The sequence below is a fragment of the Callionymus lyra genome, chromosome 8 (genome assembly GCF_982586985.1).
Source record: "Callionymus lyra chromosome 8, fCalLyr1.hap1.1, whole genome shotgun sequence".
In the NCBI taxonomy this organism is placed as follows: domain Eukaryota; kingdom Metazoa; phylum Chordata; class Actinopteri; order Syngnathiformes; family Callionymidae; genus Callionymus; species Callionymus lyra.
This window is the reverse complement of record NC_141825.1, coordinates 13,664,738-13,953,095: the sequence shown is the minus strand read 5'-3', so window position 1 is coordinate 13,953,095 and position 288,358 is coordinate 13,664,738. Positions and strand designations below refer to the sequence as shown.

At 39.8% G+C, this 288,358-nt stretch overlaps 18 protein-coding genes across 27 annotated transcripts in view; 10 read left to right on the top strand and 8 right to left on the bottom strand.

Moving 5' to 3' along the window:
- Positions 1–55,095, bottom strand: part of wwox (WW domain containing oxidoreductase) — a 175,326-nt gene extending 120,231 nt beyond the window's left edge. Inside the window, exons 1-7 of the mRNA XM_087797110.1 lie at positions 54,892–55,095; positions 54,381–54,445; positions 53,031–53,088; positions 52,010–52,179; positions 39,887–39,993; positions 8,978–9,066; positions 2,139–2,324 (exon numbers count right to left, since the gene is read on the bottom strand). Of these exons, the coding sequence (XP_087653236.1) occupies positions 2,139–2,324; positions 8,978–9,066; positions 39,887–39,993; positions 52,010–52,179; positions 53,031–53,088; positions 54,381–54,445; positions 54,892–54,998 (782 nt within the window). The 5' untranslated portion in view covers positions 54,999–55,095. The remainder of the gene's footprint in view (positions 1–2,138; positions 2,325–8,977; positions 9,067–39,886; positions 39,994–52,009; positions 52,180–53,030; positions 53,089–54,380; positions 54,446–54,891) is intronic.
- A 1,797-nt stretch (positions 55,096–56,892) lies between these two features.
- On the top strand, positions 56,893–81,363 carry nfat5a (nuclear factor of activated T cells 5a). 2 transcript variants are annotated; one of them, XM_087798314.1, is made up of 12 exons: positions 56,893–57,149; positions 67,901–68,029; positions 70,062–70,644; positions 71,439–71,622; positions 71,768–71,958; positions 72,063–72,235; positions 72,352–72,486; positions 72,571–72,623; positions 72,694–72,826; positions 72,994–73,169; positions 73,245–75,561; positions 76,710–81,363. In XM_087798314.1, exons 1-12 carry the CDS (start codon positions 57,077–57,079, stop codon positions 77,078–77,080), a joined length of 4,518 nt encoding a protein of 1,505 aa, XP_087654440.1. In that variant the 5' UTR covers positions 56,893–57,076; the 3' UTR covers positions 77,081–81,363. The 2 variants fall into 2 exon arrangements, with proteins under 2 accessions (XP_087654440.1, XP_087654441.1); XM_087798315.1 differs by lacking the exons at positions 56,893–57,149; positions 67,901–68,029 and adding an exon at positions 68,083–69,496.
- Positions 81,364–82,564: 1,201 nt separating this feature from the next.
- Positions 82,565–83,453, bottom strand: nudt7 (nudix (nucleoside diphosphate linked moiety X)-type motif 7). Its single transcript, XM_087796617.1, has 3 exons — positions 83,294–83,453; positions 83,067–83,225; positions 82,565–83,004 (listed from the first exon to the last, which is right to left on the bottom strand). The coding sequence occupies exons 1-3, from the start codon at positions 83,447–83,449 to the stop codon at positions 82,678–82,680; spliced, it is 642 nt and encodes a 213-aa protein (XP_087652743.1). The 5' UTR covers positions 83,450–83,453; the 3' UTR covers positions 82,565–82,677.
- A 44-nt stretch (positions 83,454–83,497) lies between these two features.
- On the bottom strand, positions 83,498–90,304 carry hprt1l (hypoxanthine phosphoribosyltransferase 1, like). The gene is made up of 9 exons (XM_087796616.1): positions 90,189–90,304; positions 89,587–89,693; positions 88,204–88,387; positions 87,150–87,215; positions 87,072–87,089; positions 86,910–86,992; positions 85,640–85,686; positions 85,310–85,386; positions 83,498–84,404 (listed from the first exon to the last, which is right to left on the bottom strand). Exons 1-9 carry the CDS (start codon positions 90,261–90,263, stop codon positions 84,357–84,359), a joined length of 705 nt encoding a protein of 234 aa, XP_087652742.1. The 5' UTR covers positions 90,264–90,304; the 3' UTR covers positions 83,498–84,356.
- A 1,942-nt stretch (positions 90,305–92,246) lies between these two features.
- psmd7 (proteasome 26S subunit, non-ATPase 7) lies at positions 92,247–95,818 on the bottom strand. The gene is made up of 8 exons (XM_087796615.1): positions 95,679–95,818; positions 95,160–95,251; positions 94,884–94,976; positions 94,312–94,409; positions 94,141–94,221; positions 93,940–94,031; positions 93,652–93,850; positions 92,247–92,808 (listed from the first exon to the last, which is right to left on the bottom strand). The coding sequence occupies exons 1-8, from the start codon at positions 95,750–95,752 to the stop codon at positions 92,557–92,559; spliced, it is 981 nt and encodes a 326-aa protein (XP_087652741.1). The 5' UTR covers positions 95,753–95,818; the 3' UTR covers positions 92,247–92,556.
- Positions 95,797–97,143, top strand: dynlrb2 (dynein light chain roadblock-type 2). The gene is made up of 4 exons (XM_087796618.1): positions 95,797–95,887; positions 95,971–96,046; positions 96,119–96,286; positions 96,368–97,143. The coding sequence occupies exons 1-4, from the start codon at positions 95,885–95,887 to the stop codon at positions 96,409–96,411; spliced, it is 291 nt and encodes a 96-aa protein (XP_087652744.1). The 5' UTR covers positions 95,797–95,884; the 3' UTR covers positions 96,412–97,143.
- A 1,074-nt stretch (positions 97,144–98,217) lies between these two features.
- On the bottom strand, positions 98,218–144,293 carry LOC148073738 (genetic suppressor element 1-like). Of its 2 annotated transcripts, none has more exons than XM_087797107.1 (16): positions 144,039–144,293; positions 115,420–115,596; positions 111,572–111,771; positions 108,386–108,540; positions 108,117–108,320; positions 106,717–106,872; positions 105,841–106,094; positions 104,450–104,738; positions 103,879–104,390; positions 103,686–103,798; positions 103,346–103,616; positions 103,149–103,280; positions 101,602–101,919; positions 100,501–100,797; positions 99,402–99,505; positions 98,218–99,328 (listed from the first exon to the last, which is right to left on the bottom strand). In XM_087797107.1, the coding sequence occupies exons 1-16, from the start codon at positions 144,073–144,075 to the stop codon at positions 99,191–99,193; spliced, it is 3,357 nt and encodes a 1,118-aa protein (XP_087653233.1). In that variant the 5' UTR covers positions 144,076–144,293; the 3' UTR covers positions 98,218–99,190. The 2 variants fall into 2 exon arrangements, with proteins under 2 accessions (XP_087653233.1, XP_087653234.1); XM_087797108.1 differs by lacking the exon at positions 144,039–144,293 and adding an exon at positions 126,790–126,902.
- A 19,908-nt stretch (positions 144,294–164,201) lies between these two features.
- LOC148073737 (alcohol dehydrogenase 1-like) lies at positions 164,202–169,120 on the top strand. The gene is made up of 9 exons (XM_087796789.1): positions 164,202–164,235; positions 165,257–165,358; positions 165,557–165,698; positions 166,122–166,209; positions 166,275–166,485; positions 166,553–166,813; positions 168,031–168,163; positions 168,227–168,365; positions 168,449–169,120. The coding sequence occupies exons 1-9, from the start codon at positions 164,215–164,217 to the stop codon at positions 168,480–168,482; spliced, it is 1,131 nt and encodes a 376-aa protein (XP_087652915.1). The 5' UTR covers positions 164,202–164,214; the 3' UTR covers positions 168,483–169,120.
- A 2,240-nt stretch (positions 169,121–171,360) lies between these two features.
- On the top strand, positions 171,361–174,211 carry fbxl14a (F-box and leucine-rich repeat protein 14a). The gene is made up of 2 exons (XM_087797111.1): positions 171,361–171,583; positions 171,671–174,211. The coding sequence occupies exon 2, from the start codon at positions 171,882–171,884 to the stop codon at positions 173,091–173,093; it is 1,212 nt and encodes a 403-aa protein (XP_087653237.1). The 5' UTR covers positions 171,361–171,583; positions 171,671–171,881; the 3' UTR covers positions 173,094–174,211.
- Positions 174,212–174,899: 688 nt separating this feature from the next.
- Positions 174,900–193,980, bottom strand: erc1a (ELKS/RAB6-interacting/CAST family member 1a). Of its 3 annotated transcripts, XM_087796769.1 has the most exons (21): positions 193,802–193,980; positions 191,390–192,143; positions 191,133–191,321; positions 186,837–187,128; positions 185,634–185,761; positions 185,491–185,565; positions 185,265–185,420; positions 185,035–185,202; positions 184,690–184,857; positions 184,469–184,606; positions 184,250–184,390; positions 183,935–184,075; positions 183,640–183,833; positions 182,720–182,855; positions 181,900–182,031; positions 181,356–181,412; positions 180,147–180,307; positions 179,835–179,982; positions 178,709–178,804; positions 177,996–178,181; positions 174,900–176,718 (listed from the first exon to the last, which is right to left on the bottom strand). In XM_087796769.1, exons 2-21 carry the CDS (start codon positions 191,933–191,935, stop codon positions 176,581–176,583), a joined length of 3,390 nt encoding a protein of 1,129 aa, XP_087652895.1. In that variant the 5' UTR covers positions 191,936–192,143; positions 193,802–193,980; the 3' UTR covers positions 174,900–176,580. The 3 variants fall into 3 exon arrangements, with proteins under 3 accessions (XP_087652895.1, XP_087652896.1, XP_087652897.1); XM_087796770.1 differs by lacking the exon at positions 181,356–181,412 and having other exon boundaries at positions 193,802–193,978; XM_087796771.1 differs by lacking the exons at positions 174,900–176,718; positions 181,356–181,412 and adding an exon at positions 178,513–178,587 and having other exon boundaries at positions 178,039–178,181; positions 193,802–193,978.
- A 1,535-nt stretch (positions 193,981–195,515) lies between these two features.
- wnk1a (WNK lysine deficient protein kinase 1a) lies at positions 195,516–219,706 on the top strand. 6 transcript variants are annotated; one of them, XM_087798188.1, is made up of 28 exons: positions 195,516–195,714; positions 198,459–199,698; positions 206,345–206,517; positions 206,691–206,911; positions 208,466–208,623; positions 209,743–209,831; positions 209,935–210,154; positions 210,268–210,369; positions 210,459–210,828; positions 211,205–211,356; positions 211,490–211,558; positions 211,760–211,795; positions 212,098–212,223; positions 212,382–212,477; positions 212,641–212,732; positions 212,798–212,960; positions 213,044–213,160; positions 213,589–213,702; positions 213,783–213,831; positions 213,910–214,050; positions 214,141–215,048; positions 215,112–215,186; positions 215,256–215,366; positions 215,433–215,721; positions 215,875–216,022; positions 216,100–216,287; positions 216,358–216,743; positions 217,303–219,706. In XM_087798188.1, exons 2-28 carry the CDS (start codon positions 198,913–198,915, stop codon positions 217,681–217,683), a joined length of 5,760 nt encoding a protein of 1,919 aa, XP_087654314.1. In that variant the 5' UTR covers positions 195,516–195,714; positions 198,459–198,912; the 3' UTR covers positions 217,684–219,706. The 6 variants fall into 6 exon arrangements, with proteins under 6 accessions (XP_087654314.1, XP_087654313.1, XP_087654308.1 ...); XM_087798187.1 differs by lacking the exon at positions 212,382–212,477 and having other exon boundaries at positions 195,517–195,714; positions 216,358–216,477; positions 216,538–216,743; XM_087798182.1 differs by lacking the exon at positions 212,382–212,477 and having other exon boundaries at positions 195,517–195,714.
- Positions 219,707–220,218: 512 nt separating this feature from the next.
- rad52 (RAD52 homolog, DNA repair protein) lies at positions 220,219–224,302 on the bottom strand. Its single transcript, XM_087797418.1, has 11 exons — positions 224,112–224,302; positions 223,612–223,713; positions 223,442–223,535; positions 223,304–223,371; positions 223,110–223,228; positions 222,450–222,525; positions 222,146–222,366; positions 220,898–221,082; positions 220,783–220,839; positions 220,549–220,728; positions 220,219–220,489 (listed from the first exon to the last, which is right to left on the bottom strand). The coding sequence occupies exons 1-11, from the start codon at positions 224,163–224,165 to the stop codon at positions 220,428–220,430; spliced, it is 1,218 nt and encodes a 405-aa protein (XP_087653544.1). The 5' UTR covers positions 224,166–224,302; the 3' UTR covers positions 220,219–220,427.
- Positions 224,303–227,225: 2,923 nt separating this feature from the next.
- prr5a (proline rich 5a (renal)) lies at positions 227,226–237,174 on the top strand. Its single transcript, XM_087797492.1, has 11 exons — positions 227,226–227,362; positions 228,668–228,798; positions 230,838–230,963; positions 231,044–231,124; positions 232,177–232,225; positions 232,292–232,349; positions 232,897–232,988; positions 233,055–233,195; positions 234,991–235,126; positions 235,201–235,479; positions 235,542–237,174. Exons 1-11 carry the CDS (start codon positions 227,258–227,260, stop codon positions 235,823–235,825), a joined length of 1,482 nt encoding a protein of 493 aa, XP_087653618.1. The 5' UTR covers positions 227,226–227,257; the 3' UTR covers positions 235,826–237,174.
- A 755-nt stretch (positions 237,175–237,929) lies between these two features.
- tmem60 (transmembrane protein 60) lies at positions 237,930–240,048 on the top strand. The gene is made up of 2 exons (XM_087796816.1): positions 237,930–238,067; positions 238,543–240,048. Exon 2 carries the CDS (start codon positions 238,568–238,570, stop codon positions 238,970–238,972), a length of 405 nt encoding a protein of 134 aa, XP_087652942.1. The 5' UTR covers positions 237,930–238,067; positions 238,543–238,567; the 3' UTR covers positions 238,973–240,048.
- A 64-nt stretch (positions 240,049–240,112) lies between these two features.
- On the bottom strand, positions 240,113–251,456 carry LOC148073730 (lysine-specific demethylase RSBN1L-like). The gene is made up of 8 exons (XM_087796815.1): positions 250,898–251,456; positions 250,541–250,666; positions 249,424–250,103; positions 243,672–243,809; positions 243,016–243,158; positions 242,688–242,855; positions 242,421–242,532; positions 240,113–242,350 (listed from the first exon to the last, which is right to left on the bottom strand). Exons 1-8 carry the CDS (start codon positions 251,376–251,378, stop codon positions 240,836–240,838), a joined length of 3,363 nt encoding a protein of 1,120 aa, XP_087652941.1. The 5' UTR covers positions 251,379–251,456; the 3' UTR covers positions 240,113–240,835.
- A 7,517-nt stretch (positions 251,457–258,973) lies between these two features.
- Positions 258,974–264,630, top strand: LOC148073729 (uncharacterized). The gene is made up of 2 exons (XM_087797768.1): positions 258,974–262,344; positions 263,339–264,630. Exons 1-2 carry the CDS (start codon positions 258,993–258,995, stop codon positions 264,046–264,048), a joined length of 4,062 nt encoding a protein of 1,353 aa, XP_087653894.1. The 5' UTR covers positions 258,974–258,992; the 3' UTR covers positions 264,049–264,630.
- Positions 264,631–265,826: 1,196 nt separating this feature from the next.
- fam185a (family with sequence similarity 185 member A) lies at positions 265,827–269,384 on the top strand. The gene is made up of 8 exons (XM_087797433.1): positions 265,827–266,240; positions 266,315–266,424; positions 267,444–267,536; positions 267,689–267,827; positions 268,672–268,713; positions 268,803–268,898; positions 268,956–269,087; positions 269,150–269,384. The coding sequence occupies exons 1-8, from the start codon at positions 265,889–265,891 to the stop codon at positions 269,260–269,262; spliced, it is 1,077 nt and encodes a 358-aa protein (XP_087653559.1). The 5' UTR covers positions 265,827–265,888; the 3' UTR covers positions 269,263–269,384.
- Positions 269,385–276,032: 6,648 nt separating this feature from the next.
- LOC148073727 (leucine-rich repeat-containing protein 17-like) lies at positions 276,033–283,652 on the top strand. The gene is made up of 7 exons (XM_087797124.1): positions 276,033–276,178; positions 278,852–279,100; positions 279,166–279,630; positions 279,699–279,913; positions 280,700–280,855; positions 281,116–281,257; positions 283,289–283,652. Exons 1-7 carry the CDS (start codon positions 276,147–276,149, stop codon positions 283,569–283,571), a joined length of 1,542 nt encoding a protein of 513 aa, XP_087653250.1. The 5' UTR covers positions 276,033–276,146; the 3' UTR covers positions 283,572–283,652.
- Positions 283,653–288,358: the final 4,706 nt, after the last annotated feature.

The window sequence follows — 288,358 nt, the reverse complement described above, 5'->3', positions numbered from 1 at the left end:
GAAAGACATCAATAGGTTTAATATAGGTCTGAAATGAGGTGGAGAAAATAGAAGATGTAATATGAGATAGTGTACATTTCCGCTTTTTCTTTTCCCTGTCTTATGTGTCTCTGTGAAAATGACCCCCTGTGGAGCAGGGCCCAGATGAACTGGACATTTGAGGCAATAGTGCTGGTTATAAACGTGTTTATGTTTTTAAGATAATAATAGGGATGGGTAAAGATTCCGCTTCAGTTTTGATATTTAAAGTGATAGTTCACCCCAAATTAAAACTTCACTCATTTTCTACTCACCCTCATGTCGACTAAGGGTTGGGGTTATTTTCACATTAATCTGTACCTTTTAAGAGCTATAGACGAAAATGTAAATCCATTTTTTAATGTAGCGACTAGTGCCAAGGTGTCTTCATCCTCATCTTCATCCAAAATGACCCACTTAAAAACATCCAAATACCTCTGTGGTACTTACAGTACATACGTCTGTAATGTACACATGAACAAATCCATAATTAAATTTGTTTAAAGCAGAAGCTAAAAGGCTAACATGCAGAAAGGAAGTAGTCTGTGTTAACATCACAGGCGCTTCCTGTGTATATAATAGACCAAACTCCAAGTCATCATAAGAGTGAGTAGTAAATTAGTGATTTTTTTTATTTTGGTTAAACCTTAGCTTTAATGAGGATTTTCATCTAACGTTTGGGAAAATGAATTCATAAAGACATGGTCGACTCAATGGTCCTCATTATCTTTCTGCAACTATTGCAGAACATCTATGCAACAATTAAGCCACAAAAGAAAACTGACAGAACACAACAAAAATATTTTTTGTGTAAACAGTCTAATATGTAAACAATTTTATCAAAAAAAAAAAAAAGGTTACCTATTTACTCAAAACAAAAATTAATATTGAACACAGTCGTGTCTTTTATTTTGTAAACAGTCCCATTCATGCAACCTTTACATCAAGGAAGTCAAACTCAATAACGTAAGGGAGCAAAATCTTTTTAGTCGCGTGCCAAAAAAAGTGTATATTTTTTCTTCATCGTCGGGTTTAATCTTAATGGAAGTCTCTGTTTAATTGTTGACCTCGATGTTCCTTGTCTAATATCAAACACTGACATCTTTATAGGTCACTGTATCAACATAATGATTAATTTACTTTGATATTTTGATCTCCGCTGCAACTAGAATACAACAATTTAATTTGAAACTTGTTTTGAAGTTTGGAACATTAAATAAAAGAAATTGCCAAATCTGGAAGTGAATCTTCCCTTCTTATCTTGGAACATGAAGTTCTAAGTAGAACTTTTGTCGTCATGTTTTGTAGCATGTTTTATGTGCGACACCCCCCCGCCCCCCCAACCCTTTCACTTCAGAAAAAAGTGTCAAGGCGTCTGTGATCGTGTCAAACGTTCTATTTTCTTCGGTCGTCTCAAGCGTGGAAGTCCATACAGCATAACTGAAACAGTGACGCTGCCCGACCCGCTAGAATAACTCGTCTTCTTGACTGGGGTCTCTCTGCCGAGTTCAATCAATCTCTCGGCTCGACTGTCTCATTGGTCAAAGTCCGGATCAATGACACCCCATACCGACGGCGCGACACACAGCTTAGGACTTGAGCTTTCAAAGATCACCACAAGACATCAAGCCTGTCCAGTTTATGACAGGGAGAGAAATAAAAACGGAAGGCTACGGAGTGAACAAAGAATGACAGACTGAGGAACAGTAAATGTCAAAGTGAAGGGAAAGAATGGAAACAAGCTGAGTCAGGAGGTCAGATTGAAAGGAGCAGATACTTGATCGGAGTAAATTTTAGCTGATAAGTCCATCCATCACGTTGATGATATGTTTAATTTACAGTGACAGAATGTGGAGGGAAATGAATTTCCAGTGAGTGAGGCTGTCATGTTTGACAATACACATTAAGTCTGATATATCAGTCTGTGGTGAAAACTAGCCACTGTGGCGTGTACGACCTCGCCGCTGAACTGGACTGTTACGGCTTGAAACCCCGTCAGAAAGACTCGTCTGAGACAAGACAGAAGTGTAATTAAACATGTACTTTTTTATATATATCCTATAATAGCTCATATTCTGGTCCCACACATGTCTAGAGGACGAAAGAACGCTCGTCTTTACCTGTGAGATTCTGACGAGACGACGACGACACGAGCCGGGGCGGAGCGACGCAACACTTCCTGAAGACACTGGACCAGCAGGAAGTGACCCAGGTGACACACTTGGAAGGTGGACTCCAGCCCGTTCTCGGTCAAGCTCCAGGGCTGAGTGCACACTGCAGCGTTACACACCAGGATGTGCAGAGGCCTGGGGAGGGAAAAAAAATGCATTTTTCATCAATTATGTTTCTTATTTGAAAAAATTAAACAGAAGATGGGATAGAAAAACTAAAAAAAAGTACATTTGGTGTCAGAATGTTTTCCAGTCCAATATACAGTTCGCTATGGTTCTGATTACTTCATTCTTCCCATGTCACAATGTCACATGACAATGTCAATGTCACATGAGCTCTAGTAGAAGAACTCACATTTCTCTGGTCCTTAAAACTCTTCACTGGCTTCCAGTTTCTTTTAGGATCAACTTTAAAATTCTGGTTCTTACTTTCAGATCTATTCATGGTCAGACTCCTCCTTACATCACTGATCTGATCCAGCCTTACACCCCAGCCCGGGCTCTGAGGTCAGTGGATCAGAATCTACTGATGGTTCCATGCACACGGCTCAGGACCAGAGGAGAGAAATATTTTCAGGCTGTTGCTCCTAAGCTTTGGAACGATCTTCCTTTCTCTTTGCGCTTGATGGATCTACTGACTCCTTTAAGAAACATCTTAAGACGTTTCTATTTGTTCAGGCTTTTCCTTGAATTTCTTGAACTCCTGTGTTGTTCTCAGTATTATCTTGATCTTTAAAGTATGTACTTTTTTGAGTATTGTTTTGATTGTTTAAGCGCTTTGTGACCCTGTTCTCGAAAAGCGCTATATAAATAAATATTACTTACTTACTTACTTACAAGTGTCTTAACTCGAACAAATTACGTACTCGTTCCTTTTTGATCCGTTAATGTCAGCTCTTATTATCATTGTTCAACATTCAGCAGAATTCAACAAGCCTTAGATTGTTCACACACGAACAGGGAACGTGAGCATGGATTTGACCGTCGTGAGACAGGTTAGTTTTAACCTTCTGACGATGTGTTGTAGCAATAGCTGCACGACATCGCACCCGTTTTTAGCCAAAAACACAATAGCAGGAATGTCAGCGAAAGACTTCTAGAGCAGCTGCCGAATGAAAAGTTTGAGAAAGACATCAGTCTATATCTCTAGTTTTATGAACATTTGATACACAGTTAACAAAGTAGTAATAGTAATAATAATAATAGTGGTCATAGCAACATAAATGTTACCGTTTTTAATATTGATATTATTTTTGAAAAACCTAAGAAATGAAATAAAAAATAAAATGAATAATAATCACTTCTACCACTAATGATGATAATACCATTCATTAATCTACATTAAGATAGTAATAATACATAAGGATACATGTACAAAATAAAGCATCTACGAATCAGGGCCAGTGTTTGCTAGTCTGGCAAATGGAGACAAAAGCTGTTCCTCAGATTGCAAGTTCTACTCTGGATGCTCTTCAGCCTCTACCCAGAAGAAAGAGGTCAAAAAAGTGAATGTGCAGGATTGGTGCTCTCTGTACTAAGTGTAGTGAGTATACCCATTGAGTACTTCTTATAGATAGATAGAAAGTACTTAAATAATCCAAAGTACACATTGTTTCAGGCTCTCCCCTCCCCCACTGTTATTACAGTCTAATAAACAACAGTGAGTGGTGCATAAATAAATGCAAGTGCCATCTCCAACATACTGTCATGTAAAGCAGTATTGTGGTCACGTGGGGACCGGTCCAGTCTCTAGGACAAAATTGTGTGAAGAGCATCATATAAAAAATTGGTCCAACTATCAGTTTTATCTTGCCTTTTAAAATATATACTTTATTGAATATTGTTTTGATTGTTTAAGCGCTTTGTGACCCTGGTCTGGAAAAGCGCTATACAAATAAAAATGACTTACTTACTTACATGAGTGTTTATATTTGAAATCGCCAAAGAATTTATTTTTTTCCAAACAGTATTAAAATATTACCTAGTGCTGATTTAAAACTGGTTAAATCCGGCAAAATACAAAAGCCAACCAGCGGAATTTACAATTCAAATGCATTCGGATGGTTTCAGGCGTCGAGTCTCTGCTCCGGTTCTGGTGAAAAGGAGACCTGCTAGATCGGTCAGCGCCGTGAGAGATCCTTGTCGGTGACAGTGTCGCTCCACTAGGCTCGAAAAACCACAGTACCACCGCCGAACAACCCAAACACACCCCACCAATTTTTAATTTCTTCCATTAGAATTAATTATGAAGCCGAAGGCAATTTGTGTACCCTGTGTTTAAGACTGCCTACTGGATTAATTAAAAACTGGATGCTGGAAAATTAATGTGTGAATTGTTATGCCTCGCTATAATGAGCCATCCCATGCTATTACATGGGAGTGTACAGTACAATCACCTTCAGGCCTCCGAACACACAAGGTTCATTAAAGAGCACAAACCTAGTCACAAGTCAACTTAAAGAACGCCGACCTCAGCGTATTCGCCGCGCCAGCCGCTAATTCTTAAATCTGGAGCCAAATTTAATAAGGTGTGGAATCCAACTCGAGAGGCCTCGGAGGAAGAAGAAGAAAAAAAAAGCGATCAACACAGCGAGACAAAAGAGCGTCGGAGAACAACAAGCTCGGGAAAAAAACATCGTTTTTTATCTTTCTATCCGTGTTCCAGTTAAAGTTGATCACAATTTTGTGATGGGGAAACTCCAATAAACAACTTTACTCTGTCCAGCAAGCGATTTCCCCCCCGCACCACGGATGGGCCTCTTGCGAGTCTGCTTGTAATGTAAAAGGCCTGTTAATTCAACTGCCCACCAGTTAGTCCCTCTCTCATAAGTGCAAGTCTAATGAACGTCTTTAATAGGCCTATTGCATCGCGGCACAGTCCCTCCGTCCACATTAGCCGCTCCAACAACACACAGTGCGGCGTGCAATCTCAGCGCTGCTCAAACGAGGCTGCTAACTACCAAACGGGGAGACATCGGTTTATATATTTACTTTAAATAACCCCCTCGTGTCCGACCTCTGACCTCCATAATAACGCGGGCCAGCAGGAGGAGATTGGTTGTGTGAGCTGGGGCCCGAACTACTGGTCATTACCGCGGCACTTTATTGGCACCGGGAGCGACTGGCACCAATAACCCACATATTAGGACACGGACGGTCACACACACACACACACACAAACAAAAAATGGACAAAAGATTTTATGTCCAATAAGTAGAGGGGCGTAAATCATGACACATGAAAGACCAGAGCGTGAGCGCACATTGGCTGTAGTTTGTTGGTGCTGGGGTTTCCTCAGGGAACACCGGTTTCCTCCCACTTTGACCAAACATCCAGAGATGAATGGATTCATGATTTGATGCTGAAGTTATTGTCTATGCCAATGGTTCCCAAACCCTGGTCCAGGGATCAGTACTGGTCCTTGAGACATCTGTTACCGGACTGCACTGATAGAAAAATCGAATTTATTTAGTATAGTTTCTGTTAAATATTACGGTCTGAAAGGTTTTTTTGTTTTGAAAAAAAAAAGATTTTTATATTAGTCAGTGACATTTTAGTCAAGTTTTCTCCAAAAAAGAAACCTTTAAACTAGTGTAAATGAGTGAAACAAACTCCATATGATTTGTTTTTTACTATTTTTATCTGAACATCCGTCTGTGAACATAATGCAGTAAATAACATATATATATATATTTAGTTTATTTTACACACATTTTATAAAAGTATAAACCATTAAAGAACTATAGTCATACATAAAATCTGATTTGCAAAATATATAATAAATATTTTTTATTTAAAGGGAAGAAAAAAAATTATATATATATATATATATATATATATATATATATATACAGTGCTGCCGAATATCGATACAGTATTTTGCGAACAAATATCTCAATATATCACCAAAATGATATTTTATAACATCCCTAGTATAGTATATCCATCTAACAACCCAGGAGACCATATGAATCGTATTAAAATATGTGTGCGCTTGAATACTTGGAAGCTTGTGCAAGGGTTTGACTGATATCACCTGCTGTCTATGAAGCCACTGAAAGTAATAGTGTGTTTGTAAAAGCGAGACCATATCAGCTTTACTGGTTGGTATGTAAAGCTGAGGGACACAATTCTTTTTTATATGACATTATATGATTTATAATAAACATATAGTATAGGATAAAGAGCATCATTCTGATTATAATATGTATATACATTTGATGAAGATAAAACAAATTTTAAATAAACATTTTAGGTGCCAAAGCTAAATGCGTGTCTCTCCGGACAAGTAGAAATAAAGTGCATATGTCTGTAGTTCAAAGGTCACTCAATAACATGGTCACTTACAATATACAGATTACACGCTTTAAAATACATTCTAACATGTTTTTACTTTTTCAAAGGCTCATTCAAGGAGCCTGAACTTGATGTTGATCCAGGTTTATTATAAATATTATTAATAGCATTTGTGTTTTTATATCATTGGGGTTAAGTAGATCATTTTTAGTTTTTTGAACTCCAATGAAAATTTAACCAGGATGTCTGTGAATGTTCTCATTCATCCGGATCATTGTTATCCAAGAGGTTCAATGTGGAACTGAAGAAGCTTCTCAGATCAGGAGTAGAATGTCCTCCTAGAACTCTACACAGTCCAGTTGACTCACTTTTGAACCTTTTGACCAGGATTAAACAACTTGTTTGACTTTTAAAATAACTTCTACAAGCGTCCAAATCAAACAGAATAAAAAGAGTTCCTGGAATTGAGTGCAGAGGTTTGATTTTGGGACGTAGAGTTCATTTGTTTTTGCCACTTTGTCAGCGTCCTCCGACATCAATTACATTCAAATGAAATTGTGCAGCATTCAACAATATCAATATCCAGGTAATTTCATTTCAAATGACAGGCAATTAAAGCAGAATGGGGGTCAATGGAACACAAGAGTAGCGTGAAAGCCACTGACTAAAGCATTTAAACGCACAAGAGTGAGAAACGAGGGCAGAAAAAGGAAAAAAAAAAACGACTCTGATTACATTTCACCTGTCAATGACACGCTCCAGGAGCCGGAGTGCGTGACTGTTTCTGTTTGTCTTGTGTGTTTACGCATCTGCGCACAGTTCTGTCGGGAGTTATTCGGTGGAGTCTATGCACACGTGTGTGCGCGGCGGCGTGCGTTATGCCTGAAGACATACGTGGCGTAATAGAGTGGTGGTCGAGTCAGACAGCTGCCCAGTGCCATTCACAGCTCAGAGCTCCCAGTCTCGACTCTGCTCTGTTCGCCTTCTGATGAGAATTAATGTACTCTGACATCCCGTGGGACCCCCCCTCTTCCCCCCAACAGCACCGCTAATGAAGAAATACAACCTTGCCAGAATACTGAGGTGGAGAGGGAGCGACACAGAAGGGTGATGACAAGACAGAGATGGAGGGGAAATCGTGGAACTGAAATAAATGTAAAAATAGGTAAATAAGTTTATATTTTAGGGTCAAAAGAGAGGTCATATTGGATGTTGTGGGGGGGGGGGGCGGGTTGGCGTAGACCCAGGACACGTGCCTGGATGGCCATTCCCGGCCGCGGGGCAGCTGTGGGCGATGACTGCCCTGCCTCTCCCAGAGGGGTTCCCCAAAACAAACAGACAAACGACTCGCAAAAAAACAGGTTGTTTTCGCAGTATAGATGACAAAATACTTGACCCCGAAAATAGCAACGACGCCCAGAAGACACATGGCATAATAGCTGACCACCGTAAAAATCTGTATCACGATTCCGCCAATGTCAAACAAACCGGCCAAAATATCCTCTTATACTCCAGAGGCCTTCGTCCATATGGTTCATCGGTTTTGTCCTCTGTGTGCCGAGCATCGATACAATAAGCATGCTTTACAATACATTGTAGTGAGTTGGTCTCTCGTATTTATTAGATGTTAGCCCAGGAATACACCAAAAAACTAGGCAAACTTTATAGTGGAATAACATACATTTTTACGGAAAAATTATTACACATTTTGTAATTTATGGCTGAAAAAAGAAGAACAGTTGGGAGGAACCCTGATGATACAATAGAGGTTTTCAAGTAGTTCATGTTTGCTTTTCTTTTGACTTTAATAACATGAAGAATATCAGTGCCAATGAACAAATATTGAATTAACTGAATTTTATTATTTGAATTCTGAAAAGTTGTTCAGAAATGTGTATATTAAAAGGTTGTTTTTTGTACATAATATTTTCAATTTCTGTTTATTTTTTTCTTTCTATACAATTCCAATGATTCAAAATTAAATGTTCTTAGTTCAACAGTTTCGTTATGCTTTTCAATATAGAAATGTTGGGAATATTAGTGTAAAAGGCTACGAATTAAGAAACATTGAATTTTGAATTTTTTAAATTTTAAAACATTAGATTAACAAGAATAACAAACTATGTCTTAAAAATATCTATATTTTTTTTATGATTCAATGTTTTTATTCGATTTTCCTTTTTAAATAAAATCAAAATTCTTTCAATATTCTGATGGCACGGATATACTTCTATAGATTTGTCTTGACAGAATAAAACTAAATATTCTAAATCAACGGAGGCAATAGATGTCAAAACCCTAGAAAGTATTGCTTTTTCTGGACCATTAGAAGAACTATACTGATCATCTGCAAATCTTGACATAGGTTTGAATGTCAACATTTTTTATTAATTATATTCAAAAACATAGCAATTAAACATGTTTTTAAAGATTAAAGGTGAGTCCCGAACATCTATACATTATAGATCACATGTATCAGTGAGAATACTTGCATTTTCTTGGCTTTGAAGGACTCTGCAAATTCCCTGACACTGCGGAGAGAAGCCAGGTCGCACATCATGGCCTCCACTCTGGCTTTGTGCTGTGGAAAAAAAAGAAAAGAAAATCAGTAAGATCAGAACGGCTGCCAAAAATTAAAGAAAACAGTTAACTAAATGTACCCAACTCTACAAGCTGCTGTGTCAGTTCTCTTGTAGAATCAGATGTATAGAATATCTATGGTCAAACAGTACATTACACTTCATTACTGGAATGAAAGAAATGCAGTGGCTCAACATTTACAGTTTATTAAACGTCTTCTCTTGGAAAGTTCACAAAGAAAGTTGAGAAATGAACAGCAGATTTGGCAAAAAAAAACTACCTAAAAAAAAAGATTGAAACACCATATCTGCACTCTGAAACACTGATGTTTGCAGGATGTGTGTGTTCACCAGTGCGAGCTTATGTGCACGTGTGTGAACTCGTCTTACACCATATGTTGGACGACAGGGCGAAGATATGAAAGGAGCCGAAAAAGATAAATGACTTCAGAAGTGAATGCATTGCTGCGTTTACACACTTTGCAAGACAAGCTAAATATTCATCATCTTCTCCGTCTCACTGTAGTGCTGGTGAAGGAGGCCTCGGCATGAACATGCAGGTGGAGTTTGGTAGAAGCTGTGTGTCTTACAAGACATTACTTAGATTGGAAATATCAAAATGAAGGTTCAAGACTAATAAGAGGGATTCAATAAGGGAGCGTTCAACACCTCACCGACCTCGTCTGTGTTGTGGATATTTTTACAAAAACTACACAATATCTGTTGTCATTTAAAACAAAATACAGTGTTGTTCATTAAGCAGTAGTATTTACGCAATGACAGGTAAGCAAGCCTGGACTTTTCTTCGGCTACATCAGGCAGTGTAGGGACATGAAAGTGCCACAGAGACAGTGAGACCTAGTCGCCTATGAGAATTACTGGATTATTCCACTTACTAAAGAAGATTCCAAACCCTTTATTTTACTCAATGGAGATCTGGATCTAGATTTAAAACTTGAACGCCTTGGTTCATAAAGTGGTCACCGTGAAATGTCAAAAGATGCACAAAAAGTTTGGGAGGAAAAGAAAACAGGAATAGCAAAAACTAATAACAATTACAATTTATATTGCCCTTATATCTGACATGAAGATGAAACAGTTTCTCCATATTACACACAAATATTGTTACTTCAAAGTGAATTATTAACATTTGCTGAAAACGTTTTTTGTGCTCTTTATTATCTAAATAATTTTTGGCACAAATACATTTTTAACTGCCATTAAGGCGACAAGAAATATAGATTAAACACTCTAGAAGACAAGCGGACGCCAAAGTGGAAATTAAGTGATTTTTGTCACGATACTGCAACAACACTCAACGGAACTGGAAAACGCCGAAAATGTTTATTTTATGGTATGTATCGTGATGCGTATTATATCACCAGATTACCCCTTATTCCACAACTTTATCATGCCAAGAACCCCCAAACACAATGGACGGGATCTCTCTTTACAAACCACAGCAAATGCTTTAGGATATAAAAAGGAATTTAAAGTATATATTTTCTTATTTGGACTCACTTTTCATTAATACAATTGGTTAAACATTTTGGGCAATCGCAACCGTTTTTATGTTGGTCGTCAAGTCATACTTGTATGCATGTTGTCTCATATTTTTTCATTTTATATGGCACATGTTTAATTTTTCTATTGTATTTTCTATTATATCAAATTATTATTAAATTCCATCCCTCAATTCCTCCAATTTTCAAAGGGGCCACAACTTCAAAAACCATTGCGCTACAAGACACAAGTAAAGTATAAGAGATAGTTTGTTCGTACATCTAACCATGTAGACCTGGTTTAAGCGGTCAACAGTAGAATTAGTCGACACTTTCTTCAGGCTTAAAGACCAAACGAACCCACATCGGAAGCGTGTCCTCTCCCATCGTGGCCGTCCTGCTCCCTCAACTGATCCGATCGTCCTACAAACGTCCTCATCATGTCCGTCTTAGCTACGCAAACATGACACTCACGGCGAGGATGTAGCGCGATGCAGAAAGGAAGCGGTTCGGGGGTGCGATGGAAAGGTGATTCCACCAGGCATTTTACACCCACCTTAACTACCTCAGGGTATGTTTACTCATGCGGACACACACTCAGTGTTGTGACACAAGGGTAAGACTGTTGTATCAGGCCATTATCCACGCCTGGATTATTCTCTTGCTGCTACTCTCTACTATTATATGGATGCTATTACAAAACGTTAAAGGCCTGATTATGGCCATCATAGATAAGATTATGGGGTATCTGCTTATATGATCAGCACACAGCAGTAACCACAGGTGAGCGGAGACAAATGCTTTATTTAATGACGCTCATGTACCACTTATGAATCCACCTCCCGGGAGCACACATGTACACAAAACAGGTATAAAGGAGCATCACAACTAAGACGTAGAATAAATAAAAAAAGGGGGTTGAGTTCAGATGTTTCCGCTAAGAATGTGGGAAGTACCTCAAGATAGTAGCCTGGACGGACACTCGAGAGAAGGTGTCGGCTTGATACACACATATCTAGTTTTCAACAGAGCACGGGGGGGAAACGGAAGGAAAAAAAAAAGGAGTAACGGGAGACCGGAGAAGGATAGAGGGGAATGAAGGAGGGGTCACTGGAGCAAATCCAGCCGAGAGAAGGTGAGCAGGCTGGCGTCCCTCCCCCTGCAGATTGAAGTCTTGCGAAGAAAATAAAGTTTATTGCCTGGAAAGAGGGGGGAAAAGCATGTAAAAAGCATTAAAGCGATGGAGGTGAACAATTAGACAGATGGCCAGGTTTTGGAAGGAGAAAAAGAAAAAAAAAAGGTTGGAGGAAGAAAATGCACAGACGCAATCGTTCAGGATTTTTACGAGGACCCCTGACAACTTCTGGTCCCTTCAAGGGCGCAGGAAAAGTGAGAGGCAACGAAGCCTCTCTGGTTAACTGGAGTAATCGCTGAGTGTGCAACAGCAGAGCGCTCGGCTCGGGGTCACGGCGCTCGCTGCCCCCCCGAAGCTACGAACAAACCCACGGCCCCGTAGACATGCAAGAGGCTAATTGTGACTTGACTGGAGAGACGGTCGGAACAGTTAGAACTCGTTTGAGGCCAGCGCTGCTTACATGCTAACAAGTGGATGACAGGAGACAGCATTATACACGGAAGACACACACAAAAAAAGTTAGACATTTTTATATTTACAACTGTGATTTATGTCACATTGTCAACGTTTGACAGTTTTTAAAACTGCAAAAACTTTTTCATTAGGGAAAAAACACAAAAACTGTGACTACCTTTTTTTTCATCTTTAATACTTAACTCTGATAATAATAACTCTGATTATATTCATTTAATTTCTATTGATGCATATTTTTAAATAAATGAAATATTAAGTAATTTAGTAAAGGCTATTTGTAAAGGGCCTTTCCAGAACAGGGTTTTTAATAGTCTAAAAAGTTAGTGGAGAGTTTTCTCTAGCAGTGTTATTTGTTATAGATCAAATAAGTATATTTAAGCTACATAAAACAACAAGCTGGTGGGCAACAGGAGGCACTTCATGGGGCTCAGAAAACTGAAGGGAAAAGACGATATAAAATAAAACATTGTTTATACCATTTGCCCTTAAATTACAACACGAAAACTGACTGATCTTCGAATTCTTAAGTTTTTGATGCCTTACGTTTGACGATGTCACATTCTGTTTCAACCTGGTTGTTAGCGCCTGTTACAAAGTAGCTTGTAGCTAATAAGCACAAACTGATCAGGTTTACGACAGGAAGAAGACAAAAGGAGAAGATTAACAGTCCTGCCCTGAAAGATTCTGCTGTTAAAATAGCCAAGATGTCATTCCTTCATTATTTTCTACTGCTTTATCCCTTACCGGGGTCACGGGGAGACTCTAGCCTATCCCAGTATCATAGGGCGAGAGGCAGGGGACACCCTGGACAGGACGCCAGCACACACACTCTCATACCTATTGACAATTTCCCAAAGTTCTCAATCAACCTCTGTTTTTGGACTGTGGGAGGAAACCGGAGTGCTAGAGAGAACACAAACTCCACACAGAAAGGTCACAAGTGGAAGGGAACCAGCAACCTTCTTGCTGTGAGGTGACCGCGCTAACCCCTGCGCCACTGTGCGCCCCAAGATGTCATGGTCATCTATAATGGGGGGAAATATAAGGCAGCAATTCATCAAGTATAGCTTTACAGCCAAACACGAAAATGGCAACAATTATCCTAAAAAATAAACAAATAATAATTATTGAAGAGTTAATAAAAGAAAGGAAATACATAGTAAAATGTGATATTTCTTTATAAATATATTGGAGTATTTCTCAAAGGGGATCCCCGGCTAATGGTGCTTGGGGTTCCCCTGGTATAGCCCGCTCCATAAACTGGGATGACAGTTTAGCTATTGCTCTGTGTGTTTGACCTTGACCCCCCTGCCATACATCATTGAAACAAAGTTGCACTGATGAATAAGGAAGTGCTGAGGTCTACCATGATGACAGTTGTATGAGCGCACAGTTTCTGCTTTCAGATGATACTTGGAATTTCTAGAAAGAAAAACCTTTCTTGGCGTTACAGTACTTTGAAAGATGCATGTCACTCAAACCTTATGTTGGTACTGTCCACCAACACTCACCGGTCCCTGCCGATAAAGAGTAGAACTCATAAAACGAAGACTATTATGGTGCCATAATTTGACCTCAGTGAAGAAGTAGCGTACCATGATGCATCACACGTGTCGGGGTATGACGGTGCGGTGGGTGCGGTGCAGAAATATTGCGTAAGAGCAGGGGATGCGGCGGGTGAGTCCGCTAATACAATTATAACCGGAGCTTTCCAATCCAATAAGATAGAGAGGTAGTGGAGCAGGGGGTGCCCTCTTCTGTTCAATAAGACACTCTCTTGTCTCCTCACACACACACGCCAATCGCACACCTACACACAAACACTTAGCTGACCCCTTTAATAGCACAGTCGCCAACCCTAATGGAGGCAAGCAAGTGGAACCGCCAAATAATACACTGTCTTAATGCACTAGGCTCAATTTCACCCCCCCCCCCTCTCACACTTTAACCCCAGTTTCCATCTTGCGTCACCCGCTGCAGTTATGGATCACCAACGCAGGCACAACACTTAAGAAATCAAAGGACCCCCCATTTATACAAATCACTTAGCCCCAAAGAACCGGGTTCACACACCCGTACTCTTGAGTAGGCGAAGGGATTCATCTCTCGGGGGCGGGAGAAACGCGAGATACGCCGTATCGATATCAGTGGAGAAAATTAAACGGTCGTATTTTACCCAGCAGGTGTAGAGGTGCGATGTTGTAATGGCAGTGAAAGTGAATGAGCAGGGAAGACACCGTGTGAAAAGGGCACCTTATAAAAGCAATTAGAGAAACGACTTTGAGACCCTTCTTCTTGCTCCGTAGATTAGAACAGGCCTGGAAGGGAGGAACAGAGGAGCTTCCAATCTCGGTGACCTTGTCCACAACGCGCCACACTAAATTGGTCATCAACTTTTAAGACTGTATTTTATCGCGGAAATGTATTTTTAAGCATAGAAAGACAAAAAAAAAAGAAAAAGGCAGGAGGGTTGAGGGTGAAAACGCTGCAAGGTTTGCTGGTCATATTTCATCCTGTCATAATTATGACGTTTGTTCATAAATACCAAGCGATCTCTCCTCCACCTGGTGCAGTCACATGCGCTCGCGCTCGTGCACGGCCGGACACCAACAAAGCAATATGGATGCGCCACACGGAGCTAACGCGTCCTCGCTAATAAAGAAACGTTTGGCTGCGAGCCCTCGCACGGGTCCTAGGACTGACCTACACACACACACCCAAAACACACACACACACACACACACGTGGACGCAAACAAACACACATCCACACCGACGTGCACACACGCTGCAATTAATAGGGAGGCAGGTCTCTGGTGAGGAAGAGAAAGTGCTTGTTCAGCACATACAGGCAGAATATGCAATTTCCTCCAGTTAAGTCTGTATTAAATTGATTTCTTCTTTCTCTGACACGGACTGGGTTTTTTCCCCTCCTAATGAAAGCTGGATAATCTACAGGTTCTCCTTTTCCTGAAATCAAGTTACAAATCAAGCACTCGCAGGGGCAGATATGGGGAAAGGTGAAGGAAGGACGTGGGATGATTTTCCAGATGAGAAACGAGGAGAGCGAAGCGCCGACGAGCTGCAACGGTACATGAGGGGCAGGTCTCGCACGATATAGGGCGAAGCTCGCCTTCTGAACTTGCTGACTTTTTTATGTTCAGCGATGCAAGGAGGCTACTGCAGGGCCGTGTAAGTAAACACGGCAATAATTACTGTAATTAATAAACACTTTCATTTGGTTAATCAGTTCATCGCTCACTTACGGCCGACGAACAATTAATACATGAAAAGAGGGGATCATTACTGCCGTCCATCAACCAACTTACTGCTGGTATTGATGTACGTTTCATTTCGTCATACATTTCTTTATGGATTTCCTTTATTTCTAGTCACTCTAATCTTGTTTTATTTCATGTATGATTTCATATTTGAGACAATGAACTGCTGTTTAGAGCAACTTTTCTTTATCCACACAATGATGCACTTTATTAATTGAGAAATACAGACGATGCTGATTCATTAAGCTTCTAGTTTTTCCATTCTTAAAATTCTCCTTCGGTCTACAGAAAAATATAGAAATACATCATAAAACATTAATTATACAAGGCAAAGCAAACGTTTTAATGTTACTTTAAAATAATTCCGGAGGATAGTGTATAGTTATGGGTGTTTTGATAATTAAACAACATTTTAGAACTAAAAGAAACTGTATTAGTAAATATAATAAAGTATTTGGAATATCCACTCGTGTTAAACATAATCTTATGAATAAGTTGCACAAAAATAAATGTAATTATAATTCATTATTATTTGTTTGATACCAACTGTGTTGTTTTTCTGTCAATGTTGCTAATATTCATTCATTTTCTACATGATATTTTTCTCCTTAGAGTCTATCCCAGCTACCTAGGGCGAGAGGCGGGGGGGCACTCTGAACAGGTCTTGTCTGTTTAAGGTCATACAGAGACGAACCCGCGCCTCACATGCATTCATTTTACTGGAATTATTAATTAATTAAGTTTTAAGTCACAAAAGCGAAATGATGAAAGTTGATGAATATGTTGAGTAAAATAAATGTTTTAGCTCAAATAAGAGAGTGAGAAAGGTGGCTGTGCACAACAAAGGACTTTAAGGCAGCGTAAAGAGAGAGGGTGGGAGACTGAGATGGGAAATGAAAAGGACAGAGCGGTCATCATAATTGCAGAGTTTGCTTTTCGGATGCAGACAGACCAGGGCCGCGGGGCCTCGGGCGAAAGATCGGATTCCACCCGGACAAACTGACACACACACACAAACTTCTGTATCTTCAGAGAGGATTTCAATATGTACTTCATTTAAGATTTGAGTCACATGTCTGAAGTGTTGTTCATATTAGCATTAAATAGAGACAGATTTGAAGAATAAGTCCATGTTCACTCCTCTTCCTCACCATCTCTTCCTCTCCATTTACTCCCTCGCCCCCCACCCCGGCCCTCCCCACCCCACCAAACTCCATCTCTGCCAGTTTCGCCGACAGTGCACATTTTCCCGCATGTCTTTAGTGTAACCGAAATCCCTAACAACCGGGCTTTTAATGCAATCCATATTGCGCCCTAATATTTCAGATCTCGGAATAAGCAGTGGCAATTACATATTTACACCCAGCTTATTTTGCAATTCCGTGCAGCGGCTTCTGGAGTCCGGGGTGAACAGCAGATGTTGATTATGTCGTGGATAGAGAACAATAAAGTTGGGAGGAAAATCTCCGAGACCTTGCAAACTTCTTCAAGTGTGTGTGCGCAACTTTGTGTTCGGGAGTGTCAGCAGGAAAAGCTTTAACTCTCCACAAAATAATGTCTTCTTTTCAAGTGCAGCGGTAATGGGATTGCCTTATCTAAACCTGCTACTTTTACAATGTTTAATTTCTCCTGAAACACTGGTGGCTTGTATCGTCTTCGTATCTGGAGGGCTGCGAAAATTACAGAGCACACTCGCAGAAATGCATTTACATACGCATGTGTACACACTTGTATTGAACACACACGGATGATAATTCCTTTGATTTAAGTACCCGAGTCCCTTTTTGCATCAGCCTTATAAAAACATAAGCATAACATAATTGAATAAGAAAAGATTCTGGCAATTAAGAAACACGCCAGCCTTTGATGTGAGTAAGTGTATAATAGATGAGTTTCACGATCCGCGGGGGTCTTGTACTTTGATTAAAAGCTCTTTTGTTTGGAAATTTCATAAACTGCTTACTATTATATATTGTCACAATAGTTTAGAGATGTTACTTTTATCACTCGTGTTGGATTCTTGACGCAAAGTAGGGCCACGAAAGAACCCGACCCAGCGGTTCCCGATCTTAAGTTATGTCGCAACCGAATTGGTACTTAAAATGTCTTTGTCGTTCAAAAAATGTATATATATAGATAGATAGAACTTATGTAATTGTAAACATTGTGATGTAACAATATTTGTGTATACAACTTTAAAACAAATACCAGTTATGCGTTAAAACACTTCAAAAATAGGGAGCAAATAAGGTTATGATGCTTAATTTACATGTTAAATATAACACTATCGTATTTCAAAATATGAAGTTTAGCTGTTAATGCTAAATGTAGCATGTCATTGACCAGGAACACCTTACAAAACCCCTTACCTACCCCGAGGAACTACCAATAATGCTGAGATACAAGAAAATGTCTATCTATAAGAGATTAAGAAAATTGTATGTAAGTAATTAAAGTATTAAAGTATTTATAGAGCGCTTTTCTAGACTAGGGTCACAAAGCGCTTAAACAATCAAAACAATACTCAATAAAATAAAAACTTAAAAGGTCAAGACAACACCGAGACAAACACAGGAGTCTCAGAGAATCAAGGAAAAGCCTGCACGAATGAAAACGTCTTAAGATGTTTCTTGAAGGAGTCAGTAGATCATCAAACACAGAGGAAGAGGAAGATCGTTCCAAAGCTTAGGAGCAACAGCCTGGAAGGATTTCTCTCCTCTGGTCCTGAACCGTGTTCAGGAACCATCAGCAGATTCTACTGTATCCCATTTATTAGGAAAGTTTTGGTATAAGTATGGTACATAACATTAAAAGGTGGGTATGAGACCATTTTATGTGGCAAGTGCACAGGGGTGAAAAAAAAAAGTTCTGGAACTTCTGCTTTAGTGGAAACAAGTTAAAAGTTTACCCTGAAAAGGTCACACTGGTTCAGAGATTTCAATAATGTGATATTTTAGCCTTCTTGTCGACTGATAATAGTCTTCAAAACTGACGGGAGACAATGTAATAAACGCAGCAGGTGACTACAGAACAGGTCAGGGGTCAGGCAGACGTGGATCGTCGAAGGAGCGGCGGCCTGACAGCGAATAAATGATGTCTCGTAAACAAATCGAATCATTGCTTTAATTCATGCAGTCTGATTAAATTTCCAGAGCGGCGTCCTTCGCCAGGGGATCAGAGGATGGACTGGAAATCATGATGCTTGGATCTGAACACACACTTTGTGTATATATTGTGCTGTAGTTTGGCAACGGTTGTGAAGACAGTAAATGCAACACACGATTCAAAGCATAGCTACTAGTTTGAGGATGGAATTCTGTTGTTTCTGTACTTCTGTTAGGACCCTTTTAAAGTGATGTTATTCCTTTACATGCCTTCTACTCCCTGCTCATCATTTTTTAATGTGACTAAAGTGACGAATATTGTTGTCCGTCAGACACTGCTTTAAAGCACTATGTCATACAGGTGTCAGACTAGGGGGCAAATCTAGCCCACCAAGTCATTTTTAAGGCCCGTCAGATGGTTGTCTTAAAGTCAAAGTCAATTAATTTTGACTTCATATGGTAAGATAAGGGATCTAAGATAAGATAATGGACATCAACAAAATGCAACATTGATGTTGAAGTAAAGTAAGGAAGGAAGGAATTTTTGTGGTAAAAAGACACAGATAATTAAGATAATTTTGATCTCAAAGAATGAAAATGCAATTTAGAAAATAAAAGACTCCTTCTTCCTGAATCTCAATGATTTTGTTTGGTCCATGACTTGTAATGCTAAAAAGATCGTTGGTCCCTTGTGCGATTGAGTTTGCACTAGAAGTCATTTTAGAACTTCACAATATTAAACCAACATTCTGTAGGCAAGACCTTTAAAAGGTGAAAGTTAAAATGATCCCATGTAGGTATTTATAATTGCCAGTTGCAAATACAATTTGTAGTGATGGAATGTTGAAGCTTCATGATGCAATGTAATATTGTTTAGACGTCAGTAGGTGGCGCCACTAGTTTAAAAATGATGTGATGTTTCATCAGAACAGTTTTTCAAAACAATGTAAAATATTCCAGAGACCGCCATCTAGTGGACTCTGAAAATAACGACACTGCTTGATGAAGCTTCATCAGAGCATCACTAGCAATTTGTGAGTTTTGTAAAAGTCAACCATTGGTGTGTTGTCTCAGCTGCTTTTTTTACATTTTAATTAATCAAATATTTGTTTCATAATTTTCATAGTCATCACAATTTTCCAAAAGATAGTCCTCTTAAAAAAACATTTGGACGCTACTGCTACATTAAAATTTCATAAGATGGCGGTTTATATTCTGTAACAAAATTGATTATTCTACAAAAATGTAAGTAGTTAACTTGTTTATCGATGTTGTCTTGGCTGTCGGATAAGCGTGGTTTATCTACAACATTAACTCACAGATACAGATCAAGGGCGAAGACTCTGAAGCTGAGTTGGTAACTGAGACCATGTAGCTGTGAGGCCACATAGTAACCACTAGAATATGGTTCTGCCTCTTAGGCCTCCCTGGAAAAAAAAAAAAACTCAAAAGAAACATCAAGTTCGGACCATCACCCAAAGCTGTATTATGTCTCTCCGCGGTTTGCTTCTTAATTCCATTAGACGGCTCCGACATTATTGCCCTCCAACAGTACCCTAAACGGAGAATAAAAAGTTTGCTCTCCTCTTGCAGTGTATTACCAGGAAACAACAGGCCCTCTCCTCATTAAGTTATAGATATAAATGCTTCAAAGCATGAAATTACCCCCGAGCCTCCCTCTCCAAATAACCTGGTTTGCAAACAAATGATCCGAGCCCAAGCAGTAAAAAGCAGATTATTAAAATAATAGGAGGGATTTAAATTTGCATCCACAGAACAATTCAGCAAAGGACTTTGCAATTACTCCTCCCCCTCCTCTCCCAGGTTCCTCCCACCTTTAACAAGTCCAGCAGCTCACACTTGACAGTGTCCATCTGGGCCTCACTGGCTACAGTAGCACAAGTCTGCTTGTGGTTCCAGGCCAGAACCTTATAGAAAGATAAAGACAATGTTGTTGTATGTTGCGCTGCATCATTGTTGGATGATTTATAACTATGAAATGAGGTGAAATATCTGATGTTTAATGTATGTCATGAACCTGTGATGAACCTTTTATATCATTAAGAAAACAAAATACATGTTTTACTTTTTTTTAATTGCATTTTGGCGGAATTTTCGATAGCATGGCAATTGAAACAATTACAACGTCTTGAAAGCAAGTTTTGTTTTTAAATTAAACAACTGTCTCTTATTTGAATAGAAAATAAAATAAACTACTGTTTTAATATTATATTATTATTAATAGTGAACTTTGTTTGTACTTTTTTAATGTACTTGATGTTTTGTGCCGTGTTTATAAAATCAAGGTAGCATTTTATTTAAAATAATAATAATAAAGATGATTTTTTTTTTTTACATACCACACTTTATTATAAATATTTATGCAAATTGTGTCCTGTGGACCAACAATAAATAAATAAATTTGACCAAGCCTATGAGTCCCTAACTAGGTCAGAATAAAACTAAAAAACCGATGATTTTTTTTATTATTTAATGCTAAATATGGATTGTTAGTTCTTTAAAGACATTTTAAGACGTTCATAATTACATGTTTGGTTTACTGTTCTTTTATGATTTATATTCAAGTAAAGTAAAAATGTATATAGAACTTAAGTAGCAGAATTATTTTATTATTTTCAAAATTTGCCCTTTTTACCTCTATAAAAATATGTTTCTCTTTTATTTTTTCATCAAATTCAGGCTGGTTTCCTTCCTTAAGTCTTCGTGTTGGCTCGACAGCTCCTCGCCACAGTCACAAGTCCATCATTTTAATTTCCAACCCCCGATATAACCCATGGTTTTATTAAAACTGTCACCTCTGAATTATGAACTACAGCACTTTGATTGTCTCACTCAATGTTTACACAGTTGATTCCTTTTATTTACTCCCGCCCATAAAACAGTGCAGTCCTTCTTCCCATTATACAAATGATACATTTTTTACTTTACCCCGGGACAATAAATGTCTCTCCTCCAAAAGCTGCAGTAAATGGGAAGCCATGCGAGCGTGAGGTAAGCAGGACCGGACGAGACTAAGGGTGTTCAGGTTCGGCATTACCTCTGAGTTATGGCCTCCATTTGCATCTCAATCAGCCTCTTTGGAGAGCCAACCATCTTGGCATCACCCCCATCACATCGCAACACCCCCAGGTAATCAGGGAGATTTAGTGGGGACTGGCAGTCTACGGTGGGCACCCCCTGGCTGGGCCTCGCCACTCATTCTCAGACTTCCCCTCTCTCTAAGGGCCCTCAGGGCCACATCCAAATCCCGGAGAATGGCGGCACTTAACAAGAGCGAGGACAGCCAAAATAGACGGGGGGGGACTATAAAACAGAGGGGAAAACAAAGCGCCCGAGTGATTGGAATAGATGTTTCTGCATAAGACGTCTGCATAGACCGCTGCCTCATTAAAGCCCGAAAAAGAAAAAAACAGAATTGAACTTGTGACCCCAGGTGAGGACGTTTTATCTCCAAGTTGATGATGAGACGAGCGCTCTAATGCGACGGTAGAAGGTGCCGGTGAATGCTGCACTTGAGAGTTCAACTCTCTAGTTAGCGCTGCCTCGCGGCCGAGGCTTTTTTCTGAGGTATCGTCGCCGCCGCTCGGCCCCATTGATATCGCGGCTCCTGAATCTTGTTACCGCCTGGGCCACGGCGCTCCATCTGACTGTGTGAATAGTGTGTGTGTTTGTGGGTAGACCCCCGGCCCTCTGGGGCGGGCGAGCAAGAAGTCAGGAAGCTGCGCCGCCTAATAGAGAAGCACCAGGTTACACAAGAGGCCTAATCAAGTGTGAAAGACACATATACCCGAAGCTCCCTAACACCCCTTTCCAAACACAAACACACTCTCTAGCCTTTCCGTTCGGATGTTAATCCCACAGAAGGTCTGCACTTTGTAAGCGAAAACAACCACAACAGAGAGCCACAAACACAGATGGCCCAGGTGAGGAGAAGACTGCGGAAAGAAGGAGAAACAGAAGGGAGACGGGAAGACGGTGAAATTTATAAAAAACTCGCAACTCAAACTTTCAGTTATCAGAATCAAATATTCGGGGAGAAAAAAAAGTGAGGAGTGGGCAACATTAATCAAAGTGTTCACCTAGTGGGCAGCCATATGGCAGATCAGCACGCCAACGGTGCAAACTTGCTGATCTTCAGTAACGGGGTGCAATTAATTCCACTGGCTGCATTCATCTCTCGCTCACACACCCGGACGAGGAGAGGTAGAAGAGAACAGAGAAGGGTTTGTTATGACTTTTTTTAACACTTCTCCAACTCTTTCTCTCTCCCTTCGAATCAAACCCAGGTGATGAATGAGGTGGGCATGAGGGGCTCGGTTAGCTCCTGCAGTGAAGGGGACGGGGGGGTGAACTGGCTTTGACAAGAGAGATCGGAGGAATTAGGGAAGAAGAAGGAAGGGATGGAGGTGGTCAGGGAATTATCTGATGAAGTGGGTTTCACAAAATTAAATTCATTGGATAAAAATGCAGAAAGTTTAGTTTATGATAAGTAAATAAAACAAAAATAAACATAGAAGTGTAATATTCCAATTTTTAAGAATATGACGTGATTAAATCACATCTACATGTTATAGATAAAGACAAGAAAATCACTTCAGAAAAAAAAAAACTTGCTCATCATAAGGAAAGGTCACAAAATAAAGAAGGGAGTAAAAATAAGGGTGATCAATTCGAGAGTTAAAGATATCAAAATATTTCACATTTAAAAAAAAACAAATAAGTTTAAAAGAGTCAAAATACATGCATTTGTATTGAGTTAAGACAGTTTAAATATTTTAAGTGTAGAAAGATCATCTTCAATGACGAGACCATCAATACATAATATAATAGTAATAACATATGGTATAAAATCATATGAATTGGTATATAATAAGGTAAAATGATAAGAAAAATATGAAAATATCTACCTATAAGTTTTACATAAATTTAATTCAGGTCACCTACTATCCTATTAAGTTGATGATGCTTTAAAAAGACAATACACTCAATATATAGAACTCACAAAATCGTTTGAATTTTAATAAATCAATGGAAAAACAAAAAATTAATTAAAAAGACAGTCAAGTCTTTGAAAGAATACTATTAAAATGTGATATAATTGAACAAAGGCAGCTTCAGGAGAATTGTTTAACTGGTTATTTCAGTGGAAAAACTCTTTGGAAACGCATTAGCAGGAAAAGCAGGCCCAGATCGTCAGCACACAGTCGAGGCCTGGAGATCTTTTTATGTTAACCAACATTCTCCCCTGACTATTAACAAAAGCTCATCTCCATTAGCCCCGGTAAAACACTCAAATGAGTTGCCGATGTGTGCTTGCCCCCCCCTGCAGACCCACCACTCTCTTCCATACAAATAAAGCCTCCAAACTACAGTCCATTCCGGCTCAGGCCTGCTCCTCCCACAGGCCTAGTCACCAACAACTCACACCAATATCATAAATGACTGTTTGGAAAAACCTTCATTAGGGCAGCAATAGCCTTTAGCCCCTTAATCAGGGCATTTTCCTTCTGCGCGTAAGGGCGGCGCTTTATGGCCCAAATGGGGGTCCGTTAATGAGTAAGTGTACATGTCTCCATTTCCTGTCTCGCCAGGTCTGCAATTCCTGTATTTGGGAATCACAAGGCGTTCTTTTAATGAGCTGTATTCATCTTGGCCACCGAACAACACGCAGACATATAACAACAGAATATATTAGCAAAAAACTGAGCATTATTACCAGCTGAAAAATACCTAATGATTTAATAAAGTTGTTTTTACATGCAACATAATGTATTAAAAGAAGAAATGTATCCGTCTGATATGACCAAATATACTTTATTTACCCACTGAAGTGGCCAAACGTTTGATTTAAACTAAGTATGTATCACAAATTGTGTGGTCAATCTTTGCGGTGAGAAAACGCCAAATTCCACCTGATATTTGATCATTTAAAAGGCAACTTCATGAGCCAGTTAAAATAACCCTCTTAGCCAGGAATATCAGTCCTATAACCTTTCAAAATAAGGGTCCAACAAAGCAAGAAACTAAAAGACAAGAAGGCTTTTAAGAGGTTGGAAGTCTCTTTCAAGCAGGTCCAGCCTTATTAAGAAGGAAACAAAACTTTCTCTAACATTTATTTTACATTTCTTAACTTTAGTGTGCACTGGGCCCGAGCATACCTCCTGACACTCTCGCCACATTGATGCGTCTCTCCTCCAATTCATCATCTCCGCCGCCCTTGTTGACATTAACCTGGAGGACTCACATTTTCCCATGATTCTCCATGTTGCTCTCCACGTGTCAGAGCGGGGGGCTTTATGGCTCACATCCATCAGCGCCACACGCCGGGATTTATGGGAGTTGGAGTCCAGAGCTGATCACTCTGAATCCGTCATACTGAAGCCGAGCCCTGGGCTGCGGTGGGGTGTAATGGATGAACGTCCCGGGCCACAACTATTGGCACCCCGTTACCCTCTTCGCCGTTCTTCCAAATCTGCCGGTTTTTTTTTTTTTTTGCCACGAGTTCCTGCCCCTGGCCCTAATGTCTCAAATACAGCGCTATGGTTATTTCCTCCCCTCGACTCGTCTCCTCAGGCTCTCCTCGTTGGCCTGTCTCGAACATCCATCTGAGCCTAATGGAGAGTTGGTAACCAGAATTAATGAGGCAGAAGTATCACACTGCATAAGCACCCATATGAACTCTAACAGGCGGCGGCGAGAGAAATCTTCTTCGCCCTGATTCATGGCGGCAGAGGAGACCATTGACTCTTGCTTTGTGTCTAAAGGTCAGCTAGCTTGACCAGATATTTGCCAACTCACTGACCATAAACAATAAGTTAATTTATTGGGTATTTGAGGTGGTTTTATATTCCCTAGCTTACAGCGGTTACATGACATTTGTCTACTCAATCTGTAAAGCACTCGCTTTTTCCACAGGGAGTTGGTCAGAGGTGCAAATACTGGATAAAATAGTTACTCAAAAACACTGTATGACCCCAGGAAAATAAATGATAACGTGTCCAGGTTGCACTACAAGTGTTTGTTTTCCTGTATGGCATACAATCCTGATTAAAACATGTATAAACGTGTATCGTTTAGGTTTTGTCTTGTAAAAAATTACGTGGTAAAATACATTGAAATTAAATTTTCTCCAACACAAAAGGCTTTTGGTGCTTCATTAAAACAATATTTAAAACATGCGTGATAGGTATAGAATACTTTGTAATAATTGTAAATTAATGTATGTGTGAGATCAGGTGCATTTAAGAGATTTACAATGTCATTATGCTAAGAAGAACTGGTACCTATCCCTATTGACTTGCCCCCAGCACCACCACCACCAATTACCTGAAGACCTTAACAGCAACATTGATCCATTCTAACCAGAACTGGGTCACTCTCAGATTCTCACCTTCCCGGCCTAAAGATGATACATCATTGGCCTCAACCTCTGGTCCTCTGGACTATGAACACGGTTTAATCAATGCACTTTATCTGACAAACCTATATGCGAGTCCTTCCTTTTAAGTGTGTTAAGTATAGTGTTGTTTTTTCAACCTCCTGGACAACAATCGCTCAGGATTTTAAGCATAAAAAAAAAGTATCGAAAGTATAGTATTCACCGAATGTCAGAATATAAGCATCACTTTTCGGAGCTGATGTTTAGGCCTTGAGATAGCTCCCAGAAGTTATATTTCAGTATGTCCGGTTATATCGAGCTTCCCCCCTGACACGATAAGGTGTTTAAGTGCAGCATGTACTCCATTACAAATTAATTGTAAATAAATGTATGGAACATTTGTTCAGGAAGAGTTTATAGCTGTACTTTGCTGAATAAAACAAGATAGGCGGGTCAACCGTGGTTCCTTGGCTACACTTTGTGATGGTAATTTTGACAATGGACGCCACAGTTATATGATATTTTAACAACATTTCTGCCCATTTATATTTATTATTTTAACTGCCTTATATGAACTCACAACACTGCAGACGAGAAACTCTCAACAATAGCTGTAGATTTGGCGGCAAAAAGGTGGATCGACCCAACGTTCCCCAGGTGGTCATAACTTTATATGAACCATCTATAAAACCTAGAATAATTTCCGGAGCCTTTGGTGTTAACTGGTTGTTACTAAAGAGTGTTTACAACCAGTTTAACCCCCCTCTAGCCTGATCTTATTTCTCATCAGGACCACCGGCAGTATTATTGCCCTGAAGCCCCCACAGAGGCGTGCAGCCTAATAAAGAGCCATCTCTATGAAAATAAAAGAGTGAGGCAGCTCAGACACCTTAGCGACTCCCTAAACACACGCGTGTTCAAACACACGCAGGTTCTCAGCCTGGTCAGAGGTCAACAGAGCCTGTAGCTCTCTGTGGTCCAGTGGAGCAGCGCCGCTTGAACCTGTAATATGCTCCTCTCTCCCCTGGTGCCACTTGTGGTTTTAGTGTAGTGGAAATTACACCCGTTCTCCAGACTGAGGCCAAAATGTCAGCCAGGAACACCAAAAAAAACCTCCCGTACATATAACTCTATTAGGTTTGTGGTGCATTACATTCCGTTTTATCTTCTTGTTAAATAATGTAACTTAAATGTTGTTCTGTACTTTATTTGATGTTAATAGTGAAAAAAACGTAATGGATTTGTTCAGAGAAAAAAAAAAAAGACTACCAGCTTAAGTGCATTACCAAAATTAACTTAATATAAATCTTAATGCACGGTAATGGTCTTCCATGGAAGGAAATGTATTAGATAAAATTATGATACTGTATAACGGCCCTTGAGTTTCCTTTTAAGTGGATTTATTTTTCTGCTTTACTAATAGAATCTGTGCCCCCTGACACCAAACGATAAGTATTTTTAAAACCATCTTCCCTGGGAAGAGAAAACAATCCCTTAACTTCCTACCACTGCTGCCATTTCACAATCAAGTTTAAGAAAACATTTAATTTAAGAATGAAACCTATGACATTTGAGGTGATTCTGTATCATGGTTAAATGTGTCAAAAGATGTGTAGTGAAAGAAAAAGTGTCCACGAGGCAAACAATAAAATAAAAGAAGAAAGTTGTTTTTATCGTGGCTCTAAAACAACAAGCAGTTGTCTGTAGAAACTGGGTAATGTAAAGTTAAATGGTTAAGATAAAAGTTAGTTACACACAAACAATATCCCGAAGGAGACCTCCAGAGGGATCAATAAAGTTTTATCCATCGATCTATAGCTGTGGTACAAAATGCTTCAACTGTAATGATTACTGTCTCCACCAGGTGGGTAAGTTAAAGAACTAACATTTTGCTGGATGAATAAATAGATTTCAAGAAAATACTTTTGGGAACATGATGCAAATTGAGTCATTAAAATGGTAGGAAATTAAGATTTTTGACTGCCCGATTTCATGGCCAGTTTAAGGAGAATTATTTACTCTTAACAAACCATACTCATGTGTTTGCCATCGTTGATCAGGAAGATGAAAAATATGACAAATACATCCTGATCATCATCATGCACCCTAACTCTGAGGCTTGTTAATGGAGGTACAGATGTCCTCAAGTTGACAAATTGATAAAAAAGCACCTTGTTTTCACCTCCATTGTAGTTCATTCTTGTGTCCATGCTTTCAAAATGCCGCTCAAATCAGTAACAATCGATTATCGTCTCTCATGGCTGCACATGGGTCGGCTCAGTGGATGAAAAGACTAGAGAATATGACCTGGCACCTGTGAACACACTGCAACTGTGATTTATTCATATTACTGACACGGGATCAATCCCATGTAACGCAGCAGTATAAAATAAGAATACATTAGGCTGCTGCTACTTTTCCGGAGGAACAATTATTCGTTCATTTGTAGGCTGATCGTCCGGCGAGGCAGTTTGATCAACGGAATGTTTAACAATAACCTTCTCCGCTAGGAAAGTCAAGTGTGAGCTAAGAGATAATCATCGATAAGGGACAGGAGAGAATGAAACTAATAAAAAAGCAGTGTATCAAAGTGTTGCTGTTGAGCAATAGTCACATGAGGGCAACCCCACCACAAGCATGGTGTTCTCTAAATGAAACCCCCCCCCACCCCCTTGTCCTGTGCGTGATTTATGGACGCGTTAAAAAAAACACGTTGTTTTTAATCTGCCGTTGCCCGAATGTGCATCTCTAATGACTCGCAGGTTTGTGCGAGTGTGTGCGTTGATATTGATGTATGGGGTCAAGACGGATTCTTAAAGCATGATTTTCCTCAGCGGAAAAAAAAAATATGCATTTAGTTACATAAGTGATTAAGCTGAAAACTAGTGTTAACTGTGTCACACACACACACACACACTTTCCTAACACAGCGGGAAATAATGGCTGCTGTGCCCGGGGCAGCATTGTTGCAATGCCTGGAGCAGCTTACTGGTACGATTCCATGAGACCTGACTGCAGACAATGGCAAATTATTGATGGTTAATTTGCAGATTATCATGTTGTATATTTATGAATTGCTGTTGATGTTATTCACTGAAGTTATTTCATTATAACCCCTGAGGATTCTAGTTTGGATTCTTGGTATATTTTTGAAATTATGTACACAGGGTATTTGGGAACATGAATATATCTGAGACTAACCAGTTCCTTACAACATAATACTTTTTTTTTTTTTAAATCCAACAATCCATTCGCCCCCCTTTTCAAGGGTGATTTGGTGTGGAACTAAGGAAGCCCAGACATCCCCTCTCCCGAGAAACCTCCTCCAGCTTTTCTTGAGCGGATATTGAGGCTTTACAAAATCAACCGAGAGAGATAATCTCACCAGTGTGTCCCGGCTCTATCTGCAGGCTTCCGACCAGTTGGATATGCCCGTAACACCTCACTAGGAAGACGGTTCGGAAGGAATTCTGACGAGCTGCCCAAGACAACACAAATTAATTTAGGTTTTTGAGTCTCTCCCAGATGGAAGAGGGTCTGAGGGTCAAGGTTTGGTTGGGGTCATAGATCGACCAATAAAGTATTTTGGCTGAAACTCATACTGCTTCCTTCCACAGCCTTTTTCTCAGGCAGCAATTATACTAAACTAGAACAACCAACAGAGGTCCCAATAACATCATCCCACAGGCTGCAAATGATCCGCAAGCCACAAGTTTAAAACCCATAACCTACCCCTCGTTTCCACTGAAAATTAAAGTGTAGTAAGTGTTTCTAGAAGCAGTAGGTTTTTTGGTAAAATGTAAATCATTGCACAAACTGTTGTTTGGATTTAACTGAAAACAAACAATAGTGCTGTGTCTCAAATCGCACACTTACGTACTCAAAGTTAGTACTTTTAGTGCGTAAGTGCGTCCCAATTCTTAGTATGCAAAATTTACACACTAAATTGGCGTACTAAAACGCCCACAAAACTGAGTATGGTTCGATGGACACTATCTACCCTAAACGGCTGCCATCTTAGTGACGTTGTATCCGGAAGTTACGTCATATATAAATGCATATATACATATACTTACAGTTGTATTGTCAGCAGCAGTAGAAGGATGACACGTCTTCGGTGCCGATACCGGCGTAAATATCTCACGAATATTTCGATTCTCATATTTTTTCTTTATTTATTTTTCCAAACTTGAAAACGTGCTGCCAGCAGGTGTCGCTAGTGTTCCAACAGCTGGTTGCAACCATCATTAAATAGTAGTAGAAGAAGAAGCTGTCATGTGATTTCCGGTTAGTGCGTAGCGGCAGTGTTTGATTTGAGACATACTATCTGTGGAGAATTTGCGTACTAGTTAGTATGAACACTATCCTGATGCGTACTAACTTCTAGTATAATCCCAGAATCCCAGGATCCCTCCTGAGGGATCAATAAAGTTTTACCTTACCTTACCTTACCTTACCTTAGAAGTATGCGATTTGAGACACAGCATAGGTCATTTCCAGCAAAGAGACCTTAAGTGTGTCACAGTTCACTTCAGTTGACAAGTGACATCTCGGATAAGATAATTAATAACCGTGAAAAGTGAGCAAGACAAACATGGAAAATGTTGAAGAGACAATCAAATGTCCAGGTTTATTGACCATCTTTGACTGGATCGCGATGATGAACCTGGAACTTGAGAAACCATGTGGTGGCTCTTCCACTTGAGTGGGAACACGGGGTACGTTTCATGTGGAAACCCCCACATTTGGGGTTTGAAATAGCACTTTGGTTAGCAGTAAATCCACTTTAAACCTAAAAGTGATGATCACAAAACAACATTTGTCTGAAATCAATATTTAAATGCAATGGAGCCAATTGAGAAAAAAAGTAGAAAAAGTACAAGATAAAGAGCAAATTCAGCACTAACTCCATCAATCACAAGATCTCGGTGACTAGAGAAGCTCAGGCTAATGGACGTCAACGGTTACAGCGTCATGTGCCAGGTAGTTTCCGCAGCCTTTATTACGTTAACTTGTTTGCCAGCCGTCAACTGAGCCTGAGTCTATTTGACTGAAGCTTTTTAACCACTGGCACATCTCCGGAATTAAAACATTACCGCGTCCACCGGACGCTTCTGTCCGTGGTCAGCACTTCTGTGGCTTCAATAAAAAACATCCTTTTAGCTGGCACAGAGCAAAGGAGTGAAAGAGATCCAAGCCCACATCTCATCATAAGGAAGGCTTCCACACCCAGGGCTACCATCCCGTCTTCAGATGTGCGCATGAAAGAGTGAGGGATGAAATTCTGTCAAGTTCAAACAACAAAGAGGTGCCCGCCTTACACATCCTTCCTCAACCCGTCCCCTTCAGTGGCACCGACATCATTTAAATCATTTAATTCTCCCCAACGTGACCTATGGCGAGTGACCCATCACTCTCAACGCTCACACCTCCGTGAGAGACGGCGGCCCGAAAACGCTTATTGGGCAGAAAATAGCGCCCCGGCTAACAATGTGATTTATTTAAAATTATTCCTCAATAGTGCAGTTTCACACAGGAGGATTTGCCTATAGTTCAGCGTGGAACATTGCAATTAGGAGCCGGGGCCACACCTCTTCAGGAGACACCTGGCTGCAGACGTAAAGGAGGGGCCGAGCAGATCAGATCCTCAAGATGCGCCGGCATAACTAATCCGAGCAGTGAGGGAGTGAAGAACGCAAGCATCGGCACTTTAGGATTCATTTAGGTCCCTCTCTCCCCGGTCACTTTATTAGCAGTCTGGGAAGAAGGATGCCTGTCCCAGTCCCAGAGCTATGCAAAATGCATAATCAAGCATTTAAATATACTGCGTGTGAAGGGTGGGCAGCGGGAAACCGTGCGCGCACTTACTCGTGTAAACACGCCGCACTGGAGTGTTTTACATACATGCCCAATAAAACACAGGGACAAACTAAGAAAACGCTGAGCCGGTCAAAAACCCTCAAGGTACCCCTACTGCCCAGTATCAACTTAAACTGCAGATCTATGGAGATCTGTAAAAGCCAACTTTGTAATGCGAGATCCTCCGTGAAAGCATTTTTTAGAAATCCTTTTGTTTGCATGGTGGATGTAGAAAGTGAATATTTATTCCGGACTATAAAGGGGACATCAAATTTAAATCCGGAAATTCCGTCTCTACTCCATCCATCCTCTCCATTTTGGTTCAGCGGGATTCTCTTATTCCAATAATGCGGTCGCAAACTAATATGTAAACATGGATATAAGGAGCTCTTCCGGATAAAGCTGCGTACGATGGGAGTGTTCTCCACGGCATTAACTGATTCTACAGACGCATCTAGGATTGTGGGATCAGTTGCAGACGCACATCAGGTCAGACAAATATGCTTAAGTTAGACGTTCAACATCAGCAAGCACAATCTTTTGGGGGATTTATTTAAGCTTTGGGGAGATCAGGTGGGAAAAAAAACATACAACAGAAGTAGCTTAATGTAAATATTATAGAGCTATATTCATCTTTTCAGCTACTTTTTAATAGTGTCTTTTGTGATCCAAGAATGGGTGGGGGGGGGCAGTCTCAACATTGAACATAACAACATTCAAAGTTTAAATAAGACATAAAAGGTTGTTCTATGAAACTGGTGCCTTTTGTCCATGACTGATGCTCTTAAAAGTACATTAGAAAAAAGGTCAAAAATTCGTTGATAATGACCAAAACTGTCCTGTTTCGTGAACTACATTATGCAAGTTGTTGTAAATATAAATGTACAACTTTTAGCCATTTTTATCAAGAACTTGTGTAGTAGAAACAAGGTCAAGTTCTCAAGCTAATTTGGAAGCCTAACTGTATAACCCTGTGAAGTACAATAGATATAATTCTTAATTAAAGGCTTTTATAACCACCTTTAATGGAATACATTTGTTTTCTTACCAGTCTCACAACATGACCGACCTGTACAGAATCATGAGCTAAAAACTAAACTGTAAACCCCCTGCTACAATATTTTATGGGGTGAATAATCATCAAGAATTTTGTAAAATTTCGTAGGAATTTGTGAGTAAAAACTGTGTAATAATGTGGAAAATATTAATCAAGATTTGGGAAACTTTTCTAAAGAGTGCAAGGAGAGGATAATGAGGCCTCAACATGTATTTGAACAGTGAAAAATTAATCACTATTTCACTGATTTTGATTATTGCAGGAGGTTTTTCAGAACATAACCACAACTATAAATGAGGGATGACTGCAACTGCAAGATTAGCTTGTTTATAACAGCATTTTCAAGGTTAGGTTTTTGAACAGGGTCACAATATAATAATAATATCCATCAGGCCAGATGTGTGAAAAATAATTTTGCAGATCACAGGTGTCATAAATAAAGCGAACATCTTTTTTTAAAAAGTGTGTTGTGCGTCTGAACCCTTAAGAGACATAAAAGACTCTCCATTTCCTCACTAGCAGGTAACATGAAGTGATATAATGTTTCCGATGCTCACGCTGAGGAAAAAAAAAATCCTTCGCTGAAATGAAGAAGATGAGTTGAAGAAAGGGCAGATATATTTCTGCAGAAACACAAACAAAAGAGAAGACAGCGAAGGTAAACCAGAAGAGCAGCATCCTGAGGCCCCGCAAACCACAAACGCACAGGGTCAGCGTTTCATACGTGTCACTTCCTGTTGGCCTCAGCGGGACGTGGGCACAGGACTACAGCCGGTGGGGCAAAGAACCTGTCAGACTGACTCGAGGGGTTTGCGGACAAAACACACAAGTGATAAATAGCTTGCATAAAGGTTTCCTCGGTCATCCACGGAAATCTCCTGAACTCAAAATAACTTTTTTGTTTTTTGGAGACGGTAAGAAAGCACGTGAGGTAACCATCGTCACAGCCAACAACTGGTTTGTGTATCAGGGAAGGGTTAGTAGACTAATAAAGTGATGTAGTCTAAGTAAGTCGATTTGTCCAGAACAGGGACGGGTCAGTCCGTCCGTCTACCTCTGCAACAGTGTGTGAGTGACCGTTGCTCATGGGCACCCGGTGCATCGGCCTGTGTTAATGTTGCTGTTTGACATTGCAAGCAGCAGGCTTTTTTTTTTTTTTTACTTGCGGCAGCCTCGGCGGACACTGAGCTTTAGCCTAATTGGTTCCAGAGCAGACTCTGACAGAACTCTCCTCGGCGGCACAGGGCCACATTAATACCCCCCGCCACACACACTCGTGCACACACTCGTACACACACTCGTACACACACTCGTACACACACTCGTACACACACACGTGCACACAAACAAGCAGGGCAATCAGCGAGTCTCCGGCTAATTAACGCCCGTACAAAGAATCTCATTAGCATGAGTTGTAGAAAAGAGCAAAGGGGGAAATAAGTACTTTGGATATAAAAAGGAAAGAATTTACCAAATAAGACCAGAGTAAATGCTTGTGTGTCCGGGGTGTGTGTGTATCTGCGTCTTGTATTCAACTCAGGGGGCCAAGGGCCTTGGTTGCTCCACTGGGCGATGTTTTTTTTATATTTTTTTCATCATCTCAGGGGAGTCCATTACAGCTCGCTCTGGGAGACATTGGGAGTCAAAGATAAGCAGAATTTTAAAGGCGATCAGGAAACATAAATCTCGGGCACAGAGGAAACACTTTGGTTGTTAACCGCGGAACTTAACCCGTCCTTGCCACGGGAGGATTTAGATGGTGGGAAAGCGGCAGGTAAAGTGAGCGGGGCTGAAACTTAAATCTCATGATGGTACAAAGATGTAAGAAGACGAGGCCGAAAATGATCAATCTTTTGACGAAAAGATCAAATAATGAATTGATTCACCTCAAACAAAACGTTAGAATATATAGAAGATTTCTGCCAAACCATTTGAGTACTAGATAACTCCATGAATGTTAAAAAGGTTTTTCCTGCTCTCTACTTTCCCCTCCTCTCTAGCACCCGCTGCCGTCTAAATCCTCTTGTGTTTACAGTGCCCTCATCGCAGGCTGTAAAAACACTTCCCTTTGAACCCAATAAAGGCAAACCGGCATCAGGCTTATTGTAAAACACAATCATAAGTTAAATGTTTATCCCCTCCCCGCCGCTCTAAACCCTCCTAATGAGCCTGCTGGAGAGCTTTTCAACCCCGCAGCTCAAATACAGCCAGAGAAAACAACACATTTCGCTCCGATCCGTTTGGCATTGGAGACAGCGCCGCGGTCCCTGTGTGGAGATTGTGCATCGTTTAGGCACAGCGTGAAACTAATTTCATTATCAAAAAGTCAGCAAAATCCAAACAAGTCAAGCTTTTACTGCCAAGTACAAATCAAGCACTGGAATGCCTCATAAATGTGGGCAGTAAAAATGTAGTTTAGTGAGACAGGATCCAACGCGGCCGACAGCAGAAGTCCAGAAACACTGATTAAAATGGTCTGTTGTAACCAGGATGCTTGCTAGAGCCAGAGAAAAAAAAATGAAGCTTACATTGAGCTGCTTCTTCAGACGACCACTGAAAGAAGGACGGTTACTAGAAGTATTTTTAGAAGTCTTTCTTTAACTGTAATAATAACTAATGTTCAGATGTGCTTATTTTACAGTTTGTATTATAGCTTTTCACTTAAATAGACAGTTTTGGGTCCAGGATTTTACTAAAGTTTTAAATTCCTTGAATATTCTATAGTTTGTTAAGAATTATTTTAGCTTTTTTTCATTAGCGTTGAGTATTAAGCATCATATTTGACAACCAATCTGAATGTTCAACTGTCCCTTATCTTATCTTAAACACTGACATTTATAAGTCACCGTACCAACATAAATATTAATCTACCTTGATTTGATTTGATTTTTACAGATTTTTTAAATATCTGGTCATGAATTTGACGCTTGTGGTATAAAAAAAACTAGTATATAAGGGTCTAGGCAGGTTTCTTTACGTCTCCCTCCATTGTTGGAACAGTTATTCCAAGTAGCATCCACAGTAGGCGTGTACAGAAAGGTTCTTCGGGGCCGGTTTTCTTGACTTGGTAGCTTCTAAAACATACTCTCATTATTTCAGACAAATGAATGAAACCACCGTCTCTGTCTAAAAGGAAAAAGGTAAAAAAAAAAAAAACACAGGAAAATATTAATAAAATCATGTTAAATTGTTACATGGATGTAATGCAAACAACTCAAGATTCAAATAAAGTGACATTTAACTCATATTTTTCTCAATAACTTATTTTATTATTATTATATATTAAAATATTACCAGAGGGCCTACATACATAGCCAACCATTAGGTGTAGCCGTTTCTTGGTCAAGTAAGTATCATTAAGAGAAAGATGTGTTATTTATCATGTGTTATTTAAACATGCTTATTGAGGCGTCACTATATGAACATGTATTGGAAGGGATCTAGTACTTGTTAGACCAGTATTTGAGTCCGTTACATGCATTTTAACTTTTTGAAGATCACTCATCGGACGACACCTTGGCCAACAGGCCAAAGTTTTATAAATATTTAAACACTCCTAAAAGGGACCTACTTTGTATTAAACTTTAATTTTGTCCAATTGTTCAAAAGCTGGGTCCAGTTTGCTGCTTTAACCATGGTTTAGTGTTGCACCTTAGAGGCCCATAAATGTTCAAGTGAACCTTTTCAAGCGCCACAAATATAAATACTCCCTCTGTCTACTTCCAGAGACAGAGGTGTTAAAGTGCTACCCGGGAACAGTAATGTACGATATATATACTGGGAAGTACAAGCCCTCTCACCCCGTCTCCGAGCAGTCGGTCCATTATCCCGCCCTGACCCGCTAATATAGCCACTGTCAGTACACAATGCTGGGCTGAGTTACGCTGCGGTGCGGATGAGTAATCGTCACCACCTCTGAACGCTGACATTAGCCCACACACATCGAGAAGTTGAGTAAAATAAGCAGCTAGTTGGCGGTCAGAAGGTCCTGCGCGATCAGGACAGCAGTTCCATTCCTGGCAGCCGGAGCGGAAAGCTGAAAGGAAACCTGGAAGTGGATATGATGACCCTTTGAACAGAAGACCCCAAAATATAGCCTCTTATCAAAATGACCTTAACGTCAGAGCATGGGAAGTCGAGCAAAGTCCATCCATCATCTTAAAGATTAATCCTCCTCTCTATTCTTCTCCGGAATCTATTAATAATGTCGCCTGAGGGGAGAATTTAGTGCAAAGATTTATTCCGATATTGTGACTTTTATTCATTAGCCTATAACGGAGGGATTTCTTTAGCAGGAAAAATGGAGCCAGCCCAGGGAATTCTAATTCTTCAACCCTGGCTCTATCTTAATTCTATAGAATTAAATTAGCTCAATGGTTTCATTTGCTGACACAAATAAGGCAGATTAGTATTAACTCTGCAGAGGTCGCCCAGGATCGGATCCATCGAAGCAATTTCCGATAATCCAGGAACGTTGGACAGCAGCTGCTGTAATTCAATTGCAGGTGTCAGGCATAATAATCGATTCCGACTCGAGACTCTTGGATCAAAATGTTTCCTCGCTCGTTCAAACAAAAAGCTTTTCTTTTTTCTTTTTTTTTTCTCCATGGATGTGTACACTGAGCTGGCATCGACAGCCCCAGGGGTACACTTCAATTAGAGACTGGGGTGAGTTTAAACACTGCAAATCTACTCACTCAAAGCTTTCGCTCTCACTTTCTCTCCGTATCTGCAGCGAGCGCTCACTCCACTTCCTCAAGTCCTGCTCCCTGTAATCAACCCTGCGCTAATGGCTTATTCTTTCTGCTCCAGCGCACACATTTCACTTGTTTATTTTCCCACACTCGTAAATCTGGGGACGCGTCACTAGCGGCGATATTAGAGCAATAATCTCAGGTAATTATCAGATGCCCTCTTTCAGCACCCACCCCTCCTGTTAATGCTCGCTCAATCTCGTTTATCGTCAGGGCGCTCATACATAACTTTTTTTACAGTCCCGGTGAAGCCAGTAAAGCTAATGTGAGCGAAGGAGTACTTGATTCCTCATTTGGAATTCTTAAAATTGGGTCGGTAAGTGAACAAAATACTAGTTCACTAACAACAGATGTGAGGTAAAAAAAAACAAAACAATGCAGCTCACATATATGCTTAAAATAACTTAAGAGAAGAACTTAAGACATGAAAATAGTCATTGGAACTGCATCTCCCTATGTACCTTGTTTGAGTATACAAACTTTATTTGTTGGCCTAGCCACTCAAATTTAAACTCCTTTTTTCACCATTCATGACGATGACCCAATAAATCTAAGTTTATTCTTTGAATCCTGTTAACAACTTGAACCGTGTGAACCACACTTTATATTCTTATCTATAAACTTCATTATTTATTTATTTTTTATTCACTGATGGGAACCCTAATTCACCAAAGTCTTTCTCCTAAAGGACACTTTATCTTCCATGTATCCATCATAAAGGCTCCTCTACCTCTTTTTTTGTTGCCAGTTCAGTTGTCTTTGTTCCACCCTACCTGCATTCTCTTGTTCACCCTTCTTTATCTCTCCAACAGCATTGACATTATGAAGAGAAGTACAATTTGGCTATCTTAAAAAAAAGGTTAAAATTCCAAAAACATTACACAATTATACTTTTGCCTCTTTCTTGTATTTACTAACAGCTTTTACCATCAACATCAATAACTAGACACAAAAAATTATACTAGTATAAGATCACATGTATAACATGTAGAAAAACTGCAATAAAAAAAATAATGTAATTTAAATACTTTATTACATGCTAAATTATTTCTACCAAGTGAATCTTTTTTACCAATTGTAATCAATTAAATATATATAATTTAATAGATTCTTCTTCTCATAATGTTGAATTCAAATATATTTTAAAAAAAATAGTGCTACAAATAAAAGGATGTTCAATCAAACTGAATAAATAAATGGCATTTTTCTATAAAGAGTCTTTTCATGGTCAAGTGGGCCCGTCTGTCCAGATCAGGGGTCTCAAACTCATCTGGTCCAGGGGTCACCAGAGGTTAATTCTTGTCGAGACTGGGCCTGGAGGCTGGGGGTTCTTTCTGCTGTTTTTTGTCCACGTCTTCAATGCAAATTCAATTTATTTTCTTTTTTTAATGTTTTGTCCCTTTTTTGCATTGTTCTACTGTGTAATTGGGTCACTTTTGTTTAGATTGGTTGGTTCAGAAATCTGTATCTATATAAAGAAAATGATAATATTTATGTGATGATCAAGATTACTTTCACTTTACTCAAAAAACCACAAACTCGCCAAGATTTTTTTGTTCCCGTTTTTATCCGTAGGTCTGAATATAGGGATCTTAAACCACGAGTAAAAAGGTTGGGAAACTGGTCGAGCCTGTCCATGTTAATTTGAGGCGAGCAGCAGAGGACACTTGAAAAATATGGGCAAATATAACCATGAATACACAAATACACTTCCTCAAACAGACAATTTAGTGTCAGCAATTTACCCCCGTATGTTTCGGGGTATGTTTGAAACCCAAATTAAAGATTAGTGGAAGTCACAGACGCAGCCACATAACGCAGCAACTTAACAATGGTGGCAACAAAAAAAACATCAGCAAACAGAGAAATGAAAAAGTCTTTGTGATTCTTTCATCTTGTTATTTCCCATGACAACGTTATATTTGCTGAGACTGTGACTCTAAATATATAGGTCGCAAACATCAACTTTTATTTATTTAAAGTTTTATAAATAGACAGGAAGAGTAGTTTCAAAAACATTTTTTTACTGCTGATGAATTCATTTTTAATGAGTATTTATGTGGGATCAACCCGAAATAAACTATTGTGCCCAAAAAAGAATAATAGTTTTTTTTCTAGGAAGCGTTTGCTGCATCTTATCGCAAACAATGTTCCGATGTAGGATCCACACAGGTTTGGATGATTCTGTTTATTTAAACAGCTATTGCGACACACGTTTATGAACATAAATGAGACAATGTTGTGCACAGTCTACTCACCCACTCCTCCTTTAAGAGACTCACTGCCTTGTTGGCACGAGATAGATTTCGACAAGCCAGGATCACATAGGCGCCATGAAGAGCAAAAGATTTCGCCGTCTCAAAGCCTGAGAAACGATAGAAGGAGACAAAAAAAAAAGAGAATAAGATCAGGCAATGCTTCAAAGAAGAGTCGTTTCTGGACTTATCTTTGATTCTCAGGGGTCGGATCTAATGTGCTGCGGCTCTGGTCCGCCCTGTATGCACCAGTTAAACTCCCTATCAATTTTCCATATAATTTCTCTCATTGAGTAACCAGTGGTCTAGTGCGGAGAGTTAATCATTTCTCTCTGAAGTGATGAAACTGATTGAATTATTGTGGGGCCCAGACGTTCCCCCCTCTCTGCTCAGATATATTCGGATCTGACCATCGGCTCCACTCAAGGAACCAAAGGAACGTGAAAATCAAAAAAACAATGCTAATTTAATTATGAATATGCATTATTGGTATGCATTGTGAAAACAGGGGTATTAATACGAGTCAAATGGTGGACCCCGATGTGGCGTTCAAACTAAATGTTAGATGTCTCGAGCATCAAAGGGGTTCTGATAAGGACTCCCATGGAACGAGGTCCGGAGATAGGCGGAGAATTTATCAGCGCGAGACTACTTCATGGCTCCATCCAAATCATGTAGTCACGATAAAAGTGACAAAAGATAGAGGAAGAGAAGTTCATTTCTAAATTACAAGTCTAAATGGGTCATTTCATCCCGTCGGTTGAAATTATTTATGGGATCAACTTTTCCATTTCACTAGATTTTTTTTTTCACTTCCAGTGACATTTACTCCTTTTTTTTACATCATGAGTTAAAGTCCACTTTTCAGTCGGTTTCGATAACAAAAAATCTAAATACCGCGAGTGTCTCCCGATTGGCCGAACGACATCCACAATCACCGATCGTGGCAAAGCAGCTCAGAGCGGCGGAGCAGCAGGCGGAGAATATCAGAGGGTGGATTAATATGAACTGTAATTAGATTATACGTCTTAATCTGATTTTCATTAAGAGCAAAACTGGGAGGCCTAATTGTGAGGCGAGTGTTAAGGACCAATATCTATTAAAACTCAAAATTGGAGTCCGACTGGAAGCCCTTTCTGACAAGTGAAGCATGGAATTAAATTATATGACACCTTATTAGGTGTAATGGAGGGGACTGTGGATCTGAGCCGCGATCATTTTCGCTCTCAGGAAATGGAAATGAAAATAATAACAAGACGACAGAAAGTAAAACGGGCAGCCAGACTTCTGCAGGAAATACACATTCTATAGACGCGGGCTTGGAAGAAATGGATAAATAACAACTCATATTAAGGTGGCACAGTTACTTTCGAGAATAAAAATATATATATATATATATATAAATCTCTTAATTGTTTGTTCTTATTATAACATTGTTCGTCCAAAATTCACTTTAAAAGTTTTGTCAGATGAATGGGTGGTATACCTTCTGTATTTTTACACTAAAATACGTTGCCGAATTAAGATAAGAAAAGATAAGCCAAAATGAGAAAATATCACACAGCCACGCATAGAAAAACATTTTAGTATCAAATAGCTAAACGTACACATTAGCAATGGTGGATGGGGCAAGAGACAGTGTAGTGGATGACAAGTTCATCACCAGACAAACATGTAAGTAAGTAAGTAAGTAATATTTATTTATACAGCGCTTTTCGAGACCAGGGCAACAACATCCGTTTTTTTGACATTTGATGGAAACCAAAGTGCCAAGAGAATTTTTTTTTTTAAGTATGTGGGGTAAAAACAAGTCCTCTTAATAAAGTTTGCTTAAAAATACCCTAATATTTACATCTGAAGTCAATAATAACGTTACAAATTATTTTTTTAATTCACAGTAAAAGTCAAATATATAAACCCTCACAGCTGCAGGAATAGAAAGCCGTACAGCATCTCTTTCTCTCTCTACATAGTATATCATCTGTCCATTCAAAACCAATTAATAAAAATCCACTTAAAAGTCTAAACCAAAAAGTATTTTGTTGAAGTGCATACGCGCACGTTGGTATTCCATAAGCCTAAATGATACACACAAGAAAATAAAGACAGGAAAACACAATTAAAGCGTGTCATTGTACATTAAGACGTCCGGCTTTAATATATAAGACAAGAGCACAGGCTGCTGGTAAACAACAACTCACTTGTTGTGTGTACAAACCATGAAAGTGAAATTAATGGAGGCCTGTGTTTTCCATAATAGAGAACAAATTAGAATATGGCAGCAACAACAGCGGCATCAACCGAAGTCATGTACTTCCAATGACAAATAGCGAGGGCTTGACATTAATTGTGAAATAACGAGAGTGGCGTCGCCGTAACACCGACTTCCCGCCCTCTCAGCCGTGTTGCCTGCAGAGGAGGCCGCGGTGAAATTAGTTCCTGGTCAGGTGTACAAGCAAAGCAGCCTGTTTGGGCTTTGTAAAGCTGTTGCTGGAACATGACGAGAGGTCGCACAGAGGTTACTTCTGCTCGGGTGAATCGACTAACGCCACGAGCTGTTTTACAACACACCAGAGACTCCTCCGACGGAGGATATTAGGAGCTTATCATTGGCTGGAGTTCTTCCAAAATAGGAATCAGACGTCTCGTGAACACATTAAGATACATTTGAGAGCGCGCCACGAATGAAAGGCAATGATGTCAGGAACAACTTGCGTGGAAGAAACCGCTGGAACTAAACTAAAGCGGCGAGTTAATAATATCCAACAGAGTTTTAAAAAAGATGTATTTATACTTGTCAGAAAGCAGATCTTCTAGCCGAGGGGTGTCCAGACTTTTAACGAGGGAGAATTAGATCAAGTGAAAAATCTAATTAGATCAGGGTATTTAATATAGAAGTTCAAAATAAAATCTCCAATAGCTTCAAAGTTGAATATTTCTTCACGCAACTACAGGGAAAATGTGTTCATTATTAACTTACTTTGTCATAAAAAGCTATTGAAATATTTAAAGTCTTATTTTTTTTTAATTATTAGGGTTGTTTATTATTCATATATCCATATTATCCTCAATATTGATCTTAAAATAAATATTGACAAAACATGTTAATTATCTATAACGGTAGTTATTGTTTTTAAATATTTTTCAATGTACTAGATTATTGTTTTACATGCAGAAAAAATAACTAATGTGTTGATTTAGGCGTCTCTTGAATGAATCTTGGACTCTATTGTATCATCAGTAAGTGTCCGTTTGTACAAAACTCTCTTCACAAATATACATTTGAAAACCTGCTTAAGCCCCGCCCACTAAAAAAAACTTGTCTAGAGATGAAATCTCATTCACCACAACCACACTCTCCCTGCTTTGATTGTTCAAGCATCCAGGTTTGTCACCGCATGTCATCAATCCCAGATGTCTCCACCTCCAAGGGACTCATTGTATAAACAAAGCGGGCGTGATTACAGTTGGCTGGAGGAGGAGTGAAGACCATTATGACAACATAATGGGCTCCGCTCTCGTAACCTCTCATTCGCCGAGATTTAAGATGAGGGACTAATGTATCTTGGAGAGGAAGACTTCAACATTTGAAACATACAAGTAAGTCACATACTGGGTTTTTGCATTATTTGCCATTTAATAAATTAAAATTATAGATGAACTAGCTATGATTCACTAGCTATGATATACCAAATTAAATAGTTCAAGTGGTCAGGAATATTTATATTTCTACTAGATTTGTTTTACAATTTTACTCTTGCCACAAGAGTTCAAGTTCAAGTTCTTTTATTGTCAAATATACATGTATCAAGACATACAGCATAGATGAAATTTGGGTCCTCTACAATCAAATCCCACAAGAGGCCCCTAAACTGCACTTGTCTTATGTGTCTCAGCCTTTTAAAGTATATATTTTAACTGTGTATTGTTTTTGATTGTTCAAGCACTTTGTGACCCTAGTCTAAAAAGGCACTTTACAAATGACTATTACTTACTTACACTATGTACAGTACATTTCCAATGTAAGAAATCATATATCATCTGAATTAGAATGTCCACCTGTAAAGACCTGTATTTAATCATAGCAGTATGTCTGTGTATGTACCTCACTGTACACGTTTACACTCATATTTTGAGCATTTTTCTAAACGATCGTGCCCATAAAATCCCGTTTCTCCTGTATGTTCAGAAATGCATTAAAAAATAGTGTAAAATCTCCATTAAGCAGTGAATGCTCTTCATGGTACATTAGGATTGTGGCCCCTTTGATATCCCCCAATAATGAGCGTGATTTAGTGATTTCACGCTTTGTTTGTCCTCCCTGGCCCGCCGCCCCTCTCTGGATACCCCCCGTACACAGGTGTATTGGCTCGATGTAATGAGATCATTACCAGCCTCGTCAGTAAACGTGTTTATTTGGCGAGCGGCGCCCCCTTCCCTCACGCCGCCCCCCCGCCTTCCTTTTCCCTTGATCTGCATCCAAAGAGGCATTTAACTAAAATAAGCTCTGTTCTACAATTGGGTGAGCAGAAGTCAATTCTGATCGTTACAAGAACTGTGGGTAAACATGTCAATTTCCCACAATCCCCGGTCCCCACTGAACACCAGGTCTCCCCTCACTCTACATCACTCGTCTCTCTGCAGCTGAGGCAGGGTTCGGAACATGAATGATATGCCATTTTTAACTCCAAGTACCCCCTAAAAACTATGTTGTGTGCGATTCTTATTAAACAGTGAATAAACGTGATGGATATGTCACCATTTATTGCAAAGTTTAATTTTCTGGATCTAATTTTATTTTCCGCAGACAACTTGATGGAGGCATTAAAACCCTCTCTGCCGTTCAGTTAGCGCAGAGTTTAGACGTTTTTAGGTCTTCTTAGAAAAAAAAAGCTGATCAAGCAAATGCAGATCTTTATTTCACTCAATTCTGTCGGTAAACTTTTTCCTCAACACAAATTTTTACCAGACATAGTCCGATGGTGAAAGACAGTGTTGGATGACCTTTCAGACAAGTTACAATGTGTACCCTGATTGGGATTGACTGGACCTAAAAGATTTCAGGGACCCGATTAAAACTCGCCGTCTATATCAACAGTATAAAGAGCACTTGAGTTAGCTTGGTTACCCCCTCATGGGTGTTATAGGCGACCTACAGAGATCTTAAAATGACTAACATTAACTACTCTGTGTCTGGACAAAGCCTTATTTTTAAATCATCCGCAACGGTCATAAAGGTTGAAAACATCGTGCATTAACTACAACATTATTATTACACTACATTAGTATGAATCATTTTCTTTGTCTCATTCCAATAGAGGTTTCTGTAGCTCAAATATCAAAATATAAAAAGTTTTTCTTTCAACATTTTTGGCCATCTTTTAGCCCAGCTTCTGTTTTTAAATTGCATGTACAAGGGAACTTAGTTTTCTGGAATTAAGTGATTTCTTTTTTTGGGGTCACGGCGGGCTGTGGATTTTAAGGGGTTGCATAAAGAAAGAAAAAAAACATTATTTCTTTGCAATTTATCTCCGTTTGTTGTCCATTTCATTCTAAGCCTTGTACAAAGTTTTGTCACTCCAAGATGGACTCAAAGTAGTTTAAACTCTGCATTGATTATCCTTCAACTACAATATCAGCAACAATGTCAGAACCCAGAAATGAAAGATTGTACTTTAGTTTGGGCGATAAAATGCAACATTTGTTCGAGCACTATCCTCAATCACACCAGTGTCTTTAAAGGTAGCTTCAATGATGTCGCTAAATAGAGAGAAACGGCTAAAAAGCTAAATGAGTGTTCGTGGCGGCGCAGGCGTGTGCAGAACAGTAAAAAAAAAGGAAGTTGGTTCTGAACACGGCTGACCTGTCGCGCCCGCCTTTTTCATAAGACAAGCATTTTTCAGCTGCTGCTTTTTGAAGCGCGAGATAAAAGAACAGCACAACCTACTAAACACCTTTCCCGACTTTTTTAAGATCCTCTTTAATTCACCGCCATTAGTACAGGAGGACGGAGATGTCACCCCAAAAGTGGGATGTATGGTTAGTAATTACAGCCCAAGGTTGAGCTGTTCCGGGCCAGAGAACCAAAGTGGTTCTATTACCCCTCCCTGCCACCCCTCCTCCTCCGTCGCACCATCCAAGCACCCCCTTTTTTTTTCTTCCTTCCCTCCCTGACCCTCTGTGTCAACCTCCAAATCCCTACACAATCTCTCATGTCGGCTCCACACCTGACTTTTGCATGAAAACACACTCGTAGGTCAGTGAACTTGACAAACACCAGCATCAAATCACTCGCATGCAGTGGATAAAATAGTTCATGAACATTATATCTCCCGAGCGTTACCCTTTTTTTTTCATTACTGTCCGTTCATCAGCGGCACACAGTAAACTCAACCGGGTGTGTGAATCACCACACACACACACACAATAACCAACCAGCCTCCTGTTTTAATTTATGTGACCAGCAGCCTTTAAGCACATATATGCATTCCATCCTCTGGCTCTAATCACTTCACTTGTATTATATTAGAGCAGTAATCACTATTGACCCACTCTGGCCTCCAGCAGGGGTCTATATGCATGTTTGGGTCTCCGCGGCAAACGTCCAACCAAGGTTAATAAAGTTGAATAATTTGGCTAACCAACCATAAGTGGTTCTTATCATAGAGCCAATAAACACATTCATCAGACGGGACGTGCGGTTGAAAAAACACTGAAAGTCTTTTTTTTCCATTTGGCTCATTGGCTCACGAGTCACCATGAAGGATGAAGGCGGACTCTAGAGGTGTCGCAGCTATTAGAGAATTGTCCTGTGCGAGTTTCACGGTTATCAAAGATCTAAAGGGTTCACACCAGGGTGACACGTCTTGACCAACAAAGAAGTCCAACGTTCAACCCTTTGACTAGATTTACGTGGCCCTTAAGAGGTCAGTGTAGTCCAGAAAATACAGATTATTGATTAATTCAAATCATAACTTTCTAAAGTTCTTCGTTTTAGAGATTGTTTTTCTCCTTTCTTTTCCTTTTTCATAAATATCCTATGTCTCTTGAATAATTTAAGTGAACATTGAGATCGAATTCAGATGTTTTTTAGTAATTAAAGGTTTTATTTATGTGTTATTGGCAAATGTAGTTTTATTATCTGTTGATCTTTTTTCTACTTTCTTTTGATGTTTTTCCATCAATCCGATCTTCTTCAATCTTGAACATTGCGCTAGAATCCAAAAAAAGGATAGTTATGTGTTATGTATGTATGTGCAAGAGTTGGAGGAAGATGTGTCGTCTTTTTCCTTTTTTTGTGGCCGTTATTTTCTTTTTTTTGTTTAAAAAAATAGCAATTTTATCACATTTATTTGTTTAGTTTTTTGCAAATGATTTTAAAATATACTAAACTATACCATTGTATGTGTAGCATATATTCATTTTTACATTTTCTCATCATATTTTCATTCTCTCTTTTTTTTCTTTTGCTTGTATGTGGGCTCTTTGGATGTCCAACCGTAAATAATGTGCTGATAATGCTTTGTATTCTTTAACCAGACAAAGACAGGAAAAATGTAATAATGACACAATCGAATATATATTTACAGTTTGCTCGATAGATGGTGAAAAAAATGTATATATATAATCCTATATCATATAATAAATATAGAGTATTACTCCAAGTGCTCACTCTTACATAAAATATGTTTAAAGACAATTCATGCATTTTTAAAATACACTTTATTCTTTCAAAAAGCCAGATCTTGTGTTTTGCTGCCGAAAAGCCTGTGGTTGACGAAAGCTTAAGTTGCCATATTTTTTTATTTGATCACAAAATTGAGGCCAAAGCTATTTAGGCTTGGACCTGAACACATTTTTTTGATGTACTGTTCCACCCCTGGTGGACGGAGACACACACAGTGGACACAGCGAGACCAGGAAATGGCACCGACGCTGGATGTCATCTGAGCCACTCAGCGATGCTCAGCAAAACAAAGATTTAGACGCGACATGCCACCCTCACCCGCAACATCTTTTTATCCATCTAATTCCTTCCCCTATGAATTATGCATGTCCCTTCTTACCGAGACTCTGTTTTAACGCATGGCTGCGTGGGTCTTTAAGGGGGTCCTTATTCATAAACAGCAGTGCAGTAAATACCGGAGCTTTGCAGCCAATTTAATGGCAGTTATGCTTAACAAATCTGCTTCAATCTAATGATCAGCCACAAAGCTGGTCCGCCGCTGTAATCTGCGCTCGGCAACTTCGTGAATATGTTTTTAGGATCACTCCATCCAGAGAGAGGGGAGCACCCGCCTGACACGTAATCCCCAAAACACAACACCGGGATCAACACGAACGTAGAACAATGTTCCTCTTTCATGAATATCATTCCAAAATACTGGAGGTGCTCAAACTGTAACGCTGATCCTTTCTTAATCCCATTTATATTTCATTTCAAGCCATTTTGCTTTTTATTTCAGTGCTGACCCGGCACATGAACAACCATAACTTGTCTTTAGCGTCTTTTCACCGGAGCTACTTCCTCCTCCTTCCACTGGTCCCTTTGGCAAGATTTTACAGGGATTAATGTGACATTGACGGAGACAAAATCTCAATCTAGACCTACAGTAGGTTGGGCATTACCGTCCTCACGGTCTCTTTAAAAACAACTTTTAAAAAGTTTTAGTTAAGAGACGCTGCTCCGCTCCACCTCTCCGACAGACTGAGCTCAATCCTCCACATACAATAGGGAAGTCATTGGAGTCACACGTGATGTGATTGAGTTTAAAAACTCCAATCCAACAATCTCAGGCCACATTCTTCAACTAAACAACAGCGGAACTACCGTCACAGGTATTGTGAAACTGAACAGAGGAGACGTGGCTGTTTTACTGCTGTCAGTTAAATCATGTGACATAGATATTCTCCCTGAAATGTTTCTCCCTTTATTTGATTGTCGATGTATCTCTTAAATTCCATGTAGAGCTGCTTATTAGGTCATAATCTGAAGCCAGTCAGCCCTCAAGTCAAGGCATAAACTGGTATTTATGATTTTATAAGAGGATTTATATTAAAACACTAATGGCCAATTGAAATAAATTGTAAAAAATATATTTCTATACACTGGCCCTTCTTAAAAAAAATCAAAAGGGTTGAACAAAGCCAGTATAAATCTACAATTTTTTGCCATTTTAACAAGAATTTCTGAATGTCTGGAGAAAAACCCATAGAATCATCATCTTAGATATTCTTTAAAATAAACTGTCATTTAATGAATTCATAAAATTATAATTTTAGACATAAACATTATATTATTCCACAGTTTTCAATACACCTTGAACATGCTATTACAAAGACACTGTTTCTTTGAGCGATATCACAGACAGTATACGACTTAAACCTTTGCAGGAGCCCATCAAGCAAGCGATTCCCCACACACACAATTGTATATGATTTATTTTGTACTTTTTTTAGATCTCTTTTGTAACTTACCATCCTGTAATAGAAAAATAGGTTTTTTTAACTGTAATGTAAAGGAATTATGCATGTGAATAAAACAAAAAGAATGCTGTTAGTGATTTAATCCAGGAGGACCATACATTAAAATGAATAGAAAGCAAGAGAGTATTCTTTATCTTATCTGTTCATCTTTGATGTCAATTAAGAATGACTTTAAAAGTCAAAGGTAACCTATAACACAACAAAAAAATGTCATTGAAACGCAAACAATCCATTTTCTTTTTCTTTCATTTAAAGAATGGGCAAAAATAAAAAATCCTCTTCAATGTAAAAATCAAACCATAATAACAGTAGAGAAGTGACATTAATGTTCACAGTGTTCAGAAATGTGCATTCATGGGACTTCTTCATAGCCCTGGCTCAGTAAATAAGCAGACAGTTAGTTGATAAGGGGGGAATTATAGCCAGAGCAGGAGTTGGTAATGGGGATGGATAGGCAGCTCTGTCTTGGGTCAGAGCCACTTAGGAATCAATGCCGGGGTACAGGTGTACGACCACCAGTCTTTAGAACCACGAGGAAGTGCCAGAGAGTCGGGAGAAATTGCAAAGGAAACAAAGTGCGATAATTTATTTCCATTATCACAATTAAAAACAGCGCTAGGGTTTGCACTGGTTTTTAATTTAGAAAAAGGGAGCCGGGAGAGGAAGACTAATGTTGTGGATCGAGCGCAGTGATCGGCAGGAGAAACCACATTAATGTCGCTGCTCGCAGCACTATTGCGATGGAGCTCAGAGCCTGGTCACAAAATCACAGACAATGACATTTCATGCATAAATAAATTCCTATATGTGCTTTTCATGTGTGCACGCATTAAGAACTAAATTAAAGAGCTGGAATGTAAATGTGCTAATTAAATAATGGCCTACCATTACTAATACAAATGTCACATTTCCTGTGGCACAGAGGCAGCAGAAGGAAATGGAAATAGCCTTGACACTGGGATTAAAACACTATTGATGCCATTAGAATGCTAAGTGGGTCCGACCAATTGGCATAACCACATTTCACTGGAGGAATGTCACACAAGTTGGAACAATTACGAGAAGAATATAGTTAATTAAGAGGTGCTCCGTTGTCAATATGAGCAGGGATATAACAAAGGTTATGTTAATGTGGGGATAATAAGAGTTTACCAGCATTAAGAACGCTCCAACATTGTGTGATATACTCATTTTTAAACTCTTCTTTCTTTTCCAAACTCATTTGCTGAATACGTTACAGACAATGTTAAATGTGCATTTTTTAGTCCCATTATATTGTTTTTTTTAAGCTAAATTAGGACAATGTGAAACAATTAAAAGGGGTTTAGAACTTCAACATCGTCAACGTGGATCGTTTGTGCCCTCTAGCGTTGAAAGACTCACACTTCGCATTTGCTGTGATAACAGTGGGGCAGCAGTTAAAATATTAATATATGCCTTCGTATCGTCCGTTTTTTCATGGATTTGGCTGAATTTCTAACGGTTTTTCTTCTCTTTTTTTTTAATGAATATTTTCTGCACTTTCAGTTCAAATGACACCAATAAAGTTGACTTAGCGTAACCAAAAGTTGAAGTTAAAATGTTTAACCGTGTTTTTGCTCATTGCATGACCATCATGTGTAGCTTCAAACTACTTCAATTTAATGTAGAATATTGCAGAGGCAAATGTAACTCATCATCTTTAAGCCAAACTTTATATGGTGCTATATACGTTTTCTACAATTATTTGCAACAAACATTTCAACATTGTCATCGGCACAATAGATTTAAATATAATTGTTTAATGGTCATAAAGATCATAATGATTAAGAAAGGGCCCAATATTGCTTAGCAATTCATTTATTACATGCAAGTGGGTTTTCATGCTCAGAATAAGATTCAATAAATATAGAATAAATATATAAAAATTTTAACAACCCTAGTAGGAATCTTAACAGGAGCCTGTCATTTCTAAATACTTTTTATTTTGAGAACGATTCATGAAAATCTGATTACAATTTTAGTTCTCGGACAATTTAAACGACTAACAATTTTGAATGAACTTGGCGTCTAATGAGTGCACCTGAGGGCGGGGTCTAGATGGATGAGCAAACACGGAGGTCAGGATGGCAATTAAGTTCACAAGCTTCTTTGTCTGGTGACGGTCCCAGACGTGCCGTTAAAACCCTACAGTGCAGCACCTCATAATAAACACAGCAATTACACTGCAGTAAGTTTCCTGGCTGCAATGGATTTGAATATAAAGACAATTAAGGGGTTTATGTTGATTTGATTTCCCTCATGCTGTCCATTGTTATCAGTCATGGAAAGAAAAGAAGAAAGGCTGAACAAATGGTCAGCTCATGTGCACATCTGAATGAAGGAGAGGGGGATCCAGACCATAATATAGAGGCGTGAGATTGCTGGACGCTCGATTCGGCTTCGCTAATGAAGTTCAATACAATCATGTACAGTATTAAGGAGTGATTTGTTCGCTCCATGTGTAACATTTGGGAGCCTAATGTTGATAAATGCGCTTATTAGGCAAGCAACGTTTTTCACAGTGCAGTACAACACCGCCATCTAGTGTTGACATCACAGAATTACACGTCAATTGATGGATTTACTCGAGGAGGAAAAGGATTATTTTAAGGGTCTCACCGATGCCAGCGTTGGCTCCAGTGATGAGCACAACCTTGTCAGACAGGTCGCGACCTTGCAGGATCTCAAGCGCGGAAGTGTTTCCATCATAGCGTTTTGGCTTCAGGACCACGTCCTCCACTGTGAACGCTTGTCGAGGGTCAAAATACGTGGTTCGTTTATTGATGTGGCTGAAAATAGTAGACAAAAATGCATTATCACTTCATGAAATTACATAAATACATTCAAATCTTTGTGCATGTATTTAATACATTTTAAATGCTTGCAAAAGTTAGTGTTTAAGACTTTAATTTATTTTCCAAATTATTTTACACATTTAGGTACTTAAATAATGTATTTTTTTATAATAGGCATATAATGTTTGCATACACTCGAATCAATTACAATGAACTGAATCCAATAACATTTTTTTTATTAATTACAGGGTAAATTGTTTTCACAGTGGATAATGTACATTCACACTAATTTACAAGTTACTTTTTCTATTGTCTCTGGGTCAAGGTGAACGACCTCCCAGGCTTCCATTAATACATTTGCAGTGGTGGAGGTCGTTCACCTTGACGTGGAGACAACACAAAGGATACCTCAAACATTTTTTTGGGGGACACTGGGTCACCTTGGCCCTGAGATAACACAAGGGTTAAAAACCCAAAGATATGCAATAACATTGCCTCTCTAAATGAAATATATGTCTCTGTATATTGTTAAATTGCTTTAACATGTGTGTTTTATTTTTAAAACTATATTTATAAATTGATTCAAATATTAAAATGTTATTTAAAATACTAGTAACTTTTGTTTAAATTATATTTTTCACAACAGAGATTTAACTTAAAATTTAAATTATTTAAAAATAATTGACCATTTAAAGAATATAATTTTTTGGATCTGCAGTAATAAATAGAAATTATGTTCAAAGTCAAATATTAAAATAAACCAAGACACCATGTCTCTTTGTGAAAAATGAATAATCATAAAACAATGGAACAATTCAATGAATTTGGAAATATGTTCTACTTACTCCACATAAATTGGTAAACCTTTTTCATCAACTTCTTGTTCCCAGCCATATGGCAAATCTGAACGGATGAAAAAAAAAAGAAGAAAAAAAGAATAATGTTTAGACATAAATATACAGTTAAGTGTACACAATACCATAATCACTACAATCACACTGATAGGTCATCGGAAATTTTTCTTTTCTTTGAAGATTCAAAACAGATATAGTAGGGATGTGAACTGGCAGTTTATGATGAGACGATACGTATTACAATAAGATATATTGCGATACTGTAATAAGAACAAGGATATATTTGTAGTATTGTCCGAGCACTTAATTCTGGTGTTGCAAAAATTATAAATCACATAACTTTTGACGAAATCGTAAGCGTTTACATTTGTTCTGTATCCTCTCGTCCTCAGTCATCATCAGGATCTTACAGGATTTTATCGCCACTTGAGCTGAGGACAGCACAACTACTGCCATATAGCAGCCGGAAGTATAACCAGAAATATAAACCTTAATATAACTATGAGAAAAGCAAAATAATGTATATATATACAGTATATATATATATATATATACACACATATATATATAAATTACAATAAAGGTACAATATTAAATGTTTTTCTGTACCCATACAGTTTAGAACATATTATTGATTCCTTATTAAACACTGTTTGTTTTTTTTTACAATGTGGTTCATGTGTTAGTTATAACAAGGGCTCTAGTTGCCTAATGCAGTTGTGAAAGACATGTCTTTGAAACACTCGCCAGAGACACAAAACAACTAACCTCTGTATGTTTGTAAGTGACAAGGGTACAGTCAAACCCCAAAGTAAAGACTTTGTCAAGAGTCAGTCTGTCAATTATTTTTGTAAGTAACAAGATGGGCAGAAATATTTTTCCATAATCAATGAAGTCTTTTCCATCTAGTTTTATCTTTTTTATGGAGTATTTCAATTTACTTTTTAAATTCAATGTCTTATGTTTAAATCACCTTTCTGGTTAAATGAAAATATTACGAATCAATATTGTTACATATACATACATATATGTACAAAATAATGTTAATATACATGTATGTATATAAATTACAATAAAAGTCACACTGTGCTTTTGTCATTATTGAGTTGCTGGATCTGTTTTTCCTTTCTCCACTATAGTCTTACTTAAACTGTAAAGTGTCTTGAGATAACTTTGTTATGATAAGACACTTTAAATAAAAATTTAATTTAATTGTTTTAATGACCCAAATCTTACACAAATTCAACTAACCTGACTTCAGATTAAATTTATTTAAGAAACTGAAATCTAAAACAGAACACTTGGAAGTCACTATGTAAGGTTTAGGTTTAAATAACTCACCTCCAGCACAGCGCTTTTTCTTTCCAGTCTTGGGATGTTCCCACTGGGTTTTCATCTCATCGTGACTGTGGAAAGAAAAGAAGCAAACAACATTTAAAAATGAAATTAATGAATGAATTATCTTATACTTGTTATTATTTCTGGTCTAGTCAACATTCAGTGAAATAAAGCCAGGTCAAGAATTGCACTGGAAAGAATACAAAAATGTCTCATACACGTTTTTAAGAAACAATCCTCTTTGTGTTCCCCCACAATGCTGCTGCAGATATTTACTCTCCACTTCAAGAAGGGGGTCATACATGAGAAGAGCATATATTTAAACATTCTGGTCTCATAATAAACGTTTTATAATACAAATAAACAAAGTTTGTAGTTAATGAGACTTGGGAAAAACAACTCAAGTGCTGAACCATACAAGAAACCCAACATTTCCCAAAGCATTACTAGAATCTGTTTATCAACACATTTATCTGAAGCTCAAACACATAAACTCATGGTGTCAGTTACTGACTTTGCATAGTAAACCCATCCATCCTTGGTTGAACGCTCTTCCCAGCCAGGTGGAAGCTCGTCCTCGCTGTCAGTGTCGTCCATGCCCGCATATTTTAGAGCCGCCATGAGACTTGATATCCCGTTTTAAAATGCCAAAGTTTGTTTTAAATGCACAGAGAATTTCAATTGCTCCGGTGTGAACAGGTTTATCTGAGTAGCTACAGAGATTCGTAGCACTTCCGCAATAACATGATGACCACGGCCGAACTGCATTCTGGGGGATTGAGTCTAAACTGAGAGAACGCGCGTGTGGCTTTTTTAATAAATATTAGAACTTTAATATGATTTATTTTAATAAATTAACCGTATTTAATACAGTTTTAGAAAGAAAATGTAAATGATTAATGATGATGAACATTGCTTCAAGCCCAAAAACCATTTTAATAAAAATAATGTTTCTAAATTTTAATTTTCTAATAATATATTAGCATGATTGTCAAATTCCGATTTAGTTTAGTTTATTGTTTTACTATAGAGAATTTTCAAGCCATCATTCGTCTGTATATTTCCTCTGGTAGAGTTGCTTAAAGAGTATATGTAGCTTTAGCTGAAACCTTGGCAAGAAGTATGAATGTCCTTATTGTGTTCATTAAACACTTGAAACTCTATGTGGTCAACAACTAAAAGCGTATCTCACAATCCAAAGTAATCTTTTCATTAAGTTTATCTTGAGGAAATGGTCATATAGAAGCCAAACCACAAATATATCTTCTAGTTCCAGTAACTTTGTTTGCAATTTAATGCATATATAAGTATTAAGGTGTATTTTACACACCACAGCAGATCAGTTAAACTTGGGGGCATAGCTTTAATCATGACTTTTCTAAGAAATAACACATCACTAAAATAACAGAATAGTTGAGGACATTTGTCTTTTTTTATTCATACATATTATAATAAGACTTATAAACTAAAAAAAAACAACCAAATGTCTTTAATATACAGGGTGCAAGGCAAAAACATACAGTTGTTGGTAAAACAAAATAAATCATACATTTCAAAGTGTGTAATAATTGATTCTACAGGTGTTAAGTTTTTATAAGATTCAAGAGCAGCTTTATTCGCCAGTACATATTGGTATACATACATGGAGTTTGTGATGGTTGTGGACAACTCCGGAATTTGTATCAAAAATTGAAACAAAACAAAAATAAAACATAAATTTAAAAATAAACAAAAATAAGTCAACCCTGGTATAATGTAATCAGGAACCAGAAATAGGCTTTGAAAATGATTAATATTATAATTTCACGTGCTTTGGTGTCTTCTGCAAAAAAAAAAAAAAAAAAAAAAAAACAGTTAGAAACCTCACCCCTAGGCTTTGGTCTGATTGGAGCACAATTTTGAATTTATTTTAAAAACTATAGCAATCCACTCAAATATTCATATGTGAATATCTGAATGCAACATAAAAAAAGGGGTGAGGAAAAAATTAAAGTAAAGTACTTGCACACAATTTAAAATACTGGAGTAGTATTTATTGTTGTTTTGGTTGTTGTTGTTTTTTATTTTTTACTGTATGTTTTAACTAATGTATATGTATGTGTAATCTCTATTTGTGAAATGTCTGCTGTTACAACTCAAAACAACTATGAGAAGGATAATGGAATATATATATATATATATATTCATATATCTTAACTTCTATATATCTTAAAATGTTACTGTATTGCATTAGTCTAAGAACATTTCAAGTATCGAGTAGAAATAAGATCTGACCACTAAACCCCTCCTAATTACATTTGCTTCACTAAGACAGATGACGCCGGACGTCACCCTTAAATATTCGCATTAGGCAAATTCTAATTCTCAGAACGCCCTCTATTTTGGACACCTTCGCCATCCGCTCTGCGCATGCTCAACAGAAAGGGGCGGGGCCACAGGAGTGGGCAGAGCAGCCGTGATTGTGTGTGTGTGTGCGTGTGTGTGCGCGTCTCTCATCAGACACCAACGTGAGTGAGACGTGCTGGATATAACGGGATTTGTTTCTAGCCGTTAGAAAGTTGATTTTTATTCCACGGCCCGCGTGTCTTTTTTTCTTGACATTCCTCGGCCGCCACGCTCGTGCTCGCGCAGCCCTGGACTGACAGAATAGGTTTGTACCGGAGAGCGTCCTCGTCCCCTCCCCTCCATGAAGAGCTGCGATGCCCTCTGACTTCATATCCCTCCTCAGCTCCGACCTCGACCTCAATTCGCCCAAGTCTCTCTACTCTAAAGGTAAGGGACGCGCGTGGACATCACGACTGCGTGCGTGTGACGCGCTTCGACCGCGGGTTTTCCACGGATGCCCTGATGCCTCCTGTCAGGGCTGCTAGCATAGCTGCAGCTAACCAGTGCTAGCCTGTCTCCTAAGCTAGCACTAGTTAGCTACGACTGGCTTGTGCACTACCTGGTGGTGGGTTCGTGTCACATGTGCGCGCCTGCGTTGACTAGTTACGATGCTATTTGTTGTGTGTTGTTCCATGGACTGTGAGAAGGGGGTTGACATCGTTTATGGGATGTTTACTCATCATGTGGCTTCGTTTTCCAGCCATTGTTTAGTGGGTTAATCGTAAGTTAAGTCTGCTGGGGTGTGTGGCCGAAATGGGATGGACGTGTAAAGCTGCTGACACTGATGCTTATCTTACACCTTTCTGTGGGATACTGCTAATGGATACTATTTAATTAAACAACATACTTATATATATTTAACTAAGATATCACTGTGTTCACCTTAAACTGACTGAACATTAAGATTTTTATCCATCAACCCATATATATATATATATATATATATATATATAGCATGTAATGGCATTGGATGTTTACTATGCCATGATTGTTTTTGTACAATTAAATTTCTTACAAGAAACGAGATGTATATGTTCCCCCCTTGTAATAGTTTGTATAAAATACTGCTTATATCCTTCTAGTTGGTAGATATCACTGTGTTCATGTTAAACTGACTGAACATTAAGATTTTTTATCCATCAACCCATATATATATACAGTATGTGTGTGTATAATATATATATATATATATATATCCATGTAATGGCATTGAATGTTTACTATGCCATGATTGTTTTTGTTAAATTAAATATCTTACAAGAAACAAGATATATATGTTCCCCCGTTGTAATAGTTTGTATAAAATACTGCTTTTATCCTTCTAGTAGATGAGTTACAGGTATTGTCTCTGGAGGGTTTCCAGGCACGTTGAGCTAGAAGAGTCTATGAAGCAGATTCAATTCCAGGCGATGAGATAATATCGCATCTGGATAGATGACCGTGGTTAATTGAATGTCTGGCATTCTTTAATAAATAAAGGGTAAACAAAGATCAAACGAAACCGTTGTCAGCACCACAGTCTATATCAGGGGTTGGGTTTTTTTGGAACAGAAATATAACGGCAGAGAAATCAAAGATGCCATCATTTATATATTTCATATATTTTTTTATTTAGCTCGTAAGTCACTTGAAGGCTCTAGAAACGTTAGTTTAATGTGGATGCTACTTGAATCAGAATCAGATACTTTTATTGCCAGTGATGGAAATGCAACATAGGATTTTTTTTGTTGGCAATACCGAATAAAATAAGGTAGTAAGATAACACAAAATAAGCAAGAGAAAAACGGAACAAGGCACCATTGAGAACGTACCCCAATGTCAGCCTAGAATTGAAGTGTACTGGTATAACACGCTCAACGTTTCTTAAAAACTATATAAAAAAAATAATATTGAAACATTCATGTCTTATAAGAAAAATCGTGTAATCAAACAATGAAAACTAAATTTGATCCCCCAATTGTGATAATGATTATTTTTGGAACTCCTGTGGTGTTATCAGTTTTGTCTTGATCTTTAAAATAAATACTTTATTGAATTTTGTTTTGATTGTTTAAGCGCTTTGTGACCCTGGTCTGGAAAGCGCTATACAAATAAAAAATTACTTACATTATTAACGTTTATTATGCTGTTTTGATATTACTCTAAAAGAGCAGTATGGTAGTTTCTCCAGCCTTGTTCCTGCTTGGTCTAGTAGGATTTTAATCACTTTTTCCATATAATGTCATCTGTTCTACTTCATGTTGTGGAAAATGTAATTGTCATATTTTCTTGGCTAAAATGTGGTTCTTCAAGTGACCTTTTCAAATCACCTTTTACAAAGTAAACCAAGACGGTCCTCTATAGTGTTTTGAATGTCCTGTAAAGGTGACTGGCTTTATTGTATTTGGGTCATTGTAGATGTATCATCACTATGTTATGAGAATGAGTGTAACTTCCTCTGACAGGATAAGCGTCATGTGAGCCACAAATTACACACTACAAGCAGTATGATTAATAAAACTAGAAACTCTGTGTCCTATTATAAGACAATTAAGTAGACATTCAAATCAGTAAATGTTATCATTCAAAAACAATAAACAATATTATTTTACGACCTCTTTAACTCCAGCTTCCGTGATTAAACACAGGAGACTTGGCATTCTTGTTTGTGGACCCTTGGAACCAGATTAACCTTGAAACTATGGCGGATTTCTTTGAGCTCACTTTACTGCCTGAGTTAACAAACGGTGGAAAACTTTCCAAGGGTGGAACTTTTTTTTTTTTTTGTAAAATACAATGAGGATTACCATTAATAAGGTGATTTGACAAATGTATTTGAATCTGTTGTTCTTCCTCCACCTTAGTTAACAATGAGATTGTTCACACATTTTTGTAAATGTTCTGCATTAATCAACAAGGTTATATTAAATATATAACAACATTGTATATAAATGAAAACAAAAAAACACAATTAAAGTTGTACATTTAAATACTTAAAGAGTTTTTTTCCAATTACAACTTTGTGGTAAGCAAAGAGCCATTAGATATTTGCTTTAATTGTGTTTTTTCACATCCGTAAACTAACAAATTAAGACTCCAACGTACCATAAATCTTTCTTTAGGTTCTTGCTCCGTCTTTTCTCAATGACAATATTTGCTGACCCATATTTTTGGAGGTTTCTATGCAGAAAACCTCATGTGCTGACAAAGGAAATACAAGTAGACGTATTAATTCAAACTTACTGCTGACTGTTTTCTCTACTTTATCTTGTGCTTAATTGATATTTAAGCACGTGAAAGATGAGTAGATAATATAATTGGTGCAGTTGCCTCCAACTAACCACAAGAGAAAGGTTGTGTGTGATCTTGCTGGAGATAAAGGGCGTCTCTCTCGATGCCTGTTACACCCACCGCTTTGATTGAAGTCCGTAATGGTGTTATTACATGTCGCAAAAGAGAACGCCTTGCTCAACCTTCATTAAGGCTGTCTTGGAGCTGCCGGTTCCACATCTGTCGGGAGACTATGTTTAGCCAGTTATGATCCAGCATCAAACCTGTCTCCGTGACCCTGAATTGCTTCGTTGAGCCCGACACATAGTTTGGAGTGTATCACATGATGAAAGTGTATTTATAGCTCAGTAATTGGGTGTGTAGCACTTCCATTACTGTCAAGGTAGCGCTTGATGATGCAGATCTTTGTGCTGTGTGAGCTTAAGCTTTAGCAACGCAACACGACGAGCTTTATCTAAAAAAAATAAGAATGTGTTTCACATTTTGTGGTGCAAATTGGTAAAGAAATGAAAATGTTCAATTGTTAGTTCCATTGTGGTCAACAAATTAATGAATTATTTTTTGTTGTTTTATTTTATATTTCTTTTTATCCTCACCAAACCCTAGCCTGGATTTTTTTAATTAACTTTTAATGATTAACGCTTAAGCCGTTTAAATCAAACCCGTGGATTGAACTAACCTTCAGTGGTCATGTGTGCGTGCTCAAGTGTAAAATCCTTTTAAAGTTGCATGTTGACTGAAATCCTCTTGTCTTTTCTCGTCTCCTTCCTCACATGAAAACCTCTTCGTCTCCAGTCCCTCACTTCTCCAAGTGCACATTGTAGCACTATCTCCAACATTAGTGTGCGACCCACTGGCTGAGTAATCGAGGATGATCGATTTGTTTAGAGCATATATTGAACAGAATTTGTCCTTGGTAGTACACTCAGACACAAATTGAACCAGGAGATTTCAAGGGGATAAAGAATAACAATAAGTGTCCTTCAATACAAGCAGCAAGACCAGCTTTGTGGTAAGATTTGTTCGCAAAAGATAATGATCATCCTGTATTATTGTTCAAAAACGTCTGTGCTTTGTAACTTTATATAAAAATGTTATTTATAGGGGTCTAAGAAAAAGTACTGTATTGGTATGTTCTCTTTTTATTTAGTTATTTTATGTTTTATATTTCAATAGTGTGTGTTTAAAAGACAGTTGTTCGTTAACATTTTTACAATTAACACTTAAGTATTTACAACGTTTATATATTTGTGTGCTGCAGTAAAACCTCCGGCCACTAGTTAGCAACATTCGTCATTTCCTCCGTGCCAAAGGAACAACAAAAACAACGATATGGCAGCGATGACTGAAAATGAAAGGATACACCAGGCTTTTAAAGCCGATGTTTGGACTCATTTTGGCTTTAAAACGAAGCAAGACAGTCTATAAATCATATGCATCTACTATGGCTGATGTTAAGCATGTAATGGCATTGAATGTTTACGATGCCATGATCGTTTTTGTACAATTAAAATTCTTAAAAGAAACAAGATATAGATGTTCCTACAGTATCGCAATATATCGTTTCATCACACATGTATCGCGATGTGTATCGTAACGACAGATTCTTGCCAATACACACCCCCTAGTTATTTATGGTTGATTTGGCTGTTAAGACAAAACTAATTGAAAATGACATCGATAAATACCTTTCTTTAGATGCAACCTTTAACTGCATGTGCAGAAAGCTGCATCATAAAGTAGGACAGCAAAGAAGGTTATCTTACCTGGACATTAAATCCTGCATGTTGAGCAGCTTATTTAAAGTAAGTAAAGCGCCTCACAGGATTTTCTGTTAAAATTTTTTTTATCAGATTGTGGTCACTAATGTTTGCCTCGGTGCTTTTTTACTATCAGTATTGTATCGTGTTTTTGTCACCTGTTTTGTCTCATTAAGAAGGTTAAGATGGGTTCAGTGTAACAGAGGATTTGTCTAGAATAAATATCCAGCAATGTGCACGACTGATTAAATTCCCTAACAGAACACAGCGTTCTGGAGTTATGTTTCTGTAAGGGTTGATATCGTAGCTTCCACGAATTTAAAGGTAATCCGTTCGTCAGCATCTGAGGTTTGACCCAGTCATTTTTTGGCGGCCCGGACGGTGCCATCACACACACGCTTCTGAATTAACCGAATATGGAGATGCATGTATTCATTTGTTTAATTCTGATTTTACAAAATTATTCCTGGTTAGTAAATGTTCAACCAATTTCTGCTTTAAAAGTTAAGCTGATTATAAAGGCAGTTTTTGTTTCACCATGATCTACAGATAATCAAATAAAACACCTGTATTGTTGGATTGCAAAGTGCGTTACTTATGAACCTATTAGTTTTTATTAGATTGTGTCAGTATACTGATATATCAATACATTGCTTGAATCTCATAAATTCCCAATTTAATTCATGTGGTGATGATCATAAACGTATAGCTATGGAGATGCCAAACAGAGATGCGTTTACGGTTCACTGTTGAAGTCTTAAAAAAATCGACTGAAACAAGAACTAAATTTAACTTTGTCACCGATGACCAACAATGACAGAGCAGCAAGTTCACTTCCAGGTTGGCTCCAGTCAAACAATGCTTGTTTAAATGTCATCACTAAGAGGAATAGAATAGTGTTTTTTGTTGATTTGATGTTAGCTGGAAAAAACTGAGCTAAAACATTTGACAAAACTACAATTAAAAAAACTAACTATTATTGTTGGTCTTGAGCACAACATGGGGAATCTGTTCTGTCCCCAGTTTTGAAACTTCCGATGTTGCTACAAAACTAACCTCATAATTAAAAAGTAATGTTATATACATGATGTTTACTTCATTTCCTTTGAATTATATAACACTTTTGTATAATTGAACGTACCAAGCAACTCTGTGACTAAAAATAGTTTGCATCATTTAAAAAAAGATCTTTTCAAATATTGTTATAATTACTCTTAGTAAAAATTGTAATTTGGATGATTTATAGTCAGCCCTTGAGACTAACTGGGAAATGTCTGTTTTAATGTTGTAGTGGGAAATAAAATGAATAACTCTAGAATATAGACGAATGAACATGATCACATTTTATTAAAAGTCAACAATACATCATATTAAAAATATAGTTCTGTCTTTTTGTCCAGTATATTTCATATTTTACAGCATTTTTTTTCCTGATCCAGAAAGTTGCTGTCCTATAATAATAGGGGATTTTTTCTGTTGACTTGGGAAGAGAGACATACATTTATACTACACTGCCAACAGTATTTAACAGAAAATATTGTTAGTGATGCTAGTGAGACACCATGAAACAATAATGATGACAAGTATAAGCAGTGAATATCTAAAAATGGTGTGCTCTTGACCTCTAGTGCACCGAGAGACTCCTTTGTGTTTCTTGCAGCTCATGAATACTGAGATGTTTTCGCCATTGTAATTAAAGCAGCTATTGTTGATAAGTGAGCCAGATTGGCGGTCAGCGTTTTTCATTTATAGAAAAAATATTGTTGCCATGAATTGTCTATTCATCTCTCATCCCCCGGCTTAGTCCCGAGGAATCTGCAAAGAATTAAAATGAACTAGAGCTTTTCTGGCAACACTTTTTGGCCTGTTTTATGCGAGAGCTGCATAGCTATGTGGTGAAGTAATCAAATTGTTGAAAGTGTAGGCTGGACAACATGACAGAGCTTACTTTTTTTGGAAGTATGTTGTGTCCCAGATGTAAACTTGGGTCTTGGCTGTCGGAGGGTTGATTTTGGTGCACGTCAATCTCCTCGGTCCAAACCATGACTTTGGGTAAACCCAGAGTTTTTTCTGTCGTCGTGTCGGTTATTTAACTGCAAAATGTGATGGTAAATTGTTCAGATAATCCCAGAATTGACGGCAAACAAGATAAAAGATAAACAAGTTTTTTTGGTCGTTCGATTGAGCATAACAACATTGCAAGATGGTATTAAAGAAGAATGCTACGTTCTTTTGATTAGATCCAACCACCGGGAATTACCAGATTGTATCTCATTTCCCTGTGATAAACCATAACCAACACTCTATTTACTCAACTTTGCTTTTATTAAAGTCACAAGTTTCCCCTCGTGGCATGAGAATAAAATGCAGAAAACATTTCCCCAACTGCAGAGTTGCAGGTGATCAGTTCCGTTAAAAAAAGTCTTGTGACTTTTTGTGGAGACGCTTTGTCGTTCATCGCCGATGCCAGGCTTCGGTTGAGTGTGCCTTTCCAAACAGTTGGCGGCGTTTCTGCAAACATTGTTTTGCATACGATCACTCATGGGTGAAGTTGAGCTGGAACATAGAATTCACATTAGGCTTGTAGAGGCAATCATTCACAGTTGCAGAATGTTAATGTTAAATGGTATTTACTCACATTTATTGACTAGAAAAAACATTAACACAATTTAAAACAAGTATCCCTTGCGTTTTAAATAATTAGGAAAACAAGCCATTTAAAAAAAACCTTTTTTTCACAGTTTTATTTGTTTCAGTTGTACTAGTCTAAGTTCCATCTACTAAAGTGTTGCAGTGAAATGATATTCTTGTAGCTTTTGTATGTTAAAGATTGTATTTAAAGCTGATATTTGTGCCTGTGGTCAAAGAACTTTTGTATGACTGTCACTTTGTAATGAATATACTGAGAATATGCTCGAGGCAGGTTGTACATTCATTCACCAGGTCAACATTTGTGCACTCGTTTGTGGGATCAAGGTGGTAATCTTCATGGCCGAGGTCATGCTGGGATGCCAGTCAACAATAATACAGTTGTGTACAAAGACTTACTTGCTTAGACTTACAAAGACTTCTGTAAGCTGTGAACAATGCACAAATGACACGAATTCAAGTTCATTCCAAGGCCTGCGTACAAAGCTGTCATTATATGCAAACAGCTCCAGGACAGAATTGCTTACGAGTGTAGCACTTTGCTCGAAGACTATTCAAGTTATTATCAGACTTTCAACAACATAACTAACACTTTGATCAATCTATTGAAAAAATGATCTGTGGCAAATGTATCAGTTGCAAGATTGATAGCTTTATGCACGTCTTATATTGCTATTTCGTTGTTTATCTTGGGTGCAAACATGAATTAACTTTGTAGTCTGGTTTATTTCAATACCTCGTGTGAAAATTCCTGGTTGCTATGACAGTTGGTTTTGGCCACGAAGTACACTAAGAACCATATCTCTTTCATGTACAAGACAAGCCGTTAGGTAAAGGCTCAAAAACTTCCATTTACTCCTCAGTTGGCTTCATATATGGTTGTGCGTTTTTTAAATCAAAATATTCTGCACGGATTTTGATTTAAAACCAATGTTACTGGAATGGAAAGTCAATATTTTTAAGACCATAAAAGCTGAATAGTCGAGCGTTAACATGACCTGAGGGACGAAGCTGTTTACAAGTCTTTTCTTTGCTGAGGGAAAATTGTGACACGTTATTAGCGAAGTGAGAATCTGCAGCGATATTGCCCATCTGTTTCCGAATTCTCTTGATGTTTCAATTCTCAGCAGCGTATAATTTGTTTTTCACAATACACATGGTAGACAATTTCGATGTGCAGAGAGTAGACTGAAAGAAAACCACGTTGAACCAGACTTTCTTCGCGCATCATATTTGTGTGAATAACGAATAACAAAGTGCTAATGGCTACCCTTTGAACAGAGTATTATTTATCAACCCTAGTTATAAAAATGTAATCCATACTAGGCATCAGGTGACATCAGATAAGACACATTCATAGAAATACTGTGAGATAAGAAATCATTTTAACCAGAGTTGCATCATCTTAAGTCCACATTTCTGACGGTGTAATGAAATAAACCAGCCTTTGTCAGCCATTTAAAAGTCAACATTTCTAGGCTAAGGAGGTGAACTCACTGTTTACATAATCTTTTGTGGTAAACTTCCTCCTTTAAAACACTTTATTGGATATTTTTTCTTTTCAAGCCAGCCGCACAAGTGCTATAACCCCAGATTATATTTCACTATTGATTAACAAGCCTGATTATGTTTATAGTTAACAGTTGAATTGGTTCACTTTTTCTATGCTTTACTAACATTTCTAGGCAGAAAAAGGAGGCTTGGTGAACAAGAGATTGCTTGGAGAAAATATGCTACAGTTATACTTGCTTTAGACTGACATCAAAATCATTCATACAGTAGACCCTGTGTGCCATCATCCATTTATATTCTGGAGCATGCATAGTACCCAGGAGTACAAAAAAAACAAAAAACATTCCACGTCTTGCATTCCGTTCCACGTGTTACAAGAATGGATCGAGATTTAATTTATTTGTAAAATATTGATAAACCTCACACAGAAAGTCTCAAGAAAATAGTAACGATCTAATCAAAAATTGAAAATGTGTAAATGCTTTATGTGTAAAAAGGTGTCTTGTGTGTTTGAGTGAGAGTGCTTTGTGTTGACTGTGTATCGACAGCATTATCTACGTCACGGCGGTGGTGGATCATATGTCCTTCCAGGTTCAACACTCTGTTTCTGCGAAGTCTTAGCAGAGTATCGGATGTCCACTACTCATGCATAGATCTACCGACGAACAGCTGAAATATCCATGTCAGGGCCGTGATACCTCCATGTTTCTTAGCAACGAGACTTGATTCCAAATCATCTGCATATATCTGCCTACAAACTGATTTTATTCCAGCTCACTGCAACATGAGTCTTTGAATCAAAACGCTATCCAGTACCGTACAACATCAGCACTTCTAATTGCACAGATGCCCATGGGAGGCTATTTTCATCATTGAGTTCCCCTGGTAGATTTGACTGCAGATTTTTTTTGTGCAATAAAACCTATGCATTTCCTATATGACATCAGCCATCACGTTCTGACATATATAGTATGTACCATTCTTGCCTTTTCTTGAAACAAATGTAGATGTTTATATTCACCCAAGACAGTATTGAAGAACTTGTTTTCTTTACCATCCATAAATCTTTTTTTCTACTTGTCCAATAGTTTTAGTAAAGATTCCCAAATTTCCATGCACTTTTTACCTTATAGAAATAACAAGCCCATCATATATAACAGTTGGAAATTACAACACATCTAAATTCCAAAGCTCAACTAGATGACCAAGTCACCTAAAGTGGCTTATTTTAATGCAAAAGACTAACCGATCCAATCTTACTGTTTCCCAGTTGGGTTTCTCTTATTATGTCTAAGAAAGATTGATTGGCAACTTTTGGGAGAAAACTTTTTATTTTTTGCTGTTTTTATCACTGTTCTTCAGTCACCCCTCACATCTTTTGACTCTATTTACGGTAGAAGATTGAGAAGTCAATTAAAAGTTTACCTTTTTGGCTCACTCTGGTAAATCAATTTGGCATTGTCGAGACGGAATGTTGCACTGACCTCTTCACTGTGTTCTCTTATAAACAAATACTTTGATTTGACTTGGTCGGATGTCCACTTCTTTTTTTGTTAACACCTTGTTCACTAAAAACACTACCTGTACCAAAGAAAAAAAGTATTTGTAAATGAACACATTTTAACAAAACACCAAGAAACTTTCTCCATGAGAAGCAGTGATCCATTTCCAACCCAGTTACTCATTGTGGAGGTCAAACATTCTCCTTCAATACACAGGGTTTTCCCCCGAAAGGCTTTAGCTGAACATGGTTTGCCTCAACACTGACATAGTAGTGAATGTGTATCGAACTACGTTTGTTTTGCATGACCAGGATATTTCCCAGCTCTCGACTATTATCACATGGGACGGAATCCATCACCCTAGTACTCGTCCAGGAATGTGGTAGATCATGTCAAATGGAATCGTTCAATAATGTAAGAATTCTTTCTTAATGCTCCATGACAGAATCGGTATATGACCTCCTTCCCAAAGAGCTCCAGCTGCAGCCGTCGTCCACCCAGACAGAGCCAGCCACCATGAGTCAGAAGAGTGGGGGAGAAGCCGGCCCTCCTCCATCCGCGCCATTGGCTTCAGGTGAGATATCGCTTAACCAAAAACATGCTTTTCCCTTCGCTTAATTCAAAGCAAACAGATTTCCTCTGCTAGAATAATGGAACCGGTATTTAAGAGTAGTTAATAAATATTTCTGTAACGTGTATCTGGTTAAAGCAGTGACTAGGGCGGTGGGCATGTTTGGTTCTGGACTGTCTGAGGGTCCATCAGCTGGTCTACTTTGTCAGTGTTGGGTTACACTGCTGCTGACTTATTGTTGGTGACAGACAATCCTGCTGTAGAGCGGCATGGCTTTTGTAGTGTTTAATATTTACTCACAAGCAAGTTCTAAAATGTTTGCTGTTTTGAACCAACTTGTTACATATTTTCTTTAAAAAAAACATGTAGAAAGTACTTAAAGATTTTCATCAAAATGCTTTGGCTTCAAGAAGTGACGCTGATTTGTTGCTGCATGTTAATATAGAATATAATTTCACATGGATTCCTTCAGCAGAAGCGTTTTCTCTCATTTGCTTGGATTCTTGGTTTGTTGTGGTCTTTTTAGGTAAATATGTTAAATATCCTTAAAACCTAATGCGAGCAGGTTGTGCGTATAAACTGTACATTAGTATACACCCTGTTGTTCCGAGCTCTTGACTGATGTTTTTCACCATCAGGACCTTAGTGACCTGTGACCTCAAGTTGTGTTTATTGAAGGGTTGTTTAGTTATTCTTTGAGAGTCATTTGTCACATCACTGATTGTCTTTTTTTTCAACAGTGAACCAAAGAGATTGTTTTAATGTTACTTTGAGAAGTTACTATTCACCAATGTTACGGTTATACTGTAGAACTACTAAGATATTCATTAAGACAAAAATACATGACCTTTAGTTCAGAAAATAGTGCATAATGAATTAACACTCATGTGATGAAATAAACTGAGTGAAAATAATAGAAGAATTGAGGAGACATTCCGGATAGTTTTTCTAATTCATTCTCATTGTTTCCGTTTAAAATCAGTTTGAAAAGCCGCAAAAATGCCTGGAGCAGAAGATCTTGTTATTACAGCAGTTATAACACTGCAAACAATTATTCTTTCTGATTTTAAATCCATGTCTCTCAAATTTTGCCATTCAACGCAGCATGAAAAGTCATGGTTAAAATCTGAAAACATTATTATTGCAACAGTAATATATATCAAATCACAAATCACCTTTGATAATGAATCTCTCCCACCTTTTCTCACCATGCTTGTCAAGGCATGCCAGTAATTCCCCACTTCCAAACATGGAATCACATGTTCTTATCAACTGTCAATAAAACGATGGAGGTGAAAAAGAGAGAGTGCTCCCATTTTTGGCTGATCCAATTTATTGATTGACAGTGGTTGAGTCTTGAATGATTAGCTCTCTTGTTGCTCATCGGCTGTCTCGTTTTTATTGCAGGAAGTTCCCTCTGAGGCAGGGAGTGTCTGCATATAAAATGGTCTGCAGTTCACTGCTCCATAGGTCAGAGGCTTGTTTATTCTGTCTCCATGGCTACGCTCAGTCCCAACCAAATCTTCCAATTGGCATGCACAAACTACTTTTGACTACTGAATGCACATTGCACAAATGTACTTTAATCTTGGCAAATTTAATTTGGCCGCCACATGCCAGCTTGCAAATTTGGCTGTCCATTGAAGTTTCACACAATTTTTTTCTGTTTCTTTCTGGCAATGTGTATGTTACAATTTGTAGCTTGCTTTTGTTTTTGTAAACAAAGCATGCAAATTTTGTCACAATTTTTGATTTTAATTGAGAAAAAAAAAAGGTTTATGGAAATCTACAAAACAAATCTGGGACTTTGTTAAATAAATACCCTTCTCAACTTTAACTTCAGAGTGTTTGATCAATGCTTGAAGGCTCTCGCATGCTCAGTGAGGGCGTAGGACCCATTACAGACTTTTGAAATTAGAGTTGGGAAGAGGGGAAATCGATACAAATCATGCAGAAATTCAGCTGCTTGAATGGGACTGCTAGCCTGATCTTTGGTGAACATCCATGCTAATTGAGTTATGTGTATATACTACAGATGCCACCTCTTCCACCTCCAGCCCCTCTGCATCCTCATCCTTGGCCATGGGAGCACCATGCTCTGGTCCCTCTTCAGAACACCTCAAGCTTCCTCATCTACAACCTGCTGCCGGGGAGGGAGCTGGGAACTCGGACGGAGCCATGGCGGTCACCAACAGAAGCGGCGCCGGAGTAAACGCGGCAGCGGGAGAAGCGGCGGCAACGGGAATCCAACAGACTCAGAGCACCCCATCGAAACGAAGACCTGTACTGAGTATATCCCCGCCACCTGAAGACCTGTTCGATGACAGCCAGATGTCCTGCCAAGATGAGCCCTCTGCATCTGGACTGCCGGACTCGGAGCACAGCAGCAGCATGTGGGCCGACGAATCGCTGTCCAACTTCAGTTTGGTCAGCTCCATATCGTACAACGACAACACCGAGGTGCCACGCAAGTCCAGAAAACGCACTCCACGCCAGCGCCCTGGTCCGAAGCCGACTCCTCCTGAGGACAGCATGGATGTCTTTGATGCGGACAGCGCCAAGGCACCTCACTTTGTACTTTCTCAACTTGGATCTGACAAGTCCAGCACTATAGCCAGGTGAGCTTCATATTAAATGGTAAACATTTTCTTTCACTAGTAAAGCATTTGATGTTAAGCTGACTTCAGCTCAGACAGGTCTTCCTGAGAACCTTGAAATCTTGAAAAACTTCAAGTATTGAAAATGTGAAAACATGATAAGTTAGATCTTATGTTGACTTGCAATCTCAAAATGTCTGGTAACAGTTGTTTTTAATCATTTACAGATGTATACGTAATCAGAATAGCAAAACTAAAAAACACTGAATTCCAAATGGTATTCAATTTTAAATTCAATTTCCTTAAGCTTTAGGAACCCTAGGTGACGTCACTTTCACATGTTATGGCAGCAAGCCTAACTAGGTTCTTAGTTCTTAATTATTTAATTTAAAAAAATACAAATTTTAGGTACATCACGTAATTGAAATACAATCATTTATCATCATTTGCATGGGTGATTATACCCCAATTTGCCATGGATATTATTTTAAAACGTATTTGTTCTCGTACATTAAAAGGTAACTCAATAATATTGCTTCACACATCTCAAACATTAGGATTTAACAATGGAAAGCGTCACAAAGAGGAAGCTCGCTTTCAAAATCAAATACAAAATAAACATCCTTGAAACTCAGGAAAACGTTGTCTCATCACTTGTAACACAAGGTAACATTTATCAAGAGCACTATTGCCTTTAAAGGCCTATGAACAATCTGCCAGTTGAGAATCATAAAAGATGTGATAGATTTATAAAAAAGTTTTCCCAAGTCTTACTCAAGACAACATGATTAAACAATCAACCTGTCGCCCCGCAGCTCTCATGAACCAGGAAGTTTGGTGAAAGGAGGTCTGCTCACGGCTCAGTTCCCTCAAAGGAGTGATGGGAAGGAGTTAAAGATTATTGTTCAGCCGGAGACGCAACACAGAGCCCGCTATCTGACCGAGGGCAGCAGAGGTTCTGTCAAAGACCGTACACAGCAAGGATACCCAACCATCAAGGTAAAACCGAGTTAAGACCGTTCTCTCAAATTCCATCTGGGAAAAAATATCTAATTTTCCTACAATTTGTTAGGCAAAGCCTCCAATGTTTCCATTCCATTTATCTCCTTTTTTTCCATCAACAAATTCCCTTTTTCATCCACAGTTGGAAGGCGTGAGTGACCCAGTTGTGCTCCAAGTGTTTGTAGCCAACGATGCAGGCAGAGTTAAGCCTCATGGTTTCTATCAAGCATGCAGAGTCACGGGACGGAATACCACTGCCTGTAAAGAGGTGGACATCGAAGGCACCACCGTCATCGAGATCCCCCTCGAACCCACCACCGAAATGACACTTGCGTAAGAGTCATTCTTCTTAAGTTCATCACAATGTTATCGGCACATGGGTTTTTCCAATGAGCTTCAATTCAAATAGGTTTTTCTTATGCATGTTGTTTTCACAGTGTGGACTGTGTAGGGATTTTGAAGCTGCGTAACGCTGACGTGGAAGCTCGAATTGGTGTGGCAGGATCCAAGAAGAAAAGCACTCGTGCCAGACTGGCCTTCAGAGTCAACATCCCTCAACAGGACGGATCTGTTCTCACACTACAGGTCCCATCATCGCCTATACTCTGCAGTACGTTCCACACAATATTGAAACATATAAAGAAAAAGTTTAAATTATTATTGAGCTTCCTGTTTCATAGATTCAAGATGATGCAGGTTTTATCAATTTCACTGCTTTTTTTCTAGCCCAGCCAGCAGGGGTGCCAGAGATCCTGAAGAAAAGTCTCCACAGCGGCTCGGTAAGAGGAGGAGAAGAAGTGTTTATCATAGGAAAGAACTTCCTCAAAGGAACCAAAGTTGTTTTTCAGGAAAACATTGCAGGTGAGAGTGATGTCATATGCTGATGTTGGTTTTCATTCAAGGTGATGAAATTCATGTTTTTGGAAAAACAATTTGTGCTTGTAGATGACTCCTCCTGGCAAGCCGAGGCAACTATAGACATGGACCTTTTCCATCAGGTAACCGCCTACAGATGCAGGTCTTGTTCTGATAGTTTGAACCTTTTTAAATAATCCGTTTGCCTTCCAGAACCATTTAATAGTGACTGTCCCACCGTTCCACAACCAGTCGATATCATCTTCGGTTTCTGTGGGAATCTTTGTAATGACAAATGCTGGGAAATCCCACGAGGCGCAGCCGTTCACCTACACTCCGTACTCAGGTAGAACCCAAAATGAAGCTCTGGGACACATGAGTAGAAGTGCAGAAGATTGTCGGATTATTCTTCATTCACAAATAATTCACTTTCCAGCCATGTTTCTATGCAAATGATCTGGAAGATGTTATCACAGATACATTTTTAATCTACTGATTATGTTCTTCCCTTAGCCAATGATCCAAACACCATAGCGATAAAGACGGAGGACGCGTCACTTGTCAATACCTGCATATTCGACGTTCAAATCAAAACTGACATAAGCGAGAACCCTGTTCAGCCTTGCAAACGCCAAGACGACACCCCCATGGAAGTATCCAGTAACCCGCCCTCTTCAGATGTTTTTAAAGTAAGATTTTATACTTTCAAATGACCTAAACCTTAGAGATATGTTTTGATCTTGGAACTTTTTTTTTCCCCTCAGCCGTCCTCTGATGCGCTGGCCTCTGTTCAGCAGACGTTAGAGATGAGCTCGGGCCCGGCCGTTGATGGGTTTCAGAGTTCCATTCCCATTCTACAATCAGACGATGTGGAACTGCCACAGACTCAGCCAGTGTTCCCGAACCTTGAGCCCCTTGGCACCATCCAAAAACAAGACATCGTACCCACAGCAACCTTCCCCGTGTCAGGAGATCCGACAATTCCACCCGTCACCCCCGAGGTTCCGCAGCAGTTCCTGAGGGATCCACACGAGAGCCTGCCCGCCGAGGCTTCCAACAACAGTGGCACAGTCGTGGTTGTCACCTTGCCTCAATTATCTTCGCCCTCCCAGCAACAGCCACAGTCGTCTCCAGTTCCTTTATTCCCCCAGGAAGAAGTCGACCAGCTTGAAATGGCCGTCCGAGAGTTTCACCCCGGAAATAACGCTACACTCCAGCAAGTCTTGGAGGCGGCGCAGCAGCAGCTGAACTCTGTTTTGTACAGCCCCACCCCCTCAGCCGACTCGCTGCAGCAGCATGTGCAGGAGAACATGAACAGCCTACGACTGGGGAACACGGACAATCCACTCTCACCCCAGCAACAACTGCAGTTGCAGCATCAACAACAAATACAACAGCAGCAACAACAGCAGATACAGCAGCAGCAACAACTACAACAACAGATGCAGCAGCAACAATTACAACAGCAGCAACATTTACAACAACAGCAACAAATACAACAACAACAACAGATGCAACAACAATTGCATCAGCAGCAACATATACAACAACAACAAGTGCAGCAACAGCAAATGCAACAACAGCAGATGCAACAGCAACAAGTGCAACAACAGCAGATGCAACATCAACAAGTGCAACAACAGCAGATGCAACAGCAGCAACAAATACAACAACAACAACAAATGCAGTTTCAACAGCAACAGTTGCAGCAGCAACAGATTATTGACAGCCTTCAGCAGCAACATCAACAGCAGCAGCAGCAGCAGGTTATAGAATCTATTCAGATCCAACAACAACTTCTCCTGCAACCACAAGACCAACAGCAGCTGCAACAACAGCAACAAATCATGGAGAACATTCAACAGCAACAGTTGCAACAGAGTGCGCAACAAGTCCTGAACAACATCCAACTTCAGGATCAGACACTTAATTTACAGCAGCTTCAGCAACAGAACCAGAGTCTGAACAACCTTCAGGAGCAGCAGGTTCTTGAGAACCTTCAGCAGCACCTCCAGGCAGAGCTCCTGCAGCCTCAGATCCACCCAGCACCGCAAGTACAGCAACCGGTCTCTCTACTGCAACAAGCTGGCGAGCTGCTCACGATCCAGACCAGTTTCCCGACCCCTCCTCCATCTCATACCTCTCCCCCGCAGCAGCTTTTCCAGTCCCCGAGGCCTCTAGAAGAGACCCAGAGTGCCCAGCAGCAGGCCCAGGCTGCACTCATCCACAATACCATCTCCGTTCTGACCGGTGCCGGACTGAACTCGGACCAGCAGCCCGCTGGTTCAACACTGTACCTGACGACGCAAAGCCAACAGCAGCACCAACAGCCACAGCTGGCATTCATTTCCTCCATGGACACCTCCTCTAGTCAGACCCAGTCAGTGGCAGTGTTCCAGAACCAGTCACCAGCCCAGATAACCCAAATACAGCAGCAAAGCACTCCAATGGAGCAGCAGCAGTCTCCTCACCAGAACCAACAGCAGCCGCAGCAGATTCCAATCAGCCAACAAGGCTCTTTGTTCCAAAGTCTCCAAACCAACTCCCAGGGTAACCCAGTTCCTCAAGCCCAAACCACCGGCTTACTTCTGTGCACCACAGACTTGAACCCGCAGGCTATAGCTCCCACCATCCTCTTCAGCGCTCAGTCACAAGGCTCGTCTGCGATGGAAAGCATGAATGTTGGAATTCCCCAATCGGAGACGGCAGAGCCGATGTCGTTCCAGGACCAGAGTTCTTCTGCCAGCGGCTCCACTTCCACCCAGAACCAAGCACAGAACCTCTTCCAGGAACAGCAGCCAATGCAAGTTGGCTTGAGTGCAAACACCGTTCGCAACAGTCAACCCGTGGAGCTGTTCCTGCCTCAGTCGTCTCTGTCCAACATTCACAACTCCATCGGCTCCCAGGAACTGACCAACCAGGCCGCGGCCCCCAACACAACCATCTTTGTGGTGCAGGGAGGCGTCAGCGTGGTTGCCAGTCCTGGCCAGCAGCCACCGGAGCAGCTTTTCCAAACCACAGTGGGGGGGAACGTCGCTCAACAAGGACAGGCCAACCTGTTTGTGTTCGGCCTCCAGAACGGTGAGAGAGAAGCAGCCGGAATCCAATAAACACCGCAGGAATCATAAGAGGCTTTACAGTAAAGGCCGTTGTCGTGACAACACACATGCATGTGCAAAAGCACACACACAAATTGAATAAAACTTGACTGATAGTTATAGCTAGAAATATTCTTTAAAAATGTTTTTTTTCTTTAAACTACAGACATGTATAGATAAAGCTGGGAAATCTATTAACAAAATTACTCAATTTTAACCACAACAGGAAAAGAAAAGGCAAAGAATTGAGTCAATAAAACTAATTCAAGAATTACTTTTGTCTAGCAGTATAAATTGAATTCAGCACAACTCCACTGGCCTGTCGGAGCAACCACTGAGAAGAGGGCAAGAAAAAAGTCCAAGTCAGGGCATGAAACTGAGAAATGTTATTTAAAAAGCTATCTAGCAGAAAGGAACCAGATATAACTTTGTGTACAGAAACATGTCAAACGTATACATTTTAAAGAGAATATGGTAGTGGTGTGTAATGGCAATAATCTGCCAATACAATACAGGAGCAACGATACCATATATTGCAATACTGTAGAAACAAGGATATATTTGTAGTATTGCACTTGGTACTTGTACTTTGGTGTTGCAGAATTTACAGACCACATGACTTGACGAAGTCGTAATTGCTTTAATTAGCATTGAAACCAAAATATGTCCAAACATCAGCTTTAAAAGCTTCTGAAGTTGAGCATAGACTTCTCACTTATTTAGGGTGATTGAGAACTAAATTGTCTGCGGGTGTGAGTGTGACGATTAACGGTAGAATGTGTGTGGAGTCTACTGTATCCTCTCGTCCTCAGTCATTGCCTGGAATCTGGCAGGATTGCATTGGTCCTTTAACAAATGACGGAAGTTTAACTGTCACACAAAAATTAAGGGCATCAAAATTTGCATGTTCATTTTTACACACTTTTTATTGAAATATAAACCACAAAAGAACTATAAAATGTGTTTTCATAGCAAAAATAATTCCATAGCGAATCGAATGAATATTAATACATATATTTCTGTGTATTGATATTTTCTCCCAGTCTTAGTACAGTACATGGTAACAAATATTCATAAACTAACAGGTTCTTGGGTGTTTTCTAAACATCAACTTTCTTTTTTTAACTCCAGACACGCAGCAGCTACTCAACTCGTCTGGACCAACCCTACCGTCTCAGAATCAGACCCAGAACTCCGCTCACATGCAGCCTCTCTTGGACCAGCCCATATCTCAGGCTGCGACCCAAATCCCAGTGGCCATGCACAGCACCTTGCAGAACTCCCTTCAGGCACAACTACAGTCCAGCTTAGAGAACGTCATGCAGACGAACACGCAGGCAGCTCTGCAGTCCAGTTTACAGGCCACCATGGAGACCGGCCTGACGACCCCCATGCAGACCAACCTCCCCGCACAGATACAGAGCAGCTTACAGAACCCTCTATCGGCATCATCCAACATGGACAAGATCGAGGACATCCTGGAAAGCTTGCAGAAGCAGTGATTGTGAGTTTTCTAGCTGAGCAGCAAACATCTACGTGAAAACCTGACTCAGTGATGATATAAGAAATATTTAAGTCTTTCCTTTAACCTAGACCCCCAATTTTAGCCCATGTATGTCATTTTATATATATTTATCATAAGTTAATGTACTTCGTCGATGACTCCGCTTTAGTCAAGAGAGGCCGGGCGTAATGGCTTCACCCGTCAGTCTCCAAGATGCAGTGTTCCGGCCTGTAGTTGAGCAGCAGAGTCTATTTTGATCAGATGTGAACAGGATTTGAATGTTGGTGGAGGATCTAGTGGGTGTAGAGGGGCTGCCAGTCTAAGATTGAAAACTACAGTTTTTATTTCTGCCTCAGTCCTGATGAGAAACACTTTTGAGCACAAGTTTTATTTCAGACACGCTTTGAGGGTGTCTAATATTTGCACGAGTTTGAGGTTTAAGGGTTGATTGTGGGATTATCACATTTAAATGTAAATATGTTTCATATGAAAGTAAGCAACATAGACTCGCACAACAACAAAAAAAACGACCTTGATTAGTTAGTATATGAGGGTAACTGTTGGCCGTAACCCACACCAAATTATTTCCTTCTTCCCGTTAGCTACTAGACCAACAATTTAATCCATAAAGAGATGGACATCTGATAAAGCAACCCCTCAAAATAAATGTCTTCACACTATTACAGTGTCAGCTCTCAAATCCCCAATGCAGTTGTTTATCTTGGCATATTTATGGGCCACATTCAGGAGCATCATCTTTCTGGTTCTACAGCAATGTTGTAAATGAAAAGATGAGTCCCTAACTGGCTAATCAATACCAATATACCGGTACAAACGGATCCAGGTAAACTAGTTGGATCAAGCCGACAATCAAGAGTCTGGCAGTTTAAAGTAGGAATGTCATTTTTGCACTTTAGTCAAACACAAATGTGTTGAGCTCTTTCCAGCAGTAATTGCTGAGATTTGTCTAAATCATATTAGGAGTTATCTATCAATTATAGGAGTGTGAGAAATAATGAGCAAAAAATGTTCCACCCATTCTTTATGTTGCTTAAAGGTCGGGTCAGGAGTGAGGCAGAACTAAGGAAAAGCAGATTGTACATAATTAGAAGAATTTGAGACAATAAAATTGAAAACTATTTTCCAATGGAGAAGAAAGAATGAAATAAATCCAGACCTTAGATGTACTCTGAGAGTAAAGCTTTAAATTAAGTACATTTCTAGAATGTTACGTCCCCCCTAATCTGTCCCGACGTGGTTGGAACAACCACTGCACTTTGTTTGGAAGCTGAGCGGACATCCTGGATCAAAAGGAAAGAGGGAATATCGGGGTGATGGTGGTCGTCGTCTCTCTGGGGTGTTTTGTGTGTGTACCTATGAAGTTGTTTTTGTTGTTGTTTTTTGAAGATTTCAAGTGATATTCCCAGTTTGAAGCGTGGACAGAAGTGAACTTTCCACCAATGTCGTGTGGTTTTATAAACATTTTATCTGAAGCACTTTATAACCGCGTTTGTGTAACCAGCTAATCCTTATATCCGTCCACAACTCGTAAGAAAAAAAAAAAAAGCGTCTGTCTGGTTCCATGTTTGTGGGTTCAATCCCTCTTTGTATTCAGTCAGTGGTCCAGTGAGTCTGTCCTGAAGACCTTCCCCACAGAGGCGAAGCGGGTCAGTGGGGCTTTTGTGAGACAAAACACTTCAGATTACACTTCTCTGTGAATTCAAGTGAAGGATTTCATCGACTGGTTTGTTGTAGCTCTTAAGATTTCTACATCCCCCGTGTCGTGAAATCCAGCACCCCGTCTGGATGGTTGTGAAGCGACTGGAATCTGTTACGCTGCCATTTTAAATCTAAAGGTGCTATGAAGGCAGAAGTGACGGACACTTCTGTCGCGACAAAGACGGTTTTATTCTTGTATATCGATTAGCACTGGTGTTGATAGTTTCTGGCTGTTGTTGTGGGCTCAGTCTGGACGCTACCAGACGTACCAAAGCTCCCGTCATCATCGCTGCCATCTTGTCTCGTGATATGTTTACTTATTTGTACTAAATTTATGCAGCTCTTTCACTGACGGCAGGAGGTTGTTTAGAAGAGGGTACCTTGTCTCCTCCCGAGTGCAGATTTACATTTCCACCCGTTTGATACCATTCTGCTGTATTCTTCATATCTTATCGGCCAATTTGTCACCATCGACGGAAACATTTTTGGGCGGAGAGGCGCCGCTAACATACATTTGTTTACATTTTTCATAACCATTTTCTCGTCCTGCAGCTGTTAGTGATCCATTTTTAAAAGTAACTTATCTTTAATAGACTTTTGTATCCATGTATCGAAATGTAGAGTATTTTTGTAACGTTTGGTTTTACAGCTCATGGCAGAACAGAACAGAACATCGTTGTTTCCCTGAAGAAGAGAAGCAGATTTCCTTTCTCGATTTGAAGGCAGCACGCTTCCAGGAGGTTTTTCCTAAATAGCTGAATGCTTGTTTAAGCTTTTGCTTTTGTGCACTTTACAATTGACCTGTTGAGAGAATGAAGTTCTTCACTCTTGGTCCAAATAAGACTTTTTAAGTCTAGATGCAGCTCTCCGAGAAGATCAAAAGATTGCAAGACTGTTCTGATTCAAAAGTACTCCTGTTGGTCATTTCGGTGTACAACAGCTTTGTCACAGTATCTTTTAACAGGAAAACTAATCAGTACTTGTTAATTCACTGTATTCCTAGATGTATTTAAATATATATGTATATTGTTGTGCAAGTATTAAGCTAGCACCGTGAAGTCTGCTTACAACATCCCACTTATATGTATATATTTATCCTTTTTTCTGTGATTTTTAACTTGAAACTTTTGGTCGTAAACGTCTATAAAATGTCTGGTGACAGACAGACTACAGCTATGACTATTAAAATTTAATCCATTTGGCTTTTCTGACATTATTTTCACTGTGATGCAGTTTAAACAGACTTGGGTACTTTAGGAGTTAAGATCAGAGTTGATTTATGTTTAAATGAAAGGATACATTGAGGAAGGGTGTCCTTGGAAGCGTGCTGCCTTGACGAACGCGAAAGGACGAGACTACTTGTACTGCTCGAGCAATACAGTGAGCCGAAGAGGCGGAGGAGTGTTTCTATGCGTTTGTCACATATCTCAAATGGCACTTTTGACTCATCCATTAACTGTAGATCAGACGGTCGTGAGCATTCCATAACTCGAGGGTGAGGGAGGTGAAGAAAGCACATGATATGTGGGGGAAAGAGGAAGTGTGGATCTGTTTGCCTCCTAAAGCCATACCAACACAGCAAGTCATCCTGTGACTTCAGCTTTATGAATGTAATTCTTACCTCATGGTGTGGACCAATTAGATTCAAGAGAGCATCTATTCTGAGGCGGGGGGGGGGGGGTGGCTGGTGTCACCGTCAGATGTGGTCAGCGTTGTGTTGTGTGGAGTCGGTTTTTTTTGTTGTTGTTTTTTTTGCGTCCGTTTCGAGCCACCCGGGATGCTCCATAGAACTCTCCACCCGGCAGAGAAGATGGATGATAGCACAGACTTGTCCCTCAGTTGTGAGCGTGAATATGTATTTAAATGTGAAGTATACTGCAGGGGTATACATTTCAGTGGTGACGCTTTCTAAAGAACTCTGTGTGCCTTGATGACCGTTTTTTTCTTTTGCTTTACCGGTGTCCCAATGTGTCATTGCTTATTATTCGGCTCTTTTTCCATCAAATCAGCGCCCCGGCAACCCTTCCCCGCTCCTCGTCACCATCTTCCCGAAAAATATTTGTGAATCAGCAGGAAAAAAAACAAATATATTTTTTCATGCCTCATGAGATTTGTACACGTGAGGTCAAAGGGACGAAACCAACGGAGATTGTTTGAATGGAAAAAAAAAGAAGCTTTCTTTGTGTTGATGTGCTTGTCAACATTTACTAGTGTTGCTGTGAAGTGCGTGACTTAAAAACAGAACAACCGTGTTAAGGTGACTTAATTGCCAATAGTGTGAGCTGTATCCGTGTGTCATCAGTTTACTCACCCGTTCCCCGGTTTGTTTGGCCCTCGTCCTCCCACGGTTTAGGTCGAAGCTGTTCTGTGTCGCTTGAGCTCTAGTATCTAGCCTTACAACCCTGCAGTAGGGACGACCGTCGACCCCCCCATGACCCCACCCGGAGTGATTATCAAACATCTGAACTATTATTAACATGTACTTTGCCTTGGTCTGGACATTTGTATACTTTCAGTTTATATCTGTAATCCTGCTGCTACATTAAAATCAATTAATAAAAACCTGGTCTGTCTTTCATTGTGTCAACTGTTCAATAGAAACTTTTACAGAAACTATGTGTTGTGTAAAAAGATAAATAATTCATTCCTGAAGAGCTTTCGTAAATAAACGTCAAAATGATTAAAGTGTTATATAAACACGACTATATAACTCTGTCCTCGGGACAAACCGCCGAGCAGCTGTTGGTTAGTTTAGCTAATGATCTGCTTAACAAAAACTTTGATTAAAAGGCATATTCCGTATTATTAATGAAAATAAAAGCTATAATACTACATAAAAAAGTAATAAAAAAGCTCGTGCCCTGTTCATCTAAAGCGACGAAGTAGAAAAATCTTTTTAAGTCGAAGTTTATCGTACTTTAACGTTGTATATGTCACGTGGAACTGAACTACTTCCGGGATTTTACTTTTCAAAATAAGAGTCCGTCCGAAATACTATTTGGAACTTTCAACCTTATAATTTACTAAGGAATGAGCTCTTCTATTATGGTCTGGTATCACTGTCTACAATGATTAAACATCACAAATGAGAATATAAACTATAGTTAAAGTGGTAAATAAATTGGTTCGAGTTGAGCTCAAAAGGCCAAACACACGTTCTTTATTTATTTTGAGTAACTATGCATTTGTACATAAAGGTGAATTAATGAATAAGTTAAAAAATAAAACCTTATCAAATAAATATGTATTATGTAAATGTTTTACATTTTTTTGTTAACAATAAACAACCATAATAGACATTTTTAATTTACTAACATCTTATTATCAAGGAGCATTTGTTTTTGCAGATCTCCCATAAAACACTGGAAAATATGCTGCAGCTCTCTCCGCCAGACTGACAAATTCTTCAACAGATTTATGGATCCAGATGGTATTTCAGAACCAAAATGTAACCATCTTTCCCTTCCTAAATTTTCAACATTCCTATTTGGCTAGAAATAATGAAAGCAAAATAACAAAAAGGCTTCACTGAAATATGTAGGTACCATCTGGGTCCATGAATTTCCTGAAGAATGAATTACTCTCAATTGGGAGGGCTGTAGCAACAGGTCTTTTTTTTTGTACGTCCTTTTTGTTGAAAGAAAGTTCCCCGATCTCTACGGCCACGTTCTGTCCCATTGTGTGGATTGTCATCAGTGTTTCTAAGTTGCTGAAAGATGAAATTAGGTGAAATTATTTTAAGGAAAAATGCAGGGTGGCACTCTCTGAGTACTTTCCTTTTATAAATATGCTTAGTTCAGGTAAGTATTAAAATAGTGCTGACTCTACAAATGCATTCTAAAGTGTTAAGTTATTTTCTTATGGTCATCATAATAGTCACAGTTTGCTGATGGCCTTGACGAGATGCTTCTGAAGCATCATGTGTAAGTCCTTAGAGTCCATCACTTTGAACTCCGTTTTCTTCCCAAGCGTCAGGACGGCCACCATGACGGCAAACATGGCGGTCAGACCCCAGATGTGATACTCGTTTCCTGTCGCAGGGTCGACGTAATCGAAGGAGGAAGTTATCCCTTGTGGACCGTCGTCGTGCGAGGCGAAGAATTCCAGAGGGACCGTGAACACGTCGCTGACCTCATCTGGGTTTGGACACGGGGTGAAGGTCTCGGGGATGAAGCCCACCACCGGGGTCACCAGCAGACCAAACTGTGGAGTTCAAAAGGAGTTGATAAGAAAAGTTTTGGTGGATAAAAGGTTTATTGTCATACCTTGCTGGGGAAGGGCATCAGTCGACTGACCACCTGGACCAGGTCGGCTGGAAGTCCTATCTCCTCCTCGGCCTCCCTGAGGGCGGTGTGGACCTCATCCCGGTCCCCGGCCTCCACCTTCCCTCCAGGGAAACACACTTCACCTGCACTGGTTCTCATCTGGACTCACGTGAACGCACCATCAAAACCACAACATTGGTTCCGCTCCTGACTGTTCCAGTCCTCACCTGCATGGACCGGACCGTCATCAGGGCGTGAAGGTGTCCGTCCTTCACCAGCAGAGGGATCAGAACCGAAGCTTTTCTTATCGTAGGAACCGGATCGAGGTTCTGAACGAAGTCATGTTGCTTCAGAGCCTCCTCGGCTTCTTCCTTGACTCCCATCGCGCCGGAACTTTTTAACCGTTTAACAAGAAGAACCGAGTCAATGTATCATCTTTTCCCGTGTCATGAAAGCGAGAACATTTTATTAAACAAGTCCTCCAGGTTTGTTTATTCGACCCGGAAGCAGTACGACGTCACACGGACACGCAAACAAGCAGCCATCTAGTGGCCTCAAGGCGTACTGCAGCCACAAGCGTTTCAAGCTTTCATTAGTTCTAAAGCTTCTGCGAATCATTCAAGCACAAGTCATAGCCTACATTCAACTTATTCCGTGTTTTATGGTCTGACGTTCACTGCACAGAAGAGTACAGTGACGCCATAAATTCACTTCATCTTCCAGGGATTGTTTTTTTTAAAGGTGTAGCAAAGAATTTAAACACAAACATCCACCACGTCACAACTAAAACACAAATGCATCTTGAACTGATCAGTTATATTTTCTTTTATCAGTGGATCCTCTCTGTGTCGCACAGAGTAACAGGCAGGGGTGGTCGTAATGTTATGGCTTGACGTGCGTCTGAAACCTGAGTTGCCGATGTAAGACGACAGCGTTAAACAGCTGCGTCTGTCAAGAAGTCTGCCACAGCAGCCGAGGCACCGAGACGATCCGAGGATGAAACACAAGAGAAATGAAAAGGTGTGACCTGGATCCGTGTTGCTGACGCCAGCAAACTTTAAAACGTAAAGTGGACGCACAGAAGGCTTCGCTCACAGAGCCCTGAGACAGAGTGACTTAAATGATATAAAACATCTAGTAAAATCTTTTTCTTTTAAACACAAGTCGGTAAATAAAACAACTCCATCTTGTGGGCAAAATAAATACTCCTCCGACACAACTCGGGTATAAAAATAAACATTCAGAGAAGAGTGCGGCCGCGGAGGATCATCACAGTGTCGCCGTCACTCTTCAGATTCTGTACTTCTCCTTGGCTGCTTCATTCAGTTTGCAGATGTGCTGTTGGAGAGAACACACAGATATTAAGTATATTAGTGAATAAAAAATATATTATGATTTTTTGACTCATTCTCATCATGTTAAACGTCTTTATATCGTATTTATTGACACTGATTTCCATCAAAAGTCCAAACAGACATGTAAACCAAATGCAAAAATTGTCTTTGTGGTTCTAGTCCATTACAATAATGTTGCTTCCTCTTGTGACTCAGGGGTAAAACTTTTTTTTTTTAAAAAGTTACTTTCCTAGAGCCATGAAAATATACCTTTTTTTAATCATCTCATCATTAATAGCTTTCCAGTTCATTTTTAATATTATTTTTACACTGTTCGACAGCAATCTTTTCAAAACTATATAAGCAAATATTGGAGGTGATTTTTAATACACTTTAAATTAGAATCGAATCCCATTTTAAACCTCAGACTGCATACATTTTTAGACCATACCCCCCTCAACAAAAGTATATTACACAATAATAAACTTCCCCATATTGAGAGATAACTGAACTTAATTCTTGACTGTGTTCTGTAGGTCAACAATGCTGTACTGACATAGAAATATGTTTAAACTTAACTATCAAATTCAGAAAGTAAAACCTGTCTATATTTTACTTTAGCATTTTTTAGCATCCAAAATATTTATACAATTATTTATATAGCACTTCAGACTGACAGGAGTCAACGTTTCATAAAAGCAGAATTTAAAACAAACACTACATTAAAACGCATTCAGTTTATCTTATTTTTATTTTTAAATGTTGCAGTTATGCAGCACTATAGATGGTGGCAGTAAGGATCTGGAAATGGCTCAAAAAAAAAAAAAATAGGTACAAAGAGTTTTTTGAGTCGGTTCCTTCAAAATATTTGTGGATCCTGATGGTAATGTAATGAGCTGAAGAACTCACACTGAGGTCTCGGAAGTACTCGTTGTAGTCCAAAGCGTAGCCCACCAGAAAAGCATCCGGCACCTCGAAGCCGATGTCTGCGGTTGAAAATACAGTTTCACAGGAAGATCACTGACAGGAAGTGAAAGGTAGTAATTCAAGCGTGTACTAAGTTATTCAAGCGTGTACTAAGTTATTCAAGCGTGTACTGGTCCCAGTTGAGCTCACTGGGCAGTGGAGTCAAAGAGCTCCTGGAGAGATTATCAGTTACGTAACACTGAAGCACAAGTGAGAGGTCGACCAGGTTTCATCTCCATTAACTAATCCAGTGGCGTGATGATAGAAACTCACAGTCCGGTCTGTAGCCTGTGCTCCTCGGAGTCCTCTTCACCAGGAGGCTGCAACAGAGACATGTTGGAGGTGAGAAACTGTTGAGGGGAGTGCTGCCCCCTAGTGTCATGGCAGGATATCACAATTAAATAGAACCGAGATTAGTACAACTTCACATCGCTTAACACTAGTGATGTTTTGATGAGGCTTCATGAAACAGCTGATGGTGGTATCATGATACAGTGTCTTTATTTTGAAAGACCACTAGATGGCACTCTAAGTTTGAAAATGATGCCAGGTTTCTTTAAATTGGTAGATTAGAGAGAAATGTTTTAAGCGAAGCACCATCTAGTGGTCTTTCAAAAAAAGGACACAGTATCATGACACCTCATTATCTTTTTAATAAGGCCTGATAAACCCATTACTAGTCAACACGAGAAAGACAAGTATATAACAGCTTGTTAAAGTACTGCCCGGGGGCCAAATGTGGCCAATTCGCTGCGTACATTTGACCCGTGTGAATTATTTATCACGTCGGTTTTGCTTCAACTGTTTAAAAGTACTTCACCTGGTGAGTTCATATGAGTTTGTTGCAGTACATCACGGTAGATTTACTCAGGGGCCACATTTCACTATATAATGGGACTTTTGTGAGGAGCCATCAGGCCAAAAGAAAGAAAAAAAAGGTATAAAATAAGCTTAATAATACGATTGGAAAACTTGAAAAAAGTACATTATAAAGTAAGTAAGTATTAAGGTGTAATTTGATTGCATATATAATTTTAATTCATTTTTTACATTTAAACCATCAAAAATTAATTGCAAAACATTAGGGGCCTTATCAAATAAAGCTAGAGTGATCATTTTTAATTGTAATATTTTCTTCTAAATATATATTTATTTAATTTAGAAATATAAAAACACTTATATTCCCCCAAAAAAGGAGAAATAAAAGAGGGAAAAAGCCCTAAAACAAATAGCTTGACCGATAAAAATGAGTTCAATACTTGTTATGACTTTATTTTATAGTTTTACTGTGAAATCACGAGGCTCCGCCCACGTCTGATCTCTATTGTCCCACATGTTAAATAACCGTTTCCAAAAAGGGAACATGAATCCTACATCGAGAGAAACGACTCTCAACACGTCTGCGACGGAGAAGTGGCCTCTCGCCGCAAACATCAGACAAGATTAACTCATAAGCTTCTCGTCGCTAATGCAGCGCCGCGGCAACCGTTAGCTAAGAGCCGCCGCCGCTCACAGCTGTCCGTCACGCGGGATTAAGACCCACCTCACGACTTTGACCATCTTGGGATTACGTTCGTTCAGCATGGAGAGCAGCGCCTGCATGGTCCGGCCCGTCTCCACGATGTCCTGGTGAGGGACAGGGACGTTAGTGGAGATGATGATGATGATGATGACTATGATGATGATGATGGTGGTGACACCTCACCTCCACGATCAAAACGTTCTGTGGAAAGAGAAGCGACAGTAAGTTTCACGTCACCAGCGAGTGAATCATGAGACTGACCTTCCCTGCCAGGCTGGACAACTCATCTCCTCCGATGATCTGGACGTTCCCGGTTGATTTGTCATTCTGGAGGACAAGAGGACTTTTTATTGTGGCGGCAGTTTCCAGAGGCAGCTGTTTTCAGACTAGGAGAGGGCATACCTCTGCCAAGGAGCTCATGATTTTATAAGTACAGTAACAATCGGATCATGATTCCGGCTCACGGATAAAAGAAGAAATAAAAGTGTTCCTTTTCAACCCTTATTTTGAAAACAGAAAATAAAATCTCCTTTTTCCCACCATGTTTGATGTGGTTCCAGAAAACTAGTACAAGTTGCTTAAAAGTTTTCGCCATCATGGAAATCTGGTGCTGAACCAGAAGTTGAAGAATTCCAAAAAGCCTGCCCAAAGCGGCGAAAACATCAATACAAGACCTGCTTCAACTTATTTTCCATATGAGATTTTTGTAGGTTAAATAAATCACTGTTTTTTTAAGATGTTGTTCCGAACAAACTTCCTTTAATAGCTTTATCAGAATTTTAAATAAACACACAAGCTTTTTGATTTATCTTTTTAAATTGGGGTTCTTTTTGCTTATTATTAAGGAGGAACTGGTGGAGTTCTGTTCTCCAGTTTTCAAAATAAAAGCTCAAAAGCTGCAGCATACAACGAGCGACACACAAATTCTTAACCACTTGGCCATCAGTGACGTTACGACTGCTGTAATACATCTCGGATTTCTACTCCAAGTTTTACCCAACAACCCTAAAACAATGTGGATTGAACAACAACAACACAAAAGTGTAAATTTGATTCTATGTTGTGTTTTATATTTTTTGAATGAAGCTGGGATTGTGAGCTGCAGCAGTTAAAGGCCATACAGGTGAACCTTCCTAAACCTAGGTGGCACTACAGAGCCACACCAATATTTAATAATAGTCGACTTGTCCCGCTATCAACGCCTCCTGAGGATTTCAATTCATAATGTTTTGTCATTTTACTAACAAACACAAAACCTAACCTCCTTGGCAGAGGTATTTAAAGCCTGGTGATTTGACACTTCCTGTGGACTCACACTGTAGCTCTTCACTTTGATGAAGTCCACCGTCAGCGGCACCGACTGGTCATTGTTCTGGTTCAGGATCTTGATGTAGTCCAGGAGGTCGGCGAAGAACTTGTAGCCCCCCTTCAGCACACACAGAGCCACGATGTGGTGACCCCCCATGTCCTTGATGATGTCGCGGGCCAGTCGCTCTGTCCTGGGTCATAAGAGGAAACAACCAGGGTTGTGTTTTGGAAACAAGCTGACGATACAATACGTATCACGATACGATATATTGTGATACCTTAGTAACAATCACATTTTTTAACTAAAAATTGAGTTTATACTTTTCCTAATCCAATGTGAAAGTGTTTGTAGGAAAGTGCTTCTCAAAATGTAAACTTATATTAACAATGAAGTGCATTAACGGTTTTAAACAACCTGGAGCAATATCTAGTATCTGTCAGTGTTTTTAACTTTAAACTCTGTTTTAAAGCCAAAATGAGTCCAAACATCAGCTTTAAAAGCTGCTGTAAAACATATATTTAACCTTTAAAATAACATTTTACTTTATTTTAAGTTTTTTATTTATTATTTTTTGGTAAAGAAAATAAATAATAATAATAAGATCCAATTTGACACAATTTAAAAGTTAGTTAGTAAAGCATTTAACGGTGTTATGACTAAACCTAACTTATTAAATGTATTTCTGTGTCATCATTGATCGTCGTTTGTTGGAGTTTAAATTTAACGCTGACGTCACATACAAGAAACTTTCTATTCAACCAGTATTAAACACAAACTCTCCATTTGTTGGATCGAGGCGATAAGATGAAGTCGACATTAACAATTACAATAACGTTTGTTATTGTTGACTTTCATGCGTCGACTGAAAGTTTCTCTCGTCTCTACAGAAAAGCAAAGTTAACGACTTTGTTTCGTCTTTCTAGTTTCTTTGATCTGCTCGTATATATTTTTTGTGATACGTCTTTAGATGTTTAATAAAGTTTTTGCTGTTGAACCTTGTAGTGTGATTTCTCCTCCTCACCTCCACTCACATCTTCACTACAGCAGTTACGCTGCTGTGCCATCAGCGCAAATATTAAAAATATGTACATGTACACACACTTACATGTAAACACACACACATACAGTGCTATTGAATATCGATACGGTATCATGCATAAAAATATGGCGATATATCATTATTTCGATATTTTCTTACACCCTAGAAACAACCATTTGAGATCCTTGGTCTCAAACATGAAAGTTAAAGCTTCAAATGTGACTTTAACATCCTGGACGTCCCTTCAAACCCTCATTTAAAAGAGCACCCGAGGCTGATTTGACAAACAAATACAAGCAGCTCCACCACAAAAAAAACAAAACCATGAGACCAAAACCACCGCAGCTCACCTGTCCATGATGAGTCCGTGAGGGATGATGACTTTCTCCAGGTCGTCCTCATAATGCCGGGGAATGCAGAAGAGCTTCAGGTCGTGACCTTTCTCGTCGTCGTCGATCTACAGACGGAGCCGCAAAGATTCAGCTTCTCTTTATTTTTATTTTTAAAAACATCCATTTCTAACCGCTTTGATCTACAGTCTTGTTTACTATTGTTCCAGAATAATAATATTTAGCAAAAATCTGTTTTAAATAAAACATTTAAAACTCCGTCAGCACTTTTTTGCAATTATAATATTTGTATAATTATAACCATATATATATTATAAATATTATAAATATATTTAAAATGTGACATGGCGCACTTCTTCGTTAAACCGTGTTTCATCATCATTTCTAAAAGCCTGCCACCGCAGCTGACGTCATCAGAGGGAGACCCTGCCTCCCCATCCTCACCACCTGTTCACACGCTTGAGGGACTATCTGATGCGGCGGAGGAACAACGCCCTAGTGATGATGGACACCTGAGCGAGAGGCAGCGCCACACCCCAAAGTAAACAAGTCGACACAACAACAACAACAAACAGGTAAACACGTATGTTCGGCGTCTCTACCTGCAGGTAGGATGTCATGTTGTCGCTGGCCTGGTTCGTCTGGCTCCGTCTCTCGCACACGTCTGGCGGACTCATGCTGCGCCGCTGCTCTTCTTCTGTCCTCGCTGCAGCCTCGTCTTTATGACGAGCTTTAAACCCGTGACGTCACAATCCCGTTTACCTTCCACATAATCTGATTTGCCAGACATGACCTGGGATTAAAGTGCGCGCCTCAAATATATATATATATATATAAATATAAATATATATATAATGATTGTGATTGATTGAAAAATAATAGAATTATTAAAGAAAATATTCTGTTTAGTATTTAAAGAAAGTGTATTTATATTTTTATATTGACAACCTGGTGGGGGGAGATGCCCCCTGGTCCCGGTTCTATTTTAGGACACTTCGGTGAGTCATTATATATATATATATATATATATATATATATATGTATATATATATATATACATATACATGTAAATGTATAAATATGTATATATATATACAGTATATACAGTATATATATATTTATACATTTACATATATATAGATATATTTCCGAGTATATATTCGTATATATATATGTAGTGTAAATATATATACTCAGAAATGTGTTTGTTACTTTAAAATATCAATATTTTTTAACAAGAAAAGAATGTATACAACATCAGAATCAGAAAACCTTTATTAGTCCCGCGAGGGGAAATTCGGTTTAACAACAGCAAGAGAAATAAAAACACCCAGAAATAAAAACGAGAAAGAAAATCTAAATAGGATAAAAGATAAATCTGCGCTATATAATATATACACAATCATATTTACATAAATAACAAAGGTGCAGTTAAATAGTTATCTTGGTGTGTTCTTGTTGTGGAGTCTGATGGCAGCAGGGAGGAAAGACCTGCGGTACCTCTCCCTCACACACCTGGGATGGAGCATCCTATCACTGATGGAGCTCCTCAATGCCCTCAGTGTGTGCTGGAGAGGGTGAGACAAGTTCCTCCTCATGGAGCCCAGCTTGCTCCGTATCCTCCCTCCAGTCACTTCCTCCACAGGATCCAGGGGGCGCCCTAGGACGTAACCGGCCTTCTTAATAAGGCTGTCCAGTTTAGCCCAACATGTGACCCGTTTCGGATAAAAGGACAAATAAATTATCATAAATTATTTGACAGACCTTTTTGACACTGTATTAGGAGTAACTGTAACAGAAGTTAACAAGGGTCGGGGCCCTTTGACTGCACTATATTTATGCGGCCCTCGAAAAGGTCAGAGTAGAACATGTAGAAACAGCGAAGAATTGTATTGTATTGTATTGATTCTAAAAACAACTGTCAAAAGTTGTTTCTTTGGTACTTTTTCCCCATTTCTCTGTCCTTTTTGTTGCTTCTTGTTCTGTCGCTTTCTTGCTTTTCAAAATAGAGTAAACAATGACATATGTATAAAAATATATATTTTCCCCCCTTTTTTTTTTCTACAAAAGGTTTAGATATGTGTCACATTAACATAATTATTATACATTTGTTTTACGTTTATCTTTTCTATATGCTTCATGTTGTGTAGTGATTCCGTCATACTTTTGCTTCATAAATTTGGCCCCTTACAACCGTCAGTTTATAACTTGGCCCCTGAGGAAATGTTTTTTTTTTTCTTATATTATTTTGATTTATTTTTTATGAAAAATTGCTGTATTTTCTGTGGCTATTGGAAAAAATAATTTCCCGAAGGAGACCTCCTGAGGGATCAATAAAGTTTTACCTTACCTTATTGCCAACCCTTGATGTAGCTGCACATAGTTATCTATTTATAGATAGTTTATCTATCCATCTATAAATAGAGAACTATATACAGTATAATGAAGCACATTAACATGTACATACATTAGTCCAGTTTGTAGATTAAAGATCACTAGTTCAACCTGCAATTCTGCTCAGCAAAAAAGACAACCATATTAATATTTTCTTCTCTTCAACTACTGAAGGATGGATGCCTGGATGATCCAGAAGCGAATGACCTTGGTCTGTCCTCTCGTCTCCTTTGAGCTCAACATGAAAAGTGACACCGACGCTGTACTTTAAATGACCCCAATTTAATGAAAGACACGTGTTTATCTTACAAAAAAAAGCAAACATCAGGTGTATGTAACACAACACCAGCCGTGTGAGGACCATGACGGCAAAGATCAGGATCTCACACGAGAGCAAACATCATCTCTGTGGATAGTAAGAGTCTTTATGATGCCACTTGAGTGGACGAATCTCAGAAGACGCAGTCCTCATATAGACGGCTACTTTTAGCTCGAGACCCACATACTGAGCTCAGACTCAAAGTGGAGCAACATCCAGATGAAGGCTATGTGATGTGAGAACCATCCTTAAATAACTCATTTCTTCTTCTTTTCATCTTTCTTCCCTGCGTCTGCTTTGTCCTTCTCCTTCTCGTCTTTTTTCTCCTTGTCGTCTTTCTTCTCCTTCTTTCCCTCCTCCTTCTCCTGCCCCTCCTTCTTCTCCGCGTCCCGGTTGGAGATCTTGTTGTTTATCAAGTTGTGCAGGGCTACAACGGAGCGGATGAGGGAGGCCAGGTAGACCACGAGCATCTGGTCGTTGGTCTTCAGGTAGAAGGCTTTTGTGAACTCCTGCCGAGACATCAGTGAAGAACTTTACATTACTTTGTTAAATCAGTCTTTATAAACTCACCTATGAAAAGTTGCATTTTGTTTCATCGACTGGAAAAAGTGTGTTTTACGTTCATGTTGCACTAAACTAAAAAGAAGAAAGTAATTTGCAATGTGTTGTTTGGTTGAATGTTTAATTTTAACACTTGTCCAGCAAACCAAAGAACACGACTGACAGAATGAAATAAGATTTTCAGGACTGAAGTCTCAGTCATCATAGAAGCTAAATTGGTTTTAATTATTTCCCTTCAGTTGTGACTGTGAGAGGTGACACGTTTTATTGAATACCAACACTTTGTCAGTCAAACAAACAGTTAGTTTTCTCAGTTAAACATATTTGTTGTTTCAACAACTCAACTAATCTGCTTTTATACGACCTCTGGTGGTCCAACAAAGACTTTGCAATTTAAATGCAATACATTTTGGGTTCACTAGCTAGAAAAACTTTTCCTTTCATTTTGATTTAGATCGAAATATATATAATAATATTCAAAGGATCTCTTCAAAGAGTTTTAGTTCAACTAAACCTTGGTTAAAGAGTAGAAAAAACAAGCCCAACAAGCAGCAGGTTTACACTGTAAATCATGCGTCAAAGTTAATATGATTAATTCCCAGGTTTTTCTCCTTCTGGCCAACAGTCTGACTATGTAAGTAAGTAACTTCTAGAAGCAAAGGTTGTTTAACAAAGCTTACTTTGGAGCAAATAGCCCAAAACTGTGCATAAATCACCACTTTTAAATTCATAAACGGTTAACTAATTTTGCAATTGTATAGCTCCCAACTGGACAGGAAGCCAACACCCACCAGCAGGTTGACGTCTGGCAGCAGGTTGAAGACGTCCTGCAGCTGGTAGATGATCTGGTGGTTGATGGGAAGTTTCCCAGCGACGACTCTCTCCAGGTATGAGCGGATGTCCAGCAGCTTAGAGTTGAGTCCCTTCAATCCGTGCACCTGGTTGGTGATGCGTTGTGACAGCGTGCCCACGGTTGTGTCTTTGATATCTCTGCAGACATTGAAGAGTGCGGACATGAGCTCATTTACGCCTTCATGCGTTTGTTAGTCTTAAAGCACTGTGGACTTCAAGAGTATTACCTGAGCAGGTGTTCCACTCCAACCTCTTCTGCTTCCTCTGCACCAATTTCACTTGTGACATGTTCGAACGTCTTAGATGTGGGAGTACCATCCTATGAAAACAGACCACACGTCTTACTGAATGAATTACATTTTATTTTGTTTGAAGCGTGTAAATAACTGCATGCTACACAAAATATTGATCAACTGTTATCTACTCACATCATGAATTTCCTCAACAGAGATGTAGGCTTCTGTGGGCAGACCAAGATCTTTGGGCTTCACATCAATAATGACCAACACCTGGGAAAACAGACGCTTCAGGTTACAAAAGTGCAGAGATTGGAGTATGTTTTAAAACTTTTTTTATAAGAAAATGTACTTAATACACACCGAGTTTGTGCAGTACTGCTTGATGAGCTCATTGATGGCGATGTCATTTTTATGCAACTTGGGTCCAGTGTGGTACCATCCCACTATTCTTTCTCTGGCTAGAAAATAAGGAGCATCATTAATAAATAGACCAAACATACAGAATGTGCATAAGTTTAAAAAAGTAACCCAATGTTTTTGCTTTATACATTTGTTTTTAACAATAATTTAGTCCAACATGCTTGAGTACTTATTGATCGTCGAATAGCAGGTTTAATAACTACGAGTTGTCAACATAGTCTGGGCACAATTATTAGAAATGGAAGACTGAATACTAAAGATGGGTCAGAAAAAAGCTACTTCTACTGAAAAGGATAACATGGTGAAGCTTCTGGCTGTAGGATTGAGTACGACACAAATGACTAAAGATTTGAACAGAAAGTGAAGGTCAATGTTTTGTTAACAGTTCACAAGAGAGGCAGAAGAACAGAGTTTATCAAAACAACGTTAAAAGCAAAAACATGCGGTATGTAATAACTCTGCACAAACTATAATGGGGGAACAATTTATATTTAATTATTTTTACAACTTACCATTTACTTTCTTAAACATGCCGTACATGTTCTCCAAGTAGTCGTGATCCAGGAACCACACGGAATCATCCCTGTCGTCCTCATCGAATGGCACTGTGAAGAACAATCGCACATTAGTCATCAGGTTTATACATTTGTTAACTCTCAACAGTTTTGTTTCTCATGTTGTCCACTGGTGCGGTTAACAAATATGTATACGTTTGTCTGAAAATTACACCTATCCATCAGGTATGAGTATAATTCAAATCCCAATAACCAGGTTGATGTGAGACTCACCTGCGAAGCTGTTTGACACATCCAGGACTTTTTTGTGCCATGATCCCAGCAGGACTCCCACCACTCGTTTCTGATTGCCAACTTTACCTATTCTGTTAACATATAAATACGTCTTATTAACCACACTGTATAATGAATATATATATTGTACTAAAAATGATAATAAATAGATTAATTCCGAATAAAAAAACAGAATGAATCAGCTAGTTTCTACATGCTAAGCTAACACAATCATATCCGTGTTGACAATCGACAACATAGCAAGGAGTCCTTGTTCGGCGAATCTATATTCAAGCCACGATTTGCTATATTGCCATATTCACGGTGGGTACATTAAATAAAAATCGTGCGTCTTATAAAGATCAATAAAGTAAGCTAACTAGCATAGCCATGTCACAATTCATTTTCAACGGGACTCTGACTCAGCAGCGTTAGCTTAGCTTAGCAACAATCTTCCGCTCAGGGGGAAAGAAAAGCACCGTAAATTAGAAAAAAAACAAACAGAATAATGATACAGACCTGTTGAAATGATCCACTACGCTTAGCAATACCAGCGGATGGACAACCACATTTTCTACCGCTAAGTCCGGCATTTTGGTAGCGACAAAAGACACTGCTCGACCAACCTCTAAACAACGCTTGCTAGCTGCGTGACCCGGTACGTCCTGCGTCACTTCCGTTGCTGTGGGCAACTCTGGGACGCGAGAGGAGCGGAGGACGACACGATGGTGAGCGCTTTAAAATCTTTTTTTTTTTTTTTGGGAGAAATATTCAGAAGTCATTTATTGATTTACTTTCCAAAACTCTCAAGGCTGAAGTTGAAGAAACTTTAAAACGAATCGAAGCCCGCAAAGGTGTGGTCGGGACTTTAGTTGTCACTGCAGACGGTAAGAAAATAAATAAACACTTAATAAGACTTAAATGAATTTAAATATAAGGATACATATTCCTCCTCTCAGGTTTCCCCATTAGATCAACTTTAGACAACTCCATGACGGTCCAATATGCAGGACTTCTGCGTCAACTCACACAGTTGGCGAGGAGCACCGTCAGAGAGCTGGACCCTCAGAATGATCTCACTTTTCTGCGGATTCGCTCCAAGAAACACAAGATCTTGGTCGCACCAGGTAAGAAAAAACATCAATATAAAGAGTCAAATGATTTTTTTTTTTTAATCTCCCGATCTGATTTGTTCTTTGTATTTACAGAGAACGAATATCTTCTGATAGTCATCCAGAACCAATATGAATAGCTGTGGGCTGTATCACATGTTGTTGTGGCTGTTTTCTCAGGACTTTAAAAATAGAATTGCATGTTTCCCAGCAATATTATTATTAATCAATTACACAATTATATTGAAATGTTGTTCACAGGTGTTAACCAGAAGTTTCCTCAACTGGAAACCAATAAAGTACTGATTTAGCTGATCGTTTTCTTGAAACGATTAAGATCTAAACTAACCAGGACTTCTTTATTATCCTTATTTAGGGCTTCTTGTTGCAAGTGAACTGTTGTTGTTGGCGCCATGGTTACCAACCTAATCCCAACACCTTTAGTAATCCAGAGCAGCTCAGTTTCAAGACAATGAGCGATGGGAAATGTTCCTGTGACAGTGTGTCTGCTGACGCCTCATCTCTCTGGAGATGACTTGTTTCATTAAATATTTATCTATGCAGTTAAACATCAACATGACGCAACGACAAAGTCGAAACTCTTTCCCCCAATTTACAAGAATTAAAAATGAATCTTTATTTAATGGATTTGGAATAGTTAAACAAAAGTTTAAAACTTGAAATGATAGTTGTTGATGTTTGTAAACAGAAACATACATTATATGCTAGAATAAGCCATGATAGTGTGCCAAGTATTATATTTGTGTAATTGTTAATGTACACATTTTAGTAAACAGTTCAATAACCCTAATTGTGTATTTTTTAGACAGTAATTGTTACTAATCTATATAATTTTGTTAAATGTGTTTCAAATAAAGATTCTGTTGAAGATGCTAACTATCATATAGTTTGAGTTTTATTTTCTCCTGTTTGCATCATTTTCATTGAATACTCTCTGGGGTTTTTTTCTTTGACACCCTGTATTGGTTTTATTTTTGCTACACTGTTGTTTCTGTCAACAGATCACCATTAATAATAAAAATCACAATCATTTGAGTAAGTATTGAGAAATTAGGACTCATAATATTTAGGTCAAGCTATAGGGAGTTAGCTAAAGTAGCCTTGTAACCATTTTGTTTTGCCGGACTTAGCTTTAGCATTGATAGCCTTATTTACCAACATGGAAAAATACTTATTTTGCTTGACATAATTATTTTGTTCAATTTGCTTTACAGGACTGGGTCAAAGACAGTGTTTTCATATCAGAATCAGAAAACTTTTTTTTACCAGAAATGTCAGGATATTTATGTGTTGTTGTGTACACTATAAAATTAATTCAATTAAAAAACAATCAAATAAGTGAAACGTTACTTTGCTAATATGACAATGTTTTCCCTGAACACTAAACAAATAAAAAGTAAAGAGCAGCTAGCAATGCGTTTTTTAATTTTCAGGTGGGTCCATGCATTATTATGGAATGTTTATGACCTCAACAGCAGAGGGGTAAAACAAATATAAAGTACTTTTTTTAAGTTACCAGGATGATACAACGGTGAAAAAGAGAATTTATCATATTGCTGTGTAGACACCAGGGGGAGCCAGAAACACTATTTTAAATCTTACAGATTAGGCCTTTAAAATGATTTTCTTGCATTTGTAGTTTTTTAATCTTTTTCCATTTGCGTTATATTAGAAAACTAATTAGAAAGTGAGTCAAAATATGAAAAGATGTTTGGTTGACATTTTAATCTGTTAGACACAGAAAAATAAAAAAATGTATGAATCTATCGTCTGTGTTGCTGTTGCTGGAAAAAAAAAATCCCGAAAGAGATCTCCAGAGGGATCAATAAAGTTTATATAATCTAATCTCAAAGATGTATAAAATAATAAGTGCATTCAATAAAAACAATCTCTAAATTAAGACACAGAAAAAAGAGGAGTTTTCAACAAATAGTTTAATGTAAAATCCAACTGAATGTACAGTAATATATATCAATAAATAATCCATTGCAACCGCAATACATAACAAGTGAGTGAATCCAAACCGCAGGGTTCACAGCCATGTTTGTCGTGGACCCGACGCTGCAGGTGACGGACACGCTGCCATTAAAGCTTGTGCTTGTAGGAGGAGCTGTTTGGAGTTCAAGGTTCAAATAAGACAAGGCGGGAAGAGAAGACTGTCCAGTCCCTACGAAAACATTTTTATGACAAAGACAAACAGGCTAGTATTGTTTTTTTTTTCGTCTTCTTTTCAAGCCAACGAAGATGATTTTGTTATTTCTGCAAATATGCTAAATCTTAAGTTAAGTGAGAAACTGTATCCGTTTAAGAGGTCGACGTGTGCTTGACTGTAATGCTCAACAAAGTCAGACATTCACCATGTTGTCTTGAAAATAAACCTTTCGTCTTCACAAATACATGTTTGTTTTTTTTGTAATTCTTCCTCCTAACAGCTAATATTCTTCTGACCAGCAGTATTTCAAACAAAGCGTATGGCTTCCCGCAGTGGACAGTAAAAACCAGTAAAAACACCTCCGCTACCACGAATAATATCAGACTTCATCTCCCCCTGTACGGTATCTGAAAACACAAAGAGCCGGATTGTAGCCAACACTACAACACAAATACCACACAAGACTGTCAAGTATTTTTTCTCATGTTCTACTTCAAGTGCATCCTTTCAAGTTTAAGGCCTGAGGTGTGCTTTGATTTCTTGACCCTCTGAGCGGTTGGACCACGACCAATAATTTTAGCTGACAGTCCTGGTTACTGAGGAGAGTCTGGAACCAGCCAGGTCACACCCGTGATCCTGCACACACGGATCGGCTTCTTCAAGTGCTTTCAGTGCAGAGTTGGTGTCTCCGCAGTCGATGCTGCTCCTGATGCCCTCAGAGGTCCGGCGTCACGGTCCGGTCACGGTCACCTGGGAGTGTGCTGGTTCCCTTGCCCTCTGCCCCAGTGGACCGAGGGGAGTGTTAAACACCTCCTGAAGTGCTCCAGCTGGGCCTGCAGTCTCTCGCGCTCCTCCCTCATCTTCTGCCTCTGACTCACCAGATCCTGGCGGGGAAAAAAAAATCAGTCACTAAAACTGACCCGATTACGACGACAAGACAAACAGTAAAATACTTACGCCCATCGTGTGAGACAGCTGCTCAGCGGTTCTGGTCAGATTGAGGTTCTGTGATTCAAGTCTTTTACACTGGCTGTGGAGAACCTGCCTCTCTATACTCCACTCTGAGGATCACAAATATAAAGCATTTACTATCATCGACCGGCCTCTTTAAACTTTAAAATAGGGATGCACCCGATTTTCATCTGAAAAGTACATTATCGTAATGTCTTGATGATGAAAGACGCAGATATGGTTTTCACGTTCAAGAACACTAATGCAGAAGATAGAATCTGATTTGTTCCTCCTGTGGTCATCTTGCATTTACACACATTTATAAATCAACTGTGTACACTTGGTGGATGGAAAGACTTTGAGGAAACACGATGTCTGTTAACTTCTGCTTCACCCCGTGTCACACGCTCGTGATGCATTGGGATTGCTATGGTGCGTTCAAGAGCGTAGGATATATTGTAACAAAATACAAAACACACAGTTTTTTCACTTCTCTGAACAAATCTAACACATTTTAACACATAAGATTATATTTTTCTGCTAATATCATTATTTTAAATTATTTTAATCCGTAAATAAATTTTAATTATAATTTATTATTGTTTTATGTTCGACACAATGTTTATGCACCATCCCATTTAAAACAGCTTATCTTTCACTTGTTCTGAACGCACTTAAACAAGTAATCCTACACATGGAATTTTTAAAAATACACTTAACTTGACTTAACGGTTTTTATTAAGAGAAAATATTACAATTCACAATTTTGGCAAATGTTCCAGCAGAACAGTCCGTTATGGGCCTTAACATTAGTCAGAAATTGCTTTAGTTTGACAATAAAAAATATTTGGTTTAACCTTTTATTCTATTTTATAATGTGAATTGTTGAAATTAAACATTTTCAGAATTTTGTTATTGAATTATTCTTTGAAGAATTTAAAACAATTTCAATTCCTTCATAGCACTAATAATAAACATAATCAATTAATACATTATTTGTTTCCTGATTTTTAGTTTTCAGCAAATATTTTAATTCCGGTGCATCCCTACTTCAAAATTCAAAATTCAAATTAACTTTATTGACACACAGACAATGATTACGCACCATCCACATATTCCTGGTAGGCGTGAAAAATGGCTTCAATTCCCGACCACTTCCTCTGAGGCGCCTCCTCTTCCTCCTCCTCCTCCTCTTCCTCCTCCTCGCGTGCAGACCCTTCGTCTTCCTCATCCTCGGACTGATGCTCCTGAGGCGCCGCGGAGCTGCGGACGGTTCGGGGGGAATGTTGTCCGTTCAGATGAAGACCCTGAGGGACCCGGTGGTGATGTTTCGGTGGAGACGACGTCTGCGGTTGGAGGTCTTCAGTTTTCAAGACGATGTCAGGGGTACATTGTGAGACACCTGATAAGATAATGAAGAAATAAAAATTAATAAGAGAATATCAAGAAAACACATTTCATTATTTTTTATCTTTTTCCTACCAGATATGTCCAAACTTTTCTGATGGAGTGTGTTAATATTTATTTACTTATTTTATGTATGTATTTATCAGTGCATTCAGAATATTTATTAAGGATTGAAATTATATTTTTTAAATCATTAAATTTGATCATTTATATTCTGAAAAGATTATTTTTTAAATAAATACCCAAATGAAAAAAATTCCAAGAGAAAAAAAGATGTTTTTACACATAAAATATGTTTAACATTTAATTTAAATAATTGGACTTTAAATACCAAACTCTATGTGTAAAAATATAATTAACTTTTAAAGAAACTCATTCTTCAATTAAGTTAATAATATATATATATATTTCTTTATGAAAAACAAATTCAACCTTTCAATTTACAAAATATTGAATTCAATTATTTTACAAAAACAAAATCAACCTTTAAATATAGAAAATATTTAATTCAAAATATTCAATGAAAACAACTTCAACCTTTCACTATAGAGATGATTCAATTTATTTATTTAAAAATAATTCAATGTTCAGATTTAATTTAAAAAAAATGGACGTTTCAACATTTGAAATGTTAATAAAACCATTGATTATTTTTATGACACTGATATGATTTAATAAATGTCATGATTCTTATTATGAGTTTTTATCGAGACAAAATACGCGGCATAAAATTGATTTTGTACTGACGCCGTCACACCACTAGAGGGAGCCACAGACTCGTGAGCAGGAAAAGGCTCACCTTTGTGTTCGTGTGTGTTGTGAGTGGAGTGCAGCACCGCCTGGTGGAAGTGTTGAGCGAAGGCCTCGGGCGTGAACCTCTCCCAGGGACGGTTGCGACCGTTCTGCACCGAGCTTCTCTCCTCCTTCTTCTGCGCCGTCACACCGTTGTGCAGGACCTTCTTGCTCGCCTTCTCCGGGTGAGCAGCCAGCGGTGGAGGTCTGCAGCCGGACTGTTTGAAGGAGCCGTTGTGGTGCAGATGTTTGGGCTTGTGAGGAGGGGACGGGCTGTGTGAGGAGGAGGTCTGATGTTCCGTTGATGGAGGAGCAGAAGCGTCACCTGAAGGGAGAGATCGTAAGACTTCAGATGTTGGCAAAGCAGCAAATAATCATTTAATGCCAAGATAGCACATAATAAATGCCTTTAAGAACATTCATTACACACTTAAATTATTTTATTCAAAAATATTAACAGAAAATTGTAAAATATTCTCAATTAAGCTCCTCACATAACCTTGTCTAGTATTTTCAATATTTATTTATGAGTTTTTTTATTTAAACGTACTTAAGATGAGTTTAATTGTGTGAATAAACAATTGAGTGACAATATTAGTTTTAAATATAATTCATTCATGAATTAATTTCTACCCTTTTCGGGGTTGCAGAGGCAGGAAACTAGAATATGCAAACAAGGGAAACGAACCAGAAACCTTACTTAACACTGTTCTTTATTCTTCCTATCATATAATCCCTCTTTTCTTCCGTGTGTTTGGCTTCGTAGTGTCTTGTATCGGTGAAAACTATGCGTCCGATTGTGTTGAAAGTTTTCCAAAATAAACATTTTGTACGTTTTGTTTTTTTTCATCATCTTGGCTCAATTGAAATTAAAACTTATTTTTAATTATTTTTTCCACCTTTTATTTGTTATTTTAGTGAGTACTTTGTAGCCCCTCAAAATAATTAAAAATAAGATTTTTTATTTGTTTTTAAAATCAAATGTATATTACAGAGGTCAATGAAAACACTCTGACAACCCTGCAACTATGACAACAATATCATTGTTGAAATGAACAGCTTTTATTTAAACTTATAACAAAAGTGGCCATCTCATCAACGGTGACCTGAACTGCTCCCATCATGCTTTGCTGCCCAGCCGACCAATCACAACTGCTGATCACTTTTGAAATATTAACATAGACGTAGCATTGAAATATAATATTATAGCGACCAATCAAGCGCTTTGTGACCCTGGTCTGGAAAAGCACTATATAAATAAAAATGACTTACTTACTAATAACGGAGTGGTGTTTACAGAGGCATCATGGGAGTTCATTGTTTTGATGGCACCATGAGTAAAGTGAGTGTGTTCTATGGTTGCAGTTCAGATCAATCTTTTGAACAGTTTGGAGCTTTCTACAATATTTTCAAAAACGAAGCTCTTTCAATCTTTTTATCTTCTTTTCTTTTGGCTCTTTAGGACAGTGAAATCATACATGTAGATGCTAAGGAAGTGTAAATGTTTTCCTCTGTTCTACACGCTCTATATCGACCATCATGTTTCATTCTCACCGTTGGAAGCAGCAGCAGCAGCAGCAGCAGCAGGAGGTGTGCGACAGAGAGGAACAGGGTTGTATCTGAGAGTGTCCAGCGTCACTGTTTTCTTCTGGATGGCCTTCAGCAGCTCCTCTGTCCTCTCCTTTCCTGTAAGAAAGGAGAGCGTGAGTGAGTGACCGGGTCACGACACAGGTCTAGACGTGAGGATCTACCTCTTCTCTTCTGAGGGCTGACGTGCGAGAGGCTGAACATGTGGAGGAAATCCTTCTTGGCCTCCAGCTCGGGCGTGTTGTCCATCTCGTCGGCCGTGAACGTGGTGGTCAGGCGGGCGGCTGGAGGCGCTCGACGCCAGGCCTTCTTCTTCTCCCGAGGAGACGGACTCCTCTCTCGCATCATCCTCCTCCGTTTCCTCCTCTTCCTCTCCAGCAGGTCGTCGCGCTGGGCCAGCGTGCCGAGGCCGCAGAGACGGAGGAAGTCCATCTTCTAAAGCAAGATGAAGGGGACGAGTCAGTGAAAGAGGCGGGGAAAGTGTGACGAGGGGATGAGCTTCACCTCCGAGCTGGCGTCCAGCTTGAGCGCGGGCTGTTCGGTGACCCTCCTAAGGTGAGCCTTGACCTCCTCCTCGTCGCTCTCGTCGTACGAGTCGTTGAGGTCGTAGTAGTAACCTGAGGACGGACGAGAAGCTCAATATCCAAGAAACCTTTTCAGACTTTTATTCTGAGAGCAGGAAAAAATCTCTTCACACCTCCTTCTCTGGCCTCCTTCCTCCTCTTCTCCTCCAGGTCCAGCTTGCTGACCAGCCTGCGGTGCTGCTGGAGGGCGTCGTCGAAGACCAGCATGCTGTCTTTGGCGTCCCGCGCCGGAGACGACTTCCCCGGCGGGTTGTTGAAGAAGTGCTGCTGGTAGAGATTGGGAAAAGCTCTTCCCTGCTCCGCCTTGATCCGGACGCTCGCCTCCACCAGACTCCCCGAGATGAGCGGCGGACACTTCTCCTCCGGCCTCCTCCTGCCGCCCTCCTCCGTTTTCTCCCCCCAGCTCTGGTGGGTCCGGTCCGTCCGGGTCAAGCCCGGGGGAGGACGGATCGGGGGGGTCATTTTCCGACGGGATTCCGAGGGAGTGTCCAGAAGGGAGGCGGGGTTCCACAAGGTGGTCGTGGGAGGCGGTTGATGGGGAGTTTTCGGGGAGATGAGGGGAGGAGGAGCGCCGATGCGAGGAGCCGCGTCTTTACCTCCGGAGTTCTGATGCACTAGATTTGATCTGTTCCGAGAAAAATAACTTTAGATTTGAGCTTCAACTTCCATCTCTTGGTTCCTCACCTGTGGCTCTCCCTCCTGGACTCTCCCCCCGAGCTCTCCATCTCCTGACCTTGACCCCGCGGCGGCGCCAACCACTGCTCCTCGCCGGCCCGCTTCGTCATCATGGCCGCCGCCAGAGCTCCGTGGAAGCCGCCGCCGCCGCCGCCCACGGCGTGGTGCTTGCCCAGGTGAGAGGGCACCAGGCTCGGCATGGGAAGAGGGACGGAGCCTCTGGCCGTGTGCGCGCCGGGCTTGACCGCCTGGGTTTTATGTGGCTGGTATCCAGAGTGATCCGGGTCCTTGGCCTTGTCTGAAGAAGTCAAATAAATATAAAGTTGAGCTCATTACTTCAGTATTAAACATGTAAAGATCACGTTAACGTTACAATCCTTTTTATACACAAGGCGTTTATTTTACTGCTGTACATTTATTTTCTAACTTATAGTCTTGAAAGCTGTCAGATATTCTACTTTACTATATGGGTTTTTCATGTTGTAATAAAAGAGGGAAAATGTGAGTGGATTAGGAATTTTTATAGCGTCAGTGTTCCATGCGCCCCCTTGAGGAGCCGCGGGGCAATGACAAGCGGCACAGGCTGAAACTGTCCTCTATTTTTCTCTTGTTCAGTATATTCACCTTCATTTATTCTGTATTTGTTGAGTTGAGTACTTGAAGAATGCAGATTTCTTAGTTTGACACAGATCAAAAAAAACGAAATCTATTTTTTAGGAAAAGTACTTTTGCTGAGAACAAAATATGTGTTTTGACTAAGGCAGCATAACATTTAGGAACCACTGGTTTAATTGACCTTTTGTGGATTACATGTGTCAAACTCATGGCCCCGGATGGTTTTTCTTAAAATCAATGTGATAATTAAAGGATGTCATGACCTATAAAGATTATGCATTTAAAATCAAAAAATTAAAAACTGGAATCTGTTTGTTGAAAGAGAAAAAACATGAAGATAAAAATGATTAAAAAAAATAAAGAAAATGTCTTACGTTCTTTTACATACATTTATTTAAAAGCGTGACGTAAACTTCTTAATATTTTGACGCCTAATGTGATAGACTTTTGACTCCCCTGGTCTAGTACCTACACGGGTCTACACAGGTGAATCGGGTGTGCGTTTGGGGGCTCTTACTGCGGTAGTACTGGGGTTTACCTTGATTACAGTAACATCAATCTATTCTCAGCTTTCGGATGGTGTTGGAATTTTCTAAATCGGATAAACCCTTGAGGAGTTACGATCAGAAACGCCGGGGTCAAAAGGTCACACGGGCCCTACTGTGATGCTCCTTGTTTTGAAGCGAGGATCAGAGCTACATTAAATACGCAAGATCAGTGTCAGGTTGTTTTTTTTTTTTTTTTGTGGCGACTCAGCTCTGGTGTGTGTGAGTGTGTGTTTGTACCCGGTCTGTTGGGGGTCAGCCTCCCTCCCGGTCTGGGCCTGTCCTCCAGCGGTGCCCTCCTGGCCTGCAGTTCTGCCAGGTAGTGGCTTTCTGCCGCTCGCACCATCTGCTGCTGTCGCTCCCTCTGCCTCTCTTTCTGTCGGTCCAGCTCTCGCTCCCTCTCCTCCTCTCGCTCGCGCTCCAGCCCCGCCTCCCTCTCCTTCTCCCGTTCACGCTCCTGCTCGCGCTGGCGAAGCTCGTTCTCCATCTGTAGCCTGTGGGGAGCGAACACACACACCGACACACACCGAGGGAGAAGGTGAGAGATGCAACACTGGACGCGAGGCACATATTAACCACACACTGGCAACGACGACACAAACATTCAGGCGACGTAAGAGTGGCGTGAACGCCGCCCCCCCCCCCCCTCGCTCTCGTCTCTTAACCACGAGACGGTCCACGCTCAGCGTGACCGAGCGGCAGCAGATGAGCACTTAATAGGTATCCACGGGTAGCCGCGCACACACACTCGCACACACTCCGCGATCAATAGCACCAACAAAGAATAAATGAAGGGGGCGCTACACAGTCGGGCGATAAATATCATTTACTTCAAGCATTTCCCCCGTGCATTCAGCTGTGGAGAGAAACCAAAGCGTGCTGTGCGAGCGAGCTGGATGAGGAGACGCACTTCCTTTATCAATGTGTGTGAAAGGAGTCGTAGGCGAGTGTGTGTCGGGCGAGAGAGAGAGAGAGAGAGAGCGCTATAAATATATCCCACACTTCCCCGCAGAGCAAAGTGACTCAAGGAAAAGGACGGAGCGAGGAGGAGAGGAGGAGGGCGGTCACCCCGGCTACTGGCTCTGACATTTACTACTGACTCGGTGTGTGTGTCACCTTTCAGCCAGAGCCGTGTGGTTCAGTTCTCCAGGGTACCGGGAGCCGGGCAGGTGCAGGTGGAGGGCGGAGGGGTGGATGGGAGGGAAGCCGCCCCCTGCAGGCACCGAGTAGAACTGCGAGCGCAGCGCCGACAGACACAGAGATTCCTCCATCCTGGAAGAAAACAATATGAGATATTATATTTACTCGAGGGAAGAAAGGAAAATGGCCTATAAATAAACTTTAATAACATTGACAGAATCGAAACAACTTTATTGCCAGTGTTGTAAAAACAACAATGGATTATGTTGTGGTGTTGAGAGTACAGAATAGAATGAATGAAATAAACATAAATACATATATAAAATTAGATTGAAGGAATGAATTTAAATACAATACAATAAAATAAGTTACTAGCATATTAAAGCGAGCAGATGAAAATTAACAATTTAATACAATGAATTAGTAAATAAAATTAAATAAATTAAATCAAATATCTGGAGTGTTCAGGACAGTGGACAGATAGAACCAGTTCTTGATGTTCTCATCATGAATATGATGATATCTATGGTTATTATTTATTTGTCGTGCACCGTACATTTAATTTAAACATAAACAACAAAATACTAAGTACAAATAATATCAATATTATATAAAGTAAAAAAAAAAAAGTTTTTAAATTACTTATTGCAAAAGAAAATTATAAATTAAATTAAGAAAAAATGGTAAGTTTACTATTAGTTTACGATACCAACTTATATCTAGTTCATTTTTAAAATAGACACAGAATAAAATGGATAAATATTATATTACATATGCATGATTAATTTGTATTTATTTTTATGTATCATATTTGTGTTGTTATGTCTCTTGTTTGGTCTTATAAAGACTTATACATATTATGCACCAGGGAATATATTTTTTATTATATAAAACAATATACATAATAACTCATCATATATGAATAACTTCCTGGTCAGGTGTCTGTCGAGCATGATCGCTATAAAATATTTTAACTTTTTAACATAAAGCAAAGAGCGTAACTGCAGGGGGCGCTCCTCCTACACTGAAAGGCTGAAGTACGTAATTCATCTAAACCTACTAGGACAACAGCCTAGAGACCTTTCAGTTTTCACAATAGTTTGTAATTACACTTTCATAACAGCGGGGGAGCCAGATACAGTTTGTTGCTCCTTTAATTACATGCATTCTTGTATTGTGTGGACGAGTCATACGCAGTAATCTCATGTGATGCATCCACCGAAGCGAACACTTGAAGAGCAGCCAATTGGCACCGAGCGACGTGACAATGATCGCCATCATAAAAGGCTGTTTTTAACAAATGTATTTAAAATGTATGTCTATCAAGTAAACCACGTCCCCCTCTCATGAGCTCGAGCTGGATGTGACAGCAGTACCTGGGCAGAGACAGAGGGTGGTGCAGGTACGCCGGGTGGTAGTAAGCGGCGGCGGCGGCAGCGTGAGCGGCCACAGCAGGATCCAGGCCCAGCGGCACTGAGGTCAGTCTGAGGTCATCTGAGGTGGCGAACGGCCGGAGTGCTCGGAGGTACTCTTCAGGTATTCCTCCGGAGGGAACCACTGGGTGCATCTGCCCCGGTAAACTGCAAAAAAATATATATATTTATGAATTTATTTATTGAAATGAAGAAAACTCTAGTGTACTAACCTGAGGCTCTGTAATCTGGGGTCTTGCATGATGGAACTGGGCGACAAACCGAAGGTGTGTGCCAGAGTGTGAGGTGAGTGGATCGGGGGGGTCCTCTTGTCCTGATGCGAGTGAGAGTTATCCCGCTCACGACTGTGACCCCGATCAGCTTGACTCTGAAACACAGTGAGAGGGGAGATCAGAAATGAAGTTGAATGTAGCTGTATTTTGTATTTTATCAAGACAGTATTTTTGTAATTGATCCAGATTTAATTTTGTATTTTATACAGATTGTATTTTTATATTTTAGTCAAATTTGTATTTTATATTTTAGCTAGTTTGTATTTTTTCAAGATTGTATTTTATATTTTATGTAGATTGTATTTTATATTTTATCATGATCATATTTTTGTATTTCAATAATTAATAAAAATATCAAGATTTAATTTTTGTTTTGTACCTAGATTGTATTTTTTATTCTGTATTTTATCAAGAATGTATTTTATCCAGATTGTATTTTGTATTTGATATTACATTGATCGGACATTGATACGCGTATGTTTTCTTGCTATTCCTTGTAGAAAAGTGAATTTCTCTCTCTGAGATGAATAAAGTACTATAAATATCGAATAATTCCAAGATTAATAAAATGTTTTTCAGGAAACATTGATAACGGACTGTGATCGTATGATAAGATCTGGGGTGTTCTGGAGTTCCGTCTGGATTCAAAAAGGTTTTGAAGGATTCTTCATTTGTTTGTAAGTCATGTGCAGGTCACACAAACGAGTTTACACCTTAGACATAGATTACATCATAATTAATAAAACAAAAAGTTCCTTGTTACTAAATAAATAATACTTCCTTGTAACTTTCCCGAGGGAATGTATCACACCATTCCATTGTGATCTACAGTTTCCAACTGTGTGCTCTTTGGCAGAGGTATGCACCCTCTCTGTGCTCTTCTATCTTTGTTAATTGAATTAATTTATTGTGGTTTGTCGCGCTTAAACGGTTCACTTGAAGGACAATCGAAATGTTGTCAGGTTGTCATCATCACTACACCTTTGACACATTTGACAGCTCGATGAGAAACATGCAAACGACGAGGACAGAAACCTTTTATTAAAAGGGTGTGATTAGAACGTCTTCACTAAAGTGTCAAATGGTGTTGCCGCGGCAACAGTCAGATATGCAGGCCAAACCACAGAACCATAAACAAATCACCTCCTGCTGCCACACCTGAACAGCTAGCATGGTTAAACAACATTTGACTTCCGTGCTTTGAATATGAAAATCCAATTCAAACCCTCATTGTTCAGCCTCAGTTCGACAGTTTGGCTTGTGTGTGTGTAAAAAAAAAAAAAAGAAAGGCCACCGGAATGGACGGGTGCAGTGGTCCCGTGGCTTTGACCTCTGACCTCGCAGTAGCTGAGTCCGACTGTGTGTGTTCAGGACAAACAGTGGATTCAGATAAAAGTGGCCTGTCTTGCTCTTTCTTGCTCTCCCTCTCAAACTATCCTATTCTCTTTCTGGGTCTGAATGGGGGCCGCGGGCCCAAAGAGCCACAGAGTGTTCTTTGTGAAGGGGGAGAAAGGCAGCTCTGATCCAGGGGGAAGTGGCTGCTGTGGGGGCCAACCCCTGTATTGTGCAGGGGGGCCTGGTTCCTTCGCTCCAGTTTATATTCACAAGCAAACACTTGCACAGACACACACACACACACACTCCTCTTCATATCCACAGTCTTTTGTGCCGGAGGGTCAAACACACATATTTGCGTACACATACAGAGCACGAACTGCAGGAAGCGGATCACAAAAGGTGCAGATCTAGAGCCCCCAGAGTGTGTGACCGTGTCTTTATGTGCTCATGAAAAGCACGTTTGTGTTCGCGGGAGGACGAGAAAACATGAAATTGAGAGAAATAGCATCAAGTCGAAAGTATTATACACTTCAACAGAAGCTCTTTACTATGGTGTGTGTTGGCAAGAATCTGGCGATGTGTGTGAAGTATCAAAATATTGTTGTGGTATTGTCCAAATACTTGACTCTGGTGTTGCAAAATGTAACCAAAATAAGTCCAGACATCAGCTTTAGAAGCTGCTGGAGTCGAATGTATCCTCTCGACCTCAGTCATTGCCAGGATTACATTTTTTCCTTCAGCTGCGGACGACATAATAACAGCTGCCATTTAGCAATCTAAATCAATTATTTTATTTGTTTACTGTATCCTCCTGTCCTCAGTCATTGCCAGGATTTCATTTTTCCTTCAGCTGCGGACTACCTAATGACAGCTACCATCTAGCAATCTAAATCAATTATTTTATTTATTTACTGTATCCTCTCGTCCTCAGTCATTGCCAGGATTACATTTTTTCCTTCAGCTGCGGACGACATAATAACAGCTGCCATCTAGCAATCTAAATCAATTATTTTTATTTATTTACTGTATCCTCCCGTCCTCAGTCATTGCCTGGATTTCATTTTTCCTTCAGCTGCGGACGACTTAATAAAAGCTGCCATCCAGCAATCTAAATCAATTATTTTATTTATCAACTGTATCCTCTCGTCCTCAGTCTTCGCCAGGATTACATTTTTTCCTTCAGCTGCGGACGACATAATAACAGCTGCCATCTAGCAATCAAAATCAATTATTTTATTTTTTTACTGTATCCTCTCGTCCTAAGTCTTCGCCAGGATTTACATTTTTCCTTCAACTGCGGGGGATATAATAACAGCTGCCATCTAGCAATCGAAATGAAATATGGAATTATTTAACTCATTTACTGTATCCTCTCGTCCTCAGTCATTGTCAGCTACTCCCGTGAATTCATTGTCTCTTTAGCCTCCTTTTTAGAAAATATTTATATCTTTTTAAGATATATATCAATTCAGTGCAGTTAAATATCATAGTAAAAACAAATATTGTGGTTTTATATACATTTCCATGCAAAAAATGTTTTCTTATGTAGTAGAATTAGTAGCACAACACAAGCAACAGGAGTGAAGAAGAAATTGTTTGGTGATTGTGTTGTAATCACTCTCCGACAAAGAGATTGAGGAATCCTTCAAAAATAATTGTGGATCCAGATGGTCCTTCCGAACACTTACAAAATGTAATCATGTGATCTTATAAGTACTGTGTGATATATCGTTGAATAAACCCTTCTGTTTAATAAAAGCATTAATAGAAATGATAGAATAGTCTCACCTGTCGCCCGTCAGACCTCCACAGCCCGTTGCTGGTCTTGGTGGGAGCAATGGTGACCACGGGAGGGGTTCCAGGAACGCTGTGGCCCCGTGAGTGGGCCAGAATGGGCCCTAGGGAAACCCGCTTCGGGGTTGTGACCGGTGAACTGTGGCTGGTCGCCGGGGAAGACACCGGGGATGATTCACTGCTGACGGCAGAACCTGAGTAGAGTCAGGGGGGGAGGAGAGGGTGAGTGACAGTCGAGCAGGCAGTAATGAACTGAGGCAGCTAATCAGATTCATAACATCCAGAAGAAAGCGCTCAAAAAGAACCTAAAAAAAGAAGCATCTGCGCATATTTAACCCCAATCAAGTGAATTTTAATTGCGGGACAAAAGGGTTTTGATGAGAAAACAAACGTCAAGGCGAGTGACGAAGAATGAACTGCTGGCTACAAAAGCCGATTTAACGACAGAACAGTTTCTTTAGATCTTCCAGATCAGCCGGGACCAGGGACGGTGTCGCCCCGGAGTGCTGATCCAGCAGCATCAGGCGGTAATTGTGTCGTGCTTTTTCAGCATCTCTGCACACGTTTGAAGGTGGAAAACACAGGAAAACAACTACGACAGTAGCTGAATAAACAAGACACAGTGAGGGACTAAGGTGGACTATTTTCGCAGGTTTGATGTCGCGAGGAAGGTTGTCTGATCGGATTTATATTCAAGGCGTGAGCTCTACAGTTAAATCAAGGTTAAAATGATTACTTTAGTAATAACACGCCACTTTTAGAATCACATTAGAATAAGAAGTCTGTCAGCATAATAACTCTAACTCTAATAACTTCAACTAGAATAGGATTGTTGGACCAAAAATAGATGTCACAGTTTGGTGGTGTGTCCTGAAATGCCATCTGGATCCACAACTCTTTTGAAGGAGTTGTGAAAAAGGTTTATATGTCTTTAGATAAGTTGCATTAGTCACTTTCTGAGGTGAATTAAAAATTGTATCCGACCAAATCCAGAAACTTTAGGAAAGAGTAAAACTATTCTGGGACAATTTGAACAGCCAAAATAACTGGATTTAGGGTCAAAACCTGACTAATAAAAGGAAGTAGATATTATATATATAAACATGCTTTCAACTCTGACAATTTACAGTCACATTGGTTAACGCCGAGTGGATCATTTTTTTACGAGGCCACATAAGGACGTTGAACCATTTGGTTGATGTGCTACATTAATCCTGATAATACCAGAGTAATTATAGGTGTTAAGGGTTAACAATCTGAAACAATATTAGTACAAGTACATCAACAAAATACAAAGAGTTTCTCTCAAGCTACTTGTGTACTTAAAGAATTTGGGATTTTTGGGCAAACAGGATGAATAGAAATGGAAAAGAATAATCAGGGGAGATATTTTGTGAAGAATTGTTGTATCATGTATCATATTTAAGGATTTAATAGTTTCTTTTTTTTTACATTATAAGACACCGGATCGATTCTTGATCCCCTTCCTTCGCATATTTGACAAAGTATTCGTCACTATCTCTTGACACTGAGATCAAGTGTTAATGCAGTTCATTTAGCAGGTACAGTTCATTTACCTAAAAAGATGCGACAGCCACCGTCACCAGGACTCTTTTCAACCTTTCTTTTCTTTTCGCGGAGAACAGGCCAGGTCAGGACAGGTAATCTCTACTCTCCTTGACATTTGAGTTGACAAATATGGGCAAGGCTTCGATAAACAGTTTTCCCTCTTGTCCCGGCGACAGCATCTAATCTTCCCATTCGATTGAAGTATGTCTCAAATCACTTTTTCGACGTCATCTCAAGAGAGAAATAAGTCCAAAAACAGGAACTACAGAAGTGTAACTATATGGCTCAGGATAAGTCACTAAACACTAAACAATAAAGTGGTCTTCAAGGAAATGCTTCTTCCTAACAACTCCCACTTGTTAACCAAAGAAGGAAGCGTCATCCTCCCATCAATTCTAAAAAAAAACAGTGTCCAGCTTAAAGGCACAAACGCGCCGCTCCTCACACTCTAGTTGGCAATGTAAGAAAGCAGAAAATAATGAGTGAAGGTGGTAAGTGAAAGCCGACGTGTAGCCGCGATGAAGATAAAGAGCTGCAGGGTAATGGAGAGAGCAAACAAGATGGAGAGCCGGGCAGAAGAAGGGGAGGAGGAGGAGGAGGAGGAGGAGGAATCGGAGAGACAGAGCTTGTTATAATTGGCTGTAATTAGATTCTCATTATCAGGAGATGAATGGAAACGAAATAGGGAGGAGATGGAGAGGAAGAGGTCAGAGGAGGTCACCTCTTATCCCACACCTTCATTAGAACACCAATGAGCCGCTGGAACACACACGGAGTACACACGACGCGCTCACAGACCATCTGAGATTTATTTTTTAAAGGATGAAAACAAACTAAATCAGGCATATCTTTGACGCTAAATTGATTTTAACTCCAAAGTAAGGACAGAAGACATTCAGGCAAATTCAATTAAAAAATAGATTATTTAGCTTAATTTACATAACACATTGTTTTACTCAGGAAGGCCTTTGTGGCTTAAACTGTTGCAGTGCTTTATGGGTACAAGAATGTAAGTCATATGTACGTTACTAGCCTTATCTGGAAGTCAGTTTGACACGTAGGATACAAATCTTTCACTTGATATCTTTAAAGACCAGAAATGTCACTGATAACATTTTTCAAAACCGCAAAATACGCTTTAAAAAGTGCTGATTTTGCAATATTAGAAAAGCTCCTACAGTGGTAGTTACTAAGAGTTATTTAGAGGCAAAATAAAAAAAAAGCTTTTCAAAGAAACCGACGCACAAGCACTACTTCACACAAAGCTTGCTGTGTGATTTATTTCACTCCTCATACTCTTCAGGAACCAAGGTCTATCCCATATGTTGGTCATGTTAGCTTTGGAGGGAAGATACTTTTCAGATTTTCATGGAGTTAAAAAGAAGACAAGCTTGCTTTTTTGATGCAATCCAGCCTTAACCTCAAGTGTTTTTTACTTGAGTTTGAAACCACTGGTTAAGTTTCTTGCATTATATTTTGAAAATAATTTGGGTTTTTAGGTTTTGTGAGCCAGGCTGATGAAAAAATAGGATTTGTTAGATCAAGGTTTGGCTTTCATGGTTGAAAGTCCTAGTTGTTGTGTTTGAGTCCATGCATGCTAGCTCAGCTTCACTTCTGTGCTTAAGCTAGGCAAACACAAACGCTTTGAACAGTGTAAACATGACTCCTTTTTTTTTTTGATCTCCCTGGTCGAGGGTCTTGTCTTGGTCTCTGGTTCTCTTTATCTCGCCCAGTATTGGGCGGTAATACGTGGTCTCGAAGCATAATGCTTTTTCCTAACCCTCTTAAGGATATGCTGATATATATTGTACATATATTGTATATACTTTTTATTTATTTGTCTCAATCTCTGTCTGGTCTCATCTGGAAAAGTTTTGGTTGGGTATTTACACATTGTGGTCTTGGTCTAAGGCGGTCTTATCCACAAGTCTAGTATCTATCAAAACATAGTAGTACCCTGAAGGCATATTATCTTGTTTCCCTCCAAAATAAAAAGGAGTTTCAACGGAAAACTTAGGCAATGAAATCCAATATGTCACCTTTTATTAAGATTATTAATGACACATGTGCCCACATTATCATATTATTGGATTATTCCTGTGCGTCCAGGTAGCCGCCGTTGAAGCAGGTGTCTCTGAGGACCACCGCGAGACCTCAGGCCATCAAAGTGCAGGCGGCGCACTCGCAACCCCCTTTTTCTTCATCCAACACAAATATCAGCAGTTTTCAGGGGAGCTCATTATAGAAGAGCGGTTGCATCAGCTCCAACTCACCTCTCGGATCTTCTGCCTGTTTGGCCAGTTTACGGAGGGCAGCGGCGAAGCCAGAGTTTCCAGACTGAGCCGTGTTCCCATTGGTTAGTGGGCTGATGGGGGTAACGGTGGCGGTGGTGCGGGTTGCCGTGGAGATCATTCCTATTGATGATGATTTGTTGGACTCATGGTTCATACCTGAGGGGGAACAATGGGGTAGAAGAAGAAGAAAAAGCGGTCAGAATGACATGAATGAACATCCTCCTACACCAGCACTCGAGAGACACTTTTTATGCTTTTGTGTCTCGGGCGTCACGGCGAGCGTGTGCATGCGTAGGGTCAGCCACCGCCAGCGCGCAGAACAGAGCGAGAGGAGCTGTGTCAAACAGAGCAGTGACCCTAATAGCAAATCACGCACATGAGCGCACACATGTCCATTTCCTCAAGGGACCCCAGCCAGCACATCTTAAGACCCCGGGAGTGTCTGCACACGCACTGTGTTGCTGCGTTTTTTTTTTTTAAAGCACACACAAACACACACACAACACGGCGGCGGAGGTGTAAACGTGTCTATCAACCGGGGCGGGCGAGATATATATATGGTCGCCCTCTCCCCGACTCCTTTTACCCCCTCGTGACCTACTAATGTTAATTACCGCTGGAATTAGCCGGCAGACCCCCACCACCACACTTCACCGATGACCTCATTACTATGACAATACACACACTTGACCATTCACATGAAAAAAACGACTCTTTAAATCCAAACATAGTTTATCGTTCAGAACATTGAGAAATCAAATGTAGGATGATTTCATTGAATAGTTTTATTGAAGGAAAGTTTGTGAAGCTATAAAATGTTAATATAAACACTTAATGCTAATAACAGTAAAGTGTTCACCGCAGAGATCATTAATAAAAAGGTGATAAAAAAAACAAAAAATGTGTGTTTGTGTGTTTAGACGTGTGTGTGTGTGTGCTGAGCCCAGCAGTCAAGTGGAGATATGATAAGACACTTTCTATCGACTCCCTCTCTCTCTCCCTCTCTCTCTCCCTCTCTCTCTCTCTCTCTCCTCTACTCACTCACTTCTTTCTCGACTTCCTTCCTTCCCCTCCCTCACCCCCCGACTCTCTCCTTCATTTATCTCCGGCGTGCTGAAGCTTCACTTAACAAAGCCAACACATATCATCTCCCCTCTTCTTTTTTTCTTTCTTCCCTTTTTCGCAAAAACAATCGTCTGTTTCCCCCCCCAGACTCACAGGTACCGGATGTGTAACACACACACACACACACACAAACACACACACGAAGCATGTGTCCACAATTCAAACATGCAAACACTCACCCTCCTGCTCACTCTCCCTTCTTCTTCTCGTCGTCTTTCTGCTCCTCTGTGAGTCTCTCTCTTCCTCTCAGCCTTGCAGCTGCTATATGATCACGTGACCTCTTTTCTATCCCTTCACCTCCCCCCCCACACCCACCCACCCTCATCCACTGCCCCCCCTCCTCCTCCTCCTCCTCTCTCTCATCACACCCCTCCCATTCCTATCTTTCTATTACTCCCTCCATCCCACCTCCTCCCCTGCCACTCTTCATATCCTCCTCTCCTTCGCTGTCCCTTCTCTCCATCTCAAACTGTGCTCTCTGTCGTTTTCTTTTCGCTCTTCATTATTCATCTTTCCTCCTTTGGCTCGCACTCGCGAGAGGGTGGCGGCGGCGGCGTGATGGGGGGAGTGGGAGAGGGAGGGAGGGTGCTGACGGAGAGAGAGAGAGGGGGTGTGTGTGTGTGTGTTGGGAGGAGGGGGCGGGAGAGAGGGGTCGATGTGGGTAGCGCTTACCCTCCATCCATCACTCTATCTCTCCCCGCTAGTCCTTCCTGTCTGCTCGGCCACAGGGTGAGGCAGGGGGGTGGGGGGGGAGGTTTCTGACAGTGACCCTTCACCTCTCGCCTCTGACCCCCCCAACCGCCCCCGCCTCAGACAGCAGGAGGTTGGAGGAGGAAACATCAGAGCCGAAACACAAATAAAGACATTAACTCCCCACAGCGATGTTGCTTTTTAAAGGTGATGAGTGAGCAGTTCTGGAAGTGTTCGCATCCAAAGTGTTAAATATTAGTTAAGCCTAATCATTGCTTTTTTTTATTTTCTCTTTTTTTTTTTTAACTCTACGTAAACATAGTCATCAATATTGACACACCGAGCTTTAAAATACGCCTTCGCACATCACACGCTTCTCTAAAGCACGATCTTCCTCTCTCTTTGCGCTTGATGGATCTACTGACTCCTTTAAGAAACATCTTAAGACGTTTCTATTTGTTCAGGCTTTTCCTTGAATTTCTCGAACTCATGTGTTGTTCTCAGTATTATCTTGATCTTTAAAGTATGTTCTTTTTTGAGTATTGTTTTGATTGTTTAAGCGCTTTGTGACCCTGGTCTCGAAAAGCGCTATATAAATAAATATTACTTACTTACTTACTTACTTACTTCTTTGAGTCTGATCTGTATGTTGGCGCCGTTTTTTTTACCATTTGTGTTGTTTTGTTGTTTTTTTCCATCTCCAAAAATCAAAATATAGAAACTGGGTTTGAATACAGACTAAATGACGACTGGCTTCAAAAAAATACTCGCTTTCCAATGCTGAATCGCTGTAGAAAGTTCAGGTCAAACAGGTTTGTTATGAGGTTGTCTTGAGTTCCTCAAGAGCCCTCAGGGGCCACATTTTATACAGTGACTGTTGAGAGGGGCCACACAGCAAAAATAAAGGTGCAACAATAAATAACCAAAATAATAAAGCTACAAAAACAAATTGAATAAAATCAAGATAAATAGGGTACAAATGTTCTTTTATATATTCATTTTTTAATCAAGATTGTTAGAATATTCACTATGCTATTAACGAGCAATAAATACTCGTAAAAATTACAAAAAAGGCTCATATTTAGTATTTAATTTGTAAAAAATATAAGAAAACTACTAAATAAAATCATTAGTTTCTAGTAGATTATTAAACGTACGAGGGCCACATAAATGCAGTAACAGGACCGTATGAGCCACGCTACTACAGGTCAGCTCAACAGTGAGTTTAAGAGAATTATTTTTAGCTTCTGAGCCAAGTCCAAATGGAAAACCCAGGTTTTCTATCGGCAGAAGAGAGGGCAGGAACCAGAGTATTAGTTTATTATAATAAATCAAGCCAGGTCTAATGAGGGGGGACCGAGAGCAGTGAACAGTGTCGAGCTATGAACCTGGAAAAACCACAGGAGCTGGAAGTTTTCTTTCTACGAAGAATCAACTGATATTGTCGTGGAAATATTGACGGGAGGAAACAACCACATACGGATCGTAAAATAACATGAAAAAGTGAAAAAAATAGAATATCTGAACCCAAAACGGTTGTGAAAAACTCGTAAGGCTTACAAGCAACCCGTAAGGTGGGTGTTTTTTTTTCTATTTTGTGTTTGTGTATTTAATTAATTGCGAGTAATTCCTGTGTGTGAAGTGAAGTGAAGTGTCAATAGCCCTGTGAATAACTCGCCGTCAATCCGGCGTTGCTGTTCAGGATGCCATATTTGCTTCATTAGCCTGTGACCTTCAGCTGTTTTTGGTCCGCCTTTGCATCAACGTGTGAAGCAGCAGGGATCAACAAGCAAGACACGAGTCTCCGAGGGGGGTCTTTGGCTAAAACCTATGAGACGAGTCCAGCGTCACCTTCAGTGATCAAATCACTGCCACCAGGTTAAATGTGTTTCCTTTAGAAATTAGCACATTTGCACCATGAAGGTTAAACCTGTTGAGTCAGGGTTAGGACGGACTTAATATTCTTTATTTTAATAAAACATTTTACCATCATAACCATTAAGGTTTAGACAAAAAATAGATCAAATGATGTCGATTGTATTATTGCTGAAGGGAAATATATCCTCTTCCTTAATAATTCACTTTAAAAATGAATATATATATATATATTTAGTTTGAATTGACTATACATTATATATTACAATGTTATATTTGGTATCAATTGACAACTTTAACATATTTATTAATATAGAGGACACTTTAGTTCCATCTTTGGATTCAGTTATATATTGATCCTTTTACAAAAATCGTTTTTTTATCTTTTCTCCAGGGGGTTTTTACAAAAATATTAACATTTTCGATGAAAATAAATGAAGGTAAATGTTTTAACTGAAGGCCAGTCACCAAATTTCAAAGCTCTCTTCACATTGCTGTATGATGTGAAGACCGACACCCCGATAAACCGACAAACCAAATCTTAAAATAGAATTCAAGTCTAACCACACACACACAACAAGAGTGTACACACGGTTTGTAACCATAGTGGGGGGGTGTGTGTGTGGGGGGATTCTGCATCGTCAGCTCATTAAAACAGCCTTAGTGCGTGTGTGAACTCCTGCTTTTGTGTGTGTGAGTGCATGCAAGCATGCGTGTCTGTGTGTGTGTGTACATGCTCAGAAAAGGGTCATTAGGAAGTAACAAGAGGTTGGAACACACAACCTTCTCATTAACCCTCATCACATTGGCATGTCTGAGACAGTGTGTGTGTTAACACACTGACATGAAATTGACCGACCGTGTTTATGTTAATTAACAATTACCGACAAGTAACTAGTATTTACCAAAACTGTGTGTGATTTAAGGATTCAGGAGTTTCTACCGCAGCGGATTTAAGTGCGTTTTCTTTCAACTCAGGACGAGTGCACTGTTGTCTACTAGCTAAGCTAGCGAGTGTAGCTTATAGCTTGACATTTACTTTACATTAATAACTACATTAAACAACTACTATTAATAGCAAATAAATCACATTAAATCCAAGGTATTTATGTGACGTCGCTTAAAGAAACTGTGTCTTTGTAATGATCCATGTTAGTTTATCTGTTGTTTTGAAAACATATTTTTATTGATTTTAAAGCATAAGGACAAACATTAAAAAAAGTTAAAATACCAAGAAAGATCCCACCCTGCACCCGTGTAAGAAACTTTTCCCATAATAACCTCCCCACCCCCTCTTCACATTCATTGTTAAAAATTAAAAATAATACAAATAATAATACTGGTAAAACATTTGTATAAAAGAAATTGACAATGTTTTTGTTTTTTAAACTTCAAATTATATTTTTACTCTAAAAAGGACAATGTAAAGATTATAATTCTACTAATTTAATTATTTAACTATTTATTATGAATTATTTGGTTAAAAGAAAATGAGATTTCTTTTAATATTTCTTATAATAATAATCTACTTTCTTGACAAAAACCTCCAAGTTCTTGCTTATAAATTGACATTGAAACATGCATTTTGTTCTAAAAAAAAAACATTATTCAAGACACATTTTCAAGACACTGTGTAATATACTGTAAAAGAAAGAGACCAATTTGTAGTAATGAGCTGTAAAGCAAAGCATGTTTAACAAATCAACCCAGAGCTGAGATAAGCACAGGTTTGGGTGTCCTCACGGCCGCAGAAAAAGACAAAGAGGAAAAGTAGCCAAATGTTTTACAGCCTCTTAAACTTGTCTGTAATAGCAGTCAGAGCGGCGTCAACACAGCAGTCTCCGGGGTGACTCCCGGGGCTGATAAATGGCTTTACTAGCTCCACTCACTCCGCAGCTCGCACTGAAACACTTAACACTTCCTTACAAACCATAAACAGCACACATGCCCTCCTGCTCGGGAGTCGTACTCGCGCACCGACACGACGGTGTGACACGACGTCCACAACAACCCGACTCGTCTTGTGTGAGGCCATCGCGGATAAACACGCCGTCAGCTGACGGAGAAGGAGTTTTGTGTGCATGTGACCCCTCGGGACCCGCCAGCCAGAAAACATTTATGGTGCTGAGATAAATGGAGCAGAAAACCACACTCAGTAATAAGGAACACCTCCAGCAGCAAGAACGAGGGGAAGAGTCAGAAGAGAGGAATTTGTAGTTGAGACTATCTTTCTATTGTCACGTTTCTTTAACTCGTCAAATATTACAACCATTGTTGTGTTTTGAGTGGTGGTTGTGTGTGTGTGTGTGTGTCCTGTGATGGACCTCATGCTCGCTAGAACAGGATCCATCCGCCTGCAACACTATATGTGTGTCACACTCCAGGCCAGGGGCCCAAATCATTGGTTTGTGGCCCACCATCTAGTTGTGTTCACGTCAAATTGACGCTGAATATTGATGTCAACAATTATACAATCATGATTCCGATAACTGTTAAACTGATCGTGAAGGAGTGGAACTTTGACAGGAGTGCTTTGGTGAAAGGGGGACAAACGGAGGGTTAATTGAGAAACATTTTGATTCCAAGAAAAGATAATATCAAAGTCAGAATCATACTTCCTGTAAAAGACAGTTTGGTAATCATAGATTTAGTTTATCAGGCATATTTACTCATTACTTATTGACTTATTTACAATATACATTTGTTTGTCCAATTGCTTTCGTTGCTATTTACTGATGCATACTTCATTTCTGTAAAAAGAGAAATCACAGTAATAATTCTATTAAAGCGATTTTATGTGATTTGAAGTAGAGCGACGCCACTGGACTAAAGTGGTAGTGTTTAGCCCGACGGGAGACCACATTTCCCATGAGCACTCACTAAACGTCGCAAAAGTTGACATGTCCCGGTTTGCTACAGTTGGACGAATTTTCTGTTTTAGACTTCCATTGATAAATGAAGGATGAATATCGATCGTAATGAATCAGATTCTGGATAATTAAATATGCGTGATATCTAGCATGTTCACACCATCTCCAAGAACTTTTTCAGTGAAAATAAAAATCACACAAAACACCTCAAGTTACGGTAAATGAGTCATTCAACTAGTTTTAAAATTGATTTGTCATCACAAGTTATTTTAGTACAAAAATATTAAAGGTTCCCAAAACTACCTAGAGCTGCTTCAATCGGATTATCTTCAATTCCAAAATATGCTCCAAGTCATTTCAGTTTTATCGCCTCCATCAAGGAGGTGGTTGTGAAAATAATAACTATAAACAAACATTTCCAAGTGTTATGAAGGACCATCCGGATCCACCATTATTTGCGAAGGATTCATCAGTCTGTGTCGGAGCAAGTTTTGTGATGCTGCTAGGGCTCCCTTGAAAAAGAGGTTTTTAATCTCAATGGGACATTTCCTGGTTAAATAAAGATTTAATACAAATACAATTAAAAGGGGAGGCAAGAAAAAATGGATACACGGAAATATCAATATGTTATTTTTCACAATAGTGCATTCAGTACTATATCTATATTTACTATATATATATATATATATATATATAAATAAATAAAGGAGGCTAAAGTTAATTTCTTTATGTTAAGTACATTTCTGTATTAAACCGGCCATTAAATGGCAGCAGTTATTACGTCCTCCGCAGCTAAGGGAATTATTAATTCCTGGGAATGACTGAGGACGAGAGGATACAGTTAAAGATGATGTTTGGACATATTTTGGTTTCATTGCAAATAAAAGCAGTTATGACTTCTTCAAAAGTCATGTGGTCTGTAAATTCTTTAAAACTACAGTCAACTACTCGGAAAATACTACAAGTATGTCTTTGTTGCTGCAGTATTACAATATATTGTATTGTTGCCCCTGTATCTTGATATACATCATATTGCCAGGTTCTTGCTGGTACAGACCACTAAATGCTTCTGCCACCTGCTGTCCAATTAAGCTCATTTATATTAATTATATTTTAAATGTTATAAAAGGCATTGAACTGATAGTCTCGTGTCATTCTAATGTCAGAAATAATTAAGCTTATTAGTAAAAAATGTAACTTAATAATGACAGAACTTGTTCCTTGAGAGTACAATGAAAATGATCTACGGCATGACAAGGCAAAAAGAGTTGACGTCAGGTGTATGAAATATCTCCAGGAAGTTGAAAAGGCTGTTAGGAAAGACGATATCAGAAGAGGTATTTGAATAAACTCCCCCCTTTCCTTCTGCCACTCGCCTGCAGATATTCTCGCTGTGTGACCTCATCATGATCAATGCACTTGTCTACGAGCATTTTGTCACTATCAGTCAGATGCAGAGAGGAGATATAAATAGCTACTGTTTAGGGACCCTCACACTTTTGTTTATCCGCGCCCGCATTATCATTTCCTCGTGACAGTCTCCGGGCTCCTCGACTACATCTTTGTTTTCTCCCCATCGATCCCTTCCCGCGGCTCCGTCTCTCGCCGCTTTGATTCATCCACGACACCAAACCATAAAACACATCCACAGGATTCGGCGTAGTTTTGGACGCTTGTGACAGACTTGAGGGTCAAGTCGGGCAGACCGAGACTGTGACGGAACCGCGTGGCCCGGAGGCTGACTCGGCTCAGCAGGTGCCGCGGTGGCGAGTCCTGAACCATCTGAGCAAACACGAGGCAGGACAGCACACGCCGGCTGCACAAAGACAAGGATGCACGCAGGGGCAGGTGCTGGATCAAAACACCGTGCACCGGTGAAGACATCACAACTCACCGTAGCGTTAAAAAAAAAAAATGGATGCTTTATGGATTATTCCTGGTAAATGATGACCACACGGGAGGATGGAGGAGAGCAGGCCTCTGGCTTTGGCACTTTTATTGCCATCATCAGGTGGAGTGAGTCAGCTAGTGTACGCGCGGAGCAAAAATAATACACTTTGTGTCAGCGAATCATGCTCCTTCACTTTCGATCGGAGATGCAGATTTTTTGTTTGAGTAAACAAAAACATTATGACACAAACAAGCATTTTTACCCATGATGTGCTGCAACAGTTAAAGGTCACATTTGTAAAAACTATTCACTAGAATGTTTCAGAAAGGAAAAAAAACATATTCTGATTTTCTCAATAGATTAATAAGGTCATGCCAGAGATGAGATAACCCTTGTGTTATCTCAGGGTCAAGGTGACCCGAAGGCCAAGTCAAGGTGAACGACCTCCCTGGCTTCCAGAAATACACATGCAGTGGTGGAGGTTGTTCACCTTGATCCAGAGACACCACAAGGGATACCAGAAAAACATTTGCTTTCGGGGGCCTTTGGGTCACCTTGACCCAGATACAAAAAAAAAGTGTTAAAGCTTTGAGTCGATGGCTATTTCTCCACCACAAGTGTCCTCTGGGGTCACAAATGTACTTTAAATATGGTTCATAAACGAGTATAAACCATACGCATGAAGAGGATCTTCTACTGTATATATCTTAATTTTAGGTGTTTTTCTTGATGACCTAATGCCCATGTGACCTGTTCAAAAGGTAATCTGATTAAATATTGGTAATCTGATTTGATCGAATCTAGAAAATGGGTCGCTCAAATGGGAGAAAGGGATCCTAAATCGGATTGGATCATATAATCCGATTCTTGTTTTAATCAGCATCAAACCTTCAGTTTGTGAGGTTCGAAACTTGTCAGGATCTGGATAACTTTAACCCTCGTGTTATCTCTGGGGTCAAGGTGACCCGGTGGCCCGAAAACAAATGTGTTTGAGGTATCCCTTGTGTTGTTTCTGGGTGAAGGTGAACGACCTCCATCACTGAATATGTATTTAGAGAGCCAGAGAGGTCGTTCAGGTTTACACAAAGACAACACAAGGGTTAATTTAAAAAAAAAGAAGATCTTAACAGGGGGTAGGAATACAAGGTTGATTTAAGAATGGATATGTATGTTAATTTTTGAAATTGGTCAAATAAACAACCTGTATTATTTTTTTGTATATACTTTTGTTAAAATTTCGCATTTGAATTGTTTAACTGTTGCAGTGATAAAGTAGATAAAGTAGACAAAGTCTACCAATTAAACCTTTAAAATATAGTAAAAAGGATCTCAATTAATGAAATAATTAAAAAAAAGTCAGAGTTCAATAACAAGCAAACATGCTCAATTCAATACTTAAGTCATTCGTCACTGTATATTTATTTCTTGATTTGTCCTTCAAAACTGTGTATCTGCATCAGGGTGATCCAATACAACGCTGCTTTAAAAAAAAAAAAACTGGTATAAAAAGTAAGACGGATTTCTTAAAACAGGATTGCAAATTATGGCATTTCCAATATCTGGATCATTTTAATCCAGATTACATATTTTTAACAACGTAAAACACCAATTTGGATCACAGCACAATCCTCAAACAATATTCCAGTTGCCTTTACCTTTTTTCTTACTCCAATTTGTTAGTGTCTTCAACATATAAACAGTTTCTACGAAAGGTTTGTACGAAAGCTCGTGCCATTTCGAAACCTGAGCGGACCAGTGTTACGGGGTCCAATGTTAACCCCAGAATGACTGCAAGATACAGTTTAAGATGATCTCACTTTTACAGTACAATCCAAAAACCATGTGTTCTTATGTTATCTATACATATCTCTCTCTCTATGTAGGGGTGAATATAAGGTGCATGGAAGTGTGAGGAGCACAGATGAGATGATCTATATGCAGGTAATTAAAGAGATTGGAGGGTTTACTCAGCAACCCCTGCAGAGCAGCTGGTCCACGGCAGGTCAGCAGCAGCACATGGTGCACGGAGGTGTGTGTGTGTGTGTGTGCGCGCGTGCGCGTGCTGAACTCCACCTGCGGGTCTGTGTACACACACAAAGGAGAAGTGATCCGCTTGACTGCTGCTAATGCGCCCGGCGGCATCTATCTCAGCCAAACAATACACTCGCTGTTAAAGGTTCCGGATTAAAAAAAAAAAGAAGAGCGACTCCTTCAGCTCCCAAGGGTGCTGAGTGACAAGGACACCGGGTGACACACTCTTCCTGCCCGTTAAGTTTACCCGGAGCAAACAGCAGCGGGTGTTTGATCAGCGACAAGTTTGACAACATAAGATCCCCATTTACCTCGAGAAACATTTTCAGACGCCGCCGCACCTTGTGCAGGCAGATGCGTCATGTTCGCGGTAGACACCGGAAGTGGCAATTACCGCCGACAAAATAAAAGTATACAATCAGACGCCATATGTGGGGTTATTCCCAGGGAAACTGCGCGTTCATGTATGTTTGATGACGCAGCGGTAGCGATTTGATATCAACGAAGATGTTGCAATCATTTTATTTAATTTAAAATCCACGCGTTTTATTTGACAAGGTTCAACCGGAAGTGGCTTTGTAGTACTCCCCGTCAATCTGAACCAGTTTGATTACTTGCTAAATCAATCACACTATGCAATCTTGACGCTTTCAACGGTTAAAAACAACACAAGACGCCATCGGGGGAAGAAAAAACATGAGCGCAAACGAAAACTATCACAGCCGGGAATGTCGACAAGCGATGAAGTCCAACTGCGCCTCGTTGTCCCGAACACTAAAAGACTCGCATTCGGACTTGTTCGCGCATTCCTCGTTTCACTTCGGGTTCAAAAAAAAAATAAAGTGCACTTTCTTCCGAAAAACTTACCTCTGCGTGTGAGGAGCGAGCATGTCTGCGGGACTTACGTCAGAAGAAACAGTGTGATCGCCGGAAGACTGAAGCTGCGTGATGTTGGAGGAGAAGGACAACACTGTCCTCTGAGAGAGGGAGGTGAGAGAGAGAGAGAGAGAGAGAGAGAGAGAGAGAGAGAGAGAGGGAGGAGGAGGAGGAGATGAGTAGGGAGGGAGGGAGGGAGGGGAGCGAGCACCTGCTCCCTGGAGCTCCCAGGAGAGATGGAGGAGAGGGAAGAAGAAGATGTGGCCCCGGACTAGTGCTGATACCTCACAGCATGGACGCGTTTACTGTCCGCTGGAGACTGATCTGGTTCAAGTCAGCACAGGTTGATGTTCGCGAGATCATTTTATTTGTCTTGTTCTTTTGCCCTGTGGCTGCTGGATCAGGAAAACACTGCTGCTGCTGTCACTGGTACATGTAATAACCCCGGTCTGAATAAGACAATAGAGAATTTGTAAATAACTAAATACAAGTTGTTTTTTTTCAAGTCAGCTGGAACTGAAAAATATCTTGTGCTTTTTTTGTAAAGCTTCTTTGTGTTGACCGCTAAATAAATACAATGTTTATTATTTTTTACCATGATAGGGATCAGCAATAAAACAACTACCATGATTCAAGGTAGGGAATCAGCCCCAGGCTAAGCATCGTAAACAAAAAATGACCAGCAAAGCATTTTGGGGAGTTTTTAAGTGGTTTCCAGTGTTGTGTATCGACCCTTGAACGATGAGGAATTGAAAAAAAAACCATATTGTCGTCATAGTAGTTGGTCTTCATCGTATTCTGTTTTTTTTATAATGTATAATGTAATGTAAGAAATCCTTCAAAACTGTCCTGGATCCAGATGGAGTTACTGATCTCCACGTCTAACATTTAATCATCTGTTCCTTGTGAATTAAGTGATTAATGATACCAACAGATAACAGTGGACAAAGACATAATCTCGCTGGAGGAGATAAAAATGTAACGATCGATACAGGCTTGAATATTAAGAAGGAAAACACATTAACAACGACACTTTATTTACCCATCACATACTGTACGTTCAATGTCCCTCCAAAGTTCCTCGAAATAGGCAGATCTTACACTAAACTACTTATTTTTCCCTTCTTAGCACTGACCGGGTTATGGCTGAAATATGTTAAAATAAAAAGTAAAACTTTAATCTTTATTGCCCATTTTGCTGCTATCACGAGGATTCAACAGGAACTGGACAAGCCGGACGTGTTTGCTAAGATACCAAAAGAAAAGTAAAGACACTAAAGTCCTTGCTGGTGTCCGATCGACCTTCATATTTAATGACACAATGTTTGCAAAATGAATCAAGTACTACCAAACATAGGAACTGTGACAGGTAAGACCATATAAGGTTAACCTTTCACTCAAGGTAAGTGCAGTGAAAACACATGTTTGTGTTTACATCTACATGTTGTCTTTGACAGCAACAAGAAGGAGCTACTATGTTGACAAGCAGTGTTTGATTCAGTCGTTCACTGAACTTGTTAAAGTCTGATGAAGACGTTTTCCTGTTTTCCATTATGTTCTCACATCCAGATGATAAAACAGATGAAAGTGAACACAGGAGTCAAAATAAACTTCACACTCATCTCACACTGATAAATCATAATTTAAGATTTCCTTATTATAATCTATAATTAACTTTTAGTCTTTTATGAATGAAACTGATTTCTGCATTTGTCGCCCCCTATTGGTTGCTTATATAGACGCTTGTAAAATTAGTATAAATGAAAAGAAACGTGTATAATATATCGGTCTTGTTCAAATAGAAATTTCTATATTTGTAAAAATGAAAAACAACAATTAAAAAAATTGATTTGAAATGAAAGATTTTCCTGATTAAATGGGGGAAAAAAAAGGAAATGTATTTAATTTAATAAACAAGTGGACCAATCCTAATTCCAAGATATTCCCAGTCAGGTCTAAATTATTCCCAACATAAATATGTGGATGTAACATGAAAGAAAAATGTACACTTTCACACCTGATACATTTCTTTCCTAAGGTTGTTTTTCAGTTAACTATCACTTTAAAAACGAAAAAGAAAAACGTTGAATCTTCTTGACTCCAATTTTTATCTAAAGCGTTTCAATATCATCTACTGCGCCTTTAATTAGAATCACCTTCCCAGACCTGACTAGACGCTCAAATCCACCAAACATCATCCTGCACTTTAACAAACTGAGAATAAATCAAACTTTACTCTTGCGCTTCTGAAACTTGTGATTTATCACTGCAGCCAAAACACCTTGGCGATAAACATCATTGCTTCATTTTAATGAGCATTCATCTGTTGTCATCTGCTCCAGCGCGCTTAGCAACAGTAGCATTTGCTTCATTTAGTCAAATCTTTAAACGTCCCCCCCCCCCTCGGGCCCCTCTGTCTGTCTGTCAGTCTCCCTTCTTTTTTTTTATCTTCCATCTCTGCCTCCTCTCATCTCCTCAACAGCTGCTCCTTATTGCAGATATTAAACAGCTGCTTCACATCAATGTATGCGTCTCTACCTTGTCCGTTTCCCCTCGAAAAAATCCATCCCTCCTTATTTACCTTCTCAATCTTCCCCCTCTTGAAGTGTCCCCGAATTCACAGATTAGCGCCCCCTTGATTTCCCTCCGAGTATACGACGAGAATCACACGAAAGCAAGAGAAAGAGAGTGAGGCTCCTGTAATCCCTAAATCCCCGCGTGTTGTGTTCAAAACCTCCATTAGAGAGTCGACAACAATTGTGTGTGTGTGGATGGCTCGGTGTGTGTGTGTCTGCAGAGACACACGGCCCTACATGATTTATGGTTTTTGCCGTGCACAGGCGGACATGCAGTTTTCTCTGAGGTGGGTGTTTCACCTCCATCCTCTGTGACCTGCACAGGTTGTGTGTAGTGTTGTGCGTCAGTGATAAATGGTGAAATCCTCACATGTGCGGCTGCAGGTGCGGCGAGGATCCAAACCTCTGATCGAAACACATGCTGCTCTGTGTGGCTCCCAGGAGCTGTGTGTGTCTGCGTATGAGGTCAAGGCACACAGTGTGTTGTGTATTCCGCGTGTGCGACGCTGTCAAATCCCCCACTAGGCAGTGTGTAAAAGAGGCCAAGCGCACAGTCCATTATGAACTCTGGCTGTAATAGCTCTAGGAGTCTTCCTGCCTCTGGAGATCTGGTCATTAGCCTATTCCTCTCTGATAAATCACTCCATCCATCACACACACACACACACAGACGCTTGCGCATCACGGACACACACCTCTTCATCTTTGTCACCGGCTCATTTGTTTTTTTCTTTGCCGTAAAACGAAAAGAGTGTTTTGAAAGTCCACCGAATGCTGTGCAGATGTCTGTATTAATAGATGCGCCCGCTCGTATAAACACACACATGGTGTCCACACACATGGGCACACGCACACAGATGCTCATTGACGAAGGAAGCGCGGGTGTCGTATCAGCTATGAACGCCCGACTCTGATGAGGCTTCGTCTCCAGACCATAATGATGAGATTCTGCTGGAGAGGTACGACCGTCAGATGATGATGAACCACTGAGTGTTCGATTGACACGTTTCATGTATGTGGATGAGGTTTAATAAGACACAAGAGAGTACAACCCTCAAATATTATACTCGAGAAGAACTATTGTATCTCTGTTAAATCCTTTGTACACGTAATTTCACTCTGGTAAAATGTATTCAGCCTAACAGTACTCTTACTTAAGTAGATTTGTTTGCCTGAAAACCTACTCATGGAAAAGTACTATTGTTCTTATGAAGTATTACAGAAGCACAAGTTGTTTTTTTCCCACTTAAAAATATACTCATGTAAAGTACTCTTACACTACTAATATAGAGGTAAAAGTAAATTTGTTAGCTTAAAAATAAACTCATGTAAAATTACTAGTACTCTGCTACAATACTACAGGGCTAAACGTATATTTGTTAGCCTAAAAGAGTAATAGTACCCATGTAGGAGTATAATTACTCTGCGAAAATACTACAGGGCTAAACGTATATTTGTTAGCCTAAAAGACTAATAGTACTCATGAAAGAGTATTATTACTCTGCGAAAATACTACAGGGGTAAAAGTATATTTGTTAGTCTAAAAAACCAATAGTACCCATGTAAGAGTACTATCACTTTGCTACAATACTACAGGGCTAAACGTATATTTGTTAGCCTAAAAGAGTAATAGCACCCATGTAAGAGTATTATTACTCTGCAAAAATACTACAGGGGTGAAAGTAGATTTGTTAGCCTAAAAGGGTAATAGTACCCATGTAAGAGTACTCTTACTCTGCTAAAATACTACAGAAATAAAACTAGATTTGTTAGCCTATACAACTAATAGCACTCATGTAACAGTATTATTACTCTGCTAAATTTCTACAGGGGTAAAATTAGAAAAAGGTAAAGGTAAAGGTAGAAGAAAAAACTAGTACTCTGCTACAATACTACAGGGGTAAAAGTAGATTTGTTAGCCTAAACGATTAATAGTACCCATCTAAGAGTACTATTACTCTGCTAAAATACTACAGGGGTAAAGGTACATTTTCTAAGTACTTATGTAAGATTACTCTTACTCTGCTAAAACACTGCAGGGGAACACATGGATTAGTTAAGCCTAGAAATACATTCATGTAAAGTAATATTACTCTAAATAAATATTACAGAGGTACAAGAAGATTTTGCTTATTAAAATCTACGGATTTAAAAGTTATATTACTTTAATTAAATGTTACTTAGCCTAAGTAAATTGTTCTGAAAAATCTCATTATTCAAAAGTAGTATGTTTTATTTAAGTAATAAACATGAATTGACCTTAAAATCTACTCAAGTAAAATGAGTATTTCTATGTTGGGCTTTCACTTAACTTCAAGTAGGTTTATCATTCTGAGATGAAGATATACTGAATTCAAAGTATTATTGCTTCGATGGAATTAAAGTACAGTAAGTAAATAGTAAATAGACCTTCTCAAAATTGAACTAAAGTTAAAGTACTATTTCAATTAAAATTGCTATTACTCTGATGAAATTGTAGAAAAGATAAATGTAAAAGTAAGAGTATATTTACTGGTCTAAAATTCTACTCCAGTAAAAGAGCTATTTTTTTGAAGAATATTAAAAGGGTGAAGTTGATGTATTGCCATAAAAAGCTACAAAACAAAAGTATTCTTTCTTTTATCGAATTTAAATTTGTATTAATTTAAATTAAAAAGTTTGAATTAAAAAAACAAAAAAAAACAGGGTCGCTGAAAGTGCACTTCAAGGACAGAAGCAATGAGCACCAGTTGGCTCATGCACGCCCCCTTTGGTGTGGCAGAGTACTGCCTAACCCTGTGTATTTGTTTTTTTACTACAGTTGTGTCGCCAACAAAACTAAACATGTCCCTTACAAACATGAACCTCTAATGGTAACAGACACCAGCCACTTTATAAAGTAGTAATATTATATTGTCGACAGAGACACAGCAACAGGCTCACGCCGTGTATCGAACCAGTTTGTGATGTCTTCAGGTTTCACTTGTATTTCAACAGTAATTATGCAAGTTCAGTGTTTTTTAAATATATACATTTCATTCATTATTTGTACATTCATACATATGTATACATTTAAATGTATACATATTTACATACCTGGTCTAGAAAGGCGCTATATAAATAGAGATTATTATTATTATTATTATATCAAAATAGGATTATTTTCTAAAAACGACTCACGTAAAAGCTAAAAGGAGTTTGTGTTACTTGTGTTACATGTAATGTATTACTCCCCCCCCCCACCTCTGCCACACTTTTGTTGACATGCACACACACCTTCAAAGTGCACATAGGTCCAGAGTAACCGGTGTGTAAACGACTCTTTCAGCACAGTTAGACAAAAGTATGCGCACAAACACTGCACACAAAGCAGATGAATTCCTGCGAGAGGGGATACCGGGGGACCTGAGGATGAAGACACATGGCAGAAGTAATGCTGTGGAGTCAGCCACTCTGTCCTCGGGCAAAACATACAAACCCTTCCACACACACACACACACTGCAGACACACACACCATAAAGATAAGCACTAATCCTGTTTATTACCTTCTCCCTCTCTGCTTTCTCCTTTTCTGCATTTTATCTCTCTCTCTCTCTCTCTCTGTCTCTCTCTCAGCCTCACTCGCAGATTTATTCCTTTCTTTCTTTCTGTCACACACACACACACACACACACATGCCTGCACGCACCTCCACACACACCATGTCAGTTTACTCCTGTGATGTTTGTTGGCCCGCGGGCTGAGATGAGGAAGCAGGGAGGGGAGTGCTAATGTTCGCTGTTCTTTTCCAGCTCTTCTTTTCTTCACGTCCAGCAGTGAGCACTACCTTCTCTTTGTCTGCTGCTGTGGCCTCCTTCTGTGGGATCTGTTCCTCAAACTTTGGATTTGACGCTCTTTATACTCGCAATTTTGTGTTCACTCTTAGGTGCAAAAACTGCTGATTTTTATGCCTCTTTTTCAAGGGTGGGAATGAATTGAGTACGGCATTACAGGAGTGCCAAAATGATAAACAATAAATTAACAAATACATCATAAATATTACTTGAATCATCATCTTTAAGCATAAACACAGAGAGAAATACATGCTTAAATGAAAAAGATCCTGTCGTTTGTTTGGCCACACATTTAAAACATTTTACTTTGTATTTATTTTTCATTATTCTTGAATGGTTTTATTTTTAATATAGCTTGTCAATGTTATTATTTTTTCCTTCTTTTCATCCATAATTTGTTTCATCCATTACATATTTTTTATGATGATTTATATGTACTGTATATAAAATGTAGAGAATGAATCAATTGAGAGAATTGTATTTGTAAAGTGCCTCTCACAGACCACAGAACAACAAAACAACACACGTGTAAAAAATACAATTTAAAAACGTTAACAGTTGATATTAACCAGTAACTCAAAAGGGGGCCTGTTGTCAGGGGCCATTGCGCTAAAAATGAAAGGTAAAGAGCTTTTAAATATAAAATAAAAATAACTGAAAATGTAAAAATGATGTCAGCAATAATAATATACTATATTAGACTTAGACTTAGACTTAGACTTAGACTGCACTTTATTGATCCCTTTGAGAATACACTCTCAGGGAAATTTCTGTTTTCCAGTAGCACAGAAGGAATAGAGAAAAACCAAAAAGCACACAGAAGAGGACGATAGCATTAAATAACAAAACAGTAACTGAATATAACGACAGTATAAACAAAATAAAAATATAAATAAAATAAAATAAACTCAACAAAGTGACTTTATGTTATTTCAAATGAAAGTGTCAGAGTGTTGTTAATCCACTGTGAATCATAAAAGAGTGATGGACAGACATCTAAATCTAATATCTGCAATTTATTTAAGGTTTTATTTAGAGTTGAAAGGTCAAAATTGTGAGGAGATGCTTCCACATGGGGTTATATAAATACAGTTCTCAGAGAGAAATGTCCATTCTGCAGAAGGTCTGCCCTAAGCACAAGCAATAAGTGTCATATATTTACAACAATTTCTACACCAGCACTTTCTTTTTAAGTGACAAAGTCACCTTTTTTGGAGTTACGAAAGCTTAAATGTATTTTTTCCAATGCATTTCAATTAAAACTTCATATTTTGTTTAATAATTTGCTGGTTTGTTCTTCACACCCAAGCATGAGGGTCAAAAGTCTACGTAATTAATATGTAAAGTCGGTGTGTTTGTATGTATTTTAAACCGCCTTCGGATCACTTGTATTCAGTGTCGACACGGTAACACTTGTTACTGTAGTCTTTGAACACACAAAACTTCCTGGTTCGACTGGTTTTGTGATTAACATTCTAAATAAAGTGTGCAAGTAGGTGATTTTAGCCTGAAGAAACATCTACAAAACGTTAAGTCATGTTTGACTGTCTTTCACATTTAACCGATGTCTTGCTGATCACACCGTGTTTGCTTTGCCCCTCCAGTCGCATGTTTTCCTGGTTATATATTTAATAAAACGTTGAAAAAAACATGGATGAATATACAAGATACATGTAATGAAGACCACATTTAAATGTCGCAAACACACAACATTAGCAAACGTCTTTCAACTGTTAGCAAACAGTTACAAACTCGCTGAGATCATGTTTTAAATTATGAATAATCAAACATATTATTCAGTATTATTTACCTACTTTTAGTGTCATGGATATCTCGGGTTTATTTGACACAAATGTTTACACGCATTTATGACCTGTTGATGTTTGAAAGTGTCCGGTTTGACGAGACAAGAAGATGCTAAACATGCTAATCAAACATGCTAACTAAGCTAACAACATGGCCGAATTCTGGCTGTTAGTAGGTATGTATGTATGGTCTGGATATCGCAGTGGTCTCTCCGTGCCTTTGACTTTTGATCTCCCCGTTCAACTGCATTCGCGTTGTTTTCGTCACCAACAACTGAGGAGCTTGCCAAGGAGATGTAAGCAGGACGGAGCAACAACAAAAACAACGACAGCAGATGACAAAAGGAATTGGGCCTAGCATGGAGCCTTGCGGTACGCCTGACAGCAATTTTGTCAAACCAGACACGGAAATCGAACATTGATGACGTAAAACACAAGTCCTAGTTTATCAACACTATCAACATTTTGGGATTGATCAATTACAAGCACCACAAATCTCAAGTTTTCACTCGAATCAATTCATTTTTTTTAATTTTTACAAAAATACCTAATGTTAGCTCAGTGCCAAAGTAACAGATCCTTGCTCTAAATACACCAACATGTATTGTAATGTAATGTAATGTCAAGTCTGAACTTGACCATAGCAAGTTGAATCCTCCGTCTTAACCTGCCCTATGTGTCCTTGTCACTCCTTCACTCTTCTTCACCTCTTTTTAAAACATCCATAAACCTCAACCTTTGTCTATCTCTTCTTCATCTTTAACATTTCCCCCCGAAGTTAACCTCTGTCTTTCCTCTCAATGTGTCCAAACCACTGACCTACTTCAACCTTTCCAGCATGTTTGATAAAAGAAGGAGAGTAGATGCAAGTTTCATTTCAAATGAGACACAAAACGTTTTCGATTTAAAAAAAAAGAGATTTTGGATGTTTATAAAAGGAAAAGAGGAGGATGTATCAGGGAGCGAAGGGGGCGCACCAGCCCAGAGACAGACACCACCCAGTTCAACTCTCCCCTCATTTCCTCTCCGGTGTTGCTCCTTCTCTCCATCCACCCGTCTCCAGATGGGCGGCGGAGAGCAGCAGCTTGCAGTGGTCAGGCCAATTATTTACATAATCATGATCTTCTACTTAACCACATGATCCCGTACCTGAGCGCGGCCAATTAAAGCCGCCATCATTATGCAGATTATGCAAATACAGGCAGAAGCAGAACGAGGTGATGCAAGATCACACGTGAGCAAACATGGAGCTACACACACCTCCAGTGTGTGTGAGTTTGTGTGTGTGTGTGTGTGTGTGTGTGTGTGTGTGTGTGTGTGTGTGTGTGTGTGTGTGTGTGTGTCTGCTCGCTGTGCTTATGAGGTGTGACATGTTTGGCAGCTCTGTGACTTGTCGTGTGGATCACCAAGTCTGACTCCAGGTGTAGGTGTCTGGCATAGTACGGCATCACAGGAGGGACAAGATGATGAAAATGAAGAAAAAACAGATACTTATCATAGAAACACCATCTAAATTAGTTCATTTTATCAAACATAAACACAGCAATAAATAAATGATCAGGTAGATTTGTTTGGCAACACATTTTATTATGTATTTATTTGCTTATTGCTTATTGCTTTATTTTGATATAATTTGTTAACATAATACTTTTTTTTTCTTATTGTGAACGTTTTTCTTTTCATAATATAAAGGAGTTTAAAGTTTTTTATATATATATATATATAATTATTTTAATTTTTTCACATTTAATACAAATCTAAACTTAACAAAAGTTAATATATATATATACAAGCTGCTATACATATATATATATATATATATATATATATATATATATATATATGTAATTTATGGCAGCAAAAAATACAAATAAAGAAACTTTCACTTTTAAAGTGCCTTATTTTAATATCTTAATAAGTTGTTTTATTGTATGAATTCATCTTGTTTTATGTTGTTTTACTATTGTGCTGTTTTTAAAGATGTTTTATAGTTAATTAAATAAAATGATTGTTATATTGGGAAACAAGTTGTAATTAATTAACAAACGTTTTTTTAATATACATAAACTATTTTAATATATACTAAAGGATACTAAAATTACTTCCAGTGTGTGGATTTGTGTGTGGGAGTGTGTAGTGCAGGTGGCAGACAATGTATTACAACTGACTTAACAACCACCTTATATGTGTGTTTGTGTGTGAGTGTGTGTGTTGTTTGTGTATGGGTGTGTCTTTTTTTTAAATCCGCCTGTTTGCAAGAGCCAGTTGTCATGCATAGTGAGTAAGTGTGTGAATAAGTGTGTTAAAAAAAAGGACATTGTAGTCTGTATTACACACACACACACACACACGCACCTACACAAGCACACGCACCTACACACACACACACACGCTCAATCAATTACGTGTTGACATGGTTCATGAACATGCAGATGGTGCAGGACCAGCAGGGGCAAACGACTAATGTGAGGAGACTCTCACTAAACCTCACCTCGTGTGTGTGTTTGTGTGTTGATGTGCGATTGATCTGAACTTGTACCTAAGATAATAATGCTCCTTATCTTAAAGCGAGCTGTGTGTTGCGATATAAGTGTTTGTGAGTTTTTTTCTGTGACTTCTTTTGTTTGTCTGAGCAGCTCAGGGGAAGTGTTTGTGCATGCGTGTGTGCGACTTGTTATCACCTCGGGTTAAAATCTGCTGGCATTTATCCTAATATGCCCAAGTCTGCGAGCAAACAGGCGTTGCATGTGTGTGTGTGTGTGGTTGTGTGTGTGTGTGAGCTGAATTAATGTTCTCACATCAAAGCATTTGAACATGAACTGCAAATTCATTCAGTGTGTGATTCGTGTGAGTTTTAGTGTTTGTTTTTTTGTGTTTAATTTATGAAAAGTCATGATGTACGCCTTGACCATAGTTTTACACACCGCCCCATAACACTAGGTTGTAGCTTTTACAAAGACCCTGTTATTGTGAGTCACATCATTGACGGAGTACGATTTTCTTTGCAAGAGCCAAGGTCCCAAGCAAGTCCCCACACAATTTTATATGATTTGGAAGTTATGTTGGTCCCTTTAAGCTTGAACTTAACCGTATGTGAAAAATCATTTCATTTATTTATTTATCTTAACCAACTTAACTTATATCAAATGGAGGGAATTCTGAATCGAATGTTATACATGTTAACTTAGCGAGTTGATAAAAGTGAAAAACACATTCTGTCAAATAAAATTTAATTTTTAAAAAAGTGTATATTTTCCCTTTTTAAATTCAGGAAATTTTCATTTCTATCACGTAAATGTCTTCAATATCTCTATTAATTATTATAAAAACAATACGCATTACTGACACAGGCTTCACTCTGAGTCTCTGACCAATGACTGAGGAAGTTTTGTTTTATGATAAATCAAAATATAAATACTACTCGTGAGTCAAAAAATGTAATGTTGAAGTATGAAATACCAACATAAATTATATCAGAAACAATAGTGACCATAATTGTAACAACATTGAGAGAACACTAAGATTGTAAAAAACACAATTAACAATGTCAAAAATACAGTAATATCTACAAAAAAAACATAAATAAATGATTAAACAGGCCTTGATTTGTCCATTAGGGAAACAAAACCAATGACTTTCACCACAGAATATACAGGTTTGTGAGAGTTTCTGGTCGAGGTGTTTTATCGATAAATGATCTGAGCGGTTGTTTGTGTTTCCGTGCACGCCGTGAGAACTCTCAGTCTCGTCTCTAACAGACTTGATGTCCTACACAAAGTCACCGCGGCTCCAGACTCGTGGCGAAGTAAAGAAGTGATCAAACAGCAGCAGCAGCCTTCACTAATCCTCTCTGTTGAAATAGTATTTCTGATCATCTGCTGCTGAGATACAAAAAAAAATATGTTGAGTTATCTCGAACCCCGAGGAGAAATGTGGTCATGTGTGGTTGTGTGTTGGTGTGACACCCGCCATAAATCACCAGCACCAGTGTCCTTGTAGCTCTAACACGTATCATGGAAATCAATACAGAGGTCAAGTCGAACAGGGTTACCAACCCCCCGAAAGCACCGCGGCAGCCGATAAATATGGCAGGCTAATACACACGTCAACAAAAACTGCTTTCACACTCCATCGATTCACCCCTTGATAGTGTGTGTGTGTGCGTGGACAGCAGCGAGAATGTCACTGAGCGTGTGCGGAGTTGAGTGTTTGACCTGCGACCCGAAGACGAGCCGTCTATTGTCGATCGATATCCACCAGTTGTGTAGAAACATCGATAAACTGAATAATGATTACAAAGTATGAGATGAAGTGAAGTTATTTGTTGATTGTTGTCATGTTAGCATACACATGTGTAGCTTTAAAACTAGATTTAATTTAGTTTACTGTTCATTACTCTTAAACAAACCTTGGTTTACTGCACTTATTATTAAAGGATGCGTGACTTAAACGGATGAAAGTCGAGTAAAAAGCAGCTTTCAGTGCATCATTTTCACACAAAGTAATACTGACAGAACACAACACAATTTAATAATTCAACACGTTCAAAGTGAAGCTGACATTTTAAATATCATATTTTATATTTTGCAACGAAAGTTCACTTCATTTTAATTGTAGAAAACATGAACAGTGTACAGTCAAATAGTGGGTTTTGTACTTACTTTTTTTTGTACTTACTTAATTATTTATTTTACTTAAAGGGGAAATAAAAGAATAATGATATTAAAAAAATGTAAATGATTTCATTGTTTAGAGTTTAGTGTCCAATAATAGTTTGTTTTCAAGTTATTTTTCACATTGTGAGATCAAGCTTTGAGGGGTAAAAATATAAACAGTATACAGTATAAATATTAATTTAGCAGTAAAAATAAATATAATTATTATTCATTGTATTCTGTGAATAATTAAGAGAGCTCCTTGGCCGGGGTATGCGCCATTTCAGTGCTTAAATAAATAATTATAAATGGTTGCTTTTTTTCTAAATAAATATACAGTATAACATGATGCACAAGACTTTATTTTTAAAAACAAGTTGTCGTATCCTGCAGAGGAGATGTTTGGATCGGGGTTGTTTTTTTTCATCATCATGTTACGCTGGAAAAATAGGTTCATTGTGTCTGATTGTTAACTCGTTGGCACAATGGAGGTCGTGTTTTGGACTGGTTCGTATTCCGTTGGGCTGGTTTTATGTTGTGTTTGGGCTGGAAACGACCGCTCAGATCTGGCAACCCTTTTTTTTCTGGAAGAGCTGGAAGCTTCAGTCTCTGTGGTCTCCTTCTGCTCGAGTCCTCACACTGTGACGTTTGGGAACATAAAACCATGTTTCTCCGAGCTTACATAGAAAAAATGAACAGCGTTTTTTTCAAAGAAGCTACACTTTGACTGGACTTTAAAAAAAAAAAGACGTTGTTGTCGTGTAAACAAAATGCCAAAATGAATAAAAATATCTGCTTTTTTGGTTGGTAAACAGGGCGTAAGTCATGCATATTTGTAGCAAAAAGACTTCCCAGGATGAAACACTTTGATACTGAGAGACTCATTACCACATGTAAGTCCACAGCAACGAAAAGTGCCTAAAATAAGCTGTTTAGACACTCTTTGTGAAAACAAAGGTCTTATTTATGTCCTGAATCTGAAGATACCCTCTCACAGGATTTGCCAAATCTAAAGCGTGCCAGATTGATGGTTCCAGCCTAGAAGGCAGTTTTGCTCGTCTTTGAAACGGCAGAGTTCCCAGCAGCTTTGACGTCTGTCTCCAGAGAGGCTGATGTGAAGGAAGAGATTTTGAGGAACACAGCTGGGTAGTGATCCAGTGACAAGTCACTGAGGAGAAAAAGAGCCGCTGTAATACGTGAGTTATAAAGCACCGGGGGGGTCCGGAGAGTGGGACGGAGTAAAATGCCATTTTTTTTTTCTCTCCGTAAGATAAGCATGTTAAGGTCACAGTGCGCTCTGGGTAACAATGTGCGATTGTTGCACTCCCACATGCTCACTTTTTACACTCTCTAAAGGCAAAATATTATGTGTTTATTAAAGTCTTCACTAGTAATATGTGCTGAATTCCTTTTGTCACCTCTAATTTCCGTCCTGCTGTCATTTCACACATATGTTCCCCCATCACCCCCCCAAACCCCCCGTGTTGTCAAATGATCATTGAGAGTGGATGACAGTGTCTCCACAGCAACGGCAGTTAGGGCCAGAAGGGGGGGGGGGCGGCTGGGGCATCATCAAAAACACTCCAGACACACATTGCCCAACACACACACACTCACACACTCACACACACACGGATATATAAACTGAGGCACGCAACTTACACAACATGAAGTTTGAAGTGTGATGTGTACACAACCATCACTACAATCTAAAGAGTGCTACAACACAAGATATCCCTTTTTTACTTTTAATATACTTATTTTTAAATTACTATTCAACTGTCTAGTTGTCTATTTATATATCTATACTAAATGTAAGATTTCAAGACATCCTTATTGTCTTTGTTGTCGTCAAGAATAGAGTGAAAATAAGTTTAAAAATGCAGTTAAAACCTATTTATTTATAGTCCCCGATGTGTTTTATTAAGCTGCTAATGTTCGTACAGTTTTCTATGACTTATTATTAGAAATTATTTCTATGAGAATTAGCTTAGCATTAGCTTTGGTTTGCTTAAACAAAAATCTACCTTAGTGTTAGCTTTGGTTTGCTAAAACAGAAAACCATCTTAGCATTAGCTTCGGTTTGCTAAAACAGAAAATTATATTAGCCTTAGCTTTGATTTGCTAAAACAGACGACTAACTTAGCTTTAGCTTTGGTGTGCTAAAACAGAAAATTTTATTAACCTTAGCTTTGGTTTGCTAATACAGAAAACTATCTTAGCCTTAGATAACGTTTGCTGAAACAGAAAATTATATTTGCGTTAGCTTTTATTTGCTAAAACAGACGACTAACTTAGCTTTAGCTTAGGTGTGCTAAAACAGAAAATTTTATTAACCTTAGCTTTGGTTTGAAAATACAGAAAACTATCTTAGCCTTAGCTTCGGTTTGCTAAAACAGAAAATTATATTAGCTTTAGCTTTGGTTTGCTAAAACAGAAAACTAACTTAGCGTTAGCTTTGGTGTGCTAAAACATAAAACTATCTTAGCCTTAGATAACGTTTGCTGAAACAGAAAATTATATTAGCGTTAGCTTTTATTTGCTAAAACAGACGACTAACTTAGCTTTAGCTTAGGTGTGCTAAAACAGAAAATTTTATTAACCTTAGCTTTGGTTTGAAAATACAGAAAACTATCTTAGCCTTAGCTTCGGTTTGCTAAAACAGAAAATTATATTAGCTTTAGCTTTGGTTTGCTAAAACAGAAAACTAACTTAGCGTTAGCTTTGGTGTGCTAAAACATAAAACTATCTTAGCCTTAGATAACGTTTGCTGAAACAGAAAATTATATTAGCGTTAGCTTTTATTTGCTAAAACAGACGACTAACTTAGCTTTAGCTTAGGTGTGCTAAAACAGAAAATTTTATTAACCTTAGCTTTGGTTTGAAAATACAGAAAACTATCTTAGCCTTAGCTTCGGTTTGCTAAAACAGAAAATTATATTAGCTTTAGCTTTGGTTTGCTAAAACAGAAAACTAACTTAGCGTTAGCTTTGGTGTGCTAAAACATAAAACTATCTTAGCCATAGCTTTGGTTTGCTAAAACAGAAAACCATCATAGCATTAGCTTTGGTTTGCTAAAACAGAAAACTATCTTAACGTTAGCTTTGGTTTGCTATAACAGAAAACTAGCTTAGCGTTAGCTTTGGTTTGCTAAAACAGAAATCTATCATAGCGTTAGCTTTGGTTTGCTTAAACAGAAAACCATCATAGCATTAGCTTTGGTTTGCTAAAACAGAAGACTATCTTAACGTTAGCTTTGGTTTGCTAAAACAGAAAACTAGCTTAGCATTAGCTTTGGTTTGCTAAAACAGAAATCTATCATAGCGTTAGCTTTGGTTTGCTTAAACAGAAAACTAGCTTAGCATTAGCTTCGGTTAGCTAAAACAGAAAACTAGCTTAGCATTAGCTTTGGTTTGCTAAAACAGAAAACTAGCTTAGCGTTAGCTTTGGTTTGCTAAAACAGAAAAATAGCTTAGCATTAGCTTTGGTTTGCTATAACAGAAAACTAGCTTAGCGTTAGCTTTGGTTTGCTAAAACAGAAAACTAGCTTAGCATTAGCTTTGGTTTGCTATAACAGAAAACTAGCTTAGCGTTAACTTTGCTAAATCAGAAAACAATAACGCAGATAGACAGACAGATAGATACAAAGACAGAGGGACCTTCAGAGGGATCAATAAAGTTCTGTCAATCTATCTATACAGGCAGAGGAAGAGTTGGACTGACAAAGAGACCGACTAACAGACAAATAATATATTATATATATATAATATATATTTGTAAAACAACAAAATAACTGAACAAAGCCATGCAAAAGTTTCAATGTTTCTAGTGTCAGATTTCCTTTTTTTTTGCATTTAAAAAATTTCAATTCACTCCTTTTCCTCCTTGTCATGAAATAAAATGAAAGTATTTACAAATGGAAACTACGACCAACAATAATAAATAATAAAATACACATTTCCTTTGCAACTTTACTTAAATCTAACAGAGGAATCCAAAGAACCGCATCAGTACATCATCATCAAACTGAATGATACCAAAAGTCAACTTCTGTAGCGATTACCTTTTAACGTAATTCCAACAAACAATAACACAAAATAAAACCAAGATACTATAGATATTTCGACAACTGGACACACATAATGCACTTCATTTTTGTGCTTTGTGAAAAGATGACTTTTCTGAGTCGTATAGCAACGTGAAATGATTCTCAGAAAATGTAAAGAGTTGGTCAACGTGTTGTCTTTTAAGATCAAAAAGAAGAATTTAAAATGTTATGTTTTAAGAAGAATGGACCAAAGCAAGCGATTGAAGAATGTTTAAGAAGGATGATTGACATGAAGTGATGCCAACACGTCACACACCCATGAGAGACGGCGAAAAGGACTCACCTGGCAGGTAGAAGCGTGGAGTCTTTAGTCCAAACATGACAGGGAGGATCAGAGCGGAGGTCACCGGGTGACGGAGGCTGTCCGGTTCAAGAGCCGGAGGTCAGTCATCAGACGGCTCCCGGCTCCGGCTGTGGCCCCTGCAGGGTGTCGAGGGGTCGGGGTGGTGAGGGGTTAGAGGTCAGCGCCCTTGCTGCCCTAGTGAACCTGCGACCACGCAGAGTGAGGGAGAAAAGAAAAAGGGAGAATAGTCCACTGGCTGAGAGTGTGGTCATGCCATCATTCACTAAGAGGCTCGTCTGGGAAAGGAAGAGCCACTGAAAGAGTTGAGAGGGTGACAGAAAGAGAGGGGGAGGGAGTGAGAGAACGAGAGGAGAGAGAGAGAGAGAGAGAGAGAGAGAGATCGAGAGAGAGAGAGAGAGAGTCTTCACCTGGCGTTTTTCCTTCTTCTCAGTCTGGAGCTTTGTAATCCCTTCCTTGTTATTCATTCAGCGGCCTCTTGCTCATTTGCGGTATAATGATGTGTTTCTCTGCTCTCTTTTCTGGCTTTATCCTCCTTCTATTGCTCCAGTCCCACTACTGACTGATCAGCTCAGCAGGCACAAGGGAGGAGGAGGAGGAGGAGGAGGAGGAGGAGGAGGGTGAGGAAGAGGGGGAGGATGAGGAGGAGTGGAGGGAACAAGGAAGAGGAGGAGGATTCAAGACGGACGAGTGAGAAGGGATGAATGAGTGCATGGCACGTGTGTGTGTGTGTCGATGTGTCTGTTTTGTTGGTGTGTGTCAGTGATAAATATGAAGAGGGGATTATTTAGACGGCGTGAAAGAGAGAGAGAGAGAGAGAGAGAGAGAGAGAGAGAGAGAGAGAGAGAGAGACGGGGGAGAGAGTGAGAAGACAGGCGAGAGGTTTTGATGCACTTCTCATTATCAGTAGATTGGACCGGTGCCTGAGTGACAGCTGATTCATCATGGGAGAGAGAGAGAGAGAGAGAAGAAGGAAGGAAGGAAGAGAGAAGAGGTGGAAAGGGTGTGTGTCCCTGTGTGTGTTTGAAAGTGTGCGTCGCTGCGAGCAAGGCATGAAATCTGCCCTAAAGCATCTGTTTCATTCAGAGCTCCTCCTCTTCATCCGTCGTTCCTCGAGTGCCAGTCTTGAAAATCAACCGTCAGCTGGATGGCAGACGTATTATTGTGTACATCGATTTGAACGACACACACACACACACACACACACACACACACACACACACACACACACTGCTCAGAAACCGGTCACATGCTCCCATTGATTAGGCAGGCCTCATGTGTCTGACACATCCAGTTAGCCGAGCTCTCCATCAATTACAGCCACATCCTGAAGAGGTAACGTCCCATCGACTCCTCCATCACAATCATGTGGAGCCACTCAACACACACACACACACACACAACACACAACACACAACACACATCTTCTCCTCCCTATCTTCATCTCGTGGTGTGCTACGGGAGACCATTTTAGGGAACTTGACCTCTCCACCGCCCTGTTGATTTGTGTTGCTTCCTCATTTATTTGACATTGCAAAAAAATATACTTTATTGCTAATACTGAGGCTTTCTACACACTTACACACACACAATAATTATAAAATGAATTCACTCAACAAATTGAACACACACTCGTTCACATGTAATGCTCCAGTCTATTTCAGAATTCCCTTTAAGTCGCTGCAGCAATTAATAAAAAGGAAAAAAATGTTTCTTGAACTGTATTGTAAAGTGAAGTAAATGTTGAACTAAACGGTGTAATTTCTAGCTTATCTAGTAGCCGCAGACATTCTTAAGTGATAATTACCATCTCTAGATTCTGTAAATATATAATATAACATTACAAAACCATAATTTCTGACGTCAAAATATTAACGTTGTTATGAGGAAAAAAAATAAATCCTTGTTTTTGAAATGAGTTGATAAAGATACATTTGTCCATGGAAATGACACAATGAAAAGAGTAAAATATATTTATGGTATTTTATAATGTGTATATTTTCAAACAGATGTAAATTGAAATGGATGTAGGTTGTATATTTAATGGTTTAACATTTTAAAATTCAATGTTCACCTTTTGGTATTGCCTGGTGGTAATGTTATACCAACAATTTTATATCAAATTTAAAAGGCTATTAAATAAAATAAAAATTGAATTCAGAGCAATTATATTGTTTAATTATTTGAATAAGAACATGAAACTCTATGTGTAAAATAATTAATTGATTTTGAAAATATTCTTCTTGTTTTTTAATTACATAAACCAAAGAAAGCTTATATAATAATAATAATAATAATAATAATAATAACAACAAAAAACACAATAATAATAATACTAACAATAATAATAATAACAACAATAATAATAAACAATTGATTCATTAAAAAAAACTACATTCCACCAAGTTTCATCATTTAAAATTCAATATTCTGATAGCACTGATCTACTACCATTGAAATGGCTCTGACTTCACAGAGTGACCAAATACAAAGTCATGTATCTGTGAACACACACCAAACACCCAGAAAAAACCAACACACTTGAACACATTAACACACCATAACTGTGATGAGCAGATGTTTGAGCGGTTGTGAAACACCAGCCGACCACAAACTGACAGAGGATTGGAGAGACGAGATAAAACAAGCGTCGAGGCTGGAGGAGCGCTGAGTGACAGCGTGTGTGTGTGTGTGTGTGTAAAGTGTGTGCATGAGTGAGAAAGTGTGTGTCGTAGAGTCAAGGGGTCATAGTTACAGGGGAATAGGTGGGCTGTGGGTTCACTATCGCCCTGTTTACTGAGGTCTACTGTACTGCCTTCTTCCTTGTCGGTGCCCTTTTCACCTTTTCCTCACACACACACACACACACATTAACGCTCTGTAAACACTCGCCGACCTCCACTTGGAGTCGTTTCGGGGGCCCTTTTTTTTTTTTATCCGGCCCCTAAAGGGTCACGCTCCGCCGCACAGAAGCGGGGGGTCCGTAAGGTCAAGAGAGGAGGAGGCGGAGGGCCGACGAACACGGCACCGTCGGTGATGATTACAGACGACGGCCAATAACGAGCGCCGACCTCCGACCCCATCGTCAGGGGAAACGTGAGGGAATGCCTGTCACCGAGGGAGCCGTATAACTCAATTGAGCAGAGACGGGAGGTGGAGGGGGGGGGGGGGGACGCCGGGTCGCTCAGAACTCTTGTTCGCACTCCGGCGTGTGACACCACAGAAGAAGAAGACGAGGCTTCGCCGTCCTTCCATCATCGGGCCTGTCGGATTCGTGCTGCGGCAGAACAAGAGCTGACACCTCGGTCCCAGCAGCAACCAGGGGCTGCCATCAGCACTTAAACACCCCCACCCCCCCCACGTCGCCCCCCTGACAAGATGACAAATAAGAGGAGGAGAGCGAGGAATAAAAGAGACAGACCTCCACCATCTTGCTAATCATTTTTATTGCTATTATTCCAACACCCCCCACCAACCCACCCACCTCTTGAGGTCAGCGACCCCAAAGTGAGTGAGCCTCATTACCGAAGTCACTCTGACTTCACTCTCTCTCTCTCTCAAGAGAGAGCACGTGTTGACAAGAGCGCCGCTGAAGATGTTTGTCGTTCCTGGACGTGGAGACGACTGGAGACGACAGAGCGCCGGCGTCAGCAGAGGGAAGTGAAGATTAAAAGCGAGCGAGAAGACGAGATGAGACGCGAGGATGCGGCGGGGAATCATCGGCGGAGGGTGGAGGGGCTCGGATGCTGTGTTGGATCAGATATAATTGTCAGTGGAGGTCATTAGACGTACGGAACACACAGAGGGAAGGAGAGGTTTTTTTTTCTGCTGGTCTCTGCGCCGGCCGTGTGTTCAGCAGCAGGAGACGACACTGGCAGCAGTAGGACCAGGAACCGGGCCTGTCACGGTCAGAACAGGGACCGGAGCTGACCTCGACTCTCAAGCTAGATGGTGAAGGATTCCAGATACGATGCTAGATTATCTTCTGCCAATGAATCCAGACTACATCCCATGATGCTAGATTATCTTCTGCCAATGGTTCCAGATACGATGCTATATTATCTTCTGCCAATGATTCCAGATACATCCCATGATTTTAGATTATCTTCTGCCAATGAATCCAGACTACATCCCATGATGTTAGATTATCTTCTGCCGATGAATCCAGATATATCCCATGATGTTAGATTATCTTCTGCCAATGAATCCAGATACATCCCATGATGCTAGATTATCTTCTGCCAATGAATCCAGACTACATCCCATGATGTTAGATTATCTTCTGCCAATGAATCCAGATATATCCCATGATGCTATATTATCTTCTGCCGATGATTCCAGATACATTCCATGATGTTAGATTATCTTCTGCCAATGAATCCAGACTACATCCCATGATGTTAGATTATCTTCTGCCAATGAATCCAGATACATCCCATGATTTTAGATTATCTTCTGCCAATGAATCCAGATATATCCCATGATGCTATATTATCTTCTGCCGATGATTCCAGATACATCCCATGATTTTAGATTATCTTCTGCCAATGAATCCAGATATATCCCATGATGCTAGATTATCTTCTGCCAATGATTCCAGATACATCCCATGATTTTAGATTATCTTCTGCCAATGAATCCAGATACATCCCATGATGCTAGATTATCTTCTGCCAATGAATCCAGACTACATCCCATGATGTTAGATTATCTTCTGCCAATGAATCCAGATATATCCCATGATGCTAGATTATCTTCTGCCAATGATTCCAGATACATCCCATGATTTTAGATTATCTTCTGCCAATGAATCCAGATACATCCCATGATGCTATATTATCTTCTGCCAATGAATCCAGACTACATCCCATGATGTTAGATTATCTTCTGCCAATGAATCCAGATATATCCCATGATGCTAGATAATCTTCTGCCAATGATTCCAGATACATCCCATGATTTTAGATTATCTTCTGCCAATGAATCCAGACTACATCCCATGATGCTAGATTATCTTCTGCCAATGAATCCAGACTACATCCCATGATGTTAGATTATCTTCTGCCAATGAATCCAGACTACATCCCATGATGTTAGATTATCTTCTGCCAATGAATCCAGATATATCCCATGATGCTATATTATCTTCTGCCGATGATTCCAGATACATCCCATGATGTTAGATTATCTTCTGCCAATGAATCCAGACTACATCTTCTAGCATCTTCTTAGTCTACCAACAAAGTTCATTTGACTCCCTAGATCTTTGCTATCCATAGTAAATTTGTTATTCATCTGGAAATTCTGGACTCACCGCAGGGATGGTCGGGCGTCTGGAGAGACTGTTAGCTTTAAAGGATTCAAAGATACAACGTGTTACAAAGATGTTAGCTTCAGCTAGCAGAGCTCTCACGAATACCAGGAGCGTCAAACTCTACCACACTAGGTAATAATAATATTTTAGCCGCAACGAAATGTATAAACACCTAGCGTTGAGCGTTGATCTATCAAAATGTTCTCTGTTTGTTATACTCAAAATTCTCTCATCAAATTCCTTTCCTTCAACATCGATTTTAATCTCAAGTATAGTTGACATCCATAATCACTGTTCTAGGAAATTATACTTTTGTTTCAGTGATCATTTTGTAAATTTGTTTCAGGAAATTATACTTTTGTTTCAGATCATTTTTTTTACATTTGTTTCAGGAAATTATACTTTTGTTTCAGAGAAAAATTTGTATTTTATTTCAGGAAATTATACTTTTATTTCAGCGATAATTTTTACATTTATTTTAGGAAATTATCCTTTTTTTTAGCGATCATTTTGTATTTTGTTTCAGTAAATTATACTTTTGTTTTAGTGATAATTTTGTATTTTGTTTCAGGAAATTATACTTTTGTTTTAGTGATAATTTTGTAAATTTGTTTCAGGAAATAATATTTTTATTTCAGCGATAATTTTGCAAATTTGTTTCAGGAAATAATTCTTTCTTTTCAGTGATCATTTTGCAAATTTGTTTCAGAAAATTATACTTTTGTCTTAAAAAGTAACCACATCCACATGAACCTTGGTCTTTTTAGATCTTGACCCAGTGGGCCACTGATAGTGAATTGTCGGGACAAATTTGGCCCCCTGACCATGAGTTTCTCCCCTGCGATGTGTACCCTTCAGTTTGAAATACATTTTTCTTCACAATTACTGGTGGGAAAAAAAATAAAAATAAATTTATAATCTACCAAAAATGATCAAATAAGTCATCCAGCTGTGTACCTGCTTGAGAAAGTAATTAAGTTGTGTATTTGTTATATCCATACACTACTTACTATATGGAATTAAAATGTCAATTTTATTAAATAGTAAAAAAGGGACATACATTTTTTTAACAATTATATATATATAATGACATAATGAAAAAGTTTAATTAGCCGTTTTGATCCTTTCAAATACATCTTAACACATATTTAAGAGTTTATAAAATACCATGTCATTAGGATGATCCAAAAACATCTTAAGAAAAGCTCTTTTCTTAAAGCATGATCTGTGTAATGTAGCCGTTAACAATCATCACGGTGCTGTTGAGCATATTTCACCACAAGGAACGTCAGTTTTAGAACCACTGCATAAATTCAAGTCGCCTCTTGGCCCGTGTGACTTCGCCGTGTGGTCAACTCTTGAACATACACGATGGTTTAAGTGGCCGGAAAAAACAGATGAAACCCCCCCTCAGTGCGTCTTCGGACTAATGCCGTCTGGTGCCTGTCTGGCCACTAAACTACCCTCCACATCCATGCATGCTCGCGGAGACATTTAATACCAGAGTGTGGCGGAGAGAAGCTCTGAATCAGCGACACCACAACAAGAAAACATCAGGACTGCTCATGCGATGGAGCCACACAGTCTTATAAAATCTCTTCCTCGTCCGAGAAACCGATCGCAGGAGCAGAAGAACCCTGGAGACTTTTCAGCTCCTCTAAACACACCCCTGCGACCTCCGCCCTTTGACCCTGACCTTTAAAGCTGTGCCCATTCCTGCCCATGATTTCTGCCTTCACTCGTCATAAATCACGGTCTTTCACCTCCATTGGATCATAAATCACTGTCTCTGGCTTCGGCATTTGTCAGTTTTGTGTTTGAAAAAAACAACATATTTACCCAAATGATGCATGAGAGCGAGTTTTTAAAGCTGTTTTAAAGGGATTAAAGAAACCTTTAGGGCAGCTTTGACCCGACACATGACTCAAAACAGCCTCTAGGTATTAAGTAAAGGACTCCCTTTCTTTTAAACCTTGCTTTCTTTTTAACATACAGAATATGAAACTTGTATCTCAGAGTTTAATGCACCAGCTTCACCACCAGTGATGTTAGCTCAGCTACATTCCAGCTTGTGTCTCCATAGTCAAATGAAAGTTGGTTTATTTTAGTTTGAAAGGGGTTTTTTTTCACATGTTTCACATCCTTGTGAGAAATTTTGGAACAATAGATTTTTTTCAAGCCCTATGATAATGAAGTACATGTTTTATCCCATATAGGATATACTAGTTTTAAATTAATACAATGTTAAATATAAAGTGTACTAATAATAGAAGACACATAAAAATAAAGTTTCTTTGATATATTTTTTTATAAATCTTTTATTTCTCAAATCTAATATAGATTGTTTCGTGCGACACATTTGTGATTTTGTTAGCATTTCTTCCTGCATTGTTTCCTCCAATACTGCAGGGGGCAACAGTGATTAGAGAACCTCCATGTAACTGTTAGGCAGGATAAACCAGCGTGCATTCAAACAAACAGTCTTGTCCAAAAAAGAGAAAAGTACACACACAAAAAGTAAGTAAGTAAGTAAACGAGTCTACAAATATGTATTTACTGAAAACTGGAGGAAATCTGAGTGTTTTACTCAAAGGACTGTCAAACAAAAACATATATACAGGTTACATGCAGCTCACACTCGTATAGTATTTGTATTTTATGGACTTATATATTAGCTTCAACATGCTGTTGTAATTTAGCACGTTTTTTAAAGGCTGTCTTGTAGATGTGCATCACTCTCAAAGACAACAAGCACAGAATAATTAATCATAATTTAAGTTAATTTAATAAATGTCCATTATTTCGACAGCATGACAGTCAGCCTGCATCAGCCAGTGATAAATAATCGTATAAAAGATAAAAATAATTTTGAATTGAAAGTATCTTTGTTCTACAGTTAACCTGACTGGGTTTGCCATATTGAAGTTGCAATGTATTAGTATAGAATACAATCATATCCCTTTTTGTTTGCTGTACAACGTTGTCGGGACGGTTCTGTACGATGAAATTCAGCTTTACGTCGTTGTCTGCAGGTAATAGAATACACAAAATGGCATCTAGAATAATGACAAATAAAATATTAAATAAACAAATAATAACAACACTAATAAATATGTACATTTAATTTAAAAATGATAAATATGTTTATTAAATGAGGTGATTAAATGATTTACAACCAAAATACAATTTATAATACCATTATAATCATTATACTATTATAGCAAAAGTTAAACTGCTTAGTTTCCTCTTTGGATTTATTTAAAGAAATAACGTTTTTATTTTTTTTTTTTTATTGGGAAATGGTGTGTTTCAAAGCTAGATCCGTTGACCCTTGTTTTTCTTGACATATCCTGCCACTGTTTAACTGTTAAATTTACAAAATCAAAGTCAAAATGAAGTGCTGAAAAATACTCAGGAGTCAAATAGTTGCTCTAATATCTTCTCTCTTTGCGCTTGATGGATCTACTGACTCCTTCAAGAAACATCTTAAGACGTTTTTATTTGTTCAGGCTTTTCCTTGATTTTCTGGAACTCCTGTTGTGTTATCAGTTTTATCTTGATCTTTAAAGTATATACTTTACTGAATATTGTTTTGATTGTTTAAGCGCTTTGTGACCCTGGTCTGGAAAAGCACTATACAAATAAAATAGATCTCTCTATAAAGGGATGTTATAGCAAGTTAACATAAATTATGCTTGTAAGGATTAAATACACTACTTATATGAAGCTATTTAAGACATGATTATCATCAGGTAAACAAACAATAAAAAAAACGTGACGTAAATCTATATCTTACTAATGACTCTAATATTGTTTCACTGTATCAATCAGAGAGAGGAGAAAACCATCAGTCTTATCTCACATTTATCGACTCTCTTTCATTTTAATGGGTGATGATGAGCGAAGACGACGGAGGAGAGTCAGGACTTTGTTGTGATGTTTGCTAATCACGTCGCCGGCCTCTTCCTCGCGTCAGCTGTCTGTCAGGATCCATTAACATGAATAGAAGCAGCAGCTTCCATTGATTTCTCTTCATAAAGACATTCACGAATCTTCATATTTTAATCTTCCTGAGGGGGGCGGGGGGGATCCTGGGAGTCTGGTCTCGCTAACCAGATCAAGGATAGTCGTGGCAACACACACACACACACACACACACGCATGACACTGACTCATACACCTGGGGGGTCTTAGCTCCCCCTCTACAGGCCTTCACCCCACATGCTCATCTCAATTAATCACCCAACAAAACAGATGTCAGGAACAAAGGAAGGATTCACGGGCCTGTGGGGTGAAGACGGTGGGAGGAGGAGGTGGAGGAGGAGGGGAGGAGAGAGAGGAGGATGAGCAGAAGGAGTGGTGTTGTGCTTAATGCCGAGTGGACAGGTGATTAGATGCTGGAGGAGGGAAAACGGCGTTCGCTCGCTTCCATCTTTTTTCCGACTGTACGAGAGCAAAGGAAAAAAAAAAACGGGGGAGAAGAGAGAGAAAAAACAACAAAGACCCCGGAGATGAAAGCCGATCTACAAAACAATGGATACAACATAATGCTCCGTCGTGTGCAGAAATAGAGCAAAGATTGAAAACCTGCCAAGATAAAGAGGAGGAATCAGCGTTTGAACTGTCACGTCGCCGCGATCCTGTCAGGAAACAAATGGCAATCTTGACAGGTCTCAGCTGCTAATGAAAGCCACGAATCATATTTTATTCACAAATGCATATTTAATGGGGGGGAAGATCGAAACCTGTTGTTAAGCTCTGAATTCTTGAATCTCGCACTAAATTATTGACATCTAAATAATGTACATAATGCTGGGCGTGGAGAGAGAGGAAGCGTCGCTGCGGGGTACAGAGGGACCGGAGACTAAATCTACTTCTATACAAGAGAAATATTTTCCCTCCTTGTCTTCAAATATCCATCTGTCCATCCATTTTCTTTAACTTACTCCCTTATGTGGGTCGCAGAGCATTTCCCAGCTTCTTCGGGCAAGAGGCGGGGGACACCCTGGACAGGACGCTAGACACAAAGACATTGAATCATTCCCAAACAATACCTACAGAGATTTTTCCCAATGTTCCCAATCAACCTCTGTATGACTTTGGACTGTGAGCGGAACCCAGAGTTCCCGGAGTGGAAAAAGGAAGTTTTTCCCAGCAAGCCAGGAAGCAAACCCTCAACCTTTTTTCATGGTCATAGCTCAGAGTGGTTGACTCATGGAGAGGTTGCGGGTTCAATCCCAGTTCCAGACAAAATTGTGGCGTTGTGTCCCCGAGCAAGACACTTTACCCTGATGGCTCCTGATGGTTGAGCTGGCGCTGCGTCGCAGCCTACTCCCATCAGTGTGTGATTGTGTGTGTGAACGGGTGAATGCGTAACTTAGTGTAAAGCGGTTTGAGTGCTGAATAAGCATAGAAAGCGCTGTATAAGTAAGAGCCATTTAAGAGACATTTCAGTGAAACCATCAGGCGACCCACTGCTCCACATTGCACCCCCTGTCTTCATATATTAATTTGTTAAAACCATGAACTCCCCTGGTCACCCTACTCTTCTCCTTTTATACCGTACCTTTCTCTGATATTCTTTTTCTAACAATTCCAATCTAAAATTGCACAAACCATCCGGCCTCCCTAATTTTTGATCCTAACATGGGTCGTCCCTGAGATGTATTAGTTTCCTGCTTGTCCTTCCATTGACCACCTTTATATCATCATTTCCGACACTGATAGCTTTCTGAGTCTCTGAACCAGTGGTCATTTTACCTTTTACCTAAACCTAGTTCCACGTTTAGTGTAATGAACAACAAGGTGTCCTCTATAACCCGGTATTCAGACCTGTAGGACCGGTGTCGGAGTCTGGTCCGAATTTCCTGTATATTTATTTTCCAGTGAGGGTTAGACTCTAGCATTTGCTGACCCCGATAACTACGTATTTTTTGCAGATGATGTGATGCTGTTGCTTCCCTCAGGCTATGAGCTTCTGTCTTCACTAGGTTGATTTATCGCTGAATTTGATATAAAAAGTTCCCAGAGAAAGCAGTTCCAGTATCTTGGGGATATGTGCAGCTTCCCTAGTCATTAGTGCTGTGTCCCAAATTGCGCACTTCTCCGAGTGCACTGGTTTACAGTACACTTTAAGACAGTGCTCATTTTTGCCCAGTTCACAAATTTCGACAGGGTAGTACTGTCTCAAATCACGCATCGCAACCGGCCGTTAAAACCCCATCGTTGACACTTGACAGTGCTTTTTGCCAATTAAAACAAGTTATAAAGTTGTGTTCTATTGTGTTATTTTTGTTTTTGTGTTGGTTTGTGGTAAAAATCAGGGTTTTCTCGAGACATTTACGCCGGTATCTGCTCAGATGACGCGTCGTCAGTGACGGAGCTTCCGTTTAACGTCATCTACGTCACTAAGATGGCGGCCGTTACGGGTAGAAAGTGTCCATCGATCCACACTCGATTTTCTGGCCAATTAAGTACTCATTGCACACTACATTTTCGCACACTGCTCACTGGGACGCACTTGTGCACTCAAAGTATTAAGTGTAATAGCAGAAGTGCGCGATTTGGGCAGCCTTGATCTCTTTCCTGGTTATGAAAGAGCTGAGCCAAAAGAGGGTCGATCTAATTCCTTACTTTCATCTATGGCTTCAAACATTGGGTATTGAATGACAAAGATTGCAGTTACTGGTCTAATCTTGTCTGGTCTTCTTCTGCGGATCCGTGTCCAGGAAGTGGGGGAGCAGCTAGTCACCCTTTGTAAAGAACACATTTTCGGACGCTTGTTCCCACGATCTTGTCCTTCTGGACACGTGAGGGTAGGGACGTAGACTAAACGGTATTCTCACACCTTTTGCCTTTTGGCTTAGCTCTCTTTTCTCCACCACAGATTACCTTAAAAAAAAGTGTAGGGGGGTGGTTTGGTCATTTTTTAGTAAACTCCTTGAGTCAACACACAAAGAACATACGATCGTTTAACATTGGAGGATGAACAAATGTTCTGTTTTATTCTAATTTGGTGTCATTAGAGCCAATATTGGTTGAAGCAACAGCAACAGAAGTGTTGTTCTTCGGACAACAATGCTAAGAGACGTTTTTCTGGCTCCCACGGGCTGCGAGGCAACAACGTTGTGTGCTCAAAGACTCGGGGCAAATATTCCTATTTGCCGATGACGGTTGAGTACAGGAAATAGCGTGACAGTTAAGTGGCCAGTGTGATTTGGACTTTTTTTCACTAGAATGTATTTTACTTTTGGTTGTGCAAATAATGGCAGCATGTAGCAATGAGGTGAGATAATGTTTTGTTGAACCTCCCCGGGGGGGGATTCGGAATGCAACAGAGCGGAGAATATTCGAATGATGCGTTCACAGCGTAACCACTGAGGGAGATTTCGACTCCGCCTGGAGGCTCAAAATATCTCAGAGTAATTTTCGTTAATAACTTCATAAGTATCTTTCAGATTTAAGCAGTAAAGAAGCATTTCTAGATCAAAATAGTTTTTGCTTTAAAAATAATTATTAATCTATTAGTCTATTAATCCAGATTATCACTATTCCTTTCTTTTTAAGAAACTGATTCAGCCTCTTTTTTTTTATCTACAAACAACAGTTTTCGATGTTGAAAAGAACTTCAAAAAATATTAGATAATGGTTTTTTTTAGGCCCTTTCTGATGACCGACCAGGAAGGAGGGATGACGGTGGGAAGGATGAAAGGATGAACGACAGATGAACGTGTGGACGGGAAGTATAGTTGATGGATAGTGAGAAGAATGTTTTTTACAATGAGAGACATTAACGATATTGCAAGGGATGTAAAAAGAAGGATGAAGAAATGGAATGATGAATGGATGAGTCAGTTAAAACGCATGAAAGTGTGTATGAATTGTTAAATATTAAATAAAGTTAGCATTAAGAGACGGGTCAACAAGTAGAGAGAATTAATGGAAGTGTGTGTGTGTGAGTGAGTGAGTGAGTGAGTGAGTGAGTGAGTGAGTGAGTGAGTGAGTGAGTGAGTGTGTGTGTGTGTGGGGGGAGTGTGTGTGAGTGAGTGAGTGAGTGAGTGAGTGAGTGAGTGAGTGAGTGAGTGAGTGAGTGAGTGAGTGAGTGAGTGAGTGAGTGTGTGTGTGTGTGTGTGTGAGTGAGTGAGTGAGTGAGTGAGTGAGTGAGTGAGTGAGTGAGTGAGTGAGTGAGTGAGTGAGTGAGTGAGTGAGTGAGTGAGTCAGTGAGTGAGTGTGTATGTGTGTGTGTGTGTGTGTGTGAGTGAGTGAGTGAGTGAGTGAGTGAGTGAAAAATTGATAGATGGATTAACGTGTTGTTAAATAAAAGAACGGATGAATGGATGAACGGTGGCTGGACTATTTGATTCATTTATGAGTGAATGGACGGATGACCTAGTGTGTCGGTGGACGAGTGAAGACGGATGTGTTGAAGTGCGAGTGCACTGTAGCAGCAGCAGTTTCATGTGTTCATAACCTCTCGTCTGAACTCATTATCTACTGTCACGCTCTTCTTCTCCCGCCACACAAAACTGCTGCGTCCTCCTCCTCTCATGCCACTGTGACACGATCTTGACCCCAACACACTCAGACTACTTTAATTTCACACTCGCCGTTTCTGTGTGTGTGTGTGTGTGTGTGTGTGTCACTCTGGGTCATGTGCTTCAGAGACAGCTGCTGTGTGTCCACACAGGCTGTCTGCAACAAAATATGGATCAGAGAAGCTAAACAGATTTACTGGGATTATTCTCTTCTTACACACACACTCGCACACACTCACACAGACACACACACTCGCACACATGCACACACACACATCAAACCCCTCCCAGATAAAGTGGCTTATTGACAAATGTGTGAGTGAATTACACAAGTGCTTATTTCGCCACAGAACCCGATAATGGCATTGTGAGCGGGCCTGGAAGCGACTGACCCTCTGACCTTTGCCCTGACTTTTACACCTGCCGGACTAACAAGGTCAAAGGTCACCGGGAGCCTCCCCGTCGCACTTCCAGATGGAACTCTGGAGGCCACGGAGGAAACACCTGTTATGATGAAAGAGGGGTTTGTGTTCATGCTGGTGTGTGTGTGTGTGTGTGTGTGTGTGTGTGTGTGTGTGTGTGTGTGTGTGTGTGTGTGTGTGTGTGTGTGTGTGTGTGTGTGTGTGTGTGTGTGTGTGTGTGTGTGTGTTTGTGCTGGTGTGAATCTGTGTGTGTGTATTTGCGCGCGTTTGTGTACTTGTGTGAATCTGTGTGTGTCCGTGTGTGTGTTCGTGCTTGTGTGAATCTGTGTGTGCACTTGCATTTGCTTGTGTGTATGTGAGTGAGTGAGTGAGTGAGTGAGTGAGTGAGTTTGTGAGTGAGTGAGTGAGTGAGTGAGTGAGTGAGTGAGTGAGTGAGTGAGTGAGTGAGTGAGTGAGTGAGTGAGTGAGTGTGTGAGTGAGTGAGTGAGTGAGTGAGTGTGTGAGTGAGTGAGTGAGTGAGTGAGTGTGTGAGTGAGTGTGTGAGTGAGTGAGTGAGTGAGTGAGTGAGTGGGTGGGTGAGTGAGTGGGTGGGTGGGTGGGTGAGTGTGTGAGTGAGTGAGTGAGTGTGTGAGTGAGTGAATGAGTGTGTGAGTGAGTGGAATAATTGGAGTTCATCCACCATCTGTCGACAGAACCAGCTGAGTGGGTCATTAGCAGGAGGAGTTTCGCTGCAGGGGAAGATGCTCAGAGGAAAACCTTCATCCCACACTTTCACTCTTTTCTCGCCTCCCTGCATTTTTAAAATGTCCACCTGTCATCTGTACCTCTCACCTCCACGCTCTCTTTCTCCTCGGTGTCAGTTTATTAATGGAGTTCAATGCTGCACTGCCATCTGCTGGTAATAAGAGAGAGTTGCTATTTCTCAATATATTGCCTGTTTAACTATGTGTAAGTAAGTGAGTAATTTGTTTGGAAAACGTCATATTTTTATTATTGATTTTATTTTGCATATAATTATGCAATAATAAATACAGCGTCGTTATTTTTATTTCAACAATTATAGACACAACAGTAGGACAAAATTAAAGCAAAATCCCTTTTTTAAAATTGAGTCTGAAGTCCTTAAAATAAAATAGGTATAGATGTATGTTGTGTATCCTTCCTATATTTCAATAAAACAATGATTCTCAAAGTTCCAACAGGAGAGGGGACTGCCATCTGTATGTCTCTGGGACATGTTTTACCTTCAAGACAAAATAATAGTACGGAGAATTACATGTTTAGTTCATTATGACAACCACCCAGAATATTAAAAAATAACTTTGAGATCAAATTAAAGTGGTAACCAATCATGTCAATATATATCTAGTTGTGCATTAAAACCTCAGCATCTGAATAACCAGACTATATACCGGCTCATCCAGCTCCATGTTCATGTAACGTAAACGTTAACTGAGCGACGCTGAGCTCCGCCCCTATTTCTGCACACACACAGTACATGTCTAGCTTAATTTAGCCACTAGATGGCAGCAAAGGCATTACTTGACACTTTACCAAACGTGTATATAAAAGTCAAATTTGTTTAAATATGTTTCCCAGATGCATTGAAAGCCACAATGTTATTAGTCTATCAAGATTTGTGATACATTTTACGAAAAAGGATTGTATGGTCGATTTTATGGTCGAAGGTTATTAATTCCCCTTCATTTTATCTACATTAGGTGTTAATGCTTGTTTGTTTTTCTCTTGCTAGTTGTATTTGCAACTGTAATAGATAAATAAACATATAATAATAATAATAATAATAATAATAATAATAATAATAATAATAATAATAATAAGCAAAGCACATTTGACACCAGTTTCTTGTAACTGGTGTTTTGCCTTAAATGTCAAACACATTTTTAAATCCTGTAGGAGAATCATGAAGCAGACATTCTTTCTGTGACCCCAACCTTGATGGCTGATGTAAAGTATGTGTGGAATTGTGTGTGTTTATTGTCTCAGGGTCCTGAGTGGGCTGTGTGGAGGGGGTTCATGATGCTGCACTACTCCTGAAGGTTGTTCAACAAGAAGCTTTTTGAGTAGAAGGTGGACATATGTGAAATGATCTGACTCCTGGAAACAATTATGTTGTATGACTGAGTTATCCAACCCTGACTGAGCAGGTTTATTATGGAGTGAGATTACTGCCACCGTTTTGAGAGAGTGTGTCTTGGTTCTTGTACACTCAAAACATTTTGTTTTGCGCAAAATCACTCTGCTGCGCGTTCAGCCAGTCATACACGCACGTTCAAATTGTCATACATGCGCACTGTAGCTGTCATATCGCTCAACATTTATCTTCTCACAACATGAGTTTCGCGCGCTCGACATAAATGCAAGTTAGATGTCTGCCACGAAGACAGCCAATCAGAGACCTACCGTTTGAAGCCTAATGCTGCCATTGGCTGCACTTCTCCACCAATCACAGGCAGCTACCCGAGGGAAGAAGGCGGGTCTTGCTGCAACTCGTCTTAAGCTAGTTTATTAAAGCAGCTCTATGCGATTTTAAGTCAAGTGACGCCAGTGGACTAAAGTGGTAGTGTGTAGCCAGACAGGAAAACACATTTCCCATGAGCCCTCACTAAACGTCACAAAAGTTGCCATGTCCCGGTTTGCAGCAGTTGGACGAATTTTCTGTTTCCAGACTTCCATCGTCTAAATGAAGGATGGATATCGATGAGGTAATGATTTAGATCGTGGATAATGAAATATGATGTGCGTTATGACGGCTTTGTGAATAATATAACTTTAACTTTGTTTTTACCGTAATGTTTAATAAACTATTTGAGTAAATATTTTAATTTCTTTCAATAAACTAGCTTAAGATGAGTTGCAGCAAGACCCGCCTTCTTCCCTCAGGTAGCTCACTGTGATTAGCGGAGAAGTCCAGCCAATGGCAGCATTAGGCTTCAAGCGGCAGGTCTCTGATTGGCTGTCTTCGTGGCAGACGTCTAGCTTGCATTTATGTAGAGACTGGTGTTGTGAGCAGACAAATGTTGAGCGCAGAGCAGTGAACTTGATCGCGTGTATGACAGCTAGAGCATGCATGTATGACATGTTGAACGCGCGCGTATTACTGGTTGAGCGCAGCAGTGAGTGTTTATATGCAAAAAAAAAAGTTTTGAGTGTACAACAACCAAGACATACTAACTCAAACCAGTGGCAGTAATCTCACTCCACAGTTCTTTAGATACACTTTGACCTTCAGGTGTAGTGGTATTTGCACCGACATACAGAATATGTCGTCTTCACTAGGGTAGTGTCATGAAGAGCGATGTAAAGCATCAAGGTCCCCTTCTCCTAATACTGATCCAGGTGACTCTCTTTTCGGTGGATCACTCTCCCTGGCTGGCTCATTCTGGTTCTACACATTAATGAACCATTCAGAAAGAATTTATTATATATTCACTGCACAAGGTTTTGTCGTCTATTACACAGATTATTGCAGTCCATCTTACTGATGGTTTACTGCTATTTTCTTGAAACACACCTGCATAAATTCCAAACTAAAACATGATTTCTCTCCCCTTTGATTCTGTACAAATCACTAAGTATACACACAAACAAACTACTGTAACTCTGGGTCTACAAGTACTGCTAAGCCCTTTTTGGTTCATCTGCAAGGTTCTTCTTGGGCTGGGCAATTGCAGATGTGGTCAGTGGGCTTCACACTATTTATGGAACCTGTGTTATGATAGGTAACCTGGGTGTATTACATCAAGTGTTGGCCCAAAGCTTACTTGCTTTCTAACTAACTTACTTGCTTTCTATTAAACTGACCCGGTTAATTAGCACAAAGGCGTGTGAGAAAGTCCAGCACCAGCTAAAGGACTGGATGACTAAATCGAGTACTTGTCCAGCAGTTGCTGAAGAAGGACAAGATAGTGGAGCCCAAACAAAAAGTTTCTTCCATAGAAAGTGTTTTATTCCCTTGTGTTATATCTGGGTCATGATGAAAAGACCTCCACGTATTCCTGGAAGCCCTGTGAGGTCGTTCATCGTGACCCAGATATAACACAAGGGTTAAACTAAAATGGAATTTTATGTTTTGCTAAATAAACACATGACATCTGCTTGAGGCTATCAAATTATGCTAATGCAACAGATTATGTACTTTCACTTTGACTAATTCATTCAAAAATGAAATCCCTTAAATAAACAATAACTTTTTTTTATATTCAACTGGTAGCTGCTGGTTCATTTTTGGGCACTTTTTCAGATTTCCATCAGAAAAAAGTTGTGTTAAGGACAGAATTCTAATTATTATAGATACAAAAGTTGAATACATGAAAGTCACGAGGTATATTTAAGTTAGTACAGTACTTACTACAGCTAAGCATACGTTTTCATCCATTATTATAAAAAGGCTCCCGTCACACATGCATGTTTTATAATCAAGTTGTGTACATTTGTTCACTCATAAAATCGTCAAAGACACCTAAACAATGCAAGAGAATGTGAGACCTGTTTTCACATGAACTGGATCAATGAATCATATGAAAACACACCTTTCTTTTAGTACGTTGTACAAGTGAGTTTGGGAACACTAGTGCCACCTGCTGTCCGTTTGAGCTCTTTGTTATTAACAATATTTCACATGTTAAAAAAAACATGACCATTTTAATTGAAATAAGATGCATTTATATTGTGACTGACAGATTCTTGTATGTTTAATCATGTCTAGTCACTCCAGGGCATACAAGTCATAATCATGGTTAAATAATAAGGTTTACAATTTACATTTGTAAACATTTAGGAAAATGTTGTCACAGCATGATCTGGAGTTTATAATCCATGATACAATTCTCGTCTTCTGGACTATTGTCACGGTTTGTTTTCATGTCTAAACAAGAAGGATCTGTCTCGCCTGCAGTTAATACAAAACTCTGCAGCCAGAATTCTGATCCGATCTAGTAGAAGAACTCACATTTCCCTGATCCTTCAATCTCTTCACTGGCTGCCAGTTTCTTTCAGGATACATTTTTAAATTCTGGTTCTTACTTTCATATCTATTCATGGTCAGAATCATCCTTAAATCAGTGATCTGATCCAGCCTTACACCCCAGCTTGGGCTCTGAGGTCTGTGGATCAGAATCTACTGATGGTTCCTGAACACGATTCAGGACCAGAGGAGAGAAATCCTTCCAGGCTGTTGCTCCTAAGCTTTGGAACGATCTTCCTCTCCCTCTGTGTTTGATGATCTACTGACTCCTTCAAGAAACATCTTAAGACGCTTTTATTCGTGCAGGCATTTCCTTTGTTGTTCTCGGTGTTGTCTTGACCTTTTAATCATCTATTTTATTGGGTATTGTTTTGATTGTTTAAGCACTTTGTGACCCTGGTCTAGAAAATCGATATACAAATATTACTTACTTACTTACTTACTTACTTAAACTAGAGGCAGTATCTTACTGTTATAGTAACTGTCATACTGACGTTATAAAATTGTTGAACAGAAAAAAAAAAAAAATTAAAGCTACCATCAGTGATCCACCAATTAGGATTTTTTCTTTTGGTTAGCTTTGTGCAACATCAAACATGAAATAAAATCTTAAACATGAATAGAACAGCTAAACTATTTAAATTTACATCATTTTGATATTTAGTATATAATATGATCTGAACATCCAACTGATCTTAATGTAATCCTGTAACGTCTTTCTTCCATTGAGTATCATTCTTCTGCTATTAAGAGCAAAGTCCTTCATTTTCAAATGAAGGCCACGCCCTTTATTTCTCTTCTGATTTAATTTTATTAGAATAAAACCTGATATTCCAGTTTGTAATCATCTTAACAGCAAACACACTCTTGTCGCTTGTCTCACTCGCTCAGCCTCTTCAGGATGATGGACACGGATAGAAAGGTGAGGTCACTGATAGATATTTTATTTAAATATCAGATACATTTAGAATATTCTAAAAATGCGTTAAATTAAGATCCTTATTGTCAACATTGTTATCTGGATTTTAAAAATAAAAATAAAAAATACAGACGGAAGGAATTAAAGAAAAGATGCAGAAGTGAAAGGATGTTAATGCTTTATCACAAAAATAACTGTCGTTATAAGAGTCTTTATGGATTCAAACAGGGGCATGGATTTCACATTCAGATGATTCTTTTGACTTTATAAGTAAAAAGCACATTTGTTCGAGGATACGACTAATTACTACCTACTTAAAATCTCCATTTAACTGAACAAACACCATGTACACCAAGAACAAACTTCTGTGTTTTAACAAGATAGCACAGCTGTAATGAGTATATAATTAAGCACAGTTAAATGCTGATTTATGAAAAACAAGATTATTTTTTCATTACTTTATTATTCATGACCAGTTGAATTTTAAATATTACTCCATTTTCCTAAAGCCATCTTTTAATTGTTCTGAAGAGAAAAAGAACATAGCTATTGTTTCAAATGAAATATTCTGTTTAGTAAAATATAAAAGTATGAAAAGTGGATGGAAAAAAAATAAGAAAAAAGTGTTCTTCTTATCCTTTTCAATCACAATAAGTATAATTTGGTTAATTACATTTAAACCGTAGTTGAAAACACTATTATTGTACGTATATGATGAATACAATGCAATAAATTATGTCTGATTTAAAGAAAACATAAAGAGGAGATTAAAACAAATAAACAAAGTAGTATTAATAAGAGTATTTGTTGTCCCTTAGAATACAGTCTGATTCTTTGGGATTCATACCTAAAAAATGTATCTAAGATCAAATAATAAACAATATCTTTCCAGTTTAATACAGTTCAAAATCTCATATGTCAGAGCAAAGAGTTAGAGACGCATAATAACTATAATATATGTGTTAGAAGAAGAGTAATGTAACATTATATATATATAATCTTAACTACAAATGTGAAACCATAGGTCATCAGGTGTAAGGCGGCGGTGGCATGGGAGCCCGGGCGTCCTCTGGTGATGGAGGAGATCGAGGTGGCTCCACCTCAGGCCGGAGAAGTGCGTATTAAGGTGAGCTATACCAACGTTTAACAACTACGAGGACAAATGTCACTTGATTATTGCTCTTCAGAGAAAAACATTTCCATTTCCAGTGTGAAAAATGATTTCCACCTCACACAGGTTTGTTTTGACATTTGTTAAAGTATGATTTTGACTTTTTGATTGAAGCTTTAGTTACAAAAGTAACTCTTCTCTGACTTTCGTTAGATTGTGGCGACCGGGCTCTGCAGGACAGACCTGCACTACCTTTCTGCGAACGATCCTGCGAACACATATCCCATGGTTCTTGGCCATGAGGCGGCTGGGATCGTGGAGAGCGTCGGTCCAGGGGTGACCAAACTGCAGCCTGGTGGGTTGACCTTCCTGTGAAAAGTGAAGAAGACCAGTTAACAAAGAAACACAGTGGAAGAACAACAGGGCGAACTCTTTTTAAATGGAAACAAACATGGTTATATTTGGTTGATGTCAGGTCTAGATTTGAAAAGAATTCTCAACCCCAGAGAAGGAGTTCCCTATTCTTGACATCTTATTCCAGAGTCTAACAACGCCCAGAGCTGAAAGATGGTGGAAGCTTTCAAACATGAGGATACATTTGTAATAGAGAATATAGGCTGAGCTGGTCAAGAACTTAGAGTAGAACTTTAATCAAGGTCGCAAATACACGTTGGCATTAGATGTACGATGAGGAGCTTGTTTTTTCCTCTTAGACTAGTGCCTTCTGAACCCAACAGAGATACCAAAAATAAACTGAAACAACTTCTCTGTCTTCAAGGAGACAAAGTCATCCCCCTGCTGATGTCCCAGTGCCGAGAATGCCGTTTCTGCAAAAGCACAAAAACCAACATTTGTGAGAAGTCCTGGTGCGTCTCGACATGACCAACTGAGAGCGAAAACAATGTTTTGACTTGATACTCGATCTCTCTAGGGACCTCAATCCGAAGGTAAAGAGAGAAACCAGGATTTTCTGTCGGGGGAAACCTCTGAAGCAGTTCATGGGTCTCGGGACGTTCTCTGAGTACACGGTGGTCCATCAGATCGCTGTGGCAAAGATCAACCCCGACGCTCCCCTGGAGAAAGTCTGTCTCATCGGGTGTTGCATCTGCACAGGGTTTGGAGCCGCCGTAAATAATGCGAAGGTATGTTAGCGGCCGACATGATTGTTGGTCATCCGGAGGTTATTAAGATCATGTTTCACGGCTCCAGGTGGAGCCCGGGTCGACCTGTGCTGTGTTTGGACTCGGGGCTGTCGGCTTGGCAGCAGTTATGGGCTGCAAGGCTGCCGGAGCCAAGAGAATCATTGCCATCGACATTAACCCGGAGAAGTTTGAGACGGCGAAGAAGTTGGGAGCCACGGACTGTGTGAATCCAAATGACCACAAAATGCCTATCAACAGAGTGATCGCCGCCATGACCAAAGGGGGGGTGGACTACTCCCTGGAGTGTGTCGGGAATGTGGATCTCATGGTGGGACATTTTTAGGTTCACAGCTCTTGAGACTTATGTTAACTCTACACTCTCACTGGCCAAACATGTGTCTTAGTTGACCCCGTCCTTATTTTTACCAGGAAAACTGATGAATAGTTGGGTTTCGGCTTCAGGCACTTGCACATTGGCTTCGCTTTTTAAAACCATTATTTGCTGATGACAAACTAATTAATTTATCAGAATTCTATTCCTACTAATCCCCTTTTTTTTATTCCGCCCCTTTGCTGCGTCTTGCAAGTATTATTGAGACATAATTTAAAGCCAGGAAAAATCACAAGATATTACATTTTGAGTATTGATGTTGAGAAAAGTAAATGATTTTTCTTTTAAAGAAAATGTCATTGTTTTTCTTTCAAATAAATTTAAGGGTAGTCAAAAACATATTTGTCGACAGTTCCAAAAAATAAATAAATAATTGTTTTATTTTATTTTATTTTAGACTCAATCTAGATGATATAACTTTATCGATAAATAGTAAATAAATAAAAAAAACACTAAGCTCCTAGTTAATAACCGCTAATAAAAATCCTCCTCCTGACCTTTAAACCCTCAACAACCTCAACATCCTACATGATCGTATGGACGCCGTATTGACACACTATTGACTGTTTTTAAAACTCAACTTAAAACTCTAATCTTTTTAAACTTGCTTATTCACTGTAATCACTGTTTTATTGTTCCCCTTAACAAACAAACAAATCTTTATTATCTTTAAAATTCTTATCTTTTTTACTGTTGTCATTTTGCATTGTTTTATAATGTTTTATGGTGTCCTTGTGTGTCCTGGAAGGCGCCTTATAAATAAAATTAGTCATATTTATTATTATTATTTTTATAGTCTAAATGTATACATAACAACAAACCCTACACTTAAATAGAATTAATGTTTATTTAAAAAGTGGGTTATTGTTAATAGACCTCTATCCTTCTGGCTGGTGATGTGCCATGTGATTTTTTCAATGGAAAAACTGTAAACCTTGGTTTAAAAAAGGTTGAGAAACACTGGTGTAGAATACAACATTACAAATCATATTTGCTTCTCTAAAAAAAAGTATTTACCCCCTAGAAATGGGTGGTCCTATATTTTTGAATTGATTTTTTAGATGTGGAGACAGGATCCACCAGCTCAATAGTGGACTGCCCTGGATGTTTCTTCACGTTGATACCTTCCTAACAGATCCATCTTCTGTGCTCAGGAGAGCGCGTTAAAGTCCTGCGTGCCCGGCTGGGGTGTCAGTGTGATCGTTGGCTGGACAGAGAAGCCAATGAATAACCCTCGACCCATGGATCTCATCTATGGAAGAACATGGAAGGGCTCTATGTTCGGAGGTACATTGATACAAAACGTCACCAAGCTTCCACAACACTAACTCTACTAATGCTGGCTTCAAGGCTTCAAGGGCGAGGATGGTGTGACTCAGATGGTGGACGCTTACATGAACAAGAAGGTGAAGCTGGATGAGTTCATCACACACAACATGTCGTTGGCAGAGATCAACCAGGCTGTTGAATTGTTGAGACAGGGCAAGAGGTAGGTTTGAAACCAAATGTAAGGACTGAGCAGAAAACGTTTTTTTTTTACATGTGATCAAACATTTGTATTTCCTTCCGCAGCATCCGGACCGTGCTCAATATGTCAGCGCTGTAGAGCGTCATCACAAGAAAGAGGAAAAAATGGTTTCATAAGACATGAAATATTATTATTAATTAATTGTAGTTAGTTTGATACAAGATATTGAGGACACAAACAAAGACACAATGATTTCCATTATTAGAAGAAGATTATTGTAGTAATAAATAAATTATGGATTTTTTTAACAAGAATTTAGAATCGTGTTTGAGAAAATGTTCTCTAGAGAAACAGAAACATTGAAAACATAATGGTTTGAAACGGGAAAAAGAAAAATGAATATGATTAATTTAAAGAGGGTAGTATAGTGAAAAACTGAAAATGACTAGACATTAAAGAAAAATAATAAAATAAATATTTCAATATAACGAATAATACATTTAATCTTTTCAATTTTCAGTGAATAATGCAATTACAAAATAGTAGAAATTGTTTATTAGCTTGAGAGAAATATCTGGCCCAATGATGGCGGTTTGAGCCAACACATCTGCATTTGTTATCTTATTTAATTGTTGAAATAATTGATTTATTAAGAACTGAATATTTAAAGAAAGTTTGTTTATTTGAACACATATATCTTAGATATAGAAGATGTGTTATTGTGAATCCACAGAGATAAGATGTAATGTCATAATAAAAATGATATGTATATAATGTGACTTTGTTTTTCTCATCACTCTGATTCATCATGCCATAGAAATGTTAAATTCTTAATGAATGAAGCAGTATTTATGGTACACACATCAGATAAAGCGGTACTAGTTGTCATTTTTACTGTTACTGTAGTAATAATAATGATTACAACAGACATAGTGGTAATGATAGTAATTCTATTTGCCATTTTTACCAAGAACACAGACAATTTCTTCATATCTGGAAAGTCCCAATTAGAATAAGATCTACAAAAGTTTCATATATCCGTTAAAAAAAAGGCATTTTTAAACAAACTCATCATCAATTTTATTATCTAAATCATTATTTTTGCCTGCCAAGCAGTTTTAAGTTCAACCCCATAACACTTGGGGCTACAACCCGTATACTGTTCTTTACGTTAAATCACAGACACAAACTTTTTTAGGATTCCCACACTATTTACTAATATATCTTCCTCTTTAAGATGCAGTAAGTCTCTCATCATGACCATGTTTTGAACTTATTACTTAATAAAGTTCTCCCCCGTCTAAAATCTCGGTAGACGAGAGGTTACAAGAGCGTTATGTTCTAATAATTTGTTTATACAACACATCCCTTGGAGGTGGAGACTTCCAGGATTGAAGACACATGGTGACAAATCCTGATGCTTTACCAATCAAAGCAGAGTGGGTGTGGTTATGGTTAACAAGATTTAATCTCCAGAAAAATGAAGCATTTTTCAGTGGGTGGGGCTTAAGAACATTTTGTGAGTTTAACATCGATTCAAGACACACTTAAATCAACACATTAGTTGAGGTTTAAGGATCTTGTAAAAAATGTTGGAAATGTTGGACTAAATTACAAATGTATTAAATAACATAGAAAAAGGCAGAGTCCAATATATCAGCGTAAAATGTAAAATCTGTTAAAACACTCGCAAATAAACCAGGACAACACTCAAATAAAGCAAAAATAAAAGAGGTACTGTATAGTGAGGTTGAAGTAGGGGAACACTCTTGATTGTTGGTGACCCTGGTGCTATTAGTAGGGAGTGAAAATACAAAATAAAAGTGGAACATGACAGATATCAGAATAAGACACTTTTATTGCCAGTGTTCTAAGCGCAAAATGATTGTTTTGGTGGCAATACAGAATAAATCAATTAAATAAGATAACAGACACGTCTCTCAGCTGGTCTGGGAACACCTTGGGGTCCCCCGGGAAGAACTGGACGATGTAGCTGTGGCGAAGAAAGTCCGGGCCTCCCTGCTTAAGCTGCTGCCCCCGAGACACGAACCCGGATGAGAGGAAGAAAACAAGACGAGAAGATAACACACAAACTAAGCAGGATTAATATGTCTTGCATATGGCTGTATATAAATGAATCTTCTATTAATCTTCTCACACCTCGGTCACAATAAAAAGCTTAATATAACTAGAGATTTATACAGGGGGAAATATTGTTAGGTTAAAGTGTTCTTAAGACAACATTTTCTTTGGTGTTTGCATTACGGATAACAAAAAAAAAAAGATAAAACACAAAACAGGGAATCGAAAAACTGAACCAAGTGATCCACATCCGGATTCGGGTCTCAGGGGCACGAGTTGTCTTAAAATGACTTTTTCTTGAATTATTTAAATGTATTTATGTATTATGTAAGTAAGTAAGTAATATTTATAGAGCGCTTTTCCAGACCCGGGTCACAAAGAGCTTTAACAATCAAAATATATATAGATATTTCCATTTATATAGATATAGACACATAGATATATATGGAAAATAGCAAAAGTACTTTTATTGCAAGTGTGAATTTGTTGTGGTGACATTACAGAATATAAAAATGAAATAATACGAATGAAATAAAAGAGTACAATACATTAAAATACAATAAATTAAATAGGAGTCATCCATATAAATATGTTGCATTATGGGTCTGGCAGATAAAAAGATGGTTTAAAAAAGACCTTTAAGAAACATCTTAAGACGTTTTTATTTGTTCAGGCTTTTCCTTGATTTTCTGGAACTCCTGTTGTGTTATCAGTTTTATCTTGACCTTTAAAGTATATACTTTATTGAATATTGTTTTGATTGTTTAAGCGCTTTGTGACCCTGGTCTGGAAAAGCGCTATACAAATAAAAATGACTTACTTACTTACTTTCTGTTTATTGTATTTTTAAAGAGTCGGTCAGTTCCCTCGCGCCGCCGCTACGTGTCGCTGGTTAGCGGCTTAGCCTATTGAACACAGCTCCTGCTGCTACGACGCTACTGGCTTCAGTTTATTGAGGAGCCGCTTTATACGAGCCAGCGTCTGTTCGCGAGAGAATAACCCACCATTACAAAAAAAAGAAAATGCCACCGACGATTATCTGGAATTAAAAAAAGGATGAGTTTCGTGTCCCGGGCTCGCTGTGGATGAGGAGGCTCGGACGTTCACTCCTCGACCGCGGAGCCGACGGTGCTAACGGCGTTAGCTTAGCTCGTAAGGTAAATAGTGCGAGTGGAATTTCTCCCATCGGCCTCCCCGCCCCCGAGCCCAGACTTTTGGTGTTTATTCGGATTATTTCTCCGCAGATCGCAGCGGACGCCGATCATGTGAAATGGAGGATTTTCTCGTTTTCGTCGCTGCGCTCGCGTGCTACGGTTAGCTCGCATGCTAGCTAGCTAGCTAGCCTTGTGTAGCCACAGACGGCAAGTTTTTGGGGGGGCAGCAGAGTTTCCGCGAGCGAAGCCTGGAGACTCCACGACCATAAGCCGCTCAAAAAGAGCCACGATCGCAACCGCCATGTTCGAGATGGAGACGCACATCTCGTGCCTCTTCCCGGAGATCCTGGCCATTATTTTCAGCTACCTGGACGTGAAAGACAAAGGGAGAGTCGCCCAAGTGTGCGCGGCCTGGAGGGACGCGTCCTACCACAAGTCGGTGTGGAGGGGGGTCGAAGCCAAGCTCCATCTGCGCCGGGCCAACCCGTCCCTCTTCCCCAGCCTGCAGACCCGCGGGATTAAGAAAGTGCAGATCCTCAGCCTGAGGCGAAGTCTGAGCTACGTGATCCAGGGGATGCCTCACATCGAGAGCCTCAACCTGTGCGGCTGCTTCAACCTCACGGACAACGGACTCGGACATGCCTTCGTGCAGGACATCCCGTCCCTGCGGGTGCTGAACCTCAGCCTCTGCAAGCAGATCACCGACTCCAGCCTGGGCCGGATCGCGCAGTACCTGAAGAACCTGGAGGTGCTGGAGCTGGGCGGCTGCAGCAACATCACCAACACCGGCCTCCTGCTGATCGCCTGGGGCTTGCACAGACTCAAGAGCCTGAACCTGCGGAGCTGCAGGCACGTGTCCGACGTGGGGATCGGTCACCTGTCGGGGATGACCCGGAGCGCGGCGGAGGGCTGCCTCTCCCTGGAGAAGCTGACCCTGCAGGACTGCCAGAAGCTGACGGACCTCTCCCTCAAGCACGTGGCCAAGGGTCTGAACAAGCTCAAGGTCCTCAACCTCAGCTTCTGCGGCGGGATCTCCGACGCCGGCATGATCCACCTCTCGCACATGACCCACCTGTGCAGCCTGAACCTGCGCTCCTGCGACAACATCAGCGACACGGGCATCATGCACCTGGCCATGGGCTCGCTGCGGCTCTGCGGCCTGGACGTGTCCTTCTGCGACAAGATCGGCGACCAGAGCCTGGCGTACATCGCCCAGGGCCTGTACCAGCTCAAGTCCCTGTCCCTCTGCTCGTGCCACATCAGCGACGACGGCATCAACCGGATGGTGCGGCAGATGCACGAGCTCAAGACCCTCAACATCGGACAGTGCGTGCGCATCACGGACAAGGGCTTGGAGCTGATCGCGGACCACCTGAGCCAGCTGACGGGGATTGACTTGTACGGTTGCACCAAGATCACCAAGAGGGGTCTGGAGAGAATAACGCAGCTCCCGTGCCTTAAAGTGTTGAACCTGGGACTGTGGCAGATGACCGAGAGCGAGAGGGTGAGGTGAAGACCTCGGGCGGGACTGTCTTGCTACCTTCTTACAAGTTCTCTCTTAACACCCACGAACGGTTCTTCTTCTCCCGAATATGCATCGTTTTTCTCTGTACAGTTCCGACTCTCTAGCTACCTCACCCGTCCAACACAGGAGTGCCTATCTCTCAATACTAGATCGCATATTTTTATGAGTCCATAGAGATGCGTCGTCGCAGAGTTTAAAAAAAAGGCATTTTAACTTCTTAACACAAACGCTGGATTGACGTTTTGATAGAATGAATTTGGCCGATGTATTTTTTTAATTACGTAACCGCTATTTTTTTGTATTAAATGACTGTTGTTAACAAAATTGTACTTCAAATTGAAGTGGGTGGATCACTCCTGTATGTTTGTTTATCCATGTATAGTTGCTTTATATTTGAGAAGAGGCGTGATTCAGCTCGAGCTACGTTCACATTACTAGTAAAAAATGAAGGTTGTATAATTAGGGACTACTTATTTTTAAACGTGTATATCATGGTGAAGTATTTAAAAATGAACATCAAAACGGCATAGAGGCGTATTTTAACGTGGACCCAGTCTCATCAATTCTTATATTTGGAGACTGAAATAAATGTATTTTACTGTACTTGTGTCCCAAACACGCCAATACTAGTCTTAACAAGGTAACGTGAACGTAGCCGAAGTGTCACCGACACAAATGCAGTGAAATCTCAAGTTCTCAGCTGCCAACGTTTTTATGCAACTTGTCTTAAACTGTTCATTTCTCCGGGCGATCTTCCAGCTAGAAAGTCACGGATGTTTTTTTTTTTTTTTCTTTTTAGGCGGGAAAAAAGCAGTAATTTAAGATTGTTTTATATTCATACAGTAGTGATATTTATGAATGAAGATGGCAAATATGTTTCATTTTTGTCTGTTTTATTTGTAGTCTTTAAAAAAATAACAGCTGTGCATTTTCTTTTCTTTTTTTTTTTGTTGAATTCTATGGCTTGTGCAGTTTTTGGGTGCCATTTGAAATGTCTTCCCTCTGTAAAAAAAACCGAGTCTTAATAGTCACATTTATTTTGTGTATAATATGCTGAAAAAGACAATAAAAAGTTAATTGAGAGATTGCTCTTCTTTTCAAAAGAATGATCCCGATGTGATGTTTATCATTTTGTTTTACATTGTCTTTTAAATATAATGTTCATTCAACATTAATCACAAGTCACTAGAATTATTTAAAATTATTTTAAAAAAGTTAGTATGTTCCATTAATTTTTCACCAATATATTTAAAAAATATATATATTTAAGCTTAATAATTGACTTAATATATAACTAATATTAGTTAATACACTAAACTATTTTAGATATTTTAAGAATCCTTATCAGAGTGGCCTCACACATTTTAATATATTATTTTAAGACGATGCTAATAAATGTAGGCCCTTATCTTTTATGGCAACAATAACTCAAATATAAAATAAAAATGATTCTCTAGGAAAAGCAGAACGTTTTTTTGACTGCTATATATTGCTGATATATTCTTTAATTAAAATGTTTTAATGTTAAATGTTCTATAACTACTACTATTGGAAATTAAAAATATTTTCAGTTTGCTTTCTAACTTTAAAGAAGTCATTTATCTTATCTTAACTCCTTATAACTTATTTCATATTTTTTTTGTTGACCTTTTAAAATGTCTTTCTTGTTGTTAACACACTATTTTGTAATCATAACACAAATTAATCATTTAAATTCTTTACCTACAGCTACTGAAGGTGTAGTTTAGTGATGGTTTCCTCTTTGATTAACTGAACGAATGAAAACCACACAAACAAGGCTTATAATTTATTTATTTACATACATACAAAATTCAATGAACTCACAAACATGTCGGATTTTCTTTTTACACATTTTTAATTTGTTACATTAACAGGCTGAAGGCAGGAAATTTATTTGATTTTTTTTTCTTTCGTTTTTTGTTTTTACAAATGCCAAAGAAAGGAAAGAAACAACACGACTGACCAAAGGCAGACCCTTAAGTCGGCTCCTCAGTAGAGTCAAGAAAACAGGATGAGACGTTAAGGCAAGGGCAGGGGGGGTGAGTGGGGGGGCAGGCCAGAGTCGAGGGAGACCAGATTCCTGCGCTCAACCCAAGTAAAAAAAATAAGATACAAGTCAAGCGACTGCTGGGAGAGTTTTAACGTGGGTGGACGCCTATTTTCTCAGGCACCCACATCATCAGACAGACGTGGGAACAGATAGACCTTCACACTTGAGATACATTTACAAACACCATGTTGAAAAGATGCATACAAAAAAAATAAGTTTCTTCTTTTTTTTTTAAAGGAAAAAAAAAATCCTCCCCCATCAAACACGTTTTGACACTAGTATTTTTGACACTTCCACCAAACCTATTTTTGTTCGGAGCGGCTCGCTCTTCTAGATTCTGTGCAAACATTCAATGCATATCCACAGTAAACATATTTTCATATATATGTGTTATATTTATATATTCATCTTTATAGAACAGGACCTTCTGCAAGTTATGGCAGTACTGTCACACACACTCACACACACATTTGTCCCGGAGACAAAAGTAGACACAATAAAACTGCACTTCTCTTTTTTTTTCTTCTTTTTTTTCTCTGAAAGAACGCACGACACCTTCCACTTAGTTACCTTGAGTTACGGCACGCTTAAATATCACCGTATTTACAAACCGATCAGTGGAAAAAGGAGACTCTTGTTAAAGGTCGTTAGAAACCTCAGCCCTGAAGATACAAAGTAAAAACGGTCGCTCGTCGTGACCGGATGACGACAACACGAGGGTCAACACTTATTTTTCAGTCGTATTTTCAGAAACGATGATCAGCGGATCCGATTGTAGATTCTTACGTCATGCCGTAGCACCAAAGATTACAGAGTCGACGCCTCCGTTAGGTCCAGTACTGATCTGTGCATGCGCCAAGGCCACTAGAACGTTCTCAACAGAAACATTTGCATACATCATAACAGAAGGACGTGTGCAAAACCATCTTGTATCAATACCAGGGTGGGGGAGATGCGCCCCCCCCCCCCTCTCTCTCTCTGATCCACTTTGTTCAACTCTAAACCTCTGAAGTAAGAACTCCCTCGAGGCTGATCTAAATATGTGTGACACTTCAATTGATGACATTGAAAGTAGATAAAGAACCAGAAAGGTGCAGAACCTGTGCTTTATCGAGAGATTCCTGCTGATACCGAGGCTCCGCCCCTTTGTGCTAAAGCGTGACATCAACCCACATTCACCGGACGCTCATTTGTGCATCGTTTTGTAAAGCAATTATCAAATTTTGTGTTCATAAAGTGACCATTTCTGATTGGCCTTGAAGCAAACATCAGTTCCATATATCCTCTCCTATATAGATAACAGGTGAACGATAAACAATAGCTTTGTGACTGACAAGAGTCCCAGCATACAGAATGGAAACGTGGCCGGAAGATGAAATGAGGAGGACGGGGGGTTTCTTGGTGTCAACAGGACTCCTCCAGCGCGTTGACGACCTGCTCCAGGATGTCCGGGCAGTAGTCGGCGATTTGCTGCAGCACAGAGTTGGCGTATTCCTGCAGCTCCCCGCTCTCTCGCTCACAAACCTCCAGCTCCTTCTCCAACTGCAGCAGAGAGAACGATGGGAATGAGACACTCATGCAGGGACCACACGTCTATTTTAACGCACAGGAAACACTACATCATGTGGGCGCCGGCGATGGGTATCAGGAATGATTATGAAACTGGTGGAAAAACAACCAACTAAATTGAAAAGTACATGAGAATCAGAAAACTTTTATCGCCAGTGTTGTGTAACATATATGAGGTATAGGGTATGACAGAATGTAAAAATGAAATAATGTGAATATAATAAGGAGATTTGAAAAATTAAACTCAATAAATTAAGTGAGAGACTTGAGCATATAAATGAGTAATGAATAATTGATTAAAAATAAATAAATGGAACTAACCACCAAGGCAGCAACTGCCACGTCATCTTGAATATATATATATATATATATATATATATATATATATATATATAGACATAGATGCCACATCTTGTTGCCCATGTTATAACTTAGGTAATTAGTGCAAATAATTTTTTTTAATGTTGAATCAAAAAATGTTTTGAACCGTGCTGGCAACACGGCAGTAAAACGACCTGATAAAAAAAGAAAACAAACTAAAACAGTTTCAGTGTCTCTGTTTCCTTTGCCAGATGAACCACCTCTAACTTTAAAAGCTGCATCAAACACATTTTTCTGTGCGTTTTCCATCAAAATCAAACTATTCTTTTCCTCTTTTACTTTTTCTGGAAACTTTCACCCTCTTTACCACATTCTCTCGCTCTTGTGCCCTCTGCTAGAGCGCCTCCTGGAGGCTGCTATTCCTTAAAAATCCATGGATTAGCCGCATTATTGTGTTCGAAACCAAAAGTATGGTTTATAGTCCAGAAACTATAATTGTGATTAAGAGGATCAAGAGTGTTCATGTATGCATAAATCTATACTTATATTATGCATCTTCATATATCTATATATTTAAAAGAGAAAATGTGCTTAAGCCCCGCCCACTGACAATGCAGGGTTCGTCACTGCTCGTCATCAATCCTGGAAGTCTCCACCTCCAAGTGACTTGTTGTATAAACAAAGCGGGCGTTATTACAGCTGGCTGGAGGAGGAGTGAAGCCATTATTACATCATAATAGACTTCACTCTTGTAAGCTCTTGTTTGCTGAGATTTCAGACGGGGGAGAACTTTATAAAGTAATAACTTTAAAACATGATGAGGGACTTACTCCATCTTGGAGAGGAAGACTTCAACATTTGAAACATCATTATCAAACCCTTTGAATTGTCTCTTCTACAGGAAACCTCTCAGAGCCACCAGGAGTTACCTGCTCCACACTCATCTTCTGGAGCTCCTGCTCCCAGTCGTCCGGGTCACTGTGGTCATAGTGGGCCGGCGGGGTGAGCTGGCTGAGGATGCTGGGGTCCCGGTCATGGCAGAGGTCGGTCAGGTGGGCGATGTAGAGCTTGAGCTTACTTCGGTTCTGGGACAGAGCTAGAAGAGGGGCGATCATCTGTGAACGTAAAGAGAGGAAGAGGAGTTACTCTCGCCAACTCCGGTCTCTTCACAGAGAATATGGAAAACCATGAAAATCACACGACATAAACGACAGAACTCAATGTGAAAGAAAAAGAAAACGGCGACGGCGTGATCGAGTCTGTATCCATTCTGATCCTGCGTGAAAATTAATTCTGGCTCCGACAAGAGGACAGAACGATCCGATCAGTGGGAAGCATGCGACAGTGACTATTCAAGACCAAGATTTGAATGAGATGGAGAAACAGCGAGATGACGTCCAACAAACATGCCACATTCACGACGTGGGTTTTTTGACAGGAGCTCACCCTTCTGAACAAAATGGTAGAGAGAGAGGGGGGAGGGCAAAAGATTGGCTACGCCCAAATACCCTCCTCATCATCCTTTTAGCATCAACGTTAGCCCAGCGCAGCGTTAGAGAGGAATATTTCGTTAGTCGGATTAGTCTCTGCTGTGGAAAGAGTCTCTGCTTTCGACCAAGGAATCGCGGAGAGAAAAGGTCACCTGATCAGGAGAGGGTTTGTGATTGGTCTGGTCAGGCGTCGTCTTCAGGTGTTCGTCCTCGTAGTTGTCGGCCATCAGTTTCATTCGATTTTGAGTCTGAAGAAAAGAGATCAGTTGTGACCTGATGATGTTACTGAAGCTCATGAGTGACACATTGTTGCTCTTAATATCATGAAAGTTATCAAAATACATTTTCAAAACTGACGTTTCCCCCCCAAAAAACCTTGACCTAATGCAACCATGTTATGACATAAAAATCCAATCTTTTTCTGCTGCTTATTCCCTTATAGGGGTCGTGGGGGGCTGGAGTCTATCCCAGTTTCTTTGGCGAGAGTCTGTCTCAGGGCACAGAGACATACAACCATTCACACACACTCATACCTACAGACAATTTCCCAAAGTTCCCAATCAACCTCTGTATGTTTTTGGACTGTGGGAGGAAACCGGAGTGCCCGGAGTAAACCTACGCAACACAGGAAGAACATACAAACTCCACACAGAGGTCACAAGTTGACTCCCTCCCAAACCTGGAAGCAAACCAGGAACCCTCCTGCTGTGAGGCGCTAACCACTCATATACATTTTTATTTATTTAGAGAAACGAGATTATGACGAAGGCTCATAAGTAAGACATTTATAAATCGAATTAATCATTTAAAAAAGCAGTTTCAAAGTTGAACAAAAAAAGATAATAATATAAAAATTGTATTACTTTTAATTAATTGGATTAAGCTTTAATAACTTAGTCTTTCCCTCATTTGTTTCCTCCATTACATGCCTCTGATCAGACTGGACTACAAGAGAACCTTTTTCTATCGTTTATCAAGAGTTCCATGGAAGACTTTATGGCCTGGAAAAAGTCTAACTTGTTCTAGACCAGCTCCACCAACCTGTAAAAAGCGACCAGGCCTAAGGAAAAATCTCTACAGTTAGTCTAGTCCTTTAACTGTTTCTAACATCCACCGTCTCTCCACATGTCGAAACCATCGCCCTCCTGAACCTTCTCCACACGAGCCTCTGATACCCTCAGTGATCTCCACGCCATCAAATGACAAACACTGCACTCCTTCATTCATGCGTCTCTAAACATGCAGCTGTTGTTTTAATTTGCCTGCTCGTCTCCTCACCTGCTGCTTCAACTGCTGGACCAGCCTGTCTTTCTCACGCTTCAGCAGAGACACCTCGTCCTGCGTCTTCTTCTTCTTGGACGAGGACAACTCCAGCAGGGCGATGTTGGCATCCTTTTCGCTGATGGCTGCCAACAGTGCCTCCTGCCTGGCGGGTGGGAGAGAAGTAACATTTAACCACACCGGTAAATGGCTTCATCATCATTTATTATTCATGCGACTGGGGGGGGCCCCGCCCGCTGAGGAGGGCCACACTGGGGCGACATTCTGAGAGCGGTGGGTCGATAAACCAGGAAGGAGACCGTCTCTTACTTCATCTCCAGCACCTCCTCCAAGTGCTTCCTGCGCTCGGCTCTCAGGGTCGTCAGGTGCGCTTCTTTCTCACACAGGGACTGTTGGGTGGAGGCGAGCTTGGCTCTCATGGATTCCAGCTCCTGTTTCACCTTTTCCATGGCCCCCAGCAGCTCCTCCATCTGACAACACAGACGTCCACACAAATGAGAACAGAGAGAGGCTGCCGTGTGAGTGGGGAGGTCAACTGACGGCCAGATCTTCCAGAAGCTCATTTACTTTTTTAACTCGTTTATAAATGTATTATTTAACTACATTGCCCTATTGTTAGTAGTTTAAAAATGCTTGTGTGATCCAATTTCAAAATTATTTCAAGCGTATTACATGGTGATCCGACCACACAAACATACATTTTACTTTAAATTATAGGTAAAGTTTTAAATTAAATAAATTAAACCAATAAATGTTGTTTTTATTCTTTTTTTTGTTTCTAGAGAATATTGAGGATTGAAAGATTCTCTAGAAGCGACATTTCATGAAGGTTTGAATAGACTTATGTTATATTTCAGCTTAATAAACTATTTTATTTGCCAATATTTTTCATTTCAATGTGCTTCTTTGTTTTTTTGTACAATAGATTTGACTATTAACCGTCTTAGCATCAGTTTCAGCCCAACAGATCTCCAAAGCAACTTGAACTGTGTCTTAGCAAAAACCTCACACTTCGATACACGGTAAAATGCTCCTTATAACTCAGAGATCTAAATATTTCTGCTTAAACCAATCATATCGGAGGTCAAGATATAGTGTCGTACCAATATTTTCCCACCACTAAAGTATATTTTTTTAAGTTCTCAGTGGGAAAAAAAAATATCACAAATAAAATTGACCTAAATTTACATTCTCTTTTTATTGAGTGTAATATTAGGAAAACAGAGTGAGGAAGAAGTAGGAGAAAGTCTTCTCTTGATCATTCAGGTTGAGCACTTTAGCAAACGGCAGGTACACATCAACATACAGGTGAATGTGTTGGTTGGAAACAGCAAAACTGTATAATTGAATGCAACAATACTGACATCAAAACCAAATTGGTGCTTTTACAAAAGCAGTGATCATTGTTGATGGCATGTATTATAGCAGCGTTGCTGTTATTTAGACACCCTGGAGAGTGTTAGTGGCTGATGGGGTTAATCACACACACACACACACGTACACAGATTGGAATCATACCTTTGACCACTTTATGTGGGCGAGGTTGGACTCATGCATTAGTTTGTGTGAGTACGTCTGAGAGGCGATTTGTAGAGAGAGAAAAGAGAAAAAGGACAAGGAAAAGATGAAAGAACCCAGAGAGATGAGAAGAAAAAGAAGAAAGGAAGGAAGGAGGTAAAGAATGGCAAACCCCACAGTGCAGTGTTTCACCTGGGTCGACCCCAAACTATGCAAATACACACAAAAGGAACAGCAGCAAGAAAGTATCAGAGGCAAAAACTTCACATCACAGGTTAAATGAGAAATCTCAGTCACAACTTGGCGTTTTGTATTTCACAGCTCTACGTTGTCGACACCCTTGTTTTCAAAGTAGGGTAGGAATGTGCCCACAAATTAAATCATTGAACTTTAAATAGCAAGCTTACAAGATACACGTGTGACAGTCTGGAAACACTGCACTGACGTAGAGATGAGAGAAATAACTACAAGCTTTACTATAGCCACTGTTAGGTTTGAGGCTGTGGTTTAAAAATGATGCCTCTGTGTGCGCATGTGCATGTACCTGCTTCTCCTGGAGTGACCTTGCAGCCTCCTCCTGGGCGAGAACCATTTCTCTCTCAGCAGTGATTTGAACACTCTCTCGCAGGGCCTCCTCCAGCTCCTCGATGCGCTCGGACTTCTGACGCAGGGAGTCCTGTAGCACGTCCAACAAGAAGAGAAATGAACGGAATAATATAAATTATTTGAAACAGGATATCAGTTTAACTCCCATTTCTTATTTGCATTTATTATATAGCATCTAGAACCTCTTGAATAACTAGGGGAAGGAACTAAAAAAGAACCCATCAAGCTTTTCATATACCCCCATATTGTGGTTTCACTTGACCTAATAAAATTGCTCTGCATTTGTTTTCTCAGTTTAATTTAATACTTTTTATATAGTAATAATTAGAGCACAACAGGCAGAAAGGGTATAGAATAGTAAATGCTAAAGCTCTACATACATTGCCACCTTTGGCATATAACAAAATTCCAACAATAATCTTCAAGGGGAATTAATGTGTCATAAATAGATCTTGGACCTTTATTATCATTAGTATGCGTCTGTTTGTACAAAACTCTCTTTTCATTGAAATATTTGCATTAGAAAATGTGCTTAAGCACCGCCCACTGAAATCACTGTTTTTCTAGAGATGATTATCAAACTTATGTTGAGAATGTACAATGAGATACATTTGCTCACAAGAGCAATGTTTTACACTGAGACACCTAAAGTCTTATACAGTTTCAACTGCTTATTTTTGCTCCAATTTCATCATTATTATTTTCTCATCAAAGTAAAGAGAATGTGGTTTGACTCGAAACACTTTGAAGACCCTCACCTTCACATGCTGTGAAGTCTCCGACATGTTATCCTCCCTCTTTCGGGCCTCCTCCATGAGTCGAGCGTTCTTGCTCTTCTCCACCTGCTCCTTGTGCTTCAGAGACGCGACCTTCTTCGTCTGGTCTTTCATCTGCCTGTAAAGACAAATACAACTCCAATGGTCAAACGTGAGGATAACGGTTGAATGGATGAGATTTTGCTAAATTAAAACCAGGATTACAACAGCTCTGTTACACGGTAAAAACCCTCAAATTAAAAAAAACAATATAGTGAAAACCATAAATAAAAGGCAGGTGTGTAGGAGGAACAGAAAGCGAGGTAAGGTGAGGAAGGGACAAAGAGGGGCAGGACTCGGCAAAAGATCTAGAGTACTAACCTGGAGGCCAAACTGGCAGGGTGAAGGGTTTCCATTGAACAGAGAGAAAGCAGTGAAAGAGAAAAACAGGTTCAAGCATGGAGGAGGTTTATATGGGAGAAGAGTGTGAGCACATAAATACCAATATTTCCTCATTATAGTCGTTGTTCACTGTCGTATAAATTAAGACCCAACAATTTCTCCGGACCAGTTTTTTCCATCATGACAGCAAAGTGCTTGTCGTCACAGCTAATGTCAACAGTTACTATGGTAACATACTGAAGCATCATCAAGAAGAAACTGATGATGATGATGATGATGATGATGATGATGATGATGATGAGGGGGAAAGGTGTGCTTGGATCACTGGAGGTCAAACTAATGGCAGTTATTAAGGATTGAGATTTAAACTTGAAAAAACACAAGATATTAATTCAATTTTGAGCTTTTCCACTCGTGTATGTATCATTGTTCCAACACAGGCTTTTTTAACGCTTCTATTTTCAAACGTCATGGCACTAAAGATGAGAATAGAAAAGCTAAACATGTCATTTGTCACTTACGTCTCCAGCTCGCCGATTTTCTTGTCTTTGTCATTCTTCTCATTTTCCATTTCCCGCAGGATCTCAAGCAGGCGGTCCACCTCAGCCTGCGCCTTCCCAGAATCCTCTTTGTGGCGGCCCACTTCCTGTTCGAGGTTTCTGATGCGCTCGGCCAGCTCGGTGTTGGCCTGCGCCTCGTGTGCCGCATTTTGAGCCTAGAAAATGCCAGAAGAAATGTCAGAAGGCCTTAGCTACTTAACAAGAGCAGCTGCACTACATGATGAGCATGAATGTGCATTTGAAACCAGGAACTTACTCTTTTTAGATGATTTTCTAGTTTGATACACTCTTCCTTCTTCTGCTCGAGTGTGATCTCCATGCTTTTGAGTTTGGAGTCTTTCTTGAGTCCTGAGGAGGCCAAAGAGGACGCATGTTCCTTCAGGTCCAAGAGAGAAGTCTGGACACGTGAGAGAACTGAAGTTAACATCTGACATCAAGAGATTGAAGACAAAATATATCCATTTATCTACATTATAAACCCTGATAAAAACAACAACAAAATAGCTTTAAGTTAAAAAGAAGCAGAATTCTTCCAGGCGACCATCTTGTTCAGAGCTGCATAACTCCTCACCTCTCTGTCCGACAGGTCTCCCTGCAGCAGACTCAGTCGCTCCTTCAGCTCCTTGAGCTCCTTCTTGGTGGAATCAAGCTCCTCCGTCCTCTCTCTGTCATCTCGGTCTCGCTGCTCCTTTAATCGCTCGATGATGCGTTCCTGTTGGGGGGGGGGAGGGTGCGTTAATATACCCTGATGTTAATGTCTTTTGAGCGTTTAGCCGTCGCCTTCACTCGCCTTTTCTGCGAGAGACTCCTCCAGTGTGGTGAGTGCCGTGTCCGTGTTGGACGTGTCCGTCTGCAAGGACTTGACTCTTTCCTTGAGGCTGCTCATCTGCTTCTCTTTGTCCCTGAGCTGCTCCTGCAGGTTCTCGATCTATGAACAAAAAAAAAAAATCAGATTAATGGTCACAAATAGACAACATGGTCTCTTGTGGAGACCGGACATGTCCAAATCACCTTCTTCTGCAGCACATTAACTTTCCGCTCTTTGACCTCCAGCATGTCTTTGAGATCATGGATCTCTCCATTGAGAGTTCCCTTCTCCTCCGACACCTCCTGTATCTGTTTGCTCTTCTTATTCAGAGTGGATTCCTTCTCTTCCAGTCGTTGCCGCAGGGCATCCACCTAGTAAAAAGTCACTCCGATTACATTTACATGTTTATTTTAACTCAAACTTGTCTTCGGTTGAGGTGGAAAAATGCTTCTGCTTCCAAAAGTTGGCAGGAAGAGGCGAGCATTCCTTCACCAGTGTGTTACTGGAAGCACATTCCTGAAGGTAGAAGGAGGAATATTTGAGCCTACCTCTGTTTGCAAGATGGCCGCTCGCTGCTCCTTGGCAGTCAGAGACTCCTTGAGGACTTCGATGTGCTGTTTGCTGTCTGAGAACTGGTTGGTGAGGGTCTCCAGTTTGGTCTGCAGACCCAGTAGCTCAGTGTCCTTCCGAGAGAGGTCCTGTTTCACCTGCTCCATCTGAGTGAGGAGAAACAACTGAGCAAAAGCCATTTTAAGGAAGCATCTGCTCTGTGTCTCACCTTATTCTTCATGAACTTGGTGTGGCTGCGGTACACCTCCATCTGCTTCATCTCCTCCTGGCGCTCCTCGCAACTCAGAAGTCCGTTTGACTTAAGCATGAGCAGTTCTTCCTCCATGTCCCGCATGTTTCTCTCCATTGAATTAATCTTAGCATCCTGAGTATGATTTCAAAACGTCCGTCACCTACTGAAGTGCATGGAAACTCCTCTCATTACAGATCCTCACCTTCATGTCGATGACGGTCTGTAGAGCTTTGGTTTTGGTGGACTCTGGAGTTGCCTCGTATCGACGGTGCAGCTCCTGTTGTGACAGGAAGGATTTGTTTTACAACCAATTGTTAAAGCTAACCCTCTTTTATGAGACGTTACTTCTCTGAGAGCGCCGATTTCTCTGTCCCTCTGGTCCAGCAGGCTCTCCAGATGGTGTCGATGCATCTCTGCGTCCGCCAGTCTTCTCGTACGCTCCTGGTCCTCCTCGGATGCCTTCGCAGACTGTCCTGGAACAGAGATTTGAGAAGTTAACGCAAACTTTATTTTACAAATATGATTTAAACAACATCAAACAAAATGGATCTGAAATTTGTATTATTATTTTCTGTGAAAAACACTTGTTAATCGTTCAATGTCTTTCCATTAATTCACTTCTTGTAACTAAAGATAATACATATTAACTTTTGATAATGTTCCAGCTGATCTTAAATTAGTAGGATACATCTGAGAATGCTTTGGACCATCACAAAAGTTGGGAAATTAATGTCTTATTATGGCATAAAAGCCCTATTCAAGAATGTTTTCCAATGTTTTGATACAGCGGTTTCAAACTCAATCAGACAAGGGGCTAAAATCATTTTGCTCTCTTGGTGGTGGGTTGAAAAATGTTTATTTACCAAACAGACTTTAAAAGGGAATCTTATATCTTATTCCATTCAAAATTCCTTTTCATTAAACTCATTGTAAAACACAGGTGTTTGAAATGCCTAGTCTATGTAAACAACTTTTCAAATACACAAAACATTCAATAAAATAATTTATAAATCACAATGATAGATGTTTTCAACTTTTAAATGATCAAAATCTAGTTACTTTGCCATTACACAGTAACTTCTACTCTACTTTATATGAAGAGGCTGGTGTGTGTGTGAGAGTCTGTGATCCAAAAAACATAAGATAAAGATAATGATCTGAACAGCAAAATAATCACATGGCTTTCATCGCCGTTTTCCTTTCATGTTGTGTTGTTTCCTTACAGAAATGAAAAACAAGAATTATTCACAAAAACAAGGGAAAGATAAGGAATAATCCAATGCTGTGAAGGTATCATGGGATATTTAACAGCTAGTCTTTGTATGCAGGGTTAAAAAGAATAAACGCTTTTTGTAGAACAAACATAAAAATGGACTCCTAATCATCTACACATATTTATGAATGAAAGTTCTCTGATCCTAAGATCATGTGCACAGAATAATTCTTATAATGAAGGGATATAAAGCATCTTTCTGTAGTTGCTTGTTAACCTTTGTTTTGTTTGTGCTTATTTAAAAACTTTTAAAAGGTTCCGAGGCTTCCACCAACCTTTGCTCTGCAACATCTCCAGAAGTTTCTTGATGGACTCATCTCTGGCGCCCAGGGTCTGCTTCTGCGTGTCGATCCTCAGCTCCATCTCCTCCAGCGTTTTCCGGAGCAGAAAGAGTTCTTTGGCCTGCCTCTCGTACTCGGCCTGGAGCCGTCTGTAGTTCTCCTCCGTCGGTTCGGATGAAAGGGCCAGGTCACGACCTTGGCCGTTGGGGTCCTGCTGGAGCAGCTGGTTCAGGTCTCTTTGAATTCTCAGCTCATCCTGGAGGGCCTGCACCGTCATCTGGAGGTGCTGGGGAGGAAAAGAAAAGTTCACCATCAGAGTTAAGTTTGTAGGTGTCGCAGAATTGCATATTTTGTGTGTTATCTTGTTTATATTAACCATGTTGTGTTTACAAAACTGGCAATAAAGTGTCTGATTCTGATGTTTCCAAAGGCTCTAATAGCATGATGCTAAGTGTGTATTAAAGCACATTAAACATGGATTTGTGCTCAAATATCAGAATAAGAAAGAGCTTCATTAGCCTTTTTAAGTATTTATTGCCAATATACACATCATGTTTTTTGGCTGTTTCAAATTTGTATTTTGTGAACACAGAGGATGATAAAACAAATAATAATAAAAGAAGATAGACATAAAATAGAATAATATACACATTAATAAACAAAATAGTCAGTGCAACATGGGATGAAAGTATGTATATATAAATAAAATATTCTTCCGTTGTTAACAAAATATAATATTGAGAATTTGACACATAGTTGCATGAACTGGATATACAGGATTAAAATGAACATTCCAAACAAACTATGTTACTCCTCTATTAACCGAGGCTAAACTAATGTGTAGATTCGCTTAGATATTATGAAAATACAACATTGTCAAAGCTTAACAATAACATCTTATACAATATAAATGATAGAAATAATATACAATTAAGATTCAATGGCTCATCTAATATAAAAAAAAATTTTTAATTGTGTGGTTACATACAATACTGCTCTCTGTGAGATATTATACCAATACATATGTATAAGGAGATTAAGACACCAGACAGACATTTACTTATGAACAGTTTGCAGCCCTTAATAATAATAATAATGCAGATAATTATATAATTATAATTATACTACATAATAATATAATTATACTTAATAATGTAGACGGACATAGCGGTCAGAACCGGGGTTAAAGGAGGTGAATGATGGTGTACTGTGTACCCGGCAGGTTCTGTGCGCAACAATTACGATGACAGACTTTACTCCACTGCTTCAAGACAATCGATCCAAGATGAGTACGTTCCTCAGAAACCGGGAGCTGCACAGACAGACGCACTGGCAACACTCGGCCATTGTAGACGTTCTACTGCAGACCCAGTGAAACACAAGTGCTGAAACACAATCGGGCCAGTGTTGTGTTGCATTGTTTGTGGCATCTGACGCCACTCTCTCACACACACACACACACACACACACACAGAAGGACTCGCTGCAGAAAGATACTATGACAAGGTTGTGTGTTACGCTCTGGCTTGAACCAGCTGAGAGCCTTTTTCAGACGAGCGAACAAAGAGACAAGACAGCGTCTGCCTTTGTTTCTCTCCAGCCTCCCTTCCCGTCTTCTTCATCATTCTTCTCTCCTCCCTGACGTCTACCTTAGCTGCTCCTTTCCCTCCAACACTTCCACCTCTCGCAAGCCCTCCCTTCCTGTAAACCCTCTTCCTCCTCGTGACTCAGGCTGACTCACTTCTGTACAGATCAACCACCCCTCTTCACACACACATCTCCTTTCTTTAGCCCATATTTACACCCTCCCTGCCCGGGGAGAGATAACTGCCAGATTTAGCAAACAGAATGCACACAAGATGGGAGACGACGACGCTGGTTTTTTAAAAGAGACAATTAAAGCAATATCTTCCACAGCGCTGGACAGATGATTAAAAAAAACACCGTCGGGCATTAAAAGTCTGCCGGAGTTCACGATCCAAATAATGAGACATGTTTTTTAACACCAACACGGACTAGCAAGCAGTCACTTGTCACGAAGGATGACACGGACAAATAGCTCAGCGTGACGCACCAGAGACTTGGCGAAGCGAGCCAGGTTTTCCCCAAAAAAACAACAACATCGTCCCTGGTTAATCGGTTAAATGAGGACACGCAGGTTTGTGCCGGCTTGCGAGGTGGAAGTTGACATCTGAAAGTAGACATCTTTAAATTACAGCAACTGCTGATTAGCTGCGATCTAGTCGCGCATTAGTGGAATTAGTCCACAGTGGGAGTCTGTGTGGGAGCAGAGTGGCAATTTAAAAAGGGGTTCAGACCCTTCATTAAGAATCACAGTGCAACAAAGACTATGTTTTTCATTAGCACGCCTGTATTTGACTAAACGGTGAACTGTGAAGTGTTAGCCATTAAAGATTGACTTGTTCACACGTTTCTCTTCAGCTCCCAGTCACAACATGTCCCAGCAAATCTAGGTTTGAATGCAGAAGTGAACCAAGAAATTCATGATTCAATGAAATTGAAATTGTGAAAGCTGCACCAAAACTGTAGCACTTTCAAATGTTTTTCTGTTCAATGTAAAACAACTACTTCAAAAACATTATCTTTTACTGCCTAATGGACCTTATTTATTTTCTCCACCATTTCTGCCATTTTCTACACTTTTTATTTCTGTTTTTCGTTATGTTTTAAAGCGCGTCGCAGTTTAAAATGATAAGCACCTTGAGTTTTCAGAAAGGCGCCTTTAGATAAAATGTATTATTAATATTAAAATGATTAAATCAGTGAGTCCATCTAGTTCTTAGAAAGAGTCGGCTTAAAATCACATTTAATACTATTTAATGTTAATTTGTTGTACGTTTATGTATTTTAAATGTCGACTTTGATAACTGTAAAATGGGAGGTTCGTTCCATTTTAAGGAAATTCTATAGCTTCTTTAAATTCTTTAGCAGAAAAGATAAAAACCAGCAAAACTAGGAAAGCGCTGCCAAAGTACACAACTCTGCCAACAATCTAATTTCACATGGATATATAAAACCAACAACACAACAAAATTCTGTAACAACTTCCATTATTTAGAAATTAAAACAGAACAGACAGAATGGGAATTGAACCATGAACTGCGGTGGTAAAGCACCTCAACTCAATCTTATCTAGAAACTGTAACAATGGTGAGTGACCAATAACAGTTCATTTTATCACCAAAAGTCACATGAAAGTTGATTGAATTGATTGATTCAATTATATCTGCTGTTTTACAACAACATTATTCAATCTTTGTAGCTGGGCTCGTGACCATCAGTTCGCGGCCATACAAGTGGATAATGCTGGCTTCACAAATGAAGATTTAAATCCAGAACATCACCTGCATCATGAGTTTCCTGTCCCATTATCAACATTTCCTGCAGATTTAATTTCAATAGAACAGATGGACGGCCAGACGCTGATGAAAACAAGGACCATTAGCAGAGGTAATAAAATAAAATCCTTCCTTGACGACCAAAAGAAAACCTGACGCACAAAGAGAAAATGGTCCATTATTAGGAAATACCAATAAATCACCAATGAATTCAGTATTGTTGTTTTATCTCTCCCTAATCCACACAACTCCTCGTGATTTCCCAAAATTGAATATTCCTGCTCACATGTCAGGATGCCTGAAACCTGAGGTGACGCCCTCGGTGTGTGTGTTAACTCTTGTGACGCAGAAAATCGAATGTTGATTCTGCTGCCAGTCATGTGTTACACTATAAATAACAGGAGCAAAAGCCTTGCTTATGCTGACTGGAATGTACTTGTGGCTGTTCACAGAAAAATCAGATCAATAATAGGGTAAATGGACACTCTTCTTTCGCCTGGACGTTCATGTAGACAATAGTAATAATCCTCTCAAGTTGCAGTTGAATGTGAGATGCCCTCGTCGCTCATGTTAAACAGTTAATTATTTACAGCTTGTTTATTACCAAAGACGCTCAGTCACTCATGGCTTCATTTAAGTGTCAAATCAGTTTGAAACCTTTCATGGACAAACAGTACCACATTCAAAACAGCACTTGAATACTGTGATTCATTTAGTAGACGAGAATACTTAATGATTCTCCAGAGAAGTGAATAAGGCCAAACTGAACCTACTGAACGGCATCCTTTAGATGTTTTCATCTGTTAAGCTGGAGGATCTTGCAGCACTTAAGAGGATTATTTACCAACCATCATCCAGCCGACATAGAAAAAAAGGATTCAATACAAATGTGTGAAGAGTACCAGTGAGTCTTAGTAGCAGCACTACTAACCTGAGCCTCGTCCTGTATGACGCGGTATTGTTCCTTCCACACCGTTATCTTGGAAACCTCATCTTTGCGAAGAGCTCGTTCCTTCTTCAACTCTGGGCTCCAAAAGGTCTTGATGCTATTCATGGAGGAACTTAGCTTGCTCTCCTTCACCTCCACTTCTCTTCGAAACATTTCATTCTCCCGCAGAACCTACGGCATTATGAACAGGGTCAATAAAGACAAGGTTCATTAGAGAGGATAAAATGACGTTGACGTACCTCTTTCAGTTGAGACTGAAGGTCGAGTATGGTGTTGTCCCGGGCTTGTCTTAGAGAATGTGGTACGGTGGAGGCCATGTGGTGGTCCCCAAAAGCCAGAGCATCCCCTCCCATCATGCTAGCGGGCAGCAGAGCATTGGCAGGCACTGAGGTGGAAATGTTGGGCGTGCTGGCGGCCACGACTCCACTGTTGTTGCTTCTAGACCCGTAGGTCACCCTCTGTCGCCCCATGGTCGTCACTGTCCCGCCACTTTTGGGAAGATGATCACCCGCCATGGCGACCTCGTTGTCACTGAGGTACATTGGTCCTGAGGTGGCGTACGCCGCGTTGAGAGACTGGATGTTCTCCATGGAAAGGGTCTTGCCTCCGGGGCCACCAGGGCCTCCTCCGCTGCCCCCCGTGCTGTTGGTTCGACGGTGTCCCATCCGGGGTGAGCGGGGGAGGCGAGGGGAGCGGCCAGATCCCTGAGAGCCGGAGCCTCCTGTATCCCTTGCGCCGCTATGGTTGGCATCCCCTCTGCCAACAGAGCGGGAGCTACCATACATGTTGACTAAGGTGAAGGATGAAATTCACAGCAGGAACTAGTGAATGACCTGAAGAGTTTTCAATGGTGGCCTGGACTCTGTGACCTTCGACTAATCGGGGTAATGCGTTTGTCAGCCTTAGCTACAGAGGAGGATCCAAATGTTCATGGCTTTTCCGCTTCAGTGAGCAATAGTGCAGATAGACCTCTTGCATCCGGAGCCTTCCAGTCTGTAACAAACGCATCATCATTAGTTAGAGCTGACTGCTTCTTTTTTGTCGTCTCAAAATTTAATATGCAATGTACATCTAGTGCTTTACTTCAGAATTCATCTTAAATCTCAAAAGTCGGAAAATTGAAATGAAACATTCACAAAAAAAATGCACATGATCCTATATATATATATATATATATATATATATATATATATATTTATAATACACATTTTAAGCACTTCTATACTTTCTTCTTTAACTAGTTTACGAGATAAAACTCCTAAAGTACTATATCAAAACAAAGATTACACGAAACAAAAACCTCTCGATCCAAGAATAACAATATAGAAAGAGTACTGCAGTTTAAAGTCAGGATACAGGAAAGCAGACACACAAACAACAACAAATAGTTATCACTTGTTTTTCCAGCTGGTTCAATAGATTTCACAGCCCCTAACATTGGCACTTTTTTTTCTGAAAACGTGAGGAAGCGGCACATCCAAAAGTAAACATGTTTAAACTTTGTCTTTGCCTTAAGTGGCCTTAATATGAGCAAACGTTTGGACTCAAATCAATCTCTAGAAATAGAAACATACAGATTTGAGCAGTTAGTTAAAGTCAAAAATTAAACTACAGGTGTTGCCTTTATGCAAACGGTTGAGCTTAAATGGATGGTCGGGCAAAGACGACATCTGGTTTCTGGTTAACAAAGTTGGTTTATGTTACCGTTGAGGAATTTGTATTTTTGGCACAGGAAAAATATCAGATTCCACCATGGTTTGCTATTATAACCCAGGTGTTTTCAAACGTGAATTTCAACATACAAACGACTGTTTTATTTGGACAGCAGATCTCCATTATATTGTCAATATTAAAGATGTATCCAGTTCTGCAACAATTCTTGAAAACGTAAATACACTCTGAACTGTCGTTAGTGACTAGCGGATTGTTGTGTTAATGCTGTGTGTGAGAGGGTTTGATGTGGTCTCCAGGTACGTACGTGTGTGTTCCCGGCAGCATCTCCACGGCACACACACACACAAGTGGCCAGTCTGCGTGGCCTTGCTAACGGCTAACGCTCCAGCTAACAGTTAAACGCTGACATTTTCACCTCCACACACGCCCTCAAATACCCCCGTCTGTGCTGGTGTTGAGCAATAACTGATTGAACTGTCGTGATTTACGCCAATATATCGATTCTAGCATAGTTGTTTTTTTTTACCCTTTTTTTTCCGCTGTATTTGCTGACGATCCGTAGCGTAACTAGCCAGGGAGGAGGAAAAAAAAGGGGATTGTCCGTGGAAAAATCCCCCCCGTGTGAACCGAGAATAAACACATAACATTAAACTCAACGAGGAAGAAACGTTTACTCTTCGTTTTATGTTGTTTTTGTGCGTTATTACAACCGTTTTGTAGCGTTTATACGATCTGGACAACAGACCTGGAAGCTGTTCTTTTTAGGAGACACCCATATCAAACCTTTCCCCTGCCTTTCATTTGGAGGTTCTCTACATTTCATACTTGTTTTTTCCGAATAATGCAAGAAAAAAATAATTGTGATAAATACCGATGTGACTAACCGACGTCTGACGTGGTCAAGCAAAACCTTTTTTTTTATCCGGCAGATGAAAACGTTATTCAGCAGTAAAAAAAAAATACTCCAAACAAACTACCTTTTCTCCGTGTCTGCTGGCGATCAGGTCAGCAGGTCTACTGGATCCTCTGTCGGATGGACCTCCTCGCCACAAGATGAGAAGTATTTTTGTCAATAATTCGTTGGACGTATATCTGGTTTTGCCATCTTTTCTCCAGCGGTAGCGGCTCTGGAGAGTCAGGGCGCCTCAGTGACGTCAAGACTCCGGTGCGCGTTCTCGTGAGCGTTCCACGCCACGCTTGGATTTCAGAAACGCGCGCACGATTTGTCAGTATTCCTTGGGTATACTTTGATTTAATCAGATTTAGTTTTCAGATTATTTAAAAATAGCAACAGCTTCACATTGCATTTGTTTGTGGACTTTAAACAAAATAAAATGTATTTTTTTGAGGCAACATTTTGTCAAAAGTATGATTATATAATTTGATTATATAAACATCAACAGATTTGGGAAAAATGATTAAAAAAAAATCCTCATAGCTGTTTAAAGTATCTGACAAAGACTAAAACAGTCTTTAAGATCTATATTAATTTACATTTGTTGCATAAGAATTGGGTAAAGGTTAAACTTTAATCCACCATTACAGTTAAAAATAAAAAAAATACGTGGTTAAACATGTAGCAATAAATATAAAACATTGAATAAATTAAAAGCATATACATTACAAAAAATAATCATAAAACAATTGTTTTAATCTGGATTTATAAAGTCTAAAAAAAAAAGAGGCAATTAAAATGATTTTATTTTGTGGCCGTTTAATCTACCTAACATGACCTAATCTTAATACCCGGAAAAAATGTATAATATATATAATACATTACCTGCTGATCATTTTATCTCAATATGTTTTATCTAAATATTATATTCTAAGAATATAATTATAATAATTTATATTAGACCAACAGGGAGCAGTATTTACCTTAGAGAGAGAGACAAGTAAGCGGCCAACAGGTGCATTTATTTACAACAACAAAAAACATACTTACACAAGCATACATAAGAAATAAATAAATATAATATAGAATCCTCCAGAGGAATCAATAAAGTTCTACCTAACCTAACCTATATTTATATTAGACCTTGCACAAATAATGGAAAATAATAATACATACAATACACCAACATGTAGTCGCATTATACAGTATATACATATTTATTACACATTATAGCGCTAAATATTCGAGCCTCATAATTTAAGAAAATGTAAATCATGAATATTTCCCAGTAATGACCAACAGGGAGCAGTATTTACCTTAGAGAGAGAGACAAGTAAGCGGCCAACAGGTACACAAAAAACAAGGTTTTTTACATTGTATTTATTTACAACAACAAAAAACATACTTACACAAGCATACATAAGCAATAAATAAAATAAAAATTATTACTAAGATATTGCCTAATATACTAGATTACTATTTCTGTGAAGTTATTATATATTCATGTCGAGATCATCTCCCATAGTTGTAAGACACTATAGCCATGATTTCTTATACTCACATTGAATAAATAAATAATACTTATTGATAACTCTAATAAAATACTTTTAATATTTAATCAAACGTGAATTATTAATTAAAGACTAAACTAAGGGATGTAACAAATACTTGAGCTTGATTGAGAAAACAAAAAAGACCAAACTGAGTACACGTCTAAGATAAACGAAATCATAAACGCGTTACTAAATTACTTTGGTTTTTATGGTTATGAGGTCATCCTCACGCCGGACATGCGCAGAAGGACTCACCCGCCTCTCCGGTTTCTTCATCAATATGTAGAAACTGCGCCGCATTTTTAGAACACCGGCCCACTTTGTGGGTAGTCAACGGCACTCGGAGGATACATACTGGTGATATTTCAGTCGCGAAGGACGGAGAAGACGAGACGCGTTTCACCGCCGTTCTCTGGGAGTTGTTTTGTGGATATATAAGAAGGTAGGTCGCCGTCTACCACCGGCTTTCAACTGCCTTCTGATGGGCTATTTTTATCCACCAGGACACCATTACATAAACTCATATCAAATGGGATCGAGCAGACTTTATTCACGTTTTATATGTTCGAGGCTGGAACAACATTGGGTAGGAATGGAACAATAAGGGGGTGGGTTGGGTTTCTTTAGGCCCGAGCGAGACCCGCTAGCCAAAGATACCGTAAGTGGCGCTGTTTCGTGAGCAACACAATATTTCGATAAAATGTTGCCTGGAGGAATTTCAAGTGTCACGCGTGGGCTTCGGGTGGAGGCGACACCATGACAGTTCTCTTAAACCCCGTCGTTTCAATTAAGTGTGTTTTCATGTGACAGGATATAAATGAGGCCTTTTTAAAACACTTGCCCCGCCCACCCCAGACTCTTCTTTTATTATTGTTTATTGGGCGACAAGTACCCGATTTTGGAGCACACTGCCACCTATAGTCAGCTACCGATATCGCTGCACAAGACTTTCCAAAGAAGGAAGCAGAATAGAGTTCAAATGTGTGTCAGCAGCCATTTATTAATCTAAACATTTATTATCCGCGTCATACGTTGTAATTTAATTTGGTCTCCGTTTTTGGAAACGGGGATAAGAGTCTGATGTCAGAATTGTGACAGGAATTGTATTTCAGAGGCTACATTTATTTTTTATTATCAATGTGAATAAACTATTTACATCCTAGGTTGAAATAAATAATGTCATCAACTTTTCTTTTCATAAAGTTACTAAGGTTCAGGTTCAAGAGCTTCTTTTCGTCAGTAGATTAATGGCCATTGGTTGCATTAAAACCAATGTCATTATTAATAAGGTAAGGTAAGGTAAAACTTTATTGATTGTTTAATAATAATATAATTTGTTATTAATGTTTGTTAAACCTTACTCTGCTTGGTTAATAGCAGATGACAAATAAGAAAAAAACATATGCAAGATGATGGTAAACCTTGATTTAAAAACAAACATTGTTTTTTTTTCTCCTAGAGAATGTATTAGTGGAAACTTTTAATGTTGGGGTAAGAAGGTGGTTATTGACCCAGCATCCCTTAGAGTTTCTCAGAAGTAAACCTGTCCATTTATCAATTTTACAATTATATTACAAATAATACAAAGACAACACAACAGGTGGCTTGAAAGTGTGTCAGGAGAGAATACTTCTTAGTTTAGTAACTGCCCTTCCTTCTGACTCACTCGTGACGTCACGACGAGAGGTCGCTATCGCTAGTCTTTAACCTCTCGTTTTTTTGACCTCAAGAGGAAAACACAAGTTAAACCTAATGGCAACTAAAACCGAATACTATTCACAGCAGAAGGTTTATATCTAACAAGATTCATGTTTTGGTTGCTAGATGAATTATTGGCGCTGAGTTTCACGGATCTATGGACGTCACGCAGCTCATTCAAAATGCGTGACGCGGCGTGTGTTCATCGTGTCACTGGTTAAGGCCCAGGATTAGCCAACACAAGCTAACGGCTAAATTGCTAACTGTGCTATTTAGCAAGCTAACAAAGAGCCGCCGCTCCTCCTTGCATTGTAATGCTTGGTCTTAGCAGTTCAAATGCCGCGCTGTCAGTTCCAGCCATGGCTCGGGTAGGTGTCACGAATGCTATTTTATCTGAATTCAACCCAAAACAACTGTTACCATATCCCGTTTGTCCGAGATTTTATTGTCGTCGCCGGGTTTTGACAACTGAACTGGCTAATATTTGCTGCCGCAGTTGTAAAAACGATGTGTTTTTTTCTAAAACCGTGGTCGTTTGTACGTACATTTACAGTGCAATATACTATTGAGAATAAATTAAAACTAAACGATATTGTGTGGAAGGAACTGGGGTTTCTTAAATTTGCATTCTGTTGCGCATTGATCATTTCAACATAATGCTAATGTAGCCCCAAGTGTGCAACTTGCCATCAGTTCTACAGGACTACAGAACATTTTAGGTTTGAAAGTCAATAGCGAAAAGTACTTTATTACGGAGGAAGGTTGCAAATAATGGCATAAACCCTGTTGCACGATGCCGCCTTTAAGGATAAAGTGTCATGATAAAGGAACACAGCGCTATTACTGACTTTCTTCTCGGATTGAGAACTATTGCTTTCATCACGTTATATGCAAGGCTTTATTTGTGGTGTTCAAAAATGAATACAAACCAACAAGCTATAGAGCTCAATCTGCAGTAAGTTCTTTCAACAGGTGAAGGGTTATTATTTCAGCGATTAAAAACACAAATAAGAAACACCATTTGTGAAAACTGTCAGATATTATGAGCAAATATGAGTTATTTGGAACAAATACTTATTAAATAAGTATTTTTCTAACATAGACCCTTCATAGTTGTGAAAGCACTGTGGACTTTGCAGAACCAGCTGGACATTGACATACCAAATCTTTGTTATTGTTCTACAGTCATTAAAGCCTAAAGTTGCAGGTAATTGCATCGTCTTTGAACTACCAAATAGCTTTCAACATTATTTTAAACATAAAATGTACCTACCTTGAATGTCTCTCATAGGAAGACCCTCCTTGTATCATTATTTCTGTTTTCTGCGCATCTCTTCGCTTCAGTGTTCAAGTTTTGTGTTTACAGCTGAACGTGTACAGTAAACTTGTTGGCAATTGTCACAGTTCTGCCACAAGTTGTGTTGACATTTACAACATAGATGGTAACATCCTAACATTCTCCTTGCTTCTACTTTTTTCTCTTTGCAGTAAACTTTAAAGAGAGGAGAGCGTTGGATGAAATTGACTCGACGGCAATAACGGCAGTTGGAATATCGGGCACCTCTAGTAGATCGTGCTTTATTGTCTTCACCAACGATTCCATATGCTTGATAGAAGCTGCATCCATTGTTTCACAGGATGGATGGTGTGGATCTGAGACGACTTGTGTATCAACATCAGCCCTTGGTGTTTGGCTGTGGTGTTCTGTCGTTTTACATTTACAAAAGAACACCTCCCATCCTACACCCCCAATCTTTGCATTACGCTTATAAGGATCGACTTTAAGCAATAAAATTGATACTGGACGTGACAGAATAATTTTTATTTTTTAGAAAAGTTAAGTTAATTTAAACCCCCCCTGATGGAAAACCTGATCATGTCCTTATTTTAATATTTCGGTTGCTATATCCAATTATTATATTATTTTTTAGTGGGTGGTGTGATGTCGGAAAACCCTGACGACAAAATGAAGTTTCTAGCTCCCCCTCAGAAAAGTGGAAATTGTTCCAGTTCTGGTTCAGACTCGATGGTTAGTGAATACCGGCAAACGGAAGTGAGGCGTCGGCATCACACTATGGAGCGGGACCGCTGTAACCCTGAACATCGTTTTTTGCGCCGCAGTGTCATTAGTGATTCTAATGCCACCGCTCTTGCCCTACCTTTACCCAGTGAAATCCCTGTCCCTGCACCTATACGGGTTCAAACCCATGAAACTTTATCCCAGTGGCAACATGCTAGTGCTGCTCACTTCCCACAGACTGAACCAAGTGTTACCCAAAAAGAGGGGTTTATAGAAAGTAGCAGTGGGGTAGAAGACTCTAAGATCGGTGAGATTCCAGATGTAGTTGTTGTTCCTGCTGAACAGCAGCAGTCTGCCATCACCCCTAGCAAATGTGATGAGGAGGCTTTGGTAGCTGCCCAACCTGCACCGAATTTAGCCACACAATTGCCAAGTCAAACCATACCTGAAATCACTACTGAAGTCACTGGACGGCCCGAGGGAGAGTTGGACGAAGAAGCTACCAAAGCTCGACTTGGAGCAGACCAGAGACAAGCTGAGAAGAAAGTTCAAGAAGAAATCGAAGATTTAGAGACCAAATCAGTGGATCAATCACCGGATGGACGTTTTCTCAAGTTTGATATCGAAATTGGACGAGGCTCTTTTAAGACGGTCTACAAGGGCTTGGACATTGAAACCACGGTGGAGGTGGCATGGTGTGAGTTGCAGGTATGTAATTGTGTTTTATATCTCAGTGCTATGTTAACACATCTGTCTCACAGCAGATCATCATCAGCCTGTTAACATCATGGTGTGATTTGTCTATTGTTTATTTCTGCTGAGTCAATTATGTTAACATAGTGATATTAATCAAATGAACACATTTTTCAAAGTATATGGGTTTCTTCATGAACTAATAACATTGCCTGTTTAGACATAATCTAAGACGTGAAGATCCAGCTTAACCTTTTTATGAACGGTTATTGTTTAATGTAGTTTCCATGCTCTAAAAAAGAAATATGTTTATTAATATTTACAAAAGATGCATGTAACTTATAACATGATCAGAGAACAAAAAAAAAACTAGCAAGATTGGCTTGAGGTCCACCAAAGGGATAATTGTTCAAATATCTACATAAATATATATGTATAGGGGATATTCATTAATTGTCTCCTTGTAGTATAGTTTTATTTCGGTCACAATCTTAATCTTTAATTTTTGCTCCCATCTTTGAGAATGTTTTAGAGTGAAACGATTGTCAAAACCTTCCTGATTTACTGGCATGTTTCAAATGTTGAAGTCTTCCTCCAAGTTGCAATTATTACTTGCTTATAAAGTTCTCCCATCTTTAAATTTGGCGAACACGAGGTTGTAAGAGTGTGATGTAATAATGGGCTTCACTCTTCAGCCAGCTGTAATCACACCCGCTTTGTTTATACAACTAGTCCCTTGGAAGTGGAGACTACCGGGATTGATGACACGTGGTGACAAACCGTCTTGCTTGACTATAAGTACAGCAGAGTGGGTGTGGTTATGGTAAACGAGATTTAATTAAAAAAGGTGTTTTTTGTTTTTGTTTTTACATTTAAATATTAAATAATGTTGTTCCTTACCCCGTGTGGCTACTTTCCCTGTAAATATTACATATTACTAATGTAAATATTACATTTTCTAATGTAAATATTAAATGAAGAGTTTTGTACAAACAGATGCATCCATAAGTTTCCCTTTAAGAGACTTGCAGAAGTGGTTTGTTCCACTTCACAACCCCTATCATTTCCGCTCTCAGATGTTTTTCACACTTCCTCTTTGATTGTGTTGCATGTTTTTCTGCAGCTTGCGGAAAATTTCAGTTTCTCTATACCTTATTTTTTTTTTTTTCAAATCTTATCTTACTTTATGAACACTTCCAAATACTATATTCTATGATGACCTTTTATTCACAAGTTGAAAAAGGTTTCCAAAAAGTTTACAGTAATGTAGAGCAATGGGGAGTAGAGCTAAACTACTAAAGTTTCATTTTTGCTTGGCAAGATTTAAAATCATTTACTTGGCAACAAAGACCAGTCCCTCTTGATCGTCTATTAATTTACTTGATCAGATGTAATATATACTTAAAAATAAACAAACCTACAGAGGAAAAAAAACAATTGTTAGATTTGCAAAATAATAATCAAAACGAATTAACAAATATTTAGCTTATACAGAAAACATTTTTTTGTGTTTATCACAAATATTATTGCCACGATGCACAATCCTAATTCATATATTTTTTTAAGGGGTGAAATGCACCGTGAAACTGATTTTATTTCCTAGAATATTTTTGTTAACTACATTTTGCTACATTTCCCCTATCTGTGATTGAAGTCTTTCAAACTTACTATTTAAATTACCACAGTTACAAATCTGATCAGTAAATAATCTTGTTATATTAGGGTCTCAAACAAGAACCCTGGGACTAAAAGAAGAGAGGCAATCCACCACTAAAGTGGTAACTCCACAGTCTTGACTATCTGCAACATGGCCTACAGCAAAGTTTGACATAATTTACTGCACGAACGTTGACTTTTGCTGCCACATTTCAACCCTTTCATGGAAGGCACTCGTCTCATCTAGCGCTACACATGCACACTTCAGAACAATGTGAAGATTACTGCCCCTCCCCCCTACACAGAACCAAGAACACACATGCGCAGTCCATTCCTGCTCTGAAAGCCTGTGCGAATGCAAAATGGGTCACATTCCTAACAGTGGAATCTCCTGTGTGAGGAGCAGCGGTCTGGCCTGCTATGGCCTGCTTTTGCACCGTCAGTCTGCCTCCCACCCTTCTAACTCCCCCACACATTTCCTGTTGAATCCATTTGTCTGGTTTTACAAAAGTTTGAGCTACAATCAAACTAAAGGCTGTGCATCAATTTGCCCTTTTAGTTGACAATCACTCACAATAAGGCCTTTTCCTGACCACAGTTTATTCATTTCATTTGATTAAATCAAATGATATTAATAAACTGTTAATAATCTTTTAACAAATCCACATTCAGGGATGTAATGCTGGGTATGGCCAGCTAACATGTCCCCTTGAGTGGTTCTATAATCACACAAAAGATAAATCTGGATTATGTAGATTTTTTTTTTGTTGAAACCACTTAGTAAATTTGCATTAATATTCTAAAATGTCCCACTTTTTCATTGCTTTCTGTCGATCGTGCCGAAAAAAATCCTTGTCTCCAATAGCATTGTAGAGCCTGAACAGCCAAACTTGTGCTCTATGTATGTTTTTCAAACAAGTCTGACTGGTTTTCTACATAAGCTGTTCAGTTCTATCTCTATGTTTTAAAAACGTCTTTATATTATAGGTATCCATCAGCATCATGCTATTTTTCATGTAACACATGTATTAGGGCTGCACAATTTAAAGAATCGCAATTGCACACAATCAATTAAATGAGTTTGATTTGTGATATATGTCTCACTTGCCCTTCAACCATCATCAAATCCATGTTTCGAAATGAAGTCATTCCCTCATATTTTACTATTCAAATTTACCTCTTGCATATTTTTCAGAAATATTTAATTAATACTTTTCTAACCGACTAAACGCGACACTCTTGAGCACCACATTTAAATCTCCTCCAAAGAATATATCCACGATCTTATTAAAAAATAAAATATTATAATATATATTACATTATTACAATGTAACATATCACATAGATGACCCTGTACTTTAACCTTTATGCTAGAATTTTATGCAAAAATTGATGGCACCCAAGACATCAGGCTAGTGGCAGTTTCAGTAGGTCAGTGGAAAGATTCCACCATTCGTCAAGCAGCATTTCTTTTTGCCTTCTGCTGCTCAGCTGACCCAGTTGTTTACTGGGGCCTTCCCTGGAGCTTTTTTCGGGGCCTGCCCAGAGCTTAAGTCATTCTTGATTTATTTGGTTCGAAAGGCCAACTGTCCACGATCATCTGACAATTTAAAGGCATCTACCATTTGTCCAGCAACGCTGTGTGTATGGATTTGTGTCGGGTCTCCTATTGCAATCCAATCCTAACAATAAGTAGGTCACCACTCTGTCATTGGTATGGACGACAAATGCATTTACTGCAAAACATTTTCTTGGTTGTCCATCAGGCATGCATGCGCATGTGCGAACAACGGGTGAAGTCGGCCAGCAGTCGGACTTAACAAATACAGCAGCTGTCCAGAGACATCTGCTCGCTGTGATATTCAATACCTGGGATTTCAAATGCCTTAAAATAACTGTAGGATAAACTTATTTGGCAATGGTTAAACATGAATTGTTAGTGATAAAATGTGCAAATATAGAGGGATTTCTGTTTTTTTAAATCACAAGAAGGTTAAGAATAAGTTTATTAACTTCCATCACTAATACATGATGCAATTTAGTATATGATACTAAATTCAAGTTTAACCATAAAGCCTTCCTCTTATGTGTTTTTTTTATTTTTTTTAAATGTTATTATTTTCATTTGCGTTGATCCAATTTTTCCTGCGTCACTTCTTGTTTTTTTCCTCCAACACATTATTGGTTGTTGCCAATGTGCTACACAGTGACTCAGAAGGTGCTCCGACAAACTCGCATGGTTTCCGGCGTCTTCAAGCTGAGACAAGTTCTCGCTCTTTGATTCATGCTTGCTCACTTGGTGTGCAGGTGGATCCGCTCTCATTAGCTCAGAGGTACAGACAGACGCAGGTTTACTTGGTAGACATCTGTGCCAACCATCTGCCACCTCTACATGTGAGTCACCTGGTGACTATAATCTGAGGTGGCTTGGTCAATACCTGTTTTATAACAAACAATAAACCTTTGACTACTGAAACCTGTCTCATAGAAGGATTGCAACTATTGAGTAATCTAATCTGAATCAACCTTTACTTCTAACTTGTTTATTGATATGACTCATAAGTCTTTCACATGTTTTACAGTACACTTGAGTAGAAGTTTAAGAATATAGTTGCAACTTCATTTGTTGTGCATTTAAGTGAAATGATATCAATAATACATTTCTTGTTCACGTATTTAACACTCAAGACTTGTTTGACTTGTAGAAATAAAAAGGTAGGCAAGTGATATGCTTGTATCAACACTTTGTAGATATTTAGATGGATGGATTGATGCCACCACTGTTTAAGTAACATGGACTTTGCAGCTGGTACTTAACGTATATGAATACAAAGATATAAAGTGTCACACGTGTAACTGTTTAGACTTGTGATTTAGGATGTCCATGACTGCGTATTGTGATTATTTCTTTTTTAACCAGTCTCAACCATTTCTAATGCCCATTTGTGCACATACTTTTAATGTTGCTCCGTTCATTCATGTATGGACCTGCATTTGTGCATACTGGATTCATGGTCATGAGCATGTGTCACAGGGCAGATGCAATTACACGGCCACAGAAGTTTCCTCAATCCGACCAGTGTTTCCCAGAGGACTATATGTAGCCCTCAGTGACAAGCTGAGAATGCCAATCTGACAGAGACAGCCCTTGGCTTTATCACAAAAGGATTTCATTAATTTCTATTTTTAGGGTAATTCATGGGGGCCTATAGCAAGTGTTCTGCTTTGATGCTGACACAAGTTCAAATAAATCTAACCAGCCATATCATATAATGTTAAGATCTTGGCTAAATAAATATAAACTAACTCACTTTAGCTTTAAAATGCCTTAAAGCAGGGTAAAAAGTAACAATTAAGTAAAAAATACAACTTGGGGAAAATGCTTGTAATGATTTGCCAGAGAAATTGCAGTCAAAGCATTTATTGTGGTTTAATTAATAACTTTAATCTTGAAAGGAGACTGCTGCGCACTACTGTTTCCATGTGGAGCATGCTTAAGAAAAACACTAACCACTTCCCTTCTTGATAAATAGTCTAAAAAGTAGGTCAGTAGGTCCAAGTTCATGTCATCCATATTTTTTCTTACTGTTTTCGCCCACAATGTTTGGGCTCTCATACTTTAAGTGACACACTGCTAATTGTTTTCACATTTTTCTCCCGACATCTCCTGGAGCCTGCCCCACATATTTACCCTAAAGCTTTCAAACAAAGCTGTTCCACAAGGTTTGTCGGCTTTTTGAAAAAAATGTTTTGGCTTCCACAGACTTTCTAAACGCATACAGAGCAAAACTCTCTAATAGGTTGTGTTTCCTGGACAGTCTGGTCAGTAGCCAAGTTGAGTTTGAGTCCAGTGGGCTGGTCTCACTGGGATGGGCTAGCTGCTTCATGCGTGTTTGAAGAAGTAGGTCAAGCCAGGAATTACTCGGGGAAATTTGAGAAGGGCTTTTTTGCAAATTCCTATTGCTTTTTTGGCAAAGTGCAGGAAAACTTAACCAAGTTTTCAAGTGATATGTCTTAAAATAGTGGGACACTTTAACAATATGATTGTATTGGGATTAGTTTTTCATACTGAGACAAATGCTTTTCCAGCTAGTTTAAGCTCCTACATGCAGTGTCTTGATAATCTACCTGGGATTCGTAACTGTTATAGAAAGCTGTAATTACTAAGATTGATGCAGAGTTTAGTCAGACTTGGCTTTCACATTTGCGCTTTGTTGAGTGACGGACTCGACGCTTTTCATCCCTTCTGAGTCATTGCAAAGCTCCTCTTTGTCTCTACGAGTTGGAATCTAGGACAATGTCTTCCACATTCTTTTCTGTTAACACAATCAGAGCAATAATCCCTTCTCCTTATTTTGAGAAACTTTGAGAAGTTAGTTTAGACGCCTTAATAAATTATAGATTTTGATTGATAAAAGTTAGAAGGTAATTTCTACAAAAAAATACATGTAGTTAACAATTGGCAAAACAATGGCACACATAAAGTGGAAGCACAGGCCTACAACGATGGTGAACTATTCTAACTCATGCGGACTTTTGCTGTTCAATTACATGTAATATAAACTGTACATTTAAATGCTCTTAAAAAAAATAGTAGATGGGTTGTGAGGCCCCTTGCAACGGCTGATGGTATAAATTATACAGTGGCTTCATTTTGAAAGGCTACTAGATGTCACTCTCTGCTTTAGAATCTTTGATCCCCTGATCTACTTGGATCACTGATCTACTAAAAAAAATGGTATCAAACTTGGTGCCATCTAGTGACTTTTCAAAATGAATATACTGTATACTATCATTATACCTCATCAACTGTTTGTTTAGGCCTCATAAGTATGAATTTAGTAGTGATGGGTTGATATTTGCTCAACAGTGTTCTAGGTTAGCTATCCTTCTACCAGCAACCTGTCATCTTTTACCTCTAGGCATTATTCTTGGAAACTAAGTGTCAAACTGTCTCACCATCAATCAAACGGTCTGAACTGATGACTTTTGAATCTCTTAACAGGATCGAAAGCTCTCGAAGACAGAGCGTCAACGCTTCAAGGAAGAAGCCGTAATGTTAAAGGGATTACAACATCCCAACATTGTTCGCTTTTACGACTCTTGGGAAGGACCCTCCAAAGGCAAAAAGTGCATTGTGCTTGTGACGGAGCTCATGACCTCGGGAACACTGAAGACGTAAGTCAACCAATGTTTTTTATGTTGTTGTTTTTGGTTAATTGTATAATGCATAGAAATGATAAATAAACGCATTAATTATTTGTGGTTTGCTAGCATGCTTTCGACACTTAATAGGTTAAATGTTGACATGCATCATTCATATGTTAAACAAATGTGTATTTGTTTTGTAGGTATCTTAAGAGGTTCAAGGTCATGAAAATAAAAGTGCTGCGGAGTTGGTGTCGACAAATCCTCAAGGGCCTCCACTTCCTTCACACGCGGGCTCCTCCCATCATTCACAGGGACCTGAAGTGCGACAACATTTTCATCACGGGCCCAACTGGATCTGTTAAAATTGGAGACCTCGGTCTGGCTACCCTCAAGCGGACGTCATTTGCCAAGAGCGTTATAGGTATGTGTCCCCAGGTCAATTCTGTTTGTCTTCCCCGTCTTTTGTTTGGGCAATTGCCCTAAACAAGATCCTGATGTTATACTTGGCATTTAAGGTGTTTTACTGAAAGCAAGTTTCTACTGTTTCCTTGTCATTCTGGTGATGTGGTTAAAACAGACCACAGCCTTTTAGTTGTCTCTCAAACCACAGCTCAAATGGAGGCCGAATTCTGTGGTTATCTTAGGAAGATCACCACAAGGATTCCTTTCTTTGGACTCACAAAGCAACCATAGAGAGTTTGGTCTATGTTCCGGATATTTGTTCCATGTATCTCCAAAAATGTGTTTTTCAGGCTCCTACTAAATGTAAGTAGTGCCTATGGTTTCTCCAAGTGTTAAAGCGCCACATTACTATAAAAACTGTGTCATGCCTTCTTCCAGGCTAAAGTGGCCATGGCTAAAGGTATGGCCTGTGCTTCTGTCCTAGACTGGTCTTTGTTCTGTGGTTTGGAAATATGTGGTCTGTTTGACAATCATTTACTTAACTTGTCTTTTTATGGGTTTGCCTCAACAGGTTATTTTTCTAGTGTTTGTCTCCTATTGTCTTACAATATTGCAGGACAACAGATTTATTTATATTTCTCATCCAGGGAGCCCCCTCCATTTTCTCTCTGTCAGCCCTTTGCTCTTCTTTTTATTGTTGTTACTATGGGTATGTTTTTTAATATGTAGGCTCTAGCTTCAGCTGTGCCCCATTCTGCCGTTTGGAATGAATAGGGTACTGCTGGTCAATGAGTAAAGGATGAGCTTTTTTGGGCCTGGTAAGTGTTGGCAGTGTCATGTCACACACATTAATTTCAAATGCAAATCAACAAATTATATTTTTCTGTGCAAGACCAAAAGTTTGAATATAGAGTGATGGATGAATTCATTTGAAGTTGATGTTCAGAGGCACACGACACAGAACGGTAGCTAGCTCTGGGACCAGCTTTCCTCTGTCTTGACTTTTTAATTTTGCAGGTTGGGAAGAGACGGTAAGTCAGGCTTCAACCGGTGAGTAGCTTCTTAAAGCAATGTACTGTAATGATTGAGGTTAAAAAGCTGTTTCCATAGCTGGTATCTTGACTCGAACGAGTCGTAGAAATCCGTTCAAGCCATTTCAAGAACAATTTGATGAGTTAAATTTTGGCTGCTTCATTTTAAAGCATGATAAATGAGTGGCACCATTTTGGTGTGATCTGAATGTCAGCTACCGTACCCATTCTTATATCTCAATACATAAAGGTCTTGCACAGAGAAACACGTGCCTTCTTCTCTACAGTCTAACTTAGTTCAGCTTCTCCCTCCTTTTTTGTTTTCTGTCTCTTTTTTTACTTTCCTTCCCCCTTTTCTCCTCTCTTCCAACTTTCAACTCACAGGTTCTCCACCAAGGATTCTCAACAGACTGGTCATTCTTCTCATCATCCTATACCTCAACCCCACATGGGTTGGAGGCACAGAGGGGGCAGTGGGTTATGAGAAGCCCACTCAGTCAGTAAGGAAGTTTGAGAGATCTGAATAGTTGTTTTGATTTAAGGTACCCCTGAGTTCATGGCGCCTGAGATGTATGAGGAGAAGTACGACGAGTCAGTGGATGTGTATGCCTTTGGAATGTGCATGCTGGAGATGGCCACTTCCGAGTACCCTTACTCAGAGTGCCAGAATGCTGCACAGATCTACCGCAGAGTTACCAGCGTAAGTCTTCTGATGAATTCTGGTGTCACAGTGCTGTCACTTTCAGCACGTTCCCATCTGCCAAAAAAAAGGCAGGTGTTTGGTTCTAAAGCAGTCTTCTGCTCAAAATGATCACTGACCCTTTTAATACAATGTCATTGACGACTGTAGAAGTCAGTCACTCTGAAGCATGAACAAGAAGCCTTGAGAATTAAAATCTTCATGATTAAAAAAAAGAATTCAAAAGTTTTAACGTGTAACTTAACTTGTGAGATGAATAGGAAACCTTGCCTTGTGATGTTGTTGTATCAAGCTTATTGACCTGAGGTGGGGATGTTGAAGTGACAATGAGTAAACAGACATGATGTTACCTCAAGTCATTGTCGAGACTTGTGACGATTACAGGAACTCGCACTCATGACCAACTTTCGAAAGACATTTTTATGACGCATCACTAAAAGGCTTCAAAAACTTGCTATATTATTAACTTGGATTAAGTTTGAGTTAAGTAACCTGAGACCAAGATTTTTGGGACAAAAATGTTGGTTTCCTCTGTGGAAGTAAAACACTTTTTTTTTTGTAGAAGTTACCACATGTTTTTTCTTTTCTTTTTTTTTACAGTAGGTACTATGAGTTTTCATTTATCCTGTATTGCCTTCAACAAGACTATTATTATGTTATATTTTTAATAATAAATTAAAATTGATCGTTTTCTCTTATTCATTTTTTTAATCTCACCTAAAGATTGCTGGAAAAAAAACATATAATTTCTTTAATGTATTTTTCATATTAATTTTTTATTGTGGCATATATATATATATATATATACACGATCTTTTGTTTCCACGAGCAGAGCTTAACATTGCTATATAAAGTGGCGTTGGAGTTTACAAATTGGTTTTGATAAAATAATATAACCTATTAATCAGAAATAATGTTAAATAAAGCCAACTTGGAAAAAAAATATTGTCTTTGTGTTACAAAATAAAGTTGACGCAGAGCTTCATTAAACATGGAAAGATGCCTTTCCCATCCATGATGTGTATTTTGACACAGGGCCTAAATTGAGATCACACACGTCAGAGGAGCATAAAATGGAAATGTTAGAAAAGATTATATTTATTGTTGTGTGTCCTTTAGGGTGTGAAGCCAGGAAGCTTCGACAAGGTGGCCATTCCGGAGGTGAAGGAGATCATCGAAGGATGTATTCGCCAAAACAAGGATGAGAGGTCTTAAAAATTAGGAAGAAAAAAACACCAACATTTTTGTTTATGGTTATGAATAACCTATATTATGGTTTTCATCATCCTCACTTCTTGTTTCTGTCTCCAGGTACTCCATCAAAGACCTCCTGAATCATGCCTTCTTTCAGGAAGAGACTGGAGTGCGCGTTGAGTTGGCTGAGGAGGATGATGGTGAAATGGAAGCAATAAAGTTGTGCCTGAGAATTGAGGATGTGAAAAAGCTCAAGGGGAAGTACAAGGAAAACGAAGCAATTGAGTTTTCCTTCGACCTAAACAAAGATGTCCCGGAGGATGTGGCGCAGGAAATGGTGAGTCGAATATTTCAATAGTTCTTGCACAATAAGTGAGGAGCAATATGGACAAAGGGATAATGATCAATCTATTTATGATGAGTCATTCCTACAATGTGGCTATCTTCCAGGTTGAGTCCGGGTACGTGTGTGAAGGTGACAACAAGACTATCGCGAAAGCTATCAAAGACAGGGTTTCTCTTATCTGCCGCAAACGAGCACAACGACAGCAGGTATGTGTCACTTTTGTTTATTTTTATTCATTCTTCTTGAAGAGCTTATCTTTTGAATGTCAAGTTTTTTCCCCACTCTTTTCCTGAAGGTCAGAGAAGAGCAGAAGAAGAAAGGGATCGAAGAAGAACAGCCCAGTCAGTTGCAAGTTCCACAACCGACCGTACAACAGTTGATCCCAGACAATTCTCAGTCCCAGCCTGCACAACCACCGGTATCTTATGCTCCTCCGGACCAGTCCCACCACACTACACCCCTGCCAGCCCAACCAACACAACACCAGCTCCCTCAGGGAGCCGTCTACAACGCTCCTCAATCCACCCAAATGGCCCAAACCGTCCCTTACAACCATCAGTCAATGGGCCAAGTCCCAGTTCTGGTTCACAATCAGAGCTTGTCCGTCATTCAACCAGAGTCAGAGGAGTCCAAGACAGACCAACACCTGCAGCACACCGGTGGAGGTCAGTCATCCTCGAGATTGTTTTATGACTATAAAAGGTTTTCGGAAGTTTTGGCCGTTTTGTTACAAAACACAAGATAAACACGGGGAATGTGCAACTGTCACTTGATAGTATGTCTTGACCCAATTGCCTGTTTCACAGGATTGCGCAACACAGGACATCTGATAGTGTCAGATGTTGCAACACGCGTGACGTGTACAGAAGCTAAATAACCCTCTGTTTCAATATTGGATATTATTTGCTACTGTCACAGCCAAGAGCAAATATCTGAAATATGTAACATGTAGGGTGTAGCCGTTTAAGAGAACACGTATTGAAATGAATTGATTACAATTTACATGAAATGATTTAAAATGTCCAAAATATATTTTCAAAGCCTCTCAGATGGGAGACCGACCACCTGGGTTCCCTGTTGCTCCAGAGTCTCTCCCACCTCAGTCAATGCCCTATAATGCGCCCCCCGGTCAGCAGAACATGTCCTGTGCGCCGACCCAAGGAGACCAAATGCAGCAGCAACAGATGCTGGTGGTGAGTCACACAAAACGGAGCAACACATTTTGAAATGTTGTCATTTCAATATGTAGAGTTGTCAAAGCATTGTTTTAAGTTTTCACAGTTTCACTAATGTTAAACTCTGCACCCCCCTCCCTCCCCCCATCAGATGCAAGGAGTCCAGACTGATGCACCTGGTGGTCCGAGCAGCCAGCCAGTCCCAGCTATACCTCAGCAGGTGTGTGATCAATTTAAGATGGCAAATATAAGACATTGGCTCTTCTTGTACGTGCCGATGAAAAGAAGGTTGGATTATCTTAGAAAATATTGTGAGGAGCCATTTTGGATGCTAGTCCCCAAGCCATGTTTTCCCAGGATTGTTTTTATTTTTTCGGAGTCTTTCCTCCTCTTACCCTGTCTCATGTTTTGTTTCTTGTAGTATGGAGTTTACTACCAGTCATCGCTCCCCCCTCAGGTAGATAAAATGTTCCCTTTTCCTGTCGCCACTACAGGCACATGAGTTTGTATTTGGCTGGGCGGTAGAATGTCCTTGTGGTCAGAAGGTTTGAACAGGTTGAGATATTGGCTCATAAATACAATGTTGGCTATAAAACAGCCAGTGTTATAAAAATAGAACATTTCTCTAAGATCTGAAAGGTAAGTACATGGTACCTACGAGTGGACTGTACAGATGAAGCAAAGTCCAGACATTCTCTCTTAACTTCAAGACCTTCTCACCAACCTTTGCTTTCCTGTCCTTCTCGTCTCGTCTCACAGATTCCCCCTCAGCAGTTGATGAATCCCTCATCTTCTCAGTCGTCGCCACAACAACCGCAGCAGCCTGAGGGCAGCACCTCCCATCAGAGCTCTTCTTCCCCGCAAGCTGGACACTCGCTAGTTCAGGTAAAAACTGTTCCTGCTTTACAGGATTGATCACTTAATTTCACTCTCACCATTTTCCTTGAACATATCTTGACATGCCTCTCTTTTCTTAAATTGCTTTTTCCTTCCTTCATTTCTTTTTCTTTTCTGCATGCTTCTTATTCCTGCATGACTCCCAGTCTTGGGCCAGTGATCTAAGTCCTATTATGTCTCCTCCAATCAACGCTGAGCACCTTTATTTCCTCTATCAGGCATCATGTCTGTCTCTACTGCAGGTACTCGGTGACCTCATCTTGTTTAAAGACCATTCAATTTCTTCAGTTGATGTTCATTTAGATCCATCTGTGTGATTGATATGCTGTAAAATAAAGTGTATCTGGTAACACAGCGCCTCCTCATGGACACAAGAGTGAAAGGTTTTGTTGTTTCCTCCCCAAGGCCTCTTTACCTTCTGCCTCTGGATCTGCACCTCAGCCGACGGCAGAGGAGCTGGCTGGAGGATCTTCTACTCTGGTCCCACCATCAGATAGGTACTGATCCACAAGGTGATAAAGTCAACCTATCAGAACTCTTATGCATCTGTGTTCTCTTCAAGCTATCTGTCAGAATCGGCTTCAGGTCTCAGCGATGGTAACGATGGACCGTCGACATCGGGAGACAACCATGAGGGAAGATCCCTGAAGCGCCACCAGCCTCGCTCCGTCCGCAGCCGCTCCCGTCACGACAAGACTGCGAAAGCCAAGCTCAATGTTCTCAGTGTACGAAACCCCAATTCATTGATTCTCGATTGTATTGCTCATTTCACCTTTCCATGCAAAATATTAAAACCATTTTTCCTCAGATTTCCAATGTGGAGGATCGAGTTGCAGAGTGCCAACTGACGACGCACAACAGGCAGATGGTCACGTTCAGATTCGACCTGGACGGCGATAATCCAGAGGAGATCGCTCAGATCATGGTACAAATCCCTTTTAAGGAAATAATAAAACCTTAATATTCACCTCCATGAGAATAGAATTAAGAAACGTTGACCTATTTACCACATTTAGGGATAGTTCCAGCACCTTTTTTGTTATGTTATCTTACATAATTTCCCAAAGACTAAAGCTTCTACAGCAGCTGCAAGAAAGTTGAATCAATTTATCCGCATTTTTCATGTCTAATTTTGTATCACTTAAAAGGTTTACATGTTATGCCATTGGTATTGTAGAAAATAGTGATTTTAATACAAAGAAGATTTTTTTAAAGAAGATGCAGATCAGTTATAACATCTTATCAGGTCCACAATTCCCTCAAATGCTCAGATGTCAAAGGGAGTAAAGAAAATGACAAAATGTTAATTAATTTGCATTTGCTGTTAAAATTAAATGTTTTTTTTCTTCTCAGGTGAACAGCATGTTCATTCTGGAGAGCGAGCGGGAGTCCTTCATTGAGCAGGTTCGTGAGGTGATCGAAATGGCAGATGAAAAAGGAGAAGGAATGAAGGAGGCCTTTCCTCAGGTAAAATCAATCAGCCCGTCATTTAAAAACATGAAACAAAGCCATCAATATTAAATGCGCCTTCACTGTATCGTCTACAGATGAGTGAACTACAGCAACACCAGTCACTGACGGGTCCCATATTGCCAGGTAAAATAAAACCCTCCACTAAACAAGTCTTGTGTGAGACGTCGACACAATGGGGAACATTTTGTTTCTCTCCTCAAGGCATTTCCCCCAACACAACCGCCCAGGTGGTGCATTCAGCGGGTCGAAGGTTCATCGTCAGCCCTGTGCCAGAGTCCCGTCTGAAGTCACAGTTTTTCGGAGCCCCTTCTGCAAACACTTCGCTCGGAGATGAAGCTCCAGGTGACAAAACAAAAGATCAATACATTCAAAGGAAACAAGCAGCAACCAGTTTTGATCCGTCGTTTATTAACAAAGTTATCTCTGTTCAAGGCTCCATGATGTCTCTGGGACTGTCGTTGTCGGCTCCATGCGGGACTCTGCAGCAGGCCTTCAGCCAGATGAAACAGGTTCACCCAGACATGGTGGGCAGCGGAGATCCTTCAGCTGCTGACAAGGAGGTGATCAGAGTGCCGTCCGGTGAGGCTTCACTTGGCCCCATTTCTAGTAGCGCACAAGCTGCTCAGGATGCAGGAGCTCCAACCAGCACTGGTTTCCCTCCGGCGTCTGTCACCACGCCTGCAACATCCTCGTCGCCTCCCTCAACCAGGAGAGCTTCACCTCCACAATCTCAAAACCAATCTTCTTTCACCAGCGACGCTGGTTCACAAACTCATCCTCCGCACGAAGCCGCCACGGCCAGCGGCCCGTCATCCTCTCTCTCCCCCCCGGCTGCGCAGACGCCTGCGCCCTCCACTGTCGGCCAGAGCAGCAGCACGGTGTCGGTTTCTGGGGTCTCCTCCAGCGTCACGAGTTCTGTCCCGGCTCAGGAGCAGCAGCAGCCGTTCACGTCCGCGACGCCGTCCACTCCTCAACACCCGTCTTCACAGCCCACAGCATCCAGCTCCGTCAGCAGCCAGAGTCAAACACAGCCCGTGGAGATGGAGGGAGCCGAGATTCAAACCAAAGCTGCAGGGGGCGACATCGAGGCGCTGGATAAGAAGCTGCGCTCACTCTTCAAAGACCAGAGTGCTGCTTCCACGACGCTGGATCCAGCCCCCAACAGCAGCTCCTCTCCACCCACAGGAACGTCTTCTCCTCCGCCCGGCACCATGGTGCCTCCCGCAAACCTACCCCTCATGTCGGGGGGACAGGGGGGCATGGCTCCAGCAACCACTCCAGGACAAGGGCTTACACCAGCAGAGCACGCCAGCACCCCTCCGACCAAACCCCGGGCTCATGTGCGTGACATAGTTGACTCTTTTGTCATTATACGTTTCTAAATCTTCTCATTATACTTGCAGACGCTGCCCACCGGGTTTGAACAAGCTGCTACACCACCTGCTGACCTGCTTCCTCCATTCCCTGGACCTCATCAAGTAAGAGCATCTACTGAGGGTTTGTGATTTTATCTGATCCTCCTTTAAATATTTTCTTTGGCTCCACAGTCGCAGCATTTTAAGGATGACTTGGATGCTCAGTTGAAAAGAGCTTTGAGCCCCGAGACTGTTCAGTCGGTTCAGCCTGCGCCCTCCAGCTTCACTGCTGGACGCTTCCAAGTACGTCGACGGCTCTAGCAAGGTTGTCTAGTGATGGAAACGACTGATGATTTGACTTCTCTCCAGGTGACCCTTGCTGCGGACGCGTCTGTTAACCCACCGGAAACTTCTGATCGAATCTCGTCGTCCTCACTCACGCCGTCGTCCACGTCCTCCCAGAGTTCCTCCTCCTCATCATCATCATCTTCTTCCCCGTCAAGCCCGGAAAACACCCTCCACCGCTCGTCCGCACTGTCAAAGGTCGTGAGCCAGTCCGGCGATTCGGCCGCCTCCGTGTGCGTCAGCCAGCCCACCACCATCGGCCGCTTCCAAGTGTGCACCAGCACCGCGGTGGAGAGCCCGGTCCCGGTCAAAGGTCAGTCACGTTGTACTATGACCCACATTTTACCATATTGTCTTTGATGTAAGTTGTTTTTTTTCAATGTCAATTTCAAAATACAAAAATAGTTTAGCCCTGTTTTGGTCACTGAAGTTTGATCGTCTGTGTTGTCGTCTCTTCTGTTCTTAGCTCCACACGAAGACTCCAGTCCCTCCCACAGCTCCAGCACACAGAACGGCCCCTCGTACACGTGTCAGAGCAGCGACAACGACAACAACGACGAGCCAGAGGTCGACGACGACGCTCTGCAGAAGGAAATCGGTCGTCTTCTTGACAGGTCTCTCCATCACTTCTCCGTCAGACGCACGTTCACGTCGGAAGTGTTTCATATTTATTTCGCTCTCTCTCCCTCAGACACATGGTGGAGACGCAGGCCATGCAGACCCGTCACAAGGAGGAGCTCAACTCTCTGTACACGAGGATGAGGAAACATCCTCAGTCGTCCTTCTCTCCGGGCGTGACGGCGTCAGGAGGTCGACGCAGACTGAAGAGCAAAAATCATAAATCCCGCTTGAGTGGACAACCCGGCCACTCCCACCTGGGTAAGGACGAACCTCATTCTTCTATTTAAAAAAAACAACCTTTCTTTAATCGTGTCCTTTTCTTCTGAAGACGATTCCGACTCGTCTCCAAACCAAAGTTCTCCCTCCGCCCTGGATGCCTCTCCAGCTGACGTCAGGCCACTGCAGCCGCTCAGAAACTCTCCATCCATGCCGAGCCTCAGCTCCACAGGTGCGCGACCTCCGACCCGCCCCCCCCTCCGCAGCCGCCTCACGTCCCTCTGTGTCACAGGTGCGAGTGGCAAAGGTTCCGCGAGTCGCTCCGACCAGAACCACTCCCCGAACCAGGCGGGCGGCCCGACGCCTTCGTGCTCACAGACGCAGAAGGTCAGCGGGACCTTCACGGATAAGGATCACCAGCTGGTGGACAACTGGGTCCGAGACATTTCTCAGTGCAAGAGAGGGTCCAAGAGTACAGCGCAGGCGGCAGGACACGATGTGAGTGTTTGAATAACTTATTATTATTATTATTATTATTAACTTGTCAGGATTGGTTTAGCAAGATATGGTGTATCGATATTCAGCAGCACTGAACCTTTTTTCTTTGCCTTTCAAATCACCTTTATTGTTTTTTTTTTTTTATTATTTTTTATTATTTAACACACATTTATGTCGTAATTTTTGTGTTGCAATTAAACTTCTAGCCGCTAGATGGCAGCAGTTATTACGTCCTGCACAGTGAGATCCTCTTGATGACTGAGAACGAGAGGATACAGTAGAGTCTGGCCGTTTTTAAAGTTGATGTTTGGACATAGTTTAGTTTGTCAAGAGTCATGTGATCTGTAAATTCTGCAACTCCAGAGTCAAGTACTCAACAATACTCCAAATATATCCTTGTTACTACAATATATCGCAATGTATATCGTATATTGTACTTGTATTGTGTTGCATATCTTATCGCAGGATTTTTTCCAATACAAAAGGTCTCAGATGTTATTAGATAGCGTCTCCACTGACGTTTTTGTTATTGGGTTCTAATTCTGCTTCTCTGGTCCAGATGGTTCCTCCCACCAATTTGGGCCGGAAGTTCTCTGCTCCAGGCTACCTGTGCCCGACCCATCCTCCCCAGTCCAGTACCACCACCTCCACCACTCACCTCGCCAATCCCGCAAACCCCCCCGTCCTACTCGGGCCACGCAAGGGTTCTCTGGGCCCGGTACCGCAGGGTTTCGGGTTCGGCTCGGCACCTTACAGCGGGCAGCAGTGGGCCGGACCCACGGGCACATGTCAGGTGGGCATGCAGCCTCAGACGCAGTACCAGCCCCCCGCCACCACCACCACCACCCCCAACCCGGTGACGCTGCATCAAAGCTACCACCTCGGAGCGACGGAGGATTCCCAGAAGTCCGGCGGGTCCAGCCAGCAGAGGTCCACGTAGCCCAGATCCCGGTGGAGACTGAAGACGCGGGCTGAGAGAGACGCCACTCTTTTGTGTGATGATTCTATTGCTTTTTATAATGATTTTCTTACTTTTACGGTGGTCATGTTTGCTATGGTCGACCCGAGCGGCGGAAAAAGAATCTGTCCAGCAATTGCGAGGGAGAGTGCAATACGAGTCCGCAGCCGGAGAGTCTGCCGTCAGCCCGCCGTCAGCTGTGGAGCTAAAGCTGTGATCCGCCGGCCGCTCGCGCCCCGTGGCGGCCGGCAGCCAAAGATGTCTCTCTTGAGGACAGATGTCAAAAAAAAAAAAAAAAATTTCCTTCATTCCCAGAAAGTTCCCACTCCAGCTGGAACCGGTTCCGCGGCTGCCCCACGAGTCCAGAAGAGAGAGAGACGCAAGAATAGGAAGTAGTTAGGGATGGAGATGTGAAGGGTTGAGTAAGTGAGAAGGAGAGGGTGAGACGGGTGGAGACATGTGGGTGAGACGGGTGGAGAGAGAGAGGAAGTCGATGCGAAGATGTCCCGGTTGCTTTGACATTAAGACAAACGCAATATTGAGGAGGAGAAACTGTAACTGTGGCCTTAATCCCCGAAACACATGAAGCCGTCGTGTACATAGACGTTTATCATATTTATGCGAGTTAAATTCCCTGCCCCGCGCTGACCTCTGTCACCTGAGGGGGTCCTGGTGTTGACCGCCGATCAGAGAGGGGGAGGTGCTGCTGTAAATCACAATCGGAGGTGTCTGCAGGGTGAGCGATTTATTTTTATGAGCAGAATCTGTCGCCAACCACTCGACCCGTTAAGACGAGATCCCGACAAACTCGCCGCGTCGATTTAGATCCGACGAATCCGTCACCTCTTGTCACGTCTGGTCTGGGATTCTTTCTTTCCGTGGTCTCTCTTTTTTTTTTGTATTCGTCTATTTAATGAAGCGATCGTTCTTTACGGACCTGTATTCATCAGATTTTGATGTTGTTTCACTGTAATTATTATTAAAGGTTGTTAAACAACATGTAGTTAACAGATTACAAGAAGTGCAATTGCAGGGTTGTTATCGGCTCCCCACTCGTGACGACAGTTTTCCTGCCGTCCAATCGGCTCCTCTGTGACCGCCCTGCCCCCCCCCCAGACCCCCCAAGACCCTTTTCTATTGTAGTGTATATAGCTCTATATGTTACTGTGAGGTAAACGCTTTCACGTGATGCACTAGAGTCCGCTTGTGGTCATCTTGCTCTTGCACACGCACTCTAACCTGTAAACACGAGGAACACTTTAGTGCCTTGCATCCTCACCGATGGGACGTTACGCGCGCGGCGGCTGTGAAACGGGCCCGTCGGAACCCAGCCCCGACATCGGCCCGGGTTCCGAAGGGGCCGCGACACAACCTCGAGTGGCGAACGGTTACCCCGTTTTAATTCCCCCCGGTTCGGACGTCGGCTCTTGGGTTCAGGCTGGTGTTTCGTGTTCTGTTTAAACTCATAGAAGCACTTGATCGGGCGTCAGCACTTCACACGGGTCCACGCTGCCAGTGTTCTTCTCGTCTGCTCGTAGTCTGGATGATTAGCTAAACTTCTCTAGAGAAAAATAAGTTACTGCAATGCAGAATATGCAATGTTTAGAGTTTTATAGGGACGGAGGGTTCGTGAAACGTTTGCATGCTGACGAGGGTTCAATGTTTTTTGATATTGGGAGATTTTTTTTTTTTTTTTCTTTCTTTCGATTGCCTTCCCGCGCCATCAGAGCGGTTACGTGTTTGTCGGCCATTTACCCAAAACACAGGCACAAGTTAAAAATATCCAGATACGACCTCTGCATGTCCCCGGTGTTGAATCTTCCAAGTCCACTTGGGTCACCTGTACAGCACAAACCAGAGCTCAAGACGTCTGCCGCTACTCTTGGTGAATATCAGAGACTTATTAATCCCCCGCTCTCATTTATGACTTCCTGTGATTCTGTGTCTGTTTGTGTATGTTTTTCACATTGTACAAATTGTAAAAACAAATAAAATATCAATTTAATGTTTTGTTTCTCTTTTCTCACCTCAAGGTTGTTTTTCAATGTGATTTGTTAATTTTTCAATATGAAGAATTAAGATTTATAAAATGTGTTTTGTTGCATTTCTTTCCAAATTAAATGACTGATTTTGGGGGTTTTATTTTACCTTTGAGACTTCATAAAATATTTTTGGAATTTGGGTAAAGTTTATTTTTGTGTTCACGTCGTCATAAATATTTTATTTCAGGGAATTACTTTTTCGAAATAACTTGTTTTCACATGGTTTGACGAACATGAACTTTGGTTATGCATTATTTTTTCCATCTTTTGGGGTTTTGCTGCCTTTTCCCCCATTTTTAGAAAAAAGATTTATGGGCATTTTTCAACTCTATCATGTGTTCACATGCCCGCACGAACATGAATTTTGGTTTTGCAGCCTTTATTTGATTTTCAAATGAAAAAATTGGATTTTTGAAATGAAAAGGAAAATAAATCATACATTTGGGTAACAATTGTTTTTATTTATTCATTTTATTTACATGGTCCACCTGAACATGAACTTCGGTGATAATATGAAGCTTCATGTGTTCATTTGTAACAAGAAAACAAACTTCTGTCAAAGTTGAACCGAGGAAAGTCTTGAGATGAAAATCACTGAAAACATCTCCGCAAGTAGTTTTTACAAAAACATTTTTATTGTATATTCGCGAGAAAATTTGTAAAACTAAATTCAGATAAACCACCTCAACAATCCAGTCTGCGTTTCTTCATGGTGTGTCCTGCTCTGTGGGGGCTCGGAGCTCCTCCTGCAGGAGAAGGTCTAGTCAGACCTGTGGGCGTCATGAGGCTTCAGACTGAATCTCACCTTGTGTCCTGTTATGATGCAAACCCTGCTCAGGTTTGAAGGCAGCGGCATCTTCTGCTCTGGAGTGTGAAGACCCCATCTGAGGGGTCTTGCTGCGAGTCTGCATCTGGTGGCTTGAGGGTGTGCTGGGCCTCAGCTCTTGTATCCCATCCATAGTGATGTCCCACAGCTCCGGGTCATCTGAAGGAGTCCACAGTGATGGTTGGACCTTAAAACCTCAACAAGACTTTTTACCTGCTAGATGTTCATCTCTACTCTTCAAGAGTCCAGCCTCGGTGCAGCTGCTGTGTCCTGACAGAAGATCATTGTAACGTTCATCCATTTGTTTTGGTTTCTCCCAAACCCTCACCTCCACCGGGTCCTTGTCCTCCAGAGCTACTCGACTCCTCGCTCTTGTACTGATCCTGTCTCTGCTGCGTCTTCTTGGCCTCCATCTCTTTCCTGAACTTCTGCTGCAGCTGCTGCTGACGGAGTTTCCTCAGCTGTTTAGGGTCCGACTCTGCCCCTGAGATGGCCTCAGAGTCTCCCGCCAACCTGAGGTGGACACAGAGTCACTCGACGGACTTCTTAAGATTAACTTCATTACTTAAGCAATGCACTGTTAGTATCTGAAACTGTGGTCAACAACAACATTATGACCACAAGACTTCATCTAAAAAGTATCTGAAAACTAACAAACAATTGTATTTATGCATCATTCTTTTCTAGTTTAACTCCAAATATAACCAACAAAACTACCTACAAACTTTGGGAATCAAAGAGTTTTACTACAGCGACTCATAGTGTGGCTTCACTTTAATAGATTTTTAAACGTCATGTACCACAAAAAATACACTCGAGGTGATTAAGAACAACCAGGAACCATTTATAAGTCTTTCTGAAAAAAATTAAATGATTTTAAGTGCGCAGTATAGTGTATAGTAAATTAAGTTCTGTGATTTATATGTTGTGTTGGCTATAATACAGTATCCATTTGAAGTGGTTCTACAGGAATAAATATCTTTATTTTAACTACGGGAAGGGATTAAGTCGGAGGTGTTTGAATGAGACAAACCCTCTAGTGGTTATACGGAGCTACTGCGGTAGAAAGATGGCGTATTATAAAATCAAAAGCTTCAGCTTCATACACATTTTTTATACATCTACGAATATATATATATCTATAAATATATATCAATATATCCGTGTCTGTGTATATATTTATATATATGTTTAGTACGTGTGACTTTTAAAAAGCTGTAACTTCATATTTAGATCTCATTTAGTTCGAAACGTTTCCTTTGAATGAGACAAAGAAAATGTGCCTATTCCAGTTAAATTAAAGCCATTACTGTTAAATTAAAATAACTAACAAAATAAACAAGGTTTTGCAAACAAATAAACATTATATATATACGAATATAAACATATAATAGAACAACAAAAAGTATGTTAACAAATCAAATAAAGAACACTAGTCTATACCCTATGTATGCAGTATATCAATAATAAACTAATCAAAATGACACTGTAATATAAACTATTTAAATACACTGTTAGACACTTATGTTGCCTTTTAGAACATGTAGTCCATCTCTGTCATGGAGCATTTATTTACCTGACGTCTTCATTCTTGATGTTCTCTGTGGTTCTAACAAGCGGCGTGCGAGACTCTGGCGCACCCTGGTGGTCAAAGAACTGCTTCTCTGGTGTAGCGACAACAGGCCGAGCTTCTTCTGTCTTGTACTGTCTTCTGAGTAAACTGCTGACACGAGCCTTCGCAACCAAAGGTTCACCTTCTGAACGCTTGGTGTGCAGCAGGTCCAGAGGTGGACGCGGCTGGAAAACGAGGAGGAAAATGGGACGAGACGGTTTATTAAGGAATCTAGTTCAACAAACAAAAAATAACACACAATATCCACCTGTTTGGGGATTTTGTTAATTGCTATGAGGTATTCCTTATCCAGGATGCAGTTCCCCAGAGCGTTCCCGAAACACCTGGAGAGATGACGCCACCAGGTTAGTTCAATTTAAATTCAAGACTTTTAATACGTTTTAAATCAAACTCAACAATATTTAAAAAACAAAACAAAAAAAACATAAATTATATCACTTTAGGGACAATTTTACTCAAATTCAAAATTCAATAAAAACATGACTTTTAGGTTCAGTGAGAAACTTTCCTCATCTCTAGATTGTGCTGATTTTGAAAGATGTCCTTCCGACATCCATCGTGCCTCGTAATCACTAAATCACAAAAAAGCCAATTCGAATTAAATTGACTTCTTCCCATGTTGCCACAAGTGAAGTACTTTATAAACAACTACCTAGTTGAAGTATTGAAGGGACTCGTTGTATAAACAAAACGGGAATTATTATGAAGCCATTATTCAGTCATAATGGACTATGCTCTCATAACCTTTTGTTCGCCAAGATTTAAGAAACTAACATACAATTAAAAAAACATTATTTAATCATTTAAATGCCAATTTAGGGTTTGTTTTCGGATTCTCATCGGCTTTTACAAAGGTTAAGGATCCGTGGAAACAGTTCATTCACACAAGAGAGAAATTGAAAAGTACTTGAGCGCTCGCTTCATGCCGTCAGTCACTGCTTCTTTTCTGGCCTTTTCTAGCGCAAGAGCCTTAGACTTCAGTCCTTCGCTGACCCCGTACCCGACATCCTCGTGATAGGCTCCGTCCTGGTCGCGAGAGAAGAAAACAAGGTTACTAAATATCATCGATCCATTACAAATACGTGGATCTGTTGCACTCACTTTCAGCTGCACTTTGACAAACGCGCTCACCCCAACGTAGAACTTGCCATTGATGAGATCCACAAAGTCTTAAAAATGATGCACGTGGTCAAAAGCAAAGTCCATCTGATCTGAAGTGATTCTTACAAAAACTCATACCAACGTTCTGCTGAGAGATGGAGTGAGACCAGCCGTTATAACCAAACATCTCATTGGCCAGACTGATCACACGGTGCCCCTCGACGTAGCACACCTGTAGAGAAGAGGTCACATGACTTGTGATCACATGATCTTAGAAAAAAAACAACTTTACTCAGGGGTCAACTCGCCTTCTGACCCCCACCGGCCATTCTGCTGCTGATAAACTCTGGTCCCAAGCGCTGTCGCAGAGCATCGTGAACAGCCTGGTGCTCCTCTGGAGTGTAGGTGAACTGATGGCGGAAATAAAGGTGTAACTGGTAAATACAGTAGTTCCTTTTCAATTCACAAATGGTCAGTTTCGTTTTGTGACTCAACTTTCACGTCAAAGTAAGAGATAAAGAAAATGTTGTTTTACCCGTTTATTGATCACAAATGTGACTTTAAATTAAATAAATGGTTAATGAAATTAGATGTTTTGTTGAATTAAATGCAACTGCAATGAGAGCTTAAGTCGTTTATATTGATAATAAATAGTAGCTTTAGATTTCATTGTAGTCTGGAAGGTCGTTGACGTCATTAACCGGGGACGGGGAGAAAACACGGAGGCGATACTGAAGCAACTTTTCTTCTAAATCAAAGAACATGTTTGACAAACACTAAAATATAAAGTTGTGTTCTTATGCATTACCTGTCCAAAGGTCTTGGCTGAAGCAGAACTTCTATCCTCGCTGTTGTTCGACATATTGATCTTCAACTTCCCGACTATTATTAAAGTTAAAATAAAAATAAAACAGTCACCCGAGACAATTATTAAAAAACTTTCTTCGTGTATCGTTGTTCTTTAAAAGCTGGATTTCGCTGCATGAACATTTTAGCTAAACAAACCTCCCGCCGGGGGAACCGGAAGTGGAGTGTGTGATGCGTTCGTAGTCGTCGGATAAAAACAAACAAACCCAACATACGTTGTTGGGATAAAGTGTAGGTTTCAGGAAATGTTATACAATAAACCGTTTGGTTAGTGGTACTCTCTGGTGGTGTATGTTAGGTAAAATGTCACGAAGTGGAGTGCCTGTGTAACATTGTAGAGGAGTGAACACGTACAATTCCGAGGTTCGTAAAGTGTCATGAATGGCAGCAAAAAGCAACGATAGTTTGAATTTTAAATAAAGTTCGTTTGAACTCTTCCTACATCGTGCTTACAATAAAAATCTGTACATTTCTACTAATAGAGATTAAAACAGATTTAAGATTTGTATTGAAAAATAAACCCCAAGAAAATGCAGTCCTGTGTGAGTTCTGATCTAAAAAAAATATACAGTATATAGATACATTTTTTATTTATCCCTCTAGAGGTCTCCTTTTGGAAATAGTTTTTCCAGCTCACAGCAAGACAGACGATAGATTCATTAAAAAAATAATAATAATAAAAAGAAAGTGCTAGATTACACAATCCAAGTCTAGAGATAAAGAACATAGATCAAGGAAAAATAACAAAGACGAAAGATACAAAGATGAAAATGGAATATCATCTTTTCCTTCCACTCATGCCCCCAAACTAAGAATTAAACAGCCTAATAGCACGAGGAATAAATGAGTCCCTGAGTCTATTAGTGTTGCATCATGGGAGGAGCATTCGTTCACTCCATCTGCTTCTCTGCTGACTGATGACAGTGTTGAGAGGATGACTGTCATCATCCATGATGGACAGTAGTTTGTTCAGTGATCTCCTCTCTTGTCACCAGTGAGTCCAGCTTCAACCACAGAGCTTCTGATCAACCTGTCCAACATGGTGACACTCTTCTTGGACACATTCTCACCCCAACACACCACAACAGGACGCTGGCCGCCACAGACTGGTAGAACATGCAGAGGAGTTTCCTGCAGATGTTAAATGATCGAAGCCTCCTCAGAAAGTACTGTCTACTCTGGACTTTCTTATACACATGGTCTGTGTTGCAGGAACAGTTTACTGTCAAGCCACACACCGAGGTACTTATAGTTGTCAAATATCTCCACCTCGTCGCCTCTGATGGACACTGGACGTGACTTTGTCCTGGACCTCCCAAAGTCCAAGACCAGCTCCTTGGTCTTTGTTCAGCTGCAAGTGGTTCCTCTCACTCCAGTCCAGAAAGTCACGTATAAGACTCCTATACTCGTCCTCGCTGTTGTCCCTGATGCATCCAACAATGGCAGTGTGTGCAATAGAGACTCCGCCCGGAATTGCAGCAGAAGTCTTAAGTGTATATGGTGAAGAGGAGAGGGGCCAGTACTGTCCCCTGAGATGCTCCTGTACAGTGTCAGACGTGATGCCCTTCAACCTGACATACTGTGGTCGATCAGAGAGATAGTCCAAGATCCAGGAGATCAGACCAGGGTCCACATGCATCTTTGTTAGTTTGTCCTGCAGAAGAGTGGGCTGGATGGTGTTGAAGGCGCTAGCAAAGTCCAGGAACAGGATCCTCACTGAGCTGTTTCCTTTATCCAGGTGTGAGTAGGTCCGGTGCAGGGGGAGAAGGATGGCATCTTCTTCATCAACCGCGGGCCGGTAGGCGAACTGCAAGGGTTCTTGTGCGTGCTGAACTTGTGGCCTGAGACGTTTGAGGACCAGCCGCTCCAGATCCAAAATCTTAACTGCTGTATATCCTTAAGTGTTTAGGGAGAACTTGTGTTTTCTGAGGAAGGTTTTTTTATTATCTTCTGAATCATTTCTGTTTTGACACTGTGACGGTTATAGTTACTTAACCTGCTTTATTACATGTGAAAACAAAACATTTTCCAGTGTATAGTTATTAATTAATCCCGGCATTGCTAATAAACAAATAAATAAACCTAATTTATTATTTATAATAAATAAGAGGCGTTTGTTAAACTCTTTATATGTACATTTGACAGCGAGGCAAAAATAACTTTATGTTATAATAAGTTACCTTATACATAATAAGTGTCAATAAGTGCCCATCGATCATATATCATCATCATCATCCACATCATCCTTATCATCCTCATCATCATCATCATCCACATCATCCTTATCATCCTCATCATCATCATCATCCACATCATCCTCATCATCATCATCATCATCATCATCATCATCCACATCATCCTTATCATCCTCATCCTCATTCTCATTCTCATCCTCATCATCATCATCATCATCATCATCATCATCATCATCATCATCATCCTCATCCTCATCCTCATCCTCATCCTCATCCTCATCATCATCATCAGCCACATCAGGGATTAGCACCAAATGCCAGCCCGGACAGATGGTGAGACGCCCGCTGTGGTAAACAACCTAGATTAAGGGTAACATGTGGCTGCAGCTATGGTCTCATATTCCATTTAGTGCCACCATTTTTAAACTGAAAAAATGAAAAATATATAATGAACAACTTAAAAAAGCACATTTAACATTGAAAAAAAAGAAGACATTATGTTAAATGGGATGATGATACAATTTTATGAGAGCAGATGTTTTGTCGCTTCAGTAGATGTGTCTGAGGTGAAGTCAAATAATGTATTTTCATACCAAACACAGCAATGTTTTATGATAAAATGAGCCTTCAATTTATTTTTTATTTATTTTACAGTTATTGATTATTAAATATGGGCAATATTAAAAAAAAAAAAAAAAAAGCTTCTTGGATTTGTCGTTCAACCATGAATAAATATCACACTTTATAATCCAGATATTTAGTTGAATCCGAAATAATGTTGCATTATTGATGGTGTGTCGTCTGCGCGTGCACGAGGGGCAACGAGGTTAACGCCGCAGCTCGTCAAAACAAAGCGGGCGCGCGCCTCAGAGGGAGCGGAGGTGCTTCATGAATGAGTCCAGCAGCGCGAGCACACAGGCGGGCAGCAGCGGCCCATGATCCCGCGACACTCTCCACACACCTTCTTCCTCTCTGCGGGAGCGAGACCACGGACACGGTGAGCGACCCCCCAACCCACCCCTCAACATGACTCCTCTCTCTCTCTCTCTGTCTCCACACATGTGTCGCATCTGTTCTTCCTCCATTTTCTCATCTGCTCAGGTAAAAAAAAAAAAAAAAACATCTCCACGTCCGCGCGGCGCTTCTGTCTGTTGCATGTCGGGCCATTTTGTCTCGAGAAACGCGTCAGTGTCGCGACATATTCGGGGGCCTGAGACGTGGTTGTAGGGGTACAGTAGGCGCCCTCGGGAGACAAAAGAGGGAGGGAAGAAAAAAAGAAAAAAAGAATTTGCTCCCCAGCGACGCATGATGTCGCAGACACGGCGAGAGACGCATCCCTGACGTGGATTCATGGATGAACCTAAAACACTTTAAAAATAATGTCATGGTTATTCATGTGTGGCTCGAGGGGGGGTGACGGGGAAAAGGGGGGAAGACCCCTCGTGTTACTCTTTGTCTGAGTGACAGTCCAGACGGGTGTGAGGCACGCTGGCCACCAGGGGGCGCGCAGATGAGTCTGAGTAGTTTGGATGACACCCAAACAGGGAGGTGTGTGTGTGTGTGTGTCTTGCAAGTCTAGGTTTCTACCAATGATTGACACATACACACATACACACACCCGCAACAGTGTTGAAATATCACCCTGAGGGACCCTGGGTTAAATCTGCGACATCGATTGATTTAAAAAAAAAACAAACAATAATACTGGTTTAAACCTTTATTTACAAATAAAAGGTACTTACTTAATAACTATATTTAAAATTAATTTAGAAAATAATAATACTTGTGAATTACAGACTCATTTTTTTTTCTGTCTTTATAAATATACATACAAGTTTTAGTTAATTCCCAAGGAAATGGACAATTTCAATGTATGCACACAATTAATACAATATACTAATGAATATGTTATTATATTAATTATAATATATTATTATTATAACATATAACATATTATAACTTAAACCGATTTTCGTTAATTTAGCAATTTAAATAAAGGAATTCAATCTATGCTGAATTGTATAAAGGTGTATTTTAAATTGTGATCAGTGATATAGGGACCATGGTGTAATTTCTAATGAAAAATAAATTTGTCATTTATAATACTAAAAAAACAAATCTAAATTGTAATCTTTATTAGACCTGTGTGAGTGCCTCTACCTTTTTGACTAGATGTTATCTAAAATGAATTTCTCGTTGTTTTTTTAAACTCACTCACATTGAATTTTGTTGTCTATTATTGACCTTGAAACTTCCTTTTTATTACTAAATTTGGTCGTGTAAATGTGTTTCTTGTGTCCAGATGCTTGATGGACTCCGGCGGAGGCATGGCTCCCGGCCTTCCCCCCGACCCCTCTCCCTCAACTTCAGCACCTTCTCCGCGCCTCCTCCGAGCCCGGATCTGGACGGCAGCAGTGAGCATCCCATCAGGAGGTGAGGATCAAGTTTTAGGATCAACGTCTTGCCGTCTCAGGAGAAGCCCTTCATTTAACCCGAGTTCTTGATTTAAATCAGCATCACCAGGATTCTCTTCAAATCCTCCAAATACTGACTTGTGTTCCAGCTGCTGTAGAAAGCCTGAGAATAAAGGTTGATCGAGATGTTACATTTTAACCCGGCAGGCTTTGGACTTCACTGCAGTTTGTTTGTTCTTCACTGTGTTTGCATCAGAACCTAAATATTGGATCTGGATCGATCGCTTTTGTGTTTGAGTTGACACAGAGATCTGGACCTTTGTGCTAGAGACACTTTGTGTCAGTGAAAACACTCCTTTAAGAGTTAAGCCGGTTTGTGATTCACCGACGGTCATGACTACTACAGGAAAGAGGGAGAGTGATCTAAGAGGTTTTCCTGGGTGTACAACCCTCTATGGCAATACTTTCTCGCTGGTTCTCAAGTTAGTGTCTTTATACAGGGGCAACGATTTGATTTATTGTGATACTCCAGGCACAAGGATATATTTTTAGTTTTGTCGACTACTTGACTCTGGTGTTGCAGAATTTACAGACCACATGACTCTTGCTTTTATTTCTTTTGAAACTAAAAATATTCATTGCTGAGATTTCACTATTCCTATAGCTGGGTTAAATGGAAATGGAGATCAAATAATTTAATTTATTGGAATATAAACCATAAATCTTCATCTTTATATTCGCACTTTGTTATCCTTTGAGCTTTGTTCTTTTTATTTGCACTTTGTTCATGTTCCTGTTTTTATGAAACTATTGTCTGCTGTGAACTAGGAACCCAATTCCCAGAAGGAGATCTCCAGAGGGGTTAATAAAGACTATCTAATCTAATCTAAAAGAACTAAGAAGACCTAAGAACTAACCAAAAATACTGTTTTGTGCTATTAAAGATCGATAGATTATTGTAAAAATGATATATATATATCGCCGTGTCCATATTTTTTCACACCCCTACTACTATATAAGGCGAAACCCAAGTCCAGTTGAGAGAAACCAGCAGGAATAGATCAACATTTTTTAAATGACAAGTCCAGAAAATACAATGGCACAAATACAAAGAGAAGAAAAGCGTCCACCGAACCAGGGAATTAAACAGGAAAACAACAGGGAACCTGAGAAGCAGAAAATAAAACATGGAGGTCAAAACACTAGCGAATGAACAAGAACAAACTAAGCCCACAGGCAAAAACACAGCAAGTCCTAAAAGAATAATCCACAAAAGAGAACAAGATAAACGACTACATCAAACCAGTGCAGGAAAATCTTGCGAGAGCTTTACACATACAGGCCTGTAATGTGTATGTTTTCCAGTTTAAAAATGAAATTTCTCAAACTGTTTTTATTTCCCCATTGTGGGTTCGACACCTGTGCAAAGATGAATGGGTTCGGATGAGACAAAGTTCAGATATGGCTACACACTGTCAGAAACAACAACAAGATGAAGTCATAACACACGTTATCATCGCCTTTGTCTAAACACACAGATTGAGTTTCCACAGAACGTTCAGAGTATTGACACGACTGCTATCACACCAGGAAGTAAACACGGGTTCATCCAAACACCGTTAGCGCTCACATCTGCGGGGGAAGTGGCAGAGCAGGAAACCCTCAATCGTCCGTTCTTGTAACACCGTTTCCTATCTGTGTTTTGGTTGTCACTGAGCATCATGAAATTCCTCCCCCGCCTCCTCCCACCTCCTCCCTCCTCACTGCTCAAAGCGTTTGTTGTTTATTCTGCATAAATATTATTTGTCTCAATCGTGGCATTGTTGCCGCTGGAGTGTTTGACCATCTTTGTCTTCTACAAGCAAGAGCCCCGCCCTCTTCTCTTGGCTCCTCCCACCCTGCTTTTAACAGCCTCCCCGAGTATCACTCCGTCCTACTTTCCCCTCCGTCTTGTCACATCCGTCTCTATACCTTCTCGCCGTCTCTCTTTGTCTGCCTTGACCTTCTTTCCCTCCTGCCGGCACTGATCCCTCCATCTCTCTCTCTCTCTCTCATGAGGACCCTGCACCGGCTCAAGTTGATGAGCTCGCCCAGTCTCAGCGAGCTGGGCAAGAGCGAGAAAAGTTCACCGGAGGACCGCGGGGAGAAGCAGAAGCGAGCCGGAGCCAACGCCACCTGGAACAGGTCGGTGGTGCCGCCGCCGCCGCATCATCGCTGCCCCTCCACTCGTGAGTCGTCACCCTCTTTTTTTTCCCTCGCTCCAGCATCCACAACGCCGTCATCGCCGTCTTCCAGAAGAAAGGTCTGGCAGACAACGAGCTCTACACGCTGAACGAAGGCGTGCGGTGAGTTCACAACACTTTCTCACCAAGCCTTCGCTCTCCCAGCGCTATAATTAGTTTAGTCACCGCTGGAGTTTGTTTGGGCCCGAATGTGTTATTATCTGTACGACCAGACGTTTGTTTATCAGCCTCAACGTCTGAACGTTGTTGACTCCTCCTGGAACACGGCTGCAAAGATCAACCTCTAGTTCAAGTATTTAAAAGAAGTTAAATTACAGCCAGATTTGAATGACAACTGAGAGTCTCCACATGAATAAGAGTGACTCGAGGGTCCCTTATGTTGATCTCATTAATATGTGTCTTCTTTCCATCTGTCATGTTTTATTCATGTTGAGTTGACCAAAAAAATCCTAAAATTTAAAAATGAAATTTGCCAGTTCAAGATACTGTATATACACAAGGCTAGATGAGTATTCAGTAAAATAACAATTCTAGTTCTGTGTTTTGGTCTGTAGTTTACAACAAAATAACCGATCTTATCACAGAAGAACCTGTTTTAACCACAGTGTGGTTTATGTGTTGTAAACCAGGATAACTTTTTTTTTTTTGTGAGATGAAAAGACGACAAACTGTAAAACCAGAAGAACAAAGATTCATCTATTACACAAATATAAAAACAGGTTGTAAACATGTGTTAAAGAAGCCCGGTTGTGCAGAATCATAACCGACGTGGCAACATCGCTTCATGCTAATGTCGCCACCGCCGGTGAAAGATATGATTGTAAATATTAGTTTTGTTCAATAACCAGTTATGTTTGAACATGGCATTAGCATTAAAGTGCAGATGTTCTTCAAAACAGTGAAACGAATGACAAGATTTTTAGATGATTGTCTTTTCCACGGCTAAATAAATGTTTATTTCTGTGTCCGAAGATTTAATTCACTGGCTGAATTTGAGGTGAATTTGAGGTTTTCTAAATCATCATCTAGAATGTATTAACATTCACATCAACGAGAGAGAGAATGTTTATTTCCAGGGTTAATAATTCTGCAAGTGTTGTTGCTGTGACCCCACTCACCCAACTCAGTGACATTCATATCTTTTTCACCCACAGACATCTGCTGAAGACTGAGCTCGGATCCTTCTTCACGGAATATCTTCAGGTGGGATCACAGGAACGAACCCTGACACTCAAATCAATCAATCAATGTGTGTTTCCCGGTTCACAGAACCAGCTGCTGACTAAGGGAATGGTCATCCTGCGGGACAAGATCCGCTTCTACGAAGGTACACGACTTCAATCGACTTTTGTTTTCGTTATATTTAGACGTTTGTCGCCGTCTTCCTTCGCAACAATACAAACAAATACAAATACTTCATCAGATAAGATCTAGCTTTATAGAAAAGCATTTAGCTAATGTTGTGTGTTAATAATGTTTGTTACCATCTTGCTTTTAATGTCTTTATTCTGTTTTAAAACTGTAAAACTTTGAGATTTGTTGCCCAAACGAAAAGTGCATTAAAAATTATATTCATTTAAACAAATGTTTTTTTAGTTCAAGTATTTTGATTGACTTTAACACAAATGGTAAAATGATGCAGTCAGTAGAAGAAAGTTTTGCTTTACAATCAAGTGGAGATTTGCACATGAGAAAAAAAACAATAAGAGAAAAATAAAGAATAAAATAACATTAAAAAAGAGAACAAGGGTTTAATTAATATAGTGAACAATTACACCTAAATTAATTGTTTTAAAAAAGCTGCATTAGGAGGCGTTAACTAACACAACATCATTTTTATATTAATGTTGATCTCTGGGTCTCGTGTTCTTCAGGTCAGAAGTTGCTGGACTCTCTGGCGGAGACGTGGGACTTCTTCTTCTGTGACGTGTTGTCCATGCTACAGGCCATCTTCTACCCAGTCCAGGTACCATCGTCCACCTCCGGCAGCAGCGATCTGTGTCTTGAGCTCTCGCATGTCTCCCGTGTGCAGGGGAAAGAACCCTCCGTGCGACAGCTGGCGCTGCTTCACTTCAGGAACACCATCGTTCTGAGTGTCAAGCTGGAGGACGCTCTGTCTCGGCCTCGCGCCCGCGTGCCCCCCTCAGTCACCCAGATGCTGCTGATCCTACAGGTGAGCCTCGACGTACACGTCACACATCGAACCCCTTTTAATGATCAGCTGTTAGTAGATGACAGATTCAGATGCAAATTTAGCTTTAATACGATTATTACTTCATATATTTCTGAAGAAACCTTGTGCATATGATTAACATCAAAATCATAGCATTAATAACATGATTTTTTGCAAAGTAATGCTCATAAACAAACAAAACAAGAACATTTTAAGGCTTTAAAGTATATTATTATAATTCAAACATTTTTGGAAAATGCTGTGGAAATGTATAATTTATTGTTTAATAAAAATAAAAATGTAAAAGAATTGTAGCTTATTATGAATAGACATTGGCAATTGACATTGAATAGAGAAATAAAAAAGATAAAAAAAAATGTAATTAATGAATGGCCTCTTTATAACAAAGTAGTTAAAACTGAAATTCACTTATTCTTATAAGGGCCAAAGGGATCAAGTCAAATGGCTGCGAGTGTGTTTTTCAACCGTTCGCTCAAGTGTTGCACTTCAGTTAATGTGTGACTCTTATTATGGAAAAAGGCCAAAGAAAGCATCTGTCAGCTGCTTTTTTTCATGAAGTCTGGTCAGCTTGTGTCGTCTCTTCATCTTCCCTGCAGTAAAACTGCAGCACAAGGAAAAGTGTTAAGAGTCAGTGATGAAGATATAGCTAGATAGATAAAAACATAAAATATAATACTAATTATAGAATATAATGTAGGTTAATACACAGTAACATGCCATAAACAGCGATAGATAATCTTAAGACCTGGATAGAAGCCCTCGGAGGTATCAAATAAAGTGTTAATAAAGTTTTTTTTTTTACCAAATATATACTTTTTTCTTCATGGAATATTTTCTATTCCTTGTATTTGCAGTGGTGATGGACACCATGTTCTTTTTTTATCGGCTGTTATGTAATATGTAACTGAAACCCCTGGAGCTCCGTGTGCTATTATCCTGCCCTGACTCCGCCCACTTTTCAACTTTACAAGTCATTCGGAACCGTGTTGTGCTGGATCAGCCGTTCTCAGGGAGAAAAGCAGCATAATCTTTATTTTTTATTTCAATCGCTGAAACAATATAAAGATATAAATATATATTTTTTTGTTTATTGAGCTTCTATTGACGTTTGCTGTTCACAGTTTTGTGTTTTAGTTTTGTGCTCATTTCATCAATGAATGTCTTGATGGTTCCTGTCGTTCACCAGAGTGAAGCAGTTATTATTTGTTACAATTTGACAAAGAAACTTGGAGGGAAAAGAAGGAGTGAGATAAATATGTCTGAATATTCATGAAGAAAATAAAATACATCAATATGTAGAATAGAAATTACATTAAAAAAAGATTTATATCAGATTAACAAATTCTTTCTACAATTCGTTTTAAGAAAAAAACAAGTTATTAAAAAACAAAGGGAAAATTGGATGAGAATAATCTATTAATATAAAATATATAAAAATAGATACTGACTGTTAATGATTTTTCTTACTAAAATCTCTCCAGTAAACATTTTTGACAATTTAAAAATGAGTAAGTTTAGTTAAGTTTGTTGCTAAACTAATATTTAATATGGGCTGAAATGTTGATTTAAACTATGAACTTATTCAATATTAAATAGTGTTTATTAAAACATGTTTTATTTATTCATAACGATGAGAAATGAGTGAGTAAAATGTTGTGGTTTCAAAGAGAAGCTCAACAACAAATCTGCTGATGTGACTCATTTCTAACCTGCTGCAAGTCTCGGCCTGAAGTCACATGATCCCGTCTTTTCTCCTGTAACTCGACGCCCTCAGGGCGTGCACGAGAGCCGCGGCGTGAACGAGGAGTACCTGAGGCTGGAGTCTCTGGTCCAGAAGGTGGTCTCGCCGTACCTGGGCACGCACGGACTGTGTCCCGGGGACGACTCTGAGGGACGCTGCTGCGTTCTCGGTGAGACACTTTCTACTCAGTGCGGCCGAGGCGGCGGCGTGTCGGTGTGATTTACTCCCTCACTGACTTCTCAGACAAGCGCCTGCAGTGGGGCTGGTCCAAGTCCGCCGACCAGCTCTCCAAGAACCCGGTGGTACGATCCAAGAGCTACAACATTCCGCTGCTGCTGACCCCGGTGGCCGAGTACGACCCGGATGCCGGCTCCGTGGGCAGCGGAGGAATCAGGCGTCACTCGGCCTGCGAGATCATTTCGTGCCTGGAGGAACAAGGACTGGCTTATGCTGACCGGGCCTCCGGTCCAGACCTGACCGGCTCCTCCTCCAACAGGCTGTGCGTCGGCTCTCACTACAAGGGTAGGTTGTTGCCGTCGCACCTCGTCCCGTCCTCCCGGTCTCACCACGTCCTCCGGTCGCAGGTCTGACGCCAGCGGGAGGAAGCGCCATCGACCTGCCTCTGTCGTCGCCGTCCCTGCTGCTCTCCTCCGGGCCGCTGCACGGCACCGAGGCCACCACCACCGTGACGGACCTGGGCAAGGCCGCGTCCTCCTCGCCCCCCAGCGAGTCGTCCAGCCCCGAGACCATCATCGGGCAGGTGCTGGAGTCGGCCGACTCAGACTCGGACGGGATCTTCATCGATTTCCCGCCTCACTCCTCGGAGTCCATGGGGTACGGTCGCGAGGGCCGCCAGAGCACCGTGTAGCTGTGGTCGCCCCCCCCCCCCCCAGAGCTGTTGAAGACTCGTCTTCAGAGAGTCTTTCACTTTAGGGTACTTTTCTTTTTCACTCCACCTCCATGCTGCGTTCACTGACGATCAAAACCTTGTGATTGAAATGTGAGATTCAATGAGTCGGGTCACTCGATGGAGGAACTTTGTTCTTCGCATTCGAACCCTGACCTGACCTTTGACTCTTCACTGAACTAGACTTTCGACCAATTACATTTCCTCGGGGGCCACGTTATAAACTGTGACTGTTGGGAGCCAAAAGAAAGGAGGAAAAAAAGCCTTAATATGTTGTGAGAAATAAAATAAATTAAAAATTTGAAGGACAAAAATAGAAGTAAAACGTTGGAAAACAAATAAGTATATTTCTAAATAAACAAGTAGGTATTTATAGTTCTATACTGACCTTGTGAGGGCCACATTATAAGTCAAAAGGCGGCATGTGGTCCCCGGACCAAACTTTTACCAGGTTTGTTTGATGCTCAACCGACAGGAAGTAAAAATGACAAACCAAACATGTACATTTTCATCTTGTTTTTTTTCTCAATAAGTGGATTTAATCGGTGACTTTCCAGCCGGGATTAGGATTTTGAGTGTTTTTATTAAAAAAAATTTATTATAATAGAAATGTCAGAATGTATCCGTCCAAACATTTCATTTTAGAATTATTTATTTGCAGCAAATGTATGTTTAAAAAAAAAAAAACATCCAGGCAGCTGCTGTAAAAAACATCTGATCCTTATTTAATTAATTTCAATTTCAGAGTCATTTAATGAATCCCAAATCATACTTTGTCTAATCTTGTGATTAACAAGAGCATTGTGTTCCGTCCACAAACATCAACAACATTGAAATGACAAGGTTTCCATCGTCATCCATCTCAGTTTTGACTGTTCTTTTACGTAAACTAATCGTGTTTTCCTTCTTCAAACTGAGGACTGTTAAGCTTCAGCAGAGTTCAAATGCAAAAGTGGCTTCTGGACCAAACATCAGTGTGACGGCTCCGAGAGGAACCGGATTCTTCTGTTCATTGTTTACATTTGACCAGGACATGATTTTTCAACTGAATGTTCGTCTTACACTGTAACCACCACTACGTTGTACATAGAAACTGCAGATTAGATCTTAGGACAGCTGGAAAAATGTCAAAGTGAGCTTTTATCTGGTGATTTCTTATAAGGGCTTTTTCAAACTCAAAACTTTTTCAACCATGTTTTACCTCAAGTGTTTTGTATTTCAATTTTTTCGACAATCTATGATGTCTATGGAATTGTACTTTGTATTAATTTGTTATACTAGCTGGGTGGAAATAAACACATTTGTAAAACGTTGGCTTGACTTCATCTTTTTATCCTTGAACGCATACAAAGAAACAGTTTCTCAGCTCCTAGTGAATTGAACGAGCTATTGCTCTGTTTTTAGAATTCTTTATTTATTTCAAATATTACTGACTGTTTTGGATCAATTTAATACCAATACTATAAGATCATAATTAAAGTAAAAGCCTTATTCCCATCCTGCAGTTTTAAACACCACCAGGAAATGTTTAAATTGTCTGGCTATTACAAAAACACTGTTTCTTTCAAAGTTACTGTTCCTACTTATGTTGACATTTTGTTTTGCTCTATTTTGGTGATTGAATAACATTACGACCTCGAAAGGCACGATAGATGAGAATTTGTTTAAAAATATATTTTTAATTTTTTCATATTGAAGAACATTTTTAACAGAATTGTTACGTGTTAGCTTAGCTGGTCGCTAATAATGCTAGCTAAATTCCCGCTAATATAATAAATATATCATTTTATATATAATTTTATAAATAAATAATAAACGACGCCTGGGTTATAATGACCAGCTTAACATTAATATGGAATAATATCTGAGTTGGGAAAACATTGTTTAGGGGTCATGTGTATCTTAGATCATCTGACTTTCTTTCAAAATTACGTGATTTTATTTAAATGGAAACACATCCATTGATAAATAATTATTTAATGTCTTGAGTTTATTTTGTTAATATAACCATGGGAAAGAGGGCTTTTATTTTGAAGGTTTTAGGTTGCGGAAATGGCTTGCGGAAGTTAGCTGCTAGCTGCTGGAGCTTCATGCTAGCGTCCTGATATTTCACTGTAACATGGTTTGTTAAACATTTTTGCCTTTTCTTTCAACGTGTTTCTGGTCAACTGCGATATTTGGATACACACTCCAGAAGATATCGGTAAGGAATGTGTTATATTTATCCTGCTTGTTGTCTTATTTTATATCTACGATGTGATCTCGTTATTGGTCTTAAATGACTGCTCGTTCCTTCTGATGGTTCTATTTTAATAACGTATGTTTACATTTATTCACAGAAGAAGATCATATATTTTACTCGTTGACATTAACTAACAATTGACCATAGTAACGAAAACAAGATAACTCAGTTTGTTCTGACTCTTTATTTTTGATTAAATCTGTTTTCTTGAACGTGATTTTCATGAAGGAGTTTAAATGAGTTACACTAGTATACTGTGAGAAATACAGGTCGTCTTTGGACTTGAATAAACCATACATCCATTCAATCGTTCATAAATAAGCAACTCTGTTACTTATTACGTTGAAAGACTTAAATAATTATTCTAAATGCTTACATAAATGCATAAAACAAGTGTATTTTCAAGTCATGTGTCACATCATCGGCATCATCGCAGGTCTGGCTTCGGCCAGTTGATGTAGATGAAGATGTCTCTGGCCCAGCGGGTGTTCCTGTCCTGGATCTTCGCCCTCATCTTCCTCATCATGCTGGTCCTCAAACTCGACTCCAAGATCCACTGGAACTGGTTCCTCATCTTCCTCCCCGTGTGGATCTTCGACACCATCCTGATCCTCATGCTGGTGGTCAAGATGGCGGGACGCTGCAACCCGGACTTCGATCCGCGAGACGGCGAGCAGAGCCTGACGCGGAAGATCTGGTATCTGATGGCCCTTCTGCTGAAGCTGGCCTTCTGTCTGACCCTGTGCTCTCGTCTGGAGAGGCTGACCAACATATGGGCCGGCGTGGTATGCGTGCCTCTGTGGGTGTTGATGGGCGGAGCGCTGGTGGAGCTGGGACACAGTGTTTTCCACTACAGGAGGGACTGATGGCCCCCAAGCAGACTGTGGACTGACACCAAATTCAGATTGAGATTTTGCAGTTGTAAAAGTTGATGCTCCTGAAAAAAAAAACAACCACCTCCACCTTTTTTTTTTTTTACATCCATTTCAGTGAAACTTCTGAATGTTTCTCACGCAGCCTGTAAATATTGTATCCATCGCACTATATTAAATTAATGTTTTTTTTTAATGATCTTTTGTCATTTATTTGGCAATCGATTGTCATTAGTGTGTCGAGTAAGACATTTAAGCGTCGTAAATAAGAGCCACTTCTTTAATTGTGTCACCCTTATGTTGGAGGAAGGTCAACAGTCCTAGAACAAGGTCAAATCTAAACCAGATCCTCTTGTGTGCGGTTTAAGATAATCACTTCATACGATACCCGGTGAATGCTAATCTTTAAAAGACATTTTTAAACTTGAATCGTCTCTTTGCTGCAGGCTAGAGCCGTTACATGATATGATTCACTAAATTGAGGGAGGGGCTGTAGATTTCCACTGGAACAAGAGACAATGTCTGGACCGAAAAAGCAATAAAAAGTCTCTCGAGAGGAAACTGATGCTGCAGGTGGAGTCATGAAGAGGAGACTCGAAAGATGTCACTGATATTTGAAAACTTATCAGGTCTAATGTCTTACGGGTTTATTTCAATGTTGACCAGAGTGACCAACAAACCAATAATTTAAAAGTAGATTTGTGGAGCACATTTATTCATTCCAAAGATGAACCTTGGTTTCCCATTACGCTGCCAAAACCCTTCTCCAAGGACTGGTCATTCAGGAACTGGTTTCATTCTGCCTGAACCATCTGTTCGATTACATCCCGAAGACACAACCAGTTTTCTTTACAACCTTGATTGAACATTCCTAATTTCCCAAAGGAATTTTCTTAAGGAATAATTTAAACGATATCTATTGTGGACCCTTCCTGTGTTAGCTAGATGTACATACGATCTTATCGTCACCAAACCATCTTCATTCTGTCCAATCAAAATGCTTTTTCAATAAAAATAAACAAATGGTCCAATCTTTAATAAAGTGACCGTCAATCATTAAAAAAAAAATCAAATAAACATTTAAACTTCTGCATTCATAGTGGGAGAAACCAAAAACAATACATGCTCGGCGAGTACTTTGAACCATTTATTGAGCGGTTCTGATCAGAGTATAAATCACACTACCAAGTCTTAGGAAATAAAATGTATTTACAACAGAATTCACAACATTGGCTTCAAATAAAACAGACAGTAAATGATATAAATAAGTTCTATGGAAAATAAAACCTGTCTTACAAAAAATATATGCAATTTCTGTATACATATTCTCATTGGTGCTAATAACATCTAGACTGTACAGATTTGGTACTTACAGTATCATTTACAGCCCTGTGTGAGTCCACGCTCGGCCCGGACGACAACTCGCGACAATTCTGGAGTGTCTGGAGCGAGTCCTGTGACAAAGGTTTTTCGGCGGGAGCTCATTTTGGGTTTAGCAAAGTGTTACGAGTGGTTTCCTATGCGGGAGATTTTGGGGGGGGGGGCGAGTTGTTGCCCGGTCGAAGCGCCAGCACTGGAAACAAGTGCTTAAAGAGCGAAGCTAAGTAGTGCACAGGCACCGACACACGGGTCACATGACATTTGATATAAAGCCTACGTACATTCTCTAACAGACGTGAAGTGAGCTACTTAGCTTACATTCTTGGGCCACGCTAAAATAATGGGCGACCTCCTCACGGTCACAATAAAAAGAAGTCCATCGCCTCGTCTGTAAAAGGAGAATAAAAAGGAAGCGTGCTCGAGTATTTTAGCGCGGCCCTGCCGTAAGTCGTACAGGTAAAAAGAACGAGTAGACATTCATATTAAAAAGTCTTTCTGCGGCGTGTGTGTCTTGAGTGTGTGTTTTATCGAGTGCTGTGGCGGCCGGGTGTCCTGCAGGGGCGTGGAGGGTTTCCCCTGCTGCAAGTCTTTCACCTTTGGCCCTTTGAAGGGCACAACAGTCCGGCTCACCGACCCCGGTTTGGAGGACGAGGAGCCCCGAGAGTCACTGTGATGTTTGGACCTGTCGGTGAAGGACAGGGCCAGCGTTTGGTGGGCTTCCATGGGCTTGAAGAGGTCAAAGGTGATGAGTGTCCGTGGCGGTTTGTGTTCACCCGTCGAGGGCTTCTTCTTCTCCTCCTTCCCCATCGTGTCTTTCTTCTCTTTCTTGACCAGGACATTTTGAGGTTTGGGGGCTCCGGTCTTGATGGGCGTGTTGGGGGCGCCCCCCTCCCTGTGCCCACTCTTTTCCTTCTTCCCGTGCGACGACTTGTGTTTGTGTCCGTCCTCTCGGTCGGGCCGGGAGCTGAACAGCGCCGTCACTCCTCTCTCCTTCTCGTGCTCCTTCTCCCTCTTGACGTGAGACTCTTTGACCCACTTCTCCTCCGACGTTACAGCAGACTTCCCTCCCTCCACCCTCCTCTCCTCCTCCTCCCTTTTCCTTGGCGACGGAGTCAAAGTGCTCCCATCTCTGTCGCTCTTGATCTTCTCCCTCTCCTTCCCTCTCTCCTTTTTATCCCTGTCCTTGTCCTTATTCCTCTCCTTCTTCTCCTCCCTAGACCTCTCCTTTTCATCCCTCTCTCGTTTCACCTTCTTGACTGGTGGTGCGCTGAAGGGGCTTGTGGAGCTCTCTCTACTTTTCTCCTTCACACACACAGGGAGATGAGGAGGTGGAGGAGGAGGAAGAGGTGGCTGTTTCTCTACTACTTCCTCCTCCATTTTGATTGGCATCGGAGACTTGAACAACATGTCATCTGCAGTCTCTTCATAGTTCTTCTGGGGAGTCCAACAGACCGGTTCAGCTCTCTCCTCTACCTTTATCTGCTCCTCCTCTACAGGCCTGGACTCACGAGTACTTAGTTCCATCTCTTCACCTCTGTCTTTCAACACAGGAGAAGGCGTGTCCATCATCTCCTCACGCCTCTCTTCTTCTACCTTACAAGGATGTAAGGGAAGTTGTGAAGGAAGATCTTCTCCATCAGTATCGTCTTCATCTTCATCCTCATCGTCCTCATCATCATCTTCCTCCTCCTGGTGCCGCTTCAGTGCCTTCTCCTCTTCTTCCTCGCGCTCCTCTTCTTTGACATGGACCAGGAGCTCCTGAGACGAGGCCTCCTCCTTCACCCTGGCGTCCTCCTCCGTCTCCTCGTTTTGGTGGTACTGCCTGAGTCGGATGTGCCAGGCTAGACTGCAGACCGCCGAGACGGTCTTGAACTGGTGGACCACTCCTCTGGGGATGAAGTAGATGTCGTCGTGGTACAGCTGGATCCTTGCGTAGCGGATCCCCTCCCTCCTCAGCTGGTTCAGCTTGGCGTCGTCGATCCACTGAACACACTGCGGACCGGAAGAAGGAACCACTCAGAAGTGCTCCAGTTGAGCTTAGACCAAAATCTAAATTACACACCTGAGACAGTGGAGGTTCGTGGAGGTCCAGCTGCAGCCGCATGACTACCTCTGGGAAATCTGCGGCGTGGAAACACACAACGTCTTTGGTGATCCGACCAGGTGCTTCGCTGCTGTGAGAGAAAGCATGAATCCAATTAAAGTCCGATGACGGCAGCACAGATTTCACGCTGAACTCTCCAGCAGAGACAATTCATTCTGTTTATTTTTAGAACAAACGAACACTACAGCGGTTCTTGTAGCCGTCAGATTGTCTCCGTGTACTCACTCTTCTCCGCAGCGCACGGCCTTCAGCACGCCAACGGCGGCGGTCGTTTGCCTCTCGAAGCCCTGGCCGATGTGGTCGGCATGCGCCCTGGTCCGGTCCTCGAACAGCATCTCTCTGGGCTCGCTGGCTCTTGGAAGATACTGCAGGTTCTTTATCTCGTTCGTGGACCTGAAACACAAATGTTTGGAGTCAACTCATGAGAAAACACAGCTGAGCGCTCGAGGAAAAGGCGATTAGATCAAAACAAAGTTTCCCGACTAGACTTGTAAATAACTGCAGCCTGTTTCTCTGTGAATCTGCCAGCTGCGCGCTGAATGTTCACACTCACCTTTTCCTTTTGAAGGGAGACTTTGGCATGTCCGCCATGGGGATCATCTGTTCTCCAGGTCTGACCCACATGATGGGGCCATCGTCACTCTCCGTGGGGCTCTGCAAACGTAGGCTGGAAAACGTTCCCCAAGGCAGAGTTCTCTGAAAGACAAAACAATGATGAGAAACCACAGCAGATGATTGGAGGAAAAAAACATTTCTATCTGGAAAAAGTTTTTTTTTTACTGGTGCCTAAAGCAAAATGAAAGAGCTATTTAAAGTAAAGTAAAATCAGGATTTGACGAAATCCCCATTGAAACAAATATTCATTGTCCATTAAAGGATTTGTCATTATTATTTTGAAGAGAGATTGTAGGGAAGAATATATCGCGACATGTTATAAAAAAAAACATTATCTAAACATTTGCCATGAAAATATAACACGAAAACTGTCTTCATCTGCAGGTTCTCAAGTTTTCATTTAACCACATTTCCAAGCAAAATTATCAATAGACTCATTTAATCCAAGAAAACTTCAAAAATCATCATGATAAGATTTCAGAACTACATTTTCAGATGACCATATAAGGAGCAGATCAAGTCATTTATGCTATAGTAATACAGACAGAGCTGGATAAAAGTAAAGATTGGAGCAAAGAAAAAAAAAAAACTCACCTCCAGGAAAGGGGATTCCTCCAACATGCCAATGAACTCAGGGAAGTAGTTGCCAACCTCCTCGTCCACGGCACCGACCAGACTGACCTGACGCATGGCCCCGGCACGGTATGTTCCCTGCGAGTATGTTCGCTTCACCTGCGGCAGAAGAAAAGTGACCAGAATTAGGAACAAACTAGAGCGAAAGACGGAAGTCATCGAGTAGAGGTTCTTTAGATTAGCACCCCTAGGATAGCCAACTGCATCATCACATTTATATGAAAGGTAAACACGCAATATTGCCTAATTCCAGTTACACAAAAAACATCCATAAACGGAAAACAAAAAAGGCTTATTCACATTCAACAAGTAAACAGAACTGCTATTATGAAATCATTTTTTTATATTCTGTCCCATTCGGTCTGTCACGGTTCATGCTGTTTCAATTTCGGTCGAAAGCTTGAAATCAAAAAGTCAATGTGAACAGGATGACTTGGCCAGTCTCTTGAACCAGATGAACAGCAGATGCGGAATGTCCGACATGTGATTGTGCGAGTTGACTACCAGAAATTACCTGGTAAGGTGGCACTAAAACAGTCTTAATATTTTATGTAAAGGTTTATTTGTGCTCACTCTTTAAATAAGCATTTTTACTACAATTTTGTGCCTGAAAGTGTTGAAAAAATCATTCCTTACACTTGCCTTACAAGTTTCTTGCTTTTTACTCTGTATTATATGTTAACATTTCCACTTTAAACCAAAGTGGAAAAAATAATCCTTGATTGACAGAGAGAAACCAACGACACTCTTGGATCACTGCCGTCACGATGTAGCAGCATGTGTCCTGCTGACTGGGAGGCAAAAGTGAACAAATGTCAACATCAAAGTGTCCGCTTCACTTCACCAGACTTGAGCGAGCAGGTCTGACGCGCTGATCGGCTCATGAATATTTATGGCGCTTTAGAATTCAAGCCTGCTCTCATTTTGTTTCTGCCCGATACTGTACTGCAGCTCAGCACTGCTAACGATTCCGACTTCTCAGCTTCTGGAGGGGATTTAAATCAAGAGACACCGTTGAGGGAAGATGGAGAAAAATACAACGTCACACAACAACTATAGACGCAGTTGATAGATCTAGAGGAACATTTGGTTTTAGTAAGACTAGTCTGACTATGGTTGTGCATCGATTCTGTTTCAAAGCACCGAGGAAGATGTACAGCATGAGCCGATCTGTAGGAACATGATTTGAAAAGACTCCTGTGGACAGCAAGAGTGTTTTATACTTTCCGTCTTCATCTTTGTCAATTATACATTGCTTTTGTCACGAAGGAAGTGTCAGAGTGAATGACCAAGATTAAAAGCTCAATTACTAATTAAACACACTTGTGTTGATTAGGTTAATCAAGGCCACGGTCCAAGGATCAAGCCCTGTGGAGCGCCAGATCTGATGGCGAAGGACCTCGAATGACCAAAACAGCATACATCTCTACGACTGAAGCAGTATGTACAAGAGTTGATCTCATCGTTTTAACAGCCGAACCACATCGTCACACACATTAAGATAAATGAATAGAGTAATCCAATATACTTTGCTGTTAAGTCTTTCAATAATGATAGTTTGTGCACATTAAACATGTGTGGCGGCAGAGTTTCTACGTCTACGCATTGATTTAAGCGGAGATTAAATTAAAATTATAATACTGTGCATGTCAGTCAGTGCCGATTAAATGTTTCACGCATGAGCGCGCACATCTGGCTCAGATAGTATTTTGTAGAGTCAGGTAAACATATTTAATCCCCCATTAGAACACATTTAATCAGATCAACCATATCTTCTCAAAAACAAGCTACAACCAAACCATTTATTTTTGATTACAATTTTCAGTATCTAGACGTTTTTGTGTTAATGGGCTCGGTGAACCACCTGCTTGAAAGACTGGTGTTTTTATATCATCCAGTTTCCTGGAGGAGCACAGAAGCAGATCTATTCGCTGACACACATTACGGTCATTTTTGGTCAGTCGATTTAGCGTCCGTCTTGTTCAGTGTTGAGCCGAGTTCATAACTATTACAACTGAGTGAGTCATCCCACTTGAGTGCTCTTACCGCTCTCATGTGGTTCAGCAAGTAAAAGAGGGGCCTCGCTTATTTACCTAAACAGTGCTGTCAAGTGTCAATATTTGCTCAAACTCGGATATAGATTTATTTTATAATCGTCTCTTACTTCAGAGCAACTCTTATATCTCTTAAATCCTTTATCTATTACTAAACCTACCATTAACCAACATATAGAAGATTGACTAGTTGGTCATATATTAAAGGAGAATCATTAGTTTCTAGTTACAAGATAGATAACCTCACAAAAAAGACCAAAGGATACAAGTCCGACTTTAAAAGGGAGTCACATGATCGGGGAAATTGGAAAACGGTGGCAGTGTTAAAGCCGTTTTCATTGTTAGTCTGAACACCAGAGGCTTCTTGTTTAACAGTTATATATAAAAGTGAAGGTTGTCTAATAAAAAAATGGTAATGGAAATGACAAGCTAGGCTCAACAACAACAAAATCCCTTTGTTTTTTAAGTAGTAAGACTTTGGGTAATGAATTATTAAAGTAAATCTATTTATACTGTAAGACACTGTGGCTCTACCGACAATAAAATCCATGATTTTATGCTATATATACATTTATTTTATGAACACTGCAAAAAACTTGTATTCGTTTATACATCAAAATGCATTTCTAGGAACAAATATGCAAAAAGAACAGTGGGAAGAATGTTCATTTCACTGTGACTAGTAGCAATTTTCTACTATTAAATGTTAAAATACTATTAATTACATTTAAAGGAATTATTCAAATAAAAGCTTGAAAAACCACTCCAATTACATTTTCTTTATATCAGTTTATAATATTAATAATAAAGCAGCTGCAGGTGGATAGTAGATTACCAGTGAATTGCATAATGAAATTTTAGGAGATAAATTACATTTTGACCACCTAAATTTTGAAAACACACCGACAGTTCCAATCCATTCTGGTTTTATTAAGAACAGCCAGAAAAAGAAATGTCCATCTGCCCGTGTTGGTGAAGGCCACATGAGCTTGGGTCGTATCCGATTACAGAGCAGCATTTGGACCGTCAGCCTGGTCCAGATCTCAAAGATTTCCTGCCCAGTGAGAGGTCCCTGGACAGAATAATTTTAGGTTTGCTCGTCCTGGAAGGATTTCACTAATCTGGGTTTAAAATCAGCATGTGGCTGTGGTAGTCAAAGACACACTACAGATCTAAACCATTAATAAAAGACTTTGAAATACTTGGATTTATTCATTTAGTCTTAGGTTCTGGTCAAACTTGGGAACAGAACCAACACATCTGAAAAGTAGAATGAGGCTTCAGATGTGCTCACAGTCACATGGGGATACCGCCCACTTGCTGCTGTCGTAGTCAGCTGCTCCTCCACTACAAATTCAAAACATTCCTGCAAGTCAAAACAGCAAGTTCGTTTTTCTATCCAAGTATAAGACCACGTGCGCCTATATAAGCAAACTCACTACTTTAAAGACACTTAAGTGGGCTCTAAAAACACACCCCATTTCAGTGACGTGTGCAGTGCAACACCACCTCTCCTGGACGACCTTTTGTCCATTTTTGTTAAATACTTCGCATTATTATAAACACATTTTGGTCAGTTCTGAACAGTTTTATCCTCACGTGGCATTCATTTTGTCTGCGAGAGTTACATAGCACTAAAAAGATCAGAAAAATATGTTGAAACAAATGTCAAAACAGTTTAAGTTTTAAACTGCGAAGATATTGAAGATCTTTTTTAGCTAGCTTTCCTGTTCCAGGATTTGTTTTCTAGCCATTTAGAATCACTGTGGGTCAAGATATCCAATATCTTGTTACTAAACCATAAATTAAACATGCTCAATTATTTGTTGACTCAAATAGTTGGCAGGCCAGCTTCAGAATCAAAACCTACTGAAAATGCAGAGGCAACTTACATTAGTTAAAGTTACATCAGGCTGAATCAACTCCAGGAAAACTTCTTTTACACAAATTGTTTGGCTAAATGTGCACAGAAAACCTACAATCATTAACGTCAGGATAAAAAAAACTGTAAAAAGTGACCAATGACGAGGCACGAGGTAAAGACGAGGGTGTCTAGAAGATAATTCAACAGAGGCAGAGAAATTGTGGGGGAAAAAATAACAACATTACGATCAGTGTTCAGAGACATTTGTTTCCTGTTCTTATCGTTCAAGCGCCAGAGTCAAGGGGGCCTGGAGTCATGTGCGTTTGACAGCAAGGAGGAGCCATTCTGGAGCGCTCACTAGTCCAACACCGTGTGACTCACAGTCGCACTACTCATTAGACTTCATTAAACGATATAGTCTACTCATTTTACAGCATGAAAATGTGGCCTGGTGTGTTCTGGATTAGGTCAAAGGAAGAGTGTCTCTACATTCCAGGAAGTTGAGATCTGACAGTAGATAATCTTGACACACGTTTGTAGTAAGAATAAATATACACTGGCCTTACTGTCATTCAATCATAGTTTTTTTTTATGTCACTCTGCTACACATCATGAGTCCGAGTATACCAAACAAAACCAAGTTTTGGAACCATTTAGTGTCATGGTCTGGGTCCAAATATTTCTGATCTCTAGGGTTAGGAGTCACACAGATGAAAGATCAACATAAAAGGACATCCTTCGTCTACTAAAGTGCATCTATCATGTAGGACTGAAAGCTTAACAACCTGTAACAAATGAATATCTTTCTGAACCGAGTATTATTGGTGTGGAGAGCAACAACAGCACTTATTCTAGGCAAAAGATAGTAGCAAGAGAAATGTAAGCAGCCGTTTCTCTGACATTGTCTGAAAGTCAAACGAATGCAGGTTGAGCTGAAGCAATCCAAGTGTAAGACGGCAGTTACCACAACAGAAACAAAACATCTATAAAAACAACCTGAAACGAGCGCTCCCTTGTTTTGCAAAAGGTGTCATTAGTGAAAAAGTACAATTGATAATTGTTACTCAACTATCCAAAATAAAATAAATTAAAAGGTAATCCTGTCATAGTTATGGATTGCTGCATTTTGGTTTAAAACATGTCAAATGAAAACTGTTACCCTGAAATGTTTAACATTTCTAATAATAACCGTGACTGTAACAGAATGGGGGATTTATTGAGGATCCTGATTTTTTTTCTATTAAGGTACTTCTTCATTATTTAACCTTCTTAGAACCAGTAATAGAAAGTACTTCCTGAATTGACAGAGAGCCATTCAAAGAGCTGCCAAAGTAAAAGCTCTGTTTACATTGACACAAAAAGAGTCAGAGATGTCAATATTAACAGATAGTATGCAAGACATTATAGATGACACTGTACATGTAATTATTTGAAATGAAGATTCCTGGAAAACAGATGGCTCTTGTTTAAATGGGGACATTTTAGGTGCTGTGTCAATAAACAGAGACATGTTTTTTTTAAAACAACTCATCAAGTTAAAGCATAACAAAGTGAAAACGTTGGTTTTTGAAAGTTAATTTGTGACTTTTGCATTTAACCATTGTTTTACTTAACTGTGATTTTTTTAAAGTGGCATTTTTAACACGAGTTTTTCTCCTTAAACGGTGCATTAAAATAATTTGATTGTTTTGGTCGAGCTATTTGTTCCAAGAAGTCGTAATTGACAAAGAGTTACTTTTCTTTTCAAGTCTTACCACAGGAAAACACAAAAATGGACAAAAGCCGTGTTGTTTACCTGAGCGTGAAAGTTGATCATGGTTGTCGTCTCTATATCCTTCTTTCCCAGCACCTCCATCTTAACAGGTGCGTTGGGAAACTTGTAGGAGAAGTAGTCCAGGAAATCTGGGAGGTAGGACGCCGCTCCATGGATGATTCCCATAACAAAACTTGCAGCCTGGGACTCGTCCTCGCTGAATGATAAAGTCACAAATTCCTGAGCAAAACGCTGCATCTCCGCAGGAGGAAGACAGGCGAGCTGCTCGCTGTAAGCGTGGGCAATTGATGCGCCGCCATTCGCCTGCTGCTCGATATGAATCAGATGGCCGAACTCCAGACCAGGTATTACAGGTGCTGGCAAGCGGTGAAGAGGAGAGTTGTAGCCCAAACTGTCTCTATAAATGGAAGGGATGGAAGTGGAAGCAGTGATAGAAGGATCTTGTTGAAGTTGCGTCAGTGTGTTGTGGAGCAAAGCTCCGGCGCTGCTGTTGTTGCTGTTTCCATTTATTCGACCGATTAAATCTGGCAGACCCAAAGACACCCCGGAACAAACGGTCTGGCAGGAGCGGTGATACATCTTCGGTCGGCTGTGTCTCTCTTTCGAGCGCTCGCCATCTTTGTGCTTCTTTTTCTTTTTCTTCTTGAGTTTCTTCAGAAGCAGGTCTTCCTCCGAAGTGGCTTTGGGTTTCTCCTTGGATTCTGCGACAAAAGGTTTAAACAAAACATTAGATAAATGGATGAAAATGTTGTTCACATGGAGAAAACTTTAAGGCTTTAAGAAACATCTTAAGAGGTTTTTATTTGTTCAAGCTTTTCCTTGATTTTCTGGAACTCCTGTTGTGTTATCAGTTTGATCTTGATCTTTAAAATAAATACTTTATTGAATATTGTTTTGATTGTTTAAGCGCTTTGTGACCCTGGTCTGGAAAAGCGCTATACAAATAAAAATGACTTACTTACATTCAACTAAAACCCTTCAGTTTGACAGTCAGATCATATACTTATCAGCCAGAACTATAACTTTTAAATTACAAAAACATACAATAAACAGTTTTAATTAAAGTTAAAATGTTTTAGGTTCGTGCCAAAAAAACAAAAAGCAAACTTTAAATAACGTGTGTACATTTAATATTTACCTTTGCGAGGAGTGAAAACTTCTCCGTTTTCTCTTGACAGTTCATGTTGGGGAGGCAGTTTGTGATTTTTCCACTCTTTATTCTTCTCCTTTTTCTTTTCCTTCTCCTTATCTTTAACGCGTTCATCTGTTTAACGGGAAAAAAAGGAAGGCAGAGAAAATGTAAGACATGCGGACACAAACCTACAAACATTTCCACGTGTGTGTTCAACCATCTGGGCCTAATAAATATAGGGGCCTACGGCACACATTATTACGTAATGTCGCTTAAACCATTTATATTCTCGTTTATATTCGCGCACAAGTGAAACGTTGCGCCTGGAGCGGAACCGGGCTCGGAGCGGCCGCGCGGACCCACCTCTCCTCGGTGCTTTCACGTCGCCGTTCTCCGTCTTTGTATGGCAGCTAGCTGGGCTCACTCTCTCCGCCGCCGCGGAGGGACATGGCTGCGCTTCGCTGCTCTTCTGCTTCTCCTTGTGACGCTTCTCTTTCGCCTTCTTCACTTTAGGCGGGGAGGCGAGGAAGTTGCTTATCTTGAAGATCTTCCGAGCGGGAGCGGACGGCACCGCCGCGGCGGCGACGCTGTGGCTCGCCTTGGCCGGGCCGAAACTCCATTTCGCTGGGCTCACACAACTCTGCTTCCCGTTGTGTTTTTCCTCTCCGTTGAGCGCCCTGTGCTTCAGGCTCTTCTCCTCCAGGCGAACTTTCTTCGGTGTCGGCGGGTAAATGTCGCTGGAAGACTGCGGTCGGCTCTCGGGTGGACGTTTGGCTATCAGGGGTTTGGGGGAATTTGTTTTGCTGTTTGCTGCGAAATGCATGGAGTCCACGGACTCGGCCATCTTGGAAGTTTCTATTTTTTACGGTCAGACGTAACTGGTGCGTCAGAAACAGTTTGGGGGCGGGGCTTGTGGTGTTACGTAAGACGCACAGCGACCCTGCAGGTTCACACAACTTGTTTTTCAATTTGAATTTAATTATCATTTTACATTTGTGACTGCCAGCAGTAGAAATCAATAGTTTTGGTTTAAATGTTATAGAAGTAAAAAAAACCGCAATAATACATAGAAATAATATATAATGTAAAAAAAATATATATATGTTAATAAAGATGAAAATAGTTTTGTTCAATTTAAAGTTCACGGTTTCTAGGGGGGATTTTATTGACGTACCCACAGACAGACAACTCACACAATAACACGCAGAAGATGCATTTTGTTGGTAATATGAAGTGTCTAAAGCCGTTTTTGCGAGTTATTATTTTCCTCGTATGTCTTCGTAGTGGTGTGGAGTTGATTTGATCCCCTCGATGCGGCCAATGAGGTAAAGTGTTAATTTTATGTTTCACTATTAATAATGCAAAACATACGATGCATTTGATGAGATTCATTTAATGTTTTATAGCTTAAGGCCGGGGTCATGGGGTCATAAGGTGTAGGATGTCCTGGAAAGCTCGTCAGTAAACCACACACTTGCAACATGTATTTTCTGTTGAATGACATTTAAACTGAATCGTTACTTTGCTAGGTCAGCTGATAGAGTGTTAGATGCAGTCATTCTAAGGCAGGAGTGCGCAACTACATAAAGAAAATGGCAATATAACTCATAAAACTCGTTAAAACATATTTTTTTCTACTAAATGTTCAGTCAAATTATTTTGTGGGGCAAGAAATATTCACAAAAAGGATGTAGAAAACAGGAAAAGTACAATCATATATGAATAACTGAGCCAATGTATGTAAAGTTAATAAAACAACAAATGCAAATTAAAATGGTGAACTCTCAGATTAAAAAAAAATGTTCTAGAAGGATCAGTTCCACTCTGACATCATGAGGGCTGCTTAAATACAGTCAATGGCCCCCCTTTGCCCATTGTTGGTGAAGTTTAACACCCCAACAATTCACGTTTAAAATAAAATATATAGCAATGAAATAACAAACCTATTATGTATAACATTAACATTCAGGACGTTACTCGGCGGAGAATGGCTGCCTTGGTGCATGCTTCATTATCTCTATTGCTTATTTCTTGTGTTGTCTTCTTTAATTATTTTATTCTGTACTGCCACCATAAAAAAATCATATGTTGTGTTTACAACACTATGCAATAAACGTTTCTAATTCAGATTTGAATGAAAATATTGACTGTTTTTATTCAATTTTAACACTTTTTCTCAAAAGTATTAATCATGTCCTTTACAGGATGGATAAGATTGAACATTTGCCCTCAGTCAGGTATACATGATTTTCACTGTTGCATTTACAGGATGAGCCAATAAATTGAAAACATTTTCTGTTTTTTTTTAAATTATTATTCTACAGAAGTATTCTACCTTCCAAAGTATTTTCCAAATTATATATATATAGTATATTCCAAAGTGCACGAATGCTCCTACCCAGGTGCAAAACAAATAGACTCAGGGACTCATTCATTCCTCGGGCTATTCAATTGTACAATTCTGAGTTCGGGGGCAGGAGTGCAGTGAGAGTATCTGGATGTTCTGTTCTATGTTAGTCTTTGTTATTTTTCTTTGATCTATGTTCTTTATCTTTATCTTTAGACTTAGATTGTGTCATCTTGTTCTTTCTCTTTATGTTCTTCTTCTTATTTTATTTTTTATGTATTATTTTTTATTGTCTATGAAAAATTGCTGGCTATTGGAAAAAAAACAATTTAGTCAATAAAGTGTTACCTTACCTTACCTTACCTTACCTTATTTCTAATCAGACACCACATAACATTCTAAATTGAAAAGATTATAACAAATATATTTTTGCCTAATTCCTTTCTTAAATAATATTCAAATCTATCATGATTATGAGATACTGACTGAGATATTATTAACTCCTGTCATGGATATCAGTTGTAATTAAGGCATAATGGGAAAAATCGCTTGTAATACTTAAATATTGATATTTGATCAACCTTAACCGACCTGTATTTACACTTGTACACTTGTATTTAATTCACTGCTACGAACCACAGGTTGTGTCCTAACTACATTTTGTTGCTCTGAACTTGTGACAAGTGCAATGACGATCCAATCTAATCCAATCTGATGATGATCAGCTTTTAAAGACACATTGCAACGTCCTGTTACAAACCACCACTAGATGGCAGTCCAATGACAAAAACAGACTGAGAACTCTTGGACGTTTTAACCGTTAATGTGAATAACATAAACAACCTGACCGTTTGTTATTCATCCACTGTCATCGTAGTTATATTATATTTCATTCAGAGCGTGTTTGTTATGACAATAACTAGTAACAAATTACATTTGTGGTAACTTTCATTTTTTCACCCAATTATATAAACTTCTTTTAATGCTTCTTGTTTCTCTCTGTCTTGCAGGAAAAGCAATTTATAAAAAAAACAAACCTTAAAAAAATCCTGTCTGATTCATCCGTGATGACACTTTGTTTACTTTAGATGGAGATTCGTTTATTGGAATACAGGCACCGACAATTTGGTTCCCATAGAAGGACAGATTGTGTTTGTGTAATGCTTAAACACACGCTATTTCTGGCACATCAGCTAATTCATGAGTCGCGCACATTCACACTTTGATTCTTTAGTCAAAAGATTAAAAGTCAAAGTAGATTTATATCCAGTACATTCTGTGTCAATAAACTCCTTTCACAGGTCAAAAGGTTAATTCTCCCTTCGTTTGTAGTTTTTAAAGATTTTCTGAAAAACAATGTTAAAGTAAAGTATCATTTCAATCATTCTAATTTCTATATTTTAATTATTAAATTATTGAGTTAAAAACATATTTATCTACTTGATTTACAAACGTATGTAGATAGATGGATGGATGAATGGATGGATAGAGAGATAGAGAGATAGATAAACTTTATTGATCCCTTATTATTTATTGATCCATTATTCTTTTGATAATGAATTTAACACTAAAGGCAGATTTTTCAATAATTTCTAACCCTAAAAAGAGTTTGTGTGATGAGGTGATGGAATAATCAAATGGAATTCTTCCAACCGAGCTGCCCTTCCAACCCCTCATTTGTCTCTGTCACGATGGGCAAAATGTTACTGATGTCTTTAGCGCCAACAGCTGCGAGTGCGCTCTAAATATTATTGTAGAATTGGCAGAAGAAAATGAGTTGTATCAACACACCATGGTATTTTAAGTGCACTTAATATCAAACCCCAATAATGTTTTGTCACATTATGACTATTATCAGTAAAAGTCACGGCTGGGAAATTGCACTCAGACTTCCCCAGAAGTTAAGAAGTTATGTAAGATCATACCAACTGTTCCCACGTTGACCCCTCGTCTTTCTGACTTTATATTTCCTGTCCTAGTAAAAGTGCATAAACACGTTGACTCAGAGTTATCTGGTGATGGTGCTCGTTGTTGAGGAATTAGGAACAGATGTTAAAGAGACTGAAGAGACTATTGTAGTGTCGGTTACAGAAGAATTAGGGATGGATTATGGACGAATGAAAACACCTGAAGTTGCTATTGTTGAACAGAGCCGGTTTTCTATTTCACATCTTGGTAACCGAGGACGATCTAATGAAGGCAGTGGGAGGGAGAGTGGCACGACTGCAGATGTAGTTCTGCCGGAGACGGAACACTTATGCACAAAACAGCTTCAGCGGCTCCTCTGCCCAAAGGCCGGTGAAGTCGTCTGCCAGGAGAGCTGGTTCCGATGGTCTTGTTTGTAGAATTGAGTGTTTATATGATCCTGGGCAGAGATTGGTCCCAGACGGCTCGCGGAGAGAACTCAAAAGCACTGGCTCCTATAAGAGGGCACAGTAATGAAGAAAAAGCAGTGTCCTTAAATGGATAAAGAGTCGTCGCATCTCCTGGATAATACGCTGCGGCTGCAACCGAAGTTTAGTTTTTCAGATCAATCTTCAGTCTCGTCTTCTCATCGTTTTAACAGAAACCATTCTGTCTCCCACCCCAGATAGTAAGACTAAATTCTAGTTTTACTAAAGTTTAACTTTATTTTGAGCATTACTCTGAGGGAGCTGAAGTTAATGAATTGTAAAAATTTGGTTAAAAAATTTAGAATTATGTGATAATACTATGAAGGACTTTTCCAAACATGGATTTTTTTCCTTGTCCTTTGTAAAACAGCTTAAATTAGACCTATTTGTGACCCATTTTTTAGTCAAACCTGGCAAAAAATGCGTTGGTTTTCAAGTTCTTTTATTGTCAAATATGCATGTGTCAAGACATACAGCATAAATTAAATTGTGGTCCTGTCAAACCCAATTTAAATTTAATTTAATTTCAATTTAAGGATCCTTATATTTAAAACTTTTGGTTCCTATAAGATAACCACGTAATCGGACCATTGCAGTGCATTATGGGACAGTAGCATAAGCACCGGTGAATCATTTGTTTAGAGCACTTGTGGAATTTTGGGGTTGAAATCTCTGCTTTTCTTCAACCTTGGAGAAGAAGATTGTCAGCGTGTTAAAACACCAATAAACTCTACAAAAGACTGCATGGTATTACAGTGGAGCAGTTCAGATATGTAAACAGTTTTACTTCTACGTATCTCAGTAAAAGGCTTTGGTAAAAATGTTCCGACTAATCCTACCGACTTTATTTAAGGTGGGCTCTAGTAGAAAACATACCTTCCTGTAGACCAGGGGTCTCGAACTCAATCACTCAACAGAACTCACAAAATCCTGCAGAACACATATTCACAAGGAAGTAAGAGTCTGATTCCTTCACCAAACACTCGCCGAGAAAATCTCTTTCCCTCGGTTTTACTTAAATAGAAAGTCTCTGAATAATTGGTGACTTAAATAATCTTAGTAACTCATTTTATCTCGAACATTATCATCTTTATAAGATGTCAACATTAATCTACTTTCATATGAGGCAACCATCTGGTGGGCCACATATCGCTAGATTTGGCCCCCGGGGCCTTAAGTTTGCTTAATTTAAAGTAGACCATAATAAAAACATTAGCACCAAAAATCTAACTGTGCTACTATCAGCTCGGCTTCATATTTTCATTCCACATATGTATTGGGACAAATGGTTTGTCATGACTAAGAGCAGCTGAGTCGTCTCTACTTCAAGAGGAGGGGAGAAGAATTCGCCCATTCGCTCATTTGAAAAGCATCTCAAAAATATTTTCACATTACGCTCAAACCGTGTGAAATCGAATGTCAATATTTCTGAAACCCTGTCTGTGATATTGAAAGGAATCGTTATAAAGCCTTCACTCCACCTCTGGCAGTGGTCGGACGTGTCGCCCTTCATTAATGATCGTGACCCCCCCCCCCCCCCCCCCGGGGGCGTCGAGCAAAGAGGTCAAACTTTAGTTCAATAGAACAACCACTTACACGTGACCCCAGGCTCTAATTTACAACTTTGAATTCAACGAACAGGAAAATGTTGATGTTCATGTCATTGAACAGATGTTTGTCATCAGAAGTCATCAACAATAAAGTACACGAGATTGAATCAACGAGGTGTTTTTTTTAGTTTATATTGGTGGACCCAAAGTCCTCTAGATGTCCGTGGATATTGAACCCCAACATGTAAGATTCATGGTAACAACCAATCCGGATGTTGATTGGTGAAATGTTGCTTATTAAAAAACAATCGAGCTGATGTTGAGGACTGTCAAATGAGGAGAAGAACTTTCATAGAGCAGGGTTCAAAGGGGGGTCATCGTTACTCTGCATGATCGAGCTGTTGCATCACTTTTGGCAAAAGTAGCCAAGTTTTGCTTTGGTTAAAAATGGATGAAAACTGGCTCAGTTTCTCTTCAAATGTCAAAGGAAAGAGCCAATAAGTCAACTTTTCCAAAATTCCTGTGTATGATCGTAGCCATTATACAACAACAGATGCCATTGAATATCAGATTTATTCACTTTGAGTCAATCAGTGTTTCCTCCCTAACCAGTATAACATTGGCTATCCGTCTTGGTTTATAATAATTAGTAGAAGTTATTAGTAATTATATCAATTCGTTTTATATTATCATTACACATGGAGTAGAACAGAAATTGAAGTTGGATCATTGTTCTTTCTCTTGACCATCGACTTGTTCGGCCTGGCTTCAATTTTGACATCGGAAAAACCAAGAAGCCTGAAAACGTTTAATATGCAGTATTTATTAATAATCAAAGTGAGCTTTACATTCACAAGGTTGAATGGAGCTTCAAATGGAAACAGGAAAAGGGTCCAAAAGCCTGTTAGGAACACGTTAATCTAATAAAAGAAAGTTACTGTTGGTTCCTAAACGTTGACATCTCTTTACTCTCTAGTCTTGAAGGTAATACCTCGAGACAATATACGATCATGTGCCAGTCGAAGGACCGAAAATATAATTTTAAATAGTGGAAAAGCAGTAGGAAAGTCGTGAATACCTTTTAAAAAGGAGTCAATCCCACATGCCTGAAAAACAAGGGTGTCGAACTCAATCACACAAGGGGTTAAAATCTTTCAACAGGTTGAGTCGTGGGCCAAAAAATGTGTCTATTTACTAAATCATGGTGACAGGAGGTATGAGTCTGATCGCAATATTGTCAACTTAAGAGGCTTAATCTCAATTACTTATGTTTTCTTTTCCTTAAAAAAACAGTTTTATAATTGTTGACTCAAATGATCTTTGTTCATTTATATTGTTCACAATATACACCGGAATATTGATCTACTTAATTTTCAGCCCACCATCTGAAGGGCCTCATAAAATTTACTTTGCAGGCCAGATTTTGACCCCGGGTCATGAGTCGGCCACATGTGGTTTAAAAAAAAAAATCACAGGGTACAATAAAATGAATAAAGCAACTTAATTTATTGAACTATGTGTTATAAGTGCATTAGTTCTGCTGGGATTCTGGAGTCTAGTGGACACTAAAAATGTACTGAAGACAGACAGATAGAAGTGAATTTATAATAGCGATTGGCTTTCAATTTTTGCATGAGCAACCGCGGTTACAAGCCATACTAGTGCATGTTGAAACTATTGAAACCTTCCTCAATCCTGAAGGATCTACCGAAAACCACCACTTCTAAACCCAATACTCATCTCCCTGCTGAGAGGTAGGAATTATAAAATAAGATTTAATAAGAATATTTATATTTACCATGACATTTTCTTCGCTCAATCTATCTTTGATGCTAGTTGAACTAAACATATCCTGTTATCCTTTGAGACTTAATCACATCCAAAAAACTCTTGGATGAATTTGCAGTTGCTCCGAAGAGTTTCCACTTATAACTTGTTTATATCGCCTATTGGAATGTCCAGCCCTTTGCAGAGCTTTCTCATAATACTGCCATATTTCCTATTTTCACCTTAAGCTCAAAATATTTTCATACCTTTCTTCAGGGAACCCTCACGTGCAGACCCACCCACCTCTTCATCCTACCTCCTCCTCTCCCTCCCCAGGCTGAGGTGGGTCTACTTTTTACTGCACTCCACAACTTTCCCTCACTCCACACTCACCAGTCACGATGGTCTCTGCAGCACCTTTGACTCTACTCGTCCTCATGAACCTTTTCTTGACGTCGGCGGACAACGGAGGATCGTCCCGCCCGGAGGAGGACAGACCCGGACCCTGCACTGCCTCCCTGACCCCCGAGGGGATCTGCAGCAGACACGGCCAGGACCGGAGCACGTGCCCGTACAGATTTGATATCCCTCCACTGACTGTTCATCTGCCAAATCAGCTCAGAGAGCTGAAGGAGATTTTGAAGGACTTGCAGGATCTGAAGGACAATGTTGACGAGCTGCGGAAGATGTGTGTGGACTGTAACTCAGGCGGGAAAGAATGTGGAAGCAAAGATGACAGCGGCACGACGGAAGGTGGTCGACATTGTGGCAAAGCAACGGAAGAGGAGGCAGAGAAGAGAACGATAACTGAAGGACAGGAAATAGATACATCGAAAGAAGTCAAAGAAAGTGACGGAATGGGTTTAGTGGAGAAAGGAGACACAAGGCAGGGAAGTCTAGGAGAGAAAATAAAACCTGACGGGGCAGATCGAAAAGACAAATGGGAACAAACAAAGCCACCTGTTACTGATGGAAATAAAAGACAAGAGGAGTTGGAAAAAGAAATGAATCTTGACAAAAATAAGTCAGAGAATCTGGATTTAAGTGCTGGGAAACAGACTGAGCTGGACGATGGAGAGAAGGTAGAAAAGCTAAACAATTCAAACGTCCGTCTTCTTGTGGAGTCCCCTGAAGAAAAAGAGAGAATCCATAATGAAACGAAGATGAGAGAGGATAAGAACGAACACATGAATAAGCCAGACGAGTCGGATGGAGCCGAGAAGAGAGAGGAAATGGGAAAAAGTTCAAAGGAGGAGCTGAATAATGAGAAACCAAATGGAGTTGAAAACGCTGGACATGCGGGGAAACCTATAAAAGAACTGGACCCGAGCAGAGGACGGATTAAGACGGAGGACGAAAAAACACCGCACGGTTGGACGGAGAGAGAAAGTGATGGGGAATTAACGTCCAGCGGAGCCATTGAGAGGACAGATTTTGTTTCGATCAGTCCCACTTCTCCGTCTGCCGTCGGCCCGGCTCAAAGGAAATACTCCACAGTTTTGGACCAGGCTGTAACTATAACATCATCTCTTCCATCCACTCCTGCCTCCAGGTCCACTTCTGATTTTATGAGAGGTTTGACACATGGAGGAGAAATAATAAGCTCTGCTCAAACACCATTAAGAGAAGTGGAGGTCACACAGCTAATGTTCACTAGCACTCACGCTAAAAATACAATCAGTCAAACGACGACAAGTGATCCATCTACACTATTCTACACAACCACTTTCAGCCATAACTATGAGAGGAGGACGGAAGAGCCGAAGAAAGAAGGGAGTCAAGGACCCGAAGCTAAACCCGAAACACAAAAGTTTGACTCAAAAAACCAAACAGAAGAACAGAAGACGATAATTAATGAGAAGCAAGATTCTCCACCTGATCTGGTTCACCCCGATCACACCAAGTCTGACGAAACCGAACACATCCATGACCCAAACAAGTTCCCTGATCCCACTCCTGCGTCCACCGGTCCAACTGTTCCATCTACACTATTTTACACAACCACCTTCAGCCACAGCTATGAGAAGAGGACGGAAGAGCCGAAGAAAGAAGGGAGTCAAGTACCCGAAGCTAAACCTGAAACAGAAAAGTTTGACTCAAAAAACCAAACAGAAGAACAGAAGACGATAATTAATGAGAAGCAAGATTCTCCACCTGGTCTGGTTCACCCCGATCACACCAAGTCTGACGAAACCGAACACATCCATGACCCAAACAAGTTCCCTGATCCCACTCCTGTATCCACCGGTCCAACTGTTCCATCTACACTATTTTACACAACCACCTTCAGCCACAGCTATGAGAAGAGGACGGAAGAGCCGAAGAAAGAAGGGAGTCAAGTACCCGAAGCTAAACCTGAAACAGAAAAGTTTGACTCAAAAAACCAAACAGAAGAACAGAAGACGATAATTAATGAGAAGCAAGATTCTCCACCTGGTCTGGTTCACCCCGATCACACCAAGTCTGACGAAACCGAACACATCCATGACCCAAACAAGTTCCCTGATCCCACTCCTGTATCCACCGGTCCAACTGTTCCATCCACACTATTTTACACAACCACCTTCAGCCACAGCTATGAGAAGAGGACGGAAGAGCCGAAGAAAGAAGGGAGTCAAGGACCCGAAGCTAAACCTGAAACAGAAAAGTTTGACTCAAAAAACCAAACAGAAGAACAGAAGACGATAATTAATCATAAACTAGATTCTCCACCTGGTCTGGTTCACCCCGATCACACCAGGTCTGACCAAACCGAACACATCCATGACCCAAACAAGTTCCCTGATCCCACTCCTGTGTCCACCGGTCCAACGGTTCCATCCACGATATTTGACTCGGGAGCTCAAACCAGAAGCCCAGAAATAACCCAAGGACGGGAGAACACAGCATCAGATAAGAGTCCATCACAACCAGGTCAAAACAACATTCCTGGTTCTTATGACACACAGCTTATCCCAGAGTTCGGCCAGGAGAGTAATAAAGAGGATTCCCAGCCCGTCACTCCTAAACCAGATCAGGATTTTGAGGATAATAAGACACACCACAGATCTGAAGACCAAACTACATCTGTGTCTGGTCAGGTTGCTGGTTCTGATTCTAGTAAACCCACTGAGGAGAGACCGACGCCTGAGCCACAGTCCACAGCTGCTGGGAGGCCGTTCAAGCATGAGACAGCTCCAGAAGCTGAACCAGACTCGGTCCAGATCACGGCCCCGTTCACATCCAGACCTGAAACACAGACCGATGGTGTGACTCAGTACCAGGAGGACACAGATACAAACGAGAGTCCAAACAGCAGGATCTCGTCAGATCTGATGTCACAAACAAGCGCTCCGCCTCCATCAATCTCTGAGACAACAAGACCAAACAAAATCCACCGTGGGAATCACCAAATCCCCGATCCGTCGGTTCCTGACGCCGAGCCCAGTTCACAGGCCAAGATTTACCAAAGTGAAGAGGGAGTAATGAAAACATCCCCTGAGGCCAAAACTACCTCCACACTCAGAAATCCCATCATGACAACAACCCTGTCGACCTTTGACCCCCAAATCCCAGCGGCAGTATCTTCCACTCCGAGGACCCGAGAGCTCCGGGAGAAGATCAACCAGGTGGCTGCTTTTCTCAACAACAGCCTGAGTCCACATGAAGGACCAGCGGGCAGGTTTCCAAAAGATCACAGAGAGGACAGCAAAGTTCCGATACCATCTAAAGGCAAGAGACTCGCTCAGAGCACACAAGCTCCTTTTACACAACGTCTTTATTAACAGGCAGAGGTTTACTACTGTGAGGCAGAGAACCTTGTGTATTTATGTTTTATTCTGCAGAGAAACGGTGAAATAACCAGATTATAAATTCATTTTCCTATCATTATTTCCAATAGTGTATAAAAAAATATTTGAAGACAATAGGTCCAGTTTAATTCAATACTATTATTACTGGAACACTAGTTATATATATATAATTTATTTGTATTTAACCTAAATACAACCTAATCATGTATGATTAAATAATGAATAAATAATCTAATAAACAACAACAAAACAATTACCCACATAAAATGAGCTGATAATGAGAGAAATAGGGACTTAAAAATATATATATATTAGTCGTACTAATATTCTTTCATAAATATATTAAAAAAGTTATATAATAATATAATATTAAAAAAATAAATAGGTTTGAAACTAGAGCTGTGAAATGAACAATAATTTAATTTAATTTAATTTAATTTAATATATATCTTTAGAATTAAGTATTTAAAGAAATTTGAAATGGAAAATACAATTAAAAAAATGTTTTTTGTGTGTTAATCTGTAATTTACTAGTATTATGAAATTAAAGACTCAGGATAAATTATCGATTTACCTTTATTGATAAATACATAATATTACATTTTAAGGATTAAATAACTTTGCGTGGGTGGCGAGAAGACTTGGGCGGCATTTGGCCCCATCTACAGTCTTTATGTCAGGACAGACCACACAGATCAGCTCATGAACAGTGACCCTCCTATTAAGCTTCACCCTTTTCTTCTCTTCCTCGGGCCACATGAGTTTTCAGCAGGTGGTTGCCTTTGAGTCTTTTTTTTTATGATGGAACACAACAGCTGCCATGCTGGAGAACTCACCCAAGTCGTTTCATGGCTGCTTTAGCAGTGAGATGATGATTTCAGCTGTGAGAGCGTAATGACCGTGTGTTTCCAGCCAATCTCCTAATTATTTATCCTCCTCTTGATGTTTGTGTGAAGTTCCCACAGTGAGGAGGGACTGCTCGGACCACCTGCTGAGAGGGAAGACCAAAGGTGGCGTGTACCTGGTGACCCCTGACCTCCGCAGCAGAAGCTTCCACGTGTTGTGCGACATGAAGACGGCGGGCGGAGGCTGGACGGTCCTGCAGCAGCGCCAGGACGGCAGCGTCAGCTTCAACCGGACCTGGGCCGAGTACAAGGCCGGATTCGGGGAGATTCGCGGCGGGGAGTTCTGGTTGGGCAACAACCTGATCCACTGGTTGACCCGGGACCGGGATATGGTCCTGCGCGTGGAGCTGGAGGACTTTGAAGGGGTGAAAGGTCACGCAGAGTACCAGCAGTTCAGCGTGGCGAGCGAGAGGATGAGGTACAGGCTGACGGTCGGGGATTACTCGGGAACCGCGGGTGATGCGCTTCGCTCCGGCGACCGCTACGACCACAACAATCGGGCCTTCACCACCCCGGACCGAGACCACGACCGGTACCAGTCCGGCAACTGCGGGGCCTACTACAGCTCCGGGTGGTGGTTCAATGCCTGCATGGCGGCAAACCTTAACGGGAGATACTATGAGAGAAAATACAAGGGGGTGAGAGACGGGATCTTCTGGGGGACGTGGTACAACGTCTTGAACGAGTTCTATCCCACAAACGACAGGCGGTCGTTCAAGCGAGTGCGGATGATGACCAGACCGCACGGCTTCGCCATGTAAGTGGACTGTTAACAACACATGGATATGTTTGTTGCTGCTTTGGTTCCATTTTTGCATGTGATATGATGTTTACTCTACTGCTCCGGTTTCCTCCCACTGCCCATATCAATCAAGAAAACATATTTATGAGCACTTATAAAGAGGTCATTTATATGAGGTTTCAAACTCAATGATTTATAATTATATATTTATTTATTCTGTAATTTGGAATTTTCATAATTCATTTATAAAAGTACCAAGTTTATAAGTGCTTATGGATGTTCATAGAAGCTTCTCTTACCAACTTTAAGATAAATACTTGGTGTAACTCATGAAAAGTTACATTTTTGCTTTGATCCTGCGATCAACACGTGACCTTTTTATCTCGCCCCCTCACTTTAACACTCTAACTCGTTACTATTACTACTGCAAGTGTTTCGCCCTCTGGTGGAAACTAGTCCTGTGTGTCTCTTGATCGCCACATGGAGATAAATGTTCGTTTGTTTGTTTGTTTTTTTTGCTTGTTTTTTTAACTTGGGAAAATAATATGGACGTTTATAGTGACATCCGAATAATGAATGGTTGAATTTAACATTTGAAATTTAGAAACTACTTTTTTATAGTTGTTTTTATTGCATTTAAGAATTATTGTTTATATTTTCTAAATATTTCAATTCAAAAATTTCTATATTGAAAGGTTGAATTTTTCTTTATATTTGAGTTTTATAAAATCTAATAATAACTCAATTAATGTTTTTTTTTACACAGAACTTTATTTATAATTCGAACAATAAAAATAAAAAAACCAAAACATTATTCGTAGCTTTTTTAATTCAATATCAACATTTTATAGTTGTAATAATATCAACACCATACCTGTCTGAAAGTTCGATCAAGTTGTATTGTAAGTAAGTAAGTAATTTGTATTTATATAGCGCTTTTCTAGACCAGGGTCTGGAGGCATTATTATAACAACATTGAATTTGAATGCTTAATTTGTTGCCGTGGATAGTAAAACAATTAAAATGAAGTGTGTTTTTTAATAGTTAGATTAAAAAAAAGAGAAAAGATTATTCAATATTTCAATGTAAAAAATACTGAATTAAATTGATTCAATAAAAGCAAATCCAACCTTTCAATACAAAAAATATTTTTTCCAACTTTTCAAAAAACAACAATTCAAAGCTTAAACAATTTCATTTTAAAAGTTTCGACGTTTACAATGTTAAATATAACGTGGCACTGATAAACTTCCATAAAAACATTTTTTAAAGAGCAATCTGTCATTGATTTGGTTAAAAAAAAAATCAACATGACACACAGTTTCTCCACTTGTAAATATGTGTTAATGAAAAATGTAAAAAATATCCGTATTATGGTTTTTAAAGTGAGAAGAGAAAAGTTCCCATATTGGGGACTCTGTGGGGGCGTGGCTTTGCTTACGCAAGAAAACATGCGTCAAGCTAATGTTGTTAAAGGCTGAAGGTGAACATGTCTTGTAGCGTAAAAGCGAATCTTTCGAGAAATATGGCTTAAAAAAATTACACTGATCTGAAGAATGCAACAAAATGAGAAAAAAGATGAGATTATTGTAAATAAGTGTGCAATACATGTGTTCTAACTGTGCTGATGTAAAATCAATAAATATTATGATAATAATGTCATGGAATGTTATATTATAAAAACAATGAAAGTTTATAATAAAAAAAGACATCATACGTTTCCGTTCATTAATCTGTGAATTATTTTGAAAGTCGCGACCGGATGTGTCCTCACAGCAATGGCGCTGTTGTGTTGAAGCAGCCGCACGCTTCATAGATTCAATGACAGTTCTACTACAACTCGCCTGACTCTTTGAAGGATGTTATTGAAGTCGTTAGCTCGGCTGGGGTGTAAGGTTCTCCTCACAGCGAACACGCCTCGCTGCCTCTGGACCTCCACATGTCTGAGGTCCAGTCGGAACCAGACCCTGGAGGTCAGTCCCTTCACCACAGTCCAGGCTCACGTCAGCTGCAGCATCTCCGTCAGTCCCCTGGACCTCCACGCGTTCCCTGAAGCAAACCGAGCCCAGATCACAGTAGAAGATGCTGGTTCTGGCCAGGGTTTGGACCGGGTTCGCGTGACCTACGACCAGCAGAGTCAGGAGCTGCTCATCTCTGCTGCAGGTCTGGACAGTGAGGTGTGGCTGCAGCTCGAGGCTCCTGTCAAGAGCAGTGAGTGATCCATCACTTCAGGTCGGAGAGATTGACAGATAGGATTTGATTCAAGTTTGTGTTCTGTTCCTCAGGTGTGTTGATCACTGCACTAGGAACAGGTAATGTTCAGGTGAAGAACATGGAGTCTGACGTGTGTAAAGTCCAAACGGAGCGAGGAGACTGTCTGCTGAAGTCCATCAAGGTTGATGCTTTTTTATAATCATATTTGAATAGTGTTCCCTGTGTAGAACCGGTGATGTTTTCATCATTTCCCAAAGTATTCTTGTGATGTGGTCAAGCATCAAGGTTGTCACCGTATGTCATCAATCCTGGAAGTCTCCACCTCCAAAGGACTTGTTGTATAAACAAAGCGGGGCCTGATTACAGCTGGCTGAAGCAGGAGTGAAGACATTGTTAGGTCGTAATGGACTCCGCTCTCGTAACCTCTTGTTCGCCGAAATTTCAGATGGCTGAGAACTTTATAATGTAATAACTTGGTAATAACATGGTCATGATGAGGGACTTACTGCATATTACAGAGGAAGACTTCAACATTTGAAACATGTGAGGGAGACAGGAAAGTTGGATTTTCACATTAGTTGCCATTTGAAGCAAATTGAGAAAGTAAAACTTTAATTATTTCCATATTTACAGCAACAAACTTTCACATTTAACTGGTAGGACTTCAGTTGTCAGGAGTCAGTTTCTTACCCTGTAGTGAAGCTAATATTGCTATATGTTAGCTTTTAACTGAGATCTACTCTGTGTGTTTCAGGATTTTGTTTTCTTTTTAGAATAAGCCTTTGGTTCACCTATTGGAACTTGCATGTCAAAAACTAATGGAAAGAAGGAAACTTTATACTTTATAAATACACCAGTCTCATGTTTGCATCCCACTTCTGACACCATTTCTCCCCAATTGCGCACCAAATCAGAAAAGCAGTTCTGACTTCCTTATCTGTTGTCTTTTTTTCACTTAGTTTGAAAACGTTTTAAATGTATACAACATATATTTTTATTTACAAAGCACTTCAATACAACACACGTAGGCCAGTAAGTACTGTACAAAAGTAGATTAAACAAACAATGAAACGCACACAAGCAATAATAAAATACATGAAGACACCAACAAAAACATTAGATAATTTTGAATAAACGATATACATTGTCTTAATTTATTTTGTTACATGTAAAAATATGTTTTGTTTGTTTGGGTCACAGGGTCATCAAGTGGAGGTCCGGTCCGGCGGCGGGAATATCACAGGTCAGGGGACCATCCATGGAAACGTCGACATCAGAACATGTGGAGACGGTGTAAGTGTTTTCAGACAGCAGAGGGCAGCACCAGCCTGGAATTGATGTTTTTACTTTTCATACTTGGTCTTTAACTAAAGTGCTGTTATGACTGTTAATAACACAGAAGATTGTATTATCATGTCTGTGCGGCGGTTTGTGTGCATTTTCAGTGGGTGGAGGTGAAGAAACTTCAGGGCACCACCATGAACGTGTGCACAGAACACGGACCTCTGAGAGTCAAAGCCATCTACGCCGAGTCCAGCTGTGTCGCCTCTTCCTCAGGAAAAGTGGAACTTGGTCTTGTCCATGGTGAGTAAATACACGTTTGCAGCAGAACAACAAGAACAAACTTGATGGTCCTGGACTCCTACCAGCAGGTGACTTTGGTCACCACGTGGAGGGTTTGTGGTCATTTACTCTGCGGTGCGAAACTCAGGATTGCCGGGAATCATAGGGGTTCCCTTACGTGAAGTCTGGTTTTGATTTGTTTGCGAGTCATTTCATAGTAAATCTCATAAAGTAAAGAATGTCATTAAGTCTCTTGTGGTGAAGAATCAACGTCATGCAGAATTTGAACATTCAGTGTAGAAGTTAAAATCCGTCCTCCGGGGACCATTGTTAATGTGCAGCCTCATGGCAAGAAAGGCAGGTTTTAATTAAGTTTTATGTAACACATCCAATTGTGTCTTCGTAGTTAATTACCACAAACTTTTAAAAACCTTTTTATCAAGATATTTGAAGTCATCATCTTCCATCAACTGTTTTTTTTCCTTATTAAATTCCATATTAAATATTAATCATATTTTAAACTCTTTGAGAAAAGTGTTTATAATTTTAATTTCCATCAGAATGTTTCAAATTATTCGAAAAATATGCATTTTTGTGAAGGTTTTTTTAACAAATGAGTTTGTCAATGTTTATCAATGACATCAACCTGCTGCAATTTTGGTGTAGTACACAATGTGTATACTAACTTTAATATATGTTGTATTAAATAAAGTAATTTTTTTTTTTTATTATTAAAGGTACATTAAAAAATATGTTGTTTTAAGACTTGTTTGTGTCTCACAATATTGTTTTTCCTATCAATCTTTTTCTATAAATTAATCTGATCAAATAACATAATATCCTGAATTCCTTTTTGGATCAACAGGAAGCACCTCGGTGAAGAATGAGTCTGGAGACACTGTAATAGGTAAACAAAAGTCATGATTGCGTAACACAACATATGGAATCCATCAGGGTCCAGTAGAAAAAAACATCTGATACTTTTTTCTCTCGCAGATGGTTCGAATAGTTTCCTGAAGGTTTCCTCTCGCGGCGGAGACATCGACGTGTACGTGGGAGAAGGTGCCAGCGCCGAGCTGCACAGCCAACGAGGTCTTGACGATGGATATGAACCTTCTTTGTCACCTGTTAACGGTCTTTCATGCGCAGGTGACGTGTGCGTGCGAGCGCCGTCCTCGCTCAGAGCCTCGGTGCAGCTCCGTGGCGCGTCCGTGGAAGTGAGTCCAGAGATTCTTCTGCAGGGAGATCAGAACGACACCGAAGGCCAAGCTACCGTCACTGGTAACTCGTAAAATGATACCATATTTACCGTTTCATGAACCACCTTCATGTCTCCCGTGCAGGGGTCATGAACTCTGAGGGTCCAGTGGAGCAGAGCGTGAAAGCAGAGGCGGACCGAGGTTCTGTCAGAATGAAGACGCAGAGCTGGTTTGACTCTCTGAAGCTGGGACGATGACAAAAAATTGTTTGGCCCGAATCTGTCATCGCTGCTTTATTTATTCAACTTTATTATTTTTTCAGTGAGTCACCGTCATGCATTGTAAGATACGATCAATAAACTTTATAAGCCCAGTTCTATTTTATTATGAGTTAAGAGTCATTATTTCCATTTATAAAGGTGGGGATGCTGTAGTTAGTCGTTCTGGTTTGTTCATATTTTCCTATTTCAACTTCATGAATTGACTAGAAAAACTATGCTAAGATTAATATGTTTTATTGTTTTTCATATAACTTTTATTTTTAAAAATCTTACTTAAATGCACGTTCAAAATATGTTTTTCTACTCACTTGAATCTTTTTGAGGGACAATAAATACTCTCAAACAAAATCCCTATAAAAATAAACCTATAGTCATATTTAGAGACTAGTGATTAATTAAATAAATAAATACATCTTAGTTTCTACATGATATTTGACCTCATGAATATGAAGGGCCGCATGGGGCCCCATGTCTGATTTTCCTGGATACCATCTGGATGTACTCAGGATATGAAGGTTGTGATGTTCATTTTAGAACTGGCAAAAAGGTGAAAAAAACAACCAAAAAAAGCTTAAATTCTTGAATTTTGTAAGTATTTTTTTGATGGACAAGTTAGCCAGGAGTCCCTGACAATAAACCACAATGTTGGCCCTTCATTCACAAACCGACCTTCAGATAAAATAAAAAAAACAGTAATCATATAGTGTTTGTTTCACTCATTCAGTTTATTTTTACTATTTTACGTTTGTGTAAACTTGACTGAAACAAGGGTCTTGATGTGTCAACGTTACTTCAGAAAAAATATGATCTTTTTATGAAACTAAACTTCTTTCTCTTGGTGATTCTGTAGCTTTGACCAATTAAAAGCTGCTTGATTAATATAGGAATGTTTCTGTTTTCTCATGGTTTCTTCTTCCACCGCAACGCCAACGATTCATTCCATCATTCCTGGAGGAAGTCCAGACAAATCTGGAGGACATTTCACCGTGGACGGCTGCAAACCACCTGAGAACATGAAGAGAGAAAGAGAAGTTGTAAATGAGTCACACCATGTTCCTCATAAACTGTTTTCTCTTCTCAAATAGCTGAACGAGAAACAAGCTAAAGTTAAAAGTGAGATGTGTTACTACGAGAGTGAAGTCGTATCATGGACCACAGGTGACCAACACTGTGTTGGTTCGTCACTGCTGTGCTGCCACTGCTGCACATGTGGCTTCAGCTGCGATGCAGAAAACCTAAAAAAAAATAATCACGCTCTCTTAGTAAAGAGAGCAGGATATGGCCAAACTTCTCCACATGTGCTCCCCACCCGGATATGCCGGAGCAGCAGGTCATGGTGACGGAGCGCAGTGGAGGACACATCTTCTTCAAGTGTCTGACGGATCTGTTGGTGAGGAGAACGCAGCCGCTCAGGTCCAGCTCTCGCAGGTGCTGAGCTCCGACGGAGAGACACTGAACAGCCATGTCTGTCAGCTGAAACGAAGGATTTACATCCACAGCACGAGCCACGTGTTAGCACTTACGCTGTTGTGAGTAAGGTTGAAAGCATATAGTTAATTTATATGTAACGAGCAATGATGTCACCTTGCCTTTGTTGTACAGTTTCTAATGAGTGTTTTTCTACCTGCCGGCATCCGGAAACCCGCAGCGTCAGCAGAGCCGGGCAATAAAACGACAGAGCTCTGATGGCCGAGTCCGACAGAGAAGGACAGCGAGACACGTCCACCTGCTCCAGATGTCTCACATGTGGGCAAAGCATCTGGGAGAATAAACAAACCGTGATAGAAAAACAAGAGAATCCACCGACAAAGCTTTGATTTTAGCTCATTAAGGAGCTTAGAAATAGTCAAATAACACAAATGGAATTTTAATCGTTGATACTTTCCAGTATAAGTCATAGTTATCTGTGGAGATGTTCTGAGGCGTCAAGGGTGGGATGGTTACGTGAGACAATTCAATTTTTTGGGGGGGATCTGGGATGTATCGCTGCTGCGTATGGGGTTCCATTTGTGCCAAAAATATGTCTTCTGTTGACCTGCCATGTTGTCTGTCTACCTAAAGTTAGTTAAAGAACCGCTGCTATCAACATTTCACTTACCTGACAAGAAATGTTCCGAACACATTTGAATAGTGCCGAGATTTCTTCCTCCAAGATCCAGATTTAGCTTCGCTAACAGCAAACCTCTCTTTTCTTCAGACCACTTTGGTTAATGTTCTCTTTGACTTTTAATAAACCTCTGCCAGTAGATAAACTCAAAATGTTTTGGCAATTGGTGCGACCATAAACATGGCAATAGTTTTCCATTTTCCACATAGTCGTTGGGGAGCTATCTAAGAAGGCTGCTTCCGGGATAGATGACGTGGTGTGAAACCCTCTATTGTAAGTAAGTAGTTAAGTAATAGTTATTTGTTAAGCGCCTTTCTAGACCAGGGTCACAAAGCACCTGAACAATCAAAAGAAATACCAAAAAATACGTACAAATTTAAAAACACTAAGAGGCCAAGACATAAGACAAACACAGGAGTCCAAGAAAATCAGGGAAAAGCCTGCACTAATAAAAAGGTCTTAAGATGTTTCTTGAAGGAGTCAGTAGATCATCAAACACAGAGGGAGAGGAAGATCGTTCCAAAGCTTAGGAGCAACAGTCAGGAAGGATTTCTCTCCTCTGGTCCTGAACCGTGTTTATGAACCATCATTAGATTCTGATCCACAGACATCAGAGCCCGAGCTGGGGTGTAAGGCTGGATCAGATCACTGATGTTAGGAGGAGCCTGACCATGAATAGATCTGAAAGTAAGATCGAGAATTTTAAAAAGGATGCTGAAAGAAACTGGCAGCCAGTGAAGAGTTTTAAGGATCAGGGAAATGTGAGTTCTTCTACTAGAGCAGCTAAGAATTATTGCTGCAGAGTTTTGTATTAACTGCAGGTGAGACAGATCCTTCTTGTTTAACACGAAAATAAACTGTTACAATAGTCTAAACATGAAGAGAGAAAACACGAAGCTCCAGATCGTGTTGTTACACAATTATTGCGTATGTGACAGAAGGTTATATTAAACATGAGTGTAATAGTAACAGAACAAAACATATTTTCTAATCCTCCATTGTTGCTGAAAAAAAAGGCGTGTTTAAATAAAACAGTTTGACCAATATTGTTGCATCTTGAACTAATTGTAATTTTGGAGCCAGTGTATCTTGTTTTTGCATCTTCTTTGTTGGCCACTTGACATCACATTTGGAAAACAATAATGACAGACATTTCCTTTGTTCTGAGTCTACGCTGGAGCGCGACCTCACCTTTGGCGACTTCAATTAACTAACAGGACGTTAAATCAGACGCAAACACTTCCACATGTTTCTCTGTGTGGAATTCCAACATCTGTTTCTACCTCCAGGCCAGTATCTGTGATGTTAGTGCAGTCGGCCAGGATGAGGGTCTTCAAGGGGATTCTCTCCAGCATAGCTAGTCCCTGAAAAGAATTCGTCAGTGCCAGGCTTCTACAAAATAATTCGACTTTACCTGATCGTGCACGTTGCAGCCGCTGACGTCCAGAGTTAGTAGAGAACTTCCACTCAGTCCTGCCAAAGCCTCATCAGTCAGTCGGTCACAGTAGCTCAGGTTTACATGTTGAAGGTGGACAAGCCTGATGAAAGACTTCTAATGATCCACCCGAGGGACTCCACCATGACTTGTGTGTCTGTGTGTACCTTTGTGCGATGGTCTTGACACACTCATCCGTGATGAGACTGCAGTGACTCACGTTTAGCTCTTTAAGTTTGGAAGCGGAAGAACCGTTGACCAGGCAACGAATGCCTTCATCCGTCAGGCTGCAGCCAAGAAAGACTTTAAAGATCTATAACAAATATAAACATTTCAAGAGAACACACTTGTGACAGTGTGAGATGTCCAGGTATCGCAGGTTGGTCAGTGCAGCCATGGACTTGAGGCTGGCGTCGGTCATCCTGGGACACTCTGCTGCGTGAAGTCTGCAGAGGTCTGGTGAGGTCATGCACAGAGTCTTCCAGCTGACATCAGATATTTGGTAGTTCCCTAAAAAGAACATCAAATATAGTATTGAGTCAACAACTGGCAGAGTCGCATCTATTTTGCAAGTCGATGCTTTAGAGAGCTTGGCTGTGATCTCACCCTGAACGCTGAACCTCGTGAGTTTGGAAACCTCCGCGGCAGCGATGAAGCCAACGTCGGAGAGGCACGAGGCCCCCAACAGAGAGATGGCAGCGAGACTGTGGCATCTGTTGACCAGAGCCTGACAAGAAGACCTCAAATCAATAATAAAGCTTTGATACATATTAGAAATGCCAGGACTAAAGAGAGGGACTTTCCAACAGAAGATGAACATGATAATTTAAGCAACTCAAATTTGAGCCACATGTGAACAAAACATGAAATAGTACTTTCCAGTTGATTGACTTTTATCTTCTATCAAGATCAAAAACTCTTGTTTAAAGAAATGTCTACTTTATATCATTTCTTTAAAGCTATTAATTTTTATGATCATCAGTTCTCCGCAGTTAGTTTTTAGTGATGTGTTGATGAGGCTTCATGAAACAGCTGATGAGGTATCATGATACAGTGTCTTCATTTTGAAAGGCCACTAGATGTCACTCTTTGCTTCATAATCTTTGTCTCTGATCTACTAGTTTAATAATACCTGGCCTCATTCTTTAATTTAGAGTGCCATCTAGTGGTCTTTAAAAATGAAGACACTGTATCATGATACCTCATCAGCTGTTTCATGAAGCCTTATCAACACATCACTTTTATTTACCAAGACACAGGTCTTACATGTAATAACATTAAATGCAAAAGTATTTTTCTTGTTTTAACAAAGATACTTTCTTAAAATACTTTAGATTATGTAATAAAAAAAACACGAAGCATGTGGTTCGTCAGTGGTTATATTGACTTGGAAAACATTGCTCTGCAAGCTCTCAAGTAACAGTCGCCAGCCTGTCACAGGTCACACAGAGATAAACACACACTCACTCCGACAATTAAGAGCACTCCTTCAACCTCTGTGTGTTTTTGAAATGTGTGAGAAAAGTGTATGAAACCCACACAAGCTTTGGGAGAACATACAAACTCACTCAGAAAACGCAAGACACACACTTCCATCTTCCTGCTGTGAGGAGCTAAGCCAATATGCCACGACTACTTGATTTAAAAAATGATAACTCAATGCCTCACTTAAAAGAAAAATATTTTGATTTCAAATACTGACTTAAAATGAGTAACTCTTTTTTGAAATTCCAGGTCAAGTTAAATTTTTTAACTGCATGAACAGAATGTTTTAGTCTAAATTTAGTCTATTTTAGTTTCCAACCCTTAGATTAGGACAGCCTAAAAAGCTACTTACCCAGATGTGCTGTAAAAACTGAAGTACTTTGGTGGTATCTCAAGTATGTCTAGGATGGGTGATAAAATCTGCACTGTGACCTGTAGCATCATTAAGTTAATGCTGGTCCAGAGAACCCACTATTGTTTTCTTTCCAAAGACACAGATGGTACTTTACTCATGTGACGCCAAACCTTCCACATGGCTGTCCATTTACTAACCATAACATGGACTCCAATGGAATCCCAAACATCCTCCATGTGGGACAAATAAAGGAAAATCTTACTCTTTACTCTAAAACATAAGAAACAACAAATGGTTGTGATGCAGAAGCGAGTCGAGGCATGCAGCGAGGATGAGTTCATACAGTCTTCACTCCTCCATCCATCATTGATATCTGACACAGCACTCACTGCCGCAAACAGCTACACAAGTAAGTAAGTAGGTAACTAATAGTCAATTGTAAAGCGCCTTTCTAAACCAGGGTCACAAAGCGCTTTAACAATCAAAAACAATACACGGTTAAAATATATACTTTAAAAGGCCGAACAACAGTCCCAGAAAACATCCAAGGTAGACGTGACTTCTGCGGCTAAAAGTGCTAAAAGAGTCTATACTTCTTCTATTAAATTTGACTGCTCAGTCCTTTTACTCATAGTAAAATCCAAAAATAGTACTTATAGAAAGAACCTGATTGGTGGTTGGATCTTATTTGTTTCCTCCTTGACTGAGCTTTCCACAAAAGACATTTCAGCTTTGCGTTCTTTAAAATAGCTAAAACTAAAATATTTATTCCCTACTAATGCATACTTCTTTTAATGTTATCCTTCTTTATTTTGAACAAGGTGTCGTTTATCAAGAAGTAATTCATCTTAACCACTGACTAACAGATAGGTTACACGTACATTTCTTTCATAACATTTATGTTTAACTGTTATTTAAGTTTTTTTATTCAATAAATATTTCATATTGACAGATTTTCTTTTGACAAGACATGTAGTGTCGGGTTGTGTTTCAGAGATACACACCTTGATGCAGCCGTCTGACAGCGTGGGCATGTCATCAACAACAAGCTCTTTAAGTGACGAGCATCTCGCCGAGATGTTTTCAAAGCCTCTCACTGTTATCTAAGAAGAGAGACAGAAGTATGTGTCAATGCTCCTCCTCTTGCAACCCTCAGGGTCCTTTAAAGTGGAACCATACGTCTGGAGACGACTTAGAGTTAACTCATGGCGATCGGCGGTTCCACGTGTGTCATACCACAGAGTTTGTACGCTGTGAGTGGGTGGGCCAGAGATGATTGAAAAGCCCCACCTTCTTCAAGGCCACTGCTGCCCACAACCCTCCTTCTTCTTCTGATCTTTGTTCATTCTCTCAGAGCCCTGAAGGAGTGCACGGACGTGCTGCCAGCAGCAGACAAGTGGGAGAAGGAGGACTCCCTGGATTTTATCTTTTTTTTCCCCCAACAACTGACCTGAGTGCAGCCAGAGAGGTTGAGGTGGATGAGACCGTGGCAGCCTTTTGCTGTGTTCAGGTAAAGAAAAGCTTCGTCTGTGAATCTGCAGCAGTAGGCCAGGCTGAGGTACTGGAGGTTCTGGCAGGTTCTGTTCTCAATCAAATCAAAAAATACTTCTGGAGTAACATGAACAAAACAAAAATGTATCTTAAGACAGGATTAAAATATGTTTTGGATAGCCAGCATGCAAAAGAAATCTCACAGCTCGAGTCAGGCATGTATGTTACAAGTTCCACATGTGCTTCGATAAATCATAACATGAGTCAACTTGAGCAAAGGCTTCATAACTGGAACTAATCTGGGAACCTGAGGGATGGATAAATGGACACGGCTCACGATTACCTGAATAGTTGGTGGATGGTTTTATTGGTAACATTTGCACCAGAAATGTTCAAGTACAGCAGCCATGGACAGCCAGCGATGATGTTTCTAATTGTAACGTCCTGGAAGAAAGAATAACAAAGTAGATCTTCTGTGAGTGTGTTTATTGAACTCTTTCTCTTATTAGTTTTTTTTACATAGATATAATGTATAAAATCTCAGAATGACAGAATAATTATATTGCAATGATAGTTCAATGTATTCCATTATTTATAGAAGAAGAAGATGAAATAAAAAGTGTTAGTTTCAACTTTTTCTTTTCTTTATTCTTAAGCTGACTCATGACTTTACTATTGATTTGATGTCAACAACAAGCTTTGTTTTACCATTAGCAAGAACCCAGGACATACAAACATGTGGATCAAAGTATTAACTTCTAAGTATTAGCTCTCCACAGTAGTTGTCAACTTAATCTTTACCATCTCACTTTGGATAAGCAGCAGATAAATAATCTAAGTCCACTGCAGCCACATTGCAAATATATAACATCATCCTCTTCTTTATTTTGCTTATGAAAAATGACTTATTTTTTCTTTTCACTTCACATCTGACTTAGCTGTTTGTGCAAAGTTGTGGTTTAAAACTTTGCATACTAATGGTTATTATGGTTTTCATACCGTGTGGATGCCAACTGGGTCAAGAGCGTTACACATGACACACTGACTTGTTTCAGGTATTTGCATGATTGCAACACTAGTTAAAAAAAAGTTTTTACAGAAATGATTGGTCCTCAAGAAAAATGATGCTACCTGCAGCTATCCGAACAAAAGTTAGTGTTGGCATAAAACAGAGATTTAAAGCGCTCCAAAAACCAGATCACCATCAAAGCATGTTGATGCAGATTATAATGTTCGAAACTTTTCCCTTTAATGACAAGTAAGAAGCTAATAAAAAGGGGAGAAATTAAAAATAAATAAATAAAAGGGAGGGAGAAACAGACGTGTGTTTGGCTCGGTCTGACTCAGGGAATGTGTTGAACATTTTGGCGCCTTGAAAGATTCTGTTTGACTGAGATTGAATCTTAATTCTCCCACTATGTTTTTTAATCTGTCCTTTGGGAATTAAAAAATCCTCATTTTATCTTTGACCCATTTTACTATTTTGGAGCAGAAGACAAAATATTTTCACAGATAAACTTATCAAAACATTGCACTCTTGGGATTATGTCTTGATTTCTCTACAAATAAATTGTATTTTAATCTTGGGAACTCTCTTTAGGGACTCATACCCTTCTTTTGGGTACCCTCTTGCATAGATTAAGTCAGTAAGATGAACCCTTTCCTTGCAACTAAACTTAAAATGAGACATAAATGACTGTGTTGTTTTAGCTGCAGACCCTAGAGTTATTCTTATTCTTTTTTTTAGCTGATGTCTCAGAAAAGCTTGTTTGTAGTTTTGTTTCCTTTTTCAAACTAAACTGAACAGGGTTTCACTAAAACCTAATAAAGTTACAGTTGGTCCGGGTTTGCCTTAAGGAAGTCAACTTGCCCATTTGAAGCCATTGTACTTACAATTATAACCATGTGTCGCTTCTGCTCCCGATCCAGATAGTTACCCTTTGAAGGATTGAAATATGTTTTCAGGCTAGAATGTAAGTCTTATCTGGTTCTGCTATCAAAGCAATGCTCTACTCCATGTCTCTAGATGACAGAGCTCCTCACCACAAGCACTAAATGTGATATTTAGGAACATATAAATTCCTATTAATCATGAAGAAAATCTCTGTACAAAATCCTTTCTTCACAGGTTGACTATACAAAAATACAGGATAAGTAAGACATGGGATAAAGAGGTGAAACAATGAGTAGGATAAAATATTTAATAGACAAAAAAACAAACTTTTTTTTAGAAAAGGTTGTGTTTAAATCTAATGTATGGTCACAATAATATTAACCTACACTGGCATTGATGCACTCTGACAGGTTCAGCTCCTGGAGATTCCGACATTGACCTGAATAAACAAAAAACAGGGAAGGAGTCACATAAAAAGCCGTAAAAGTATCATGTTTTTTGCCTTGTGACTTGTTTTCCTTTTTTTTAATCTCCACTCACACACACACAAACACACAATTACTTTCACAGACACACTTTCAAAGATGATGAGATTTTAAATGAAAGATCAACTTTCTTAATTCAGTCTGAACGAAATGAACGAAAATTCTATATCAAAAGGAGCTTTAAATTAGTAAAACATTGAAGATAAACATTCTGTTTTCCTCTTCTCTCAGGGGTGTTTAGTTCAACACACACACGTGATGCTACACGTCCTCTATCGCTTACATAATGTGCGACCTCTCACTTTTTCCACAGGACCAAGAGCAGCTGTGTTCCTTCTGAACCAATACTACTGTCCTTTCGACACGTTGCATCTTCCTTAAAAAGAGAGAAACGTATTCTCGTCTTACCGATACAACAATATCTCGAGGCCCTCAGGATGCGACCGACCCCCGTGGTGGTCTTTGTCTCCCTGCTGCTGCTCATGGTTTCCCCCATTGAGCCAAAGAAACCGGGTAAAGGCCGAGGTCTAAAGGGGGTGAGGAACAAACTCTCCCGAGACAGGTATAGATTTACTCTCTGTTTTTTATTTTTGATCGTTTTTTGTTGACGTGTTTCTATTGTCTCAGGGTTCGACCGTCAAGGCGTCGCAGCAGGTCCAACTCAGCGCCGGCTTGCACAGAGTCCACAGAATCAAAGGGTTTCTTTGTGGACTGTCAGGAACTTCGCCTCACCTCAATCCCCGGGTCACACGTTTGGTCCAAACGACCGAAGCATCTCCTTCTCGCTCGGAACCAGATAAAAGCCGTGCGTGACAACGCCCTCGCAGGGTACGAGGAATTGGTCAGTCTGGACTTGCAACAGAACCAGATTTTTTTAGTGGAAGAAGGAGCTTTCCAGGGTCTGACACACCTGACAACATTGCTGCTGCAACACAATCGACTGACTACACTGACCGAAGAGACCTTACTCCCATTGCCGAGCCTTAAATATCTACGCCTGCACCAAAACCCATGGAAATGTTTCTGCTCAATGGACAGTTTCGTTCGTACCCTTCAGGTACCAAGCAACCGGTATTTGGGGAATCATGCGAGGTGAGTCTTTTTTTAATAATCTAATTCCAGCTATAAAAAATGGTTAAAAACAAAATAGTTTTTTCTAGGTGCGACGAGCCGCTCATGCTTAAAGGAAAGAAGTTAAAACAGATTGATCCAGAGTTACTTTGCAAAGAACACAATTCAACAAGCAGTTCAGGCGGCAACCAAACATCCACGACTGACCAGATACAGCCTGTTCCTTTTCGTTCCAAACCTGATGCCACCACATCTTGCCACACTTATCTCTTCCCGCAAGTACGCATGGACTGCAGGAATCGAGGTGAGTTTCCAAGCAGCAGCCGTTTTCGTAAATCCCCTTGATTAATTGCAAACTACTCTGGGTACAATGTTTAGACTGAACTTTAGACATGGTTCTTATGCAACACTGGCAACAGGACAGAAGGTCTCACTCATGACCCAACCTCATCTTCACAGTTAATAAACATCAGTTTAAAACTGATGAAAAAGGTCCTTGAACCAGGACTGTGTAACCCTCAAAGAGAGATTTGATAAGAAGATGTGCTCGGAATGTTCAGAACTCTTAAATAGAAGCAAAATATTCTGAGACTTAGAACTGATTTGGCAAACACAATTTTGAAACACAGACAGATAGATTCTGAACATAGAAACACAGTAAAAGTGGTAAATAACACATTAAGTTGATTTCATTGTCCAAAAAGTAATTTTCTTCTACAATGTTTGCCTCTTTTCCTGTTTTTAAACATGAAACTATTTTCTTCTGTAATTTTCTTCCTTCTGTAAACACCGAAGAATGTGTTTGAAGCTGGCACGACAGCTCTTACAACAGCGTGAAGAATCCTTTCGATAAATCGATCCAGATGGTAAAAATAAAAAATAGTCAATAATATCTGCTTTTTTACCCTGAGTGCATTATGATAGTACTATTGTAGAGTTGTGCAGCGTATGAACAGCTTCAGGTCAATTGTCATGTGTTTATTGCTCGATTTAATTTCCCTGTGCTCACTCACACGCTCTATGCTGTGTTCAAGTATCACCACTAAATGAAAGTGCAACTTTTATTTGCCTGTTTCTCTTTTTTAAAAAGGCCTGACAGAAGTTCCAACTGGTATTCCAGCCGACGTCGTCCACATCGATTTATCCAACAACAAGATCAGTCAACTGAAAGCCAGAGACTTTCAGGGAGCCAGAAGCCTGAAAACACTTAACCTGAGCAGCAACAGTATGGAGCGACTGGACACGGGTAACAACACAACACAAAGTCTTTACTGTTTAGAGAACATGAAATGACTTCCTGTAACTTCTGGTTCAAATTAAGACATTGACTTGAGCCTTTTTGTCCACCAGTGTATAAACACATTTGCTTCTATTTATATCTCACTCATTAGCCCGACAGTGCAGGGAAAAAGTTACTGTACATGGATTTCCTTCTCCTGTTACATGAAGCATTTCTTTTTTTGGCAAAGTCGCTTCCTAGAGTGATTCATGTTTGTCATTTTCCAGCTTCTTTGTTTGGTCTCCTGCACCTCCGCGAGCTGGATCTGTCAAACAACGACCTTCACTTCATCCAGTATGGGGTTCTAGAAGACCTGTACTTCCTGTCGCAGCTGAAGTTAGAAGAAAACCCGTGGGTGTGTGACTACAGGTGAGGTTCTTTATTGACTACACAGTAAGAATTTTAAAGTGGTATTTGCTCATACAAAGTTATTTATAAACCATATGATTTTCCATACATCATGGTGAGTCAGTAGTCATAGTGGATGGATGGATGGATGCATGGATGGATGGATGGATGGATGGATGATGGATGATGGATGATGGATGATGGATGATGGATGATGGATGATGGATGATGGATGATGGATGATGGATGATGGATGATGGATGGATGATGGATGATGGATGATGGATGATGGATGATGGATGATGGATGATGGATGATGGATGATGGATGATGGATTGATGGATGGATGGATGACTGGATGGATGGATGGATGGATGGATGGATGTGTGGGTGGATGGATGGATGGATGGATGGATGGATGGATGGATGTGTGGGTGGATGGATTGATGTGTGGGTGGATGAATGGATGGATGGATGGATGACTGGATGGATGGATGGATGGATGACTGGATGGATGGATGGATGGATGGATGGATGGATGTGTGGGTGGATGGATGGATGGATGGATGGATGGATGGATGGATGGATGGATGGATGGATGGATGGATGGATGGATGGATGGATGGATGGATGGATGGATGGATGGATGGATGGATGGATGGATGGATGGATGGATGGATGGATGGATGGATGGATGGATGGATGGATGGATGGGATTTTTAGGTATACTATTGAACCTACTTTCCGCAGTTAGGTTTGATATATATCACAGGTCTTAAACAATTATAATTGTAAAGTATGTACATGTTAGGTCTTGGTCTTGGTCTTGTCTCGGTCTTCATACTCTTGAATCTCGATTTGGTCTTGTTCTCGGATAGTGTGGTCTTGACTACTACACAGAAAAAAACAACACTTAAAACATATTTTCTTGCGGCCAGGAAAAGCTTGAGGTCAAGTCACCTATAAATAATGAATTTGTTATCATGAAAAACTATTTTTAAGCAGATTTGCTGCTTTTGCTGCGAAACTATGTGTTACTCAGCAAAGTCTGTTTTTAAACGGTAACCTCCAGTTTAGATTGAGCAACATGGCCATATGGTAGCGTCGTAAAGTTGACACTGAAACTGAAAATTTCTAAACAAAGTTCATGCCGAAGACATTCCATTATGCCCTTTGTAAACAATGTCTGCGCCGTCAACAAGGAGTAAAACATTTTAATACACAAGAGCTAAATGATTTTAAACATTGAGTATCTATTTTTTATTTGTTGGCCGAAATCTCCCTGATATATCATTTAATTTGGCTTTATGAAGTAAAAGCGATCGGTTCACAATAAAAAAATGTGACCAAAAAGCTGATCTTGCAAAATGCCTTTCCAACTTTTGTACAGTGCAGTACCAGACTCCAGCCAGTAGAAAGCAGTGTTTCGGCTCACAACAACAAATGCCATAATGTCCCAAAAGAGAAAAAAAAAGATTGATATAAAGTGATATCAATGAAAGTAAATGAACATTAAGGCTTAAATCAAAGTGACTACAGACTGACTCGTATAAATGTTCTTCCTCTCAGTTTTTTATTTATTTATTGTTAAAACACTGCCAGTGAAGTTAACCAGTTACACCAAATGATTTCTGGTGTTTTGAGATGATCACACAGTTTTGATCAACAGCTTTTGATTTCGCTCCAGAAACTCCCTGGAGACGGACCCTCAAGTATGACATTGATCTTTCTCAGCAAGAGCCTTGTTTTTCACTCCTCTGACCATGTGATGTCATTACACAGTTTGCTCCGGCTCTGTTTTATCTTCAAATATAAACGTCCGTTGAGGGAGCAGATGGTTGCTCTGAGAACAGACAGAGGAGGAACGTTTGCCAGAAAATGGGGGTCATTGATTAAAGGTGATTTAGTACAATTGTCTATGATGCAACTTGGGATTTTTCCCAGACCAAGACTTTGATCAAAACAAGCCATAACGCTATTGATCAGTAATAAGAGCATAAGCTTTCCAAGGTCTCAGATGTGCCATCATACTAAGTGAACCTCACTCCGCAGCATCCACTACATGGTCTACTGGCTCCGTCTACATCCCATGGTGAGACACTCGGGTCTGCGGTGCCGCTCCCCCATCGAACACGTGGGTGAAAGCGTGGAGCTCTACGTCAACTCTTACAACCGAGACTGTCCCAAAGAACGACAGCCGAGTCAAGCAGACGGCAGCCAGGCGGACTCTGATACGTGGAGCACAGCTATGGAGCTGCAGAGGGAGGTGGAGGAGGAACTAGAGCCGAGACACCTGAGGAAGCCACAGAAGTACGAGATCATCCAACTGTCCTGATGGGTTTCCATTTCCTCTTTGTACTTTTGTTTTATTAATACTAAACGATCTGTATCAGATGTAGAGTATCCCGTCTTTCTTTTTTTCATGTATGTCGAAGATGTTTACTTAAATAAAAAGTCAATAATCGATCGGTTGTGTGTTTTATTTTCTATAATAAAGAAAATAGTTGCTCACTGATGCAGTCCAAGCTGTCCAGGGTTAGAGACGTACATCCACGCAGATTGAGATGGATCAAAAACAGGGCGTAGTTTCGCAGAGCCTTCTTCACATCCATGTCCAACACCTGCTCTTTGGCCACAGAGAAGTCCATCTGACAACACCAGAATTCAAATTAATATTGAAGTACAGAAACGTTGGCAAGAACAACAATAAATACTGACCTGACTCCAGAGCGAGGCTGACTGGATGACGTGCTGCCATGAGCAACAAACCTCTGAACAAGTCAGCCGGTCGTCGAAATTCAGATTGTAAAAGATCTAAAGAGAAAACAAAGGTCTCTCAGCTGTGAAAGAAACTCTAAAATGTAAATCGTATGTTAAATAAAGTCAGCCTCAACACATTTTACTAATCTGTCTAACATTAAATCTGTGTTAAATGTAAGCTCCCTTGAATGACTCTCACCTCATAAATGTTGCTAGTTAATTGAAAAAAGTCCTTCTTCTTCTTTCCAACACACACACATCTGTTAGGAGTGGTAACCACAAGCACATGATCTATATTTTAGTAATTTTGTTTTCTATTTAAAGCTTTATTATCTTACCTAAATGTCGTTAGCTAAAACTAGAATGTTTAAAGCAGCTCTGGGTAGTTTTGAGTACCTTAATATTTTTGTACTAAAATAACTTGTGACGACAGATCAACTTAAAACTTGTTGAATGACTCATATACCCTGACTTGGGTTTTTTTGTGATTTTTACTTTCACTGTAAAAGTTCTGGGGGATGGTGTGAATATGATGCATATCGCGCTGGTTCTGGTGGGTGGGGGGGGGGGATTATGGTACATAAACAAAGTTAAGATTATGTTATCTACAAAGCCGTAAAATATATATGTATATTTATAAAGTACAATTCCTATCATTCGATTACCTCAAACTAGCATATAGCTGCTCTTAAAAGGATCATGTTGAGAGTCTACGATAAATGTTCTAGACTAAAACACATTCAAATGTTTTTTTTTATTGCGACGTAAACTACTTTTTTTCTCACATCTGCTCACATTATATTGAATCTTTTTAATGATTGCGTAATGTTTCTGTTTTCTGTTCCAGTCGTAAAGTCGAAAAAGCTTACGGTTATACTCTTTCTATGCCAGTAGTATTGGGATTAGTTAGAGCCCGCGCTCATCGGCTCTTAGTAGAGGTAAATAAAAACTTAAATCCAGTTGCATCCAAGTAGACTCCTTGTATGATGTCACATCCATAAAAGTTTTCTGTCTTTCCAGGTCAGATGGAAAAATCTATGGTCGCATCTATAACATGCTGAAATGTCAAGATTATAAACTTATTAGCCAACTCTTGATTAAGCCAAATGGTGAGATGTCTTCAAACACGGAAACAAGTCTCTTTTGTGGAGCTGACCAGACTGCCACTTGTGAACGCTACCACACAGCGAGACACACTTGTGTCGGTGCTGAAACGGTCCTTTCTTTCTCCAAACATAGTCATGTTACATTGGCCGTGTTATTCAACTGGGAGCAGTGGAAAGAGTTAGCTAGCTACCTTTGCTTTGCCAGGCAAGAAACAAATGAGGCCAAAATAAACAAGAAGACTTACTACTAAATTAGTGTTAAGTGACGGGCACGGAACGCTTTAAGCGATTGCATAAGAGCCAGAAAAACATGTCACAGTCGCGACCAGCTCACTTGACTGCAGCTTTTTGACCATAATAGTCCACAGCACTGCGGACTTATTTATGTTCAAAAGGAAAGAATTACACATCTCTTAAAGATTACCAAGAGACAAGTGTTGGGGGTTTTAAAGTAGCCATTAGCAACAACCTTGAGTAAGATTCTGCTCGGAAGTGTTGAGAATCCTTCACATCCTTGTTTCTCTTCAGACTTCTTTAATTTCTGTAAAAGAAAACACTGTAGTCAGTAACTCACATTGTAAATTTAAACACTGAAATAGCTCCTATCTAAAAAATCCATACCATTCTTTGGTCTTCTGTTCCCTCCATCATCACAAAACAACACCTTCAATCTCCTTCCTGGTCCTTAACCCGGTGGGCGTCAAATCCTCCTCTCACATCGTCATTCAGTATCGTTTTTATTTTCCTTCATCTTCTAATCCAGATCTATAGCAGTGACTGGTGTGGGTGAACTCCTGCCCCCTCTTGTTTTCAGCAGCTAGCACAGCTCATCCATAATGCAGTTAATGCAGAACTTTCTTTTAAGGAGGTCGAATAACCTCATGAATACTTGATCTGTTTGTTCATTCCACCACATCCTGGTTGGTCTTATACCACTAACAGTTTTTTTTTAACAGTTTTATTTATGTAAAGGATACAAATAGGACAAGTTATTCTTAATCTCCTGACTCACTCACTCACAAGTTTCAAATGTTGAAGTCTTCCTCTCCAAGTAAGTCCCTCATCAGGACCATGTTTTGAACTTATTACTTTATAAAGTTCTCCTCTGTCTGAAATCTCGGCGAATGAGAGGTTACAAGAGCAGAGTCCATTATCATGTAAAAATGGTCTTCAAACCTCCTCCAGCAAACTGTTATCACGTCCCGCTTTGTTTATACAATGAGTCCCTTAATGTCGGAGACTTCCGGAATTTATGATGTATGGTGACAAACCTTGATGCTTGTACAATCAGTGGAGTGGGTGTGAACGGATGAGTACAATAGAGGCCCAATATCCATTTAAGAGACACTTAAATTATCAGTTTCCCTTTAAATTAACTAAGGTCATTTACTTGAGACTTGATAAGAGTTTCTGTGTCTTTGAAATTTAAAACTTTTTTTTAAAGATACTAATCAGAATTGGACCTATGACTTTGGAACATCCCATATTTTCAAAGGGCTTTTGGGTTTTCACAAAAATACAAAGAAATGACAAAATCAGACTATAAAAAGGAATACAACACAAACATTAGCATAAAGAAAAGATCATAAGTGCAATAAGCACATTGAACAACACTTGAATACACCAATACTACACTAAAATATATACTATACATACACTAAAAAAAACACACTTTCAGAAGATACTATGTTCTTAGCACACATCACACATCACGAAAACAGATACAAACTAATCTGTCAAAATTCCCAACACAATTAGAAAGCACTATAAACGTCATCTGATCAATATGTGGGTCAAATTTAATAATATTACTTATACATTTAATTTAATCTGCTCAAGATGTGGTTTGTACAAATGCAAAACAGTTATTTTGATGTGCATTGCAAGTAGTTTGCAACTTCATTAATGTTTTAGAATTCTCCTAATAAGGGGAAATAAACTGTTTGAAGACATTCATGGAGCACTTCCGTTTGATGCCAGGGCGAAACTCAAAAGGGCACATTTGTTTTGGAAAACATGAATCATGGAGGCTCTAAGTCTGAAAATGAAATCTGCATTTGACTTAAATTCTGTCAATCAAAGAGATGAAGAGGAGGCCAGTTATGATGTGCTGGGAATTTCTTTATAGTTTATTAAACAGTGGGATTTCTACCAAATGTTTCATTTCTATTCATTCCTAGTGTCCATGACAACCAAGAGTCATCTGTCCTCCCCAACCCTCTGTTGGCAGACTCTTAACATGCTGTTGGAGATTTTGCAAGATTTTTCCGATATGAAATCTTTCAGCAGGATCTCTCCAAGCGTGGATTATGAGCCAAGTTCCATTTTTGCCAGTATATGCAGAAAATTGACCACACCTCAGAGTAATGTCAGCATATTTTGTCCTTAATGAATAAAATACATCTCACGATCTTTCAACCTAAATTTGAATCTGATAGTAACATCTACTGAAATTCCTACTTAATCCTGATGATGCTGCTGAGCAAGGAAGCCCCAAGTGAAAATGTTCAAAAATGAAATCAATATATTTTTCAGTCTGAACCTTAAAAAAAACCCACAGAAAATAACATATTAAATGTCTGAACGAAACAAAGACAATGGGAATGTTATCTTTGAGAAACACAGGAAATAGTAAAAAGTTAGGATGAAGTCCAATAGAGCAGCTTGCATGATGACAGAGAATATGTTGACACTAATCCAAGCCACCTGCATCCTTAACAGAAGCAGATGAAGAATGACAGGTCATGGAGGGTAGTGAAAATAATAAAATAAGTGGGTTGATCATGTTGAAGGATCTCAACCTCCTTAAGTACAAAAGTTTCTCCTATTGTTTCACTTGAACAGGATTGATTTATTTGGTTTGACACATAAAAAATACATTTCAATTTTCTTCTTTCCAGTGTTGATGGTTCATCCTGTGTGTCCAAACAAAGGCTGTTAATATAGAGCAGCAACTTTAGTGTGTTTACTTGTCTGGCCTTCTGTTACCTACTGTTGCTTATTTTATTAAGTAAGTAAGTTATATTTGAAGAGCGCTTTTCCAGACCAAGGTCACAAAGTGCTTAAAAAATAAAAAAACAAAATCAATAAAATATATACTAGGATAATTTGTCAAGTTAGGTTTGGTGTATGAATCAGTAAACAGGCACCATGTGGTCTAAGATTTTCAAGCATGAGGTAAGTATTTTCTAATGACTTACTTTTTAGATAAAATAAACAACGAATTAAGAATTCATTACAACTCTGACTAGTAATG

Coding starts and splice junctions, on each gene's coding strand:
- fbxl14a (XM_087797111.1), top strand. CDS start 171,882: ATGTTCGAGATGGAGACGCACATCTCGTGCCTCTTCCCGGAGATCCTG.
- wnk1a (XM_087798188.1), top strand. CDS start 198,913: ATGTCGGAAAACCCTGACGACAAAATGAAGTTTCTAGCTCCCCCTCAG. Junction 208,624..209,742: donor TCTACCGCAGAGTTACCAGC/GTAAGTCTTCTG, acceptor TGTGTCCTTTAG/GGTGTGAAGCCAGGAAGCTT. Junction 215,367..215,432: donor TCACTGCTGGACGCTTCCAA/GTACGTCGACGG, acceptor ACTTCTCTCCAG/GTGACCCTTGCTGCGGACGC.
- fam185a (XM_087797433.1), top strand. CDS start 265,889: ATGTTATTGAAGTCGTTAGCTCGGCTGGGGTGTAAGGTTCTCCTCACA. Junction 267,537..267,688: donor TCAGAACATGTGGAGACGGT/GTAAGTGTTTTC, acceptor GTGCATTTTCAG/TGGGTGGAGGTGAAGAAACT. Junction 268,899..268,955: donor CGAGCTGCACAGCCAACGAG/GTCTTGACGATG, acceptor TTTCATGCGCAG/GTGACGTGTGCGTGCGAGCG.
- LOC148073737 (XM_087796789.1), top strand. CDS start 164,215: ATGATGGACACGGATAGAAAG. Junction 166,486..166,552: donor CCGCCGTAAATAATGCGAAG/GTATGTTAGCGG, acceptor TCACGGCTCCAG/GTGGAGCCCGGGTCGACCTG. Junction 166,814..168,030: donor TCGGGAATGTGGATCTCATG/GTGGGACATTTT, acceptor TTCTGTGCTCAG/GAGAGCGCGTTAAAGTCCTG.
- hprt1l (XM_087796616.1), bottom strand. CDS start 90,263: ATGAGTCCGCCAGACGTGTGCGAGAGACGGAGCCAGACGAACCAGGCC. Junction 89,694..90,188: donor ACATGACATCCTACCTGCAG/GTAGAGACGCCG, acceptor CTCCGTCTGTAG/ATCGACGACGACGAGAAAGG. Junction 85,687..86,909: donor AAGATGGTCAAAGTCGTGAG/GTGGGTCTTAAT, acceptor TCTCTGTTGCAG/CCTCCTGGTGAAGAGGACTC.
- nudt7 (XM_087796617.1), bottom strand. CDS start 83,449: ATGGGAGTCAAGGAAGAAGCCGAGGAGGCTCTGAAGCAACATGACTTC. Junction 83,226..83,293: donor TGACGGTCCGGTCCATGCAG/GTGAGGACTGGA, acceptor ACGTGAGTCCAG/ATGAGAACCAGTGCAGGTGA. Junction 83,005..83,066: donor TGATGCCCTTCCCCAGCAAG/GTATGACAATAA, acceptor TGAACTCCACAG/TTTGGTCTGCTGGTGACCCC.
- LOC148073738 (XM_087797107.1), bottom strand. CDS start 144,075: ATGTTTGGACTAAAGACTCCACGCTTCTACCTGCCAG. Junction 103,799..103,878: donor GAAGGAGGCCAGAGAAGGAG/GTGTGAAGAGAT, acceptor GTCCGTCCTCAG/GTTACTACTACGACCTCAAC. Junction 103,281..103,345: donor CAGCCCTCAGAAGAGAAGAG/GTAGATCCTCAC, acceptor CCTTTCTTACAG/GAAAGGAGAGGACAGAGGAG.
- nfat5a (XM_087798314.1), top strand. CDS start 57,077: ATGCCCTCTGACTTCATATCCCTCCTCAGCTCCGACCTCGACCTCAAT. Junction 70,645..71,438: donor AAGTCCAGCACTATAGCCAG/GTGAGCTTCATA, acceptor GTCGCCCCGCAG/CTCTCATGAACCAGGAAGTT. Junction 71,959..72,062: donor ACCACCGAAATGACACTTGC/GTAAGAGTCATT, acceptor TTGTTTTCACAG/TGTGGACTGTGTAGGGATTT.
- dynlrb2 (XM_087796618.1), top strand. Junction 96,047..96,118: donor TTTAGTTGTCACTGCAGACG/GTAAGAAAATAA, acceptor TCCTCCTCTCAG/GTTTCCCCATTAGATCAACT. Junction 96,287..96,367: donor CAAGATCTTGGTCGCACCAG/GTAAGAAAAAAC, acceptor TTGTATTTACAG/AGAACGAATATCTTCTGATA.
- tmem60 (XM_087796816.1), top strand. CDS start 238,568: ATGAAGATGTCTCTGGCCCAGCGGGTGTTCCTGTCCTGGATCTTCGCC.
- erc1a (XM_087796769.1), bottom strand. CDS start 191,935: ATGTATGGTAGCTCCCGCTCTGTTGGCAGAGGGGATGCCAACCATAGC. Junction 187,129..191,132: donor TCATACAGGACGAGGCTCAG/GTTAGTAGTGCT, acceptor TTTCCTCCCCAG/CACCTCCAGATGACGGTGCA. Junction 185,762..186,836: donor GGAGATGTTGCAGAGCAAAG/GTTGGTGGAAGC, acceptor TCTCTGTTCCAG/GACAGTCTGCGAAGGCATCC.
- rad52 (XM_087797418.1), bottom strand. CDS start 224,165: ATGTCGAACAACAGCGAGGATAGAAGTTCTGCTTCAGCCAAGACCTTT. Junction 223,714..224,111: donor CAGCCAAGACCTTTGGACAG/GTAATGCATAAG, acceptor TTCCGCCATCAG/TTCACCTACACTCCAGAGGA. Junction 223,229..223,303: donor TTGTCAAAGTGCAGCTGAAA/GTGAGTGCAACA, acceptor TCTCGCGACCAG/GACGGAGCCTATCACGAGGA.
- psmd7 (XM_087796615.1), bottom strand. CDS start 95,752: ATGCCGGACTTAGCGGTAGAAAATGTGGTTGTCCATCCGCTGGTATTG. Junction 94,032..94,140: donor CTGTTGAGGAAATTCATGAT/GTGAGTAGATAA, acceptor CTGTTTTCATAG/GATGGTACTCCCACATCTAA. Junction 93,851..93,939: donor GGAGTGGAACACCTGCTCAG/GTAATACTCTTG, acceptor CAATGTCTGCAG/AGATATCAAAGACACAACCG.
- LOC148073727 (XM_087797124.1), top strand. CDS start 276,147: ATGAGACCGTGGCAGCCTTTTGCTGTGTTCAG. Junction 279,631..279,698: donor TATTTGGGGAATCATGCGAG/GTGAGTCTTTTT, acceptor AGTTTTTTCTAG/GTGCGACGAGCCGCTCATGC. Junction 281,258..283,288: donor CCGTGGGTGTGTGACTACAG/GTGAGGTTCTTT, acceptor CTCACTCCGCAG/CATCCACTACATGGTCTACT.
- LOC148073730 (XM_087796815.1), bottom strand. CDS start 251,378: ATGGCCGAGTCCGTGGACTCCATGCATTTCGCAGCAAACAGCAAAACA. Junction 250,667..250,897: donor CGTGAAAGCACCGAGGAGAG/GTGGGTCCGCGC, acceptor CCCGTTAAACAG/ATGAACGCGTTAAAGATAAG. Junction 242,533..242,687: donor GCCGTGCGCTGCGGAGAAGA/GTGAGTACACGG, acceptor TTTCTCTCACAG/CAGCGAAGCACCTGGTCGGA.
- prr5a (XM_087797492.1), top strand. CDS start 227,258: ATGAGTCCAGCAGCGCGAGCACACAGGCGGGCAGCAGCGGCCCATGAT. Junction 228,799..230,837: donor AGTGAGCATCCCATCAGGAG/GTGAGGATCAAG, acceptor CTCTCTCATGAG/GACCCTGCACCGGCTCAAGT. Junction 235,127..235,200: donor GGGACGCTGCTGCGTTCTCG/GTGAGACACTTT, acceptor CTGACTTCTCAG/ACAAGCGCCTGCAGTGGGGC.
- LOC148073729 (XM_087797768.1), top strand. CDS start 258,993: ATGGTCTCTGCAGCACCTTTGACTCTACTCGTCCTCATGAACCTTTTC. Junction 262,345..263,338: donor ACAAGCTCCTTTTACACAAC/GTCTTTATTAAC, acceptor GTTTGTGTGAAG/TTCCCACAGTGAGGAGGGAC.